At 43.3% G+C, this 288358-nt stretch overlaps 2 protein-coding genes across 3 annotated transcripts; one reads left to right on the forward strand and one right to left on the reverse strand.

The window, feature by feature from the left end:
* Window positions 1–15595: 15595 nt before the first annotated feature.
* Window positions 15596–62068, forward strand: LOC117526918 (phospholipid phosphatase 3-like). The gene is made up of 6 exons (XM_034189047.1): window positions 15596–15971; window positions 43364–43521; window positions 43606–43892; window positions 43968–44025; window positions 61517–61693; window positions 61790–62068. Exons 1-6 carry the CDS (start codon window positions 15731–15733, stop codon window positions 61886–61888), a joined length of 1020 nt encoding a protein of 339 aa, XP_034044938.1. The 5' UTR covers window positions 15596–15730; the 3' UTR covers window positions 61889–62068.
* A 10587-nt stretch (window positions 62069–72655) lies between these two features.
* LOC117526798 (adhesion G protein-coupled receptor L1-like) lies at window positions 72656–217605 on the reverse strand. 2 transcript variants are annotated; one of them, XM_034188870.1, is made up of 27 exons: window positions 217584–217605; window positions 208888–208891; window positions 203694–203815; window positions 158467–158680; window positions 152575–152684; window positions 151722–151736; window positions 145877–146084; window positions 145338–145602; window positions 144911–145250; window positions 144530–144823; window positions 133529–133632; window positions 133185–133370; window positions 133030–133068; window positions 129156–129336; window positions 128955–129077; window positions 124724–124941; window positions 124413–124586; window positions 104413–104625; window positions 98871–99091; window positions 98701–98767; window positions 98511–98599; window positions 96354–96522; window positions 92862–93011; window positions 92694–92790; window positions 92503–92613; window positions 75207–75227; window positions 72656–74885 (listed from the first exon to the last, which is right to left on the reverse strand). In XM_034188870.1, exons 3-27 carry the CDS (start codon window positions 203785–203787, stop codon window positions 72925–72927), a joined length of 5664 nt encoding a protein of 1887 aa, XP_034044761.1. In that variant the 5' UTR covers window positions 203788–203815; window positions 208888–208891; window positions 217584–217605; the 3' UTR covers window positions 72656–72924. The 2 variants fall into 2 exon arrangements, with proteins under 2 accessions (XP_034044761.1, XP_034044763.1); XM_034188872.1 differs by lacking the exons at window positions 151722–151736; window positions 152575–152684; window positions 158467–158680; ... (1 more) ...; window positions 208888–208891; window positions 217584–217605 and adding exons at window positions 146506–146637; window positions 152206–152257.
* Between the last annotated feature and the right edge of the window lie 70753 nt (window positions 217606–288358).

Genomic DNA, 288358 nt, shown 5'->3' on the forward strand with positions numbered 1-288358 from the left:
ATCATCAATTAGGCCTACGTATTTCCTTGATTAAATGTCTGACCAAGAATAAGGACCTGCCTCATTTAATGACTGGGTCAAAACTTCATTTGAAAAAAATAACCGTCTTCCTTAAATAAACGCTGGAAATTATGTGCAATAAAAAGATAACATTTGGTGAAGTCACTGTTTTTTTCAAGTCCGCTGCGGAGTGGGACTTTAAAATCCTAAAACCTGATTCAGCTCTGTGGCCATGCAATTTTTATTTTTCTGGATCAGTTTGTCCCTCAATGAGCTACACTTCTTTATCATGGTCAGCAAACAAGAACAGCAAAAGCAACGGCATAAAGATTTAACATCGGACGAACTGGACAAGATTGAAGACGGAAAAGAAGAAGAGAACCGTTGCCAAGGATGAAAATATCTTGAGACTGGCATAAAATAGTCCCAAATACTTACGCATTTTGATCAAGTTCTGTTAACTTAAATAAATATTTGTGTGTTGGCTCACTGTGTGGGACCATGATATAAGCGGATAAAACAACTCGAAGCCGTGCATTATACGGTTTGAATGCACTTTGTGGAGTAACACCACTCAGCTTCGCGTCGTGGTGTTTTAGACTCCACGTCGTGCATTCAAATCGTATAATGCACGGCTTCTCCTTGTATAATCCTTACACACACACACACACATATATATATACTCAACAAAAATATAAACGCAACACTTTTGCTTTTGCTCCCATTTTGTATGAGATGAACTCAAAGATCTAAAACTTTTTCCACATACACAATATCACCATTTCCCTCAAATATTGTTCACAACCCAGTCTAAACCCGTGATAGTGAGCACTTCTCCTTTGCTGAGATAATCCATCCCACCTCACAGGTGTGCCATATCAAGATGCTGATTAGACACCATGATGAGTGCACAGGTGTGCCTTAGACTGCCCACAATAAAAGGCCACTCTGAAAGGTGCAGTTTTATCACACAGCACAATGCCACAGATGTCGCAAGATTTGAGGGAGCGTGCAATTGGCATGCTGACAGCAGGAATGTCAACCAGAGCTGTTGCTCGTGTACTGAATGTTCATTTCTCTACCATAAGCCGTCTCCAAAGGCGTTTCAGAGAATTTGGCAGTACATCCAACCAGCCTCACAACCGCAGACCACGTGTAACCACACCAGCCCAGGACCTCCACATCCAGCATGTTCACCTCCAAGATCGTCTGAGACCAGCCACTCAGACAGCTGCTGAAACAATCGGTTTGCATAACCAAAGAATTTTTGCACAAACTGTCAGAAACCGTCTCAGGGAAGCTCATCTGCATGCTCATCGTCCTCATCGGGGTCTCGACCTGACTCCAGTTCGTCGTCGTAACCGACTTGAGTGGGCAAATGCTCACATTCACTGGTGTTTGGCACGTTGGAGAAGTGTTCTCGTCACGGATGATGCAAAGGAGATGTGTTGCACTGCATAAGGCAAATGGTGGTCACACCAGATACTGACTGGTATTCCCCCCCCCCCCCCCCCCCATGAAACAAAACTGCACCTTTCAGAGTGGCCTTTTATTGTGGACAGTCTAAGGCACACCTGTGCACTAATCATGGTGTCTAATCAGCATCTTGATATGGCACACCTGTGAGGTGGGATGGATTATCTCAGCAAAGGAGAAGTGCTCACTATCACAGATTTAGACTGGTTTGTGAACAATATTTGAGGGAAATGGTGATATTGTGTATGTGAAAAAAGTTTTAGATCTTTGAGTTCATCTCATACAAAATGGGAGCAAAACCAAAAGTGTTGCGTTTATATTTTTGTTGAGTGTATATATATATATATATATATATATATATATATATCATCCAGGTCGGCGTGTCAAGTCAAAGCTTTGAAGCATGCTTTAAGATTCCAAAGACGACTTCTTGTTCTTTGCTTCAGATTGCAAAAGCACAGATGAAATAATAGTTGCGGGAGCAGCATCTTAGCACCCCCTAGTGACCAACCACCCCAATCAGAAGAAGTGTATATATATATATATATATATATATATATATATATATATATATATATATATATATATATATATATATATATATATATATATATATATATATATATCATCCAGGTCGGCGTTTCAAGTCAAAGCTTTGAAGCATGCTTTAAGATTCCAAAGACTGCTTCTTGTTCTTTGCTTCAGATTGCAAAAGCACAGATGAAATAATAGTTGGAGCCAGCCTCAAGTGGCCATCCAAGGAAGTGCAGGTTTTGGCACCGGTTTAATTTTTCTGCTCCAGAGGTTACTTTTTTTTTTTTATAGCTAATCGTTTCTGGAGAGCAGTGTTGATACCTTTGCAGGAGCTCAAAGATCTAAGTCTTTCGGGACCTGGTATTTCTGTCTTAAAGCCTATTCGGACAGGATTAGATTTCTTTAAAGGCAGCGATGTTATTTTACCACAGGGCGGCTGTAATATGTATGCCAGGTTTGCATGGGATAAGAAAGCTCAGTGTAAATGACCTGAAATGGGAGTGGTCACACAGTAAACAGTTATACTGTTATCACACCTGACAAAATAAAAGAGAATGGCACCAGTCTTCTGTGCATTTTACATTTCATTTTAGCATTTTTCACTTTCTCAAAAACTGAATGACTGTGCAAGAAGGAGGTGTGAGGAAAGCCACCAAGACACCCAGACACTCCAGACAAAGTTATAGGCTTCTCTGGCTGTGATTGGAGAAATTGTGCATACATAGTTCATGTTTTGCATTTTGTATCCCCAGTTATTCAGCTTCATGATGAAGTGGTATAGAGGAAGATTTTCTATCACCAAAACATCAAATCTAGACTTGCATCTCATTTGTGCTTTCTGGCAAATTGTAGCTGAACTTTTAGGTTTTCTTTATAAGAAAATCCTCCTCTATACCACTTCACCTCTGGTCATGAGGGTTGGGTCATGACCGAAAGAACTATACTGCAGGTACAAGTGGGCAAAATGGTTTTCCTCTGTCGGGTGGCTGGCGTCTCGCTTAGAGATAGAGGGAGAGGCTCAGTTATTCAAGAGAAGCTCAGAGTAGATTCACTCCTCCTTCACGTTGAGAGGAGCCAACTGAGGTGCTTCGGGCATCTGGTAAGGATGCCTCCTCCGGGAGGTGTTCCAGGTACGTCCATCTGGGAGGAGACCCTGGGGAAGACCCAGGACTAGGTGGAGAGATTATATCTCCACACTGGCCTGGGAACGCCAGTCAGAGGTGATCAATGTGGCCCAGGAAAGGGAAGCTGTTGCCCCCACGACCTGATCCCAGATAAGCGGTTGAAGATGATGATGGGTGATGATGAGTGAGGGTTCGGTTGTGAGAAGTTGCAGGGTGAGTTTTTCTTTGTTGTTTGTTTTGTTTTTTGTTTGTTTGTTTGTTTGTTTTTTTAAGTTGGTTGTGTTGTGGGAATTTCAAATCTGTGCTCCTTGACTTCTGCAACACTTCTTCTGATTGGGGTGGTTGGTCACTAGGGGGTGCTAAGATGCTGCTCCCACAACAATATTATTTCATCTGTGCTTTTGCAATCTGAAGCAAAGAACAACAAGAAGCAGTCTTTGGAATCTTAAAGCATGCTTCAAAGCTTTGACTTGAAACGCCGACCTGGCTGAGTACAAAAAAAAAGGAGACTGTGGACTAATAAAGCTGCAGCACCTAGTTATGGATCAATAACATAAACTAACAAAGCTACAACATCTAGTTATTTCTACTCGCACTCATCTTGTGTGTTTATCAAGAGCTGGCGTAATGTGAATTTCTCCACAGTGAGATCAATAAAGTCTTATCAATCGATAACATTAGATATCATGGTGGGATATCACATAGTTGGAAGAAAACATTGCAGCTAAAGCACTCTGGAGTTTCGAAACTTTGACTCAAAGCTCGTCTTGTGTCACAGCTGTTCACAGGGTTGCCAACTCTCAAGCATCTGGCTTGACAGTCAGTCTTTCAGCATCAATTTCATGCTCTCAAACACAAGCAAGAAATGTCATGCCAAAATAAAAATATCTCCTGTTCATTTTTTGTTGATGACTATCAATTACTAAGACAATAATAATGATAAATATATTTGACAGAGCATTAACAACATTAACTTTATAGTAATTAGCATGGCTAAAACCCTTCAGCTTCTGAGGAGCTTTGCCCCCCAGTACCCCCAACCAGAGCCATCTTCAAACCCAGCAATTACAAGCATTTTTTATTATTTGTCTCTCACATGCCTGTAGATGAGCTTACTGAAATATTTTGGAAAAAAGAAGGATCATGGACGCGGAGAGGAGAGGAATCAAACAATTTTATTAGTAAAAGAGGACTGTTTTTTTTTTTTAAATTATGGTTAGGGTTACAGAAAATTTTCGGTGCGTGCTATGAGCGTGCAGAGTTTTACTCCAGCCAAGGTCCCAAAGTTGGCAACCCTGTGATCAATTTCATCAAATTTCCTTCACGGCATGTCTTTTTCCTGGTTTTTTCCCTCAGCCCCAACCAGTCTCAGCAGAAGACTGCCCCTCCCTGAGCCTGGTTCTGCTGGAGGTTTCTTCCTGTTAAAAGGGAGTTTTTCCTTCCCACTGTGGCCAAGTGCTTGCTCATAGGGGGTCGTTTTGACCGTTGGGGTTTTTCATAATTATTGTATGGCCTTGCCTTACAATATGGAGCGCCTTGGGGCAACTGTTTGTTGTGATTTGGCGCTATATAAAAAAAAAGTTGAAGTTGATTGAAACCTCAGCAGATTCATCACATGGTGAGTTTTAAAGGATTTGCATGGTTTGATGTTAGACATGATCCTACAGAGACTAACAGAGAAATAACATAATCTGAATGGCCGCCTGGACAGTTTATAGCAGTTTTACCGTGATCATTATATACATTGACTGTGATTAATTATCAGCTGATATTAGGTAATACTTTGTGTGTGTGTGTGTGTGTGTGCATGTGTGTCTGTGTGAGACACGTGAGACAGAGAGAGAGAGAGAGAGGGGGAGGGAGACAGAATGCACTGGACCTTTTCCACACCTGAGGAAGGCAGGTTACTGTATTCATGTAATTTATTAGGTACAACCAATAAAACAAAATGCGGTCCTGCAGCAAATCCCCCTTCATGAAGAAGTGAAGGGGCGCCCTCTTAAAAAAATCAATACCACCAGCCGCCACTGCTTCTGATGAATGTAGCAAAAAAGATTTGTACTCGTGGTGTCCAAAGGGGCGTGGAATAATGCGTGACAGCTTCACATCAACCATCCTCAGTAACTCCTTGTACTCCGACACTGAGCCTGCTTTTATGTCCGTTCTGGTTTCTGAGTCTGACTGGTTGCTGTGTCCTGCATCTGTCAGTCCACAGAAGTCCACACATTCATCTATCCATACATTTAATAACACCTTTCTTATGATTATAACCTGACAGGTGAAGTGAATTATATACAAATAGTGACTGGGTGACATTCCATTATGCTGCCCTCCAAACCAGTCACCATTTGTTTTATTATACATCTGTGTAGTTAAATTTATCTTTACAATTGTGTGAAATACTTTTCGCGGTACTCTCACTGGGCCTCATGTATCAATGTGGCACACTTGTGGTGTAAATTTACGGTGTAAATTTGAAGTACACCAAAGTTGCCGTGACATGTATCAAGCAGTGCGCACCTGCCCATTTCTGGCGTATGCCTGACGTGACCTTGATAAATGCGGCGGGTGAAAACAATCGTAATTATAATAAACACGCCCATAAATATTCAGACTCCGCTTCAGACACACCCTCATTTTATGACATGGAAGCCAGGAAGATGGCAAAGAAAAAGAACTCCACCAATCACGAGGCGTGCCAATAGAGCGTCAAAAGCGGCCGTCGTATCAATTGTTTTGTAGTATAATCAAAAAAGTGTTACAGTGGTCCCTCGTTTATCGTGGGAGTTAAGTACTCAGCGTTATTTTTACAATTATTATAGACGTTTTAAAGCTGTAAACACTCTCAACGTTCAAACCTTAGTAGAAAAATAAGACCAACCTGTTTTCAGGCCCAAACATTTGTTTGAGAAATAAAATAGAACGTTTTCCTATAAATAATTATGATGGCTTTTAGAACTAACGAATTTAATTCTAACGATCAGCATATGAGGTTGGACACATAAGAAATTATTAATAGTGACTGACCAGTATTTCACAGTTCCTCTGATCACGCATCTTCGTCCTGACGCCGCGCCTTTTTCCACTGAGTCGCACCTCGCTGCAGGTGTCTTTTTCCGAGTGAAGGACACAGTTATGAGTAGTTGTTGGCGCTCTTTTTTCTTCTGGGTGAGAAGATTCTTATAAACAGACATGCAGAACACAATGCACTGTAAAAAAAAAAGCATGCAAAATTGGACTAAAAAAATCCACAAAACTGCGAGGCCGCGAAAGGTGAACTGCGTTATAGCAAGGGACCACTGTATTCTCTTTTCACGTCAATAATTCTTGACATGTGGATATTTGCTAGCTCAATTAATAAGACACACCTAATTTTTCAGATTTCTTTATTTTAAAAATGTATTTCTTTATTTATTTTATTGTAACAAACGAATGGAGAAGACAAAACCTGATTGCAGCACAGGAGAAGGGTATGACAACACTACAGTTGTAATAATCAATTTCATTGTCTAAAACGATCACACCACATAAAGTTAAGCTCAGCACTGCTCTGGCTCCAGGCTGTGGAGAAAAAGGCGAGCAGCGCTTTCTTTGCGGTCAGCGCTGTGGCCACGGATCGTGCTCGATAGACCAACAATTTGTATTAATTATTATGTAGTATAATCAGGAAAGTGTTATTTACGTAACATATGCATTGATTTGTATAATGGCACTGTTTATCATGTTGATCATTTACATTTTTATGTGGATTCCAGTGCTGGTTCATTTTGGTGTATAATTTACACCACCTCTCAACCTGGTGTATATTTTCAGCGCAGCGTACGCCAACGACCACATTGATAAATGCCAAGTAGCGCAGCCATTTTGGCGTACACCCCATATACCCCAGCTTATTAATTAATCAAAAACCTAGACAGAGCTTTAATTCATTTGAAAGCTTGTATCTTAGTCTTGTCCATCCAAATTGGAAGTCCCAAAAACCAGTTTTATTTGTTATTATCTATCGTCCACCTGGTCGTTACTGTGAGTTTCTCTGTGAATTTTCAGACCTTTTGTCTGACTTAGTGCTTAGCTCAGATAAGATAATTATAGTGGGCGATTTTAACATCCACACAGATGCTGAGAATGACAGCCTCAACACTGCATTTAATCTATTATTAGACTCTATCGGCTTTGCTCAAAAAGTAAATGAGTCCACCCACCACTTTAATCATATTTTAGATCTTGTTCTGACTTATGGTATGGAAATAGAAGACTTAACAGTATTCCCTGAAAACTCCCTTTTGTCTGATCATTTTTTAATAACATTTACATTTACCCTGATGGACTACCCTGCAGTGGGGAATAAGTTTCATTACACTAGAAGTCTTTCAGAAAGCGCTGTAACTAGGTTTAAGGATATGATTCCTTCTTTATGTTCTCTAATGTCATATACCAACACAGAGCAGAGTAGCTACCTAAACTCTGTAAGGGAGTTAGAGTATCTTGTCAATAGTTTTACATCCTCATTGAAGACAACTTTGGATGCTGTAGCTCCTCTGAAAAAGAGAGCTTTAAATCAGAAGTGTCTGACTCCGTGGTATAACTCACAAACTCGTAGCTTAAAGCAGATAACCCGTAAGTTGGAGAGGAAATGGCGTCTCACTAATTTAGAAGATCTTCACTTAGCCTGGAAAAAGAGTTTGTTGCTCTATAAGAAAGCCCTTCGTGACGCTAGGACATCTTTCTACTCATCACTAATTGAAGAAAATAAGAACAACCCCAGGTTTCTTTTCAGCACTGTAGCCAGGCTGACAAAGAGTCAGAGCTCTATTGAGCTGAGTATTTCCATTAACTTTAACTAGTAATGACTTCATGACTTTCTTTGCTAACAAAATTTTGACTATTAGAGAAAAAATTACTCATAACCATCCCAAAGATGTATCGTTATCTTTGGCTGCTTTCAGTGATGCCGGTATTTGGTTAGACTCTTTCTCTCCGATTGTTCTGTCTGAGTTATTTTCATTAGTTACTTCATCCAAACCATCAACATGCTTATTAGACCCCATTCCTGCCAGACTGCTCAAGGAAGTCCTACCATTATTTAATGCTTCAATCTTAAATATGATCAATCTATCTTTGTTAGTTGGTTATGTACCACAGGCCTTTAAGGTGGCAGTAATTAAACCATTACTTAAAAAGCCATCACTTGACCCAGCTATCTTAGCTAATTATAGGCCAATCTCCAACCTTCCTTTTCTCTCAAAGATTCTTGAGAGGGTAGTTGTAAAACAGCTAACTGATCACCTGCAGAGGAATGGTCTATTTGAAGAGTTTCAGTCAGGTTTTAGAATTCATCATAGTACAGAAACAGCATTAGTGAAGGTTACAAATGATCTTCTTATGGCTTCGGACAGTGGACTTATCTCTGTGCTTGTTCTGTTGGACCTCAGTGCTGCTTTTGATACTGTTGACCATAAAATTTTATTACAGAGATTAGAGCATGTCATAGGTATTAAAGGCATTGCGCTGCGGTGGTTTGAATCATATTTGTCTAATAGATTACAGTTTGTTCATGTAAATGGGGAATCTTCTTCACAGACTAAAGTTAATTATGGAGTTCCACAAGGTTCTGTGCTAGGACCAATTTTATTCACTTTATACATGCTTCCCTTGGGCAGTATTATTAGACGGTATTGCTTAAATTTTCATTGTTACGCAGATGATACCCAGCTTTATCTATCCATGAAGCCAGAGGATACGCACCAATTAGCTAAACTGCAGGATTGTCTTACAGACATAAAGACATGGATGACCTCTAATTTCCTGCTTTTAAACTCAGATAAAACTGAAGTTATTGTACTTGGCCCCACAAATCTTAGAAGCATGGTGTCTAACCAGATCGTTACTCTGGATGGCATTTCCCTGATCTCTAGTAATACTGTGAGAAATCTTGGAGTTATTTTTGATCAGGATATGTCATTCAAAGCGCATATTAAACAAATATGTAGGACTGCCTTTTTGCATTTACGCAATATCTCTAAAATCAGAAAGGTCTTGTCTCAGAGTGATGCTGAAAAACTAATTCATGCATTTGTTTCCTCTAGGCTGGACTATTGTAATTCATTATTATCAGGTTGTCCTAAAAGTTCCCTAAAAAGCCTTCAGTTGGTTCAGAATGCTGCAGCTAGAGTACTGACGGGGACTAGCAGGAGAGAGCATATCTCACCCGTGTTGGCCTCCCTTCATTGGCTTCCTGTTAATGCTAGAATAGAATTTAAAATTCTTCTTCTTACTTATAAGGTTTTGAATAATCAGGTCCCATCTTATCTTAGGGACCTCATAGTACCATATTACCCCATTAGAGCGCTTCGCTCTCAGACTGCGGGCTTACTTGTAGTTCCTAGGGTTTGTAAGAGTAGAATGGGAGGCAGAGCCTTCAGCTTTCAGGCTCCTCTCCTGTGGAACCAGCTCCCAATTCAGATCAGGGAGACAGATACCCTCTCTACTTTTAAGATTAGGCTTAAAACTTTCCTTTTCGCTAAGGCTTATAGTTAGGGCTGGATCGGGTGACCCTGGACCATCCCTTGGTTATGTTGCTTTAGACGTAGACTGTGTTTCATAATTATTGTATGGCCTTGCCTTGCAATGTGGAGCGCCTTGGGGCAACTGTTTGTTGTGATTTGGCGCTATACAAGAAAAAAGTTGATTGATTGATTGATATACGCTCAAATATCGCCGTATGCAACGTTGATACATGAGGCCCACTGTCTTTCTTGGATAGAAGAGCATTTATCCGATCAGTGTCCATGGACCCAAACCTTCTGTTCTCCGCCATGATGTTGTCACCCTGTGCATGCATGAAACGTTGCCCCGTTATGACAAAATCGGTCCGCAATCAATCAATCAATCAATCAATTTTTTTTATATAGCGCCAAATCACAACAAACAGTTGCTCCAAGGCGCTTTATATTGTAAGGCAAGGCCATACAATAATTATGTAAAACCCCAACGGTCAAAACGACCCCCTGTGAGCAAGCACTTGGCTACAGTGGGAAGGAAAAACTCCCTTTTAACAGGAAGAAACCTCCAGCAGAACCAGGCTCAGGGAGGGGCAGTCTTCTGCTGGGACTGGTTGGGGCTGAGGGAGAGAACCAGGAAAAAGACATGCTGTGGAGGGGAGCAGAGATCGATCACTAATGATTAAATGCAGAGTGGTGCATACAGAGCAAAAAGAGAAAGAAACAGTGCATCATGGGAACCCCCCAGCAGCCTACGTCTATAGCAGCATAACTAAGGGATGGTTCAGGGTCACCTGATCCAGCCCTAACTATAAGCTTTAGCAAAAAGGAAAGTTTTAAGCCTAATCTTAAAAGTAGAGAGGGTGTCTGTCTCCCTGATCTGAATTGGGAGCTGGTTCCACAGGAGAGGAGCCTGAAAGCTGAAGGCTCTGCCTCCCATTCTACTCTTACAAACCCTAGGAACTACAAGTAAGCCTGCAGTCTGAGAGCGAAGCGCTCTATTGGGGTGATATGGTACTACGAGGTCCCTAAGATAAGATGGGACCTGATTATTCAAAACCTTATAAGTAAGAAGAAGTATTTTAAATTCTATTCTAGAATTAACAGGAAGCCAATGAAGAGAGGCCAATATGGGTGAGATATGCTCTCTCCTTCTAGTCCCCGTCAGTACTCTAGCTGCAGCATTTTGAATTAACTGAAGGCTTTTTAGGGAACTTTTAGGACAACCTGATAATAATGAATTACAATAGTCCAGCCTAGAGGAAATAAATGCATGAATTAGTTTTTCAGCATCACTCTGAGACAAGACCTTTCTGATTTTAGAGATATTGCGTAAATGCAAAAAAAGCAGTCCTACATATTTGTTTAATATGCGCTTTGAATGACATATCCTGATCAAAAATGACTCCAAGATTTCTCACAGTATTACTAGAGGTCAGGGTAATGCCATCCAGAGTAAGGATCTGGTTAGACACCATGTTTCTAAGATTTGTGGGGCCAAGTACAATAACTTCAGTTTTATCTGAGTTTAAAAGCAGGAAATTAGAGGTCATCCATGTCTTTATGTCTGTAAGACAATCCTGCAGTTTAGCTAATTGGTGTGTGTCCTCTGGCTTCATGGATAGATAAAGCTGGGTATCATCTGCGTAACAATGAAAATTTAAGCGATACCGTCTAATAATACTGCCTAAGGGAAGCATGTATAAAGTGAATAAAATTGGTCCTACCACAGAACCTTGTGGAACTCCATAATTAACTTTAGTCTGTGAAAAAGATTCCCCATTTACATGAACAAATTGTAATCTATTAGACAAATATGATTCAAACCACCGCAGCGCAGTGCCTTTAATACCTATGGCATGCTCTAATCTCTGTAATAAAATTTTATGGTCAACAGTATCAAAAGCAGCACTGAGGTCTAACAGAACAAGCACAGAGATGAGTCCACTGTCCGAGGCCATAAGAAGATCATTTGTAACCTTCACTAATGCTGTTTCTGTACTATGATGAATTCTAAAACCTGACTGAAACTCTTCAAATAGACCATTCCTCTGCAGATGATCAGTTAGCTGTTTTACAACTACCCTTTCAAGAATTTTGAGAGAAAAGGAAGGTTGGAGATTGGCCTATAATTAGATAAGATAGCTGGGTCAAGTGATGGCTTTTTAAGTAATGGTTTAATTACTGCCACCTTAAAAGCCTGTGGTACATAGCCAACTAACAAAGATAGATTGATCATATTTAAGATCGAAGCATTAAATAATGGTAGGGCTTCCTTGAGCAGCCTGGTAGGAATGGGGTCTAATAAACATGTTGATGGTTTGGATGAAGTAACTAATGAAAATAACTCAGACAGAACAATCGGAGAGAAAGAGTCTAACCAAATACCGGCATCACTGAAAGCAGCCAAAGATAACGATACGTCTTTGGGATGGTTATGAGTAATTTTTTCTCTAATAGTTAAAATTTTGTTAGCAAAGAAAGTCATGAAGTCATTACTAGTTAAAGTTAATGGAATACTCAGCTCAATAGAGCTCTGACTCTTTGTCAGCCTGGCTACAGTGCTGAAAAGAAACCTGGGGTTGTTCTTATTTTCTTCAATTAGTGATGAGTAGAAAGATGTCCTAGCTTTACGGAGGGCTTTTTTATAGAGCAACAGACTCTTTTTCCAGGCTAAGTGAAGATCTTCTAAATTAGTGAGACGCCATTTCCTCTCCAACTTACGGGTTATCTGCTTTAAGCTACGAGTTTGTGAGTTATACCACAGAGTCAGACACTTCTGATTTAAAGCTCTCTTTTTCAGAGGAGCTACAGCATCCAAAGTTGTCTTCAATGAGGATGTAAAACTATTGACGAGATACTCTATCTCCCTTACAGAGTTTAGGTAGCTACTCTGCACTGTGTTGGTATATGGCATTAGAGAACATAAAGAAGGAATCATATCCTTAAACCTAGTTACAGCGCTTTCTGAAAGACTTCTAGTGTAATGAAACTTATTCCCCACTGCTGGGTAGTCCATTAAAGTAAATGTAAATGTTATTAAGAAATGATCAGACAGAAGGGAGTTTTCAGGGAATACTGTTAAGTCTTCTATTTCCATACCACAAGTCAGAACAAGATCTAAGATATGATTAAAGTGGTGGGTGGACTCATTTACTTTTTGAGCAAAGCCAATAGAGTCTAATAATAGATTAAATGCAGTGTTGAGGCTGTCATTCTCAGCATCTGTGCGGATGTTAAAATCGCCCACTATAATTATCTTATCTGAGCTAAGCACTAAGTCAGACAAAAGGTCTGAAAATTCACAGAGAAACTCACAGTAACGACCAGGTGGACGATAGATAATAACAAATAAAACTGTTTTTTTGCGACTTCCAATTGGATGGACAAGACTAAGAGACAAGCTTTCAAATGAATTAAAGCTCTGTCTGGATTTTTGATTAATTAATAAGCTGGAATGGAAGATTGCTGCTAATCCTCCGCCCCGGCCCGTGCTACGAGCATTCTGACAGTTAGTGTGACTCGGGGGTGTTGACTCATTTAAACTAACATATTCATCCTGCTGTAACCAGGTTTCTGTTAGGCAGAATAAATCAATATGTTGATCAATTATTATATCATTTACCAACAGGGACTTAGAAGAGAGAGACCTAATGTTTAATAGACCACATTTAACTGTTTTAGTCTGTGGTGCAATTGAAGGTGCTATATTATTTTTTCTTTTTGAATTTTTATGCTTAAATAGATTTTTGCTGGTTATTGGTAGTCTGGGAGCAGGCACCATCTCTACGGGGATGGGGTAATGAGGGGATGGCAGGGGGAGAGAAGCTGCAGAGAGGTGTGTAAGACTACAACTCTGCTTCCTGGTCCCAACCCTGGATAGTCACGGTTTGGAGGATTTAAGAAAATTGGCCAATCACTCATAATGGTGCAGAATCAGTCAATAATGTGGCTATTGTTAACTCTGGATGATTTATTTTGAAAAGTATTGCAATTATTACACGCGAATCAGCCAATCAGAACAAAGGATTTCAGTCAGATGTATAATAACATCAATTATCTCACTACAGTGACACCTAATATATTATTCGGCAAGTTAACATTTTGTCCTTAAAGTTGACGTTTTGGAAACATGAAAAATAGGAATGCATAAAGATTTGAAACAACTTTGACAAGAGCCAAATAGTGATGGCTAGATGACTGGGCTAGAGCATCTCCAAAACTGTAGATCTTGTGGGACGTCTCCAGTCTGTTTGTAGTGGTCAGTAGCTGCCAAAAGTAGTCCAAGGAAGGAAAACTGATGAACCAGAGACAGGGTCATGAGCGGTGAAGGTTCATGGACGTGAGTGAGGTGAAGGCTGCTTCGTATGGGCTGATCCAACAGAAGAATCTGCTGCTAATGCCTTTGAGCCAGATAACACAGCACATGGAGTCCAGGCCTCAACAGATCAGGGTTGTGTTGGTGGGAAAACACAAATTGCGTGTAAATGTGTCGTGCCCCCCCTCCCCCAGGCAACAAAATGGCATGCGAGTCACCCCGGCCCACACGCTACCGTGATGCACATATCCTGACATGGTCAAAAATTAAAACAGCTCACTGGCCCACTGCGCCTCATGTGACACGTGATTGCAAAGTCCACACAGTCTGTCCATCTTGTGACAGCCTGAGTAACAGGTCAGCATGGGCAGCTCATTTTATTTTGCCCCACATCCTGGAGCCATGAGCTCATTCATGTGAGCACTTTGCTGCTCTGGACAGATCGGTGTGCTGTTAGCAAGCCGCTGCAGCTGACCGCTGCATCACCACTACTCACAGCTGGAGAACACATATCATGCCATGAAGAACATCGCCTCTCAACACGCCATTGTGATGCACATGTGTTGGCATGCTCTCCTGACATGGTAAAAAATAAAAACACATATCACTGACGGTGTCTGCAGCGCGCACTACAGACACCATCAGCTATGCTGCCCCATGTGAAAATATCCGTCTGATCATGTGAACGCCAATCCAAATGTCACGTCCACCACATGAGTTATAGTCCACATGACGTGGTGTCCTTCGGTGCGCTACACACTAGACAGCTGGACGCATGGAGCCAGCTGATGTGTTCATGATATGAGCACATCAAATCGTTCATGACAGGTCATTCCTTGTTTACAGGTAATTCCTTGTTTACATCCCAGGCCATGGTTCATGAACATGGAGGAACAGAAGGACAATAATTCTTGTATTGTCTGCTCTTTATAACAGGAACTAAATTTTTTAACAAACAAAACCAAATCCATTTGTTTCATCATTTCCAAGTCATCAGGCATCACTTACAAATCATTACCACAGTACATCCATTGTTCTTATAATGTTCTGTGCTCTCTCATTATTTTGCCCTTACACATTTTTATCAATTTATGTACATTTGTACAACATTTAATTGCTTCTGCTGCTGTGTGAGCGTGATGTGGTATCACACCTTTCACATGGTTACACTGTGTTTGTGCACGTACACACTCATGTGCATGAAACCATTGCTGCGGGATCGTAAAGCATCTGTAGATGGCATTCGTGCACGGCTGTCCGACCGTCTGTCCCTCCAATCAGCAGCTGGAAATTTTTGAGGTTTGCCAGTTTGGCCTTTTTGGCCTCATTCACCCAACTTCATGTTCTGTGTGAAGCGACCAATAGAAAAAGGACAGGAATCACTGGTTGCTCCAATATAAGCAAAGCCCTGAAATCTTCCTCCATTACAAATCACAGCTGACACAAAACCCCAAGGGAGGCAAAAATATTCAAGAGTGAATGCTTAAACCCTGGAATATATGAGAGACTGTGTGTGTGTGTGTGTGTGTGTGTGTGTGTGTGTGTGTGTGTGTGTGTGTGTGTGTGTGTGTGTGTGTGTGTGTGTGTGAGAGAGAGAGAGAGAGAGAGAGAGATTTCTGCTCATTCTGTGTGTGTGTGAGTTAGCTCAGGTCCTGTCAGTGTGATGACATTATAAAGGAGTGAACGCCTCTGGGAGAGCATAATTTAAACAGTGGAGGTCCGTGTCTTCATACTTTTGTTGTTTTGTGCAGACGAGGCGCAACAAGTTGTGTGACATCATGTTGGATAACCCAGGACAACAGAACGTCAGTGTGTCGGTGCCCAGCAGCACCGACCTCCAGCCTGCAGTTGCAGACAGCACCATCCTGTCCACAGCACGATCCCTGTCCCCACCGGGAACTCTGTCCACAGCAGGACTGATGGACAACGGAACTGGAAAGAAACTAATGGAAGTTTCGGGAGCAGCTTTATCCAAAAGAATGCTTCTAGTCGGCGTAGACATTCTGTGCTTCTTTCTGGGTAAATATCAACAACAACATTCACAGTAATAGTAATAAAGTGTTGAAGCTCTTATTGGAAGGGTCACGTGAGAGTTTGTTTTGGAGGTGGGGTGCTGTCAGTGATCTGGTGATCTGTTAGTTTGTGCACTGTAAGCCTGTTTATTCTCTATTTCAAAGACAAAAAAAGAAAACATGCAATTTTATATGAGAAAATTTAACAAAAGACATAAAAATAATAAATAAATAAATAATAAATAATAATAAGTCAATAGTTAACCAAAATATTACAAATTATGTATTCGCAGAGGAGCAGAAAGAACGTCACTTATTTGTCCCAACCCCTTTTTCATCTCATAATAATTTCTGTACAATTCAATACACAACCAATACAAATACTATCCCTGTACACAATTACACGAATAACATATCCCAGTTCCTACATATCCTGGTTATACATATCTATTCCCAAACTATATACAACCCATACAATACCTATATCAGCATCAATAACACCCATTCGCTTCCATATACCTCTTTAGTAAAAAAAAAAAAAAGTACTTCTTTTTAAAACAGATTATTTACTCTGTTTTACCTCCAGCTCCAAAATGTTCCACAACCCACAGATTGATATCCACATACTTTTCATGGTTGTGTGCACAGTTTTTTTGTTTTTTTTTGTCCAAGTGTAGCTCTTGACTCAAATTATTAATACTTTCTTGAACCATTTCTTGTATATTTTTTGGAAGTAGATTATTACATGCTTTGAACATTATTTGTGTTGTGTTGAATGTTACCAAACCATAAAGTTCAAGGTGAATGACTTTAAAAACAAGTTGGTGTGTTCTCTGTATCCTACATTGTTTAATATGCTTATGGCTCTTTTTGGGAGTGTACAAAGCACAAGGTGGTCAGCGCACTTGGCTTGAGTGCAGAAGGTTCAAGGTTCAAACTGTGGAGATGCATCAGGCAGGGTATCTGGCGTAAAACTTCTGCCACTACCTCAGATTTGCTGCGGCGACCCCGAGTGCAAACGAGAGCAGCCGAAGGGTCTTACTCATAAAGTGGAGATACCTACAACAGCCCGAGCTGTTGTAGGTATCTCCCCAGTTTATTGATTCTTTGAATTATTGAATCCTACATATGAGCAGATATGTTTATTTATTTCAGTTTATCGACATTTAATCATATTATGTGTGGATGTGCGTTTGTCTATCAGCAGGATATCTCAAATGTTTGTCTTGTTAAAAGGAAATACTTTATTATTGACTTTTGACAGAATGCTGCAAACTGCAGGAGGGCAAAGAAAAAAGGAAGAAAGTATTTTTTTGTTGTCTCACTCTTGACATGCTCCCATGCCTTCTGTACCAGCCGGCTCGTGCGTTTCCGAGGGAATTCTGCAGTTTCCATGACAACGTGGATAGCTCAGCCGGGGGGCATATATTGTATTTGGTATGAAGAAATAAACAAATACATGACCCACAGAGGGCATGTGTGTTTGTCCGAGCTTTATGGTCCCAGGACCCTGACTGTGTGTTACGTAATGGTAGCTGAGTGAAATTTAGGGGGGATGGGTGGGGGAGAACTGGTGAAAGTGCAATAAGGATAGAGGGGGCAAAAAGAAAGCTTTAGTATGTTTCTGTGTTTAGTATGTTGTATTCTTGCATTGCTCTCTTCTTGCACACACAGATTAATGAGAGAGAGAACACAGACACTGGTTGCGGCTGCACCTTGAGCTCAGTGTCAGTGGGTTCTGACAGCGTTCACACAGGAAACATCTTCGTTTGGTTCCAGTGGAGTACATTCCTCATGTTTGTTTAGGTTCCCTAGAGGCAAACCGGAGGGTTCCCATCATCATTTTCTGACACAACTGATGCTCCTTAACCTTTTCTCCTTTTCCCTGATGTGCTCTTCCCTGTCAGTCTTGTGGCTACTCTGGGATTTTGGCTCCAAACAATCTGTTTTTGCAGTACACACTTGAGGACACTAGTGGTTTCCAAATATTTACAGCAGCATGTTAAAGCTACAGTGTGTATGATTTAGGGGCGACTATTAGCAGAAATGGACGAGAACATTCATAACCATCTGGTCATTAGTGCAACAAACAATCTGGGTTTTTATAAACTTAGAATGAGGCCTTCATATTGACAAGGAAGTGAGTCCTCCCAGACAGCATGCGTACGTCTCCCTAACATCAGCACGACATATCAAGGTCCATCACGGACATGTCTCTGTAAGGTCTTTAACAAATTGGCAATATGCTGATGTCTGTATTTAGTTGAGGACGGCCATCAGATGATGTTTTAATGACTTAACAAAAGCGCCAGTTTTAGGCCAGGTGCTGTAATCACAACTTTTATATGTAGGTCAAACTAGCTTGTATTAGTAATAATTAATATTTGAAATATTTTAGGCAACCACAATGTGTGGAATGTCTTCCTTAAAATATCTTCCTTCTTTGTGCTTGTGTTAGTGGATAATGTTGAGACAACATTCAAGTTCTTACAACATTATTAAATATTTTTTAATTATTTATTTTAAATCAGCCTGAAAAGGCTCAACCATATCGCCTTGTCTGCTCGACATTAGCGGCGCTGTCGGACTTTCATGCCCCTCACCTGCCAGACGCAGCAGTGGAAGTTAATTTTCAACCGCATTTACAAAGATTTTTTATTTTTTTTTGTCTTTATCATTATTTATGATCTACGCATAACATAAAATGACAGGAAATATAACACAAAATAACAAATACATTTGGATCATATTTAATTTAAACTGCCTTAAGTTGTGACTCTTACAGTAGATTACAAAACATTACAAATCTTGAATTACTTTAATTTATTCTGCTTCACCCCCCACCCCCCCCACCCCCCCCCATAAAGACAGTTGACTTAACTTTGGAAATAAATAAATAAAACTGAAAGGGGTAGCTTTTAATAAATTTTATTTTATATGGCAGAGTTGTTAACAGGTGAAACATGCACAATGGATTGCTTTAAATGAGATTGCAAAATTTTTCTGTGCAACTTTAATTTCTAGGAAAATACAAGTATACACATCTTGCCTACTTCCTGAACATATCAACTGTGTAACATATGTTCTGGGATATGTGATCATTTTGTGGTTGTTGTTCAGGAGATAGCCAGGATGCATGTTTCGGGAATCATGCTACTGTCAGTATCGTTTGCTTTACTGTGAAGCAAATTTCAAATTTCCACCATGAACATTAATGGGTTGAAATGATCTTATCCAAGTTCACCCGGCTCGGTAGCTCCTGTAAGACAGAGAAATGGCAGTGAGCACACAAGAAACATGTCCAAAGTCACTTCATGACCGCAGCTTTTTTTTTTTTTTTTTGCCTGTGTTGGTTGTACTGTGAAGACTTCAGTATTTGTGTGATTCTGTAGATGTCCAAAGCCAAGCTCGCCTTACTTGAGGTTATTGTGCACTAACCCCGGCCCACACCCTGATGGTCTTACATGTTCCCTCCATGTGAGATCATATGAACTACTGACTTAAACTACTGACTTAGGTTGTAGTGAAGACTTGGCTTGACATTAACTGTCTTTTAACTTCTGAAAAAGCCCTGTCACATGACTCTGACCACTCCCAATTGACATCTTTTTGTAGCAACCCTGTCATTGGTGCTATCACTGTTGCTAAATTCCATATGAATTTCCCATAGTGACTCAACAAGGACAGGAAAGACCGCAACTCTGTCACAGTACACAGCTCAAGAAATCCCTTCACATTTGTCTTTTCAAGGATGGATGCCCTCATCTTCTTCTTTGTCTTTCGGCTGTTCCCGTTAGGGGTCGCCACAGCAGATCAATCGTTTCCATCTCACCCTGTCCTCTGTATCTTCCTCTGTCACACGAACCACCTGCATGTCCTCTCTCAGCACATCCATGAACCTCCTCTTTGGTCTCCCTCTTCTCCTCCTGCCTGGTGGCTCCATCCTCAGCATCCTTTTCCCTATATACCCTGGGTCCCTCCTCTGCACATGTCCAAACCATCTCAATCACGCCTCTCTGACTTTGTCTCCAAACTGTCCCACCTGAGCTGTCCCTCTGATATGTTCATTCCTAATCTTGTCCATTGTTGTTACTCCCAAAGAGAATCTCAACATCTTCAGTTCTGCCACCTCCAGCTCTGCCTCCTGTCTTTTTGTTAGTGCCACCGTCTCTAAGCCGTACAACATAGCTGGTCTCACTACTGTCTTGTAAACTTTCCCCTTCACTCTTGCTGATATTCTTCGGTGGCAAATCACTCCTGCCACCTTTCTCCACCCACTCCACCCTGCCTGTACTCTCTTCTTCTTCTTCTTTACCACACTCTCCATTACTTTGAACAGTTGACCCCAAATATTTAAACTCATCTACTTTCACCACTTCTACTCCTTGTAACTGCACTATTCCACTGGGCTCCCTCCCATTCACACACATGTACTCAGTCTTGCTTCTACTGACTTTCATTCCCCTTCTCTCCAAAGCATACCTCCACCTCTCCAGACTAGAATCAACTTGCTCTCTATTCTCACTACAGATCACAATGTCATGTGCAAACATCATAATCCATGGGGACTCCTGTCTGATCTCATCCGTCAACCTGTCCATAACCACTGCAAACAAGAAAGGACTCAGAGCTGATCCTTGGTGTAATCCCATCTCCACCATGAATGAGTTGGTCATTCCGACTGCACATCTCACCGCTATCACACTATTCTTGTACATGTCCTGCACTACCCTAACCTACTTCTCTGCCACTCCAGACTTCCTCATACAATACCACAGCTCTTCTCTTGGCACCCTGTCATAAACTTTTTCTAAGTCCACAAACACACAGTGTAACTCTTTCTGGCCTTCTCTGTACTTCTCCAACAGTATTCTCAGAGCAAACATTGCATCTGTAGTGCTCTTTCTCGGCATGATACCATATTGCTGCTCACAGATCTTCACCTGATTTCTAAGCCTAGCTTCTACTACTCTTTCCCATAACTTCATGCTGTGGCTGATCAACTTTATGCCTCTGTAGTTACCGCAGCTCTGCACATCACCCTTGTTCTTGAAAATAGGAACCAGCACACTTCGTCTCCACTCCTCAGGCATCCTCTCACTTTCCAAGATTTTATTAAACAATCTGGTTAGAAACTCTACTGCCATCTCTCCTAGACATTTCCATACCTCCACTGGAATGTCATCTGGACCAACTGCCTTTCCACTCTTCATCCTCTTCATAGCAGCCCTCACGTCTTCCTTACTAATCTCTTGTACTTCCTGATTTACTCTCACAACATCATCCAGCCTTTTCTCTCGCTCATTTTCTTTATTCATCAGCTCTTCAAAATATTCCCTCCACCTTCTCAGCACACACTCCTCACTTGTCAGCACATTACCATGTGCATCTTTTCCACCCTAACCTGCTGCACATCCTTTCCAGCTCTGTCCCTTTGTCTGGCCAATCGGTACAAGTCCTTTTCTCCTTCCTTACTATTCAGCTTCTTGTACAGCTGGCAATATGCCTTTTCCTTCGCTTTTGCCACTTCTCTGTTCGCCTTACACCGCATCTCCTTGTACTCCCGTCTACGTTCTTCATCTCTACGACTATCCCAAAACCTTTTCGCCAGCCTCTTTCTCCTTATGCTTTCCTGGACCTCTTCATTCCACCACCAAGTCTTATCTTAGGGACCTCGTAGTACCATATCACCCCAATAGAGTGCTTCGCTCTCAGACTGCAGGCTTACTTGTAGTTCCTAGGGTTTGTAAGAGTAGAATGGGAGGCAGAGCCTTCAGCTTTCAGGCTCCTCTCCTGTGGAACCAGCTCCCAATTCAGATCAGGGAGACAGACACCCTCTCTACTTTTAAGATTAGGCTTAAAACTTTCCTTTTTGCTAAAGCTTATAGTTAGGGCTGGATCAGGTGACCCTGAACCATCCCTTAGTTATGCTGCTATAGACGTAGACTGCTGGGGGGTTCCCATGATGCACTGTTTCTTTCTCTTTTTGCTCTGTATGCACCACTCTGCATTTAATCATTAGTGATCGATCTCTGCTCCCCTCCACAGCATGTCTTTTTCCTGGTTCTCTCCCTCAGCCCCAACCAGTCCCAGCAGAAGACTGCCCCTCCCTGAGCCTGGTTCTGCTGGAGGTTTCTTCCTGTTAAAAGGGAGTTTTTCCGCCCCACTGTAGCCAAGTGCTTGCTCACAGGGGGTCGTTTTGACCGTTGGGGTTTTACATAATTATTGTATGGCCTTGCCTTACAATATAAAGCGCCTTGGGGCAACTGTTTGTTGTGATTTGGCGCTATATAAAAAAAATTGATTGATTGATTGAAATATGACACACTGTGCTGGAAAAAGTGACATTTGTCACTGCTTGCAATAAGACTGTCCGTTTTCAATCTTTTCAAACTCACTCATCACTCATCTTCAACCGGTTATCCAGGATCGGGTCGCGGGGGCAACAGCTCTAGCAGGGGACCCCACACTTCCCTTTTCTGTGCCACATTGCCCACCTCTGACTGGGGGATCCCAAGGAGTTCCCAGGCCAGAGTGGAGATATAATCTCTCATGTAGTCCTGGGTCTTCCCCGGGGTCTCCTCCCAAAAGGACGTGCCCAGAACACCTCCCTAGGGAGGCGTCCAAGAGGCAGATGCCTGAACCACCTCAGCTCGCTCCTTTCAATGCGAAGGATCAGCGGCTCTACTCCGAGCTCCCCACAGATGACCGAACGTCTCACTGTATCTCAAATCAAATCAAATCATATTTCTTAATTTATATAGAGCCAAATCCCGACGATTTGCCTCAAGGCGCTTCACAAACATAATTTAAAAGGCAGAATAAAATGAAATAAAATTAAAAACATAACAAAATAAAATTAAAAACATAAATAAGTAAAAGGAATAAAATAAGTAAAAGGAATAAAAGAAGACACACAATCATATAAAATGCTAATGATAAAACAGGGAAAGAAAGTGTGTCTTCAATCTAGCCTTAAAAGTCTCCAGAGTCTGATTGTCGAATCTGGGCAGGCAGATCATTCCACAGAGCTGGGGCGCGGTGGGAGAAGGCTCTATAACCCGCTGACTTTTCATTCACCCTAGGGACACACAGTAGACCTGCACACTGTGAATGCAGGGCCTGAGCTGGTACATAGGGTTCAACCAGGCTGGCCAGGTAGGGGGGGTGCCAATCTATGAACAATTTTGTAGGCCAATAATGACACTTTAAAATCTGATCTCAAACAGAAGGGATGCCAGAACTGGCGTAATGTGGTCAAACTTTCTGCTTTGTCTCAGAAGTCTGGCAGCACTATTTTGAACCAGTTGAAGACCCCTGATGCTAGACTGCAGTAAACAGAAAACAGAGCATTACAATAGTCCAATTTGGAAGAAATAAAAGCATGAATTAGAGACTCAGCATCAGCCATAGATAGGATGGGATGAATATTAGCTATATTTCTTAGATGAAAGAAAGCAGTCCTCATAATGTCCCTAATGTGGAGGTCAAAGGACAACTTTATCAGTATGATGTATAACACACAAACCTAGGCTAAGCGCTAGCTGATCAAATTGATGCTGATGTCTTGCTGGACCAAGAACCATCATTTCAGTCTTATCAGAGTTCAAAAGTAGAAAGTTATTAGACATCCAACTTCTCACTGCTGCAAGGCAATCTTCTAAAGATTTTATGCAGACATGATTTCCAGCAGTTAACAGCATGTATAATTGAGTGTCATCAGCATAGCAATGAAAAGCAACCCCAATACGCCACAATATGTTCCCAAGGGGTGCTATATACAGGGAAAAAAACAGGGGGCCCTGAACGGATCCCTGCGGAACCCCAAACTTCATACCCCTAAAATCAGAGGTAGTGTCATTGCACAAAACACAGTGGGAACGACCAGACAGATAAGACATTAACCATGCAAGGGCAGTTCCAGTAATCCCGAAACAATTTTCAAACGCAGAATCAATTGATCTCACATTTACTTAACATGTGCAATGAATCTTTTACTCTAGGTACCCTCCCTCAATCATTAAGATCCATATCCCTTATAGCGAAAAAGGATAAGGATCCAGAAAATTGTGCATCCTACCGCCGCATATCTTTGCTTAATGTTGATGTAAAAATTTTAGCTAAGGTCTTGGCATTAAGAATAGAAAAGGTTTTACCTCAATTAATCTCTGCTGACCACACAGGGTTTATAAAAAATAGATATTCTTTCTTTAATATCTGCAGGTTATTTAACTTAATTTATAGTGCACCTAACGCCTCAACTTCTGAAATAATAATGTTAATGTATGCTGAAAAACCTTTTGATATGCTTGAATGGGATTACCTGTTTTATGCTCTTAGAAAGTTCAATTTTGGTGAAAATTGTTGTAGATGTATTTACACAACAATTTTGGTGAACAATTTATAAATTGAATGAGACTACTCTATACCAACCCCTTAGCGTCACTTTGCATGAATGGGCTATACTCAACAGCATTTCCTATCTCTCACGGAACTAGGCAAGCTTGCCCCCTGTCACCCCTGCTATTTGCATTAGCTTTGGAGCCTCTGGCCTTAACATTTAGACACGATTCAGCGATAACCTGTATAATCAGAAAAGGTCTCGAGCAGAAAATAAGATTGCTGCTGATCAGTTTTGTCTATCTTGGTGTTCGTGTAACTAAAGACTTAGATAAGTTGTTTAAGGAAAATTTCACCCCTCTTGTAAAGGACCTAGAGCAGAACATTAAATGCTGGTCATCTTTAAACCTATCAATTGCAGAAAAAATAAACACCATCAAGATGAACGTGCTCCCTAAATTTAGGTATCTTTTTCAACGTATTCCAATATTTATTACCAACGCATTTTTTAAAAAGATTAGATGGTATTATTTCTGGTTTTATTTGAGATCATAAACCACCTTGCTTACGTAAAAACATAAGGGGATCAGGAGGTTTCAGGATTTATTTGTGAATGGACAGTTTGCATCATTTCAACAACTGTGCGCTGATTTTGTCATTGCACATGCAAACTTTTTTCGGTATCTACAGGTCCGTGACTTTGTTAGGAAGCAATTTACTCAGTTTCATAGACGGTAAGAGCTCCCGGAAGCGTCCCAGAAGAGTTTTTGGCCGTCTTAAGGATCAAACGCCGTTGTTAACGCAGGCACAAGTGGGCGTGCCTTAATTCCGGCTTTACCGGGAACCGTCGAAAATTCTATTATTAATAATAATTAATTATTAATTATAATAATTAATTATTATTATTAATAATAATTAATAATAATATAATTATTCAACATGTCGAATAATTCCGGGAGCACTCTCGGAGAATTCGCGTGATGACGGAGACAACGCGAACAACGGCGTTTGATACTTTTTAATCGCCATTTCATCCTGCCCCTTCCAGTAGTGCCGCAGTTTACACCGCCATAATTGGCGGCCGGCATTGTATCCCTAATCAACGGTGTGTAAAATGGCGATAGAGCCCACATCGGCATCCTCAAGGGCGTTTTAATCGGCGACAGAGGCAGACAAAACGGCGGCGCTAGCGGACAGTACGCCTTTCTAAATGCCACCTCCCGGTTAACGGCGTTCCAAATGGCCGATAGGTGGCGGTCAATATAAAAACGCCAGCGCGCTGCATGCAGGCCTCTCACTCGCGGCCAGCTCCAGATATTTTGCAGAGAAGCTCCAGTATGCCTCCTAAAAGAAAATTGGCAGAGGCAAGGACTTACCAAGAGGTCTGGTTCAGAAGCAGAGGGTAGCCCTGTGTTGGAGACGGAGCAACACGTTGAGGAGGGGAAAAGGAAGGAGAAGAAAAGGCTGAGTATGATCTCCCTCCCCCTGCAGTGACAGAGGCATGTATTCCTGCTGCTTCAGCCTATTATACTCTGGGGGCGGTGCCTATATGCAAAAGTTCCTGGAGTAACGCAGGATTTGCCTGGATAAATCCAGCGGTACACAGGGCATTAATGGCGGCAGCAGAACACCGCCATTCTCACGCACATCTTAACCTGCGATTGTAAAGGATAGAACTGGGTATTAACCCCCGTTGCCTGACGTGTGCCGGATGCTACGGTGTCAAAACGCCGCTTTATTCAGTGGATTTAGCGGCGTTTTATCCGCGTATTTGTGGCTAGTATGGCGGTGAAAACGCCGGCGAAATGCTCCGCCCCTTTCCACCGCGAAAACAGCTGGAACTACCACGAACTTCGGTCTACGTACTACCCGCCGACAAAACCGTCTATGTGTAAACGGGGCTTTACTCTGCCTCCGCAACCAGACTCCAACACTTTATTAACATTGTTTAAATCTTTTAAGGGAATGATTTCAGTCCTTTATAATGCGTTGTTATCATTCAGTGATCCATCTCTTAACATAATAAAAACAAAATGGGAACAGGACCTAGGAAGAGATCTATCAGGGGAGATATGGGCAAAAATTCTTATTAGGGTCCATACTTCATCAGTATGTGCCAGACATGGCCTTTTGCAATGTAAAATAGTGCATCGGGTTCATTGGTCCAAGGATAGACTAACGAAAAGATTTCCTTACATAGACGCTAACTGTCATTGTTGTAAAATAACATGCGGTACCTATTTTCATTTATTCTGGAGCTGTTCAAAATTAATGTCTTTTTGGACAGGTGTGTTTAAGACACTTTCAAACACTTTTAGGCTACGTTTGGACCCATGTCCAGGAGTGGCTCTTTTTGGCGTAATCCCAGGCTCATATAATTTAAATAAATACCAACAGGACTTTCTGGCGTACTGTACACTTCTTGGTTGCAGGCAGATTTTGCTAAACTGGAAAACTGGAAAAATGCAACACTTCCAACACACTGGCAGTGGATTTTTTATTTCATGAGAACTGAAAAGATCAGACATACCCTCAAGGGCAAAAACAACATTTCTGGATATCGGGCAACCCTTTCTGAAATATGCAGAAGAAAAGCTTGATTTGACTTTATAAAGTGTGTATGAGTCACTCTCTATTTGTATTTTTCTTTTGTTCTCTTTTTATGTACCACTCTGTATTTAATCATTAGTGATCGATCTCTGCTCCCCTCCACAGCATGTCTTTTTCCTGGTTCTCTCCCTCAGCCCCAACCAGTCCCAGCAGAAGACTGCCCCTCCCTGAGCCTGGTTCTGCTGGAGGTTTCTTCCTGTTAAAAGGGAGTTTTTCCTTCCCACTGTAGCCAAGTGCTTGCTCACAGGGGGTCGTTTTGACCGTTGGGGTTTTACATAATTATTGTATGGCCTTGCCTTACAATATAAAGTGCCTTGGGGCAACTGTTTGTTGTGATTTGGCGCTATATAAAAAAATTGATTGATTGATTGATTGATGTATTGTGTTGTCTTAGTTTTGGGGTGGGTTTGATTTGTTTTGTACTGTTTACTTTTTGTGTAATCATAAAACCTTTAGAAAGTTTTAAAAAAAAAGTAACAGTTGAACCAAGGCATCTGTGCTTTGGGAATGCATGGCATTAGTAGAGGAGACGCAATCTTATCAAGTGTGGTTTTTAGCACTAAATTCAGGCTATCCGCAAGACTGTCCACCAACTGAAAATTCCCCGAACTTGAAGTTAAAATTTCCGACAGTCTAGCTTCGAGTTCAGTCAAAGTTGAAGGTTTAACATGTCGCTACAATAATAGGCAAGGTTCTAAGGGAGACATCAGCCACCCTCCTAAGGAAGCCCATTTCAGCCATTTGTATCTGCAATTGAGTTCTTTAGGTCATGACCCAACCCTCATGACCATAAGTGAGAGTAGGAACGAAGATTGACCAGTACATCGAGAGCTTTGCCTGTTGGCTCAGCTCCCTTTACAGCACAACAGTACGGTAGAGTGAATGCAACACCGCCCCTGTTGCGCCGATTCTCTGGCCAATCTCACGCTTCATTGTCTCCTCATTTGTGAAAAAGATCCTGAGGTACTTGAATCCTTCACTTGGGGCAAGACTGTATTACCTACATGTAGTAGGCAATCCATTGGTTTCCTGCTGAGAACCATGGCCTCAGATTTAGAGGTGCTGATCCTCATCCCAGCCGCTTCTCACTCGGCTGCGAACCAATCCAGTGAGTGTTGGAGGTCACAGGCCAATGAAGCAAACAGGACCACATCATGTGCAAAAAGCAGTGATGAGACCCTGAGCCCACCAAACTAGAAACCCTCTTCCCCCAACTACGCCTCGATATCCTGTCCATGAATATCACAAACAGGATTGTTTGTGATATTCACGCCTCTCCACGTCTCTGTCATTGCTCACGTGTGCATTGAAGTCCCCCATCAGAACAATGGAATCCCCAATGTTACCCCATACAGGACTCCATTCAGGGACTCCAAGAAGGCCGAATACTCCAAACTACTGTTTGGTGCATACACACAAACAACATTCAGAGTTTTTCCCCCTGCCACCCACCTACCAAACAAACTTCTCAGACAGCTCCCTGCACATGCTTTCAAGGTACATCAAGGTTTACCCCAGTAGATGAGAGGGTGCAGGGAGGTGCCCCTCTCATCTACCGGGGTAAACTCCAACATAGCAGCACTCAGCCAGGGACTTGTGAGTATCCCCATGCACACCCGGCGCCTCACACCCTGGGCAACTTCAGGAAAGAATAATGTCCAACCCCTATCAAGGAGAATGGTTCTGGAGCTAAGGCTGTGAATGGAGGCGAGGCCCATGAGATCTAACTGGCATGGCTCCACCTCCACACAAGCTCTGGCTCCTTCCCCCACAGTGAGGTGACATTCCACACCCCAGAGCTAGCCCCTGCTGCCCAGGTCTGGTCTGCCAAGGCCATTGACAGTGCACCAGACACAAGCCATTCCCCCTGTGGGTGGTGAGCCCACAAGGTGGAGATGGAAGGTCCACGTTGCCTTTTGGGCTGAGCCTGACTGGGCTCCATGCCAAACCCAGCCACCAGGCCCTCACTGACGGGCCCTACATCCAGGACTGGCTCCAGATGGGGGCCCTGGGTTTCTTCTGGGCCTGGTCACATTTCCTCTGCCTCGTTTTGTCATGGTGTCTTGTGAACCATTCTTAGTTTGGCCTCTCACCTGAGAGCAATTGGGAGACTCTACCAGAAGCACAAAGGCTTCAGACAACACAGCTCACAGGTTCATAGCGGCACACAAATCTCTCCACCACGATAAGGTGATGGTGCTGGGAGAGGATCTTTTGAGCACTTCCTTCAAATTGTGCATGTGTTGCTCATAATCTTTTCCTGTAACCAGTATGTCATCCAGATAACACCTTCCAACCCTTGCAACACTTGATCCATCAAATTTGAAATTTGATATAGCCGGCACGCTGGCAACTCCATAATGGAGTCTGTTTACTTGGTACAACACGTAACGTGTTGTACCAAGTAAATGGTCAGGTACTTTTCGAATCCTTATCTAGCTCAACCTATTGGTAAACTTGTGACAGATCCAGTTTTGTAAATCTGCCAGTATTGTGAATAAATCCTGTGGTTTTAGTATTGGATATTGATCAATGTTCAAGCATGGATTTATGCATACTTTGTAATCTCCACATATTCTTACAGAATTACCCACTTTTGGAATGTTCATGGTGAGTGAGGCCCATTCACTGCACGTTACTGGTGTTAGAATCCCTTCTGATTCCATTTTGTTTAATTGGGTTTCCATAGCATCCTTCAGAGCATTAGGCACTGGTCGAGGTTTGCAAAGCTTTGAAACGGTCCCAGGTGCAACCTGTAGTTTCTCACTTTGGATGACTTCAATTGTCACTCTGGCACCCTCCTTTGGTGAAGCTGTGCCTTTGTGCAGCTGCTGATGTCATCGCGTTGCGTTGTCTGTAGCCATGCCTTCTGCTGGTGTTGGGTGTCGACTATTCTCTCTGCAAGTATTGCGCTTCTTCTCAGAAGACCCCTCCTTTCATGGGCCGTCCTCTTGCTCTGCCGGGCTTTTGGTCTCCATTTTCTTCAGATGATTGGTTTTTAGCTTGGTCACGCCCTTCTTGTCCACTGGATTTCATGCCATTTCTGGCTGTCTGTTATAACAAGCCCTCTTAATGTGGCCATGTTTAAAACATGAGCGGCATTGTGCATTTTTAAAATGGAATTCTTCAGATGTATGTGCACTTGTTCCACAACCAAAACACAGCTGGCCCTGTTTTTCTGTCTTAAAAACAGTCTTTGCCCAGCCAGGTCATTCTTCAAAAGTCACTTCATTTTCTGCACCATTTCATTAGTCAAACTTGTTTCATGCACTTCAGACAGAGAGAGTTCTTCTTGAGCAGCATTTAAAACCTCTTACCACCCAGTATATCCCATCGATGGGATATTTTACTTTTTCTCTATGAGATACTGACAAGCCAAAATGAGACAGGTAGTAAGGGGGACGGATGCTGAATTGTTTACACCAAAAACAAACTGGTCTCTGATAGCTTCACTCAGAAAGGTTTCAAATTTACACGTTGCTGCAGGTTTTCTCAGGCTTGTCAAAAAGTCACTTACTGATTAATTTTCTCTCTGCTTTTGGGTGTGAAATTTCTAACATTTAGCGATGTAGTTCGTCTTAGGAACAAAATGTTCCTCAATAACTGAAACACTTATGTTAACTCAGGCTTCCTTGGTGCCGTCAAGTCCTTTAGTATTTTCAAACCGATCACTCTTAAAAACACTGTCTTTGACTGAATACTGTCCATTTTAAAGCCATTCGCCAAAAAGAATTGCGTGAAGCGGTCTTCATAATCTGCAAAACCTTCTGCATCTGGCTGGAACTCTAGCTCCTCTGCACTGAATCAGGAGTGCACCATTCTGCCGTGCTCCACAATTGTGTCGTTGTCCATTATGTCTTAACTGTGGACTATCAAATCCTCATTGCCAATAAAAATGTGTTTAATAGTATGACGTGTTATGGGTCTCCAGGAAAAAAGACTTGTAGTTGGAACAACACAACAACTTTATTACAGGATTTTATAACACAGATCCACCTGCTCTGTTCTCTCATGCTCAACTCTCCCTCTCTCGCTGAACTGAGGGCGGATCCAGCCTTTTATACAGGCTCAAGCCTGGACCCTGCTGGTTCTCTGTGAGACACCTTTCATTATAGGGGAGAAAATAAATTGCAAATTTCATATTGAAAAGCTGATAGTGAAGAAGGAATGGATTTCTCAAACAACGAGTGTCCAGTCACTTTACATAACTAATTGTAGTAGAGATGCAGTGGCAGAGTCGCTTCACTTTCCGACCAGTCACAGCTGGTGTACGTTTGTCTGCTTTGGTTTCATTTCTGGTAATGATGCTCATCGTATTGCGAAATCTCAACACGGAAGTCTTTGATTTTCGCCTGTTTTGTGTAAAAAAAAAAAGAAAAGAAGCAATAATTAATAATAATAATAATTTTTTGACTTAGTCTAGGGCCATATGGTCGCTGTCGTGATGCTGCTGTGGACCCCTGTGGGCCATCCCACCACCTTCCTGGCCTTCCATGGACTATATTGTAGGCTCATAGGGTGACAGAAATAACTGAAGTTTTTATGTGTTTTAAAAACTACTGATCACAGTGATCTGACGTAGTTATGAACACAATGTTTCTGTCATCATATTGCTGTGATCGATTAGTCTTAAATAAAAACAATGTAATGTTCAGTTGTGAAAGGAGTCTCTGCTGATATGTAAACTTCATGGCAGAACTAGCACGGGAAGCTAACGTAAATTAGCTAATCCAGGTGATCAGTGGTAATGTTTTTAAAGACAAACATACATACTTAAGTTATTTCTGGCACAGTGATCACTGACACGCAACCCGAATGAAAGGAGGAGAGGCAAAGGAACTTGGACTTGAACTTACTTATTTTGGCACACAAACTCGAAAATAACAAAAACTGATACACAAGACAAAAGGGGGGTGAGCAGAAGCAAAGCTTATAAACGTCCACCCCATATATACATACATACATACATATATACACATTACCAACCCCCAGAGCAAGCACACAGGCGACAGTGGTAAGGAAAAACTCCCTCTGATGTATTGAGGAAGAAACCTCAAGCAAACCAGACTCTAACGGGTGACTCTCTGCTTGGGCCATGCTACAAACACATTTAACAACACAAACTCAAATCCCATTATCATAAACATATCTAGTGAACGCCGTGTCTTCATCTACATACATATTTACATACATATATACATATATACACACACCAACATACACATACACATACATACATACATAATTACACACACACACACACACACACATACATATATATATATATATATATACACATACATACACAAATGAATGTTACTGAACAAGTTCACAATTACAACTGACAACACAAAACTCAAATACTTCATTAGATACATATCTTGAAAACATAATTTTTTTACATTGATTTTTAAACTGATTGATATTGGACATCGTTTGAGTTCATCCGGAGACACAGAATCCTTTCCTGGTCGTCCAAGCGCCAGCAATTTTAAAATGATACAAGCCCCGTAAATTATATTTTCCCTCTCTCTCAGTAAAATATTCTTGAATTGTAAATGGCACTTGTTTATTTTTCACTTTGCACATTAACTGAACAGTCTTGAATGAAATCATATCATTAAGTTTTAATATTTGAGATTTAATGAACAATGGGTTGGTGTGGTCTCGATAACCTGCATTATGAATTGTCCTTAATGCTCTTTTTTGAAGAATGAATAATGGTTGCAATGTAGTTTTATAATTGTTGCCCCAAACTTCAGCACAATAAGTCAAGTAGGGTGCAACCAATGAACAATACAGAGTATGTAGTGCTCTGCAATCAAGAACATGCTTTACTTTATTTAATACTGCAATACTCTTTGATACCTTTGTTTGAATATGCTGAATATGAGCTTTCCAATTAATTTTTTTCATCAATAATGACACCTAAAAATGGCTTTGACAAAGAAGATAAACACCTTGAAAATGTGACTATTTTGAGCTACTTTAAGAAATCTTTGTTATTCCACTGTGAATGTCAAGAGATACCACTGTTGTTTGCATCCTTGCCTTTCCAGAATGTATCGCACACACCAAAGATGGTGGTATCTGCTACCGTGTATATGGGTTTTAGAGTGACATGCACCACATCTGTGCCCTTAACACTGAAGGAGAGGCCGTGTGAAATGTAAATAAATGGATTAATTCATGTTGTGATTCCCCAAAGAAATGTCTATCCCAAGCCTACACCCTCCCTGACAACAGGCAGGGAGCTCATCAATCAGAAGACCCAGCTAACGCTGACTAGAAAAGAGAAAGTCCACTGGCTGCATTTGAAAGTTGTGCACATGTGGGAAGTTGGCGCACTGCCAGCACAGTTCAACAGCAGTCACGGAGTCCAACCAGACAAATAAAATCTAGCAATGCAAGTATATACTGATCAAACACTTATAGGGATTTTTCACCGGTCTAACAGCAGGCGATCACTGACAGTTGTCAACCTGTTTGTGTGCTCTCTGGATGGATAGCTCCAGTGCACGAGCACCCCACGTGCACATGTGGAGTGGCTGGTACAACGTTTATGAGCACATATACACTGGTGGTTGGCTCTCACTGCGGTATTGTATCACTTCCTGTTCCGGAGCACAGCGGTGTTGTTCTGTATCTGTTAGCTGTTTAATCTGCGCAGTTAGATTGATCTAGTTATCTAGATTACGATTTGTTTCCCAGTGTAATCTTTACGTGCCTTAACTAAAGCACTCCTTCTGCTGAATCACCTCTAAATTATTTACACATTATTCACTTTGCGTGTTTTTAGGAATCCGCTAGCTTAGCGTAGCTACTAGCTCTTAGCCGATTTAGCATGGCGGCTTCTCCTGTCCTCTCCCGCACTTTCTTCTGCTCTGGGTGTGAAATGTTTAGTTATTCCTCGGCCTCCTTTAGCAGTAATGGTACTTGTAATAAGTGTAGCTTATTCGTAGCTTTGGAGGCCAGGCTGGGCGAATTGGAGACTCGGCTCCGCACCGTGGAAAATTCTACAGCTAGCCAGGCCCTGTAGTCGGTGCGGACCAAGGTAGCTTAGCCGCCGTTAGTTTCCCCCCTGGCAGATCCCGAGCAGGCCGGGAAAGCAGGCTGACTGGGTGACTGTGAGGAGGAAGCGTAGCCCTAAACAGAAGCCCCGTGTACACACCGCCAACCCGTTCACATCTCTAACCGTTTTCCCCACTCGACGACACACCCGCCGAGGATCAAACTCTGGTTATTGGCGACTCTGTTTTGAGAAATGTGAAGTTAGCGACACCAGCAACCATAGTCAATTGTCTTCCGGGGGCCAGAGCAGGCGACATTGAAGGAAATTTGAAACTGCTGGTTAAGGCTAAGCGTAAATTTGGTAAGATTGTAATTCACGTCGGCAGTAATGACACCCGGTTACGCCAATCGGAGGTCACTAAAATTAACATTAAATCGGTGTGTAACTTGCAAAAACAATGTCGGACTCTGTAGTTTTCTCTGGGCCCCTCCCAATCGGACCGGGAGTGACATGTTTAGCCGCATGTTCTCCTTGAATTGCTGGCTGTCTGAGTGGTGTCCAAAAAATGAGGTGGGCTTCATAGATAATTGGCAAAGCTTCTGGGGAAAACCTGGTCTTGTTAGGAGAGACGGCATCCATCCCACTTTGGATGGAGCAGCTCTCATTTCTAGAAATCTGGCTAATTTTCTTAAATCCTCCAAACCGTGACTATCCAGGGTTGGGACCAGGAAGCAGAGTTGTAGTCTTACACACCTCTCTGCAGCTTCTCTCCCCCTGCCATCCCCTCATTACCCCATCCCCGTAGAGACGGTGCCTGCTCCCAGACTACCAATAACCAGCAAAAATCTATTTAAGCATAAAAATTCAAAAAGAAAAAATAATATAGCACCTTCAACTGCACCACAGACTAAAACAGTTAAATGTGGTCTATTAACATTAGGTCTCTCTCTTCTAAGTCCCTGTGGTAAATGATATAATAATTGATCAACATATTGATTTATTCTGCCTAACAGAAACCTGGTTACAGCAGGATGAATATGTTAGTTTAAATGAGTCAACACCCCCGAGTCACACTAACTGTCAGAATGCTCGTAGCACGGGCCGGGGCGGTGGATTAGCAGCAATCTTCCATTCCAGCTTATTAATTAATCAAAAACCCCAGACAGAGCTTTAATTCATTTGAAAGCTTGTCTCTTAGTCTTGTCCATCCAAATTGGAAGTCCCAAAACCAGTTTTATTTGTTATTATCTATCGTCCACCTGGTCGTTACTGTGAGTTTCTCTGTGAATTTTCAGACCTTTTGTCTGACTTAGTGCTTAGCTCAGATAAGATAATTATAGTGGGCGATTTTAACATCCACACAGATGCTGAGAATGACAGCCTCAACACTGCATTTAATCTATTATTAGACTCTATTGGCTTTGCTCAAAAAGTAAATGAGTCCACCCACCACTTTAATCATATCTTAGATCTTGTTCTGACTTATGGTATGGAAATAGAAGACTTAACAGTATTCCCTGAAAACTCCCTTCTGTCTGATCATTTTTTAATAACATTTACATTTACTCTGATGGACTACCCAGCAGTAGGGAATAAGTTTCATTACACTAGAAGTCTTTCAGAAAGCGCTGTAACTAGGTTTAAGGATATGATTCCTTCTTTATGTTCTCTAATGCCATATAACAACACAGTGCAGAGTAGCTACCTAAACTCTGTAAGGGAGATAGAGTATCTCGTCAATAGTTTACATCCTCATTGAAGACAGCTTTGGATGCTGTAGCTCCTCTGAAAAAGAGAGCTTTAAATCAGAAGTGTCTGACTCCATGGTATAACTCTCAAACTCGTAGCTTAAAGCAGATAACCCGTAAGTTGGAGAGGAAATGGCGTCTCACTAATTTAGAAGATCTTCACTTAGCCTGGAAAAAAGAGTCTGTTGCTCTATAAAAAAGCCCTCCGTAAAGCTAGGACATCTTCTAACTCATCACTAATTGAAGAAAATAAGAACAACCCCATGGTTTCTTTTCAGCACTGTAGCCAGGCTGACAAAGAGACAGAGCTCTATTGAGCTGAGTATTCCATTAACTTTAACTAGTAATGAGTTCATGACTTTCTTTGCTAACAAATTTTAACTATTAGAGAAAAAATTACTCATAACCATCCCAAAGACGTATCGTATCTTTGGCTGCTTTCAGTGATGCCGGTATTTGGTTAGACTCTTTCTCTCCGATTGTTCTGTCTGAGTTATTTTCATTAGTTACTTCATCCAAACCTCAACATGTTTATTAGACCCCATTCCTACCAGGCTGCTCAAGGAAGCCGTACCATTATGTAATGCTTCGATCTTAAATATGATCAATCTATCTTTGTTAGTTGGCTATGTACCACAGGCTTTTAAGGTGGCAGTAATTAAACCATTACTTAAAAAGCCATCACTTGACCCAGTTATCTTAGCTAATTATAGGCCAATCTCCAACCTTCCTTTTCTCTCAAAAATTCTTGAAAGGGTAGTTGTAAAACAGCTAACTGATCATCTGCAGAGGAATGGTCTATTTGAAGAGTTTCAGTCAGGTTTTAGAATTCATCATAGTACAGAAACAGCATTAGTGAAGGTTACAAATGATCTTCTTATGGCCTCGGACAGTGGACTCATCTCTGTGCTTGTTCTGTTAGACCTCAGTGCTGCTTTTGATACTGTTGACCATAAAATTTTATTACAGAGATTAGAGCATGCCATAGGGTATTAAAGGCACTGCGCTGCGGTGGTTTGAATCATATTGTCTAATAGATTACAATTTGTTCATGTAAATGGGGAATCTTCTTCACAGACTAAAGTTAATTATGGAGTTCCACAAGGTTCTGTGCTAGGACCAATTTTATTCACTTTATATATGCTTCCCTTAGGCAGTATTATTAGACGGTATCGCTTAATTTTCATTGTTACGCAGATGATACCCAGCTTTATCTATCCATGAAGCCAGACAACACACACCAATTAGCTAAACTGCAGGATTGTCTTACAGACATAAAGACATGGATGACCTCTAATTTCCTGCTTTAAACTCAGATAAAACTGAAGTTATTGTACTTGGCCCCACAAATCTTAGAAACATGGTGTCTAACCAGATCCTTACTGTGGATGGCATTACCCTGACCTCTAGTAATACTGTGAGAAATCTTGGAGTCATTTTTGATCAGGATATGTCATTCAAAGCGCATATTAAACAAATATGTAGGACTGCTTTTTTGCATTTACGCAATATCTCTAAAATCAGAAAGGTCTTGTCTCAGAGTGATGCTGAAAAACTAATTCATGCATTTATTTCCTCTAGGCTGGACTATTGTAATTCATTATTATCAGGTTGTCCTAAAAGTTCCCTAAAAGCCTTCAGTTAATTCAAAATGCTGCAGCTAGAGTACTGACGGGGACTAGAAGGAGAGAGCATATCTCACCCATATTGGCCTCTCTTCATTGGCTTCCTGTTAATTCTAGAATAGAATTTAAAATTCTTCTTCTTACTTAGAAGGTTTTGAATAATCAGGTCCCATCTTATCTTAGGGACCTCGTAGTACCATATCACCCCAATAGAGCGCTTCGCTCTCAGACCTGCAGGCTTACTTGTAGTTCCGTAGGGTTGTAAGAGTAGAATGGGAGGCAGAGCCTTCAGCTTTCAGGCTCCTCTCCTGTGGAACCAGCTCCCAATTCAGATCAGGGAGACAGACACCCTCTCTACTTTTAAGATTAGCTTAAAACTTTCCTTTTTGCTAAAGCTTATAGTTAGGGCTGGATCAGGTGACCCTGAACCATCCCTTAGTTATGCTGCTATAGACTTAGACTGCTGGGGGGTTCCCATGATGCACTGTTTCTTTCTCTTTTTGCTCTGTATGCACCACTCTGCATTTAATCATTAGTGATCGATCTCTGCTCCCCTCCACAGCATGTCTTTTTCCTGGTTCTCTCCCTCAGCCCCAACCAGTCCCAGCAGAAGACTGCCCCTCCCTGAGCCTGGTTCTGCTGGAGGTTTCTTCCTGTTAAAAGGGAGTTTTTTCCTTCCCACTGTAGCCAAGTGCTTGCTCACAGGGGGTCGTTTTGACCGTTGGGTTTTACATAATTATTGTATGGCCTTGCCTTACAATATAAAGCGCCTTGGGGCAACTGTTTGTTGTGATTTGGCGCTATATAAAAAAAAATTGAATTGATTGATTGATATACACGCAGCTGAATGAACATTTCGGCTACATACTCGCACATTGCTTTGATCATCTGTTCTACACACGCAGGCACACGCAGCTCATTCAGCCATTGCAAACACACCCACGCAGCTGAGTGGACACGCACTCATCACTCGGATTGCCGCTTCTATACACATACACGAGCGCACTCCGTCATGTGAGACAGACATTGATGAGAGGTCAGTTTAGCACTGGGAATGTGAGGATGAGCAGAGATTTGATTGTGTGGGTGGAGTGACACCTTCAGTGTCGGTAGCATCTGACAGCAGTCTGTGTCATCTGACTGCTGTGTGAAATATGTTTGGCGGGATTGAGATCCGATGGTTTCTCAACCTATCTAGCAGGCAGCTCTAGTGGTGCTGGGAGGAAGGTTTGAATTTAGTATCACTACTCATAGGTTCATAGTGGAGTAAAGCAGAGAAGAATTTTCTTCCAACAAGACAGATCTAATCTATGTTGCATCTCTGGTGTGCCTTCTGGCAAACTGTAGCTGAACTTTCAAGACTTTTTTTTTAATAAAATCTTTCTGTTGCACTTCATCATGAAGCTGTATAACTGTGATGCAAAATTCAAAACTTGCACAATGCGTAATTTCACCAGTAGCAGCCACAGAAGCCTATACTTGCTCAGGTGGTCTAGCTGTGTTGGTGGTTTTCCTCACTCGTCTCCTTCTGCTCCACACAGATTTACCATAATTACCATACTGTTTGTATTTCTACATAACTGATAGAAATAAAGACCAAGATACATTAATTGTCTTGGAAAGGTTGATGTATCCATCCCCTGACTTGTCTGCAGAAAACTTGATGTAAAAGTGGTAGTTTGTGTGTGTTATACTAAAGGGGACACTAAGTCATTCACACCATCATTTTGGCTTTTAAGATTTTTATTTCATTTAATTCATGATGTAGAGATTACTTTTCACTGTGAGTTTAAAGGGCAGAAATTTAAAAATTTTAATGTAACAAACATGAATTTTTGTTTTGTTTTTGATGTAAAAAAAAATTAAAACATGTAAAAGCGGGTTTAGAAAACAAATGAATGTGTCATGATCTGGACTTTTGTGTCATGTGTTGTTCTATTTTAGTTCTGCTTAGTTTAGTTTTGTTTTTCAGTGTGTGATTTCTCTTGCTGGGTTTTTCCTGCTTGGGCTTTTTCTTTCCCTATCTCCCTTTTCTAGTCCTGCTTCCACGCTGTGTTTTGACCACCTGCCTGTTTTTCCGACCACGCCTAACGCCTGATGTTTTGATTTGTTTGCTGATTTTGGACTGAATGTCCCGACTGAATGTTTCAGTAAATGATCCTAAAAACCAGAGCTATGTTGTCGAGTCCAGCATTTGTGTCCAGACGTCTCTGTCCACCAAACCTGATAGTACGACTGACTGAATGATTGTATTGTCATTAATTTATCAATCTGCATATTGGGATTGGGATTGGCTCCAGTTTTCCCATGACCCTTAATTGAAATAAGTGGGTACACACAAACACAAATAGAGCTTTTGATAAAGTACAACACTGTCATAATTGACTCCACTCTGTAATATTACTTATAAAAATATCTTTGTCATTTAAGGGTTAAAGAACTATTAACATATTATGTTTCCATTGGTCACACAACACTTTTGACCGTGAATGACCGTGAAAGCACAAACCCAAGGTCATAACTTTGGAAGTTGTATAGGTTGGAGACAATATGTTTTAAACATGGTGGAAGGGTTGTGTGTTAGTCAAAAATTAAATGTTTCCATTTTGGACCAAACTGATCCATCATTAAGGTCACACTGAACCATATATTCTGGAATGACAGAATCATAATGAAAATTGCCTGATTTGCTGTTAGACATGTCAGGCACAGATTGTGTTGTAGGGAATCAGTCTGGGCTCTGTGTTGTCTCCCGTGTTAGTTTTTTCTGCCAGTGGAGCTGATTGTCTGCACCTGTGGCTGTGGCACACCTGCGTCCTACTTAAGCCAGAGCCCAACAGGAGGATGTTGCCAGATCTTTCCATGTATGGAAGTGGTAACGTGAACTCACATGTGTTCCACATTGCCTCAGTCTTGTCTCTCCTCATGTTTTTGGTTTATACTCTGTTTTTTTCTCATCATTGTGTTTTTTCCCTTCTCTTGCAGTCCACAGAAACCGTCACCTGTTATGTGTCGGACGCGGGCGGAGGACCGACCAGCATTTGAAGTAAGACCCAGTATAAAATAAGCAGAGCACGGTACAAAGGATAACAGAATTTATAACATAACAGTGATGTGCAGAATAACAACGAATGAGTGCGCGGTCTGCGAGGTGGAATACGGTGTGCTCCCAGCAGCCACAAACGGTCCGGAGCCAGAACAGTTCAGACCCAAGGACCCCCGCCGACACCCCCCAGGTGGGCCGCGACCAACCGAGTCTGTGAAAGAAGAAACCATCATGTGAGTCCACCACTCCACACACAGAGAGACCACTCAAAGGTGTACATAAACAGCAAACACTTCCTGGCTTAATCACCAAATCAGCTTCCCACCCTGCAGGCATGGAACACCCAGTTCAATTCTCCACTGCAGTGGAAGCTGATTAAACGACTAACATAACAGCTCAATATAATAAGGGTGTGAGGGACACCACATTTACTGACTGTACTCATGTTAGTCACAAAACCTAAAGTACCTCAGGAAGTGTGCTGACGAGCGTGAGACCTCACCCCCTCCTCTTTCACAGACCATGGCATCAAACCTGGTACGGTCTCTGCATCCATGATGATGAGATGGCTCTCTAGACGACGATCTCACCCGTCTGGTCACAAGGTCGAGTCTCTGGCAAATACACACTGTGTACTCCAGACTTAAATGCAACCATGCCCCAATCCATAAAGATGCACCACAGCTGTGAGTCCTGACGAGCTGCACATGACAAGCTTCAAGTGATCAGGGTGAGGTCCTGATAACTCAGCCACACAGCCACTCAGTCCTGAACGCATGCCACCTGGAAGGAAAAACAAAAGACAGAGAACAGAACACAGAAACAAAAGGCAGCCAGGCACCCCAGCCATACAACAGTCACCCGCTCCACTGGCTCACCGGGCTTCCTGCACCTGTGACCGGTCCTCCAGTGTCCTCTCCTCTGGGCTTCCACCTCATCTACACCATCAATACAATTTCAATAAATATGTTACCTTTTTTCATCATTCAACCTGCCTCACTGCATTTGTGTCTCTTTGCAGTTCCCACCGTTGTTTTCACTTTCCTAAGACAATTCAGTATTTTTTTTTTTTACCTTCCACAATTCTTACTTTTCATAATCTTCCTATATTTCAGATTAATTTCTGAAATCATCATGTTCATCTGCTATTTTCTGATTTCACCACATGTGAAACCACACACATCTGTTTACACTACATCCAAACATCTCCAAAGTCCACTTCTCCAAAACCTGAAGACAATCCACCAGCAGAAAACAGGTCAAACCAACGACACAATAAACCCCAACTTCTCACCAACCTTCTGTTTGACAAACTCTCAAACAGATGAGTTTAACAAGTGTTCAAACATTCTGAAGTGTTTGTTTCCTGCAGAGACAAATTCCTTTTAGGGGCCACAGCCATCACAGTCTTTCTATGCTTTTTATGTCGAGATGCAGATGTTTGCAGATGTTGTCGTACGTGCTCATAATGATCAATTCACAGAGTGAAGCCTGAACCTTACATGGTTATTATTGTAAATTTAATTTGAGGAGGTGTTATTCATGTGTTCACTTGGTTCTTCACTCAGCTGTTAATTTAGAGTCAGAATGAAAAATAAAAAGTGATCTTTCTTGGAGCGGCAGAGAGAGAGCAATGTGCCGTGTTCTCACTGATACTGGGTTGAATTTCAGTTTGGTCCTATGGACAGTACATGAACCTAAAGGGGCAGGACATTTTGCTGACTGCCACCATGAGAAGATCGGACTATGTAGAAAAAATGGCAACATGCATTTGGGAGGCTGTCCTGGCAGGGGCGCTGAAAGCCATTCAGAGCTGGGGGTGCTGAGAGAGAGTCTCAGCTACATAAAGACACCATATTTAATGCTGCACAGCACTGCAACATTTGTGAATATTATAGATTTAGTGCTGTTTACTTGAGCTTGGTGAACCAGACTCATTCTCTTTGCAAATAAATTAGCTAATTCTCAAACTAATTCTGAGTTTGAGAATTAGTCTGGCTGTTAGGATAATGCTACTCTGCAGTTGAGAGCAAACTTGAAAACCAATTTGGTGTAGTATGTCAAGACAGCATATTTAGTTATGTACAGTAATAATAATAATAATAATAATAATAATAATAATAATTCCAAAAACCGATGTCAGTCCATCTGGGAATTTGCTCCTGCCCACTTCCAAAAGAACAGCGCACCAGACCCTCTACAGGCTCTGTCCAGGTGGTGAGCCCACATGGAGAAGACACCGAGTCCCACGGTGGTAGACCAGCCACCAGGCACTTGCCTGTGAGCTCCTTCCCCAGGCCTGGCACCAGGAGGAATCCCTGGTATCCCTGTTTTGGGTGAGGTCAGAAGGGTCATATGGACATATTATAGTTCCCAGCTGGATTGGGAACACCTTGGGATCCCCCAGGAACAGTTACAGCAGCTGTGCCCAACCCTGTTTCTGGAGGGCCCCTACCCTGCATGTTTCCTAAGTCTCCCTGTTCCACTCCCAGGAAATTAACTTCATCAGGTGTGCTCAGCCAATCAAGAGCTGGAAGACACCACTTTTAACAAATCAGGTGTGACTTGAGTAGGTAGATGTGGAAAACATGCAGGGCAGGGGCTCTCCAGGAACAAGGTTGGTTTAATCTTCTAGCACAGGGGTCACCAACCTTGTCACCTGAGTGGGGTCACCTGAATAATCCGCCATGTAAACATTACAAACAAACAAACAATGCTGCACTCAACTTTAGACCAGAATTACTTTCTGCTACCACATGATAGCAATGCTCATTTATGTATAGACCAACACACCAGTGTACAAAATAAGCACAATCCTACTTACTATTTAACACAATGTGGGGCTGAGCATGAAAGTACAACTGGGTGGGTTGGAAATCACTAATTTCACTTGGGTTGCAGTGTGCACTGTTTGTAAGCAGAAACATGGTGCCTGCTTGCAGACAAGATTGCTGTGATATTGGACCATATGCAGAATATGTTGATCATGTCTACTCTCATTCTCCTCCTGCCATGCAGCTTCCATCCCTTTTTTTTTAGGCGAACTGAAAGTAGTGAGTCCTTACAGACGGGGCTTCACGTGTGGAGACCGTAGCATCATCTACCCTTACCGACAGGGAGAAGCCATACCAGATGACATACTTATTGCTGCTGGAATTGTCACCACTGGCCTCATGGTCTGTGATCTGCACTCATCATTGCTGCCACATTCCTTTGTCACTGATTCAGTCTTATATGTGCTTATATCTGTCCTCCTACAGATTGCCTTTGGGGAATGTTACCGAGTGCATTTCCAAGGCATCAGCTCAAAGGCCTTTGTCAAAAATGTCTACGTGTCCTGTCTGTACAAAGAGCTTGGCTGCTTTCTGTTCGGATGTTGTGTTGGGCAGTCACTGACCAACATGGCCAAACTGAGCGTGGGCCGACTGCGGCCACACTTTTTGTCAGTCTGCGGTATCACCTATACCTCTCTCAACTGCACTCCTGGAACCTATGTCACAGCAGTGAGCTGTCTGAAGCTTAACCAGCGGTCAGAAGATGAGGCCAGGTTTGTGGACTTATAGCATTTGGAATATCAATTGTGTTTTGTGCTGTTAACCAAAATACTTCTTCAATTTTCTAGGAAGTCCTTCTTTTCTGGACATGCTTCCTTTGCAATGTACACAATGCTCTACTTAGCAGTAAGTATTATCTATCTATCTATCTATCTATCTATCTATCTATCTATCTATCTATCTATCTATCTATCTATCTATCTATCTATCTATCTATCTATCTATCTATCTATCTATCTATCTATCTATCTATCTATCTATCTATCTATCTATCTATCTATCTATCTATCTATCTATCTATCTATCTATCTATCTATCTATCTATCTATCTATCTATCTATCTAGGGTTGCATGTAACAATTAAACATTACAAATCAAAAATTGATTTGAAAGTAATAGACAGGTAGAAGTATATGAGTAATATACTGATACACAGACCCCTGAGTCAGTCTAAATGTGCTGTGAACCAGCTGATGGATCATTTTTAATACTGGAAACCACCTGAAGGAAGCTTGTTTTGCTACTTCTGTGTCTCAAAAAAGTTCAGCATGAGGCTCTCATGAGACTAGGAAATGGCACAATACCACTTTTTCATGTCAGATATGATTACAACAGTGGAATTTTCATCATCTACTGATGATACTAATCTAATAACTTTTTCTCTGTCTGAAAGCAACTAATCTGTTACATTTTCTCTTTGAAAAAAAGAAAAAAAAAACATAGAGCGCACCATGGCTTAGAGGTGCAATATGACACTCTGATCAATATTATCAATACAATACTGATCCAAAATATCAAATCGGCACACCCCTACTAACAACAGCTTGCTTCTTCATCTGGGCTTCTGCTACACTGTGCTTTCTGCTACTGTATGTGGTGCTGCCCCCAGTGGTGAACAATTTTCAAGCAGAGGCAGTTAAAGTGTTTATGCAGCGCAATAACCAAAACTGGGAAAAGGTTTTGGAAGGTAAGCAATGCCGCTTTTGTCTTATTCAAATTTATCACTGAAATATAAAAAAATAGGGTGAGAAGCTCAGTCATCCATGGGGAGCTCCAAGTGGAGCCGCTGCTCCTTAGCGTTAAAAGGAGCCAGCTGAAGTGGTTCGGGCATCTGGTAAGGATGCCACCTAGGTGCCTCCCTAGGAAGGTGTTCCAGGCACGTCCATCTTGGAGGAGACCCCGGGGAAGACCCAGGACTAGGTGGAGAAATTATATTTCCATACTGGCCTGGGAACGCCCCAGGGTCCACAGTCAGAGGTGGTCAATGTGGCCTGGAAAACAGAAGTCTGGGGTCCCCTGCTGGAGCTGTTGCCCCCGTGACCCAATTTCAGATAAGTGGTTGAATAAGATGATGATCATTGAACTAATGTATCGTCAAGCACTATGGATATACAGCATTTGAAATGCACACCCTTACCACCTACCTGCCTCCCTGTCTTTGTCATACACTGGTAAATATTGACCAAACTCAGTTTGCTGTGTCTGATGCTTCCATAGTTTACTACATCAAAGGCAATAATATAAGAGAAAAATTAATCAGTTCAGTAACGCTGAAAACCAAGAGAATAAAAGACGAGAGCGAGAAGGAGAGGGCTGAAAGCAAACACACAGAGGAAGCTTTGTGTTGCTGTTGGACGAGTGTGATTTGTTTCACTGCTCTGTTCAGTGTGTGTGTGTGTGTGTGTGTGTGTGTCTGTGTGTGCGTGTGTGTCCTTCATATTTCTGACTGCACTTCTTCATGGCTTAGCATCTTTGCTCTCTATTTCTTTTAAGTCCCAGCCTTCTTGTTGGTGTTCACCATTTGGTCGTTTTCAGCTGTTGCAAAGGGTTTTGGGTGCGAATAGTTGAGAAAAACGTAACTGCAACAACATGTGAATTATTGTGATTGATAATTAAAAAGGGGGGAGGGGTACCTAAAATAATTGAATTCTATCTTGCTTTTCTGTCAGTGTTGTTTTTAATGTTTTACAACTGTCAGTTTGGACAAAGTAAAACAAGCATCTTTCATTTTTTTGAAGATGAAAAGAAACATACAGCATATGTGCTTAATAATGTTTTTTCATCATGTTGTTTTTCAGGCAATCACATTTGTTTTCATTATAATATTTTGATAGTATTAATGGCCTATTAACATTCAGCATAAACCAAGGAATAATAAATGACTGTTGTCAGACATGTCAGATGCTGTCACTGTCACTGGTGGTTCGCTTTCACTGCGGTATTGCATCACTTCCTGTTTTGGAGCACAGCGGTGTTTTGCTGTATCTGTTAGCTGTTTAATCTGCGCAGTTAGATTGATCTAGATAACTAGATAACGATTTGTTTCACAGTGTAATCTTCACGTGTCTTAACTAAAGCACTCCCTATGCTGAATCACCCCTAAATTATTTACACATTATTCACTTTGTGTGTTTTTAGGAATCCGCTAGCTTAGCGCAGCTACTACCTCTTAGCTGGTTTAGCATGGCGGCTTCTCCTGTCTCTCCCGCACTTTTCTGCTCTGGGTGTGAAATGTTTAGTTATTCCTCAGCCTCCTTTAGCAGTAATGGTACTTGTAATAAGTGTAGCTTATTCGTAGCTTTGGAGGCCAGGCTGGGCGAATTGGAGACTCGGCTCCGCACAGTGGAAAATTCTACAGCTAGCGAGGCCCCTGCAGTCTTTGCGGACCAAAGTAGCTTTCACATTTCTAACCGTTTTTCCCCACTCAGTGACGCACCCACCGAGGATCAAACTCTGGTTATTGGCGACTCTGTTTTGAGAAATGTGAAGTTAGCGACACCAGCAACCATAGTCAATTGTCTTCCGGGGGCCAGAGCAGGCGACATTGAAGGAAATTTAAAACTGCTGGCTAAGGCTAAGCGTAAATTTGGTAAGATTGTAATTCACGTCGGCAGTAATAACACACGGTTACGCCAATCGGAGGTCACTAAAATTAACATTGAATCGGTGTGTAACTTTGCAAAAACAATGTCGGACTCTGTAGTTTTCTCTCGGCCCCTCCCCAATCGGACCGGGAGTGACATGTTTAGCCGCATGTTCTCCCTGAATTGCTGGCTGTCTGAGTGGTGTCCAAAAAATGAGGTGGGCTTCATAGATAATTGGCAAAGCTTCTGGGGAAAACCTGGTCTTGTTAGGAGAGATGGCATCCATCCCACTTTGGATGGAGCAGCTCTCATTTCTAGAAATCTCGCCAATTTTCTTAAATCCTCCAAACTGTGACTATCCAGGGTTGGGACCAGGAAGCAGAGTTGTAGTCTTACACACCTCTCTGCAGCTTCTCTCCCCATGCCATCCCCTCATTACCCCATCCCCGTAGAGACGGTGCCTGCTCCCAGACCACCAATAACCAGCAAAAATCTATTTAAGCATAAAAATTCAAAAAGAAAAAATAATATAGCACCTTCAACTGCACCACAGACTAAAACAGTTAAATGTGGTCTATTAAACATTAAGTCTCTCTCTTCTAAGTCCCTGTTAGTAAATGATATAATAATTGATCAACATATTGATTTATTCTGCCTTACAGAAACCTGGTTACAGTAGGATAAATATGTTAGTTTAAGTGAGTCAACACCCCCGAGTCACACTAACTGCCAGAACACTCGTAGCACGGGCCGAGGCGGAGGATTAGCAGCAATCTTCCATTCCAGCTTATTAATTAATCCAAAACCCAGACAGAGCTTTAATTCATTTGAAAGCTTGTCTCTTAGTCTTGTCCATCCAAATTGGAAGTCCCAAAAACCAGTTTTATTTGTTATTATCTATTGTCCACCTGGTCGTTACTGTGAGTTTCTCTGTGAATTTTCAGACCTTTTGTCTGACTTAGTGCTTAGCTCAGATAAGATAATTATAGTGGGCGATTTTAACATCCACACAGATGCTGAGAATGACAGTCTCAACACTGTATTTAATCTATTATTAGACTCAATTGGCTTTGCTCAAAATGTAAATGAGTCCACCCACCACTGAAGAGTTTCAGTCAGGTTTTAGAATTCATCATAGTACAGAAACAGCATTAGTGAAGGTTACAAATGATCTTCTTATGGCCTCAGACAGTGGACTCATCTCTGTGCTTGTTCTGTTAGACCTCAGTGCTGCTTTTGATACTGTTGACCATAAAATTTTATTACAGAGATTAGAGCATGCCATAGGCACTGCGCTGCGGTGGTTTGAATCATATTTATCTAATAGATTACAATTTGTTCATGTAAATGGGGAATCTTCTTCACAGACTAAGGTTAATTATGGAGTTCCACAAGGTCCTGTGCTAGGACCAATTTTATTCACTTTATACATGCTTCCCTTAGGCAGTATTATTAGACGGCATTGCTTAAATTTTCATTGTTACGCAGATGATACCCAGCTTTATCTATCCATGAAGCCAGAGGACACACACCAATTAGCTAAACTGCAAGATTGTCTTACAGACATAAAGACATGGATGACCTCTAATTTCCTGCTTTTAAACTCAGATAAAACTGAAGTTATTGTACTTGGCCCCACAAATCTTAGAAACATGGTGTCTAACCAGATCAGCTTTCAGGCTCCTCTCCTGTTGAACCAGCTCCCAATTCAGATCAGGAGGACAGACACCCACTCTACTTTTAAGATTAGGCTTAAAACTTTCCTTTTTGCTAAAGCTTATAGTTAGGGCTGGATCAGGTGACCCTGAACCATCCCTTAGTTATGCTGCTATAGACTTAGACTGCTGGGGGGTTCCCATGATGCACTGAGTGTTTCTTTCTCTTTTTGCTCTGTATGCACCACTCTGCATTTAATCATTAGTGATTGATCTCTGCTCCCCTCCATAGCATGTCTTTTTCCTGGTTCTCTCCCTCAGCCCCAACCAGTCCCAGCAGAAGACTGCCCCTCCCTGAGCCTGGTTCTGCTGGAGGTTTCTTCCTGTTAAAAGGGAGTTTTTCCTTCCCACTGTCGCCAAGTGCTTGCTCACAGGGGGTCGTTTTGACTATTGGGGTTTTTACGTAATTATTGTATGGCCTTGCCTTACAATATAAAGCGCCTTGGGGCAACTGTTTGTTGTGATTTGGCGCTATATAAATAAAATTGATTGATTGATTGATCATTTCTTAATAACATTTACATTTACTCTGATGGACTACCCAGCAGTGGGAAATAAGTTTCATTACACTAGAAGTCTTTCAGAAAGCGCTGTAATTAGGTTTAAGGATATGATTCCTTCTTTATGTTCTCTAATGCCTTATACCAACACAGTACAGAGTAGCTACCTAAACTCTGTGAGTGAGATAGAGTATCTCGTCAATAGTTTTACATCCTCATTGAAGACAACTTTGGATGCTGTAGCTCCTCTGAAAAAGAGAGTCTTAAATCAGAAGTGCCTGACTCCGTGGTATAACTCACAAACTCGCAGCTTAAAGCAGATAACCCGTAAGATGGAGAGGAAATGGCATCTCACTAATTTAGAAGATCTTCACTTAGCCTGGAAAAAGAGTCTGTTGCTCTATAAAAAAGCCCTCCGTAAAGCTAGGACATCTTACTACTCATCACTAATTGAAGAAAATAAGAACAACCCCAGGTTTCTTTTCAGCACTGTAGCCAGGCTGACAAAGAGTCAGAGCTCTATTGAGCCGAGTATTCCTTTAACTAGTAATGACTTCATGACTTTCTTTGCTAATAAAATTCTAACTATTAGAGAAAAAATTACTCATAACCATCCCAAAGACATATCGTTATCTTTGGCTGCTTTCAGTGATGCCGGTATTTGGTTAGACTCTTTCTCTCCGATTGTTCTGTCTGAGTTATTTTCATTAGTTACTTCCTCCAAACCATCAACATGTCTATTAGACCCCATTCCTACCAGGCTGCTCAAGGAAGCCCTACCATTATTTAATGCTTCGATCTTAAATATGATCAATCTATCTTTATTAGTTGGCTATGTACCACAGGCTTTTAAGGTGGCAGTAATTAAACCATTACTTAAAAAGCCATCACTTGACCCAGCTATCTTAGCTAATTATAGGCCAATCTCCAACCTTCCTTTTCTCTCAAAAATGTTGTGTGAGCCGCTGAAGAGGAGGTACTGCTGGCCCACCATCAGAGGGCACCCTGCCTGGAGTGCGGGCTTCAGGCATGAGAGGGCGCTGCCGCCTCACAGGACAGCCGCGAGTGACAGCTGTTTCTCATTAACTTCTGACAGCTGTCACCTATCATCAACTCATCAACCACTCCATAAAAGCTGGAAGACATCTCCATCCCGCTGCCGAGATATCGTTTGCCTTTGAGTACCAGATCCGACAGCCGAAGACGGTGGCCACCTGGGGACTTGGAACTTGGCGGCTCCAGTATTCTCTGGGTTTGGTGGCAGTGGAAATCGTGTGGGATCCGGCTCTTCTCTGGACGGACGTCTTCTATCCTCGAGCCTGCCCACATGTCACCTTAGTACATTTGACTCTGTCCAAATTCTGTATTTGTCTGTATTTCGTTGTGCATGCTTCACAACAGTAAAGTGTTGTATTTTTGGCTCATCTATTGTCCGTTCATTTACGCCCCCTGTTGTGGGTCCGTGTCATTATACTTTCACAGCAGGATATCTCGGCCAACGTCATGGATCTCGAGGGGCGTCAACCATCTGTTGGACAGCCAATGGAAGAGCAGGATGCACAGGCGTCTGCAGGGGGCGTGATCGGTGAGTTGCAGCAAATCCTCTCCACCTTTACTGCTCGGTTGGATTTAATGACCGAGCAAAATGTCATCCTCAACCGTAGGATGGAGGCTCTCACCGCGCAGGTGGAAGCGTGCGCTCAGGGCGTGGCTGCAGCTTCTCCTCCTGTTGACCCGGTGCCGAATATAGACGTTCCACTGGTCATCCAACGAACCCCCCCACCATTCCCTGAAGCTTACATAAATCCCCCGGAGCCGTACGGAGGTTGTGTGGAGACGTGCGCTGACTTCTTAATGCAGTGTTCGCTCGTCTTTGCACAACGTCCCGGAATGTACGCTTCAGACGCCAGTAGGGTGACTTATGTCATTAATTTGCTTTGAGGTGAGGCACGCGCTTGGGCTACAGCGCTTTGGGAGCAGAATTCACGGCTCCTTACCACTTACACTGGGTTTGTGAGGGAGTTCAGAATGGTTTTTGATCACCCTAAAAGAGGCGAAACCGCTTCGACAGTGCTGCTGTCTATGAGACAGGGACGTCGGAGCACAGCTGAGTATGCAGTCGACTTCCGCATTGCGGCTGCGAGGTCCGGCTGGAATACGGCTGCGCTCCGCGCCGCCTTCATGAACGGACTGTCGTCGGTCCTGAAGGAGCACCTGGTGGCTAAGGATGAGCCGCGGGATTTGGATAGTCTAATCGATCTAGATATACGTTTGGACAATCGATTAGCAGAACGCCGTCGGGAGCGAGACGAAGGACATGGCACGCGCCGTCCCTCTTCCTTCCGGTTCCGACAAGGTTCCGCCCTCCCCACGCTCCACAGCCTCTGCGCTCCGTGTGGCAACAGCTCCCCCTGCTGACAATGCTATGGACACGAGCAGGGCCAGATTAAGATCATCTTACAGACAGAGGAGAATGGCCCGCGGGAAGTGCTTTTTCTGCGGCTCAAATGAGCATCAGCAGAGAGACTGCCCCAAACGGTTAAACACAAACGCCCGCCCTTAGAGACTGGGTTAAGGGTGGGTCCAGACATTCACGTGGGACGTACACGTATTTCCACACGTCTCCCAGTCACAATCCTGAGCGGGGATTTAACCCTTCAAGCCCCAGCACTGGTGGACACGGGGTCAGAAGGGAATCTGCTGGACAGCAGATGGGCAAGGGAGGTAGGGCTCCCTCTGGTGGTGCTTCCTTCACCTTTGAAGGTACGGGCACTAGATGGCACCCTTCTCCCTTTAATCACACACAAGACACAACCAGTAGTTCTGGTGGTGTCTGGGAATCATCGGGAAGAGATAGAGTTTTATGTGACTCCTTCTACTTCCCGCGTGATTTTGGGCTTCCCGTGGATGGTAAAACACAATCCCCGGATTGATTGGCCGTCTGGGGTTGTGGCTCAGTGGAACGAAACCTGCCACCGGGAGTGTTTAGGATCCTCGGTTCCTCCTGGTTTAAGTGCTAGTGAGGAGGTTATAGTTCCCCCCAATCTGACGGCGGTGCCAGTTGAGTACCACGATCTTGCTGACGTTTTCAGCAAAGATCTGGCTCTCACCCTTCCCCCCCACCGTCCATACGATTGTGCCATTGATTTGATTCCGGGCGTTGAGTACCGGTCCAGCAGGCTGTACAACCTCTCACGTCCGGAGCGCGAATCAATGGAGACCTACATCCGGGACTCATTAGCTGCCGGGCTGATCCGGAACTTCACCTCCCCGATGGGTGCTGGTTTCTTTTTTGTGGGCAAGAAAGACGGCGGACTCCGTCCATGCATTGATTACAGAGGGCTGAACGAGATCACGGTTCGCAACCGATACCCGTTATCTCTGTTGGATTCAGTGTTCACGCCCTTGCATGGAGCCCAAATTTTCACAAAACTTGATCTTAGGAATGCGTACCACCTGGTTCGGATCCGGAAGGGAGACGAATGGAAGACGGCATTTAACACCCCGTTAGGTCACTTTGAGTACCTGGTCATGCCGTTCGGCCTCACTAACGCCTCCGCAACGTTCCAAGCATTGGTAAATGACATCTTGCGGGACTTCCTGCATCGATTTGTCTTCGTATATCTGGATGATATACTCATCTTCTCCCCGGACCCTGAGACTCATGTCCAGCATGTACGTCAGGTCCTGCAGCGGTTGTTGGAGAACCGGCTGTTTGTGAAGGGCGAGAAGTGCGAGTTCCACCGCACTTCTTTGTCCTTGGGGTTCATCATCTCCTCCAACTCCGTCGCCCCTGATCCGGCCAAGGTTGCGGCGGTGAGAGACTGGCCCCAACCGACAAGCCGTAGGAAACTACAACAGTTCCTCGGTTTTGCAAATTTTTATCGGAGGTTCATTAAGGGCTACAGTCAGGTAGTTAGCCCCCTGACAGCCCTGACCTCCCCAAAAGTCCCCTTCACCTGGTCGGATCGGTGCAAAGCCGCGTTTAGGGAGTTGAAACGTCGGTTCTCGACTGCACCAGTTCTGGTGCAGCCCGATCCTTGCCGCCAGTTTGTGGTTGAAGTGGACGCCTCTGACTCAGGGATAGGAGCCGTGCTGTCCCAGAGCGGGGAGGCCGACAAGGTCCTCCACTCTTGTGCCTATTTTTCTCGCAGGTTGACCCCGGCAGAACGGAACTATGACGTGGGCAATCGGGAACTTCTTGCGGTGAAGGAGGCTCTTGAGGAGTGGAGACACCTGTTAGAGGGAGCTTCGGAGCCGTTCACGGTTTTCACAGACCATCGGAACCTGGAGTATATCAGGACCGCCAAGCGGCTGAACCCCAGGCAAGCCCGCTGGTCACTGTTCTTCGGGTGTTTTGACGTCCGGATCACCTATCGCCCCAGGAACAAGAATCAGAGGTCGGACGCCTTGTCCCGGTACACGAGGATGAAGTCAAAACAGAGCTGTCGGATTCACCGGAATCCATCATACCTGAGTCCACTATCGTGGCCACCCTCACCTGGGATGTGGAGAAGACCGTCCGGGAGGCCCTGGCACGAAGCCCAGACCCAGGCACAGGTCTGAAGAACCGCTTATACATCCCACCAGAGGCAAGAGCTACAGTTCTGGACTTCTGTCACGGTTCCAAGCTCTCCTGTCACCCAGGGGTGCGAAGAACCGTGGCAGTGGTCCGGCAGCGCTTCTGGTGGGCGTCCATGGAAGCTGACATCCGGGAGTATATCCAGGCCTGCACCATCTGCGCCAGGAGGAAGGCTGACCATTCGAAGGCTCAAGGTCTGCTGCAACTGCTCCCGGTGCCTCATCGCCCCTGGTCTCACATTGGCCTGGATTTTGTCATGGGCCTCCCGCCGTCCCAGGGCATGACGACCATCTTCACGGTAGTGGACCGTTTCTCCAAGGCGGCCCACTTCGTGGCCCTCCCGAAGCTCCCGACGGCCCAGGAGACTGCAAACCTCCTGGTTCACCATGTCGTGCATCTGCATGGGATACCAACAGACATTGTCTCGGATCGTGGTCCTCAGTCCTCCTCCCAGGTCTGGAGGAGCTTCTGCAGAGAACTGGGGGCCATCGTGAGCCTCTCGTCCGGGTATCACCCACAGACGAACTAACAGGCAGAGCAGGCCAACCAGGAACCGGAACAGGTCCTCCGCTGTGTTACATCTGCGCACCCGACGGCCTGGAGCAACCACCTGGCCTGGATCGAGTACGCACATAACAGCCAGGTGTCCTCTGCCACCGGCCTCTCCCCATTTGAGGTGTGTTTGGGGTACCAGCCCCCATTGTTTCCCGTGGTGGAGGGAGAGGTCGGTGTGCCCTCGGTCCAGGCCCACCTACGCAGATGCCGTTGGGTGTGGCGTTCCGCCCGTTCTGCCTTGTTGAAGGCCCGGATGAGGGCTAAGGCCCATGCAGACCGCCGGCATTCCCCGGCCCCTGCATACCAGCCCGGGCAGGAGGTGTGGTTATCCACAAAGGACATTCCTCTCCAAGCGGACTCCCCGAAACTGAAGGACAGGTACATAGGCAACTTCACAATCCTCAAAGACCTCAGTCCGGCCGCAGTGAAGCTCCGGCTCCCAGCTTCACTGCGGATCCACCCCGTGTTTCATGTTTCCAGGATCAAACCGCACCACACCTCACCCCTCTGTGCTCCCGGCCCGGCGCCGCCTCCTGCCCGGATCATCGACGGGGAGCCCGCGTGGACAGTCCACCGGCTCCTGGACGTCCGTCGTATGGGCTGGGGGTTCCAGTATTTGGTGGACTGGGAGGGGTACGGACCCGAAGAACACTCCTGGGTGAAAAGGAGCTTCATCCTGGACCCGGCCCTCCTGACTGACTTCTACAACCGACACCCCGACAAGCCTGGTCGGGCGCCAGGAGGCGCGTTGAGGGGGGGGTCCTGTTGTGTGGGCCGATGAAGAGGAGGTACTGCTGGCCCACCATCAGAGGGCGCCCTGCCTGGAGTGCAGGCTTCAGGCACGAGAGGGCGCTGCCGCCTTCATCTCCACCCCGCTGCCGAGATATCGTTTGCCTTTGAGTACCAGATCCGACAGCCGGAGATGGTGGCCACCTGGGGACACGGAACTTGGCGGCTCCAGTATTCTCTGGGTTCGGTGGCAGTGGAAATCGTGTGAGATCCGGCTCTTCTCTGGATGGACGTCTTCTATCCTCGAGCCTCCCCACACGTCACCTTAGTACATTTGACTCTGTCTAAATTCTGTATTTGTCTGTATTTTGTTGTGCACGCTTCACAACAGTAAAGTGTTGTATTTTTGGCTCATCTATTGTCCGTTCATTTACGTCCCCTGTTGTGGGTCCGTGTCATTACACTTTCACAACAAAAAATTCTTGAAAGGGTAGTTGTAAAACAGCTAACTGATCATCTGCAGAGGAATGGTCTATTTGAAGAGTTTCAGTCAGGTTTTAGAATCCATCATAGTACAGAAACAGCATTAGTGAAGGTTACAAATGATCTTCTTATGGCCTCAGACAGTGGACTCATCTCTGTGCTTGTTCTGTTAGACCTCAGTGTTGCTTTTGATACTGTTGACCATAAAATTTTTATTACAGAGATTAGAGCATGCCATAGGTATTAAAGGCACTGCGCTGCAGTGGTTTGAATCATATTTATCTAATAGATTACAATTTGTTCATGTAAATGGGGAATCTTCTTCACAGACTAAGGTTAATTATGGAGTTCCACAAGGTTCTGTGCTAGGACCAATTTTATTCACTTTATACATGTTTCCCTTAGGCAGTATTATTAGACAGCATTGCTTAAATTTTCATTGTTACGCATGTGATACCCAGCTTTATCTATCCATGAAGCCAGAGGACACACACCAATTAGCTAAACTGCAGGATTGTCTTACAGACATAAAGACATGGATGAGTTCTAATTTCCTGCTTTTAAACTCAGATAAAACTTAAGTTATTGTACTTGGCCCCACAAATCTTAGAAACATGGTGTCTAACCAGATCCTTACTCTGGATGGCATTACCCTGACCTCTAGTAATACTGTGAGAAATCTTGGAGTCATTTTTGATCAGGATATGTAATTCAATGTGCATATTAAACAAATATGTAGGACTGCTTTTTTGCATTTGCGCAATATCTCTAAAATTAGAAAGGTCTTGTCTCAGAGTGATGGTGAAAAACTAATTCATGCATTTATTTCCTCTAGGCTGGACTATTGTAATTCATTATTATCAGGTTGTCCTAAAAGTTCCCTGAAAAGCCTTCAGTTAATTCAAATTGCTGCAGCTAGACTACTGACAGGGACTAGAAGGAGAGAGCATATCTCACCCATATTGGCCTCTCTTCATTGGCTTCCTGTTAATTCTAGAATAGAATTTAAAATTCTTCTTCTTACTTATAAGGTTTTGAATAATCAGGTCCCATCTTATCTTAGGGACCTCATAGTACCATATCACCCCAATAGAGCGCTTCGCTCTCAGACTGCAGGCTTACTTGTAGTTCCTAGGGTTTGTAAGAGTAGAATGGGAGGCAGAGCCTTAAGCTTTCAGGCTCCTCTCCTGTGGAACCAGCTCCCAATTCAGATCAGGGAGACAGACACCCTCTCTACTTTTAAGATTAGGCTTAAAACTTTCCTTTTTGCTAAAGCTTATAGTTAGGGCTGGATCAGGTGACCCTGAACCATCCCTTAGTTATGCTGCTATAGACTTAGACTGCTGGGGAGTTCCCATGATGCACTGAGTGTTTCTTTCTCTTTTTGCTCTGTATGCACCACTCTGCATTTAATCATTAGTGATTGATCTCTGCTCTCTTCCACAGCATGTCTTTTTCCTGGTTCTCTCCCTCAGCCCCAACCAGTCCCAGCAGAAGACTGCTCCTCCCTCAGCCTGGTTCTGCTGGAGGTTTCTTCCTGTTAAAAGGGAGTTTTTCCTTCCCACTGTTGCCAAGTGCTTGCTCACAGGGGGTCGTTTTGACCGTTGGGGTTTTTCCGTAATTATTGTATGGCCTTGCCTTACAATATAAAGCGCCTTGGGGCAGCTGTTTGTTGTGATTTGGCGCTATATAAATAAAATTGATTTGATTTGATTTGTCACATGTACGTAACTCTGAGATACAGTAGTGTTCAAAATAATAGTAGTGCTATGTGACTAAAAAGATTAATCCAGGTTTTGAGTATATTTCTTATTGTTACATGGGAAACAAGGTACCAGTAGATTCAGTTGATTCTCAAAAATCCAACAAGACCAAGCATTCATGATATGCACACTCTTAAGGCTATGAAATTGGGCTATTAGTAAAAAAAAAGTAGAAAAGGGGGTGTTCACAATAACAGTAGCATCTGCTGTTGATGCTACAAACTCAAACTGCTTTTTTAGCAATCCTGTGAATCACTAAACTAGTATTTAGTTGTATAACCACAATTTTTCATGATTTCTTCACATCTGTGAGGCATTAATTTTGTTGGTTTGGAACCAAGATTTTGCTGGTTTACTAGTGTGCTTGGGGTCATTGTCTTGTTGAAACACCCATTTCAAGGGCATGTCCTCTTCAGCATAAGGCAACATGACCTCTTCATGTATTTTGACATATCCAAACTGATCCATGATACCTGGTATGCGATATATAGGACCAACAGCATAGTAAGAGAAACATGCCCATATCATGATGCTTGCACCACCATGCTTTACTGTCTTCACTGTGAACTGTGGCTTGAATTCAGAGTTTGGGGGTCATCTCACAAACTGTCTGCGGCCCTTGGACCCAAAAAGAACAATTTTACTCTCATCAGTCCACAAAATATTCCTCCATTTCTCTTTATACCTCTTTGCCATAGGTATTAAAGGCACTGCGCTGCAGTGGTTTGAATCATATTTATCTAATAGATTACAATTTGTTCATGTAAATGGGGAATCTTCTTCACAGACTAAGGTTAATTATGGAGTTCCACAAGGTTGTACTTGGCCCCACAAATCTTAGAAACATGGTGTCTAACCAGATCCTTACTCTGGATGGCATTACCCTGACATCTAGTAATACTGTGAGAAATCTTGGAGTCATTTTTGATCAGGATATGTCATTCAATGCGCATATTAAACAAATATGTAGGACTGCTTTTTTGCATTTGCGCAATATCTCTAAAATTAGAAATGCTGCTATAGACGTAGACTGCTGGGGGGTTCCCATGATGCATTGTTTCTTTCTCTTTTTGCTCTGTATGCACCACTCTGCATTTAATCATTAGTGATTGATCTCTGCTCCCCTCCACAGCATGTCTTTTTCCTGGTTCTCTCCCTCAGCCCCAACCAGTCCCAGCAGAAGACTGCCCCTCCCTGAGCCTGGTTCTGCTGGAGGTTTCTTCCTGTTAAAAGGGAGTTTTTCCTTCCCACTGTTGCCAAGTGCTTGCTCACAGGGGGTCGTTTTGACCGTTGGGGTTTTTCCGTAATTATTGTATGGCCTTGCCTTACAATATAAAGTGCCTTGGGGCAACTGTTTGTTGTGATTTGGCGCTATATAAATAAATTGATTGATTTGATTTAGGCCAGTTGATGTGTTCTTTGGCAAATTGTAACCTCTTCTGCACGTCTTTTATTTAACAGAGGGACTTTCATCCTTACCTGATTCACACCTGTTTGTTACACAAAATTAACGAACTTACTGACTAAATGCCACACTGCTATTATTGTGAACACCCCGTTTTCTACTTTTTTTTTTTACTAATAGCCAATTTCATAGCCTTAAGAGTCTGCATATCATGAATGCTTGGTCTTGTTGGATTTGTGAGAATCTACTGAATCTACTGGTACCTTGTTTCCCATGTAACAATAAGAAATACACTCAAAACCTGGATTAATCTTTTTAGTCACATAGCACTACTATTATTCTGAACACTACTGTAGGTGGCAGACATGTCAAGGGGCGATGCCCTTGGCAGGCCACTACAAATGTCAAGGACCAAATCAAAGGGGTTTTACTTTGTTACCCAATATGTTGCTATACTGACATGAAAGAACATTAGAATCAGTAATTGGCTTATAAAATAACAACAGTCAATTAAAAAGTTACAAATTGATGCTCAGTGAAATGTATAAAATGTCCAGAGGCATGGGAAAAAGTGGCAGAAATGATAAATGCATGTATGGTACAGTACATGACTTTTATTAGCATATAGCATGATTTGTAAAGGCACACATCTGTCTACGTATAAGGTCTTACAGTTGACAGTGTATGTCAGAGCACAAACCAAGCATGAAGTCAAAGGAATTGTCTGTAGACCTTTGAGACAGGATTGTCTTGAGGCACAAATGTTGGTAAGGGTACAGAAACATGTCTGCTGCTTTGAAGTCCCAAATGAGCACAGTGGCCTCCATCATCTGTAAATGGAAAAAGTTTGGATGCACCAGGACTTTTCCTAGAGTTGGCCTCCCGTCTAAACTGAGCAATTGGGGGCAGGGCCTCAGTAAGGGAGGTGACCAAGAACCTAATGGTCACTCTTTCAGAGCTCCAGCATTCCTCTGTGGAGAGAGAAGAACCTTCCAGAAGGAGAACCATCTCTGCAGCAATCCACCAATCAGGCCTGTATGGTAGAGTGGCCAGATGGAAGCCACTCCTTAGTAAAAGACACATGGAAGCCCACCTGGAGCTTGCCAAAAGGCACCTGAAGGACTCTCAGACCATAAGAAACAAAATGCCCTGGTCTGAAGATACAAAGATTGAAGTCTTTGTTGTAAATACCTGTCATCATGCTTGGAGAAAACCAGGCACCATCCCTACAGTGAAGCATGGTGGTGGCAGCATCATGCTGTGGGGATATTTTTCAGCAGCAGGAACTGGGAGACTAGTCAGGATTGAGGGAAAGATGAATGCAGCAATGTACAGAGACATTCTGGATGAAAACGTGCTCCAGAGCGCACTTGACCTCAGACTGTGGTGACAGTTCATCTTTCAAAAGGACAATGACCTTCAGCACACAGCCAGAACATCAAAGGGGTGGCTTCAGGCCTGAATCTGACAGATCAACTCTGGAGAGACCTGAAAATGCCTGTGCAGTGATGCTACCCATCCAGTGGAGCTTGAGAGCTGCTACCAAGAGGAATGAGCAAAACTGCCCAAAGATAGGTGTGCCAAGCTTGTGGCACCATCTTCAAGAAGACATGTGGCTTTTATGCTTCTGCTTTAGCAACAACTAAAGGAGAAACTAAAGCAGAACTGGTGTGCAATGCTCCGAAGAGGTGATGTGTTTCACCAGGACAATGCTCCGGTCCGCACATTGCTCATCGCAATGAATGCCATTCATGAATGCTTCAAACTTGTTCAACACTCACCTTAATCCCCTGATTTGCCTCCTTCAGAGTTACATCTGTTTCAAAACATGAAAACGCATCTTGCTGAAACTCATTATAATCCTGAGATTGATGTTATATCTGCATTATCTGACTTCCTAGAGCACCAGGATAAGACCTTCTATAAGAATGGGATTAAGGCACTGCAGTGATGCTGGAAAAGTGTGTGGACGTACATGGGGATTATGTTGAAAAATAAAGCATTACATTAATTCCTTTGTGGTTTCTTCTTGGTCAGGCTTAAAACTTTTCATCACGCCTTATGTCTGTTCTATACTGTCACATATCTTGCTTCATTTTGTTTTGCTGCTCACATCATCAAGCAATCATTGCTATTTTTCTCATTTAGATTTTTACTTCTGTAATTTCCAGATTATAAGACACTACGTTTTTCACACGCTTTGAACACTGCATCTTAAACAATGATGCAGCTAATTTATGGATTTGACAGGCTTTCTCATAAGTCAAAATACATCAGTTGATGCTGTCCAATGATTGAAAGCTGCAGTCGTCATGCATCGTAGATTCACACACAGACTAAATGCAGTATAAGGCCTTACCTGTTCATTTCAGTGGATTCATCATATCTTAATTCCTTGTTGTGGCTGAAGAAAAGTCCCTCTCATTCACTTTGCATCGCAGTTGCCCCATCAGATCAGTCAGCGGAGCCTTCTTCTTCCCCACCGTGTCTCTGTCTTTGCGCCACAAGTTGAAAAATTCACAGCACCCCCTTAACGTCTCATTTACCACAGACACCAGGTGTTCCTGGCTGCACGCGATGACATTATCTCATGATTCACAAAGAAAAAAAAAAAAAAAAAAAAAAAAAAAATATATATATATATATATATATATATATATATATATATATATATATATATATATATATATATATATATATATATATATATATATAAACATGATTGGAATTGAAAAAAAAAGTTAAAAGTTAAAAATCTTTCTGTCTAACATCTTTTTCTGAAAATATCTCATGTTACAACATGAAGACCTGTGGCTTATAGACAAGTGCGGCCTATTTATGTATTGTACATTTTTTTTTTTCTTTTTAACATTTGTGGTATTTTACAAGTAGTTGAGTTTACTGTCATAAATCTTGAAAATGGGCTGTGCTTGAATAAAACTGCATCATCAGAAATCTTTGATCTTTATTTTTCTGACAGTTTACGGACTAAATAACTCAATGTTTAGTTTTGTCTTGTAGTTTTATTTGCAGGCACGTTTTACTTGGTGCGGTGCTCGTTTACTGAGACCTTTGCTGCAGATCTCCCTGGTTCTGTTGGCCCTCTATACGGGTTTGACCCGCATTTCAGAATACAGGCACCACCCATCGGACGTCATCATTGGTTATATGCAGGGAGCTGTCACCGCTTACTGGGTGGTCAGTATGTTTGTACTCTTTCTGTGAGTTGGTGTTCTCAGATCATAGTGTTAAAAGTCTGTTTGAAGTGTTTGTCTTTGTGTTTGTGCTCGGCAGGCCTTCCACATTTCATCAATGTTTAAAAGCTCCAGGTCGGCTTTGTCACCTGATCAGGTGGTGGACAGTCCACTGACACCTCACCACACCGTGTGCTAGTCTTCACCTCGTGCAGCTCCCACACGTACAACCACATGACCCCTTTACCTAAAGGGAGTCCATTTTGGATCAACAAACTATGTGAGGAATGTCAGGCCATTTCCTGTGAAGACAGACCACAAACCTCAATACTGTAATCGAGAGAAATCCTCAGGTAGTATCCATAAAGATCTTGTAAGCGAAAATGTATTTAAGAAGTACCTGCTGTTGGTAAGCACTCACCACTTTACCTTTGAAACCGACAGCATCATTTATGAGGATTTTGTTTTCCACAACTGAATTTCACTACCGGTACACTAAAGCACTTTGTAAAACTATGCACTGTGTTCAACAAAACTTTGCTATTTCTTATTCTAACTAATCATTTCATAAGTCATATACAGTATACAATACAAATTATGTAATCATGTAATATATCGTTTCCTGTTATTTTACAGAAACTCAGTGAATGTATTTCAATGAAAGTAAATAACTTGTTTTACTAAAATGATCCCATGCAGAAATCTAGGTTTGTGTTTGTTTGTTTGTAAATATGTTTGATCCGTGTTGAAAAAGTGTTCTTTACTGTTTCTGGGATTTTTTTTTATTTTTTATTTTTTGCCACCACTACCTGACAGATGAGGGGTCACCGGTTTGTTTTTGTACATTTCTCTAAAAGTAATGGATGGATTTTATCATTTTGAGGCAGGGTGGTGTTGGTTGAATTAATGGGGTTTTAGAAATACTCTGCACCAATGTGTTGTGCTTATGAAGTTACATGGTGACATCTCATCTCTGTGCTTGTTCTGTTAGACCTCAGTGCTGCTTTTGATACTGTTGACCATAAAATTTTATTACAGAGATTAGAGCATGCCATAGGTATTAAAGGCACTGCGCTGCGGTGGTTTGAATCATATTTATCTAATAGATTACAATTTGTTCATGTAAATGGGGAATCTTCTTCACAGGCTAAGGTTAATTATGGAGTTCCACAAGGTTCTGTGCTAGGACCAATTTTATTCCCTTACGCAGATGATACCCAGCTTTATCTATCCATGAAGCCAGAGGACACACACCAATTAGCTAAACTGCAGGATTGTCTTACAGACATAAAGACATGGATGACCTCTAATTTCCTGCTTTTAAACTCAGATAAAACTGAAGTTATTGTACTTGGTGTTGGGAAAGTGTAGTGACACGGACCCACAACAGGGGGCGCAAATGAACGGTCAATAGATGAGCCAAAAGGTAACAATTTAATGTTGTGAATGTGCACAACGAATATACAGACAATCTCAGAATATCATTACAGTCAATCCACAAAGGTGACGTGTGGGCAGGCTCGAGGATAGAAGACGTCTGTCCTGAGAAGTGCCGGAACCACACGATTTCCGCCGCCCCAGAACCTGGTGAATACTGGAGCCGCCAAGTCCCGAATTCCCAGGTGATCACCGTCCCCGACTGTCGGATCTGGTACTGCTGGCGAAGAACAAAGACAGTCAAGTGTGGGTGTGTGTACACCCAGTAACAACAACGGTGGGAATGCCACCTCCACCTCTCACTCAATATGGTGCAGAGTACCGCAGTGATTCCTCAGGGGAAAAGAGTGTCGTCCTGCACTCACTCAGCCTCCACAGAAAAAGGAACCGGTACTCCTGCAAACACTCACAATATACAGATATATTGCAAAAAACACAAACGGCTGAGGATATTACCTCCAATGAAGTATGATATCTTGGCAACGAGGTGGAGATGACGTCTGGTCTTTATGGAGTGAGATGATGTTGAGTAGATGGGTGACAGCTGTCAAGAGGTAATGAGTGACAGCTGTCACCCCCGGCTGTGTCCATGGCGGCAGCGCCCTCTCATGCCTGAAGCCCGCACTTCAGGCAGGGCGCCCACTGGTGGTGGGCCAGCAGTACCTCCTCTTCTGGCGGCCCACACACAACACTTGGCCCCACAAATCTTAGAAACATGGTGTCTAACCAGATCCTTACTCTGGATGGCATTACCCTGACCTCTAGTAATACTGTGAAAAATCTTGGAGTCATTTTTGATCAGGATATGTCATTCAAAGCGCATATTAAACAAATATGTAGGACTGCTTTTTTGCATTTACGCAATATCTCAAATTAGAAAGGTCTTGTCTCAGAGTGATGCTGAAAAACTAATTCATGCATTTATTTCCTCTAGGCTGGATTATTGTAATTCATTATTATCAGGTTGTCCTAAAAGTTCCCTGAAAAGCCTTCAGTTAATTCAAAATGCTGCAGCTAAAGTACTAACAGGGACTAGAAGGAGAGAGCATATCTCACCCATATTGGCCTTCTTTCAGGCTCCTCTCCTGTGGAACCAGCTCCCAATTCAGATCAGGGAGACAGACACCCTCTCTACTTTTAAGATTAGGCTTAAAACTTTCCTTTTTGCTAAAGCTTATAGTTAGGGCTGGATCAGGTGACCCTGAACCATCCCTTAGTTATGCTGCTATAGACTTAGACTGCTGGGGGGTTCCCATGATGCACTGAGTGTTTCTTTCTCTTTTTGCTCTGTATGCACCACTCTGCATTTAATCATTAGTGATTGATCTCTGCTCCCCTCCATAGCATGTCTTTTTCCTGGTTCTCTCCCTCAGCCCCAACCAGTCCCAGCAGAAGACTGCCCCTCCCTGAGCCTGGTTCTGCTGGAGGTTTCCTCCTGTTAAAAGGGAGTTTTTCCTTCCCACTGTCGCCAAGTGCTTGCTCACAGGGGGTCGTTTTGACTGTTGGAATTTTTACGTAATTATTGTATGGCCTTGCCTTACAATGGGGCAACTGTTTGTTGTGATTTGGCGCTATATAAATAAAACTGATTGATTGAATTGATTGATTGATCTGTCATATGTCAGAGAATCCAATGGACATCAACATTCGTTGACCTTTACATTGGACAGTAAACATTCAATATGGTCAAAACTATTCTATTTATTAATCCTTTTAGCTCAACCAATAATCTCCACCACATTTTACCAAAATTGGATCAACTTTCGATCCCTGTACAAACTGAAATTGGCCTTTATCACCATTATTTCTGTTTTTACCCCATACACTTGAAAAAGCAGGGTGTTCCTGCTTTTCGAAAAGAGTAACGTCTAAGGAGTATTGTGGCAAATTTGGTGCTTGTATCACCATTTGAAAGATTGTTTTAGTTATCTGCTGAACTGTTTTATCTCTGTTTCACAATGTAAGACTGGTTATGTCTGCCAAGAACATAATAAAATTATCATCATTTATTTATTTATTTGTCTGTTAGCAGGATTATGTTAAAACTGCTGCACAGATTTTGACTAAATTTTCAACATAGAGTCTCCCATAATCAGGTTATGGGAGACTGTATTAAATTTTAGAGGTAATCTGGATCCAGATTCTGGATCAAGATTTGTTGATCAAGATTACAATTTATATAGGCTTTGAAGGATTACATCAAAACCCAGCTCTCCACAATTTCTCTTATACTCACTCGAATGGTAAGCACTGAAAGCCGAGATAGGCATGTCCCAACTTGTCCTCTAACACTCCGAAACGGAGATGTTCCTTTGTCTCGCTTCATCAGCGAATCGGTCGTGACGCGCGAAGCCTCCGCGCGGCTTTCCATGACAAAATCTCTTGTTAAAAGTAAAATCTGCAGGAAAATGGCTGATGTCCAGCTCCTGTGATAACCAGAGAAATTGCACACGGCGGTCCCGGCTCCACACAGTGATCTGTTTAGAAATGAAGTGGTGGTTTCTGCCTCTCGATGGTGGCTCGGAGCGCGGCGCGCCGTGCGCCATTGTGGGTCGTCCTTAAAGCTGTAGTAACACTCCTTATTCTCTGTGAAGTCCGTAAAATTTTCACTGAAAGCCAGATAAATTTTTTGAATGGTTTCCAGCTGCCTGTCTCTAACAGTTTCTGAAAAAATTCTGATGGAAAAAAAGCCCAAATCATTCCGCCATTCCCTCGCAATGAAACAACGATGAGAGGGGTGGAGCAGTGCTCACTCAAAGCCTGCCCACAGGCGAATGACGCAACTGACAGGCTTGGAAAAACTCACGCATGCGCACGAAGGTTCAAGCTTGGCTGACGTAAAAACATATGAATCAAATCTATATAGTTTTTGAAAAAATAAAAAGGTACGATACTTTTCTAACAGACCTTGTATATCCATGTCTTATAGGTATATAATACTTTTCACTATGATATATAGGTATATATCTATTTTGTATACATTATTGCATGAGTTTTATGGATATGGATGTGTACATTGTGAAAGGGTTTTTATGTTTTTTCTATGACAACATCCTGTGACGTAACCAGCCAAACCCTATTTAAGATGGCTTTTCATTCATAGCAATTATTTGCCTGATGATGGCCACAGGCCAAAACGTTGCTTGATTAAATCCACCTTTGTGTTGCAAGTGAGGCAGTGTGCGAGGGTTTTTTGTTTTACCATCTCAAAAAATGAAACAGACAGACTAAGAGCCAGTAATGACTGAATCAAAACCTTCAAAATTTTTCTTTTAGAATTTGTTCTTGAAAGTGCTTAAGTGATGGTGCTACTGCTGTTTCACCAAAGTTCAAACTAAATCAATAGGGAGACATTAGAGAAACATAAAAAAAATCAATCAATCAATCAATAAATCCTGGAATTACAAGATCCTTTAAAGTATATTCAGGTCTTGCTTGATCCAAGATATCTTACCTTGATGTCAGATGAAAAACCAGGTCAAAAACATTATCTCCATGGAAGAGGTAATAAAAAATCCATTTTGATGTATTTGGCTCACCATGAAAGATTACTGAGGTACCTATCTGTCTTGCAAATGTTGAAGGTTGCTACTTGTACTTTCTGAGATATCAGCCAGAGTTAAATAACCCCAGCACTGAGTTTCTGATTACATTAAGGAGTGTTTACTTCACTATTTGCTTCAGTATTTATATTTTATCATCCCTAACATGCTTTGGAATCAGTTGACAGAGGTTTTTATGAACTCAGTTTATCTCATTTTTCTTTCGCATTGTATTTTGTGCCTTTCTTCATAAAAATACATCAGCATCTCCACCTTTTTACCTTACTGGAGACATATAATTGTGTTCAAAATAATAGCAGTGTGTATAAAAACATGAGTAAACTCAAAATCCTACCTTTTACTTCCATATATGCAAACGCATTGGGAACACTGCACATTCTAATCCAAATTAAAACATGAAGAAAAAAATTATCTAATTTGTTGTTATTTTACAGAAAGGGAAGAAAAGGGAATATTAGGTGTTCATAAAAATAAGTGCTGCATTTTTCTTTACAAAATCAATGTTTTCTGTATAAACTGAAAATGCTTGAAGATGTATCTTTCCTGTGAATCACTTAACTAATATTTAGTTTCTGATGTTGCGTGGAGTTGACCAGCTTCCTGACCCCTGTGAACAAATAATCCAGTCGGGGACCATTGGACTACATTCCACAGTTCCTTCCTTTCGTATTTCTTGGTTTTGCCTCAGAAACAGCATTTTTGGTGTCGCCCCATAGGTTCTATTGAATTCAGGTCCGGGGGAATGGGCTGGCCACTCCATAATGTTACTCTTGTTGGTCTGGAACCAAGATGCTGCTCACTTGCTGGTTTATTTGGGGTCACAGTCTTGTTGAAAGACCCACTTCAAGTTCTTCAAGTATTTTGATGTATTCAAACTGATCCAAGTATGATGATGATCCCTGGTATGTGATAAGTAGGCCCCATATGAGAAATATCCCCAAGTCATGATACTTGATCCAACATGCTTCACTGTCTTCACAGTGTACTGTGGCTTGAATTCAGTTTTTTGGGGGTCGTCTGACAAATTGTCTGTGGTCCCTAGAACCAAAAAGAACAATCTTGCTTTCATCACCCACAAAATGTTGAGCCATTTCTCTTTAGACCAGTCAATGTGTTCTTTGGCAAATTGTGACTTCTTCAGTCATTTTTTTCAACGATGGGACTTTGTGGGGGCTTCTTGCCCGTAGCTTGGCTTCACATAGGTGTCTTCTAATTATTACAGTCCTCATAGGTAACTTTAGACCTTCTTGAACACCCTGGAACTGATCATTGGCTGAGTCTTCGTCATTCTGGCTATTCTTTGAACCATTCAAATGATGGTTTTCTGTTATGTGTCGGACGCAGCCCGGAGAACCGACCAGCGTTTGAAGGACCCAGTATAAAATAAGCAGAGCACGGTACAAAGGATAACAGAGTTTAATAAACATAACAGTGATATGATAAATATAACAAAAGAGTGCGCGGTCTGGCGTGGTGGATTACGGTGCGCTCCCAGCAGCACTAACGGTCCGGAGCCAGAACCAGTTCGGACCCAAGGACCCGCCGACACCCCCCAGGTGGCCGCGACAAACCGAGTCTGTGAATGAAGAAATCATCATGTGAGTCCACACTCCACACACAGAGAGACCGCTCAAAGGTGTACAAACAGCAAACACTTCCTGGCTTAATTACTAATCAGCTTCCCACCCTGCAGGCATGGAACACCCTGTTCACAAACTCACTGCAGTGGAAGCTGATTAAAATGACTAACATAACAGCTCAATATAATACGGTGTGAGGGACACCACATTTACTGACTGTACAAATGTTAGTCACAAAACCTGATGTACCTCAGGAAGTGTGCTGACGAGCGTGAGACCTCACCCTCTCCTCTTTCACAGACCATGCATCAAACCTGGACGTTCTCTGCATCCACTGATGATGAGATGGCTCTCGAGACGACGATCTCACCTGTCTGGTCACAAGGTCGAGTCTCTGGCAAATACACACTGTGTACTCCAGACTTAAATGCCACTATGTTCCAATCCATGTAGATGCACCACAGCTGTGAGTCCTGACGAGCCGCAGGTGATCAGGGTGAGGTCCTAATAACTCAGCCACACAGCCACTCAGTCCCAAATGCGCACCACCTGGAAGGAAAACCAAAAGACAGAAACAGAAGACCAACTAAAGCCAGCCAGGCACGCCAGCCACAACAGCACCCCACCCTCACGGGAAGCCTCCCGGCAACCACACAAACCTGGCCCAGGAGAAACACCCCCCTCCAGGGACCATGGCTGGAAACCGTATCTGCATACATCTTCCAACAGAATCTTCATTTAACAGAACGGTTGATGTCTTCTCCTCTGGCTGCATCTTTGCCTTTGTTTCTGTCTGTCAATTAGCACAGGTGTGGCCAGGAGTTCTTAAACCTGTGCGGTCAGCCTTTGTCCAACCATGTTCACAGTCTGATTAGTCATAAAACAAAAAAGACAAACACAAACAACCAAACCACCCCCCCCCCCCTCCCCAGAGGACCGTTCCATCAAACCCTGGAAAGGGGAGAAAAGAAAAACAACCCAAACTTAAGCTTGCAAATAAAAATGCTAACCCCCCCCCCCCCCCGACGACATGTAGGGACCAACACCCCCCAGAGGACATCCCACCAGCTCCAGGAGTAATAACCACAGCTGAGGTCCCTCTGGGATCCAAGGTCACCCACGGGGACTCCCAGCGCCTCCCAGAGGACCGTTCCATCAACCCCAGGAGACGCCTCCCCTCATGACCAATGGACCCAGCCCCGGCCGTCTATGGCTAGATGGACCCACAGTCCTTTCCCCCCCAGAGGACACCACAGTCACACCCTGAGGGCGGAAACTGGGGGGAAAAACAAAAGGAAAGAAAAAAAAACATACAAACAAAACAACCCCAACCCCACCCCCTTGGCGCAGTGGAAACTGGAAGCACGTCCAGCGTCACCAACAGTGACTATACCCCAGAAGCCAACCGGGAGGAGTGGAACAGCAGTTATGGCAGACGGCACAAAACGGCACCACTCCTCCGACTTCCAAACCAGCCACCAGCTGCGGGTATATCCCACTGCCCCAAACCTCAGCCACGCCGATGGCAGACGGCTCAAAGCAATAAACAAAAAAAAACAACAACACCCCGACCCCCCCCCCCCCTCCCAGGTGCAGAGGTTACCTGGGAAATGCCCAGCATAACCACACTGCACCACTCCAGCAACGCCGACATGTACAGCTCACACGGCTGGAGTCAGAGGAGAAGAGAGGGCATAACAAAAAACAAAAAAAAAAGAAAAAACAACCCAATTACCCCCCCATCACCCCCCAGGGGACCGTCCCATCAAACCCTGGGAGGTGAAACTAAAAGAAATAAAAAGAAAGACTAACAGACTAACATGAAGTTGCTTGGGTCCTTTTTAAGCTCCAAACAGACTGCAGGGTCATGACCCCAGAACACTAAATAGTGTTAAAAAAATCCCACACTAAAACCAACTCAAAAAACACCCACAAAAAATGAACCAACACTAAACTAATAAGTGACGTATACTGTTAAGCTCAAACAAATGGAACACACCTGTTCCAACTTAAGAGCTTAACGGTAATGTGACTCAGTTACCAACAGAGGGAGCCAAAGTGCTAAAAATGAAAAAACCCCTTTGGTAACAGAGAACCCAACTCATGCTGCTTTTCTGTGCGTAGCAACGTGTAAACACACAACCAAAATGTGTTTCAACTAAATAACACCGGAGCTGACACAACAGACGCAGTAGTTATCTTCATCCGGGGAAACGGGGCTACAACTGTAACACAGGAAGCTCAGCGACCCGTGCCACAGAGCTCCGCCGTGCGCGTTCACCCATTACAGACACACTCTTGCAGCTCCCGTTTAAACCTCTTATCCGGTCGGAGCGTGACGCGAAGCCGTCGCCAGTCACACTCCACCACGACCCACGGATAAGGCACAACACAGGATCACAGCTGCAAGAGAGCACAAATCAGTATTCAGTAATGGCTTCTCAAACACGCACCATCCGGGCGGAGAGCACCCGCAACTGATCCGGATAACTTCTGAACATCTGCTGCCGCCTTCCCGGCGCGTTACCGTCTCTGCTACCGCTGGGTCCATGATGTTTGGCCAGAGACTACTGTTATGTGTCGGACGCAGCCCGGAGAACCGACCAGCGTTTGAAGGACCCAGTATAAAATAAGCAGAGCACGGTACAAAGGATAACAGAGTTTAATAAACATAACAGTGATGTGATAAATATAACAAAAGAGTGCGCGGTCTGGCATGGTGGATTACGGTGCGCTCCCAGCAGCACTAACGGTCCGGAGCCAGAACCAGTTCGGACTCAAGGACCCCGCCGACACCCCCCAGGTGGCCGCGACAAACCGAGTCTGTGAATGAAGAAATCATCATGTGAGACCGCTCAAAGGTGTACAAACAGCAAACACTTCCTGGCTTAATTACTAATCAGCTTCCCACCCTGCAGGCATGGAACACCCTGTTCACAAACTCACTGCAGTGGAAGCTGATTAAAACAACTAACATAACAGCTCAATATAATAAGGTGTGAGGGACACCACATTTACTGACTGTACAAATGTTAGTCACAAAACCTGACGTACCTCAGGAAGTGTGCTGACGAGCATGAGACCTCACCCTCTCCTCTTTCACAGACCATGCATCAAACCTGGACATTCTCTGCATCCACTGATGATGAGATGGCTCTCGAGACGACGATCTCACCCGTCTGGTCACAAGGTCGAGTCTCTGGCAAATACACACTGTGTACTCTAGACTTAAATGCCACCATGTTCCAATCCATGTAGATGCACCACAGCTGTGAGTCCTGACGAGCCGCAGGTGATCAGGGTGAGGTCCTAATAACTCAGCCACACAGCCACTCAGTCCCAAATGCACACCACCTGGAAGGAAAACCAAAAGACAGAAACAGAAGACCAACAAAAGCCAGCCAGGCACGCCAGCCACAACAGTTTTCCATGTCTTTCTTGTTTTGTTTGCAATCTAAAACCATCTGAAATCATTTTAGCTGAGCAGCCTCTTCGTGTTTTGATTTGGAATAGAATATGCAGTGTTCCCAATGCATTTGCATGTATGGAAATAAAAGCTATTTTTCTGATTTTGCGCTTTAGTCACTTTTTTAAAACACAGTGCTATTATTTTGAGCAAAATACTTCTTTTCACACAGAGAGGACGACACAAGCATTTGTTTCACATCTTTACTTGAAATTCAATAGCAATACAAGACGATCAGAACACATCAGGTTGATATATATACAAGGATCTTGGGGTGGAGGGGGTGCTGTAAAGTTCTGAGGTTCTTTGTCATCAGCTCTGAAGTCAAGAGTTCCGCTATAAAGTTAATGGCAATAAGTTCCATCACCAGCAGTTTGTGGCGGGGGGTGGGGATTTTGGTCTTGATGTGAAATATGGTTGGCCAAAAGTTCAAAACCAGCGAGGAGGGGCTTGTGTGTAAGAGGCCCCCAGTGATGTTGATAAAATGCTTCACTGTGATACATTTATTATACAAGAATGAGTTATATACATGTATGCCTACACACACACACACACACGCACACACACACACCACACACACACACACACACACCACACACACACACACACACACACACACACACACACACACACACACACACACACACACACACACACACACACACACACACTCTCTCAACAAGCTACACACGCATGTACACTCACACTTCAGCACTTTCTTCCTACAGTATGTAGCCTGTAAAGCCACTATAAAGTCATGCACATGTTCTTTGAAAGGGTTTTTGGCAACATACAAGTGCTTCTTTGACACACTGCCTGCTTGCTACGGGGAAAGAGCAACACCCAGCCAACGAACCAATAAATCTTAGATAAAGGACCAATAAGAATAAGCACCGATGAGACGGGAAGACACAGGAGGATTTGGGAAAGAGGAGGAGGAGGAAAGAAAGAGAGATTACAGTCAGAGCAGAAACAAAACATGAAAAGGGAGTAAGTCTTGTGGTGATCGGGAGATAGAAGCAGGGAGGAGCCGTCACTGTCATCATCTTCACCTTCCATTGCTGTTGTTCTCATCACAGCAAATGCAATGATGATCCTTCATAATATCTTTATCAGAATTTAGTGACTCTTAGCAACATCGTCTTCCTCCTCCCCCCTGGTTTCTATGCCCCGATCACCACCGCCCTAGTCACAGGCTTGTCACCCGTTGCATCTGTCCATCGTCTCCCTCAGACATGGGCTCTGGTGAGTACCCCGCCTCTCCATTGGATGCCAGTGGCGGGGGCTGGTAGAAGGTCTGCAAGTGATTGGGTCGTGGACCTAGAGGGGGTCGCCCCAGACTGTAGGGCAGTTCCAGGGCAGGCCGCTGTGGTTGGCCACTGGGACTTAACTCTTCTTGCCCTTCAGGGCTGCTGTCAGGGTAAGAGAGGGATGGTGGAGAGGTCCGGGTGTAGAAGCGAGGAGGAGAGCTGCTTCGGCTGTACACCTGTGGGGAGGGACGGGAGTAGAGGTTGTTTGGAGGTGATGTGGTTTCACGTGGAACAAAGATATTTGTCTGGGGAGAGCTTCGAGGGAAAATACTGAGCGGTGGTGAAAGGCGGTCTCTGGGGTAGAGTGGGGAGGGATTGGAATCTCTTGGATAGAGAGGTGAGGAGTCGGCATCAAGGTCAAGATCAGGAGTCAAAGGCAGAGCAAAGCTATCAGAGTCCTCTTGGTTACTGTGATAACGAAGAGAGCCTCTATCTTTCCCTCTATTCTTCCCATCAGCGCTGCCATCTTTGCTGTCAAACAGGAAGGGTTCCTCCTGGTCTATGTCAATGCCCCCTCTCCACACATCCAGCGCTCTATCCTTGTGTTTTTCATTGTCTTGTTCAGTCCCTCCTCTCCACCCATCTTGATCTCTCTCCATCCCACTTCTCCATCCATCAAGCTCAAAGTCTTTCTTTTGAGTTATAAAAGTCTCTTTGTGGTCTGTGTCCGCCCCTACTCGCCATACCTCCATTCTTCCATCCCTCTTGTCCTGCAGAGGAGGGTCATCTTTCACTCTATCAATCCCACTCCTCCATTCTTCCTTTTCATCATCTCTCTTCTGAGAGCCAAAAGACTCATCCCTCCCTCTCAGCTCTCTTTCTGCTCTCCAGTCTTCTGTCATTCCATCTCGTTTTAAGAGAAACATCTCATCCTTCTCTCGGTCCTGACCTCCTTTCCATGTTTCTACGCTCCCCTCCCTCTGTTTCATCAGGAGTGGCTCTTCCAGAGCCTTGTACAGGGGCTCAGACTCCTGGGGTGGAGGAGGAGGAGGAGGTGGGAGGGGCCTGTCCCTGTAACGATCCCTCTCTCGCTCTCTTTCTCTCTCTCTGTCCACTCCTGTGCTTGAGTCAGCTCCGGTGTGGTGGCGGGACAAAGTGCCTGGAGCGCGGCTGAGGGTGGAGTAGGGTCGCACTTGAACATCAGGGGGTCGCGTTTGTTGTCTGTCCTGGAAGCCGCTGCGACCCAGGGTGCCTTGTAACTGCAACCTGTCCCTGTCCTTAAGCAGCTCATGAGACTCCGAATCTTCACTAGCACGCGTGTGTGACCAGCCATCTTGTAAGCGTGGTGTTTGATCTTGCCCTCGTGTAGCGGAATGTGTTTCAGGGTCTTTTGAGTGATGCCTGGAGTGTGTCCAGCCCTCTTGCATGTTGTGTCGTGTGTTTGGCTGCATGGTTGTAGCCCAGCCCTCCTGGGGTTGCTGTACATGTCGAGTTAATGTGGCAGCATGAGTGAGAGGAGGCCTGTCGTGATGGTGAATCCTTGCTAGGCTCCCATAGCGCTCAGGGGGAACAGGCATCGGAACTGAAGGCCTCAGATTGCTCTGCACCAGCTCTGAGATGATCATCTTCTCCAGTGCTGCTGCATCAGACAGGTTCCGGCGTATTCCGGCACCGCTGCCCATCTCTGTGGCACCGTGTGGAGTGAGGAGGGTGGGAGACATTTCATCCCCTTCTATTGTCACTCCTCCCTCTCTCAGAAGATCAGTGCTACCTATGACTCCAGCTCGTGACCCGGGTGTGGCCCCCAAACCATGCAAGGTGAAGGTATTTGGGGTGTACCCTCCATTCAAACACACACTGTCTAACCCACAGGCATCCTGACTTTGGGACACACCAGCCTCTGTTAAGAGATACACACAGCCGTCAGTCACAGAAAGACCAATAGCAGAGAAGATTCAAATGATGAGCTTTACAGTATATGAATGAACACATGAATGGATGAGCAAACATTTGAGGTCAGCTATATTCGGAAGGTCCCTGGTTTTAGTGAGACTTAATAACAAGAACCTGATGACAGGTAGCCACATGGAAAAGATGTAGTTATGTTTTATGTAAAGATGCTGCGTACAAATATTGCACAGATAGTGTATGATTTGAACTGCAGAGCAGAAGGAAGTGGCACTCAATAATTAGAGTGAGCACAGTAAAAGAGGGCTCATACTCGGCTTGTTTCTGAAGGTTCCTACCGGTCCACATTATGACAGAGAGACAGAGAGGGACAGTGTCATAAAACATACAGAAGACAAACATTTAAAGCTTTAAAAATGAGGCTCGACACAATGACAATGATTTGCACTTATTGAACATTTGCATTTACTGAACATTTCTACTCTATCCTAATCAGTACACATGGGATCCAAGTGGACTCCAGGGGTACATACCCGCTTAAGGCCCGCTCAAATGGCACTTAATGAAGGGCAACGAAGCCCAAACGATACAAGAAATCTGAACTTTTGTTGACTTTCATTGGCATCATTTAACCTTCACGCAGCTTCATTCCTGCAGCTGGTGCTTTGTCAGGATTTTTAAACTGTTGAAAAATTTGAACAAATGTGCCGAAAACATCATTTCGTCCGTATTTCTTTTTGCTATCATTCTTGACGATTTCTTATTATTTGCTTAGTTTTTGTAATGTTAGCCTTTAGTTTGAATCGTTCGACCAGCTGAATGTTTTCACACAGTACAGAAGCCGGTTTGTTAGCGCTTTTGTGGAGGAGAGCTGCAGCTCCTCCGTGGCGGAGCTGGTGTGTGCGGTGTGGGGCTTCTGCCACATGTGGCGAGGGCTGCCGTGGTCATGCAGTGGTGCTGGCTGGCCAGGAAGAATTTCTCAGCCTCCTCCGCCAGCGCACGGCAGTCCATGATCGTGGTGTTGTTCCAGTGCTGTGCACACCAGAGAGAGTTGCTGCACAAAAAGTCCAGCTGGAGTTGCAGCATTCTGTCCATGAACTCTGACGGGCTTGCTGTCCTCCACCCTCTGCAGAGAGAAGAGCCTGCTGGCCCTTTCAGTCTGACAGTTCAAAAGTTTTGTGGAAGTGATTCTTGATCACTGGGTATTTGTTCTCAGTGGGGGGAGCTTTGCAGGAGCGCGATCAGCCTCGTTTCCCTGGAACTAAGGGCTGAAATGATCATTGATGGCTATGTATTTGTTTGCAGCAGGGGGGCTTCGCAGGAGCATGATCAGCATTGTTTGTTTCTGTGGAGCTGAGGGCCGTCGCAACGTAATAATATTTCGTGCCGTTTGCAGCGATCTCGCAGAGCGAACTGCGCCTCGGTTTGTGCAAACCAGGTGGCAGTTTACAGAAGCGAGACTTTGAGCATCAAGTGTGGAAAACGTTCCAGCGGCAGTGGACATTCACGTGTGAACAGCTTTCACCACAGAGGTGTGATATATGAAAACAGTTAACCCAGTTTGATCACAGATGGCTTAATTCTTTTTTGAATGTTTGAGTCGATAAATCATGTAAGACAGTTCTTTTGTGTGCACGTGTATGTGCGCATGCACTACAACACATCCAAACACTGAATGTATTCATCCAGAGTGAATCAGCTGGAGAGAAGGTAAAGCTTGTGTGTGTGTGTGTGTCTGATCCACGTATGCAGTGCCTGTGCGTCCATGATCAGAATTGGTAATTGAACCCACGCACATGCCGGTGACTGACTGCTTGATCACACAGTCGCAGCGCCGGTGATCAGAAACAGCAGGGTTTTGAAAAAAGGCAGAGAGACAGACAGCATCTATTTCTCCCTCCCCCTCTGTCTCACTTTCAATGCTGAAACAAGAGATGGACAGTTTTAAGTTTGCTTGCGAGTTTCAGTGGTAATATTTTCTACTTTTTTGGGGGGAGGGTGACACAGAAGAACTCTGAACTTTGTGATCTGATATTCCCAGCTCGACAAGGAAGGATGGAGCGGATTTCTACAATGAAAAAAACAAAACAAAAAACAAAGGCATGAGTACGGCAAGGGCCACACTCTAAAACATCCTGCTGCATTTAGTTATGTCCACTTGCTACCTCTCTTTAACACGAAGAGCTCTTACAAGTTCTGGATGTTGAACTCAATTTGTAAAGTTGAGGTGAGTTGTAAAGTTGAGTTCAACACACAAGTTGAGTGCACACACGACAGAATGCATACATTAAAAGCAAACATACGCAGCTGCAAGCAAATCTACGAATGCAACGACATATGAAAAACGCTGAGTACGCGTGCATTTCGGGTGTACAGACATGATTAGAGTTTGGTATTAGAGAGATTTGAGAAATATTTGACATGTTTGCACTGTGTATAATTGTGGTGGAGCAATTAGCGTGTGTGGTTAGTGTGGTGGTGCTTTTTTTTTTTGTAAAAATGAGGCATCTTATGAATGTTGAGCAAGCGCTTCAGTTTTGTTTTTTTTAACTGGAGCAAGACAGAGCACGCAGCATGACATCAGAGCCTGAACCAGACAGTGAGGATTCTGATGATGAAGGAGATGATCCCTCATTTGTTCTGGATGAGGAACCAGAGCAGGTGGATCCACCGATGTGCGCACAGATCTCCACAGTGTGTCCGATCATGCGTTTGTGTTTGCTGCTTCTCCAGGACTCAGGCGCTACAGAGCTCCATCCCAGCGCCGAGTCCTGGAATGCAGAGGTGCAGACACACACTGCTCCAGCAACGGCTCCAGGCACATTTCATTTAAAGCGTGGAGATCAGCGTTAGCTTCGGTTTTGTTTTGTTCCTCTTTCATTCCTTTTGCACTTTTGATTCACAGGCTATTCGGTGATAAAGCTCATTCGTCCACCTTTTCTCAATGATTTGTGACTTTTTTACTTTTTTCCCTTCATTCAGGAATCGTTGTATGCCGTGTGACCGGGCCATTACTCCAATTAAGGCCCATGGGAGCTGGAACATATTCCAACAGTCATAAGGCGTGAGGCGGGGTAAACCCGGACAGGATGTCAGGGTTATATTTTTGATATATTTTCTGAACTGTTGTTGAGATGAAATTTTATGTAATTGTCACCCAAATACCTGTCTGCAATTAATTTCACTTACAGTTGTGCTCATACGTTCACACACTCTGGCAGAATTTTCATTTATTTTTTGGCCATTTTTCAGAGAATATGAATGATAACACAAAAACTTTTTTCACTCCTGGTTAGTGGCTGTGTGAAGTCATTTATTGTCAAACAACTGTCCTTATTCTTTTTAAATCATAATGACAACAGAAACAAACCAAATGACCCTGATCAAAAGTTTACATACTCTGGTGATTTTGGGCTTATAACACGCACACGAGTTTAAACAAACAGGCAGTGGTAGGTACAGCTAACCAAAAAGTTAGCTTTGATAACAGCTAACCAGCTAACTGAAAAATTATCTTTTATAAAGCTAAACCAATAAACCACCCAAAAATTTATCGGAAGCTACAGCTAACCGATGACTTTCAAAATTGAGTTTTAAAACCACAATCACAAACCCAAACAATGAATCACCACTTCTGTCTTTGTGCCCCCTGCTTGAAGCTCCTGTTTGCTATGTACTTTACAGCAGCAAAAGGAGCTTAACCACCAGGTTGTCAAAAAAAAAAATCATTATTCCTTAACCACATGCAGCTGTTCCGCCATGAGGCAGAGGTCTTGGAAAATAAAGCAGTTTTGACTTAAGGTTTTGATTTATAAATCAAATTATTCTGTATAGAATAACTACATTAATGACAATTCTGTCATTTGTACAAAGTTAAAATATAACACATATCTTTTAATTTTAAATAATACACTAATTCTGAAGTTTTGTAACAAACACACACAGATGCCAAAGGGATTATGGGTAAAACAGCCTCCGCTAACACTGATTGATTGACTCAGCCAAAAAGGGTAGTGCGGGTGAGTCAAAACTCTATTATTCCCTCTTCTCAGAATGTAATACATGCTGAGTTGAAATCTGATTCTTCCACCAAGGTCAGCCCTGTGTTTATTGTTTCTGGTGCAGATTCTAATTTAATGTTGTCTTCTCTTGCCAGGTCCCTCCATCTTAAGTTGTTCGCCCCCTGGTGGTCCATGCAGTGGATGGTCGCAAATTAGGCCAAATTGTGTACCGCACTCAATCAGTTCGTATGACCATTCCAGACAATCATTCAGAACTCATTAGTTTCCATATTTTTGACATGTTGACTCACCCGGTAATCCTGGGGCACCCCTGGTTGCAACATCATAAACCCCGTCTGGACTGGTCTCATGGGAGAATAGAGTCTTGGGGACCAGCGTGTAATGATGTCTGTCCGAGTAAGTCTGCCAGCACTTCTGGTGTAAATAAGTCAGATCTAGAAGGGGTCCCTACCTGCTACCATGATCTCGCAGACGTTTTTAACAAGGTTAAAGCCAAAACACTTCCACCACATCGCGAATATGACTGTGCCATTGATTTACTCCCGGGAGCTACTCCTCCCCGAGGAAAACTGTTTTCTCTTTCAGCGCCGGAACGTGAAGCCATGAACACATATATTCAGGAATCACTCACGGCTGGCTTGATTCGTCCCTCATCCTCGCCCACCGGGGTGGGGTTTTTCTTCGTTGAAAAAAGGACAAATCACTCCACCCCTGTATTGATTATCGTGGTCTTAATGACGTCACGATCAAAAAACGGTATCCTTTGTCGTTAATTTAGTTTATCTGGACGATATTCTTATATACTCCCCTGATCTAGAGACCCACATTCAACAGGTTCGGTGAGTTCTCCAAACTCTGCTTCAAAATAATCTTTACGTCAAAGCAGAAAAGTGTGAATTTCACTGTTCCACCGTGTCGTTCTTGGGTTTTGTGCTTTCTGAAGGTCAAATTCAGATGGATCCAGCTAATGTAGCCGCAGTCCATGAGTGGGTGGTTCCAAAGTGTCGCAAGGACGTTCAGACGTTCTTGGGCTTTGCCAATTTTTATCGCAAATTCATTCGTAATTTCAGTATGATAGCAGCTCCGTTACATAATGTAACCTCCTCTCTTCGTTCGTTTGTGTGGACCCCTGAATGTGATGAAGCATTCCAGAACCTAAAAAATCATTTCACAACGGCCCCTGTGCTGCTCCTCCCTGACCCCGCTCGACAGTTCGTGGTTGAAGTAGATGCTTCAGATATTGGTGTGGGGGCAGTGCTCTCCCAGATAAGATCCAGTGATAACAAGTTGCATCCCTGTGCTTTTCTGTCTAAAAAACTCACTGCTGTCGAACAAAACTACGTGGCCTTGGAGGAGTGGCGCCACTGGTTGGAGGGGGGCACAGTTGCCTTTTATGGTCTGGACCGACCATAAAAACCTGGAGTATCTCCACACTGCAAAACGTCTCAATGCACACCAGGCTCGGTGGGCCATCTTTTTCAGCCGGTTCAATTTTGTGTTGTCTTATTGTCCGGGATCCAAGAATTGCAAACCTGATGCACCTTCCTGTCTAGGCGAGACCTCCTCCTCCACTTCCACTACCGAACCGATTCTTCCCGACACGTTTCGTGCCCACCCTCACCTGGAACATTGAATCTAAGATTAGATTGGTATTGGGTAATACTCCCACTCCCCAGGATTGCCCTGATGGAGTTGTTTGTTCCTACCTCCCTTAGGGGGGAGGTCATTCAATGGGCTCATGGCAGTCATTTTTCATGCCACCCGAGTGCCCAAAGAACTATGTATGTCATATCCCAAAGATTTTGGTGGCCTAAAAAGTTGTCTGATGTCAAAGAATATGTAAGTGCTTGTTCCGTCTGTGCCATGCAGAAGTCGTCTACGCGTCCACCCGCGGGTGCTCTGTTACCTCTTCCCATTCCGGTTCAGCCTTGGACTCACATATCTGTAGATTTTGTGACAGGCTTGCTGCCCTCTGGGGGCAACTCGGTAATTATGACAGTAGTTGATCGATTCTCCAAGATGGTCCATTTTGTTCCTCTGCCTAAGCTCCCATCTGCTAAAGAAACCGCTGTGGCCCTGATGGTACATATTTTTAAGATACACGGGTTGCCTCAGGACATAGTCTCGGACCGGGGTCCACAGTTTGTTTCCCAGTTCTGGAGGGAGTTCTGCCGACTTCTTGGGGTCACGTCTAGTCTTACCTCGGGTTACCACCCTCAAACCAATGGTCAGACTGAACTAAACCTGTCTAAATCAGGAATTGGAGAAAGGCCTGCGTATTCTGTGCTCTCAGTTTCCCGCCTCCTGGTCCACCCAATTGCCCTGGATTGAACTAGCACATAACAGCCTGCCTACTGCTTCATCTGGTTTTTCCCCATTCCACGTCGTTTTTGGCCATCCACCTTCTCTGTTCTCTTCTTCAGGTCTGCGCTCGTCTGTGCCTTCTGCTCTGGGACTCATTATGCGGTGCAGACGAACCTGGGAGCGGGCCCGGAGGGCCCTGTTGCGGTCCTCCTTACGTTACAAGTCGGCGGCCATCGTAAACGATCGGTGGCACCCTCGTATTCTCCAGGGCAACGGGTCTGGTTGTCCACTCGACACCTGCCACTTCGTGGAGTGTCACGGAAACTGGCCCCCAAGTTTGTTGGCCCATTCCCGGTTGCTAAGGTCAATAACCCTGTCTCTGTCCGTCTTCATCTTACTAGGTCCATGAGAGTTCATCCCACTTTCCACGTCAGTCATCTCAAACCAGTCCGTTCAAGCCCCCTGTGTCCGCCTCCCGCCTGGTTTGTGGGTGGGGGTCCCGTCTTCGCTGTGCGGCGTCTCCTGGCTTCCCGGCAGCGGGGTCGTGGTTTCCAGTACTTGGTGGACTGGGAGGGGTATGGCCCCGAGGAGCGGTCTTGGATTCCCTCCCGGTTCATTTTGGACCCCGGTCTTATGCGTGAGTTTCATGTTTCTCACCCTTCTGCTCCTGGGCCGTCAGGGGGTCGGCCCTTGGGGGGGTAAATCAAATCAAAATCAAATCAATTTTATTTATATAGCGCCAAATCACAACAAACAGTTGCCCCAAGGCGCTTTATATTGTAAGGCAAAGCCATACAATACTTACGGAAAAACCCCAACGGTCAAAACGAACCCCTGTGAGCAAGCACTTGGCGACAGTGGGAAGGAAAAACTCCCTTTTAACAGGAAGAAACCTCCAGCAGTCCCAGGCCCAGGGAGGGGCAGTCTTCTGCTGGGACTGGTTGGGGCTGAGGGAGAGAACCAGGAAAAAGACATGCTGTGGAGGGGAGCAGAGATCAGTCACTAATGATTAAATGCAGAGTGGTGCATACAGAGCAAAAAGAGAAAGAAACACTCAGTGCATCATGGGAACCCCCCAGCAGTCTAAGTCTATAGCAGCATAACTAAGGGATGGTTCAGGGTCACCCGATCCAGCCCTAACTATAAGGTTTAGCAAAAAGGAAAGTTTTAAGCCTAATCTTAAAAGTAGAGAGGGTGTCTGTCTCCCTGATCCGAATTGGGTGCTGGTTCCAGAGGAGAGGAGCCTGAAAGCTGAAGGCTCTGCCTCCCATTCTACTCTTACAAACCCTAGGAACTACAAGTAAGCCTGCAGTCTGAGAGCGAAGTGCTCTATTGGGGTGATATGGTACTATGAGGTCCATAAGATAAGATGGGACCTGATTATTCAAAACCTTATAAGTAAGAAGAAGAATTTTAAATTCTATTCTAGAATTAACAGGAAGCCAATGAAGAGAGGCCAATATGGGTGATATGCTCTTTCCTTCTAGTCCCTGTCAGCACTCTAGCTGCAGCATTTTGAATTAACTGAAGGCTTTTCAGGGAACTTTTAGGACAACCTGATAATAATGAATTACAATAGTCCAGCCTAGAGGAAATAAATGCATGAATTAGTTTTTCAGCATCACTCTGAGACAAGACCTTTCTAATTTTAGAGATATTGCGCAAATGCAAAAAAGCAGTCCTACATATTTGTTTAATATGCGCACTGAATGACATATCCTGATCAAAAATGACTCCAAGATTTCTCACAGTATTACTAGAGGTCAGGGTAATGCCATCCAGAGTAAGGATCTGGTTAGACACCATGTTTCTAAGATTTGTGGGGCCAAGTACAATAACTTCAGTTTTATCTGAGTTTAAAAGCAGGAAATTAGAGGTCATCCATGTCTTTATGTCTGTAAGACAATCCTGCAGTTTAGCTAATTGGTGTGTGTCCTCTGGCTTCATGGATAGATAAAGCTGGGTATCATCTGCGTAACAATGACTATTTAAGCAATGCTGTCTAATAATACTGCCTAAGGGAAGCATGTACAACCCCTGACAAAAATTATGGAATCACCGGCCTTGGAGGATGTTCATTCAGTTGTTTAATTTTGTAGAAAAAAAGCAGATCACAGACATGACACAAAACTAAAGTAATTTCAAATGGCAACTTTCTGGCTTTAAGAAACACTATAAGTCAGTCAGTAATGGTTACTTTTTTAGACCAAGCAGAGGAACAAAATATGGACTCACTCAATTCTGAGGAATAAATTATGGAATCACCCTGTAAATTTTCATCCCCAAAACTAACACCTGCATCAAATCACATCTGCTTGTTAGTCTGCATCTAAAAAGGAGTGATCACACCTTGGAGAGCTGTTGCACCAAGTGGACTGACATGAATCATGGCTCCAACACGAGAGATGTCAATTGAAACAAAGGAGAGGATTATCAAACTCTTAAAAGAGGGTAAATCATCACGCAATGTTGCAAAAGATGTTGGTTGTTCACAGTCAGCTGTGTCTAAACTCTGGACCAAATACAAACAACATGGGAAGGTTGTTAAAGGCAAACATACTGGTAGACCAAGGAAGACGTCAAAGCGTCAAGACAGAAAACGTAAAGCAATATGTCTCAAAAATCGAAAATGCACAACAAAACAAATGAGGAACGAATGGGAGGAAACTGGAGTCAACATCTGTGATCGAACTGTAAGAAACCGCCTAAAGGAAACGGGATTTACATACAGAAAAGCTAAACGAAAGCCATCATTAACACCTAAACAGAAAAAAACAAGGTTACAATGGGCTAAAGAAAAGCAATCGTGGACTGTGGATGACTGGATGAAAGTCATATTCAGTGATGAATCTCGAATCTGCATTGGGCAAGGTGATGATGCTGGAACGTTTGTTTGGTGCCGTTCCAATAAGATTTATAAAGATGACTGCCTGAAGAGAAAATGTAAATTTCCACAGTCATTGATGATATGGGGCTGCATGTCAGGTAAAGGCACTGGGGAGATGGCTGTCATTACATCATCAATAAATGTGTTGTGAAAGTGTAGTGACACAGACCCACAACAGGGTGCGCAAATGAACGGACAATCGGAGAAGTTAAATTTGAACACTTTACTGTTGTGAATGCCACAACTACACACAGCAGATTACAGAATGAATACAAAGTCAATTAATAAAGGTGTCATGTGGGCAGGCTCGACGATAGGAGACGTCTGTCTGGAGAAGAACCGGAACCACACGATTTCCTCCGCCACTGAACCAGGAGGATACTGGAGCCGCCAGGTCCCGAGTCCCCCAGGTGGCCACCGTCTCCGCGTGTCGGATCTGGTACTGCTGGCGAAGAGCAAAAACAGTCAGGTGTGGGTGTGTGTACACCCGTAACAAGGATGGTGGTTATTTCACCTTCACCTCTAATCACACGCTCGTGCAGCTCCTGTCTAATTACTTATCTGGCGGAATGCAGAGCGAAGCAGTCGCAGCATACGCCGGTCCTTCGGGAAGACAGCTGCAACAATGTATCGACTGAAAACAACGTTAGGAATTCTCAGGCTGAGAGAGTTACCTCCTTGGAAGAACGATATCTCGGCGACGTGGTGGAGGTGTCGTCCTGCTTTTATTTGGGGTGAGGCGCAGATGATTGGTGACAGCTGTCATAGCCGATGAGTGACAGCTGTCAACCCGGCCGCTCTTGGGAGGTGTCAGCACCCTCTCGTGCCTGAAGCCCGCACTTCAGACAGGGGCACCCTGGTGGTGGGCCAGCAGTACCTCCTCTTCTGGCGGCCCACACAACATAATGCACAAGTTTACGTTGATATTTTGGACACTTTTCTGATGTTGAGGATGATGAAATCATTTTTCAAGAAGATATGCAATCTTGCCATAGAGCAAAACTGTGAAAACATCCTTGCAAAAAAGATACATAGGGTCAAGTTCATGACTAGGGTCAATGTCAACGAGCAGATGTGATTGGTATGCAGGTGTTAGTTTGGGATGGATAATTTACAGGGTGATTCCATAATTTATTCCTCAGAATTGAGTGAGTCCATATTTTTTCCTCTGCTTGGTATAAAAAAGTAACCGTTACTGACTGCCACAATCTTTTTCTTGATTTCTTATAGTGTTTCTTAAAGCCAGAAAGTGCCATTTGAAATTGACTTAGTTTTGTGTCCTGTCTGTGATCTGCTTTTGTTCTAACAAAAATTAAACAACAGAATATCCTCCGAGGCCGGTGAGTCCATAATTTTTGCCAGGGGTTGTATAAAGTGAATAAAATTGGTCCTAGCACAGAACCTTGTGGAACTCCATAATTAACTACTGTCAGATTCTGGGGTGGTTAGGTTGTTTTCATGTTCTGTCTCCTGTTTTGTCTTTCTGCTTGGGTTTTCTTTGTCCTGTTTCTTCTTGTCTTTCTCTCTTGGCTCTTGGTGGTGGGTGTCTCTCTCTCTCTGTCTGGCCACGCCCCGTTCTGGGAGCTTCTCTGCACACCTGTCCTTGGTTTGTAGTAATCACCTGGATGCTTTTTAGCTTCACTGTTTGCCGTTGTTCTTCACCAGATCGATGTGCCTGGTGCCTTCCTTCCAGCTCAGTTCTTGCTCTCTTGCCTTGCTTGTTTGTCTCATCGGTTTTTTGACTACCTGCCTGTGTACCCCGACCATGCCTTGTTGCCTGATGCCTTTGATACTGTTGCTCTTTTTGGACTGCCTTTTTGTGTACCGGCCCCAGCCTGTGTATCTAGTAAACATCCTATCTCGACTGAGCTGTGTCCTTGCGTCTTGCATTTGCGTCCAGCCTGTCCTGCCTATCGAGCCTGATACACCCTGTCCTCTGTATCTTCCTCTGTCACACCAACCACCTGCATGTCCTCCCTCAGCACATCAATAAACCTCCTCTATAGCCTCCCACTTCTGGTCCTGCCTGGTGGCTCCATCCTCAGCATCTGTCTCCCTATATACCCTGGGTCCCTCCTCTGCACATGTCCAAACCATCTCAATCTCACCTCTCTGACTTTGTCTCCAAACCGTCCCACCTGAGCTGTCCCTCTGATTTGTTTATTCCTAATTTTGTCCATTCTCGTCACTCCCAAAGAGAATGTCAACATCTTCAGCTTTCAACTTTCCCCTTCACTCTTGCTGATATTCTTCAGTCACAAATCACTCCTGCCACCTTTCTCCACCCACTCCACCCTGCCTGTACTCTCTTCTTCACCTCTCTACCACACTCTCCATGACTTTGAACAGTTGACCCCAAATATTTAAACTCATCTACTTTCACCAATTCTACTCCTTGTAACTGCACTATTCCACTGGGCTCCCTCCCATTCACACACATGTAACTCAGTTTTGCTTCTACTGACTTTCATTCCCCTTCTCTCCAAAGCATATCTCCACCTCTACAGACTAGACTCAACTTGCTCTCTACTCTCACTACAGATCACAATGTCATCTGCAAACATTATAGTCCATGGGGACTCTTGTCTGATCTCATCTGTCAACCTGTCCATCACCACTGCAAACAAGAAAGGACTCAGAGCTGATCCTTGGTGTAATCCCACCTCCACCTTGAATGTGTCTGTCATTCCGACTGCGCATCTCACCGCTGTCACACTATTCTTGTACATGTCCTGCACTACCCTAACATACTTCTCTGCCACTCCAGATCTCCTCATACAATACCACAGCTCTTCTCTTGGCACCCTATCATAAGTTTATTCTAAGTCCACAATCACACAATGTAACTCTTTCTGGCCTTCTCTGTACTTCTCCAACAGTATTCTCAGAGCAAACATTGCATCTGTAGTGCTCTTTCTTGGCATGAAACCATATTGCTGCTCACAGATCTTCACCTGTTTTCTAAGCCTAGCTTCTACTACTCTTTCCCATAACTTCATGATGTGGCTGATCAGCTCTATGCCTCTGTAGTTACTGCAGCTCTGCACATCACTCTTGTTCTTGAAAATAGGAACCAGCACACTTCGTCTCCATTCCTCAGGCATCCTCTCACTTTCCAAGATTTTATTAACCCCTTAACGCCTGAATTTATATAGCTGTATATAAAAAAATGTTTTGTGTGTGTTTTTGCCTTTAAGTAGATGGTAAATAATGTTGAGATTATTAATTTCACTTTTGCACAAAAAATAAACAGTCATTTTGGTATTTTGGTAATGACTTTATGTTATAATGTTATAATAATAATAATGGTATGTTGCAAATTTGCGACAGCAGGCATACTGGTCAATTTGGTATTTTATTAAACAATCTGGTTAGAAACTCTACTGCCATCTCTCCTAGACATTTCCATGCCCCCACTGGAATGTCATCTGGACCACCTGCCTTTCCACTCTTCATCCTCTTCATAGCAGCCCTCACTTCTTCCTTACTAATCTCTTGTACTTCCTGATTTACTCTCACCACATCATCCAGCCTTTTCTCTCGCTCATTTTCTTCATTCATCAACTCTTCAAAATATTCCCTGCATCTTCTCAGCACACACTCCTTACTTGTCAGCACATTACCGTGTGCATCTTTTACCACCCTAAACTGTTGCACATCCTTTCAAGCTCTGTCCCTTTGTCTGGCCAATCGGTACAAGTCCCTTTCTCCTTCCTTACTATTCAACTTCTTGTATAGCTCGCAATATGCCTTTTCCTCCGCTTTTGCCACTTCTCTTTTTGCCTTACGCCGCATCTCCTTCTACTCCTGTCTACTTTCTTTATCTCTCTGAATATCCCAAAACTTTTTCGCCAGCCTCTTTCTCCTTATGCTTTCCTGGACCTCTTCATTCCACCACCAAGTCTCCTTGTCTTCCTTCCACTGTCCAGATGTCATACCCAGTACTGTCCTAGCTGTCTCCCTCACCACATCTGCAGTACTTTTCCAGTTGTCCAAAATTGCTTCCCCTCCAACCACTGCTTCTCTCACCTGCTCGCTAAATTTCACATAACAGTCTTCCTCCTTCAGCTTCCATCATCTGATCCTTTGTTGAGCTCTCACTCTCTTATTCTTCTTTACCTCTAAAGTCATCCTACAAACAACCATCCTATGGTGTCTAACGACACTCTCTCCTGCCACCACCTTACAGTCTCCGATTTCAATTTAGCTTGCACCTCCTATAAAGAATATAGTCCACCTGTGTGCACCTTCCTCCACTCTTATATGTTACCCTGTGCTCCTCCTTTTTCTTAAAGTAGGTATTCACCACAGCCCTTTCCATCCTTTTTGCAAAATCAACTACCATCTGTCCTTCCCCATTCCTATCCTTGATACCATATCTACCCATTACTTCCTCATCACCTCTGTTCCCTTCACCAACATGCCCACTGAAGTCCGCTCCTATCACCACTCTTTCATGCTTGGACACACTCTCCACCACCTTATCTAACACACTCCAGAAAACTTCTTTCTCCTTCATCTCACAACCTACCTGTGGGGCATGTGCACTGATGATATTCATCATCACCCCTTCAATTTCCAACTTCACACTCATTACTCTGTCAGACACTCGCTTAACCTTCAACACACTTTTAACATACTCTTCCTTTAAAATGACCCCAACACCATTTCTCTTCCTGTCCTCACCATGGTACAACAACTTGTACCCACCACCGATGTTCCTACTCTTACTTCCCTTCCACTTGGTCTCTTGCACACACAATATGTCTACCTTTCTCCTCTCCACCATATCAGCCAGCTCTCTCCCTTTAACAGTCATACTACCAACATTCAAAGTCCCCACTCTCATTTCCACCCTTCTAGTTTTCTTCTTCTCCCGCTGTTTGTGGAAACATTCTCCTCCTCTTCTTCATCGTCTTCACCCAGCAGTAGCCCAATTTCCACTGGCACGCTGTTGATCAACAGCACCGGTGGCGGACGTTGTTAACCCTGGCCTCGACTGATCCAGTATGGAAATTCGATTTTTATTCTACATAGTTGGGTTGGCTTGTTTTATGCCAGATGCCCTTCCTGACGCAACCCTCCTCATTTATCCAGGCTTGGGACCGGCACTCAGAATGTACTGGCTGCACACCCCATGTGTTTGTTAGTGGTCTAAAATTATTGGACCAAAATTTATTTTAAGATAATTGATTTGGCTCATGACCGAAAGAACGAGATCGCGAGTAAAAGCGGCCGAGATGAGTTTCCTCCGCAGGGTGGCTGGGCACTCCCTTAGAGATAGGGTGAGGAGCTCGGTCACTCAGGAGGAAGTCGGAGTCGAGCCGCTGTTCCTCCACATCGAAAGGAGTCAGGTGAGGTGGCTCGGGCATCTTTTCCGGATGCCCTCTGGACGCCTCGCTTGAGAGGTGTTCTGAGCACGTCCCATTGGAAGGAGGCCCCGGGGAAGACCCAGGACATGCTGGAGGGACTACATCTCTCAGCTGGCTTGGGAACTTGCTTGAGCTGCTGCCCCCGCGACCCGACTCTGGAAGAAAATGGATGGATGGATGATCTGATGGTGGTTTTCAAAGTTATCTGAAAAGCTAATCTGATAATGAAAATGTTAGCTTTGATAATTAGTGGTTAGCTGATTAGTGGAACTGTGCCCACCACTGCAAACAGGTATGAATGGCTACTAAAGATAACCTGTGATCTGTTTGCTTGCAATCAGTGTGTGTGTGTATAATAGGTCAGTGAATTTCTGGGCTCCTTGCATTTTTCATCCAGTGCTGCAGTGATGTTTCTATTTTCTGAGTCATAGGAAAAGTAAAAAAATGTCAAAGGATCTGCAGGAAAAGGTAACTATTGCATAAAACACGAAAAGGATGTAAAAAGATATTCAAGAACCTAAGAATGCCAATCAGCAGTGTTCAAACTCTAATCAAGAAGTGAAAATGAGGGAAACCAAACCAAGGTCAGGTAGACCAACAGAAATTTCAGCAACAACTGCTAGGAAAATTGTTTTGGATGCAAAGAAAAACCCACAAATAACTTCAGCTGGAATACAGGACTCTGAAACAAAGTGTTGTGGCTGTTTCTAGATGCACAATAAGGAGGTACTTGAAGAAAAATGGGCTGCATGATCGAGTCGCCAGAAGAAAGCCATTACTATGCAAATGTCACAAAATATCCTGCTTACAATACGCCAAACACCACAGAGAACAAGATCATTGTTTAGGTAATAGAATGTTTTATGGCTACAATGCAGACACATGGCTTAATAAATTTTTAAAAATCATTTCTTGTAATGCATGGATTTGGTTTGTTGCTGTTGCCACAGATTGCCATAAGGTGGTTTTAAAACTATTGTTCACATGTTTGATTCCAGAACAGGGATGACCATTTTAGTGTTGCACCTTTACTTTAATCTAGTTTTCCTTCACACAACATTTTTACTGTTAGCCTCAACTGATTTAGTCCTGATTTATTATTATCGTTTTTAATTTTTGCCAAATAATACATATGTCACCGCAAAGTGCTACACAAAAGTAAGGTCTAGACCTTACCCACACTATGAGCAAGCACATTGGCAACAGTGGTAAGAAAAACACAGTATTTTTGCTTATTTTATAGGATGAAACCTCACACAGATCAGACTCACAGGGCAGCCATTTGCAATGGCCATCCTAACAAGGCAACACAGAATACACAACACAAGACAGACACAACAACCAGGAACACTTTAAACAGCTCAATTAATTTTCATGGGTTTTCATAAACATTTTGGTTAATTTTCTGAGGCACAACTCCACATCAACACAAAACTCTTCTGCATTGTTTATTGATAAAGACAAATTATACAATGTGTGAAATTCACATGCCTGGTGATAAACTGGCGTCCTGTCCAGGGTGTACCCTGCCGCATGTTCTTTGACTGCTGGAATAGCCTCCAGCTGCCCTGTGACCTTTAAATAGAGTAAGTGGTATAGAAAATGGATGGATGTTGAAATTCACATGTGGGTAATATATTTAGTCTTTTTTTTTGTTTCATGTTGCTTTCTTACAAAAAGTGAGCCATACCACGACCCACTTGGAACCTGCCTGAGTCAAACCTTTTCATGTGGACCATGGTCCACTTGTTTTGTCCACACTAGACTTCAAATTGGTGTTGTCACTTCCCTGAACTATCAGAATAAAGAGACCAAATAAATGGACAGGCTATACGTGGAGGGACATTAAATTGTGGAACAACCAGGGAGATGTGATGGACATACTGAGAGACGGTGTACAGTAGCAATGCAGTTCTTGTGGAACTTCATTTTTTTCCTTTTTTCCTGTGCTCTTTTCAGACAATGAACTTAATGTTTGTATGACCGACAAAAGTAAAAGCTAAAGGAGGAATGGCACTCTCCACTATGAGAGGTTACATGGTGGACAACCTCAAGCGGAGATCTTGATCAGTATGAGGCACTGTAAGCTGAGCGTGCGACGTGTTGGGTGGCTGACCTTGCAATTTCTTTTTCCTTCCAAGGAAAATATTTCACATTTCCCAAAGAACAACAGGTGAGGTCAGGTCTAGGAGCAGAGGTGAGTCATCCTAGCTTCTGTGAGTAAAATTCCTACTATGTATTGCTTTTTTACCTGTGCAATAAAAACAAATGATTTCACTGATTAGCTCATCTACCTGCCTGAAGAGTTGAAGTAATTAGAATCAGTTGGTTTAGTGGGTGGATTGAACAAATATGTGCAAGGACCTTTACTCACAGAAGCTGGGATTACCCACCTCAGTCTGAGAGCGTGTGCTGATGCCATGTGTTGCTCGATCCACCACACATGGAACCAAATTGGGTCCTGGGTTATAAACACCCAGGCCGATAATCGGTCCATTCCCAACCTCTCAAAAGTAACCATCCATCTGCCACAGCGAGGTGAAATATGGCCATCCCCTTGGCTTTCTCCAGCTGCTGAAGTTCTCAATACTGAGGCAGCTGCATGCTGGATCATGTCCAGAGAAATGTGCCACATGGCTATATTGTTATAGCTGACATGCCCTCACAATGCAAGTGATTCTCCTCTTCTGAGTCTCTGTAATTATCCATTTGGCAAAGTTATTCCAGCAGGAACCAAGGATCCTCTGAAGAGAATGCAGTATCAAAAACATCTAGCCATCACTTTAGCGTTCAAGTCTCAACCAAATCTTAAGGCAGGAATCGCAGAAAACAACACTGCAAAGAATACAGTTGTCATAATTTCCACACCTGCTTAGTGTCTGTTATTGTAACATACTGTTCAGTGTTACATGAGATGCACATAGATATCAGTTTTGTCCTATTGTCAAAAATCTGAGAGGAGTTACACAAAGAAGAAGAGACACTTAAGTTTAGAGGAGGTTGTAAAGCTGTAAAGAGACGTACCTGTGGAGGTGAAGGGTTGATTGTATCCCTGCGCTAACATGGTGTCATAAGGTGAGGCTCCAGCATGAGTCTGTAACACTGGATTATTGAGAAAATGGTTCCCTAATGTTGCTGTGGATGAAAAGATTAGAATAATATTGTATTACTGAACTACAGATACAAACCTGAGGGGAAAAAAGAGTGAACTTCACCTTGATTGAGAGTCGGAGTGTTGTTAACATCTGCGGCAATGAAAGACGATTCAGTCTGTCTTCGTACTGTGTCATTCCACATCCTCCGAATACGACTCTGAAATGGGAATGTTTAACAAATGTTCAAAACAAACTCAAGGAAAAGAGCAAAAGAGAAAGAGAGAGTACCTGTCTGTTAGCGGTGGCTCTCCGGCTTTGGCTGCTGGTGTAGCGGCTGCTGGAACGCAGGGCAGCGCCCTTCACAGAGTCCGAAGAGCTAGATGAAGACGTTCCACAGCACTGCGACAGACGACTACACCGACTGTAGTCCTTCTGACCCTGCACGCAATATTTAAAACTTATAAATAACTGTATAGCCTCAAGTGAGGATGTGCCTTACAATAAAGAAGCTTATTCAAGTTTACTTGAAGTATACCTCTCTTAAACTAAAAACGAACGAGTATACTTTCAGTTCACTCAAGAATAGCATATCTGATAAGTACTACATAACACATTATACTTAAAGCATCCTTAGTTTATACTGACAAATATACCAAAACAATCTAAGTGTACCTGGCATATCCTGACAAGTATGTAGAAGATGATCAGTCTCCCTGGCATATACGAGGTCTGTTAGAAAACTATCCGACCTTTTTATTTTTTGCAAAAACTATATGGATTTGAATCATGTGCGCTTGCATCAGCCAAGCTTGAACCTTTGTGCGCATGCGTGAGTTTTTTTCACGCCTGTCGGTTGCGTCATTCGCCTGTGAGCACGCTTTGAGTGAGCAGTGGTCCACCCCCCTCGTCGGATTTTTATTGTGAGGAAAATGTCTGAACAATTTGGAGCTTTGCTGCATCAAATTTTTCCAGAAACTGTGAGAGACAGCCAGGTGGAAACCATTCGGAAGATTAAGATGGCTTTCAGGGACGATTCTATGGGGATCACACAGATTAAGGAGTGTTACAACTGGTTTAAAGACGGCACACAATGGCGGAGGGCACGCCGCGCTCCGAGCGGCGATCGACAGGCTGAAACGACCAGATCATTTCCAAACTGAATGCTGTGTTGATCCGGGATGTCATCTGACTACTACAGAAATGGCAGAAGAGGTGGACATACCACTTTTTCGGCACATTCCACTGTTACAGGAGTTTTTGTCATGAAAAGACGTGCGGAGGAATTCGCACATCTGGACGGAGCCGCTAATGGCGTGGGACAAAAGCAACACCGTGATGAAGCCTCACAGGACATGTTGTGGCATGTCCAGCTCGTCCACAATTTCTCGGATAGTCACACGAAAAAGTGCCGAAAAAGTGGTATGTCCACCACAGCATGATCAACACAGCATTCAGTTTGGAAATAACCTGGTCGTTTCAGCCTGTTGACTGCCTCTCGGAGCGCGGCGCACCCTCTGCCATTGTGCGCCGTCTTTAAACCGGTTGTAACACTCCTTAATCTGTGTGATCAAATCAAATCAAATCAATTTTATTTATATAGCGCCAAATCACAACAAACAGTTGCCCCAAGGCGCTTTATATTGTAAGGCAAAGCCATACAATAATTACGGAAAACCCCAACGGTCAAAACGACCCCCTGTGAGCAAGCACTTGGTGACAGTGGGAAGGAAAAACTCCCTTTTAACAGGAAGAAACCTCCAGCAGAACCAGGCTCAGGGAGGGGCAGTCTTCTGCTGGGACTGGTTGGGGCTGAGGGAGAGAACCAGGAAAAAGACATGCTGTGGAGGGGAGCAGAGATCAATCACTAATGATTAAATGCAGAGTGGTGCATACAGAGCAAAAAGAGAAAGAAACACTCAGTGCATCATGGGAACCCCCCAGCAGTCTAAGTCTATAGCAGCATAACTAAGGGATGGTTCAGGGTCACCTGATCCAGCCCTAACTATAAGCTTTAGCAAAAAGGAAAGTTTTAAGCCTAATCTTAAAAGTAGAGAGGGTGTCTGTCTCCCTGATCCGAATTGGGAGCTGGTTCCACAGGAGAGGAGCCTGAAAGCTGAAGGCTCTGCCTCCCATTCTACTCTTAAAAACCCTAGGAACTACAAGTAAGCCTGCAGTCTGAGAGCGAAGCGCTCTATTGGGGTGATATGGTACTATGAGGTCCCTAAGATAAGATGGGACCTGATTATTCAAAACCTTATAAGTAAGAAGAAGAATTTTAAATTCTATTCTAGAATTAACAGGAAGCCAATGAAGAGAGGCCAATATGGGTGAAATATGCTCTCTCCTTCTAGTCCCCGTCAGTACTCTAACTGCAGCATTTTGAATTAACTGTAGGCTTTTCAGGGAACTTTTAGGACAACCTGATAATAATGAATTACAATAGTCCAGCCTAGAGGAAATAAATGCATGAATTAGTTTTTCAGCATCACTCTGAGACAAGACCTTTCTAATTTTAGAGATATTGCGCAAATGCAAAAAAGCAGTCCTACATATTTGCTTAATATGCGCATTGAAGGACATATCCTGATCAAAAATGACTCCAAGATTTCTCACAGTATTACTAGAGGTCAGGGTAATGCCATCTAGAGTAAGGATCTGGTTAGACACCATGTTTCTAAGATTTGTGGGGCCAAGTACAATAACTTCAGTTTTATCTGAGTTTAAAAGCAGGAAATTAGAGGTCATCCATGTCTTTATGTCTGTAAGACAATCCTGCAGTTTAGCTAAATGGTGTGTGTCCTCTGGCTTCATGGATAGATAAAGCTGGGTATCATCTGCGTAACAATGAAAATTTAAGCAATGCTGTCTAATAATACTGCCTAAGGGAAGCATGTATAAAGTGAATAAAATTGGTCCTAGCACAGAACCTTGTGGATACCTTGTGATCCCCATAGAATCGTCCCTGAAAGCCACCTGAATCTTCCGAATGGTTTCCACCTGGCTGTCTCTCACAGTTTCTGGAAACATTTGATGCAGCAAAGCTCCAAATCATTCAGACATTTTCCTCACAATAAAAATCTGACAAGGGGGATGGACCACTGCTCACTCAAAGCGTGCTCACAGGCGAATTACGCAACTGACAGGTGTGAAAAAACTCACGCATGCGCACGAAGGTTCAAGCTTGGCTGATGCAAACACACGTGATTCAAATCCATATATTTTTTGCAAAAAATAAAAAGGTCGGATAGTTTTCTAACAGACCTCATATACTGACAAATATCCAGTAAAGTCTAAGCATATTTGGTGTATAGTGACAAATTCAGGAAATTTGTATGTTTACTGACAACTGTATGTGTAGTGGCTCATACATGCAGCATCATTCACTACAAAACTGGAATTCATAGTGTATCAGGGTTTGAGAGGTGGGCTTATGATCAGAAGATCCTTGGTTCAAATCTCCATCATACAAAAAAACCCCACAAAAGTCCCTTAGGTAAGTGTACTTTCATAAACTAAAAAGAGGCCTCAAGTGGTTGTAACTACTATCTATAAGTTTGCTTGCACTCTAATATTAAACTCCCTCTGTACTTACAAATGTACTTTTACAAACAGAAATTTCAGCCAATTTAGTTCCAAAATGTATTGAAATTGTACAGTATACTATAAAGTATGCTTAGGTGGTAAAGTTGGGGTTTACTTCAGTTTATTTAAGTACATGTTTTTGGTAAGAGGGTTGTGTGAAATGACATAATCCAGCAGACAAACAGGCCACAGACGGACCTTCCTGGTGAGGGTGCAGTGAAGAATGGTGATGAGGAGGCCTTGTGCTGTGTTGAGGGAGGAGAAGAGATAAGCCAGAAGGAGAGATGGGGAAGAGAGGAACATGAGACCTGAAGACCATGTGGCACTTTGTAGGAAGAGCAGCGTCAGAGAGCCGACGGTCCACGCCCTGAAGACACCAGCAGACAACAAAGACTGTTCACAGTGAATGTTGTACAGTTTAATTGCTAAGATGAAATTCAGGAGTCATATCTGCTACACTTCTACACTTTCTAATTAAAAGAAACCAGTCTATTTTTGTCTGGTGATAAATGTCTGACAAACTCAGAGTTTTGGTGACTACTGATCACAGATACTGTGCCATTATTAAAATCTGTTAAATTCAGTGCACTGAACTGATTGGGCTCATTCTTCACAGGATAAGGTTGGCTCAGGCTGCAGCAACAAATCACTTCTACACTGTAAGGAGACACATTCATGCCCCAAATCACAATGTACACTCATTAATTTGTTGCAAAGGGCCCTCAATCATGATGAAAATCAGCAGCATAAACACAAAATTTATGATCACACTAAAAAAGAAGACTAAGCAGTATGTAAGGTGGATTGGATAGACCTGGCCATTACCCAAATCACACAATGAAGGGCAATAACAATGTCAGGGCCAGTCCACTGGTTTGGCTCCGTGGATACCTTTACTGAATATACAGGAAGACCAGGGGCTGCATGTGCTTCTCCAAGTAAAATGGAGCTGTGTCACAAGAACCTTGTGCCAAACCCCAATATGGATTTGTACTGGATGTTGTGGTGACCCTGTTTGTTTGGTTGTTCGGGACAAGTAAAAATGGGATCAAACAACTCAGATACCCTATAACGTTGCCCAAATCAGACAAGTCCAGTTTTTCCACGGTGTCAGCTGCAAATTAATTGCAAAGTTTACATAAGTGTGATTTTGCATCATGGTGACTTGATTTTAAAGTGACAACTGCAGTAATTTTGATGCAGTCTGTTTGGGAGAAACACTGCAGCTCCATGATCACAGCCTGATTAAAAAAAAAAAATAGCCTCGCAGAGAGATGAGCTCCCACTGTAGCGTGCACATGCAGCCTGTTACTACCTCATCCTCCACACAGACAATCAGCACTTTAGAGCCAATCACACACACACACACACACATAAAACTCAGTTAATGTTAAGGACAAAGTGGTCATCGTCTCTTCCTTGTGCAGCTGTGAGCCCAGGGAATCCACGGTCACAATCAAAGCACATGCACAGCTGCAAGCTGGCCAGAAAGTCCACAGCTCTGAAAAACGAGTTATTCCAACTGTTTCCAATTGTGTGCTGATCAGGACCGCTGACTTGAATGAATTCTGATCAGTGGGTGGGATTAATGTATTTATCCAGATTAATATTTCCAAGGTTGTGAAATAAAATTATTCTTGTCACCTCCTCACCAGACGATGAGAAGGTGTGTGTGTTTTCCACTGACAGTTTTCATGTTGCAATTTAATTCAATGTAATTTGATTTACCAAATCACAAAAATGCTGCCTCAAGCTGCTTCACACAGGTAAGGTCTAACCTTACCAACTCCCCTGAGCAAGCACACAGGTGACAGTGGTAAGGAAAAACTCCCTCTGATGTTTTTGAGGAAGAAACCTCAAGCAGACCAGACTCAGAGGGGTGACCCACTGCTTGGGCCATTCTAACTGATACAAGGTTTTTACTAAAGATGAAAAAAGAAAGAAGAGAAAACAACCAGTTCTTAAGGTACAAATGGTCCATCTTAGTGTAAAGTCTCTAGTTTCAGCTCTTGAATACTTCTGTCAGTCAAATGCCAGGGAGGGACAAGTTAGTCTGGTCCTCTGAAAGCAATCCCAGTTTCTGGGTGTCCTGGCAACAGCAACTCAGATAGAGAGAAAAAATGCAGAATCAGTCGGTATAAGGCTTTAGTTCAATCTGTTTGTGTGTTTGTTTGAAGTAACGTGCTTTTGTGTATTAGTGTGTTCTTACTGTCTTTGTCTTATGGTCAAATGTGTCACAGAGTGTCTGAGCACAGACAGTGGTTAGTTAATCTCAGTCAGAGGTCAGAGTTGAGTTCTTGGAGATTTTCTTGACAAAATTCACCAAAATGGAACTGCAAGAGACAGAGTACTGACCTTAGGTTGTCATGGCGATTGGAGTCTGGCTTTAGGCCGGCATTGCTGTGCATCTTGTGTAAGGTCATCACCAAAACAGCCAGGTTCAACTGAGGTAACAAAGTACATTTATTATGGGACAATGAAAATTGTGACTCAGAATAGATTGAAATATGTGAAAAGATCAAAGTGTATGAGTGTGAGAACCGACCACCAGGATGACCCCTACAGGTCCCAGGAAACTCCAGATGAAGTAATTATCTGTTTGTAACCAGCATCTACACACAAATAAACAAACAACAAGACAACTGAGATATCTGAAATAACAATGAGTGCAGCAGCTGTATCAGTAAAGACGCGCAAACACATCAGTCCACCTACGCAGATTTGGATCCGTAGCCTCTGAAGTCGATGGCAGCAGAAACGGCCACCACCAGGCCGGGGACAGAGTACCCGCACAGGTAGAAGTACTTCCTCCTGGAGTTTCTGCCCTCAAATACTTCACGCTGCAGCAGGTAGAGCTCCACGGCTTCCAGACACAACCAGCAGAAGACGGAGAGCAAGGAGAAATGCAGCATGCCAGCAATGATCGAACACACAACCTGAAACATGAGCAACGTCAAAGGAGTGAAAACAGGAAAAAAAATGACAGAAGAACACTGTTTCTCTCTTTCAGTGTTTCTTTTTAAATTTTTTATTTATTTTCTCCTGGTTTGCGCAGATGAGTCATTAAATCACACAGCTAAAAGAAAATTAATCATCAGCTTGCGGTGTAATGATACACTGGCTCCAAGATTTGATACATACGTATCACAAACACATAATTACATCCCTGTTCCCACTAAGTATGTATAACGTAAACTGTGGTGAATGTTTTAACTTTAAAGAAACAAATTATTCTGAAGTATAAATGGAAATCCTTAATGTTACTGGTTTCCCATTTGTACAATTTATAAAACATTTATAATTCTTCTGCCAGAGGTCATTATTTCTTCATTGCATTGGTTGACTTTTCATGGTATCACGATACTAATATTAAGAAATATATGTGTCTTTACAATATGAATATCACGAGTCATGATGCATCCTTACACCCCTGCCATAATTAATTAAATATGGAATTCTTTCATCAAGTCAGCTTCTTGAATCATATCACAATGTTTGAGGTCTGGTCTAACCAAACAAGAAAATGGTGTAATAGATCATAGGTGATCTATAAACTGTATCCAATCTGAACTGTAGCATCTGTGATCTGTGACACCTTGAGGAGTCACAGTACCAGGTTGTGTCCTTGAGCGCTGTTCTAGTCCACCCAGCTAATGACTACTGGCTTTGCCTGGGGAAATAACCTGTGGTGAACAGGTGTCCTGTCCAGGATGAACTGTACGTACTCTTCTGCTTCGCATGACACAATCTGGGGATAAGTACCAGCACCATAGAACTAACTTTGATCTCTAAACTATCAAAGCTGACTCTCTCATTTTCACTGGATCCACACAGTTATGCAGATCTGCATGAAACTGCATTTAAAACACAAAAACACACAACATGATTAATCCTTACTGGATCCAAACTGTGAAGTTACGTAGATAGTTATGTAGTTGAGTTTGATCTGTCAAGATCACTCAAAGCCAAAGATCATGTGCCCATTAGTAGTGTTGATATAAGTCTTCGTATTTATGTTTCATATTAACTACATGTATCTTTAACTATTTCTCAGGATATTCATTGTAAAAAAAAAAAATATATATATATATATATATATATATATATATATATATATATATATATATATATATATATACTCAACAAAAATATAAACGCAACACTTATATATATATATAAGTAACAGTAAGTTCTAAGATTAAGATTAACAGTAAGTTCTGAGATTCCACGACTCCTCCTGGGTGCTGGGTGGAACGTCAGTCCATCACAGGTTACTCCCCCAGCCAAGGTTAATATCCACTTACAACTGGGTGAACTGAGACAAGGCAGAGGAAGTAGAGTGGGTAAAAGAAGTATTGAACATATCATCACTTTTCTCAGTAAATATATTTCTAAAGGTGCTATTGACATGAAATTTTCACAAGATGTTTGTAACAACCCAAGTAATCCACATATACAAAGAAACCAAAACAAGTAAATACAGAAATTAAGTTATGTATAATACAATGGAATGACACAGGGAAGAAGTATTGAACACGCTTACTGAAATATATTTAATACTTTGTACAAAAGCCTTTGTTGGTAATGACGGCTTCAAGATGCCTCCTGTATGGAGAAACTAGTCTCATGCATTGCTCAAGTGAGGTTTTAGCTCATTCTTCCACACAAACAATCTTCAAATCCTGAAAGTTCTGTGAACCTCTTCTATGAACTGTGATCGTTAGTTCTTTCGGTAACACCTTACTTGACAGTATCGTCATAAAGGTGACATAACAGTGTCATAAGTGTTACATGACATAGTCATGAATGTGTCATAAACATTATGTCAATGTCATAAATGCTTATGACTGCTGGCATTAAGTGTCATTTGAATTTGTAATGACAAGTTGATTTTTTGGGTTGTCTTGATTATAAGAAATTGATATTAATCAAAGTGACATAACCAGAAGTTGTCTTTGGCCTTTTTGGTCTTCAGTTGTATACCAGTTTGTCAACTTGTCATTACAAATCTTCATCATTTTTTCTTCAACAATGGATTCTTGTGTGGTGAGCGTGCATATAGGCCATGGCGTTTGAGTGCATTACTTATGGTTTTCTTTAAAAAAAAATGTACCTGCTAATTCCAGGTCTTTCTGAAGATTTCCACAAGTGGTCCTTGACTCGTGGACAACATCTCTGGTAATTCTTTTCAGTCCTCTGTCAGAAATGTTGCGAGGAGCACCTGGTTGTCCACCGGTTTATGATGAAATGATTCTTTCCACTTTCAGATTATGACCCCAACAGTGTTAACCGGAACATTTAGAAGTTTAGAAATCCTTCTGTAACCAATACCATCAGTACGTTCTGCAACAATGAGGTTGCAAAGATGATTCTTGAAAGAGGTCTTTGTTTTACTCCTCATGTTTCTTGTGTGACACCTTGGTAATGAGAGACCTTTTTATAGGTCATCAGTTGGGGTTGAATCAGGTGATAGTAATTTGCACTGACAAGGGGCAGGACTGCTTTCTAATTATAATTATAATTACAGAGTTTAGCCGGTGTCTTGGTTTTCCATGTCCTTTTGCATCTCTCTTTTTTCAGGTGTTCAAACATTTTCCCCTGTGTCATTTCACATTATTACACATAAGTTAATTTATGGGCATCTATGGTTTTATTTCTTTGTCTGTATGGATTACTTGTGTTGTTAAAGACAATTGGTTAAAATTCCATGTCAATAGTATCCTTAGAAATGTATTTACTGAGAAAAATGGTGATGTGATTAATACTCATTTTTCCCACTTGTATCTTGACCAAAGACACAGACAAGTAGCTGACAGCACAAACGTGGAATCAAAACCAGGGCCCATATCCACGAAGCAGCCTACGGCTAAAAATAGCTCCTAGTGACGTTATTCGAAGAAAAATCTTAGAATTCCTCGAATACTTAGATATTATTTAGAATTTTCCCTTTATAAGATGAAAGTTATCAGCAAAGCACCTTCGGTCTTAAGAGAGCTTCTATGGTGGCAAACTGGTAAGAGGAGGAAGAAGGACTTTTTAGAAGTCTAAGAGTGTCTTAAGCTGAGAAGATGGTAGAAAAGACAGATTAAGCAGAGATATTCTCCATATGTAGGATGACAGTGAGTCAATAACATGATACCCGCTTGATCTATGTAATTATTTTATGTTAATTTACTGTCTTAATGTATTTATAAATTGTTTAGGTTCTTGTTATCATATACACACTGTTATACATATACACATACTATTATTATTATTATTATTATTAATAATAATATTGTTATTTGTTTTTATTATTACTTCTATTTTGTCATTTGATTTTAAATGGACCACAATGGAAATAAGTGTTTTCACTTTCTTGTGTCATGCATGTATTTTTAACGTATTTACAATTATATTATGTACTCTCAATGAATGTGCTAAATAAACTCATGCATGCACGCACACTTTTAACATGTAGATATTTGGCATGTGAATGAGTTACATTCAAACATTTTCGAGCTGTGTAACAATTTAATTTAATTTTGCTGATTTCATCAGCATAAAGTTATCCTCAAGATTACACATCTTAATGCAGTTCAGGTGATATGACAGTTGATTTCACTGTCCATTCATGACTAGGAGGGTGGAGCGCATTTGTGTTTGTTATTTCTCCTCCCCTTTCTGTGACAACCAATCACAGCTCTTAGAAGACTGCATCATATCTAGCAATGGGGCCAAACCTGCCTCCTCAGTTGACCCTCAGTTACTGCACCACATTTGGTACCTGTAATTTTATTTAATTGCCTTTAAATAGAGGATTCATAATGTGACTTTGCCAAAATTTGCGGTGTCTAGAAAAAACATAAAAATTCCCCTAAAGGGGAAAATTTCAAAAGAACAGATGGTCTTCAACAAATTCAGCAGTGACACATACAGTCTGTGATCATGACATCAAAGATCTTGTAGGGGTTTCCCTGACTTGTGTGAGGACTGCTGGGAAGAACATGGTGACAGCCAGTCAGAGAGGCACAGTGATGTTTGCTGGTTGGTCTCTCTCTGGCTTCTAATCCAACATGGTGGAAGATGCTGGGAAACGGCTGCATTTCTGTATAAATCTCTCTCTCATATACATATTATGTAAAAGTTAGCGAGAAGTAAACACTTCTAAAACTATAAATATTTTTGTAACCAGGTAACACTTCTGAAGTGATTTACAAGATATCTGACAGACGCCAGCGTGCACACTACATGTGCGCACATCACCCACAGTCAAAGGCAACTTCCGGTCATTTCAAAAACTCATGGATGCATATGCGCTCTAACTCCTGCACACAGCATTAAAAAGAAAAAATGATTCCTTTTGGAATTCCCCTCAGATAAATATGTTCTCTTCATTAAATTGAGGTGTCACTTTGAAACACGTTTCAAACATAAATCTACATTATAATGTTTGGATTTCAGTAGAAACTAAACTTTGACAGTTTTGTGAAATTTGACAGGCCATATAACTTTAACCAGCAGATAACAGATTCAAAAATCTTGGTGATATCTTTATTTCTTAATGGACGTTTTCAGCAGCATTTGTGTTTCTGTTTAGCTCATTTAATAATTTATTTTGTTTGTTTTTAGCACAAATGGTTTTCATGTAATCTGCAGCAATCTTGGTAGAATGATCAGTATTATGGAGGAAAAGCCCAGAAATGATCATGATGATTAGTAAAGAAGTGGTGGATTATTGAACATGTCTGTCCTTTCTTTAAACCAGAGGTGGACTTTCAAAGAGTTTGATTATTTGTCCTTCAAAAACTGACAGAGTGGTTTTAAAGAAACCTGTCAGTCATACATAACCCATTGCACCTAGTTAAATGAAAATACTTGCAGACGTGGCCAAGGATCCAGATCACGGTATTTAAATGTGTCAGTGAAGTTGCTGGCTGCAAAGAAATAGGACTATTAATATGCAACAATCTGCTGAATTCCAACACAAAATTCTGAGACGTGCTGTGCTGAGTTTACTGTGCTTTAAATTTTGATTTCGCTTTTTTTTTTTTTTTTTTTACCAGTTTCAATGAAAAAGGTTTTCATAACTCTGCAGATGAAATAATGTACCCTGCCTCATACCCTATGACTGCTGGGATAGGCTCCAGCACCCCTCCAACTGCCCATGACCCTTAACTAGAGTAAGCAGATATAGAAAATGGACAGAATGATATTACAGTTTGTAAAAGTTCCTCCATGCTGTTTTCCCCCTTAAGTCCAGAGGCAAAGCACTCACTGTGAACTTTGGCTTGTTGGCACCAACAAGAAAGAGCAGCTCCGTGACCACCAGGTTGGCCCACAGGTTGCAGTGGATGCTGCTGTGGTCTGTGTGCCAGGGCGCCCCCTGGCAGCAGAGAGTGGTAACACAAGTGGCCAAACACACCAGTGCCACAGAGATGCCAACCCAGGAAACCACGTAAACCAGAAGCTCTTCCACACCAACCCCAGACTGATGAGGACAAGCAGAAAAATTGAGATTTCTGACACCAAATTTGGATGTATGGAAGCAGCAACATGTCCATGTGGTTTATGTAACAATCAGTTAAAACAATAAAATCATGGAAACAAAGTGAACATTTTGCAGAGGGCACTTGTATCCCCTCTCATAGCAAACCCCCTCCAGCCTTTATCAGGATTGCACTTAAAACCAACAATTTGCAACCCACTCCATGTTTGATTGCTCAGCCATGTAGAACAGGTGAAGAGGTGAGGAACAATAGCACTTAGCAGCAGCATAGCAGTGTGGAAGTGAGGGTGGAGGTAGCAAGGACTTATGGTTGATGAAGAATCTGCATATAAGTGGGTTAAACTGAAACATTTACAGAATAAAAAGAAACAGCTGCAGTACAGCCCTGTGCTCACTAACACAGATACAACGTGAGTAAAGACTTTGAGCTTCTGTTTACAGCTGCCCATGAATGTGATTTAGTGTTAATGTATCCAACTTGGTCCACATGATGTATGTAAAAACAAACCGCAGCACAAACATAGGACAACACTGGCAAAACCGTGGTGCTCACGAAAAACTCCCTAGTCATGTCATGGCATGTGTGAACACAAATGTAAAACAAAAGCACGTACAACAAAGCCTGCAACAGAAAAAAAAAATGAACTTTCAAACATTTTGAAAATCCTGACAGTTAAAACAAGACCATTAGTCCAAGATTTTTACTATAAAAGAAGGAAAGTTTATGGAACATACTGAAATTTTCAAAATAGGTCTAGAAAAGTGTCAAATCACAGGCTTTTGCGGTGTCTGATTTAACAGGTGCATGGCTGTGGGTCCGAGTCTGAGCACGGTTTGAAAAAAATAAACGGTCAGGTTTTTAATCAGAGAAATGACTCCGGTCTCACTTTCCTCGAATCGGCGAGTGTCTGCACTGAACTTCATTGAATTTGAACACTTGAATGAACACTTGAATTTCATACCTCTGTTACTGTGCACATCCAGACTGCTCTGTCACATGCAAGGGCTTTTTAATGGAAATACATTGTGATTGGACAGGACATTTTATGCAATGGAAGTGAAAATCTGTTATACAAAATCCATTATACAGTAGTGTTCAGAATAATAGTAGTGCTATGTGACTAAAAAGATTAATCCAGGTTTTGAGTATATTTCTTATTGGTACATGGGAAACAAGGTACCAGTAGATTCAGTAGATTCTCACAAATCCAACAAGACCAAACATTCATGATATGCACACTCTTAAGGCTATGAAATTGGGCTATTAGTAAAGAAAAGTAGAAAAGGTGGTGTTCACAGTAGCATCTGCTGTTGACGATACAAACTCAAAACTATTATGTTTAAACTGCTTTTTTAGCAATCCTTTGAATCAAGTATTTTGACATATCCAAACTGATCCATGATACCTGGTATGCGATATATAGGCCCAACACCACAGTAGGAGAAACATGCCCATATCATGATGCTTGCACCACCATGCTTCACTGTCTTCACTGTGAACTGTGGCTTGAATTCAGAGTTTGGGGGTCGTCTCACAAACTGTCTGCGGCCCTTGGACCCAAAAAGAACAATTTTTGTTGTGAAAGTGTAGGAACACGGACCCACAACAGGGGGCGTAAAAGAACGGGCAATGGATAAGCCAAACAGTAACAATTTAATGTTGTAAATTGTGCATAATGGAATACAGACAACAATCAGTTTGGGACTATAGTCAATTACACGTTGGGTGACGTGTGGGCAGGCTTGAGGATAGGAGACGCCCGTCCAGAACTGAGCTGGATCCCACACGGCCCTCACCGCCAACGGACCTGAAGAACACCGGAGCCGCCAAGTCCTGGGTCCCCAGGTGGTCACCGTCTCCAGCTGTCAGACCTGGTACTGCTGGCAGAGAACAGAAACAGCACAGGTGAGTGTGAGTATGTAAGGAGGGAGCACCTCCACCTCCAATCACACACTCGTGCAGGTCCTGTCTAACCACTTATCTGGTTGGGGTGTGAAGCGAAGCCGTCGCTGATCACACCAAATGCCAATCCCACAGATAAGGCAATCACCACAGGAAAATGGCTGCAAAAGAAGTTCAGACTATTACACAAGGTTTTGTTCAGCAGAGAAAATTACCTTCAAGGTAGCTGATTTCTCGGCGGGGAGGTGGAGTTGCAGTCCGGCCTTTATGGTGATGGTGTTGAGTAGTGGATGAGTGACAGCTGGTACGGATGATGAGTGACAGCTGTCACTCCCGGTCGTGCCAACGCCCTCTCGTGCTTGAAGCCCGCACTTCAAGCCGGGCGCCGTCTTGTGGTGGTGGGCCAGCAGTACCTCCTCTTCAGCGGCCCACACAACAGGACCCCCCCCTCAACGGGCGCCTCCTGGCGCCCGACCAGGCTTGTCCGGGTGACGGGTGTAGATGTCGGCCAGGAGGGCCGGGTCCAGGATGAAGCTCCTCTTCACCCAGGAGCGCTCTTCAGGTCCATAACCCTCCCAGTCCACCAGATACTGGAACCCCCGGCCCTTTCGATGGACGTCCAGGAGCCGGCGTACTGTCCACGCGGGCTCCCCGTCGATGATCCGGGCAGGAGGCGGCGCCGGTCCAGGGGCACACAGTGGTGAGGTATGGCAGGGCTTGAGTCTTGACACATGAGAAATGGGGTGTATCTGCAGTGAAGCTGGCAGCTTCAGCTTCACTGCGGCCGGACTGAGGACTTTGAGTATGGTAAAAGGTCCTATGTACCTGTCCTTTAGCTTCTGGGATTCCACCTGCAGGGGGATGTCCTTTGTGGATAGCCAAACCTCCTGCCCGGGCTGGTATGCAGGGGCCGGGGAACGTTGGCGGTCTGCATGGGCCTTAGCCCTCGTCCAGGCTCTGAGCAGGGCAGAGCGGGCGGTACGCCACACCCGACGGCACTTCCTCAGATGGGCCTGGACCGAGGGCACCCCGACCTCTCCCTCCACTAGCGGAAACAATGGGGGCTGGTACCCCAAACACACCTCAAACGGGGAGAGGCCGGTGGCAGATGAAACTTGGCTATTATGAGCGTACTCGATCCAGGCCAGATGGTCACTCCAGGCCGTCGGGTGCGCGGAGGTCACGCAGCAGAGGGCCTGCTCCAACTCCTGGTTCGTCCGCTCTGTCTGCCCGTTCGTCTGGGGGTGGTACCCAGATGAGAGACTGACGGTGGCCCCCAGTTCCCTGCAGAAACTCCTCTAGACCTGGAAGGAGAACTGAGGACCACGATTCGAGACAATGTCCGATGGAATCCCATGCAGACGCACGACATGGTGGACCAGGAGGTCTGCAGTGTCCTGGGCCGTCGGGAGCTTCGGGAGGGCCACGAAGTGGGCCGCCTTGGAGAACCGGTCCACTATCGTGAGGATGGTAGTCATGCCCTGGGATGGCGGGAGGCCCGTGACAAAGTCCAGGCCGTTGTGAGACCAGGGGCGATGAGGCACGGGCAGAGGCTGGAGGAGGCCTTGGGCCTTGTGGTGGTCGGCTTTGCCCCTGGCACAGGTGGTGCAGGCCTGGACATACTCCCGGACGTCGGCTTCCATAGATGCCCACCAGAAGCGCTGCCAGACCACTGCCACGGTCCTTCGCACCCCTGGATGACAGGAGAGCTTGGAACCATGACAGAAGTCTAGGACCGCAGCCCTGGCCTCTGGTGGGACGTACAATTTGTCCTTCGGACCTGTCCCCGGGTCCGGACTCCGTGTCAGGGCCTCCCGGATGGTCTTCTGCACGTCCTAGGTGAGGGTGGCCACGACAGTGGACTCGGGGATGATGGTTTACGTCGGTTCTGACAGCTCGGTCTTGACCTCCTCTTCATGCACCTGGGACAGGGCGTCAGATCGTTGGTTTTTCGTCCCGGGGCGGTAGGTGATCCGAAAGTCAAAACGCCCGAAGAACAGCGACCAGCGAGCTTGCCTGGGGTTCAGACGCCTGGCGGTCCGAATGTACTCCAGGTTCCAATGGTCCGTGAAAACCGTAAATGGTACCGATGCTCCCTCCAACAGGTGTCTCCACTCCTCAAGAGCCTCCTTCACCGCAAGAAGTTCCCTATTGCCGACGTCATAGTTCCTTTCAACCAGGGTCAACCTGCGGGAAAAGTAGGCACATGGATGGAGAACCTTGTCGGACTCCCCGCTCTGGGATAGCACGGCTCCTATCCCTGAGTCAGAGGCATCCACTTCGACTACAAACTGGCGATTGGGATCGGGCTGCACCAGAACCGGTGCAGTCGAGAACCGGCGTTTCAAATCCCTAAACGCGGCTTCGCACCGATCCGACCAGGTGAAGGGGACTTTCGTGGAGGTCAGGGCTGTCAGGCGGCTAACTAGCTGACTGTAGCCCTTGATGAACTTCCAGTAGAAATTTGCAAAACCGAGGAACTGTTGCAGTTTCCTACGGTTTGTTGGTTGGGGCCAATCTCTCACCGCTCCAACCTTGGCCGGATCAGGGGCAACGGAGTTGGAGGAGATTATGAACCCCAGGAAGGACAAAGAAGTGCGGTGGAACTCGCACTTCTCGCCCTTCACAAACAGCCGGTTCTCCAACAACCGCTGTAGGACCTGACGTACATGCTTGACATGGGTCTCAGGATCCGGAGAAAAGATGAGTATATCGTCTAGATATACGAAGACAAACCGATGCAGGAAGTCCCGCAAGACGTCATTAACCAATGCTTGGAACGTCGCGGGCGCATTGGTGAGGCCGAACGGCATGACCAGGTACTCAAAGTGACCTAACGGGGTGTTAAATGCCGTCTTCCACTCATCACCCTCCCGGATCCGAAGCAGTTGATAAGCATTCCTAAGATCCAATTTTGTGAAAATTTGGGCTCCATGCAAGGGCGTGAACACTGAATCCAACAGAGGTAACGGGTATCGGTTGCGAACCGTGATCTCGTTCAGCCCTCTGTAATCAATGCATGGACGGAGTCCGCCGTCCTTCTTGCCCACAAAAAAGAAACCAGCACCCATCGGGGAGGTGGAGTTCCAGATCAACCCGGCAGCTAACGAGTCCCGGATGTAGGTCTCCATTGATTCACGTTCCGGACGTGAGAGGTTGTACAGCCTGCTGGACGGGTACTCAGCACCCGGTATCAATGGCACAATCGTACAGACGGTGTGGGGGCAGCGTGAGTGCCAGATCCTTGCTGAAGACGTCAGCAAGGTCGTGGTACTCGGCTGGCACCGCCGCCAGATTGGGGGGGACTAAAACCTCCTCCTTAGCTGTCACACCGGGTGGAACCGAGGATCCTAAACACTCCCGGTGGCAGGTTTCGCTCCACTGAACCACAACCCCAGACGGCCAATCAATCCGGGGATTGTGTTTTAACACCCATGGAAAACCCAAAATCACTCGGGAGGTAGAAGGTGTTACATAAAACACAATCTCCTCCCTGTGATTCCCAGATACAACCAAAGTCACGGGCTGTGTCTGGTGTGTGATTAGTGGAAGAAGGGTGCCATCTAGTGCCCGCACCGACAATGGTGACGGTAAGGCCACTAGAGGGAGCCCAACCTCCTTTGCCCATCTGCTATCCAGCAGATTCCCCTCCGACCCCGTGTCCACCAGTGCTGGGGCGTGAAGGGTTAGATCCCCACTCAGGATCGTGACTGGGATACGTGCAGATTTTCAGGGTCTCCCCGCGTGGGTATTGTGACCCACCCTTAGCCCAGTCATGTGATTATCTGAGAAATTGAGATTGAGCATGAGCTGGACATGCCCCAACATGTCCCGTGAGGCTTCATCACGGCGTTGCTTTGCGCCATGCGGCTCCACCGCGACGCGCGGAATTCCGCTCCTCTTTCCATGACAAAAACTCCTGTAACAGTGGAATGTGCCGTTCATTTCTAAACTGGATGCTGTCTTGATCCGGTATGTCCTCTGACGAGCACAGGAATTGTGAAAAGACGTGGACATCAGCACTTTTTCGGCACATTGAGACAGACGTGCAGAGGAGTTCCGCACGTCGCGGTGGAGCCACATGGCGCAAAGCAACGCCGTGATGAAGCCTCATAGGACATGTTGGGGCATGTCCAGCTCATGCTCAATTTCTCGGATAATCACACGACTGAAAAGCAACCGACAGCCATCTGAAATCCACCTGAAAGCCATCCTGTGAGACCAACACAGACGTGGTTTTGTGCCGCGTAATGAACGGCTCCGTGGAGCGTCCCTCTGCTTTTCTTTCCATGAAAAAAACTCCTGTAACAGTGGAATGTGCCGAAAAAGTGCTGATGTCCACGCCTTCTGCCTTTTTGTGAAAGTCAGACGACGTCCCGGATCAACAAAGCCTTCACGTTGGAAATGATCTGGTTGTTTCAGCGGGGTTTGAGCCTGTCGATCGGAGCGCGGCACGCTCTCAGCAGTTGTGGGTGGTCTTTAAACCGTCTGGATCACTCCTTAATCTGTGTAATCCCCATAAAATCGTCCCTGAAAGCTATATTAATTTTCCAAACGGTGTCCACCTGGAGGTCTCTCACAGTTTCTGGAAAAAAATTGATGCAGCAAAGCTCCAAATCGTTCAGACATTTATTCGCAATAAAAAAACAACGAGAGGGGTGGACCAGTGCTCACACAAAGCATGCTCACAGGAGAATGACACTACCGACAGGCATGAAAAAACTCACGCATGCGCACGAAGGTTCAAGCTTGGTTGATGCAGTCACATGTGATTCAAATCCATATGGTTTTTGAAATAAATAAAAAGGTCGGATACTTTTCTAACAGACCTCATACATGGAACTGAACATTAAATTTACTTTGCAAAGCTCTGGCAATGAAGTCGGCTTCTATCTCACACTGACTTTATTTACCAAAATTTTTCTTCTGTTCAGATCTGAAGGGAATCTGTACATCGTGAAGCCCTTGTTGTGTCTATTTGTGCATCCAAATGCACAACAACCCAGCATTTTCAGTGAATAAATAAATTTAAAAAACTAGATTTACATGCAGATAGATTAACAGCGAACACTATTTTGGCCCCAAGGTGGCACCACAAGTCACGTGACTGTATTTTTTGGGCTCATCATGTCACTACTCTCTGAATAAAAGGACTCTATAATTCTAAAAGATAATAATAATCTCTGCCAACGAAGTTGCAGGTTATGTTTTTGCTCCTGTTTTTTTGTTTGTGAACAGCCCAGATTTTTTTTATATCATTATGAATTTTTTACTGAAGATTCATATCCTGATAGGATATGAAAATTTTGGAAAATTGGAAAAATCCCTATCTTTAACATTGAATGAATTTTCAAAAATTCATACCTCTGTCAAAAAAGATCAAAATTCTGTCATAATTGAGAACCTTATGTAGGATGGTATCCTTTATCACCTGACAAAACCTGGTTCAGATCTGATCCAGAATAAGATTTTGTGGCCATTTAAAATTAACAATTGAAAACCACATTTAATGTATATTTTACGTTATATCTTAATCAAACATGACACAATAATATTTTAAACTGGGACCTTCTGGAATGCAAATTCAAAAAGTAAGTATGGAGCTTTGTAATGTGTAGCCTGAATGCATTACTGAGACCAAGGACCACTTAACCAATAAAAAAAAAATTATAAATATCTATAAACAACAGGTTTGGCTACCACTCCAATAGTAGAGTACCACCTAATTTTGATAGCCTTACAAATACAGTTGTATTAAAATAATATGAGCGAAGCGGCACGAAGCTCACGCATGGTACAGGGTGTCCTATACAGGAAGTGCCAAAATTCAAATCCACAGTAAAAATGTTCAAATGTCAAACACTTCCTGGATTGACAGACGAGATCCCATGGAATCTCGTGGAAACTCAGTGGAAAGCTCACACTCAAACAGTGATGAAGTGCTGAATTCTCAGTCTCAGTGAAACAGGAAATGTCCAGTGTTGAACACTTCCTGGCATGGGTGGAGCTAGAGCGGAGGCTGGGGTTTCACTGGACTCCCCTGAAATCTGATTGGACACAGATAATTGACATGTCACGGCACCACACATCTGGTTAAAAGACCTGCATTTTCAAATTAGTGAGTCACATTGACTGCTAGGTTCCTCCTGTCCAGTAGGTTGTGCTGTGGACCACAAAAAGTTCTAATCCACCTTAGTAGAAGAAGAAAAATGTTTGCTTCAGATTTGAACTGAACACGTCGTTTGAACTATGGACTTCTAATCACACCAAACTTATATTGGTGAGTAAACTACAGTATTTTATGCCAGAAATGAGGTCCAGGTTGTTAAAAGCAGCATTTCTCCTTTAATTCAGGTTGCCTTATAAACACATGTTTAAGCTAACAGACAGCAGTTGGTTCATGCTCTGTTGGCTTATTAGTGCAGCAGATATCTGAAAGCACAAATACAGCTGGAGCAAAATTAATGGAGCAACTTTAACATTTGACCCCTGTACAAACTGAAACTGACCTTTGTCACCATTCTTGATGTTTTTACCTAATAACTCCATAACATTTAGTCACAGATTGTCCAAACGATACCTTTTTTGGAATCTTTATGATCAGACAAATAATGTGGTGTAGTTTTCTATATGATTGGAGCATCTTTTAATTTTTGGCCCCTGTGTAATTCTTCAGTTGACCCCTACCTGGCTGCCTATTGAAAATTCAAGTGGCCAATCAATTTTTTTAAAAGAGTTAATGTCTATGGATTATCTGTGCCAAATCTGATGCTTGTATCACCATTTGCAGGATTCCACTCTAAATGTTCTCTTATCTGCTGCACTGTATATGAGATGTAAGATTCTGCTCCTCCGTGTTTCTCAATTGCCCTCAAAAGAATTGGAACACTTGGTATTTCACACATTTTAATTTGTTTATTCCATTTCAAATATTTCTCTGTAGGCTCTCAGTTGTCCAGGTGGTTTCCATAGTAGAGAAGCTTGAATCTTTGACTGGACTGGGTTGCTTGACGTGAGGACATTTTGCTTCAAATCTCAGAAGCTTCCTCAGCTAAAATTCTTGCTCTGGTAAATTGACTTCCGTCTTGACTCTTGTAGAGAGTCAAGAGAGATTAACATAACAGTTTGTCAGAGTCAGAAGCAGGGGACCTCCGACTAAGAATCACAGCAGTGCTTAACAGTGCTAAGCCTCCTCCGGCCAACATCACAGGAGAAGAACAGAAAGCTTTGTCAGCACTGCAGAAGGACCAAAGCATCCTTATCCTGCCAGCAGATAAAGGCAGATGCACGGTGGTCCTGAACACATCGGACTACGAGGCCAAGATCAACAACTTGCTCAGTGACTCCAGTACATACGAACGTCTGAAGAGAGACCCCATGAGCGGCTATAAGAAGAAAATCATTAGCTTCCTCCAAAACCTGGAGAAAGAGGGACTCATCGACAGGCAGACATACTACAGACTGTATCCTGGGGACGCCACTCCGTGCATCTATGGACTGCCCAAAATCCACAAACAGGACGTGCCACTCAGGCCTATTGTATGTAGCACAGATTCCATCACATACAATTTGGCCAAGCACCTCAAGCGGATTTTGGCTCCTCCAGTGGGTAACTCAGACCACCATGTGGAGAACACACAAGATTTTGTGAACAAGATCAAGGACCTGCAGCTGGAGGCAGATGAAACTATGGTGTCATTTGATGTGACATCGTTGTTCACCTGCATCCCCACCACTGAGGCCATCTCAGCTGTGAGGCAGAGACTGCTGGAGGATGAGTCTCTACTTGAAAGGACCAAACTCACACCAGACCACATCTGCCAACTCTTGGAGATCTGTCTTAACACCACGTATTTCCTGTTTAGGGGGAATTACTACAGGCAGATCCATGGTTGTGCGATGGGGTCTCCGGTATCCCCCATTGTGGCCAATCTGTACATGAAGCGAGTGGAGAAGACAGTCTTGAAAGTCCTTCACGGGCATCTCTCCCAGTCACTGGTTCAGATATGTCGATGACACATGGGTTAAAATCAAGCAACAGGAGGTCGAGGACTTTACAGAACACATCAACTTGGTGGATTCCAATATCAAGTTCACACGTGAGGATGCCAGAAACAACCATTTAGCATTCTTGGACTGTGATGTTACGATTGGAGAGAACAGGCAGCTCCAGACAGGAGTTTACAGAAAACCCACTCACACTGATCAATATCTGCTCTTTGGCTCAAACCACCCCCTTGAACACAAACTCGGGGTGATCAGGACTCTTCAACACAGAGCCCTACAGGTGCCCACAACTGCAGAGGGAATGGCTAAAGAACAACAACTTGTACGGAAAGCCCTCGCAGTATGTGGGTACCCACGATAGTCCCTGGACAAAGTGCAGAAGTCCCAGAAAACAAAGAGACCAGATAGACAGGGGACGGAGACATGAAGGAGTGTCTCTCCCTTATTTAGCAGGAGTAGGGGAAAAACTACAGAGGATCTTCAGACAGCACAAAATCCCAGTTTACTTTAAACCTGTTAACACCTTGAGACAGAAATTAGTTCATCCTAAGGACAGGATCCCTAGTTACAAACAGAGCAATGTAGTGTATTCTATCAGATGTCAGGAAAACTGTAATGAACACTACATAGGTGAGACTAAGCAACCTTTACACAAAAGGCTATACCAGCACCGCAGAGAGGTCGCCAGTGGACCTCAGTCTGCAGTTCATCTCCACCTGAAAGACACTAACCACACGTTTGAGGACAAGGAAGTTAAAATCTTAGCCAGAGAGAAGAAATGGTTTGAGAGGTGTCAAGGAAGCATTCTTTGTAAAACAGTTGAAACCCAGCCTTAACCGGGGAGGGGGTCTCAGACACGCTTTGTCCCCTGTTTCAGTCTTTTGTTCATGGTAATGAGTCATTCACGTCTTCAGGAGAGTCATCAAGGGAGCCTTCAGGAGAGACTTCCGTCCCATCATTAGGAGGGACAGCTGCCCTGTCATTAGGAGGGTGCTAACTAGAGCACAATAGGTGCTAATTAGAGCTATTGTTTAGTCACTAGCCTGTAGCAGTCGGCCTCTCGGTAGGAGGGGTCTGGTTAGGTTAAAAACTCCAGCTTTTGTTGGCTTCTGTTTTATTCTTCTCTACAAGAGTCAAGACGGACGTCAGACTACCAGAGCAAGAATTTTAGCTGAGGAAGCTTCTGCAATTTGAAGCGAAACGTCCTCACGTCAAGCAACCCAGTCCAATCGAAGATTCAAGCTTCTCTTCCATTTCAAATACATTTTTTTTTCTAAAATTATCTTCCTTAACTCAAACTGAAAGCAAATCTCTACGACTTGATATAAATTAATTAAAAATATAAAATCCAGCTTCCTGATGAAGTGATGTAGAAGAAGATGTTCTTAAAAAGAAGACCTGAAAGTTCAGCTACAATTTGACAGAAAGTACATTTCAGATGAAAGCCTAGATTTGATGTTTTGGTGAAAGAAACTTTAGTATTTCTTCATAATTGATGTAAATAAACTCCAAGACATATTGTTCATGTTTCCATCCCTTGACTTGTCTAAAGAAAACTGGCAATAAAACTGATTATTATTTACAGGTTTTATCAAGTTTTAGAGATTTACTTTCAGTTTGAATTTGAGGAAGATAATTTTAGAATTTTTTTATTCTTTATTTTTTGTATTTCTTTTACTTAAAATGGCATAAACAAATTAAAATGTGGGAAATTCCAAGTGTTCCAATGCTTTTAGTGGGCACAGTATCCTAACCTTATGATGAGTGTAAAATGAGTGTGGTATTAGTACTGTTTTGTTTAAGAATGTTTAATTTTCGCTGCACTTTGTGTCAAATCATAGTCATATCGTATATCATATTGATATGAAAATTCAGTAAGGTATATCTTCTATTATACATTCCAAACCTAAGGTGGAATTCTACTAGTGTTTACTAAGGTACAGCTAAATAGCTTAAAAAAAAAGAAAAAAAAAAAGAGTAGAGCAACTTAGGTGCCTGTTCTTGAGAACCAGGGATGGCAGGTTGAAAAGCTTTTTGATAGCCAGAATGGCAAAGACTCAGCCAATGATCAGCTCCAGGGTGAACAATGGATTAAAGTTACCCAGTGGTGGGCACAGCTAACGAAAAAGTTTGCTTTGATAACTCAACTCAACTTTATTTATAAAGCACTTTCGACCAGCAAAAACTGAAACAAAGTGCTGTACATAAAGGTCATAAAAACAACAAAACATCCTAACAACAATAAAAACAGCAATAAACAAGCAAAAACAACTAAAGCAGAGCAAAGTCACATATCGTGTTAAAAGCCAATGAATAAAAGTGGGTTTTAAGATCGGTTTTAAAAACAGACAGTGAAGTGGCCTGCCTAATGTGCCAAAGGTAAATCATTCAAAATCTTTGGAGCTACAACAGAAAATGTTCTATTCCCTCTGAGCGTTCGCTTAGACCTCAATACCTCAAGGAGGAGATGATCAGCTGACTGGAGGCACCGTGTAGGGGCGTAAAGGTGAAGTAGCTCAGAGAGGTAGGGCGGGGTGAGGCCATTTAAAGATTTAAAAACAAATAAAAGAATCTTAAAATGAACTCTAAAATGCACAGGCAGCCAGTGGAGGGAGGCCAAGACAGGTGTAATGTGCTCCCTCTTTCGTACTCTAGTTAGCAGATGAGCTGCAGCATTCTGAACTATCTGGAGAGGAATGGCTAACTTCCAGATAAAGTGCATTACAGTAATCCAGCCAAGAAGTAAGGAAGGCATGGATTACTATTTCTAAATGCTGATGTGCAAGGAAAGGCTTCACCTTAGCAAGCTGCTTAAGGTGAAATAAAATAGACCTAACTACTGCACTAATTTGGTGATCCATTTTAATCACTGTCCATCTTAAAACCCAAATTAATAGCAGTACTCTTTGCATAAGCTACCAATGGACCTAAATCAATAGGGGAGGGTACACAGGAGCCACTAGGGCCAAACACAATGACGTCTGTTTTCTTATCATTAAAATTTAGGAAATTTAGGCCCATCCAGGCCTTAGTAGGTACTAGACAGCTGTCAATGGTACCAGGTAACAAGTACCAGACAGCTGTCAATGGGATCAAGAAAGCGCAGGTGCACTGTGAGGGGACACCATGATCCTTGTACAGTACAGGAGTCATACGAGGAGCATGCCAGATGGATCCTTAACTTTACCATCCAGCAACTGCATTTACCATGGTGACGACGCTTCCACCAGAAAGGTAGTGCTGAGGCCCTGAAAGCATGAGTCGGAATCTCCAACAACAGTGGAGGTAAAGTTTTTTGTCCATTTCTGACATAATGTCGTAAGTCAAAAAGGGAATGGCGGCTATACACCAGCAGAGACTTGATCTGAGAGGTGTTATAACTTAAAAACATTAAAACACAGACAAAAGTAGGAGCAACAGACAGCGTGCCACACACTGATGCCATCTCCTGAATGAAGGGCACTCTGCTGACCATGACTGCCCCTGATAACCACTAATCAGCTAATTGAAAAGTTATCTTTTATAACGCTTAAGCGCTAAACCACCAAAAAAATTTATCAGACGCTACAGCTAACCGCTAGCCAATAACTTTCAGTATTGTCTCTGCCCACTGCTGTAGTGAAGCATCATTTACCTTGACAGCATACAGTGGTCCAGCCGTGAGGCAGATGTCTTGAAAAGTAAAGCAGGTTTTGCTTATGTTTTGATTTATAAACTAAATTAATACGGATAGTTTAACTACATTAATGTCAAGTCTGTCATTTGTACAAAGTGAGAATATGACACATATCTTTTAATTTTAAAATAATGCACTAATTCTGAAGTTTTGTACATATTAACACACATGGATTTTGAACTTTACTCACCTTTTCAACACACTGCTAATTTGTATATGTCGCAGACATGAACGAGCAAAGCTTGAGTAAATGCTCCAGTGGAGCATTAGTATGGCTAACCCCCTCAGACCCCCCCACCTTTTTAAGCATTTTTCTTTATTTGCCTTTCACATGCCTGGAAGGTCCTCACCATCTAACCATGTCGTTTAGGTCCTTCAGATGTTTTTTTATTAAAATGGTTGTAGCATGGCTAAAAATTTTCAGCTTCTGGGAGGGCTCTGCCTTTTCCAGCATTTTTCTTTTTTGACAGTAGCGCTGTACAATATGGCCAAATTATCGTATCTCAATATTGTCATATCAAGATGATATACGATATGACTATGATTTGACACAAAGTGCAGCAACAGTGAAAATTAAACATTCTTAAACAAAACAGTAATAATACCACACTCATTTTGCACTCATCATAAGGTTAGGATACAGTGCCCGCCAAAAATATTAGAACACTTTTTCACACATTTTAATTTGTTTATGCCATTTCAAATTCAGGAAATACACAAAATACAAAGAATAAAAATTTCTAAACTCAAACTGACAGGAAATCTGTAAAACTTGATAATACCTGCAAATAATAATCAGTTTTACTGCCAATTTTCTTCAGACAAGTCAGGGGATGGACACATGAACATTTCCAAGTCACTGAATATGCGTTGGACGTTATTTACATCAATTATGAAGAATTACAAAAGTTTCTTTCACCAAAACATCAAATCTAGGCTTGCATCTCAGATGTACTTTCTGGTAAATTGTAGTTGAACATCCAGGTCTTCTTTTAAGAAAATCCTCATCTACACCACTTGATCAGGAAGCTGTACTTTATGTTTTTAATTCATTTATATCAAGTTGTAGACATTGGCTTTCAGCTTGAGTTTAAGGAAGGTAACTTTAGATTTATTTATTTATTTGAATTTGAAATGGCATAAACAAATTAAAATGTGTGAAATGCCAAGTGTTCCAATACTATTGAATACAGTTGGGAAACACTCCATGGCATGTGTATTTTTAAGTGAAATGCATCATCCTGGTGTCACTCAGAGAGCAATTAGCAGAAACTTGTAAACTTATAGAGCTCCCTGAGATATCCATGGGCCCGTCAGAAACTGCATTTTCAATATTACAAATTAACGAGGATTGTGTTAAAAAAAATAGTAAGTAATCTCAAACCATCAAAAGCAAAAGACATAATTGGATTAGATTCTGATTTTGTCAGAAAGCATAAAGAATCTCTAGTTGGCCCTCTAACACATTTGATTAACCTATCCATTTCTAGGGCGAATGTTCCACAAAAATTAAAACAAGGTCTCATTAGTCCAATTTTTAAAGCTGGAGACCCAAACAAAATATGTAACTGTAGACCAATTTCAGTCCTTCCAATTCTGTCAAAGGTGCTTGAAAAAACAGTGGCGAACCAACTTATTGATTATCTGGAAAGTAGTAATATTTTACATCCAAAACAATTTGGATTTAGGCCTAGATACTCAACAGAAATTGCTACATGCTACCTAACAGACATGATTAAAAAAAATCTGGATCAGGGAAATGTGGTTGGAGCAGTGTTTTTAGACCTCCGTAAGGCCTTCGACACTGTAAACCACCATGTTCTCCTGCACAAATTAAAGCAGTTAAATTTTTCTCAACAGCTGCTCAGCTGGTTTACATCTTATTTGGAGTCAAGAACACAGCGAGTAAAAATCAATGGCTCTATATCGCCATCTCAGGAGTATAAAATGGGGATACCACAAGGTTCCATCTTGGGCCCTATTTTATTTTGTCTCTATATTAATGACCTTCCGACCATTTGCACTGAGGCTGAATGCCAGCTGTATGCTGATGACACAGTAATCTATGTCTCAGCAAAAACTCCAGAGAAGGCTGCAGAGCTTCTTAATAGACAAATGACCCGGGTCTCTCAGTGGCTGGAGGATAATTTGTTGTTTCTAAATTGTTCTAAAATGGTGTCTATGTGTTTTTCAATAAGGCAAAAGCCCAAAGAAAACTTTAGGATACAAATAAATCAAAAGGAAATTCAAAGAGTAGATGAATTTAAATATTTGGGGGTCGTCTAGGACTCCCATCTTAAATTTGAGAGTCACATAAAGAAAATGACTAAGACAATTAGGACTAACTTGAATTGTTTTCGTCTCATAAGATCTTGCTTGTCAATTAGTGCAGACACATTATTTTTAATGCAATGATCTTGTCTCATTTTTTATATTGCATCACTGTTTGGGGCCAGGCGAACCAATCCTCTCTAAAAGGTTTGAATTCTCTTTACAAACAAGCCTTAAAAGTGCTTGACCAAAAGCCAATTAGGTGGCACTATTGTAAAATCACAGAAAAGTATAAACTCTTAAGCTTTGAAAATCTTTTGAAGTGTTCATTTTTGAATTTAGTTTTTAAATGTATTAATGGTCTTGTTCCTGATACTGAAAAAGGACTGATTCAAAAATGTCAAACTCGCGGTATCATTACAGGAGGAGCTGTGAGTGGAGACTGTAGACCAGTCCGATGTAAAACAACTTTTGGACAGAATACGTTTGCAGTTAAAGGTCCACAGATCTGGAACACCATACCTGCCGAACTGAAATTTCTTATAGACCTGAATGATTTTAAGCATAAAATAAGACAATGGCTTAACTTAAATCAAATCTGTAGACATTAGCCATATTTTACAGTGTTTTATTGTATTGTGATATTGCTACTATCATGTGTTGTTTATGATTGTTTAAGTGTCCTTTTTATGTTCTAGGGACCAGGTCTGCGAATTAGCTATTAGCTATATGACCTATGAACATGGCATCGGTTATTGTAGCAATGCTTTTTGTTCTGTCCCTATCAAATAAACAGAGAAAGAAAGCAAAATTAAGAGGTTATTTAATCAACAGCTGCCTGCTCTTTTAAAAATCACTGGAGACACACACATATGTAAGACAACCCAAATTAAATGTGATATGCCGCTTTTAACAACCTGGACCTCATTTCTGGCATAAAATATGGTCATTTACTCACCAATATAACTTTGGTGTCATTATTAGTCTATGGTGCAAATGACGTGTTCAAGTTCAAATCTGAGGCAAACATTTTTCTTTTTCTACTAAGGTGGATTACAACTTTTTGTTGTACACAGCACCGACTACTGGACAGCAGGAACCAAGCAGTCAGTGTGACTCACTGATTTCAAAATGCAGCTTTTTTCAACCAGAGGTGAGGTGCCGTGACATGTCAATCATCTATGTCTAATCAGATTTCAGGAGAGTCCAGCACAACTCTGGCCTCCACTCTAGCTCCACCCATGCCAGGAAGTGTTCAACATTTGCCATTTCATGTTGTGGACTCACAATTTGGTGCTTCCTGTTTCGGTGTGAACTTGCCACTGAGTTCCCGCGACAGTCCAATTGCGAACTTTGGCTGTGGCTTTGTAGACTACTGCACTCTACTGGTGGTTGGCTCTCACTGTGGTATTGTATCACTTCCTGTTCCGGAGCACAGCGGTGTTTGCTGTATCTGTTAGCTGTTTAATCTGCGTAGTTAGATTGATCTAGATAACTAGATAAAGATTTATTTCACAGTGTAATCTTCACGTGCCTTAACTAAAGCACTATCTCTTCTGAATCACCTCTAAATTATTTTCACATTCTTCACTTTGTGTGTTTTTAGGAATCCGCTAGCTTACTGCAGCTATTAGCCCTTAGCCAGTTTAGCATGGCGGCTTCTCCTGTCTCTCCCGCATTTTTCTACGCTGGGTGTGAAATGTTTAGTTATTCCTCAGACTCCTTTAGCAGTAACGGTACTTGTAATAAGTGTAGCTTGCTCATAGCTTTGGAGGCCAGGCTGGGCGAATTGGAGACTCGGCTCCGCACCTTGGAAAATCCTACAGCTAGCCAGGCCTCTGTAGTTGGTGCGGACCAAGGTAGCTTAGCCACCGTTAGCTATCCCCCAGCAGACCCCGAGCAGCCGGGAAAGCAGGCCGGCTGGGTGACTGTGAGGAAGAAGTATACTTCTAAACAGAAGCCCCCTGTACACCACCAACCCGTTCACGGACCAAGGTAGCTTAGCCGCCATTAGCTGTCCCCCAGCAGATCCCGAGCAGCCGGGAAAGCAGGCCGGCTGGGTGACTGTGAGGAAGAAGCATAGTTCTAAACAGAAGCCCCCTGTACACCACCAACCCGTTCACATCTCTAACTGCTATTCCCCACTCGGCAACACACCTGCCGAGGATCAAACTCTGGTTATTGGCAACTCTGTTTTGAGAAATGTGAAGTTAGCAACACCAGCAACCATAGTCAAATGTCTTCCGGGGGCCAGAGCAGGCGACACTGAAAGAAATTTGAAACTGCTGGCTAAGGCTAAGCATAAATTTGGTAAGATTGTAATTCACGTCGGCAGTAATGACACCTGGTTACGCCAATCGGAGGTCACTAAAATTAATATTGAATCGGTGTGTAACTTTGCAATAACAATGTCGGACTCTGTAGTTTTCTCTGGGCCCCTCCCCAATAGGACCGGGAGTGACATATTTAGCTGCATGTTCTCCCTGAATTGCTGGCTGTCTGAGTGGTGTCCAAAAAATGAGGTGGGCTTCATAGATATCTTATCTTAGGGACCTCATAGTACCATATCACCCCAATAGAGCGCTTCGCTCTCAGACTGCAGGCTTACTTGTAGTTCCTAGGGTTTGTAAGAGTAGAATGGGAGGCAGAGCCTTCAGCATTCAGGCTCCTCTCCTGTGGAACCAGCTCCCAATTCGGATTAGGGAGACAGACACTCTCTCTACTTTTAAGATTAAGCTTAAAACTTCCCTTTTTGAAAAAGCTTATAGTTAGGGCTGGATCAGGTGATCCTGAACCATCCCTTAGTTATGCTGCTATAGACTTAGACTGCTGGGGGGGTTTCCCATGATGTACCCAGTGTTTGTTTTTATTCACCTCTTTTTGCTCTGTATGCACCACTCTGCTTTTAATCATTGGTGATTGATCTCTGCTCCCCTCCACAGCATGTCTTTTTCCTGATTCTCTCCCCTCAGCCCCAACCAGTCCCAGCAGAAGACTGCCCCTCCCTGAGCCTGGTTCTGCTGGAGGTTTCTTCCTGTTAAAAGGGAGTTTTCCTTCCCACTATCGCCAAGTGCTTGCTCACAGGGGGTCGTTTTGACCGTTGGGGTTTTTCTATAATTATTGTATGGCTTTTGCCTTACAATATAAAGCGTCTTGAGGCGACTGTTTGTTGTGATTTCACGCAATATAAATAAAATTTATTTGATTTGATTTGATGAAAATGTAAATAAAAACAGAATACAATGATTTGCAAATCCTTTTCAACCTGTATTCAATTGAATACACCACAAAGACAAGATATTTAATGTTCAAACTGAAAAACTTTATTGTTTTTGTGCAAGTATTTGCTCTTTTTGAAATGGGTGCCTGCAACATGTTTGAAAAAAGTTGGGACGGAGCGAGCTTTGCGCCACTGTGCAGCACTTTGCTTGTATTATTTTGAACACAACTGCAGCTTTGCTGACTTAATCATATATATGCTACAATTTGTCAGACTTTGGAGTAGTTTTTAAACAGTTTAGAAACACTTTTAAGTTGGAATATGATCATTTAACATGTGATATTTTACCAATATACTCATGGGCCATTAGGGGTTACTATGTGAGAAAGGCTGCTCCAAACCTACTCAGAAATTGTCCAAAGAAAAAAATATGAACAAAAACCCCACATGACACAAAAAAAAACACCTCTTCAAAGACTAAACAAATTAAAAATAATATTAAAAAATAATAATCATAATTGTAGGTACAGTGTTGTTTCAGCAGCCAGTGTGAGTTTCATAACACTTGCAAGATTTTGACTGCTATAAATATTTGATATTCAAGTCAAATATCTTTTTAATTGTTTTGATAGACACCACGCCCATGAATAGATTTAAGCACACTCTAAGAAGTGCTGCTTTGTGTTACTTACAGCAGGTTGTTGGTAAGTCATGAGGATGGCATAACTGGACAGGTGGTTACATGCACATGTCGTGTGTGTATTGTTGGTATGCTGAAGGCGGCAGCCCTGTGCTGACCACCTGCCACTCCCAGAAGGCCCTGATGCATTCCAAAAAGAACAGTTGGGACCAAAGTGGTTCTCCACCTGTGGAGAAGAAACCCCCCCCCCAAAAAACAAATTAATGTTTTACAAGAAAGGCTGTTCTGAGAAATATTCTGCTTCTCACAATTAATCTTTGAGTAAAAAGTAAAAATGTGGAAAACAGCACTTTCCAAACAGACCTGCAGGTGCCTCAGTGTGAAGATGACTGGTTCAGAGAGGTACACTCTGTTGTATCCTCTGTGCACAGATGCAGAGATGACATGGGAGTTAACTACCAAACTCCTATGTCTGACCTCTGACCCCTGACCCAGCCCCATCCCCAGCCGCAGAGTTGAGTTCTGGGTGGTCAGAAAGGAGCCCAGGTTCTTATAGAGAGCGAGGACCAGCTTCACCTGGCCTGCACATGAAACAAAAGTGGACGGTCACATAATGAAACAGACGGAACAAACATGAACAATATATGAACATCAGCTGAAGCGTTCTACCTCCAACACAATTATTTCAATAACACGCAAGATATTGAAGTACAACCCCAATTCCAATGAAGTTGGAATGTTGTGTAAAATGTAAATAATAACAGAATACAGTGATTTGCAAATCCTCTTCAACCTATATTCAATTGAATACATCACAAAGACAAGATATTTAATGTTCAAACTGAAAAACTTTATTGTTTTTGTGCAAATATTTGCTCATTTTGAAATGGGTGCCTGCAACATGTTTCAAAAAAGTTGGGACGGGGCAACAAAAGACTGTGAAATGCTCAAAGAACACCTAATTGGAAAAAGGTGAGTGTCATGATTGGGTATAAAAGGAGAATCCTCAAAAGGCTCAGCCATTCACAAGCAAAGATGGGGCAAAGATCACCACTTTGTGAAAAACTGTGTGAAAAAATAGTCCAACAGTTTAAGAACAATGTTTCACAATGTTCAGTTGCTAGGAATTTAGGGATTCCATAATCTACAGTCCATAATATAATCAGAAGATTCAGAGAATCTGGAGAACTTTCTACACGTAAGCAGCAATACCCAAAAACCAACACTGAATGCCCGTGACCTTTGATTCCTCAGACGGCACTGCATTAAAAACCATCATCATTGTGTAAAGGATCTTACCGCGTGGGGTCAGGAACACTTCAGAAAACCACTGTCAGTTAACACAGTTTGTCGCTAAATCTACAAGTGCAAGTTAAAACTCTACCATGCAAAGTGAAAGCCATACATCAACAACATCCAGAAACGCCACTGCCTTCTCTGGGCCCGAGCTAATTTGAAATGGACAGACGCAAAGTGGAAAAGTGTGCTGTGGTCTGATGAGTCCACATTTCAAATTGTTTTGAAATCATGGACGTCGTGTCCTCCAGACAAAAGAGGAAAAAGACCATCCAGACTGTTACCAGCGCAAAGTTCAAAAGCCAGCATCTGTGATGGTATGGGGGCGTGTTAGTGCCCATGGCATGGACAACTTACACATCTGTGATGGCACCATCAGTGCTGAAAGGTACATCCAGGTTTTGGAGCAACACATGCTGCCATCCAAGCAATGTCTTGTTCAGGGACGTCCCTGGTTATTTCAGCAAGACAATGCCAAGCAACATTCTGCACATGTTACAACAGCGTGGGTTCGTAGTAAAAGACTGCAGGTACTAGACTGGCCTGCCTGCAGTCCAGACCTGTTGCCCATTGAAAATGTGTGGCGCATTATGAAGTGCAAAATACGACAATGGAGACCCTGGACTGTTGTACAACTGAAGTCGTACATCAAGCAAGAATGGGAAAGAATTCCACCTACAAAGCTTCAACAACTAGTGTCCTCAGTTCCCAAATGCTTATTGAGTGTTGTTAGAAGGAAAGCTGATGTAACACAGTCGTAAACATACCACTGTCCCAGCTTTTTTGAAATGTGTTGCAGGCATCCATTTCAAAATGAGCAAATATTCGCACACAAACAATAAAGTTTATCAGTTTGAACATTAAATATCTTGTCTTTGTGGTGTATTCAGTTGAATATAGGTTGAAGAGGATTTGCAAATCATTGTATTCTGTTTTTATTTATATTTTACACAACGTCCCAACTTCTCTGGAATTGGGGTTGTACAACTTTTTGCTGCATCCACCCAATTTTCTGTGGACAAAGTGGTACTGTGGCTAAGTGGAATGAGGGATTTAGGTGAAGCAGTGAACAAAGAGACCAGACAGACAGGAGATGGAGACAAGAGGAAGAGGAATGTCTCTCCCTTATTTTAGCAGGAGTAGGGGAAAAACTACACAGGATCTTCAGACAGCACAAAATCCCAGTTTACTTTAAACCTGTTAACACCTTGAGACAGAAATTAGTTCACCCTAGCGTCGCGGTGAAGAGAGAGCTGAGTAGGGGGGCAAAGCTCTCGATTTACCGATCGATCTACGTTCCGATCCTCACCTATGGTCATGAGATTTGGCTCATGACCGAAAGAACGAGATCGCGAGTACAAGCGGCCGAGATGAGTTTCCTCCGTAGGGTGGCTAGGCGCTCCCTTAGAGATAGGGTGAGGAGCTCGGTCACTCGGGAGGAACGCGGAGTCGAGCCGCTGCTCCTCCACGTCAAAAAGAGTCAGTTGAGGTGGCTCGGGCATCTGGATGCCTCGCTGGAGAGGTATTCCGGGCACGTCCCATTGGGAGGAGGTCCCGGGGAAGACCCAGGACACGCTGGAGGGACTACATCTCTCGGCTGGCTTGGGAATGCCTTGGGCTTCCCCCGGAGGAGCTGGGGGAGGTGTGTGTGGATCGGGAGGTCTGAGCGACTTTGCTTGAGCTGGTGCCCCCGCGACTCGACTCCGGATAAAGCGGAAGAAAATGGATGGATGGATGGAAGAACAGGATTCCTAGTTACAAACAGAGCAATGTAGTGTATTCTATCAGATGTCAGGAAAACTGTAAAGAACACTACATAGGTGAGACTAAGCAGCCGTTACACAAAAGGCTATACCAGCACCGCAGAGAGGGCGCCAGTGGACCTCAGTCTGCAGTTCATCTCCACCTTAAAGACACTAACCACACGTTTGAGGACAAGGAAGTTAAAATCTTAGCCAGAGAGAAGAAATGGTTTGAGAGAGGGGTGAAGGAGGCATTGTATGTGAAACAGTTGAAACCCAGCCTTAACCGGGGAGGGGGTCTGAGACATGCTTTATCCCCTGTTTACAATGGGGTACTCAGGTCAATGCAGTTTCAGTCTTTTGTTCATTGTAATGAGTCATTCACGTCATCAGAAGACTCATCAGGAGAGCCATGAGGAGAGGCGTCAGTCCCATCGTTTGGAGGGACAGCTACCCTGTCATTAAGAAATTAAGCAGTTAAGCAAGCATTAAGCAATTGTTTAATCACTAGCCAATAGCAGTCTGCCTCTCGGTAGGAGGGGTCTGGTTAGGTTTAAAACTCCAGCTTTTGTGGCTTCTGTTTGTTCTTCTCGACAAGGGTCAAGACAGAAGTCAGACTACCAGAGCAAGAATTTTAGCTTGGGGAAACCTCTGCGATTTGAAGCAAAATGTCCTCCTGTCAAGCAACCCAGTCCAGTCGAAGATTCAAGCTTCTCTACTATGGAAACCACCTGGACAACTGAGAGCCTTCACAGAAACATCAACTTAGTCTCACAACCATACATTAAGACAGGAAGCACCAAGGCCCTAAAGGCTTGGACCTTCATTCTCCTGCCAAGATAGTGGCATCACCAAACACCTCTGTTCAGAGACCTCATGACTCCATAAACTCAGAGAAACTCAGAGACCTCATGACTCCATAAACAGTAGCATAGGTAGCATCAACATGTGTGCAGTCTATATGGGAACTTTTGAACTCCAGGACTTGCTTTGGGAAATGTGAGGGTTGTTGTGAGAATGTTTGAGACACATCAGGGTTGAGGCAAAATGCTGTTAATGTCCTACTTCAGTAACTGATCTGGCAGTTGATCTTCCTGTGGCTCTCATCTTTACCATCTTTACCATCTTTACTTGTACTATGTTTTATCTTGTTAGTACACCCACAGCATATGGTCACCTCACTGAGTCTGGTCTGCTTGAGGTCTCTTCTTATAATCAAAAGATGGCAAGGGAATTTTTCTTTACTGCTTTGCTTACACATTATAATTTGGTACTGTATAAATATGTTGAATTGAATTGGGCATGAAAACTGCAGTGTCTGGTACAAACTACAACTGACACTTGCTTTGCAGTGGGTGAAAATGAAAGGTAACTCATGTTCATTTGCATTTGATGTTATCCGTGCACATGAGAAACTCATATCTGAACAAAGTACATAGAAATCACCACCAAGTCAGAATATATGGCAAAAATTAAAGAGTTGGAAAAATAAGATTACCACAGATGTGAGTGGAGAGAATCTTTAAAAACCTAGGACGTGTTGCTAGTTTACAGACCATTGTTGCTGTACTGCTGCAAAGCGAGCGCTGAGATCTGCAGGATGCTGTCACTGTCGTAGGAATCAGGGAACGTCAGGTCCTGTATGTCCACCTCCGTGTTTAATACGTATACCTCGAGGTCTGATGTGGAAAAATATGGATGAGTTGTTCAGTTTCACAGATTCTGTGCCAGAACTAGGAGACATGAAAGAAGCATACCAATGTTTGCTGCTCTGTCACTGAAACGGCCCTCATAGAGATTATTAGCCAGTAAAAAAGCTCCTTTCTCGACTGCATCCAACAGCAATGAGGCTGAACGTGACTGGTCAGTGCTGCTCATATCAGCCCAGGACACCAGAGCCTCTGGACCCAAGAGGTTATCAACTGTCTGAACGACCGCCTGGTGGGAAGAGAACAGCAAGACTCCTCAGCTTAGAACACAAATTTAGACTTTTAGCTATCTACAAAAGTAGTACAGTGAAGTTGAAGTTCAACTTGGGACTCCGGCGAGGGTGGTCGCATCTCCTCCTCTCCTCTCCTTCTGTGTTTTTTTTTCTCTATCTCTGGCCCAACTTTCAAAGTCCCAACTTCACCAGACTGTGAATTCTTTGAACTATATTGGAATAACCAGTCCCAGCAGAAGACTGCCCCTCCCTGAGCCTGGTTCTGCTGGAGGTTTCTTCCTGTTAAAAGGGAGTTTTTCCTTCCCACTGTAGCCAAGTGCTTGCTCACAGGGGGTCGTTTTGACCGTTGGGGTTTTACATAATTATTGTATGGCCTTGCCTTACAATATAAAGCGCCTTGGGGCAACTGTTTGTTGTGATTTGGCGCTATATAAAAAAATTGATTGATTGATTGAATAACCATGGAATTGATCAGCTGGTCTCTCAATGCTATTGACATCATTTTTTCAAAAAGGAAATCAGGGCTGGGGGACCCTGCGTGCCCAGATGGAACCTATCCTGTGGGCTATGTTCTCAACGCCTGGGAGAAATGAAGCTTCACATGCTTGGCACCACTTTCCATGGAAGACGTCAAGGATTTATTTATTCTCATTTGCCTTTATAGTAGGCACTGCCCTGACCTTCATGATTAACGAGGTGGGCAAGGCGGTACAATCTCAGAATGCATTAACTTTTGCAAGTTGGAAACCATCTTGGAGCAATTGTCTGCCCTGCAAAGGAATTGTTGTTGAAGACCAGCTCAATATTCAAAATTGGATCTGGACGGCTAAAGAGAGACCATACTGAAATTTTGTGCCTCTCTGTTTAAACCAAAACATGGCAGCCTTATCAGCTACCGAAGGTTAAAATGCCCCACTGTTTTCCCCTGAAGGATTCAACAGCCTTGGTGAAGATATTCGACTCCCTCTTCATCTGCCCCTCCCTTACAGCCTTCACCGACTGTCGTCAAGGGCACTCATACATGTACAGAGACTGATTTAAACTCAGCTGCACAGATGGCGCATGCTTCCACCCCTACCCCTCCTTTGTGTTTCTGTCTCCCCCACCTCCCCCATCCCGGCTTCCGTTCACGCCACCCTCTTCCCCCTCTGGGAGGCAGCACGGCTTTAGCTGCAGCAGCCGCCATTCCCCCCAAGTATGGCTGCATGGCCATGTGCTGCTGCGGCCCCCCCACACTCACATTGCCTCAATTCGGATGACGGACTGTTTCAAAGTTTAGCGTACATAAACAATCAAATGTATATGTGCGGTTGTTTTAATTCTGATGTGTGCCATTATTACGTTCAACTGGTAATAATTGTGGATTAATTGCTGTATTTTTGTCTGAGGTGTGTGAAATGAATTGCCCTTTTAGGGATCAATAAAGTTGTCTGAATCTGAAAGCCAATAATCAATATATAGCTGCAGACATAAGTTTACATAAACATTAGCAAAAAACATTCAAAGTAATTTTTCCACTATTGCATATTTTCCATTTTTATCCAACAATGGGTTGGTTAAGTCACTTAGAAGTTTATGTTGAAAGAATGGAGTATCATATCTTGGAGGTGTGGAGATCAAAACTACATTTAGAGGGTTTTTTTTTAAGGTGATGGCAAAAGCTGCAGCTGTACGGATTTGACCACTCTACATTCCGATGCCAAAAATTACTGAACATTTCACTCCATCTCCCCATATAAAGGCTATGTTGCTGTAATGAATTATGCAATAAGGAATTTATGAATCAATCATACTGAAACATCACAAGCCCACTTATCATACATACAAAAGCAGGTGGCCCCTGTTGTGAACTCATGTCATACCGGCGGTGCATTTTTGTAAACATCAGGGTACGCTGCCCTGACACACTCGCAAATGTGTCTGGTGTGTGTTACATAGTGTCACTGTACGTGAGTTCACCCATTCATGGAAACAAATGGTGAATGAATACTTCTTTCAATGATGAAGAAAGTCAGATGGAGTAGACCTTCAGGAGACGGGAGTATCTCTTTTCAAGTCATAAAATACACAGGCTTGAAAAAGAGGAAGGTCAGATCAGAGTTTGACAAAAAAAGAAAGACGCGGAAGCTGTTGTGGAGTTGGTGTGTGGTTCATCACACGGTCTGTGACAGACAGGTTGTGACGCATCAGTGGCGTGGGGTGACCACACGTATCCTTAATTAGCGGAATTAATGTCTGTGAATTTGTTCACAATTAGGTGACTCAGCCTGAGGCACGCCAGGAGAGACACGTGGCACAAGTGAGCAAGGACGGAAGGAGCGCAGGGACAGAAGTGAAGCAGTCTATGACAAAAGCTGTCATACAAAACACTGCCAGAGACAGTGGGACAGAAACGGGGAACCTTCAGCTGAACGTTTCTGTTTGAGTTTGAATAAACACGGACCAGCCTGAAATAAGATCATCCTGCATGATCTAGTATAATTATGGAACAACAGCTGAGGACACAAAGAACAAATTGTATGAGAACAATTCCAAAAGAGGAGTGTGGTGAGTGGAAGGACCTGCTGACCCATGTGTGAGACAAGGTGGAGCTCATGTATGGGTGCCAACAAAACCGGTTCCCTTGTACTAGTGCAGCAGATAACTGAAACAATCCTGCAAATGGTGATACCAGTATCAAATTCAGCACAAATACTTCTTAGACCAGGGGTGGGCAATCATGTGCCATGAAGGGCCGAAGCACTGCAGGTTTTCCTTGCTACCAATCACCTCAGCAGGTGATTTCATTAATGTTCAGGTGTTTCAACAGGTGATTTCATTGACAACCAGGTGTTTATGTTCAAGGGAGACGCTCATCAGCAACCCACCTGCTGAGGTGATTGGTTGCAAGGAAAACCTGCAGTGTCTCGGCCCTCATTGCCCACCCCTGTCTTAGACATTACTCTTTTGAAGTAACCGATTAGCCACCTGAATTTTCAATAAGCAGCCAGGTAGGAGTCAACTGAAGAATTACACAGGGGTCAAAATTTAACAATGCTCCAACAATGGTCCATCAGATTATTTGCTTGATCATAACAATTCCAAAAAGGTACTCCTATTGGCTGCAAATACATCAATATAGTGATGTTCTTCATTATCTTTTAGTGATGCCATTAATGAGAAATGAGTAGCTTATTGATGTGAAGTTTGGAATACCTTGCCAGTCCTCTTGGAGATGTCCGGGAAAATGCAGATGATATATTTCAAATCCTTGACCACTGATTATCTGGTCAATAGTTACTCATCTGGAGACATTCAAACATGTAATATTCCGACCAGACTTGGTTATAATCTGTTGACCTGTTTATGAGTTATATTGCACTCACATATGCACGCACACACACACACACACGCACGTACACACACACACGAGTGATCATAATACCTTGTGATATTACGGGCACAGAGAGTAAAAATAGATATTTAATTTCAGATTATGTTTAAGAGATTTCAGTGTAAATTCTCTCAAAGAAAATTTGAAAGTCTTGACTTTGTGCTCATGGTAATAACTTGCTTTCAGATCCAGTATGCTGCAATAGACAACCAAAACAACAACTTTGCCAATGTCAAAATACAGGAATCTGTGGACGTGAGTGTGTGCAGACCTTTCTTGAAGTCTATTGATCTGTGTGTCTCCAGTCATGGTGTACCTGAACATAAGCTCTGCATGTGCTCTCCCTCTTCTGTAGCTGAAATGAAGAAAAATGTCAAACATCTATTATTTGAGTCATCATTGTGACATTTTCCGTTTCATTTCCAGGAAAGGTCAAGTACAGATGTCTGCTGACAACAGGAAACAATTTACCTTGTTGTAATTGCGTGCTGCAGGCTCCTTATTGGCCGGTTTCAAAGCCTGAAGTTGAGAGTCGAGGTTTTCTAGTAGCTGTTCTACCAGCTTGACAGACATGCTGACGTCACCGGCGTAGATGCGTCCCCGGGTCAGGCTGACCAGCTCTCTGGCGATGTTGGCAGCATTCTCTCCACTCTTGATCTGTAGCGAGGTGGGAATGTTTTTAATGTCAAACATTGTGACATTTGTAGAGATCAATGCTTGCTGTGTGTGTGTGTGTGTGTGTGTGTGTGTGTGTGTGTGTGTGTGTGTGTGTGTGTGTGTGTGTGTGTGTGTGTGTGCATTCACAGGTGACAAACCTTTTGTGCGATTTGGCTGACCCAGGGTGAGGTGCAGTTGGAGAGATCAGGTCCTCTGGAGCTCCAGCCCACTGGAGACAGCATGCAGTGATAGGATGCTATGCCTAGAGAAAGACATGGAGGGGGGAGCTAAGATTCAGCTAACATAGTAGATGGAAAATGCAATAGACAACAAACAAATTTGAACAAATAATGTGTTCACCCTAAAGCCTCCAGCTCCTCCGTGACCCTTAGCTGGAGTAAGCAGATTTAGAAAATGACTGAATAAATCTTTGTTACAACATGCAGCAGTGACCTTGGTGATCAGGTGCAGCTTTGGCAATGAAAGTAAAGCTACATGTCATTTCAACCACTCCTACTCCAAATTTCTCTCCCATATGTGATAGAAAGATTACTCGCTGTAATAAGCCCGTACATCCTGCAGGTGACAGTGCTCAGCAGGTGGCATGCAGGTCTACATAAGAAAAAAACATGTCTGCTTGGATTTTCAAAAATTAATTAATTAGATGTGATCAAATGTCAGGAGTATGTATTTAGTTCATGCACTTGAATCAAACTTTTTTTTTTGTGGTGCTGCCAGGTTTTTTTTTTTTTTTTTTTTTACTTTTTTAGTTTCTGAATTTGTTTTCAGATCATTTTCACAGAACACTGGTTATCTTTGCTATGCACAATTTGTCATTGCTTTTTGAATTTTTCTAGTTTTTACCTTTGATCTTCAAAACAATAATATCTTGCCTATCAGGATATCAATTTTCAGTAAAAATTTCATAATGATGTATGAGAAACTGTGGGCTCCAGGCTGTTCACAATCAAACAGACAAACAAACAAACCTCGTTGGTGGAGGTAATAACAAGCACGGTTGCCTCACATCAAGATGGTCCTGGGATCGCTTCCCATCTGGTCCTTTCTATGTGGAGTTTGCATGTTCTCCCTGTCTGTATGTGGGCTAGCGATCCAGAGGTCGCCTCTACTGGTGGTTGGCTCTCACTGCGGTATTGTATCACTTCCTGTTCCGGAGCACAGCGGTGTTTTGCTCTATCTGTTAGCTGTTTAATCTGCGCAGTTAGATTGATCTAGTTAACTAGATAACAATTTGTTTCACAGTGTAATCTTCACGTGCCTTAACTAAAGCACTCCCTCTGCTCTTAGCCGGTTTAGCATGGCGGCTTCTCCTGTCTCTCCCACACTTTTCTGCTCTGGGTGTGAAATGTTTAAATATTCCTCGGCCTCCTTAAGCAGTAATGGTACTTGTAATAAGTGTAGCTTATTCGTAGCTTTGGAGGCCAGGCTGGGCGAATTGGAGACTCGGCTCCGCACCTTGGAAAATCCTACAGCTAGCCAGGCCCCTGTAGTCGGTGCGGATCAAGGTAGCTTAGCCTACGTTAGATCCCCTCTGGCAGATCCCGAGCAGCCGGAAAGCAGGCCGACTGGGTGACTGTGAGGAGGAAGCATAGTCCTAAACAGAAGCCCCGTGTACACCGCCAACCCGTTCACATCTCTAACTGTTTTTCCCCACTCGGCGACACACCCGCCGAGGAACAAACTCTGGTTATTGGCGACTCTGTTTTGAGAAGTGTGAAGTTAGCGACACCAGCAACCATAGTCAATTGTCTTCCGGGGACAGAGCAGGCGACATTGAAGGAAATTTGAAACTGCTGGCTAAGGCTAAGCGTAAATTTGGTAAGATTGTAATTCACTTCGGCAGTAAAGACACCCGGTTACGCCAATCGGAGGTCACTAAAATTAACATTGAATCGGTGTGTAACTTTGCAAAAACAATGTCGGACTCTGTAGTTTTCTCTGGGCCCCTCCCCAATCGGACCGGAAGTGACATGTTTAGCCTCATGTTCTCCCTGAATTGCTGGCTGTCTGAATGGTGTCCAAAAAATGAGGTGGGCTTCATAGATAATTGGTAAAGCTTCTGGGGAAAACCTGGTCTTGTTAGGAGAGACGGCATCCATCCCACTTTGGATGGAGCAGCTCTCATTTCTAGAAATCTGGCCAATTTTATTAAACCCTCCAAATCGTGACTATCCAGGGTTGGGACCAGGAAGCAGAGTTGTAGTCTTACACACCTCTCTGCAGCTTCTCTCCCCCTGCCATCCCCTCATTACCCCATCCCCGTAGAGACGGTGCCTGCTCCCAGACCACCAATAACCAGCAAAAATCTATGTAAGCATAAAAATTCTAAAAGAAGAAATAATATAGCACCTTCAACTGCACCACAGACTAAAACAGTTAAATGTGGTCTATTAAACATTAGATCTCTCTCTTCTAAGTCCCTGTTAGTAAATTATATAATAATTGATCAACATATTGATTTATTCTGCCTACAGAAACCTGGTTACAGCAGGATGAATATGTTAGTTTAAATGAGTCAACACCCCCGAGTCACACTAACTGCCAGAGTGCTCGTAGCACGGGCCGAGGCGGAGGATTAGCAGCAATATTCCACTCCAGCTTATTAATTAATCAAAAACCCAGACAGAGCTTTAATTCATTTGAAAGCTTGACTCTTAGTCTTGTCCATCCAAATTGGAAGTCCCAAAAACCAGTTTTATTTGTTGTTATCTATCGTCCACCTGGTCGTTACTGTGAGTTTCTCTGTGAATTTTCAGACCTTTTGTCTGACTTAGTGCTTAGCTCAGATAAGATAATTATAGTGGGCGATTTTAACATCCACACAGATGCTGAGAATGACAGCCTCAACACTGCATTTAATCTATTGTTAGACTCAATTGGCTTTGCTCAAAGTGTAAATGAGTGCACCCACCACTTTAATCATACCTTAGATCTTGTTCTGACTTATGGTATGGAAATTGAAGACTTAACAGTATTCCCTGAAAACCCCCTTCTGTCTGATCATTTCTTAATAACATTTACATTTACTCTGATGGACTACCCAGCAGTGGGAAATAAGTTTCATTACAGTAGAAGTCTGTCAGAAAGCGCTGTAACTAGGTTTAGGGATATGATTCCTTCTTTATGTTCTCCAATGCCATATACCAACACAGGGCAGAGTAGCTACCTAAACTCTGTGAGTGAGATAGATTATCTCGTCAATAGTTTTATATCCTCATTGAGGACAACTTTGGATGCTGTAGCTCCTCTGAAAAAGAGAGCCTTAAATCAGAAGTGCCTGACTCTGTGGTATAACTCACAAAATCGCAGCTTAAAGCAGATAACCCGTAAGTTGGAGAGGAAATGGCGTCTCACTAATTTAGAAGATCTTCAGTTAGCCTGGAAAAAGAGTCTGTTGCTCTATAAAAAAGCCCTCCGTAAAGCTAGGACATCTTACTGCTAATCAATAATTCAATCAATCAATTTTTTTTTTTTTTATATAGCGCCAAATCACAACAAACAGTTGCCCCAATGTGCTTTATATTGTAAGGCAAGGCCATACAATAATTATGTAAAACCCCAACGGTCAAAACGACCCCCTGTGAGCAAGCACTTGGCTACAGTGGGAAGGAAAAACTCCCTTTTAACAGGAAGAAACCTCCAGCAGAACCAGGCTCAGGGAGGGGCAGTCTTCTGCTGGGACTGGTTGGGGCTGAGGGAGAGAACCAGGAAAAAGACATGCTGTGGAGGGGAGCAGAGATCGATCACTAATGATTAAATGCAGAGTGGTGCATACAGAGCAAAAAGAGAAAGAAACAGTGCATCATGGGAACCCCCCAGCAGTCTATGTCTATAGCAGCATAACTAAGGGATGGTTCAGGGTCACCTGATCCAGCCCTAACTATAAGCTTTAGCAAAAAGGAAAGTTTTAAGCCTAATCTTAAAAGTAGAGAGGGTGTCTGTCTCCCTGATCTTACAATAGTCCAGCCTAGAGGAAATAAATGCATGAATTAGTTTTTCAGCATCACTCTGAGACAAGACCTTTCTGATTTTAGAGATATTGCGTAAATGCAAAAAAGCAGTCCTACATATTTGTTTAATATGCGCTTTGAATGACATATCCTGATCAAAAATGACTCCAAGATTTCTCACAGTATTACTAGAGGTCAGGGTAATGCCATCCAGAGTAAGGATCTGGTTAGACACCATGTTTCTAAGATTTGTGGGGCCAAGTACAATAACTTCAGTTTTATCTGAGTTTAAAAGCAGGAAATTAGAGGTCATCCATGTCTTTATGTCTGTAAGACAATCCTGCAGTTTAGCTAATTGGTGTGTGTCCTCTGGCTTCATGGATAGATAAAGCTGGGTATCATCTGCGTAACAATGAAAATTTAAGCAATACCGTCTAATAATACTGCCTAAGGGAAGCATGTATAAAGTGAATAAAATTGGTCCTAGCACAGAACCTTGCGGAACTCCATAATTAACTTTAGTCTGTGAAGAAGATTCCCCATTTACATGAACAAATTGTAATCTATTAGACAAATATGATTCAAACCACTGCAGCGCGGTGCCTTTAATACCTATGGCATGCTCTAATCTCTGTAATAAAATTTTATGGTCAACAGTATCAAAAGCAGCACTGATGTCTAACAGAACAAGCACAGAGATGAGTCCACTGTCCGAGGCCATAAGAAGATCATTTGTAACCTTCACTAATGCTGTTTCTGTACTATGATGAATTCTAAAACCTGACTGAAACTCTTCAAATAGACCATTCCTCTGCAGATGATCAGTTAGCTGTTTTACAGCTACCCTTTCAAGAATTTTTGAGAGAAAAGGAAGGTTAGAGATTGGCCTATAATTAGCTAAGATAGCTGGGTCAAGTGATGGCTTTTTAAGTAATGGTTTAATTACTGCCACCTTAAAAGCCTGTGGTACATAGCCAACTAACAAAGATAGATTGATCATATTTAAGATCAAAGCATTAAATAATGGTAGGGCTTCCTTGAGCAGCCTGGTAGGAATGGGGTCTAATAAACATGTTGATGGTTTGGATGAAGTAACTAATGAAAATAACTCAGACAGAACAATTGGAGAGAAAGAGTCTAACCAAATACCGGCATCACTGAAAGCAGCCAAAGATAACGATACGTCTTTGGGATGGTTATGAGTAATTTTTTCTCTAATAGTTAAAATTTTGTTAGCAAAGAAAGTCATGAAGTCATTACTAGTTAAAGTTAATGGAATACTCAGCTCAATAGAGCTCTGACTCTTTGTCAGCCTGGCTACAGTGCTGAAAAGAAACCTGGGGTTGTTCTTATTTTCTTCAATTAGTGATGAGTAGAAAGATGTCCTAGCTTTACGGAGGGCTTTTTTTATAGAGCAACAGACTCTTTTTCCAGGCTAAGTGAAGATCTTCTAAATTAGTGAGACGCCATTTCCTCTCCAACTTACGGGTTATCTGCTTTAAGCTACGAGTTTGTGAGTTATACCACGGAGTCAGGCACTTCTGATTTAAAGCTCTCATTTTTAGAGGAGCTACAGCATCCAAAGTTGTCTTCAATGAGGATGTAAAACTATTGACGAGATACTCTATCTCACTCACAGAGTTTAGGTAGCTACTCTGCACTGTGTTGGTATATGGCATTAGAGAACATAAAGAAGGAATCATATCCTTAAACCTAGTTACAGCGCTTTCTGAAAGACTTCTAGTGTAATGAAACTTATTCCCCACTGCTGGGTAGTCCATCAGAGTAAATGTAAATGTTATTAAGAAATGATCAGACAGAAGGGAGTTTTCAGGGAATACTGTTAAATCTTCTATTTCCATACCATAAGTCAGAACAAGATCTAAGATATGATTAAAGTGGTGGGTGGACTCATTTACTTTTTGAGCAAAGCCAATAGAGTCTAATAATAGATTAAATGGAGTGTTGAGGCTGTCATTCTCAGCATCTGTGTGGATGTTAAAATCACCCACTATAATTATCTTATCTGAGCTAAGCACTAAGTCAGACAAAAGGTCTGAAAATTCACAGAGAAACTCACAGTAACGACCAGGTGGACGATAGATAATAACAAATAAAACTGGTTTTTGGGACTTCCAATTTGGATGGACAAGACTAAGAGTCAAGCTTTCAAATGAATTAAAGCTCTGTCTGGGTTTTTGATTAATTAATAAGCTGGAATGGAAGATTGCTGCTAATCCTCCGCCCCGGCCTGTGCTACGAGCATTCTGACAGTTAGTGTCACTCGGGGGTGTTGACTCATTTAAACTAACATATTCATCCTGCTGTAACCAGGTTTCTGTAAGGCAGAATAAATCAATATGGTGATCAATTATTATATCATTTACCAACAGGGACTTAGAAGAGAGAGACCTAATGTTTAATAGACCACATTTAACTGTTTTAGTCTGTGGTGCAGTTGAAGGTGCTATATTATTTTTTCTTTTTGAATTTTTATGCTTAAATAGATGTTTGCTGGTTATTGGTAGTCTGGGAGCAGGCACCGTCTCTACGGGGATGGGGTAATGAGGGGATGGCAGGGGGAGAGAAGCTGCAGAGAAGTGTGTAAGACTACAACTCTGCTTCCTGGTCCCAACCCTGGATAGTCACGGTTTGGAGGATTTAAGAAAATTGGCCAGATTTCTAGAAATGAGAGCTGCTCCATCCAAAGTGGGATGATGCCGTCTCTCCTAACAAGACCAGGTTTTCCCCAGAAGCTTTGCCAATTATCTATGAAGCCCACCTCATTTTTTGGACACCATTCAGACAGTCAGCAATTCAAGGAGAACATGCGGCTAAACATGTCACTCCCGGTCTGATTGGGGAGGGGCCCAGAGAAAACTAGAGTCCGACATTGTTTTTGCAAAGTTACACACCGATTTAATGTTAATTTTAGTGACCTCCGATTGGCGTAACCGGGTGTCATTACTGCCAACGTGAATTACAATCTTACCACATTTACGCTTAGCCTTAGCCAGCAGTTTCAAATTTCCTTCAATGTCGCCTGCTCTGGCCCCCGGAAGACAATTGACTATGGTTGCTGGTGTCGCTAACTTCACATTTCGCACAACAGAGTCGCCAATAACCAGAGTTTGATCCTCGGCGGGTGTGTCGTCGAGTGGGGAAAACGGTTAGAGATGTGAACGGGTTGGCGGTGTACACGGGGCTTCTGTTTAGGGCTACGCTTCCTCCTCACAGTCACCCAGTCAGCCTGCTTTCCCGGCTGCTCGGGATCTGCCAGGGGGTAACTAACGGCGGCTAAGCTACCTTGGTCCGCACCGACTACAGGGACCTGGCTAGCTGTAGAATTTTCCACGGTGCGGAGCCGAGTCTCCAATTCACCCAGCCTGGCCTCCAAAGCTACGAATAATCTACACTTATTACAAGTACCATTACTGCTAAAGGAGGCCGAGGAATAACTAAACATTTCACACCCAGAGCAGAAAGGTGCGGGAGAGACAGGAGAAGCCGCCATGCTAAATCGGCTCAGAGCTAGTAGCTACGCTAAGCTAGCGGATTCCTAAAAACACGCAAAGTGAATAATGTGTAAATAATTTAGAGGTGATTCAGCAGAAGGAGTGCTTTAGTTAAGGCACGTAAAGATTACACTGGGAAACAAATCGTAATCTAGATAACTAGATCAATCTAACTGCGCAGATTAAACAGCTAACAGATATAGAAAAACACCGCTGTGCTCCGGAACAGGAAGTGATACAATACCGCAGTGAGAGCCAACAACAACTAATTGAAGAAAATAAGAACAACCCCAGGTTTCTTTTCAGCACTGTAGCCAGGCTGACAAAGAGTCAAAGCTCTATTGAGCCGAGTATTCCTTTAACTTTAACTAGTAATGACTTCATGACTTTCTTTGCTAATAAAATTTTAACTATTAGAGAAAACATTACTCATAACCATCCCAAAGACATATCGTTCTCTTTGGCTGCTTTCAGTGATGCCGGTATTTGGTTAGACTCTTTCTCTCCGATTGTTCTGTCTGAGTTATTTTCATTAGTTACTTCCTCCAAACCATCAACATGTCTATTAGACCCCATTCCTACCAGGCTGCTCAAGGAAGCCCTACCATTAATTAATGCTTCGATCTTAAATATGACCAATCTATCTTTATTAGTTGGCTATGTACCACAGGCTTTTAAGGTGGCAGTAATTAAACCATTACTTAAAAAGCCATCACTTAGCCAGCTTTTCTCTCCTTTTCTCTCAAAAATTCTTGAAAGGGTAGTTGTAAAACAGCTAACTGATCATCTGCAGAGGAATGGTCTATTTGAAGAGTTTCAGTCAGGGTTTAGAATTCATCATAGTACAGAAACAGCATTAATGAAGGTTACAAATGATCTTCTTATGGCCTCAGTCAGTGGACTCATCTCTGTGCTTGTTCTGTTAGACCTCAGTGCTGCTTTTGATAGTGTTGATCATAAAATTTTATTACAGAGATTAGAGCATGCCATAGGTATTAAAGGCACTGCGCTGCGGTGGTTTGAATCATATTTATCTAATAGATTACAATTTGTTCATGTAAATGGGGAATCTTCTTCACAGACTAAGGTTAATTATGGAGTTCCACAAGGTTCTGTGCTAGGACCAATTTTGTTCACTTTATACATGCTTCCCTTAGGCAGTATTATTAGACAGCATTGCTTAAATTTTCATTGTTACGCAGATGATACCCAGCTTTATCTATCCATGAAGCCAGAGGACACACACCAATTACCTAAACTGCAGGATTGTCTTACAGACATAAAGACATGGATGACCTCTAATTTCCTGCTTTTAAGCTCAGATAAAACTGAAGTTATTGTACTTGGCTCCACAAATCTTCGAAACATGGTGTCTAACCAGATCCTTACTCTGGATGGCATTACCCTGACCTCTAGTAATATTGTGAGAAATCTTGGAGTCATTTTTGATCAGGATATGTCATTCAATGCGCATATTAAACAAATATGTAGGACTGCTTTTTTGCATTTGTGCAATATCTCTAAAATTAGAAAGGTCTTGTCTCAGAGTGATGCTGAAAAACTAATTCATGCATTTATTTCCTCTACGCTGGACTATTGTAATTCATTATTATCAGGTTGTCCTAAAAGTTCCCTGAAAAGCCTTCAGTTAATTCAAAATGCTGCAGCTAGAGTACTGACGGGGTCTAGAAGGAGAGAGCATATTTCACCCATATTGGCCTCTCTTCATTGGCTTCCTGTTAAGTCTAGAATAGAATTTAAAATTCTTCTTCTTACTTATAAGGTTTTGAATAATCAGGTCCCATCTTATCTTAGGGACCTCATAGTACCATATCACCCCAATAGAGCGCTTCGCTCTCAGACTGCAGGCTTACTTGTAGTTCCTAGGGTTTTAAGAGTAGAATGGGAGGCAGAGCCTTCAGCTTTCAGGCTCCTCTCCTGTGGAACCAGCTCCCAATTCGGATCAGGGAGACAGACACCCTCTCTACTTTTAAGATTAGGCTTAAAACTTTCCTTTTTGCTGAAGCTTATAGTTAGGGCTGGATCAGGTGACCCTGAACCATCCCTTAGTTATGCTGCTATAGACTTAGACTGCTGGGGGATTCCCATGATGCACTGAGTATTTCTTTCTCTTTTTGCTCTGTATGCACCACTCTACATTTAATCATTAGTGATTGATCTCTGCTCCCCTCCACAGCATGTCTTTTTCCTGGTTCTCCCCTCAGCCCCAACCAGTCCCAGCAGAAGACTGCCCCTCCCTGAGCCTGGTTCTGCTGGAGGTTTCTTCCTGTTAGAGTTTTTCCTTCCCACTGTCGCCGAGCGCTTGCTCACAGGGGGTCGTTTTGACCGTTGTGGTTTTTCCGTAATTACTGTATGGCTTTGCCTTACAATATAAAGCGCCTTTGGGCAACTGTTTGTTGTGATTTGGCGCTATATAAATGAAATTGATTTTGATTTGATTCCAAAGACATGCAGGTCACATTAAGTGGAAACTTTAATTTGACTGCAGATGTGTGCGCATGTGTGAATGAGTTTGTTTGTGTATATGGACCTTACGATAGACTGGTATCCTAAACAGGGTGTGCGCTGCTCCTCGCCCTATGACTGCTGCGATAGTCATGCCACCCCCCCACCCTTGATTGGAGCAAGGAGTGTTATAAACTGAATGAATTTTTATTGAGCAAAAAAAAAAAAAAAAAAAAAAAAACAAAACACTTTTTGTTACAATAGTTAGTATCCATATTTGTAAGCATGCAAGAAGAAATAGCAATCTGATTTTGATTTGAAACATTTGCTGGTTCTGCATATTAGGCCTAAATGTAAGACAATGGTCATGTGTGCTTTCACTTCTAAATGTGATTAAAGATAACATTGTTCTACAGTGTAATCATCCTCTAAAGCGAACCCTGGGATGGAAAATCATAATGTGATTAAGAAAGACAAATTGCACCACAATGTTATCTGCACAATCTGAAAAAGCCTTTGCTGACAGTGTGAGCTGCTGAGGAAGACACCTGCATGATAAGGTGGTGACAGGTCTGAAGGGCGGAATAGGCTGGACGCAAATGCAGGACTCTGACAACAAGCTCTGTAAGACACAGCAGTTTACTGAAACAGTAAACGAGGTTCGGTACACGGAAAGGCTGTCCAACAAGAGTGATACAAACAGAAACATCAGGCAATAGGCGTGGTCGAGGATACAGGCAGGTAGTCGTAACACACGTGAAGCAGGCAGGACAAGAATACAATACAGAGCTGGAGAGTAGGCACAAGGCGCAACAATCTGGCGAAGAAATGAGGCAAACAAAGGAGCTTATGTACACCCAGGTGATGACGTACAGGTTGAGAGCAGGTGTGTGTGGAACGCCCCAGAAAGAAGGAGTGGCCAGGGAGAAGGACACACCCACAACCAGAAAACACAGACAGACAACAGAGAAAGCGACAGACAGATCCAGACATGAAAAACCCCCCAGCAAGAGACAAAACAATATAAGCAAACCAAAACCAGCAAACAGGATCCAAATCCTGACAGGTGGTCAATCTCTCTCTCTCTCTCTCTCTCTCTCTCTCTCTCTCTCTCTCTCTCAGTTCAAAGAGAGGACATCTGACTGCATTTCAAAGGGAAACAAGATACAGAGACACACACATGTGCAAATTTTGCACACACACTTACCCAGTGACCCTTTGGGGCAGGGTCTCTCCACAGACTCTCCTTTCAGAGTGGGTGGCCACTGCACCCCTCGTGCCACACGGCTCTCACAACCCCCCACCTGACCCGGGGCCCCCGGTGCCAAGGGGACACGCAAAGGTGGACGCGGGGTCAGAGGGACCATGGCTGTGATAGGACGCTGGTCAAAGGACCCTCGGTTAATGACACCAATTGGGTGAGATGCTGACGGGCGCACTGGGTTTAGGCCTACAGTGGCCGTGTAGGACCGGACTGTAGTCATGAGGGAAGAAAGGGGACCTGAAAGGGACGAGCGCAATGTTAATTCTTTGGAGTCATTACATCAACATGAGTGTCCGAAAAGACATGCTCACAGTTTCAACAAACCTTTAGTGGGAGGCGGGGGAGTGAACTGTAGGGGATATCTCAGCACATGGTAGTTATTCCACACATACAGCTGGTTGTCTCTGGGGTTGTAGTCTATTGAGGAAATGTACTGGTAGGCATTGGGGAATGGGATCTGAACAGGTAGCTCCTGTCCGCGGCTGGTGTCGTAAGCATAAACCACCATATCGCTGCCGACTCTTCCGTCTGCCTGCCCCTCATCATCCTGGAAGATAGAGCGTACCGCATAGAGCACGCCACAGGCCATGAAGGCATTGCTTGCCCCACGTTTGTCAAAGCCTGTGGCCCACGTGCCCTCAAAGCGGAGGGTGTACGGATTCACCTGCAAACAAGAAAAGACATCCAGTCATGGAAGAAATCCGTCCCCACCTTTCCTCCTCACAAACTTCAGTTATCCCTCTGCTCCTACCTGGCTGACCACAATGCGACCATTATTGGCTTCAGTGGAGTAGATGACCCAAAGACCATTTTCATCCACCGCCAAATCAATGTCTGACTTCCCTCCCCAGCGATAAGGTGAGGTGTCATGGTAATTGGCACTGACGACCACTGCCTCACCACTTTTGATGCGTGTCCGCAGGTCATACTTGACTAGGTTACGTGTTCGTTCCTTGTTGTAAAACACGGCACCATCATACACCACAAAACCTGTTCCATCCACACGGCTGGGCAACCTAGGAGAGAGCAAGAGAGAGTGGCGGAACCACAAAACATCTCAATATATAGACATCTGACAGAAAATTAATACTTCACTGAGAAAATAATAATAATTTTTTAGGGCTCCAACTTAATATTCAGTCATATTAGTCAGAGAACAGCAACAAGTCCTTGTTAGGCTTACTACATCCACCAGAATTGACGTTTTTTTTCTGAATGAAGGACGTGAATGAATGTTAATTAATTTAAGTCCATTGACTCGTTAAAGTTTCCTGCATTAACACAACTCACTTATAGGTAGTAGTGACTTTGTTCTGGCGATAATCATCCCAGGAGGCGTACTCATACAGCACCTCTGTCCTATACGGTGTCCACGGCATGACGTACAGCCTGTCGCCAGCCTGCAGCGGGTCCTTACACCACGCCCCTGACTGATGCTCTGCCTCCAGGAAAGAGGAGGCCGGCTGGATGCTGAGCAGTGAGCCAGGACACACAAAAACTGGAAGAGGGGAGTCAGGAGGGGAGAAAGCAGGATGTCAAGAAGAACAGAGTAGGAGCAGAAGTGAGGGAGAGCGTGAACAGATAGCAGAAGCAGGTGCACCAAGGAAATGAATAAATGCATGAAAAATTAACTCAATGTGGATGATGCAGTGAGATTAAGGAAAAGAAAGGAGAGAAAAAGAGAGAAGGATTTAAAACACATGATCTTGAAACACAAGCAACTGAAAAGACACAAAATGTTGAAATACACACACCATTAGTGTGTGTGGTGAGTACACAACAGGGACACTGCAATGAAAGGTCTGTGCTTTGTTTGTGTATACATGGTGTGTGTTCATGTGTGTGGGTGGGTTAGTGCAACAAAAGGGTAAAGAGAGCGAGGTAGAATCAGGGACGCAGAGCGCGGGGCTAAATTTCACCTTGAAGTGAATGAGAGGGCAGGTTAGTTACGTCGAGCACAACGACTGGTCCACCCACATGTCAATAACTGCATGGACACGTAAACTGTACAGTCTCACACTGGCATGCAAATAAGCATGCACACACACACACTCATACAGAGAAGCAGTGCTCGGTAAGCACAGATCTACACAGACAAAACTTTTGGTCTTATTTTCCTATGAAGATGAATAAAGGGCTCTTCCTAGAAAACAGGGAAAATAAGCTTGAAGAGGATGACAGGATGAGAAGGAAGCAAGAGAGGGAGAAAGAAGTAAGAAAAAAGGAAGGAAGAAAAAGAGGACCAAAGGAAGAGATGAAGGATACAAGAAAAGAATGACAGAATGATTGAAGGAACAAAAAAGAAAGGATGAAAGGAACAAGGAGAGGAAGGAAGGAAGGAAAGAAGGAAGGAAGGAAGGTTTTAAGAAGTATATTGGTAAAAATGATATAACAACGAATAAATCTGTGTGTGTAAAAGACACTTGAATGAAGAGAAGATGCAAATCAACATCAGGAGTAAGTCAAGAAAGAGAGATATCAAATAAGAAAGAAAGAAAGAAAGAATTTCAAACAATTTCAGGGAAAATACAGGAACAGGTATAGTGAGGCAAATAAGTATTTGATCCACTGTCGAGTTTTCCCACCTACACAGAATGGAGGGGTCTATAATTTTTATCGTAGGTCAACTTCAACTGAGAGAGACAGAATCTAAAAAAAAAAAAAAAAAATCAGAAAATCACATTGTATGATTTTTAAATAATTAATTTACATTTTACTGCATGAAATAAGTATTTGATACAATAGAAAAAGACCTTAATATTTGGTACAGAAACCTTTGTTTGCAATTACAGAGGTCAGGCGTTGGCTATAATTCTTGACCAAGTGTGCACACTGCAGCAGGGATTTTGGTCCACTCCTCCATACAGATCTTCTCCAGATCTTTCAGGTTTCCAGTTTCAGTTCCCTCCAAAGTTTTTCTATTGAATTCAGGTCTGGAGACTGGCTAGGCCATTCCAGGACCTTGAAATGCTTCTTACGGAGCCACATCTTAGTTGCCCTGGCTGTGTGTTTCGGGTCATTGTCATGCTGGAAGACCCAGCCATGACCCATCTTCAATGCTCTTACTGACGGAAGGAGGCTGTTTGCCAAAATTTTGCGATGCATGACCCCATCCATCCTCCCTTCAATAAGCTTCAGTTACCCTGTCCCCTTTGAAAAAAGCACCCCAAAAATGATGCCCCCCCCCCCATGCTTCATCGTTGGGGCGGTGTTCTTGGGGTTGTGCTCATCCTCCAAACATGGCGAGTGGAGTTGATACCAAAAATTTTGGTTTCATCAGACCCACATGACCTTCTCCCATGCCTCCTCTGGATCATCCTGATGGTCACTGATGAACTTCAAACAGGCCTGGACATGTGCTGGTTTGAGCAGGAGGACCTTGCTGCCCTGCAGGATTTTAAACCATGACAGCATCATGTGTTACTAATGTAATCTTTGCGACTGTGGTCCCAACTCTCTTCAGGTCATTGACCAGGTCCTCCTGTGTAGTTCTGGGGTTTCTCACACTCTTCCTTATTCCAACAGGCAAGATCTTACATGGAGCCCCAGACCAAGGAAGATTGACAGTCATCTTGTGTTTCTTCCATTTTCTAATAATTACGCCAACAGTTGTTGTCTTCTACCAAGTTGCTTGCCTGTTGTCCTGTAGTCCATCACAGCCTTGTGCAGGTCTACAGTTTTGTCCCTGGTATCCTCAGACAGCTCTTTGGTCTTGGCAGGTGCAATTAATTCAGGCAAAAAGTGCAGAATAGGAGGGCATCTTCAAGAAATACTAACAGGTCTGTGAGAGCCAAAATTTGTGCTGGTTGGTAGGTGATCAAATACTTATTTCAAGTAATAAAATGCAAATTAATTATTTAAAAATCATACAATGTTATTCTCTGAATTTGTTTAGATTTTGTCTCTCACATTTGAAGTGTACCTATAATAAAAATTACAGACCTCTCCATTCTTTGTAGGTGGGAAAACACAAAATTGACAATGGGTCAAATACTTATCTGTCTCACTGTATATAATGAAGAATAAATTTGTGTGTAAATGTAAGAAAGAAAGAAAGAATATTTCAACAGATTTCAGGGAAAATACTGGTACAGGAGGGGCAGCATGGTGGATTAGTGGTTAGCACTGTTGCCTCACAGGCAGGGCTTAATTTAAGGGGGAGCAAGCCGGAGCGCGCTCCGGAACCTCTGACGTTGGCTCCGCCAGCTATTTATACTGGATCCGTGATCCGCCACCTCTCTTGACTAACAATATATATATATATATATATATATATATATATATATATATATATATATATATATATATATATATATATATATAAAATCACCGCTGGAATTGCGCCAAATCTGGCAACAGGTCCAGAGGCTACGCTCGCTGTTTTGATCTGGATGTTGACCACAGCCGCAGAGCTCCGTGGCCACCGAGAGAGGACTTGGATTCTTTGCGGGTCCCGCATCCGTACCCCCGGAGGCAGTGAGTGAAGAGAGAGCCGTGCATTGTGTTCTGCGTGTGTCTGTTTATAATCTTCTCGCACAGAAGAAAAAAGAGAGTGTTTACACAAGAGCGAAAAGTGAGAAAATGTTAATGCCTGTTTGAGAAAAATGTGTAGTGAGGGGTTTTACAGCCTTAAAACATCTATAATAAGTGTAAAAATAGCGCTGACTACACGGATTTCGTTTATCGCGGGTTATTTTTAGAACGGAACTCCCGCGATAAATGAGGGACCACTGTACATCATTAAACAGGAATTTGTACTCTATCTGGATTTGGTGTGACTAGTGTTATTGGGCCTACAATACATGCCCAGTTTATTTTCGGTGTGGCGCACAACGTTGTTCGCAAGCACACACACACACACACACACACACACACCCCACCCTTCTTTTTTTTTCTGCACTGGAGCCACCCATCCTCTGCGCTCCGGGACCTCCCACTTTACAAATTAAGCACTGCTCACAGGAGAAGGTCATGGGTTCAATTCCCACCTTTGGCCTATTTGTGTGGAGTTTGCATGTTCTCCCCATGTTTGCGTGGGTTTCTCCGGGTGCTCAGGTTTCCTCCCACATCCAAAGACATGCGGGTTAGGTGCATTGAATCTTTAAATTGTCCATAGGTGTGTTAGTGGGTGTGAATGTGTTTGTTTGTCTGTTTGTGGCCCTGTGACAGACTGGCGTCCTGTCCTGGGTGTACCCCACCTCGCGTTCTGTGACTGCTGGGATTGGCTCCAGACCCCCGGGACCCTTAATTGGATGAAGTGGTTGAAGATTAGTGTGTGAGTGTACTGGTACAGGTATATAATGAAGAACAAGAGCAATCAGAGATTGCCAATCCGGATCCGGATCACCTCCAAAATTCAGTTGAGTCTTCCATGCCCTAATATCTATCTCTAGTGCAAATTTGGTGAGAATCCATGAAGTAGTTTGGCATAATCCTGAAAAGCCTATAAAGAGAATGATCCACAATCCAGACAAAAATCATCTCCAAAATTCATTGGTGTCTTCCATGGCCTAATATGTATCTATACTACAAATTTTGTGAGAATCTGTGAAGTAGTTTTGACGTAATCCTTCAGTGCCTAAATAAAGTGAAACTTGATCCAGAATCCAGATCTGGATCACCTCCAAAATTTAATGGAGTCTTCCTTGCTCTTAAATGTATCTATCTGTGGTGAAAATTTCATCAAAATCTGTGCAGTAGTTTTGACATAGACCTGCTAACAGACAGACAAATAATAAATGATTTTAATACATCCTTGGTGGACGGAATAAAATTTTGTGTAAATGTAAAAGAAAGAAAGAAAGAAAGGAAGGAAGAAAGAAAATTTAAAAAGATATAATGAAGAATATATTTGCATGGAAATGTGAAAGAAAGAAAGAAAGAAAGAAAGAAAGAAAATGTCAAAAGATTTCATGGAAAATACTGGTACAAGTATATAATGAAGAATAAATCTATGTGTAAATGTGAAAGAAAGAAAGAAAGAAAGAAAGAAAATGTCAAAAGATTTCATGGAAAATACTGGTACAAGTATATAATGAAGAATAAATCTATGTGTAAATGTAAAAGAAAGAAAGAAAGAAAGAAAGAAAGAAAGAAAGAAAGAAAGAAAGAAAGAAAGAAAGAAAGAAAGAAAGAAAGAAAGAAAGAAAGAAAGAAAGAAAGAAAGAAAGAAAATGTCAAAAGATTTCATGGAAAATACTGGTACAAGTATATAATGAAGAATAAATCTATGTGTAAATGTGAAAGAAAGAAAGAAAGAAAGAAAGAAGAAGAAAGAAAGAAAGAAGAAAGAAAGAAAGAAAGAAAGAAAGAAAGGTGTCAAAAGATTTCATGGAAAATACTGGTACAAGTATATAATGAAGAATAAATCTATGTGTAAATGTAAAAGAAAGAAAGAAGAAAGAAAGAAAGAAAGAAAGAAAGAAAGAAAGAAAGAAAGAAAGAAGAATACATTTGCATGGAAATGTGAAAGAAAGAAAGAAAGAAAGAAAGAAAGAAAGAAAGAAAATGTCAAAAGATTTCATGGAAAATACTGGTACAAGTATATAATGAAGAATAAATCTATGTGTAAATGTGAAAGAAAGAAAGAAAGAAAGAAAGAAAGAAAGAAAGAAAGAAAGAAAGAAAGAAAGAAAGAAAATGTCAAAAGATTTCATGGAAAATACTGGTACAAGTATATAATGAAGAATAAATCTATGTGTAAATGTAAAAGAAAGAAAGAAAGAAAGAAAGAAAGAAAGAAAGAAAGAAAGAAAGAAAGAAAATGTCAAAAGATTTCATGGAAAATACGGGTACAAGTATATAATGAAGAATAAATCTATGTGTAAATGTAAAAGAAAGAAAGAAAGAAAGAAAGAAAGAAAAGAAAGAAGAAAGAAAGAAAGAAAGAAAGAAAAGAAAGAAAGGGACAGATGCATATCCTGGATAAAAGTGACAAAAGCACAGGATTCCATACAACAAGAGATTGATAAAATGAGGAAGAAAGAGTAATTTGGAAATGTAAACAGAGGGCACATCCAGCATGACTACGAAACAATGTCCTAGGGTAGGAGAAAGAGGATGGAAGGATAGAGAGTAGAAAGAAGAAGGGGGGCCGGTAAGGAGAGATCAAGATGCTACAATGTATTGTCTTTACCTTTTTGGTCCACTTCTACTCAAGCATAGGAAAAAAAGAGGGAGAGAAAGAAAGAGAAGTCGAGAGCGAAAGAAGGAGTGAAAGAAGGAATGAAAGAAAGAAAAAGTAAGAAATAAAGAAAGAAAAGAAAGAAGGAAGGAGGAAAAAATGAAAGATTGCACAGATAAAGACTTTGGAACTCATTCTCACCACCAACATTTTCATTCAAAAAAAGAAAGAAAGAAAAAAAGAACAGCCTCTGCAACACACCCCCCACCCACCCCAACCCCACCCCGTCCAAACTCCCATCAGGCTCCTGTGGAGAGAAGAGAACAACTCCTGTGGTTCAATCTGGAAAAGAAATGCACACTCATGTGCACATGTGCACAGAGGCACGTGCGGTGCAGGTGGCACCCCCCCCCCCACCCACACACCAAACCACCACCCCCACCCATACCACACGCACGCACACACCACACGACACACAACACACACACACACACACAACACACACACACACACACACACACACACACACACACACACACACACACACACCCAAGCTCAGACAACACAAGCATTCTACAAATGATCTGTCTGCACTTTCTCCAGCCGAGTTTTTGTAGTTCTCACATGCACACAATCGCACACAGTCCCTGAGGGGGAAAAATGTTTTCTACATGTCAGTCTCTCAGCAACATAACAGATATCAGAGGTTATTTTTTTATTTCTTTTTGCAAGATGTTAAACATAACATGTGGTTGACAGATTTAGGTTAAATCTGTGTTTTGTGTGCACAGACATGTTTTCATGTGATTATGTTTGCGTTTGTTTATGTTATTATGAGCATGTGTGCACAAGCGTGTGTACTCACTGTAAGGGACACATTCGTACTGGATCTCCAGGTATTTGTACGTTCCAGGACACGGGTCTGGGAAGACGTCGACGCCTGCCACCACCACACACTGAGTCCTGTTGTTACACCTGGTAAGCAGCAGAACACAGTGAAACGCACGCTCACCGAGGAAATGACAGGGAGCGCGATGAACTGACAGGAAAGGGGAAGAGAAGGAGACTCCATTTGTCTGCTTCTCCTGCTTCATGTCTGAATATTGATCAGCTCAATAAAAATGCTGCTATGTACACGACTAATGGCGGAGGCACTCAGACCTTGGTGCACTGCATTGACGTGAAGCTACTTTACATGTACTCGTATGTTACAGTCCTGTACATACACAAACAACAGCTGCTCTCATTGGCTGGCAGGCTGTCTGGGTTCTATGGACACTCCAGTGCATCCGGATCAACGTTTCATCATACTAATCCAGAAGGATTAGTCCTGGCAGGAGTAGCACGATGGCGGTGCACACAGAGGCAATGGCTGACACCTCTCGAGTGAGATATTGTTTATTTGATTGTACTTTGTGAATTTCGTCAGGACAGATCAATGTTACACGGTACAGCTGTGAATCTCTCGCAAGATTTTTTTGTGCCATTTCCGGACTGTGTCTTCATCTACCATGGGCAGATTTTTTTTTTTTTTTTTTTTTTTTTTTTTGTGCTATTACGGTTTGTGGCTTCGTCTACCATTGAGCAAGCTTGCAAAATTTTTTGTGCCATTTCCGCTCGAACGTGATTTCATCCAGTGGGCATATTGTTTGTGCCATTTCCAGTTTGAGCCTTCTTCTACCACTGGGCGCTGTCGCTTCGCTCATATAAATTGGGATCATGCAACAACAACTACCCGTTATGGATATGTCCCAACATAGGCACCGGATTCAGGGAGAGATAGCCCGATCGCCGGGGCCTGTGTCGATGATTATACCGAGCTGCAGGTGGTGGAGGGAGCTCAATAAGAAGTGGGGCTATCAGGATGGCACTCTTTCTCGGCTAAGGAGAAATCCTGAAAGACCACCGCTCCCCCATCTCTTTGTTGCCAACTTCTCTTAACAACAACAGGGATGAAATGCGACTTTGTTTATCATCACGACCACTCATCCAGGACAGTTGTGTAACGATAATCACTGAGACCCGACTGCACTCACGAGTCCCGGATGCAGCTATCAAGCTAGCCAGCCATGGTGACAGGAACAGGGATTCCGGTAAGACCTGCGGGGGTGAACTGTGTTTACACTGGAAACAGCTGGTGCACAAACACAACCGTCATTGAAACACACTACTGTCCTTACGTGGAGCTCCTGGTAGTTAAATGTAGACCCCACAATCTGCTCTGGGACTTTTCCACTATTGTTGTTGTAGCAGTCTACATACCACCAAATGCTAACACTAGCTCATCACTCTGCGACATGCTAACAGCTACAAAAAGAACAGAGGGTGTATCCAAACAGGGTTTAAGGTGGCGTGTGACTTTAATCATGTCAGTCTGCAGGCTGTGCTTCAGAGGTTTGAACAGCATGTGAAATATGCCACTAGAGGGCAGAAAATACTTAAACTGGACTGTATGTGTATTCACATCCCCAAAGCATACATCTTTCTCCTCCTGCTTCTCAGACAGTCAGATAACCTGTCACTGTTCCTCACCCCAGCCTACCGCCCCATAATCAGATGAATTTAACCTACCCTAAAAACAATAAAAATCTGGCCAGAAGGGGCATCCGCACAGCTTTAGGACTGCTCTGAATGCACAGACTGGAGTATGTTTCACACTCAGGATACTGACCAATATACATCAACTGTCCTCTGTCACATACGGAGCTGTGTTGATACTGTAACCATCAACAGGCAGATCTGTTGATGTGTTTTCCCAAACAGGAAGCCACAGATAACAAAAGAAGTCCAGCTCCTCCTGACAGAATGGGATGCAACCTACAGGCGTGTACAGAGAGAGGTACAGCCACAACCTCAAAAGGGATATAAAGACAGCCAAGGTGGCCTACAGAGGGAGGTTGAGGGTCATTTCACCACCAGGGGCGCGGCACGTGTATGGCGGGGAATACCATACATAACTAACTTCAAGAGCAGCAGAGACCCGCCTGTAGGGAATGATGCATTTTTGTCTGAAGAACTGAACAACTTCTTTACCCAGTTTGAGAAGGGATCAGACTACACCGATACATAGCTGATTACTTGGCCCCAATAGGATCCCAGGCAGGGTTCTCAAGCACTGCTCTCACCAGGTTGCAGAGGTTTTAACAGACATCTTCAATCTCTCACTGGTGCATGCTGCTGTCCTGACCTGTCTAAAATCTGTTACCATCATTCCGGTGCCCAAGCAATCCAACATCAACTCCTTTAATGATGACAGACCAGTGGACTTAACACCAATAGTCTGGAAGTGCTTTGAGAAATGTGTCCTGGGGCACATGAAGACGACTCTCTCTTCTACCATGAGCCAACACCAGTATGCCTACAGGGTGACTAGATCTACAGAGGACACCTTAAATACTATGCTCCACATTGCAATGTCTGACCTGAAGCAGAAAGGGGCGTATGTGAGACCGCTGTTCATGGATTTGAGCTTTGCTTTTAATCGTCCCCACGTTACTGGTAAGGAAGCTACAGGACCTGAGTCTCCACAAACATTTGATTCTGTGGATTAACGACTTTGTGACCAACTGTTCACAAACAGTGAGACTTTGTCCCCACACCTCCCCTGTCCTGATACTTATCACAGGAGCATCTCAAGGGTGTGTGCTGCTCTTTACTCACACCCACTCACTCCACAAATGCCATCATCAAGTTCGCAGATGACATAACTGTCGTGGGCTACATCTGAACTGGTGATGAGATCGTTACAGTGATGATGTCTGAAGATTAACAGGATGGTGTGCAGAAAACAGCCTGTCCTTAAACATCAGAAAGACAAAAGAGCTTATCCTGGACTTCACGCGGAAAACAGGATGTGCATCTGCCACTCAGAATAGGGGACAAGTAAATCGAACAGGTGACCAGCTTCAAGTTTTTGGGGACCCACATCAGCAATGATCTAGAATGGAGCATTAACACCACTGTGGCAGTGAAGTAGGACCAGCAAAGACCACACTTCCAAAGACCACACTGAGTAAGAACCACATCTCTGCCAGCTTGTTGAAGACTTTTTATCACTGCTCAATAGAGCATGTACTGACCATCCAGGGTTTGGAAACTGTTCAGAGGCAGACACTGCAGCTCTCCAGAGGGTAGCCAACACAGCACAAAAAAAATAACTGGACTCCCCTGGAAAGACATGCACAGGTCACACTGTCACAGCAAGGCCTGCAGAATTATCAGAGACATTCAGAGACCCCTTCCATCATGTCTTCACATTGCTGCCCTCTGGAAGGCGCTATAGGGCCCTGAAGAGCCACATCACAAGACTGAAGAACAGCTTTAACCCCTGGGCTGTCCAAGAACTCAGTTCTCAGGCCCCATCCTACTGCCCCCACCTCCACCAAAGCAAACTGTATGTACTTACTGAAATGCATTTTTAATGTTTTCATGTATTTATAGTTTTTACTAGGGCTGGGCAACGTTAACGCGCTAATGTTGCATTAATTATTGAAGTCATTATCGCAGACAATTTTGTTCCTCCCCTTAACGCTGCGTTTTTTTTTTTTTTTTTGGCTGTTGCTCGTTGCTTTTTTATGACTGTTGCTCGTTGCCTTTTATTTTGAAAGCGTCAGTCGGGGGTGAGCTTATGCTGCTGCTTCCTGCTGATAGCTGAGTTCACACAGAAAACGACACGAGGATCGAGAAAAGTACAGGCTATGCAATGCACAATAAAACAAAATGCAGAAAGACGCCGAACTTTTGAATGGACATTTTCGGTACAAAGTTCTACAGGATCAGGCCCGGATCTTTTACGCATCGTTCGTCATCGGTAAAAAAAAAAAATCTTGAATAATCTCGAATAGCCGAACGTGTCCCCGCGGTGAACACAGCTTTTTGGTGGTTTTCATGTCAACCTATAGTCCGTAAATGATACGGATTTTTCCGAGTTTCAGAGTCATACGGACGTACAAATAAAGTCGGATATTCAGGGTTTGGTCTGTAATAAACCATGAACCATTGAAGCAATGCTTCGATCCAGTAGCTTGTTGGTTCTTTGATTCACTGCTCTTCAGAAACGGCAAGCCGCTTCTTAACCCCTCGCAAAGCCATTAAAATATCGTCAGTCACTTTGTGTGGATTAAAGTCACTAACTGGGACTCTTGTCTTGTTGCTGTCAAGAAACGAGAATTGTCCTCCATTCCGTTCACACAGCTCGAAAAGCTGCGCGGCTGAGACAGAGTCCGGTTGGAATTAATAACTTCAAAATGAATCGCCGCTTTAAATAAAATGACACCTCTTTCCAAATGTAATACAGACAAGAAACTACAATCGACTAAAACTTTTTTTTTCTCCCAAAATGAAACGTGCTGTATTTTCTTTTCAAATTACATCCTGAAGTGAAGCACAGCAGCTCTAAGCTCAGCTCAGATATATGGAAACACATTCATGCCAATAATGTCTGAAAGGAAATGCTTTTGACAAAAACTACAGATTTTGTTTATTCCTATTTATGTCCAGAGATCAAGGATTCACCATGTAGTTTAAGGATCCAGTGACCAAATTCATATTTATTTACTTTAAGACTCAATAAAATGTTCAATTTCAGTTCAGTTTAATTGGCTTATAAAGTGCCAAATCACAACAAAATCTAAATATACTAAAACAAATACATCACAATTGTACACATATCAAATTGTGGTATGTGTACAATTGTGATGTATTTGTTTTAGTACATTTAGTCATGGACATGAATATTGTTATTTTGACATGAAACAGGATAACAAATGACCTGCCAGTGGTTTTATATTTGATTTCATTAGTGTGTTTCAGTTGAAATTTACATTTTCAAATTTATGCAATGTTCATTTACATTTTCAAATAAAACTGTGCTTTTAAGCGGCTTTTGAATTCATTTTTGGGTTTCACATATACCATCCGATTAATCATGATTAATCACAGAAAGTCATTGAGTTAATGCGATTAAGATTTTTTATGTTTGCCCACCCCTAGTTTTTACATTATTTATTTATTAATACCAGTCAACTTTTATTTGTGTATATGTGAGAGGTCTGTGAATGATGAGAGCTGTTTTAAATTGCATTGTATTTTTTTTTCAGTACAATGACAATAAGAATATTATGTTCTAACATTCATAATAAATTGATAACAGAATGTCACAGAAACTTTGGTTGACCACATCTTGAAACTACAATGTCTCAGATCAGTTTCCAACTTCCCTTGAGACAACCTGTCACTCACAGCCAATTCTACAAGCCAGAGAATATCACATGGTCTAGCAACATGCCTGGAATTGTCAGTACCAACCTGAAGACTGTTTCATTACCTCCGCCAATGAAGCTGGAAGAAGCTATGTAATCGCCCCTGTTTGTTTGTTTGTTTGTTTGTTTGTTTATGCACAGCCTGGAGCACAGAATTTTTCATATGTTTAAAAGATACAGTCTTATATATTATCAAAGCAGTTCACATCTAAAACCTCTAGATCTGCCTTTCTCAAAGAGTGGTCTATAGACCACCGGTGGTCCATGAGTGAGCCCTGGTGGTCTGTGAGTATCCTGGTAAATTGTCACATTTTAGATTAGTATCATATTCTAACTGAAAAAAAAAAAGTTTCTGAAACAATTTAAAAGTGATTACAAGTTCTAAAAGATAATAATTACCTCTGGGATCCACAGACTCAGACAACACCTTTGACATGAACAAACTTCCCAAACACATAAAAATCAACTTTCAATCAATGAAACAGATGGCCACGCACCTCTGGGCCATGATCTTTAGTGCATCAGGGAGGTAACACTGCGTGTTCTCCATCTGGAAAGGGTCTGCGTCACAGATCTTGTCATCAGTTCGTCCATAGTTGGCAGTCTCCACCATGACCACGTCACTTCCTGGGCAGCGCAACTCAATGGGGTAACCCTCACATGCCAGCTCCCTGCGGAGCAGCCCAAACGGCATGGCAGCACGGGACATGGCTACATGTGATGAGAAGGAGACCACAGAGAATGCTGAGTGAACGACAATAGGAAAAAGGAAGAATAAAGTAACAACATATTAAGATCATGATTCCAGTTGACAAATAGACAGAGAGCCTTTTTGACCTCTGCATCTGTTTGTTAGCTTATTGAAGTCTGGCTCTGTTGTAGTATTAACTTTTATATTTTAGCTACACAGGCATGAATTTTAAAAGAATTTTTAATGAAAGGCATCATACAGCTGATGCAAACTTTGCAGGCTCTGCACTTTGGGATATATCCATGTCTGATAGTTCATATTACCAATCAATCACAATCACAAATATTTTTGTGATCAATATAAACTTTAGATCATCTCTATAGGCCTCTTGGTTGTGGAGCTATAGCAGAAAATATGTTTTACGCACAATGTTTTTGTTTTTGTCCAGTCCTCTCCAAAAGTTAATCATCTTGAGATATCTACCCAAGAAATATTCCCACAAAGTGTAGTGAAAATCTATATTGCTGTTTTCTTTTACTTATTTTGTTCACAGACAGACACACAATACCCTGCTTGTATGGGTATGAATGTCATAGTAATTTTGGGCTGTTATTGATGTCGTTGAAATGTTGTTTTGCCAGGGTAAAATGAATGCCCAGCATACAGCATGAATGATTCTAAAATCATGAACTGTTGCACAATTGTTTGAATTTATTTTGGATCTTCTGCAATCCAACCAGGATCAAAATTATATACAGGCTCAAATATACATACTCTCTCACTAATATTTGGTTAAATGTCCCTCGGGAAGCTCTACCACACACTTTTGGTAGCCATCAACAAGCTTCTGGCATAATTGTGGACGTTTGACCACCCTTCTTGACAAAATTATTAGCGTTCATTTAAAGTGATCAGTTTCTTGGTGTGGACCCAGCTTTTAAGTGGAGTCAACAAATTTTCAGTTGCGTTGAGGTGGAGGCTTTGGGAAGGCCATTTCAGAAGCTTAATATCAGCCTGCTTTATCCAACCCACAACCAGTTTTGATGTGTGTTTGGGACCATTGTGTTATGTGCCGACGCGGGTTGAGGAGCGGACCTGCGTCTGACTGAACCCAGCGCTAAATAACCAGAAAGCGGTTCCAAAAATAAAACAATTTTATTTTTCCCCTCTTGTGCAATAATTGTGTACAACATAAAATATGGTTTGTCTGGCGGAGTGAAGGACGGCGCGCTCTCCAGCGCCCAAAGGGATCGAAGCCCGGTGCCTCTGGACTCACATTCACCGCCAAACACCCCCCAGGTGGACATGACAAACTGACCCCGTGAAGGATAGAAGAGGCGAGGCAAGTCAACAGCTACAACTAATATCCCTCAAAGGCACACACTATCAGCAACACACCCAGGTCTGAACTCAAGCCTTATGTAAATGAGCAGCTTCTCACAACAGGTGGAGGATCATCAGTCCGCATGCCACGGCCGTGAGAAGCGAGCTGCACAATTCTCATCAATGCTCAAATACACTGCGCAACAAAATACCAAACCACCATCAACACTCACTCAGACAATCAAATCTGATGTGTGCTGACAGCATGTGTCCCCCACCCATCCTCCCCCACAGGCACGACGTGTCAAACCCAGGCGCGGTCCCCAGCGTCTCACAAACGAACGTCACAAAGTCGAGTTTCCGGCAATTCTGCTTGAACCACTCATGGCTTAAATGCAGAACGCCATCTAATTATCTGCTTCAGCTGAAAGTCCTTAAGTCTGCACGTGAGCATCATCCACAGGTGCTGAGAGTCATTAGGCCTGCACGTGGACATCCTCCACAAGTGCAGCCAATAATATTGATGAGGGTGAAGGATTCTTCTGCCAGCACCGTCTCCACAGACAAAAACCAGTTTGCATACCACCTGGAGAGCAAAGAAAAGAAAACAACACAAAAACATCCAGCCAAACCCCCAACACACAACAGTACCCCCCCCATCAACGGGAAGCCTCCCGGCGACCGAACAGACCAGGCCCGAGAACAGCACCTCCCTCCGGGGTCCATGACAGCAAGCAGACGGCGTAATGCAGGACAGGAGGACAGGGCACCGCGGCTGGAAGGCCGGCTGGCATCAACAAAACCCCAAAAAAGTCCCATATACAACCCAACATACAAGAAAAACACAAAACCCACCCAAAACCTCCCCAGGGGACCGTCCCATCCAACCCCAGGAAGAAAAGAAAAACTCCCAAATGCAAAAACCCAACATAGCCCCGACAACACAATACAAACACAAATTCACAAAGAAAAATAACAAACAACCCCCCCCCCCCCCCCCCCCAGAACGATATGCAGAGCCCAACCCCCTCCCCAGAAGACCTTTACCCGCCAGTTCCAGGAGAGACCACCAAAACCGGAATCCTACAGAGGTCCCCAGGTTTACATGGAGGAGCAGCGCCCCCCAGAGTACCGTACCATCAACCCCAGGAGGTCCCCTCCCCACAACCCAGGAGCCCCAGACCCGGCCACACTTGGTCAGTCGGCCCCACAATCAATTCCCCCCCAGAGGACCGTCCCATCGACCCTGGAGGTGGAACCTGGAAGGAAGCATAAAAACACAACAATCCAACCCCCGGCGGACTTCATGAAAACACCCCGGGGGCAAATAAAACAACTGGAAAACCCTGTTACCTCCCCCAGCACCCCGAAAGAGCCCAGATCACTCCCAGAGCCAGTTGTTAGCTCTATTTTGGCGAACGGCACAAAATCACTAAGCCGGGGAAGGAAACAGGAAAAACTAACCCGGTCCCAACCCCGAAGCGCAGTGGAAAACCGGAAATACGTCCGGTGCCCCTACCCGACCATACCACCAGCCTATCGGGAGGGGCGGAACTACCGAAATGGCGAACGGCAACAGATCGGCCCACCCCTCCGAATGAGGTATGTTCCCGCTGCACTACACCCCGGTAACACCAATGACGAACGGTCAAAGGCCCACCGAGGCTGGAGTGGAACCGGGCCCTAACCAAAACCCAAAAAAAACGCCCCTGACAACTCCCCCCTAGGTGCAAAGGTCTTCTGAGAAACACTCAGTGTGACCAACCTGCACCACCCCACAACCCACAAGACAAACAGTCTTAGGGCAAGTGAGGTTGGGGTTAGGGAAGCAGGGAAATAAAAAACAACAAAACAAAACAACCCAATCCCAAACAGAAAATACCTAAGTTCAACTAATAAACTGCCATCCCCTCATTACCCCATCCCCGTAGAGACGGTGCCTGCTCCCAGACTACCAATAACCAGCAAAAATCTATTTAAGCATAAAAATTCAAAAAGAAAAAATAATATAGCACCTTCAACTGCACCACAGACTAAAACAGTTAAATGTGGTCTATTAAACATTAGGTCTCTCTCTTCTAAGTCCCTGTTGGTAAATGATATAATAATTGATCAACATATTGATTTATTCTGCCTTACAGAAACCTGGTTACAGCAGGATGAATATGTTAGTTTAAATGAGTCAACACCCCCGAGTCACACTAACTGTCAGAATGCTCGTAGCACGGGCCGGGGCGGAGGATTAGCAGCAATCTTCCATTCCAGCTTATTAATTAATCAAAAACCCAGACAGAGCTTTAATTAATTCATTTGAAAGCTTGACTCTTAGTCTTGTCCATCCAAATTGGAAGTCCCAAAAACCAGTTTTATTTGTTATTATCTATCGTCCACCTGGTCGTTACTGTGAGTTTCTCTGTGAATTTTCAGACCTTTTGTCTGACTTAGTGCTTAGCTCAGATAAGATAATTATAGTGGGCGATTTTAACATCCACACAGATGCTGAGAATGACAGCCTCAACACTGCATTTAATCTATTATTAGACTCTATTGGCTTTGCTCAAAAAGTAAATGAGTCCACCCACCACTTTAATCATATCTTAGATCTTGTTCTGACTTATGGTATGGAAATAGAAGCCTTAACAGTATTCCCTGAAAACTCCCTTCTGTCTGATCATTTCTTAATAACATTACATTTACTCTGATGGACTACCCAGCAGTGGGGAATAAGTTTCATTACACTAGAAGTCTTTCAGAAAGCGCTGTAACTAGGTTTAAGGATATGATTCCTTCTTTATGTTCTCTAATGCCATATACCAACACAGTGCAGAGTAGCTACCTAAACTCTGTAAGTGAGATAGAGTATCTCGTCAATAGTTTTACATCCTCATTGAAGACAACTTTGGATGCTGTAGCTCCTCTAAAAAAGAGAGCTTTAAATCAGAAGTGCCTGATTCCGTGGTATAACTCACAAACTCGTAGCTTAAAGCAGATAACCCGTAAGTTGGAGAGGAAATGGCGTCTCACTAATTTAGAAGATCTTCACTTAGCCTGGAAAAAGAGTCTGTTGCTCTATAAAAAAAGCCCTCCGTAAAGCTAGGACATCTTTCTACTCATCACTAATTGAAGAAAATAAGAACAACCCCAGGTTTCTTTTCAGCACTGTAGCCAGGCTGACAAAGAGTCAGAGCTCTATTGAGCTGAGTATTCCATTAACTTTAACTAGTAATGACTTCATGACTTTCTTTGCCAACAAAATTTTAACTATTAGAGAAAAAATTACTCATAACCATCCCAAAGACGTATCGTTATCTTTGGCTGCTTTCAGTGATGCCGGTATTTGGTTAGACTCTTTCTCTCCGATTGTTCTGTCTGAGTTATTTTCATTAGTTACTTCATCCAAACCATCAACATGTTTATTAGACCCCATTCCTACCAGGCTGCTCAAGGAAGCCCTACCATTATTTAATGCTTCGATCTTAAATATGATCAATCTATCTTTGTTAGTTGGCTATGTACCACAGGCTTTTAAGGTGGCAGTAATTAAACCACTACTTAAAAAGCCATCACTTGACCCAGCTATCTTAGCTAATTATAGGCCAATCTCCAACCTTCCTTTTCTCTCAAAAATTCTTGAAAGGGTAGTTGTAAAACAGCTAACTGATCATCTGCAGAGGAATGGTCTATTTGAAGAGTTTCAGTCAGGTTTTAGAATTCATCATAGTACAAAAACAGCATTAGTGAAGGTTACAAATGATCTTCTTATGGCCTCGGACAGTGGACTCATCTCTGTGCTTGTTCTGTTAGACCTCAGTGCTGCTTTTGATACTGTTGACCATAAAATTTCATTACAGAGATTAGAGCATGCCATAGGTATTAAAGGCACTGCGCTGCGGTGGTTTGAATCATATTTGTCTAATAGATTACAATTTGTTCATGTAAATGGGGAATCTTCTTCACAGACTAAAGTTAATTATGGAGTTCCACAAGGTTCTGTGCTAGGACCAATTTTATTCACTTTATACATGCTTCCCTTAGGCAGTATTATTAGACGGTATTGCTAAAATTTTCATTGTTACGCAGATGATACCCAGCTTTATCTATCCATGAAGCCAGAGGACACACACCAATTAGCTAAACTGCAGGATTGTCTTACAGACATAAAGACATGGATGACCTCTAATTTCCTGCTTTTAAACTCAGATAAAACTGAAGTTATTGTACTTGGCCCCACAAATCTTAGAAACATGGTGTCTAACCAGATCCTTACTCTGGATGGCATTATCCTGACCTCTAGTAATACTGTGAGAAATCTTGGAGTCATTTTTGATCAGGATATGTCATTCAAAGCGCATATTAAACAAATATGTAGGACTGCTTTTTTGCATTTACGCAATATCTCTAAAATCAGAAAGGTCTTGTCTCAGAGTGATGCTGAAAAACTAATTCATGCATTTATTTCCTCTAGGCTGGACTATTGTAATTCATTATTATCAGGTTGTCCTAAAAGTTCCCTAAAAAGCCTTCAGTTAATTCAAAATGCTGCAGCTAGAGTACTGACGGGGACTAGAAGGAGAGAGCATATCTCACCCATATTGGCCTCTCTTCATTGGCTTCCTGTTAATTCTAGAATAGAATTTAAAATTCTTCTTCTTACTTATAAGGTTTTGAATAATCAGGTCCCATCTTATCTTAGGGACCTCGTAGTACCATATCACCCCAATAGAGTGCTTCGCTCTCAGACTGCAGGCTTACTTGTAGTTCCTAGGGTTTGTAAGAGTAGAATGGGAGGCAGAGCCTTCAGCTTTCAGGCTCCTCTCCTGTGGAACCAGCTCCCAATTCAGATCAGGGAGACAGACACCCTCTCTACTTTTAAGATTAGGCTTAAAACTTTCCTTTTTGCTAAAGCTTATAGTTAGGGCTGGATCAGGTGACCCTGAACCATCCCTTAGTTATGCTGCTATAGATGTAGACTGCTGGGGGGTTCCCATGATGCACTGTTTCTTTCTCTTTTTGCTCTGTATGCACCACTCTGCATTTAATCATTAGTAATCGATCTCTGCTCCCCTCCACAGCATGTCTTTTTCCTGGTTCTCTCCCTCAGCCCCAACCAGTCCCAGCAGAAGACTGCCCCTCCCTGAGCCTGGTTCTGCTGGAGGTTTCTTCCTGTTAAAGGGAGTTTTTCCTTCCCACTGTAGCCAAGTGCTTGCTAACAGGGGGTCGTTTTGACCGTTGGGGTTTTACATAATTATTGTATGGCCTTGCCTTACAATATAAAGCGCCTTGGGGCAACTGTTTGTTGTGATTTGGCGCTATATAAAAAAATTGATTGATTGATTGATTGAATAAAAACCAACTATTGGCTGAGTCCAGCCGAGCTCCGAACCGCCAGTCGTTCACTCCACCAGAACCGCCTCTAAACACCCAAACAATTTATAACTCCTTACAAAAAAACAAAAACAGCCCAAATAACTAATTATGTTTCTTTTTTCTTTTTTTTTTTTTTTGTGTGTCCATTATTGTGCCTGTCCAAGAACACCTGGAGATATCCTTAAGGATCCTAACAATGGAGAGTCATTACTCCACAACGTAGTGACCCAAGCTAAGGCGTCACCTCGGAGCAAATTTGTCACATATGAGACACGGCTACCATCAGAAGAATAGGAAGCCGAATCTCTGGGTGACGGAGTTATCTGCACCGGTATCGATAGTGCGGCAGCCGGAGGAGCAGAAAGCAGAACGGTGTGCGCTGCAAGCTCCGTAATGCAGGCATCTATTTGTTTAATTAGGTTTGCGAGATACTGTAATTGCTCCCATATTTTCTCCAAGTATTCTTGAACTCTTTCGGCAAATGGAACCGCTTCTGCCGCTGGGTCCATTTTAGAATGGCCGGGAACTACTGTTATGTGCTGACGCGGGTTGAGGAGCGGACCTGCGTCTGACTGAACCCAGCGCTAAATAACCAGAAAGCGGTTCCAAAAACCAAACAATTTTATTTTTCTCCTCTTGTGCAATAATTGTGTACAACATAAAATATGGTTTGTCTGGTGGAGTGAAGGACGGCACGCTCTCCAGTGCCCAAAGGGACCAAAGCCCGGCGCTTCTGGACTCAAGTTCACCGCCAAACACCCCCCAGGTGGACACGACAAACTGACTCTGTGAAGGATAGAAGAGGTGAGGTAAGTCAACAGCTACAACTAATATCCCTCAAAGGCACACACTATCAGCAACACATTCAGGTCTGAATTTAAGCTTTATGTAAATGAGCAGCTTCTCACAACAGGTGGAGGATCATCAGTCCGCACGCCACAGCCGTGAGAAGCGAGCTGCACAATTCTCATCAATGTTCAAATATACTGCGTAACAAAATACCAAATTACTATTAACACTTATTCAGACAATCAATCACCTCTGATGTGTGCTGACAGCATGTGTCCCCCACCCGTCCTCCCCCACAGGCACGACGTGTCAAACCCAGGCGCGGTCCCCAGCGTCTCACAAACAAACGTCACAAGGTCGAGTTCCCGGCAATTCTGCTTAAACCACTCATGGCTTAAATGCAGAACGCCATCTAATTATCTGCTTCAGCTGAAAGTCCTTAAGTCTGCACGTGAGCATCATCCACAGGTGCTGCGAGTCATTAGGCCTGCACGTGGACATCCTCCACAAGTGCAGCCAATAATGTTGATGAGGGTGAAGGATTCTTCTGCCAGCACCGTCTCCACAGACAAAAACCAGTTTGCATACCACCTGGAGAGCAAAGAAAAGAAAACAACACAAAAACATCCAGCCAAACCCCCCAACACACAACACATTGTCCTTTTGGAGCACCCAGTTGCCGCAAGGTTTCAATCATCTAGCTGTTTTTTAAGGTAATGTTGAAGAATTTGGAGGTAGTTCTCCTTTTTCTTTATTTCATCCACTTTATGTAATGCATCAGTACCACTGGCAGCAAAACATGTCCAGAGAATGATGCTACCACCATCATGCTCGACAGTTGGAGGGTGTTCTCAGGTTTAAAAGCCTCACCTTTACACCTCCAAATATACCTCCTGTCACTGTGGCCAAAAAACTCAGTCTTTGTCTCGTGTGACCATCAAAACAGAAGGCAGTTTTCTTGCCCAAGTGGGCAGCTACAAATTCCAGTCTACCTTGTAGGTATAAATTTTGGAACAGGGGCTTCTTTCTAAATTGGCAGTCTCTTGGGCCATGGTGAACTCACTTCACTGTCGACAGTGTTCCGGGAGTTTCCAGTACATGGCAGGCCTAAGCCTTGGTGGCTCCTGAACATCCTAAGATCCTAGTGAAATTCATGGTGAAGCTGCTAATGGTGGAGCAGACGCAACTGTGTCTGGAGGGCTCACAGGACCTGCTGGAATGTGCAAACAGTGACCCCGACTTCTTGAACATTGCCATCACTGGTGATGAGACATGGGTTTGTGGGTATGACCTAGAAACCAAATTTCAGTCATCACAATGAAAAGATCCAACCTGACCGAGGCCAAAGAAAGCACAGCAAGTGCACAGATGGGTCAAAGTCATGTTGACCATTTTCTTTGACTCCCATGGGGTGGTACATCATGAGTACACAACAAAGGCCAAAATATTAATAAAGAATACGAGGTCTCTTAGATAAGAAACTGACACTTTTATTTTTTTTTAACTATATGGATTTGAATGACGTGCGATTACACCAATCATGCTTGAACCCTCGTGCGCATGCGTGAGTTTTTTCACGCGTGTCGGTGACGTCATTTCCCTGTGGGCAGGCCTTGAGTGAGATGTGGTCCCGCCCTCTCGGCTGAATTCCTTTGTTTCACACGCTGCGCGAGACGGCGCACGTTGCTTTATCAAAATTTTTTCTGGACCTGTGAGGAATATCCGAGTGGACACTATTCGAGAAATTAAGCTGGTTTCGGTGAAAAGTTTAACGGCTGATGAGAGATTATGGGGTGTTTCTGTCGCTGTAAGGACTTCCCATGGAGCGGGATGTCGCGCAGCGCTTCCAGGCGCCGTCGTCGGCCTGTTTTGACCTGAAAACATCCTAATTTAAGACTTAATTCACCCAGGACGTCTTGAGAGAACAGAGAAGATTCAGAAGAGGCCGGCATGAGGACTTTATGCGGACATTCCACTGTTTAAGGACATTTTTAAATGAAAGACGTGCGCGCAAATTCGCCGAGTTGTTTCCATGACGACTCGATGAATCTGTGTGCGCCGCGACAGGAAAAACACCTCCGTGTTGAAAACCATTTGTAAAATTCAGGCAGCTTTTGATGGCTTTCAACAAGTGAGTAACTGAGAAATTGTTTAACAGCTTGGGCATGTTCCAACTTGCCCGTTAAGGTTTCCAACACGGAGGTGTTTTTCCTGTCACGACCCCCGCGGTCGGGTCCGGCCCGACATGCGACTCTGCCCGCACGTTCTTTCATTACAAAATGTCCGTTAACAATGGAATGTCCGAATAAACTCCTCATGCCGACTTCTTTTGAAAGTTCTCTGTTCTCTGATGACTTACTGGGTCAACAGAGCCTGAAATGTGGAAGTTTTCAACTTGAAACGGCGAGACGCTGCCGCCTCGAAGTGCAGATACTACCAGACCAAAATCTCTCATCAGCTGTTAAAATTTTTACCGAAAACCAGCTGAATTTATCGAATGGTGTCCATTTAGTTGTACCTTACAGTTTTGAAAAAATTTTGATCAAACAAAGCAGCAGTCTCTGAGCCATTCCTAAACAATGAAAAAATCGACGAGAGGGTGGGCCACTCCTCACTCAAAGACTGCCCACAGGCAAATGACGTAACCAACAGGCGTGAAAAAACTCTTGCATGCCCACGAGCGTTCAAGCATGTCTGATGTAATCACACGTGATTCAAATCCATATGGTTTTTGAAAAAAATAATAAGGTCTGATACTTTTCTAATAGACCTCGTATTATCGGGAGGTCGCATTTCATGATGCTGTGCACCACAAATGGCCAGATCTGTGGGCAGGGAAAAGTTGACAATGTATCCGCCCATTGTGCTCAGCTGATTCAGGCTTTCCTGGCCAAACACAACACTCCTGTTATTCCTCAGGCTCCCTGCTCTCCTGACATGACTCCCTCTGATTTTTGGCTGTCCTCCAAGATCAAAATGATATTAAAAGGGACTCAATTTGAGTCACGAGAAGACATCATGCAAAATGCAACAGCCCAGCTGGAGACAATTCCAAAAGAGGCCATCCAGAAATGCTTTCAAAAATGGAAGAACTGCTGGGAGAAGTGTGTGCACTCCCAAAGAGACTACTTTGAAGGGGATTATGATTTCAGTCCCCCAGGTAAGTAATTGTATTTTCTAGCCTAAAGGATGGATACTTTTTTCAGACTGGGTGTATAATTTTGACCTTGTGTAGATTACAAAAGATCCAAAATAAATTCAAATTTGTGCAATTCTTGATTTTTAAAGTCATTAATAATACGAGGGCTGTCAATAAAATATAGGTCCTTTTTTTCAAAAACTATATGGATTTCATTCATATGTTTTTATGTCAGAGATGCTTGAACCCTCGTGCACATGCGTGAGTTTTTCCACGCCTGTCGGTGACGTCATTCGCCTGTGAGCACTCCTTGTGGGAGGAGTCGTCCAGCCCCTCGTCGGAATTCCTTTGTCTGAGAAGTTGCTGAGAGACTGGCGCTTTGTTTGATCAAAATTTTTTCTAAACCTGTGAGACACATCGAAGTGGACACGGTTCGAAAAATTAAGCTGGTTTTCAGTGAAAATTTTAACGGCTGATGAGAGATTTTGAGGTGATACTGTCGCTTTAAGGACTTCCCACGGTGCGAGACATCGCGCAACACTCTCAGGCGCTGTCGTCAGCCTGTTTCAAGCTGAAAACCTCCACATTTCAGGCTCTATTGATCCAGGACGTCGTGAGAGAACAGAGAAGTTTCAGAAGAAGTCGGTTTCAGCATTTTATCTGGATATTCCAATGTTAAAGGAGATTTTTTTAATGAAAGACGTGCGGACGGGTCCGCGCCTCGGGACGCAGCCGGCGCGGTGCAGCGGCACAGGAAAAACACCTCCGTGTTGATAACCATTTGTAAAATCCAGGCGGCTTTTGATGGCTTTCAGTGGAGTGAGTATATGAGAAATTGTTTAACAGCTGGAGATGTTCCAACTTGTCCTTAAGGCTTCCAACGGAGGTGTTTTTCCCGTGGTGGAGTGTCACGGCGGCTGCAAGCCGACGCTGCAATCCGCCCGCACGTCTTTCATTTAAAAAAATCTCCTTTAACAGACGTCTCGCACCGTGGGAAGTCCTTAAAGCGACAGTATCACCTCAAAATCTCTCATCAGCCGTTAAAATTTTCATTGAAAACCAGCTTAATTTTTCGAACTGTGTCCACTTCGATGTGTCTCACAGGTTTAGAAAAAAATTTGATCAAACAAAGCGCCAGTCTCTCAGCAACTTCTCAGACAAAGGAATTCCGACGAGGGGCTGGACGACTCCTACCACAAGGAGTGCTCACAGGCGAATGACGTCACCGACAGGCGTGGAAAAACTCACGCATGCTCACGAGGGTTCAAGCATGTCTGACGTAAAAACATATGAATGAAATCCATATAGTTTTTGAAAAAAATAAAAACGACCTATACTTTATTGACAGACCTCGTATATGCTATACGTACAATCATTCCACCTTAGCAAAATATCACTTAAAATACATTATTAAAAGCCCAAAATTACCATGACATTCATCTCCATGATGTGTGAATATAAACGTCCAGCCTCAACTGTAGCTATATATTGCTGGACAAAGTCAATAATTACAGTAGCATTTTCCCCTAAAGGGAATGAGAAAAAGAAAACAATAATCATTTGTAGAGTTTTAAAACTAGTTCAGATGTAAAGACATCAATAAAATCTAACATAAGTCTTGGGTTTGAAATGAAGAGTCTGAAACTGCCAATATTACATCATTCTGCGAGTGAACTCACCTGTCCAAATGAATCCCTGTAAATCCGAGTTACTGGAGTAAGTCACATTACTAATACCATAAGCCTGTGGTTCACATCTGTTGCAGCTCATGAAGAGCTGTTTTCTGTGTCAGGATTAAACTTCCACACAGACCAGGCATACGTGATCAATACTGTGTTCGTGTAACATTCAATTTTGAGGCTGTAGAACTGTGTTAAAATATTGTCGCAATTCTAGACCCAAGAATGTACAGCAAACACAAATTGAGGTTTTAGCAACAGCTCTCTCACCCAATACACAGCATAACCCTGGAAAGCTCCACAGTTACCATTTTAATTGGTGTCTCTGACCACACAACAGAAACGGCCTAGTACAGAAGTATTTGGACCGTGACTTTTTTTGTAACGTTGCCTCTGTGCACTGGATTATCCATCTGCACTGTGAAGTGCTGATAGATAATGACCCCAACCATACTGCCAAAGTAATCACAGGTCTTCACAAGGTAAAGAAATGGAATATTCGTCAGTATCCTAGCTAGCCACCTGAAGCCAAGCTATCAAAGCAGGCTACCAAAGACGATCGTTAAAGCAGAAAGACCCACAAACAAGCAGCAACTGAAGGAGACGACAATAAATGCCTGGCAAAGCATCTCAAAGGAGGAAATGCAGTACACCTATGAATTCCAGACTTCAGGCAGTCATTGACCACAACATATTTTCATCCAAGTTTTAATAATCCTTATATTTGTATTATGGTAATTTGCCCAATTATTTATGGCATTGCAGATTTGTAAGTTTATGTATTATAATGGCTGCAATTCCTTAAAGCTGCTATGAATGATGTTTCTGTTGCGGTTTGCCTCCTGTCTGTGTCCCGTCATTAAATGTCATTGTGTTCTGTCTGTATCCTTGCTGTTAATGTTCTCTGTGTTCTGTCCATATTCCTTCTGTGGGTTGTCTCTGTGTTCTGATTCCAGTCAGTGTCAGTTGTCCTTGTGGTTTGTCCTCTGGGTTTTGTCTCTTCTGTCCGTGTCTCTGTAGTTTGTCATTTTTATATTTGTTGTCTCATGTGGCATTCCCCAGTTCACACTTTATCCACTTCTAAGTTCCACAATAGTTTTCTGCTTTTTGTTTATGGATTTAGTTTTGGTCATTGTTTAGTTCTTGTTATAGTTTGCTGCCGCTGCCCTCCGGTCCCCCTCTACCACCACCCTTGCCGAGCGCCACCTCTGGCATGGGTGGTGCCCGAAAGAAGAGGAGCAAGAGACATCCTAGCTGGGACCACCATCGGGGCAGTGCCAGAGAGAGCAACCAGATCATCCCATCCTTCCCACTCCGAGGTGGTCGTGGACGTGCCTCATCATGCATTTTTTCTTCTGACTTCAAGGCGGTCATGGACAGACGCACCTCACCACCTGTTAGTTGTCCTATCTCTGAGGTGGTCACAGAAATGCCTCATCATCTGTTTTTTTCTCCAAGCTCTGAGGCGGCCACAGACAGATGTGCCTCATCACCTGTTTTTTTCCCGGCATTGAGGTGGTCGCGGACAAACACACCTCGTCACCTGTTTTTCTCGTGGCTCTGAAGCAATCATGGACAGACATACTTCATCAACTGTTTTTTTCTCAAGGCTTTGAGGCGGTCACAGATGGACGTGCCTCACCACTTATTTTTTTCTCCAAGCTCTGTGGACAGATGCACCTCACCATCTGTTTCACCATCTGGGGGGCCACCTGGGTACTCTTCCACTGACATCAGTGGTCCGGTGAAATGGTGTGGTTGTGCTCCCGACGAAAGTGCTGTTCCTATGGAGTCGTCAGACTGTTTTTCAGAGGGCATCTGTGCTCTAGTGGAGCCTTCCACCTCTGTCTCTGAGGACATCACAGAGGGACCATCTGTCCCAACTGCTAATGACATCTGTGATTCAGAGAAGCCAACAGGCTCCGGTTCAAAGGGTGTCTGTGCTCCAGTGGAGTTGTCCACCTCTGTCCCTAAAGACGATGCCAGCTCTATCCCAGATGATGTTAATGCTCCTGACTGGCCGTCAGGATGTTGGACTGATGATGCTGAAGCTCCTGTGGACTGCCCAGCTGCCCACCAGACTCTGCAGTGGACACCTGTGGGCCATATGGTCACTCTCCAGATGTGGCTGTGGACTCTTGTGGGGTGGTCTGGACATCCTCCCAACTCTGCTGTGACCTCTGGTGGGCCATCCAGCCACTCGCCTGACACTGCTGTGAATTCCAGTGGGCCATCCTGCGGCCCTCCTGCCTCTGTCGTGACTCTGCAGTAACCACCTGTGGAAAGTCTGGTCATCCTCCTGACACCACTGTGGACTCCTGTCAGCTGCGTGGCTGTCCTCCCGACTCTGCTGTGGACTCCTATTGGCTGCGTGGCTACCCGCTCAACCCTGCTTTAGACTCCTGTCATCCTCTTGACTCTGCTATGGACTGGTGTTGGAAACCCAGTCATCCTCCAGACTGTATCTTCAGCTCCTGCTGGCCATTCAGCCAGCCACTTGGTGTTTTCACTGGTGACTGTTGTAACTGGTGTGTGCCTGATTTTGTTTTGTTGTAGATTGTGTATTGTTTGCTTCCTTATTTTGTTCTAAGTCTTCATATTTGTTTTCTACTGTTTATCTTTGGACACTTTTGAGTTCCACATTTGTTTGTGCATTGTGTTATTTGGAGTTGTATTTTTGTGCTGTGACTGCCTCTGTTGTGTTTTGTTATTATTATGTGTCATTGTATTTTTCTACTCACCGGCAGATGTCTAATTAGTTTTTAGTTACTTTGTGTTCTGTTTATTTCCTTGTGTGTCTTCGGTTGCTGTTCTCTTTGTGCCCTGTTCATTCTCCCAAGTTGGTGTCTTGTGAATGTGTGAGTATTTTGAGCTTCCTAGTAATCTCCTCGTGCTTTGCCTATTGTTTGATTATTTCCATGTCTCCTCCGTTATTTTGCCTTTATAGTCTCCCATTGTTTTTTCCTGTTAATTTGTTGCCCCCTTATGGAGTTTGGTTGGTATTTTGGTTGTGGCATAGATAGGTAAAATAATTTAACATTTTTGTGATAAAAGCATGAAATTTGACACACAAAGGCATTCTAAATAAAACTGGAGATTGAGCCATCATGAATTTTCAATGTGTCACCCATGGCGGCCATTTTTCAAAATGTAAATTGAGAAATGCTCCAGCATGACTGGGGCATTTTTCAAAATTCATTTTGTAAAAAAATAAATAGATAAATAAAATAATAAAAGGAATTATGAAGAAAGAAGAATATGTGAAGATTTTAAAAGGAACCTCAAGCAGTCAGCAGACAACCTGGGTCTGGGTTGTCACTTTGTCTTACAACAGGACAACCCAAAACATATGTTGCTCCTGGTGAAGAACTACTCCAGAAAACTAAAGTGAACATTATTGACTGGCCTGCACAAATGACTTATTAAGTCTACAAAGAAATGTTGAAGGTACAGTGCTATTATTCATCCATTTTCCATACCTGTTTACTCCAATCAAAGGTCAGAGCAATCATAGGGAGAGAGGCGCAGTACACCCTGCACAGGACGCCAGTCTATCAGAGGGCCACATATAGACAAACAAACACATTCACATGCACAGCTGCACTCAATTTAAAGTTTTTAGTTCACCTAATCTACATGTCTTTGGAAGTGGAAGGAAGCTGCAACACCAGAAGGGAACCCACGACAACAAGTGGAGAACATGCAAACTCCACACAGAAAGGACCAGGTGGGAAGTGATCCCAGGACCTTCTGGCTGTGAGTAAACGGTGCTAACCACTGTACTGCCCTGTTGTTATTACCTGTTGTCTGTTTATTTGTTTGTGAATAGCCTGCAGCCCACAATTTTACATATGTTGTGATGAAATTTTTACTGAAGATTCATATCCTGATAGGCAAGAAGTGATTCAATTTTCAAGGTCAAAGGGCAAAGTCAGGAACACCCTTGGAATATTGAAAAAAATTCATCAGTCTGTCAAAAAAAAAAGAGATCAGATTTCTTTCATATTTGAGACCACCCTTGTGTAGGATGGTATCATTTATCAACTAACAAAGGTTGATCTGGATCTGATCCAGATTACAGATTTTGTGGCCATTTACATTTTACATTAAAAACCCCATTTAATGTATATTTTACAATATATCTCAAGCAGACTTGCCCCAATCACTCTCATATTTGAAAGTGAGGTGCAGATTGGCACTCACTATCACCTGACAAAGTCAGATCTGGATCTGACCTGATTGTGGATTTTGTTGATATTTGAGATTTAACATTGAAAATCCCATTTGTTGTACATTTTGCATTACGAGTATATCTCATCGTATATCGTATATCTCAATCAAAAGTGCCTCAGTCACTCTCATTTTTCTGTTTTAGGATTAACCTACACCACCAAACTTGGATGGAGGTTCCAATTTTATGCCTGTTTGTCTATTTCCCAGTTATCAGTCGGAAACCAAGTGTCAAAAAGCAGTGAGAAATTGTGCATAGCAAAGACAACCAATGTTCTGTGAAAATTATCCAAAAACGAATTCAGAAACCAAAAAAGTTGAAAAAAAAAAAACCTGACAAACTGACAAACCACAAACTCAAACAGCAGAGGTGGGACAAAGTCACCGTCAAGTCATTTTCAAGTCATCAATCTGCAAGTCCCAAATCAAGTCTCAAGTCAGCTTGCAAACAACTGATGGTCATTATGACTTGAGACTTGACTTGGGACTTCCTGATTGATGACTTGAAAATGACTTGATGGTGACTTCGTCCCACCTCTGCTGTAGTGTAACCAGCAGGACCCTACTGATGTGTGCAGCAAATTTTGTGTCACTACAACATATAACATTGACATTGTTGAAAATTTAAACAATAAAAAATTCTCCAAAGTTTTTCACAATGACATTTTTCCAAACTGAGTGCTGTTGTACATCCAGCAGGGGACCACTGTGTTCAGTGAATTCAGTAACACCACACCTGAATTTACTGAATATTTTTCTGGTGTCTTGTTTTTGCACTTTGTAGACGGGGTCCCTATGCTTCTGTCTCTCTGCCATCTGCTCATAAATGATAAAATAAAATGTACTGCATTTATATAGCACTTTTCCATCTGCATCAGACGCTCAAAGCGCTTTACAATTATGCCTCACATTCACCCCGATGTCAGGGTGCTGCTATACAAGGCGCTCACTACACACCAGGAGCAATAGGGGATTAAAGGCCTTGCCCAAGGGCCCTTAGTGATTTTCCAGTCAGGTGGGGATTTGAACCCAGGATCTTCTGGTCTCAAGCCCAACACCTTAACCACTAGACCATCACCTCCCCTGTGGTGAAAATAATATTGACCTCATTCAGGTCAATATTATTTTTCCAGCTCAGAGGACAGTTCATATGTATAAAATAAGGTTGTAACTCATTGTCTACCTCCTGGGGTTAAAATCTAGCGTTTATTTTTCTACAACATTTCTCTGAAGATTATTGAGCCGTTTACCAGAGGGGGAGGTTTCTGTCCTCAGTGAGTTTGACAGGTGGACCATCCCAGTCAAACTCCATATCTGACACTGTCCCAGATGCGGGACCGGACGCTTGACACCAGAAACGAAAGCTGCTGGGATCACCTCCTCAGGCAGTGATAGGGTTTGTGATTTCCTGCAGTAACTGACCCATAAACTGACATCCACAAACTTCTTGAACTGAAAAAAAAAACATATACATTATGAATGATATTCACATTTTGTGAGACCTGCGTTCACGTTTTATGCGACCCACGTTCACGTTTTGGGAGATATTTTTTTCAGTATTCACCTTTTGCAATTAACAGTTTGCAGATAATTCACGATTTGCAGCTGATTCATGTTTTGTGTGTTAACACACATTCACAGCTGCATGCACACCTATGGACAATTTAAAGCTTTGTGTTAGTGGAAGTTAGTGTGCACGCTTACGTCCATGAAATGTCTTGGAAATTTTTCCAGAGGTGTCATCAGGTTACAAAATCAGCTTTTCAGTTTTAGAAGTGTTTATTCACTTGCTAGCTTTTACATAATATATGACGAAGGTGTTATATTTACCGAAAAACAAAGTGAAGTTAGCAGCTAGCGACACCAGGAAGTGATGTCACCACGCTAACATCCATGAGATCATACCATAAAAATAGGAACAGAATGTGACTTTTTAACCTCTTCAAATACATCAAGGTTAGTCATCTTTGAATTTGTCCAAGGTCTGTGTCCCAAGAATGACTCTTTATGCTGAGCACAGACAGACGAACGGATGGATAATAATAATAATAATCCATTTTATTTAAAAGTGCCTTTCAGAACACCCAAGGACACTGTACAGGACAAATTAAAAACAAAGGTTAAAAAAAAAACAGAGAAGCATATATAAAACTGGAATCTGTAGAGTTGCGGTATGTGTGATCATGTGGTGTGTGTGTTCATGTGGTGTATGTGGTCATGTGGCATGAGCGATCGTGAGGAGCGTGTGGTCGTGAGGTGTGTGTGGTCATGCTGTATAGGATTGTCTGAACAGGTGAGTTTTGAGTCTGGATTTGAAGAGGGGAAGGGAGTCAGTGTTGCGGAGGTCAGGTGGGAGTGAATTCCAGAGCTGGGGAGCAGAGCGGCTGAAGGCTCTGCCCCCCATGGTGACGAGACAGGAAGGGGGAGAGTGAGTTGGAGAGAGGAGGACAAGCGTAGAGAGCGAGAGGGAGTAACTATGTGGAGGAGATCGGAGATGTATTGTGGAGCAAGATTATGGATAGCTTTGTAAGTGGTGATGAGAATTTTGAAATGAATCCGTTTTATTGGGAACCAATGGAGTTGTTGGAGAATGGGGGTGATGTGGTGAATGGTGGGTGTCCTGGTGATGATCCATGCTGCAGAGTTTTGAAGGAGCTGCAGTTTCTGGAGGGATTTTTTGGGGAGGCCAAACAGAAGAGAGTTGCAGTAGTTGATCCGGGAGGTGACAAGACTGTGGACGAGGATGGCAGTGGTGTAAGGAGTGAGGGAAGGACGGAGGCGAGATATTGCGGAGGTGGAAGTAGGCAGAGCGGTTGATGTTATTGATGTGGGAATGAAAGGAAAGGGTGCTGTCGAGGATGACGCCCAGACTCTTGACCTGAGGGGAAGGGAGGACAGTGGAATCATTGATAGAGATAGGAAACCTGTTGGATTTGGAGATAGTGGAGGACGTGCCTACAAGGAGGACTTAAGTTTTGGAGCTATTGAGTTTGAGAAAGTTGCAGGAGAACCAAGTGTTGAGTTCCTGTAAACAGAGGGTGAGGGAGGGAGGAGAAAGTGATGAAGAAGGTGTAGTGGAGAGGTAGAGCTGGGCGTCATCCGTGTAACAGTGGAAGTGAATATTGTATTTATGGAAGATGGAACTAAGAATGGATGGACAAAAAGCCTTTGCAATACTTGATGGCCATATTTGATGGCCTCAGTTAATGAACATAGTGAGCACGATTTATTGATGCACTACAAAATGTATTTGGAAATTTTTGATCACTTATTTAAGGTGTTTTATTTGATGTAGCAATTTTCACTTCACGTCAGTGTTTTTTGTGATTTGTGATACAGCTGTAATCCTGGGCTATGGGGAAAGTGTGTGCGGTGGGGCTTTTTTCATAATCTGAGGTAAAACTAGTGGATCTGAGAAGGTGGGGTTGTTTCTGTTACATATGTCACAGAGGTGTTAAAACCACAAAAATTCAGGTTAAATAAAAAGAACATCAGTAAAAACAGTCCGCGTGTCCTGCCCAACAAGCATGTCTTGTGGATGGTGCAGGGCTGACACCGCGTCATGTGGAACAGAGCTCACGTGGGTGACCTGACAGTCATATTGCCCGCTACGTGTTATGATTTGACTGTCAGTTTCAACCTTCGGGCAGCCTGTTAATGGGCGGCAGTGAGCGTGTGCATGCATGCTGCAGCCCGTCGCCACAGCAATATATGTTTTTATTTATGTCCATGTGATGACAGCAAGCAGACACACACGAGTCACATTGGGCAGTTGTTAGTTCAGGTCCATCCAAACACAATACATGTTGTCCAGTTGTCGGCGGCCACACCTCCTGTCAGTTCAGCGCACAGACCAAAGCCACACTCTTGGGGCACTTAGACAAATTTCACTGCCAGCATGACAGTGATTGTCTGCTGACTGTTGTGTTAATAGTGTGAATGGCCACACATTTTCTAAGTGCCATGTGAGCAGTGTTAGATCCAGCTTCTAGTGCGTGTCATCTGGAATTTGGCTGACACCTGCCGCAAGAAGGTTCGATGGGCTCGCACAGTGCACACTCTTAGCCACTGGTGTGTGCAAATAGTTGCAGCAACAGGTGTACAAGGTAGCTGCGATTTTGCACGTTTTGCACATGATTCCTTCTTCATGTGCACTTTATGCGCAAATGGATCAAATTCCCACTATGTGTGAAGGGGCCCTTAATTTGAAACTTCTTTTATTGTCAAGTAATATGTATATGTCACAGACATGAACGAACGAAGCTCGTCAGCATCTCACCATGTCATTTAGGTCCATCACACTTTTTTGACCAAATGTTTCAGGGGAGCATCAGCATGGCTAAAACCTTTCATCTTCTGGGGGCGCTCCCCTCCTTTTTAAGCATTTTTCTTTTTTTGCCTTTAAGCTTCTGGGGAGGCTCCATCCTCCAGACCCCCCCTAAAACAGATAACCCGTAAACTGGAGAGGAAATGGCGTCTCACTAATTTAGAAGATATTCATTTAGCCTGGAAAAAGAGTCTGTTGCTCTATAAAAAATCCCTCCTTAAAGCTAGGACATCTTACTATTCATCACAAATTGAAGAAAATAAGAACAACCCCAGGTTTCTTTTCAGCACTGTAGCCAGGCTGACAAAGAGTCAGAGCTCTATTGAGCCGAGTATTCCTTTAACTTTAACTAGTAATGACTTCATGACTTTGCTTGCAAATAAAATTTTAACTATTAGAGAAAAAAATATTCATAACCATCCCAAAGACATATCTTTATGTTCGACTGCTTTCAGTAATGCTGGTATTTGGTTAGACTCTTTCTCTCCAATTGTTCTGTCTGAGTTACTTTCATTAGTCACTTCCTCCAAAGCATCAACATGTCTATTAAACCCCATTCCTACCAGGCGGCTCAAGGAAGCCCTACCATTAATTAATGCTTCGATCTTAAATATGATCAGTCTAATGAAGATCCAGATCCATGATCAGATCCATGAAGCCAGAGGACACACACCAATTAGTTAAACTGCAGGAATGTCTTACAGACATAAAGACATGGATGACCTCTAATTTCCTGCTTTTAAATTCAGATAAAACTGAAGTTATTGTACTTGGCCCCACAAATCTTAGAAACATGGTGTCTAACCAGATCCTTACTCTGGATGGCATTACCCTGACCTCTAGTAATACTGTGAGAAATCTTGGAGTCATTTTTGATCAGGATATGTCCTTCAATGCGCATATTAAACAAATATGTAGGACTGCTTTTTTGCATTTGCGCAATATCTCTAAAATTAGAAAGGTCTTGTCTCAGAGTGGTGCTGAAAAGCTAATTCATGCATTTATTTCTTCTAGGCTGGACTATTGTAATTCATTATTATCAGGTTGTCCTAAAAGTTCCCTGAAAAGCCTTCAATTAATTCAAAATGCTGCAGCTAGAGTACTGACAGGGACTAGAAGGAGAGAGCATATTTCACCCATATTGGCCTCTCTTCATTGGCTCCCTGTTAATTCCAGAATAGAATTTAAAATTCTTCTTCTTACTTATAAGGTTTTGAATAATCAGGTCCTATCTTATCTTAGGGACCTCATAGTACCATATCACCCCAATAGAGCGCTTCGCTCTCAGACTGCAGGCTTACTTGTAGTTCCTAGGGTATGTAAGAGTAGAATGGGAGGCAGAGCCTTCAGCTTTCAGGCTCCTCTCCTGTGGAACCAGCTCCCAACTTGGATCAGGGAGACAGACACCCTCTCTACTTTTAAGATTAAGCTTAAAACTTTCCTTTTTGAAAAAGCTTATAGTTAGGGCTGGATCACGTGACCCTGAACCATCCCTTAGTTATACTGCTATAGACTTAGACTGCTGGGGGGTTTCCCATGATGCACCCAGTGTTTCTTTTTATTCACCTCTTTTTGCTGTGTATGCACCACTCTGCATTTAATCATTAGTGATTGATCTCTGCTCTCTTCCACAGCATGTCTTTTTCCTGATTCTCTCCCCTCAGCCTCAACCAGTCCCAGCAGAAGACTGCCCCTCCCTGAGCCTGGTTCTGCTGGAGGTTTCTTCCTGTAAAAGGGAGTTTTCCTTCCCACTGTCGCCAAGTGCTTGCTCATAGGGGGTCGTTTTGACCATTGGGGTTTTTCTGTAATTATTGTATGGCTTTTGCCTTACAATATAAAGCACCTTGGGGCAACTGTTTGTTGTGATTTGGCGCTATATAAATAAAATTGATTTGATTTGATTTAATTACAGCCCTCTTAACCCCCTTCCACTTTAAGCATTTTTGTAATGTAGATGTGAATTAATATTCAATCTTTTCAGCTAGTTGACAGTAGGGCTGTACAAAATGGTCACATTGTCATATCTCAATATTGTCATATCAATATGATGCACGATATGACTATGATTTCACACAAAGTGCAGCAACAGTGAAAATTAAACATTTTTAAACAAAAGAGTAATAATACCACACTCATTTAGCACTCATCATAAGCTTAGGATACAGTACCCCCCACAAGTATTAAGTATTAAGTATGTAAGAAATACAAAAAATATTACGAATAATATCAGTTATCAAGTTGTTCACCAATGAATATGGCTTTATACACCCTGAAGTTTTTCTGAAGGGTGTATAAAGCCATATTTATTGGTAAAACAACTTGGTAATGATTTTATCATATACCTATAAATGATAAATGCAGGCAGAACACAATGCTCTCCCTTCGCTCACTGCCTCCGGGGGTACGGATGCGGGACCTGCAAAGAATCCAAGTCATGGCCATGGAGCTCTGCGGCTGTGGTTACCGAGACCATGCAGCGGGCGCTGTGCATCAAAACTGCGAGCGTAGTCTCTGGACCTGTTGCTGCATGCAGCTCAGCAAAGCAGACAGGGGGGCGGTGTGAGTGGCCTACTGCGGCGCTTACCGAGCCCGCAGACTCAGTAAGCGAATCGGAGGCAGTGAGAGCAATCGCCTGCCTGATAAGGACGCAGAACATAATGCGCTGTTAAAAAAAAAAAAGAAAAAAAAAGAAGAAGAAGCAAGCAAAATTGCACAAAAAAAAATCTGCGAAACTGTGAGGCCGTGAAAGGGCGTTGCGTTCTAAAAATAACCCGCGATAGGCGAAATCTGCGAAGTAGTCAGTGTTATTTTTTTCAATTATTATTTTTCTCTCCTGTGTAAACACTCAAAGTTCAAACCTTAGTAGAAAAAAAAATAGAACGTTTTCCTACAAATAATTATGATGGCTTTTAGAACTAACAAATTTAATTTTAACGATCAACCTACGAGGTTGGACATGTAAGAAATTATTAATAGTGACTCACCAGTATTTCACAGTTCCTCTGACCGCGCCTCTTCATCGTGGTGCCACTCCACTGTCCGGATTGGCTGATTACTCGGGTGGTATGAAAAATATTACCCGTCCGCGTGAAGGGTGTATTGCTATTTATTCTTTAGTGTTTTATCCAATCATCTTGCCGTATCATTTATAGGTATATGATAATCAGTTTTATTGCCAGTTTTCTTCAGACAAGTCAGAGGATGGAAACAGAAACATTTCTAGTCACTGAATATGTCTTATACATTATTTACATCAATTATGAAGAAATACAAAAGTTTCTTTCACCAAAACATCAAATCTAGGCTTTCATCTCAAATGTACTTTATGACAAGTTGTAGCTGAACTATGGGGTCTTCTTTTTAAGAAAATCTTCCTTTACACCACTTTATCAGGAAGCTGGATTTTATATTTTTATTGAATTTATATCAAGTTGTAGAGATCTGCTTTCAGTTTGAGTTTAAGGAAGATAACTTTAGATTTATTTATCTAAAGTTGTGTCACTGGTGTGTCACTCAGACAGAAAAACTAAGAGGTTTTTTTTTAAAAAATAAGTCCTTCAGAGAGCAAAATGAAGAGGTTACACAGGTTTTATACAGAACAGAGGAGGAGTAAATTACCTGTTTTTCTTTGAACATGAGCATCTTCAAGTTATATCTCATGAATCAACAGCTGCCTGCTCATTTAAAATCTCTGGAGAAACACACATATATATAAGACAACCTGAATTAAAGGAGAAATGCCGCTTTTAACAACCTGGACCTCATTTCTCGCATAAAATAGGGTTGTTTACTCACCAATATAACTTTGGTGTCATTTGGAGTCTGTGGTTCAGACTACTTGTTCAGTTTCAAATGAGTCAAACAGTTTTCTTCTTCTACTAAGGTGGATTAGAACTGTTTGTGGTACACAGCACTACTACTACTGTACAGGGTGGGCCTAGAAGTCAATATGTGTCATCGATTTCAAAATGCAGCTTTTTTGTATGTGCTGTGACATGTCAATCAACTGTAATAATAATCATCATCATCATAATAATAATACATTTTATTTGGAGGCGCCTTTCAAGTCACCCGAGGTCACCTTACAAAAAGTAAAAGCATTAAAAAACCCATAAACGTTAGTAAAACAAAACATCTACATAAAAACAAGTGACAGACTCCAGTTAGAGGTCATATGCCAGTTTGAACAGATGGGTTCTGAGTTGGGACTTGAATGATGTGATGGAGTTTGATTGTTTTATATGTGTGTGGGGGGGGGTTCCAGAGTCTGGGTGCTGAGCAGCTAAAGGCTCGGGCACCCATGGTACTGAGGCATGAGGTGGGGATGGTAAGCAGTCCAGCAGAGGATGAGCAGAGGGTGTGGAAGGGTGTGTACTCATGCAGGAGATCAGAGAAGTAGGTGGGGGCTAGTTTATGGAGAGATTTGTAGACAAGGAGGAGGTTTTTATACTGAATGCGGTAATGTACAGGGAGCCAGTGAAGCTGGATGAGAACAGGGGTGATGTGATCAGACAATTTGGTGCAGGTGATGATCTGGGCAGCCAAGTTCTGGATGAGATGCAGTCTGTTAATGAGTTTGTTAGGGAGTCCAGTGAGGAGGGCGTTACAGTAATCAATGCGAGATGTGACAAAGGAGTGAACCAGAATTTCGGTGCTGGATTGGGACAGGGATGGGCGGAGTGTGGAAATATTGCAGAGTTGACAGGACTAGGCTTTTGAATTGAAGGGAATCCGTCGATGGTGATGGGTGGAGCTGGGGTGTGTTGCGATTTAGTGCGATCTGTGTTCAGTGCAACCCTGGCCTCCGTTCGAGCTCCACCCATGCCAGGAAGTGTTCAACATTTGACATTTCCTGTTTCACTGTGGACTCAAAATTTGGCACTTCCTGTTTCAGTGTGAACTTGCCACTGACTCTTGCAAGATTCCATGTGATCTTGACTATCAATCCAGGAAGTGTTCAACATTTGACATTTCCTGTTTCACTGTGGACTCAAAACTTGGCAATTCCTGTTTGGGACTCCCTGTACCACAAGTGAGCTTCATGCTGCTGCACCTTGTTTCGCTCGTATTAATACTTTTTCATTTGAATTATTTGTCTTCATTTTTGAAAGCTGCAGAAGCATTATTTTGACAGAAAACCCTGAGAGAAGTCTTCCTCCCACGTCATTTTCCGTGGACTTGACATTCACACTGTGATCGGACCAGACTCAAAAACAAACAATGTTTGTTCAGCCCTGTTGTCAGAGGAGAAGTAGGGACCAGCTAACTGACACAGGACAGCAAGACAGCAGCCCACCACCTCTGGATCAGGATTCTGGTGGAAGAAGTCTCACCTTGGACCAGACAGTGTCGAATCACTTGATGCCACCCGATGCCAGAGACGTGACCTTCATTAAATACTCTGCTGGGTTTTATGACAAAAATGAACTAATGCACTGGCTTTTTCTTCAGTCGTAGTGATAAAGCCCAATTCCATTCAAAACTTACATTTATCATAAAACCCTGCCGTCAACTTTAACTACTTTTATTTTATTCAAATTTTTATTTTATTTTATTCATTCCATTATTTCAGTTTCCCTTTTTATGTTATCATTCTCAAATCTTATACCAAATAGTAATTAATCAGGAAGCATTATTCATGTTACTAACTCCCATTGTATTGTTTCTCAGTATTTTAATAAATGGTAAAATTACACCAGTTGTTTGTCTTGTGTCCAGTAGAAAACAGAACTGTGACCTCTCAATTCAGTAATTCAATATGATTTGCCGCACTTAATGTGGATGGTGTGCCAATGAATTTAATTAAACTAATAATTAAATACGAGGTCTGTTAGAAAAGTATCCGACCTTTTTATTTTTTTCAAAAAACATGGATTTGAATCACGTGTGATTGCATCAGCCAAGCTTGAACCTTCGTGCGCATGCGTGAGTTTTTTCACGCCTGTCGGTTGCGTGTGAGCACTGGTCCACCCCTCTCGTCGGATTTTTATTGCGAATAAATGTCTGAATGATTTGGAGCTTTGCTGCATCAATTTTTTTTCCATAAACTGTGAGAGACCTCTAGGTGGACACCGTTGAGAAAATTAATATGGCTTTCAGGGACGATTTTATGGGGATTACACAGATTAAGGAGTGATCCAGATGGTTTAAAGACCGCCCACAACTGCTGAGAGCGCGGCGCCATGCAGCTCCACCGTGACGCGTGGAATTCCTCCGCACGTCTGTCTCAATGTGCCGATAAAATGCTGATGTCCGCTCTTTTCACAATTCCTGTGCTAGTCAGATGACATACCGGATCAAGACAGCGTCCAGTTTAGAAATGAACGGCACATTCCACTGTTACAGGAGTTTTTGTCATGGAAAGAGGAGCGGCTGCATGGCGCAAAGCAACGCCGTGATGAAGCCTACCAGGACATGTTGAGGCAGATCCAGCTCATGCACAATCACAATCGGATAATCACATGACTGAAAAGCAACCGACAGCCGTCTGAAATCCACCTTTAAGCCGTCCTGTGAGACCAACACTGAGGTGGTTTTGTCCCGCGTAATGAACGGCTCCGTGGCACGTCCCTCTGCTTTTCTTTCCATGAAAAAAACTCCTGTAACGGTGGAATGTACCGAAAAAGTGCTGATGTCCACATCTTCAGCCTTTTTGTGAACGTCAGACGAGGTCCCGGATCAACAAAGCCTTCACGTTGGAAATGATCTGGTTGTTCCAGCGGGTGTCAGCCTGTCGATGGGGGCTGGGAGCTGGGTCTTTAAACCGTCTGGATCACTCCTTAATCTGTGTAATCCCCATAAAATCGTCCCTGAAAGCCATATTAATTTTCCAAACGGTGTCCACCTGGAGGTCTCTCACAGTTTCTGAAAAAAGTCTGATGGAAAAAAAGCCCAAATCATTCCGCCATTTCCTGACAATGAAAATCCGCCGAGGGGGTGGACCACTACTCACTCAAAGCCTGCTCATAGGCGAATGACGCAACCGACAGGCGTGGAAAAATGCACGCATGCACACGAGGGTTCAAGCTTGTCTGACGCAATCACACGTGATTCAAATCCATATGGTTTTAGAAAAAAATAAAAAGGACGGATACTTTTCTAACAGACCTCGTATTAAAAGTTCCTTTTAATACACTACAACACTGAAGACGTTTGAGGATGAGATTAAAAGATGACATATACAAAAAAACCTGCATTAATTCTACAGTGGGGGAGGTGTTGGTCTACTGGTTAAAGCGTTGGGCTTGTGACCAGAGAATCCGCAGTTCAAATTCCAGCCTGACCGGAAAATCACTAAGGACGCTTGGGCGAGGTCCTTAATCCCCTAGTTGCTCCCAGTGTGAAGTGAGTACCTTGTATGGCAGCACCCTCACATTGGGGTGAATGTGAGGCATTATTTGTAAAACGCTTTAAGCGTCTGATGCAGATGGAAAAGCTGTATATAAATGCAGTACATTTACCATCTACAACACATAGTTGCTTCAAAATCATATTGCAAATTGAGAAAACACTTGAAAATATAGAGAACACAAACATAACCTACAGAGAACCCAAATGTAACCTGGAGAGAACACAGACGTGACCTACCGAGAACACAAACGTAACCTACAGAGAACACAAACATGACGTACAGAGAACACAAACATGACCTACAGAGAACACAAACAAGACGTACAGAGAACACAGACGTGACCTACAGAGAACACAAACATGACCTACAGAGAACACAGACATGACCTACAGAGAACACAGAAGTGACCTCCAGAGAACACAAACATGACCTACAGAGAACACAAACATGACCTACAGAGAAAACAGACGTGACCTACAGAGAACACAGATGTGACCTACAGAGAAGACAAACATGACATACAGAGAACACAGACGTGACCTACAGAGAACACAAACATGACCTACAGAGAACACAAACATGACCTACAGAGAAAACAGACGTGGCCTACAGAGAACACAGATGTGACCTACAGAGAACACAAACATGACCTACAGAGAACACAGACGTGACCTCCAGAGAACACAAATATGACCTACAGAGAACACAGATGTGACCTACAGAGAACACAAACATGACCTACAGAGAACACTTACGTGACCTCCAGAGAACACAAACATGACCTACAGAGAACACAAACACAAACATGACGTACAGAGAACACAGATGTGACGTACAAAGAACACAAACGTAACCTACAGAGAACACAGACGCGATCTACAGAGAATACAGACATGACCTACAGAAAACACAAATATGACCTAGAGTGAACACAGACGTGACCTACAGAGAACACAAACGCGACCTACAGAGAACACAAACGTGATCTACAGAGAACACAGACGTGACCTACAGAGAACACAAATGCGACCTACAGAGAACAAAAATGTGACCTACAGAGAACACAGATGCGACCTACAGAGAACAAAAACATGACCTACAGAGAACACAGATGTGACCTACAGAGAACACAAATGTAACCTACAGAGAACACAAACATGATGTACAGAGAACACAGATGTGACCTACATGACGTACAGAGAACACAGACGTGACCTACAGAGAACACAAATATGACCTAGAGAGAACACAGACGTGACCTACAGAGAACACAGACGTGACCTACAGAGAACACAGACATGACCTATAGAGAACACAAATTTAACCTATAGAGAACACAGATGCGACCTACAGAGAACACAGACGTGACCTACAGGGAACACAAACGTGACCTATTGAGAATACAAATGTAACCTATAGAGAACACAGATTGCGACCTACAGAGAACACAAATGCGATCTACAGAGAACACAAATGCGACCTACAGAGAACACAGACGCGACCTACAGAGAACACAAACGTGAACTACAGAGAACACAGACATGATCTACAGAGAACACAAACGTGACCTATTGAGAATACAAACGTAACCTATAGAGAACACAGATGCGACCTACAGAGAACACAGACGCGACCTACAGAGAACACAGACGTGACCTATAAAGAACACAAATGTAACCTGTAGAGAACACAGATGTGACCTACAGAGAACACAAACGCAACCTACAGAGAACACAGACGCGACCTACAGAGAACACAAACGTGACCTATAGAGAACACAAATGTAATCTATAGAGAACATAGACGCAACCTACAGAGAACACAAATGCAACCTACAGAGAATACAAATGTGACCTACAGAGAACATAGACGCGACCTACAGAGAACACAGATGCGACCTACAGAGAACACAAACATGACCTTTAGAGAACACAAATGTAACCTATAGAGAACACAGTTGCAACCTACAGAGAACACAAACATGACCTATAGAGAACACAAATGTAACCTATAGAGAACACAGACGTGACCTACAGAGAACACAGACGCAACCTACAGAGAACACAGACGCGACCTACAGAGAACACAGACGTGACCTACAGAGAACACAAACGTGACCTATTGAGAACACAAATGTAACCTATAGAGAACACAGATGTGACCTACAGAGAACACAAATGCGACCTACAGAGAATACAGACGCGACCTACAGAGAACACAAACATGACCTACAGAGAACACAGACACGACCTACAGAGAACACAAACGTGACCTACAGAGAACACAAACATGCCCTACAGAGAACACAGACGTGACCTACAGAGAACACAGACGTGACCTACAGAGAACACAAATGCAACCTACAGAGAACACAGACGCGACCTACAGAGAACACAGACACGACCTACAGAGAACACAGACATGACCTACAGAGAACACAAACGTGACCTATTGAGAACACAAATGTAACCTATAGAGAACACAGATGCAACCTACAGAGAACACAAATGCGACCTACAGAGAACACAAACATGACCTATAGAGAACACAAATGTAACCTATAGAGAACACAGATGCGACCTACAGAGAACACAAATGCGACCTACAGAGAACACAGACGCGACCTACAGAGAACACAAACACGACCTACAGAGAACACAGACGTGACCTACAGAGAACACAAACGTGACCTATTGAGAACACAAATGTAACCTATAGAGAACACAGATGCGACCTACAGAGAACACAAATGCGACCTACAGAGAACACAAATGCGACCTATAGAGAATACAGACGTGACCTACAGAGAACACAAATGTCACCTACAGAGAACACAGACATGACCTACAGAGAACACAGACGTGACCTACAGAGAACACAAACGTGACCTACAGAGAACACAAACATGCCCTACAGAGAACACAGACGTGACCTACAGAGAACACAGATGTGACCTACAGAGAACACAAACGTTACCTACAGAGAACACAGACGTGTCCTACAGAGAATACTGACGCGACCTACAGAGAACACAAACGTGACCTATAGAGAACACAAATGTAACCTGTAGAGAACACAGATGCGAGCTACAGAGAACACAAATGCAACCTACAGAGAACACAGACACGACCTACAGAGAACACAAACGTGACCTATAGAGAACACAAATGTAACCTATAGAGAACATAGACGCAACCTACAGAGAACACAAATGCAACCTACAGAGAATACAAATGTGACCTACAGAGAACATAGACGCGACCTACAGAGAACACAGACGCGACCTACAGAGAACACATGCATGACCTTTAGAGAACACAAATGTAACCTATAGAGAACACAAACATGCCCTACAGAGAACACAGACGTGACCTACAGAGAACACAAATGCGACCTACAGAGAATACAGACGTGACCTACAGAGAACACAAACGTGACCTACAGAGAACACAGACGTGACCTACAGAGAACACAGACGTGACCTACAGAGAACACAAACGTGACCTACAGAGAACACAAACATGCCCTACAGAGAACACAGACGTGACCTACAGAGAACACAGACGTGACCTACAGAGAACACAAATGCAACCTACAGAGAACACAGACGCGACCTACAGAGAACACAAACATGACCTATAGAGAACACAAATGTAACCTATAGAGAACACAGATGCGACCTACAGAGAACACAAATGCGACCTACAGAGAACACAAATGCGACCTATAGAGAATACAGACGCGACCTACAGAGAACACAAACGTCACCTACAGAGAACAGACATGACCTACAGAGAACACAGACGTGACCTACAGAGAACACAAACGTGACCTACAGAGAACACAAACATGCCCTACAGAGAACACAGACGTGACCTACAGAGAATACTGACGCGACCTACAGAGAACACAAACGTGACCTATAGAGAACACAAATGTAACCTGTAGAGAACACAGATGCGAGCTACAGAGAACACAAATGCAACCTACAGAGAACACAGACACGACCTACAGAGAACACAAACGTGACCTATAGAGAACACAAATGTAACCTATAGAGAACACAAATGCAACCTACAGAGAATACAAATGTGACCTACAGAGAACATAGACGCGACCTACAGAGAACACAGACGCGACCTACAGAGAACACATGCATGACCTTTAGAGAACACAAATGTAACCTATAGAGAACACAGACGCGACCTACAGCGAACACAGACGCGACCTACAGAGAACACAAATGTGACCAACAAAGAACACAGACGCGACCTACAGAGAACACAGACGTGACCTACAGAGAACACAAACGTGACCTATAGAGAACACAAACATAAATGTTAGAAAAGTTAATGTTAATGCTCTGTCAAATATATTTACCATTATAATTGTCTTATTAATTGATTGAACAATGCCATAGAAGAGTCAAAGTACAAAGAGCACAGATAAGATTGATGAGGCAAGACATTCTTTCGTCTGTGCATGATGAAGGAAGAACAGGAACAAACTATGGACTGACTGTCTTAGGGCCCGGTCCCACTGGGGAGAGGATTAATTGCGAATGAATTGAGTACACAAATTTCGGGCATTCGTTGTCGTGGCCAAAATGGCCAAAAATGACAAATGTCCCAGTATGAATTATAGATATATTAATAATATATAGTGAATATATGATAAACAATCGTGGTTGTATAACGCATGTCATGAGGAAACGGATCCGATGCATTGCAATTATCACGGCAGCATTACGGGTGTATTAGAACTGCAATGCGCACGTGTTGTGCGTGCACAGCATCTGCATTGTGGTCATAAAAGAAGTGCACTCGGACGTCGGCATCACTATTCACACCAACAACACAGCCTCTGGAGCAACTGCTGGATTTGGACAAGTTGATTGGAGTAAACAAGCAGTGAACAGGTCGAGTGGTGATGTCTGTGGCTCACAGCAGAGCACAGCTCGTCTGAACGATTATAACAAGAAGTTATAAACATAGGAATAAATACTGTAAGAGCTGCAGACAAGAAGGAAAAAACACGCAACTGTTTTATCAAGCTTTGACAATGTAAACAAGTCAAATAATTACCTTTTTAGAAGGCTCAAAATGCTTTCTGCAGCCTGTTAGCCGCGAACGGCCCAGCTGCAGCTTCCTCTGTGATTCAGGAGGTGATTAGAGCTGTTTTAAACAGCCAATTTGCATAATAAAATGATTAATCCACCACAAAATAACTATTTTATATATGCAGCGTCCAGCGCAGAGCACATGGCAGCCGATAGAACAAAGAACGGCATCCAGCTGTGAACACAGTGCATCTGATTTGCATCCGCTGCAAATCATATGCAAAGCAGACGTAATAAAAATGCTTTATTCGTGGACAATCTGTATGCAGTCACTACAACGTATTTTAGTTTGTGATGTGGACATGATGGGCACACAAAATATCCGTTTTACACACTGTCCCAGTCCACTGCCAAGCCGCAAATCCCTGTCAGTTGCTTAAATCAGCAGATGACGGCGAATATACAGTGCATAGATTGAGTTTGTTTGTGTATGTATTGAGTATGTACGGAGTATGTAAGTTGGATGTCATCCGCAGCCAAAATTTTGTGCAGCTCAAAAATCCTGGCAATGGAAAAATGTGCCTCTGCGGATAATTGCGGACGTGTGCAGGTGTCGGCCGATTCATACAAGCATGTTTCACGCATATTGCAGATGTTAAGCGAATATGAGCCAATTTTGTGCGCAATCCATACACAAATCCTCCTGAACGCCAGTGGACCCGGGTCCTTATGCTTTGTGATGAGGCAAGACATTGTTTCATCAGTGCATGATGAATGATCAGGAATGGACTTTGAGACTGACTGTCTTATGCTAATCAAATGATTTCATTCAGTGAACTTTGGCACACCTTGGGAATGTATACAAGAGGCATGAAAACTGAATGTATTTGTATTTGTCTTCAGACCTGTACTCTGTATGACATGTACCTTTAAAGCTTTAAATAACAAAAGATCTGGTGTCTCATTTGTTGTCTGTGTCACAGAGTTTTTAGGTAATTTTTCTTAACCCTAAACTAAAGAGAACACAAACATAACCTAGAGAGAACACAAACATAACCTACAGTGAACAAATGTATCATGTCTGCTGGAGAGTCAGACAAAACACACAAAACTACAGACACACTGCAAATGCTTAGAACACAGCCATGTTCTCCCCGTGTTTGTGTGGGTTTCCTCCAGGTGTTCGGGTTTCCTCCTACATCTAAAGACATCACTGGTGGCTGGTGAAAAAAAAAAGAAATCTTGGTGGGGCTGGTAGTCCAGTACAGGCATTCAAATGAACAGTCAGAAAATTACTACTATTCCACAATAACCATTGTCCTTCTCAAAATCAGCAGTTTCACAGATAAAGTTAATCATTTACAGCTATATTATGCCCCATTTATACTTTGGAAAGGAACAGTATCAAATACAATATACACTCAAGTTCTTGAGCAAGGAACATTTCACCATTTGACACCAATTACACACATAGTACACCAAACTGTACTGCACTGCCATTATCTTCAGCCAAACAGATCATCCGTTTCGCAATGACACCCCCTTAACAGAATAGAAAATATCACCAAATTTAGACTCTTTCAAAACATGGAACAAATCCTCACTTGACACAAGAAGATTATGTACATACAACAACATTCACACCATCTTCCATAAAAAGAAAGCGAGAGAGAGGTGGTGTGTGTGTGTGTGTGTGTGTGTGTGTGTGTGTGTGTGTGTGTGTGTGTGTGTGTGTGTGTGTGTGTGTGTGTGTGTGTGGTGTGTGTGTGTGTGTGTGTGTGTGAGAGAGAGAGAGAGAGAGAGAGAGAGAGAGAGAGAGAGAGAAAATTAGGGTAAAATTAATAATTAACAATTTGACTAACTAATAACACCAAAACCTTTAAGTTAAATGGGTTAAAATTAATTAACAGTGTAGAGGACAAAGCAAATTAAGTATATAAAACCACTGAATTAAATGCTTTGCTAAACTTGAGTTAGTCTGACTATAAGCATCTTGTGTGTACTCAGTAGTGGCTGAGTTAGAATTTCTTTAAAAAACATGCAAATTGCTATTTTAGGTATTTTTTGTTGTTTTGTTTATTTATTTATTTATTTTTCAAATCATTTGTTTTGGACTGTGGAATACTCCAAAGAATATTTCACTTCTGTGGACTGATCCTTATGACGTGTAAACTGAAATTGTGTAAACTACTCCTATATATTATGACCAAAATGCCACCATGGCTGCAGCTTTGAAGACTGTTACAAACAGTCCCGATCACCCCTAACTGTTATAACTGGTCTGCTGTACCAATAAAGATCACAGCTTTGACCCCCTAAAACAAACAAACATCACTCATTCGTTTTATCTTAAATTTTCATCCTCGTTTCCACATCAGGAGCAACATTCGGCAGTAAATCCTAACAGCTCGTCAGCTTACCTGAGCTGAAGTTGCATCTGAAGGTGACTAACCTGGTTAAATAAAGGTATAAAATAAATAAATAAATAAACATGAACAGCGGAGCTGAGTAAGATTTACATTATTGGTGATTTTACTCAGAAACTAGATCAATTTTCTGATTTTATTGTCCTTCAGGCAGAAGCCTCTTTCTTGTTGTCACTACTCCCGTCCTGTTGTATGGAGCTTTGCAACATGTGTTGCAACATGTTGTGCAACATGCACTGCCTCAATCTGCAGCAGACACATTCCAAGTTAAATTCTTTCACATGCTGTAGGTTATATCTGTTTGTCTTGTCTGTTTTTGTGAGCATTTTCTCAAGTCTTTTTTAATGCAACCTGTTTCAGAACAGATGCTGGTGTTGGTGTTTTGGCAACTATTTCTGCATTTGCTGGTGTTGTCTTAATTAGGAAGTATTGTGGCCTGTCTTAGACAGCATTAAAATCCTACAAGATCAACAGCTTATAACATACTCACACATGCCACACCATATTCAAATCAAGCCCCAACCTCAAAGTATGAAAAATGAACCCTACGTTGAAAAATAAAAAGCTGCATTTCCTTGAACGGCTGCTTGAGGCTGAATGCAAACGTCAGCAGATTCTCATAGAAGCACATGAAATATGCATGTTTACAGTCTGGTTAAAAAAAAAGGTTTTAGTTTCTAAAGCTAATTTCCTTGTTCATGAAAACTATACAATCAATTCAATCAATTTTTTTTATATAGCGCCAAATCACAACAAACAGTTGCCCCAAGGTGCTTTATATTGTAAGGCAAGGCCATACAATAATTATGTAAAACCCCAACGGTCAAAACGACCCCCTGTGAGCAAGCACTTGGCTACAGTGGGAAGGAAAAACTCCCTTTTAACAGGAAGAAACCTCCAGCAGAACCAGGCTCAGGGAGGGGCAGTCTTCTGCTGGGACTGGTTGGGGCTGAGGGAGAGAACCAGGAAAAAGACATGCTGTGGAGGGGAGCAGAGATCGATCACTAATGATTAAATGCAGAGTGGTGCATACAGAGCAAAAAGAGAAAGAAACAGTGCATCATGGGAACCCCCCAGCAGTCTACGTCTATAGCAGCATAACTAAGGGATGGTTCAGGGTCACCTGATCCAGCCCTAACTATAAGCTTTAGCAAAAAGGAAAGTTTTAAGCCTAATCTTAAAAGTAGAGAGGGTGTCTGTCTCCCTGATCTGAATTGGGAGCTGGTTCCACAGGAGAGGAGCCTGAAAGCTGAAGGCTCTGCCTCCCATTCTACTCTTACAAACCCTAGGAACTACAAGTAAGCCTGCAGTCTGAGAGCGAAGCGCTCTATTGGGGTGATATGGTACTACGAGGTCCCTAAGATAAGATGGGACCTGATTATTCAAAACCTTATAAGTAAGAAGAAGAATTTTAAATTCTATTCTAGAATTAACAGGAAGCCAATGAAGAGAGGCCAATATGGGTGAGATATGCTCTCTCCTTCTAGTCCCCGTCAGTACTCTAGCTGCAGCATTTTGAATTAACTGAAGGCTTTTTAGGGAACTTTTAGGACAACCTGATAATAATGAATTACAATAGTCCAGCCTAGAGGAAATAAATGCATGAATTAGTTTTTCAGCATCACTCTGAGACAAGACCTTTCTGATTTTAGAGATATTGCGTAAATGCAAAAAAGCAGTCCTACATATTTGTTTAATATGCGCTTTGAATGACATATCCTGATCAAAAATGACTCCAAGATTTCTCACAGTATTACTAGAGGTCAGGGTAATGCCATCCAGAGTAAGGATCTGGTTAGACACCATGTTTCTAAGATTTGTGGGGCCAAGTACAATAACTTCAGTTTTATCTGAGTTTAAAAGCAGGAAATTAGAGGTCATCCATGTCTTTATGTCTGTAAGACAATCCTGCAGTTTAGCTAATTGGTGTGTGTCCTCTGGCTTCATGGATAGATAAAGCTGAGTATCATCTGCGTAACAATGAAAATTTAAGCAATACCGTCTAATAATACTGCCTAAGGGAAGCATGTATAAAGTGAATAAAATTGGTCCTAGCACAGAACCTTGTGGAACTCCATAATTAACTTTAGTCTGTGAAGAAGATTCCCCATTTACATGAACAAATTGTAATCTATTAGACAAATATGATTCAAACCACCGCAGCGCAGTGCCTTTAATACCTATGGCATGCTCTAATCTCTGTAATAAAATTTTATGGTCAACAGTATCAAAAGCAGCACTGAGGTCTAACAGAACAAGCACAGAGATGAGTCCACTGTCCGAGGCCATAAGAAGATCATTTGTAACCTTCACTAATGCTGTTTCTGTACTATGATGAATTCTAAAACCTGACTGAAACTCTTCAAATAGACCATTCCTCTGCAGATGATCAGTTAGCTGTTTTACAACTACCCTTTCAAGAATTTTTGAGAGAAAAGGAAGGTTGGAGATTGGCCTATAATTAGCTAAGATAGCTGGGTCAGGTGATGGCTTTTTAAGTAATGGTTTAATTACTGCCACCTTAAAAGCCTGTGGTACATAGCCAACTAACAAAGATAGATTGATCATATTTAAGATCGAAGCATTAAATAATGGTAGGGCTTCCTTGAGCAGCCTGGTAGGAATGGGGTCTAATAAACATGTTGATGGTTTGGATGAAGTAACTAATGAAAATAACTCAGACAGAACAATCGGAGAGAAAGAGTCTAACCAAATACCGGCATCACTGAAAGCAGCCAAAGATAACGATACGTCTTTGGGATGGTTATGAGTAATTTTTTCTCTAATAGTTAAAATTTTGTTAGCAAAGAAAGTCATGAAGTCATTACTAGTTAAAGTTAATGGAATACTCAGCTCAATAGAGCTCTGACTCTTTGTCAGCCTGGCTACAGTGCTGAAAAGAAACCTGGGGTTGTTCTTATTTTCTTCAATTAGTGATGAGTAGAAAGATGTCCTAGCTTATGGAGGGCTTTTTTTATAGAGCAACAGACTCTTTTTCCAGGCTAAGTGAAGATCTTCTAAATTAGTGAGACGCCATTTCCTCTCCAACTTACGGGTTATCTGCTTTAAGCTACGAGTTTGTGAGTTATACCACGGAGTCAGACACTTCTGATTTAAAGCTCTCTTTTTCAGAGGAGCTACAGCATCCAAAGTTGTCTTCAATGAGGATGTAAAACTATTGACGAGATACTCTATCTCCCTTACAGAGTTTAGGTAGCTACTCTGCACTGTGTTGGTATATGGCATTAGAGAACATAAAGAAGGAATCATATCCTTAAACCTAGTTACAGCGCTTTCTGAAAGACTTCTAGTGTAATGAAACTTATTCCCCACTGCTGGGTAGTCCATCAGAGTAAATGTAAATGTTATTAAGAAATGATCAGACAGAAGGGAGTTTTCAGGGAATACTGTTAAGTCTTCTATTTCCATACCATAAGTCAGAACAAGATCTAAGATATGATTAAAGTGGTGGGTGGACTCATTTACTTTTTTGAGCAAAGCCAATAGAGTCTAATAATAGATTAAATGCAGTGTTGAGGCTGTCATTCTCAGCATCTGTGTGGATGTTAAAATCGCCCTCTATAATTATCTTATCTGAGCTAAGCACTAAGTCAGACAAAAGGTCTGAAAATTCACAGAGAAACTCACAGTAACGACCAGGTGGACGATAGATAATAACAAATAAAACTGGTTTTTGGGACTTCCAATTTGGATGGACAAGACTAAGAGACAAGCTTTCAAATGAATTAAAGCTCTGTCTGGGTTTTTGATTAATTAATAAGCTGGGATGGAAGATTGCTGCTAATCCTCCGCCCCAGCCCGTGCTACGAGCATTCTGACAGTTAGTGTGACTCGGGGGTGTTGACTCATTTAAACTAACATATTCATCCTGCTGTAACCAGGTTTCTGTTAGGCAGAATAAATCAATATGTTGATCAATTATTATATCATTTACCAACAGGGACTTAGAAGAGAGAGACCTAATGTTTAATAGACCACATTTAACTGTTTTAGTCTGTGGTGCAGTTGAAGGTGCTATATTATTTTTTCTTTTTGAATTTTTATGCTTAAATAGATTTTTGCTGGTTATTGGTAGTCTGGGAGCAGACACCGTCTTTATGGGGATGGGGTAATGAGGGGATGGCAGGGGGAGAGAAGCTGCAGAGAGGTGTGTAAGACTACAACTCTGCTTCCTGGTCCCAACCCTGGATAGTCACGGTTTGGAGGATTTAAGAAAATTGGCCAGATTTCTAGAAATGAGAGCTGCTCCATCCAAAGTGGGATGGATGCCGTCTCTCCTAACAAGACCAGGTTTTCCCCAGAAGCTTTGCCAATTATCTATGAAGCCCACCTCATTTTTTGGACACCACTCAGACAGCCAGCAATTCAAGGAGAACATGCGGCTAAACATGTCACTCCCGGTCCGATTGGGGAGGGGCCCAGAGAAAACTACAGAGTCCGACATTGTTTTTGCAAAGTTACACACCGATTTAATGTTAATTTTAGTGACCTCCGATTGGCGTAACCGGGTGTCATTACTGCCGACGTGAATTACAATCTTACCAAATTTACGCTTAGCCTTAGCCAGCAGTTTCAAATTTCCTTCAATGTCGCCTGCTCTGGCCCCCGGAAGACAGAGGGGTGAATTTTCTTTAAAAATATAACTCAGAAATTTAACATATTTTAATTAGGGGTGTGGCCACTTTGAGTGACAGGTAGTTTGTGCCGCTAAGTTCTGTTGGAGTCTATAGAGGGTTTTCAATCACTTGACCGATTTGCTGCAGGACAGGTGCCGTCTCCATTCTGGATTACAAGGAGGCTGGCGCGTGATAGAAAAATGGAGAATGTATGGTTATTACGATGCTTTAAATCCTCGAGATAAAGCTATTTATCCTGATAGAAGTGTAGCAGTTGGTTCAGTGGATCCGTATCTTATACCAGATAGTGAATTTAGTGTTGATGTAACGAACTGACCGACAGTGTCACACGGCCTCCTGCAGAGCATCACAGCGGAGCTCTGAAAGTGGAGGTCGTCTTGAAATCCTGAGCGATTTCTCTCACCAGGCGCTGGAAGGGCAGCTTGCGGATCAGCAGCTCAGTGCTCGAGGACCACAAGCTAAATAAGCATCCGTATTGGAAGCGTTCTTGTGTTATTCTCAGCGGTATTTTTATGTACGTGGTCTATTAGCACTGGAACTCCCAAGGACCTGCCAAATGGCAGTTATACCTTTAAATCCCAAGGCGCTGCCAAATGGCACTCCCTGGATTTACATCTCAACGACCCCCTTTCATGAGCTAATACACAGTAGCACCTTATTCAGCTTGCGCATTTGTCCTCTTTGTGTCAGCAAAATAAAAAATAGTTTCAGTTGCATTTGTAAGAAGTAACTCTAAAGACAGAACCCAAGTACATAAGAAAAAACAGATGTTTAGTTATAAAGAATAAAATAAACTTTTCAACTTTATCAGATTCTTTGACCATAAAGACATACCCATAGCTTTAGGAATGATATTTGTACCACTATTACTTCAATAGTTATTATGCTAATGTTTTGTTAATTCTATATTCTTATTATTTCTATTGTTACCAGGTGACATTTGACCTAGTTTGTTTGAACGCACCTGGCACTGCCACATCTCCTTTCTGTGAACTTGTTACAAAAAACACAACACTTAGTAGAAGAAATTTAGATTCAAGATTCAAAGCTTTATTGTCATATGCACAGTACTTTGCTGCCAACACTGGATGTCCAAAATATCTTATATGCTCTGTACTATAAACCTTAGCCATCTCTGCGTCTCTCAGTCAACAGAGTGAGTATGTGTTGTGAGCTGGCTTTCCAGCACTTGCACATTCTGATCTAATGGCCCCATGTACATAACAAAATGTGGCCTAATGAGATGTAAAGTACCCCAGTGCTGCCATTTGGCAGCGCTTGGTAGATAGAGGAGTAGTGTAAAAATGCTGGTAATCCCAGTGTTAGATAATAAACCGACCCTTTTATTTTTTTTTTTAACTATATGGATTTGAATGACGTGCGATTACACCAATCATGCTTGAACCCTCGTGCGCATGCGTGAGTTTTTTCACGTGTGTCGGTGGCGTCATTTCCCTGTGGGCAGGCCTTGAGTGAGATGTGGTCCCGCCCTCTCGGCTGAATTCCTTTGTTTCACACGCTGCTCGAGACGGCGCGCGTTGCTTTATCAAACTTTTTTCTGGACCTGTGAGGAATATCCGAGTGGACACTATTCGAGAAATGAAGCTGGTTTTCAGTGAAAAGTTTAACGGCTGATGAGAGATTATGGGGTGTTTCTGTCGGTGTAAGGACTTCCCACGGAGCGGGACGTCGTGCAGCGCTTCCAGGCGCCGTCGTCGGCCTGTTTCGACCTGAAAACATCCTAATTTAAGGCTTAATTCACCAGGACGTTGTGAGAGAACAGAGAAGATTCAGAAGAGGCCGGCATGAGGACTTTATGCGGACATTCCACTGTTTAAGGACATTTTTTAATGAAAGACGTGCGCGCAAATTCTGTGTGCGCCGCGACAGGAAAAACACCTCCGTGTTAAAAACCATTTGTAAAATTCAGGCGGCTTTTGATGGCTTTCAACAAGTGAGTAACTGAGAAATTGTTTAACAGCTTGGGCATGTTCCAACTTGCTCATTAAGGTTTCCAACTGAGGTGTTTTTCCTGTCGCGACCCCCCGCGGTCGGGTCCGGCCCGACATGCGACTCTGCCCGCACGTTCTTTCATTACAAAATGTCCGTTAACAATGGAATGTCCGAATAAACTCCTCATGCCGACTTCTTCTGAAAGTTCTCTGTTCTCTGACGACTTACTGGGTCAACAGAGCCTGAAATGTGGAAGTTTTCAACTTGAAACGGCGAGATGCTGCCGCCTCGAAGCGCAGATCGCCGTCAGGCGCCGTGGGCCGTCCTTATGGCGACACTACAGACCAAAATCTCTCATCAGCCATTAAGATTTTTACCGAAAACCAGCTGAATTTATCGAGTGGTGTCCACTCTGTTGTGCCTTACAGTTTTGAAAATTTTTTTATCAAACAAAGCAGCAGTCTCTGAGCCATTCATAAACAATGAAAAAATCGAGGAGAGGGTGGGCCACTTCTCACTCAAAGACTGCCCACAGGTGAATGACAAAACCGACAGGCATGAAAAAACTCTCGCATGCCCACGAGGGTTCAAGCATGTCTGATGTAATCACACGTGATTCAAATCCATATGGTTTTTGAAAAAAAATTAATAAGGTTGGATACTTTTCTAATAGACCTCGTATTCTTATATAATTTTATTGCTGAATAAAATTGTAATATATAATAATATTATAGTAAAACAGTAAATTTCTGGTAGTGGCAGATCTCTGTCAGTGCCATGGTGCAGTGAGGCTTCTTCACATTGACATTGAAGCTTCTGCAATTATTCGCCAAATGCATGTAGCGTATCACAGCGGCCACCGCGTTGTAATCCAGAATGGCCGCAGGACAAAAAATGACGTGACCGATACGTCACATGAAAACCCCAGCAAAGTGGCCAATTCGAAGGTGAGAATTCACGCTTATGTGACTGGCTGCTCGGTGAAAACATGTACGCTGTTCTATTGAAATCAGTCGTTTTTTTATTGTTTCTAACTTGCTTCCAACGGCCAGCTGGTGGCTCTCATTACCTGGAACAATGAGATTTATACACCAAACTGACCTGAAATGAACCATTCGACATTAAATTGACCTTATTGATGAGTCTGACCCCTTTGAAAAGTGAACAAATTACATGTATTTGTATTGAGTTCAGCGATGTTTTCACCGACAAAACCTGCCTCTTGAGGTTAAAATGCCCTGATGACCTTGAGAATGGTCTGCTACCAGAGGCTGCTAGCTGTTGTGCTCCTTTCAGACTATTTTGTTACAAATATCTGTAATAAAATTTATTTTTGTGTGGTTAATTATTTTAGCAGAAAAATTTTGTGTTGTTTTATTTTATATACTAGCTGCATTAGCACATTTGGTAGCTTGATGACATTAAGTCTATTTAATTCACTATTGTTAAGGAAATAAATCAGTCCTAATTTTTAATACCTACGCCTAGACAAGCCGTCATGAAAACCACCACCCAGTCGCAAAAACTATGCTTTAATAAAACAGTCAAATGAAGGTTAGCCTATTAAACTATAGCTGGTTAATAGGCTAACTGTGAGATGGGGGCATGTTTAGGCTTCATTCATCTCACCCAGGGCTGCTGCCAGATTCAGGACTGCCAACATGGTGACACCCACAGCAGCACTTTTGAGCTTCAAACCACCTCTTCTGGGTCTCTTCTGCAAATCTATCCACCCTTTTCAGGTTTCAAATCCTGCAAAACCTCGGAGAGGTCGCTGCGCTGCGAGATCTCAGTAACATTGAGAACTGCATTGAGACGCTCTGATCACGCTGCACTTTAACCGCTGCACACGGACAACACCATTAACATCGCAACATAAAACTATTTTTATATTGTGCCTAAAACTCTCGTGAATATGTTCTCTGGGTTTATAGATGTTATTGCGTTTGTTTTATGTAAACATGCGAGAATCACAGGCTGTCTCTCCGTTATTTTCATTGGGAGTTGCTGTGAGCTACAATTGCTTCCTGATCATGTTCTGGGGGAAAGTGAAGTTTGAAGTTTTACAACACTGTTTGTCCTCTTTGTTCCAGACTAATATATATAATATGTCTGAAATTCGGTTTGCGTTTATTAAATTCCACGTAGTTAAACGTAGCAGACACGGATTATTCGTTCTAATTGTTTTAGCAAATTTTCAGGGTATCATGCATGCAGTCTGTTATTAATGTGACGAAAAGCATAAAAAATTACATTTTGTAGTATAATATTCATTTACAATGGTCATCATGTGGATTCTCTATGCTGTTGTGACTGCAGCGACTCTCTGGCACGCAAGGGATTATGGGATACATGAAAACCCTTAATAGGTGACTTTATGGAAGGTTTGTCCAGAACCTATCCAGTCTATGATTCAGAATGACCGCTGCCACATTTTGTCCCTGTTCTGATGCTTACTTTGAACTTCAGCAGAGCTGAGACACCTTGTCTGCATACCTAAAGGCACTGGGTTCCTGCCATATGATTGGCTGAATCAATATTTCCTTGAACAGGTGTCCGCAATTAAGTGGCCAGTGAATGCATACAACAGGATTGCTTGTGTATCACAAACAGCATAAATACCAACACTTGATCAAAAACTATGTTGCTTTGTTTTCTGACTACTGACTCATCCTGTGTGCTGCTGCATCAGGATCAAAGCCACGATGCTCCTTCAGTGCTGTGCCGCTTACCTTGGCTGGAGGGGGCAACATGAGCCACAGTGAGCACACAAACCCCCAGGAACCACAGTGACGCACCCATGTTGGTCAGGAAGGGTTGGAACATCACACCGCCAGCCGCGTCAGGAGAGCCTGGGGAGGAGGAGGAGGAGTGATGTGAGGAGCTGCAGCCTCTGTGTGCGTGTGTGTGTGTGTGTGTGTTTTATGAGGAGACAATAACAGATAGTGACAGCAAATGAGTGTGAGAAGCTGCAGAAAGGACAGAAGAGAGAAAGAGAGCGAGGAACAGCGATAACAATTGAGCAATCGCTTCAGCAGAAAGTCCTTCAGTCTGCTGTTGCCATGGTGATAGCACCATGCAGTCTGAGACAGTGTGAGGCTGCAGAGACATACGTGCTGTTAGTGTCGGCTTGCATGTGAATATGCACACTTTGTGCGTGTGCTTCCACCCCATAATTAGCCGAGAGTAACAGTGGACACTGACCCATAAAGGAGTCTAATCGTTTTAATCTCACAGACAGAGAGAGAGAGAGACAGAGAGAGCGAGCTCCTATCAGGCCACTTTTCAGGAATCTTAAATAAATGATGCTGTGGAGACGATCCCTTCCCCAGCAGGGCTAAAAGGCTGTGTGTGTGCGTGAGCGTGCAGGTGAGGCTGCGCTGGATGTGTGTGTGGGAACAGCCGGCCTGCAGGCACACAAGCCCACAGAGGACCAACAGTAATACGACTCCTGAATACGGCAGAATGAACTCCTGGCCTGTGACAGAAGACCAGATCAGGGCTGAACTGCAACATGCACAGCATGAATATCACTGCAGCGTGCAAATCAGCATCTCAGGATGTGTACGTGCTAGTATCCATGCATGCACATGCACATATGCATGTGCTGTCATGTGACGTGCTTCCCTTTGTGTTTTGTCAGGTAATGACAGCAAACAGATTTAGGTCACTGCTCACGAAACATCCAGCATGGATTCAAAGATGTGCACACACACACACACACACACACACAGAGAGGAGAAAGGAAGGCCGCTGCCTTCTTTAAGTCCACTGACCCAACAATACCTAAAAAAAGCCCTGCAACCGCAGGGACACTGTACGTGCACAACACACCACGGAACACACACTGAAAAAGCTGATGGCAGGATGTTTTTCTCACAATATCACTCACACACACACACACACACACACACACACACACACACACACACACACACACACACACACACACACACACACACACACACACACACACACACACACACACACACACACACACCAAGACAACTCTGAAGGACTTACAGGCTTCTGACTGTGATGGGAGAAACTACAGATACTGTGTGTACAAATCATGTTTACAAATGACCATTTTCATACACAAAAACAGAAGAGCCAGTTCAACTCTCCCATGTGTCTTATGGCAAACTGAAGCTAGAATTTGTCTTATTATTTTTTTTATTTCTTGCTTGATTACTTAATACCACTCCAATATGAAGCTCTGTAAGTGGTGATGCAACAGCCAAAAGTTGTACTATGTACAATTTCTACAGTCACAGCCACATGATACTAGAATACCTTCAGAGTTGATCATAGGTGTCTTGGTGGCTTTCCTCACTGAAAGACCTGAAAGCACTTGAAAGACATACTTTTAGTTTATCTAGTCATATATGGGCTCTGGAATGGGAGGTAGTATGTGTACAAATGACCATAATTCTAAAAGGTTTAATACAGTATTGATATTATAATAACCAAGTGGCCTCTGTGTGTGTGTGTGTGTGTGTGTGTGTGTGTGTGTGTGTGTGTGTGTGTGTGTGTGTGTGTGTGTGTGTGTGTGTGTGCATGCGTAAAAATTAAAAGCACCTGCTTGCAGCACAATGCAGAAAAAACAAAAAGTTATGTGTGTGTGAGACTGACGACAACTAACATTTTCTGTTTGATATGCTTATGTATTTTGGGTCAAGAATGAACGGCGCCTAAACGGAAAGTTGATAGGACTAATATCTTTGGAGAATTTAGCAATTTTATCTAACCAGAAAACAACAGACACTGTCCTGCAGTGCACCATGGGAGTTCAGGGTTTTGGTGTTTTAAATGTTATTCTGGTTCATGTTAGTTTATCCATAGACATTATAAAGAGGAGATGCTACATTGGTTGCTAAGGCACAAGAAATGCGGCTGCCATCTTGGACCAGTCATCATAGTGATTCCATCATAAGGCACAGTGAAGGTTTGATTTTATATTCTTGTTTATTTTTATTTTTTAATCTTTCTATAATAAAGTTGCTTTATTCTTTGTTATTTTCTCTGTTCTGTAAAGCGTCTTTTAGCACTGTTTAAAGCGCTGTATAAATAAAATGCATTGTATATATATATATATATATATATATATATATATATATATATATATATATATATATATATATATATATAAATAAATATATATATATGTAAGTATTAAGTGTTATGTGTCGGACGCAGCTCGGAGAACCGACCAGCGTTTGAAGGACCCAGTATGAAATAAGCAGAGCACGGTACAAAGGCTAACTGAATTTAATACATAACAGTGAAAATGTAATAACAGAAAAGTGCGGCCTGGCGTGGTGCGCTCCCAGCAGCGCTAACGGTCCGGAGCCAGAAGCTGTTTCGGACCCAAGGACCCCGCCGACACCCCCCAGGTGGCCGCAACAACCGAGTCTCAGGAAGTGTGCTGACGAGCGTGAGACCTCACCCCCTCCTCTTTCACAGACCGTGCATCAAACCTGGACATTCTCAGCGTCCGCTGCTGATGAGATGGCTCCCAAGACGACGATCTCACCCGTCTGGTCACAAGGTCGAGTCTCTGGCAAATACACACTGTGCACTCCAGTCTTAAATGCCAACATGCTCCAATCCATCCAGATGCACCTCAGCTGTGAGTCCTGACGAGTCGCAGGTGATCAGGGTGAGGTCCTGACAGCCTCAGCAACACAGCCACTCAGTCCCAAATGCACGCCACCTGGGAGGAAAACAAAAAGACAAACAAACCGGCAGCCAGGCCCCCCCAGCCATATAACAATTAAGTATTTGAACACCCTGTGGTTTTGCAAGTTCTCCCACTTAGAAATCATGGAGGGGTCTGAAATTTTCATCTTAGGTGCATGTCCACTGTGAGAGACATAATCTAAAAAAAAAAATCCGGAAATCAGAATGTATGATTTTTTAATAATTTATTTGTATGTTACTGCTGCAAATAAGTATTTGAACGCCTGTGAAAATCAATGTTAATATTTGGTACAGTAGCCTTTGTTACAATTACAGAGGTCAAACGTTTCCTGTAGTTTTTCACCAGGTTTGCATACACTGAAGCAGGGATTTTGGTCCTCCATACAGATCTTCTCTAGCTCATTCAGGTTTGGAATTTCAGCTCCCTCCAAAGATTTTCTATTGAGTTCAGGTCTGGAGACTGGCCAGGCCACACCAGGACCTTGAAATGCTTCTTACGGAGCCCCTCCTTAGTTGCCCTGGCTGTGTGTTTGAGGTCACTGTCATGCTGGAAGACCCAGCCATGACCCATCTTCAATGCTCTTACTGACGGAAGGAGGTTGTTTGCCAAAATCTTGCAATACATGACCCCATCCATCCTCCCTTCAATACGGTGCAGCCGTCCTGTCCCCTTTGCAGAAGAGCACCCCCAGAGTATGATGTTTCCACCCCCATGCTTCACGGTTGGGATGGTTTTCTTGGGGTTGTTCTCATCCTCTAAACATGGTAAATGGAGTTGATTCCAAAAGCTCTATTCTGGTCTCATCTGACCACATGACCTTCTCCCATGCCTCCTCTGGATCATCCAGATGGTCACTGGTGAACTTCAAATAGGCCTGGACATGTGCTGGCTTGAGCAGGGGGACCTTGCTGCCCTGCAGGATTTTAAACCATGACAGCATCATGTGTTACTAATGTAATCTTTGTGACTGTGATCCCAACTCTCTTCAGGTCATTGACCAGGTCCTCCTGTGTAGTTCTGAGCTTTCTCAGAATCACCCTTACCCCACGAAGTGAGATCTTGCATGGAATCCCAGACCGAGGGAGATTGACAGTCATCTTGTGTTTCTTCCACTTTCTAATAAATAATCATAACAGTTGTTGTCTTCTACCAAGCTGCTTGCCTGTTGTCCTGTAGTCCATCACAGCCTTGTGCAGGTCTACAGTTTTGTCCCTGGTATCCTCAGACAGCTCTTTGGTCTTGGCTATGGTGGACAGGTTGGAGTGTGATTGATTGAGTGTGTGAACAGGTGTCTTTTATACAGGTAACAATTTCAAACAGGTGCAATTAATACAGGTAAAGAGTGCAGAATAAGAGGGCTTCTTAAAGAAAAATTAACAGGTCTGTGTGAGCCAGAATTCTTGCTGGTTGGTAGGTGTTCAAATACTTATTTGGAGAAGTAACATACAACTCAATTATTAAAAAATTGTACATTGTGATTTCCGGATGTTTTTTTAGATTATGTCTCTCACAGTGGACATGCACCTAAGATGAAAATTTCAGACCCCTCCATGATTTCTAAGTGGGAGAACTTGCAAAATCGCAGGGTGTTCAAATACTTATTTTCCTCACTGTGTATATATAAATCATGTTCTGATATATAACTTTTTTTTATATAAGCATGAATTATATTGATACTCTTTATATGATTTATGTATATTATAATTTTCTCTGATATATTGATTATATTGATATATGGATTGTGTGTGTGTGTGTGTGTGTGTGTGTGTGTGTGTGTTTGTGTGTGTGTGTGTGTGTGTGTGTGTGTGTGTGTGTGTGTGTGTGTGTGTGTGTGTTTATTTACTTTAGTTCATATAGTGCCAAATCACAACAAAGCTGCATCAAGGTGCTTCACGCAGGTAAGGTCTAACCTTACCAACCCCTATAACAAGCACATAGGCGACAGTGGCAATGAAAAACTCACTCTGATGATATTGAGGAAAAAACCTCAAGCAGACCAGAGTCAAAGGAGTGACCCACTGCTTAGGCCATTTACCAAAAAGGTTGACAATACAAATATAATATAACTGACAAGTGTGTGTAAAAATTCAATGCACCTGCTTGCAACAGAAGACAGAAAAGCCAAAAAGCACACAACTGGAGACAGCTGACATTTTCCCTTTGGTATGCTTATGTATTGTGGGTCAAGGATGACCAGCGCCAAAACAGAACATTGATAGGACCAGTGTTTTTGGAGAAAATATGGATGTATATTAGCTAACGTTGCTAATTACATTCTCAACTAAAACACCATTCCAACAAGGGGCAGTAAATAATCTTTGGTGTGAGTGTGTGTGATCTGATTTAATAAGTTCAATTTAAGTACACAATATAATTGCAAATTTGTTAAAAATACATGGATGACACAAGAAAGTGAAAACACTTATTTCTGTTGTGGTCCATGTAAAAATCAAATGACAAACTAGAATCAACCAATTCAATCAATTTTATTTATATAGCGCCAAATCACAACAAACAGTTGCCCCAAGGTGCTTTATATTGTAAGGCAAGGCCATACAATAATTACGTAAAAACCCCAACGGTCAAAACGACCCCCTGTGAGCAAGCACTTGGCGACAGTGGGAAGGAAAAACTCCCTTTTAACAGGAAGAAACCTCCCTCAGAACCAAGCTCAGGGAGGGGCAGTCTTCTGCTGGGACTGGTTGGGGCTGAGGGAGAGAACCAGGAAAAAGACATGCTGTGGAGGGGAGCAGAGATCAATCACTAATGATTAAATGCAGAGTGGTGCATACAGAGCAAAAAGAGAAAGAAACACTCAGTGCATCATGGGAACCCCCCAGCAGTCTAAGACTATAGCAGCATAACTAAGGGATGGTTCAGGGTCACCTGATCCAGCCCTAAGCTTTAGCAAAAAGGAAAGTTTTAAGCCTAATCTTAAAAGTAGAGAGGGTGTCTGTCTCCCTGATCCGAATTGGGAGCTGGTTCCACAGGAGAGGAGCCTGAAAGCTGAAGGCTCTGCCTCCCATTCTACTCTTACAAACCCTAGGAACTACAAGTAAGCCTGCAGTCTGAGAGCGAAGCGCTCTATTGGGGTGATATGGTACTACGAGGTCCCTAAGATAAGATGGGACCTGATTATTCAAAACCTTATAAGAATAAGAATTTTAAATTCTATTCTAGAATTAACAGGAAGCCAATGAAGAGAGGCCAATATGGGTGAGATATGCTCTCTCCTTCTAGTCCCCGTCAGTACTCTAGCTGCAGCATTTTGAATTAACTGAAGGCTTTTTAGGGAACTTTTAGGACAACCTGATAATAATGAATTACAATAGTCCAGCCTAGAGGAAATAAATGCATGAATTAGTTTTTCAGCATCACTCTGAGACAAGACCTTTCTGATTTTAGAGATATTGCGTAAATGCAAAAAAGCAGTCCTACATATTTGTTTAATATGCGCTTTGAATGACATATCCTGATCAAAAATGACTCCAAGATTTCTCACAGTATTACTAGAGGTCAGGGTAATGCCATCCAGAGTAAGGATCTGGTTAGACACCATGTTTCTAAGATTTGTGGGGCCAAGTACAATAACCTCAGTTTTATCTGAGTTTAAAAGCAGGAAATTAGAGGTCATCCATGTCTTTATGTCTGTAAGACAATCCTGCAGTTTAGCTAATTGGTGTGTGTCCTCTGGCTTTATGGATAGATAAAGCTGGGTATCATCTGCGTAACAATGAAAATTTAAGCAATACCGTCTAATAATACTGCCTAAGGGAAGCATGTATAAAGTGAATAAAATTGGTCCTAGCACAGAACCTTGTGGAACTCCATAATTAACTTTAGTCTGTGAAGAAGATTCCCCATTTACATGAACAAATTGTAATCTATTAGACAAATATGATTCAAACCACCGCAGCGCAGTGCCTTTAATACCTATGGCATGCTCTAATCTCTGTAATAAAATTTTATGGTCAACAGTATCAAAAGCAGCACTGAGGTCTAACAGAACAAGCACAGAGATGAGTCCACTGTCCGAGGCCATAAGAAGATCATTTGTAACCTTCACTAATGCTGTTTCTGTACTATGATGAATTCTAAAACCTGACTGAAACTCTTCAAATAGACCATTCCTCTGCAGATGATCAGTTAGCTGTTTTACAACTACCCTTTCAAGAATTTTTGAGAGAAAAGGAAGGTTGGAGATTGGCCTATAATTAGCTATGATAGCTGGGTCAAGTGATGGCTTTTTAAGTAATGGTTTAATTACTGCGACCTTAAAAGCCTGTGGTACATAGCCAACTAATAAAGATAGATTGATCATATTTAAGATCGAAGCATTAAATAATGGTAGGGCTTCCTTGAGCAGCCTGGTAGGAATGGGGTCTAATAGACATGTTGATGGTTTGGATGAAGTAACTAATGAAAATAACTCAGACAGAACAATCTGAGAGAAAGAGTCTAACCAAATACCGGCATCACTGAAAGCAGCCAAAGATAACGATACGTCTTTGGGATGGTTATGAGTAATTTTTTCTCTAATAGTTAAAATTTTATTAGCAAAGAAAGTCATGAAGTCATTACTAGTTAAAGTTAAAGGAATACTCGGCTCAATAGAGCTCTGACTCTTTGTCAGCCTGGCTACAGTGCTGAAAAGAAACCTGGGGTTGTTCTTATTTTCTTCAATTAGTGATGAGTAGTAAGATGTCCTAGCTTTACGGAGGGCTTTTTTATAGAGCAGCAGACTCTTTTTCCTAAGAGACTAAGTGAAGATCTTCTAAATTAGTGAGACGCGAGTTTGTGAGTTATACCACGGAGTCAGGCACTTCTGATTTAAAGTTCTCTTTTTCAGAGGAGCTACAGCATCCAAAGTTGTCTTCAATGAGGATGTAAAACTATTGACGAGATACTCTATCTCACTTACAGAGTTTAGGTAGCTACTCTGCACTGTGTTGGTATATGGCATTAGAGAACATAAAGAAGGAATCATATCCTTAAACCTAGTTACAGCGCTTTCTGAAAGACGTCTAGTGTAATGAAACTTATTCCCCACTGCTGGGTAGTCCATCAGAGTAAATGCAAATGTTATTAAGAAATGATCAGACAGAAGGGAGTTTTCAGGGAATACTGTTAAGTCTTCAACTTCCATACCATAAGTCAGAACAAGATCTAAGATATGATTAAAGTGGTGGGTGGACTCATTTACATTTTGAGCAAAGCCAATTGAGTCTAATAATAGATTAAATTGCAGTGTTGAGGCTGTCATTCTCAGCATCTGTGTGGATGTTAAAATCGCCCACTATAATTATCTTATCTGAGCTAAGCACTAAGTCAGACAAAAGGTCTGAAAATTCACAGAGAAACTCACAGTAACGACCAGGAGGACGATAGATAACAACAAATAAAACTGGTTTTTGGGACTTCCAATTTGGATGGACAAGACTAAGAGTCAAGCTTTCAAATGAATTAAATCTCTGTCTGGGTTTTTGATTAATTAATAAGCTGGAATGGAAAATTGCTGCTAATCCTCCGCCTTGGTGTTGGGAAAGTGTAAGTACACGGACCCACAACAGGGGGCGCAAATGAACGGACAATGGAATAGGTCAAATAACAACACTTTACTGTTGCGAACGTGCACAACAAATACAACGGATTACAATAATGGACAAAATTCAATTTACAAAGGTGTCGTGTGGGCAGGCTCGAAGATAGGAGACGCCTCTCCGAAGTAGAACCAGAACCACACGGTTTCCTCCACCACAGGACCCCGGGAATACTGGAGCCGCCAAGTCCCGAACTCCCAGGTGGCCACTGCCTCCGCGTGTCGGACCTGGTACAGCTGGCGAGAAACAAAGAACAGTTAAATGAGGGCGCGTTTGCACCCAGCAATCCGCACGGCAGGAAAACTACCTCCACCTCTCGTTGGAAAAAAGAAACGGAATATCCAACTCACACAATCAACAGATATTCACAGTCAGCTGAGAAATTACCTTCCAGGTAGAAGGATATCTTGGCAAAGAGGTGGAGACGTCGTCCTGCTGATATACTCCTGCCGATCAGATGATTGGTAACAGCTGTTGCAGGTGATGCGTGACAGCTGTCACCCTGGCTGCTCCTGTGAGGCGGCTGCGCCCTCTGGTGCCTGGAGCCCGCACTCCAGACAGGTCGCCCTCTGGTGGTGGGCCAGCAGTACCTCCTCTTCTGGCGGCCCACACAACAGGACCCCCCCCTCAACGGGCACCTCCTGGCGCCCGACCAGGCTTGTCCGGGTGGTGGCGGTAGAAATCGGCCAGGAGGGCCGGGTCCAGGATGAAGCTCTTCTTCACCCAGGAGCGTTCTTCAGGTCCGTACCCCTCCCAGTCCACCAAATACTGGAAGCCCCGGCCCATCCTACGGACATCCAAAAGCCGGCGTACAGTCCAAGCCGGCTCACCATCGATGATCCGGGCAGGAGGCGGTGCCGGGCCCGGAGTACAGAGGGGTGAGGTGTGATGTGGTTTAATCCGGGACACGTGAAATACAGGATGGATCCGCAGTGAGGCCGGCAGCTGAAGACCTTCTGGATCTTGAAGGGGCCGATGTAACGGTCCTGTAACTTGGGGGAGTCCACTTTGAGGGTGATGTCTCTGGTGGATAACCACACCTCCTGCCCTGGCCGATACGCAGGGGCCGGGGTCCGCCGACGGTCTGCATGGGCCTTTGACCTCATCCGGGCCCTCAGCAAGGCAGAACGGGCGGCACGCCACACCCGACGGCACTTCTGTAGGTGGGCCTGGACCGAGGGCACACCGACCTCTCCCTCAACCACTGGAAACAAAGGAGGTTGGTACCCCAGACATACCTCGAAAGGGGAGAGGCCAGTGGCTGATGACACCTGGCTGTTATGGGCATACTCGATCCAGGCCAGATGGGTACTCCAGGCCGCCGGGTGCGCGGCTGTCACGCAACGCAGGGCCTGCTCCATCTCCTGATTGGCCCTTTCTGCTTGCCCGTTGGTCTGGGGATGGTACCCGGATGAGAGACTCACCGTGGCCCCCAGTTCCCGCAGAAGCTCCTCCAGACGTGCGAGGAGAACTGGGGACCGTGATCGGAGACGATGTCTGTTGGGATCCCATGCAGCCGGACGACGTGGTGAACCAGGAGGTTCGCTGTCTCCTGGGCCGTCGGGAGCTTCGGGAGGGCCACGAAGTGGGCCGCCTTGGAGAATCGGTCCACTATCGTGAGGATGGTGGTGTTGCCCTGGGACGGCGGGAGGCCCGTGACAAAATCCAGGCCGATGTGGGACCAGGGGCGATAGGGCACGGGCAGCGGCTGGGGCAGACCCGAAGCCCTGCGGTTAAGGAGGACGTTCTGCTCGGTCATTAAATCCAACCGAGCCGTGAAAACGGTGAGGATCCGCTGCAACTCACCGATCATTCCTCCTGCGGGCGCCTGTGCGCCCTGTTCTTCCATTGGCCGTTCAACAGCCGGTTGACGCCCCTCGGGGTCCATGACGTTGGCCGAGATATCCTGTTGGGAAAGTGTAAGTACACGGACCCACAACAGGGGGCGCAAATGAACGGACAATGGAATAGGTCAAATAACAACACTTTACTGTTGCGAACGTGCACAACAAATACAACGGATTACAATAATGGACAAAATTCAATTTACAAAGGTGTCGTGTGGGCAGGCTCGAAGATACGAGACGCCTCTCCGAAGTAGAACCGGAACCACACGGTTTCCTCCACCACAGGACCCCGGGAATACTGGAGCCACCAAGTCCCGAACTCCCAGGTGGCCACTGCCTCCACGTGTCGGACCTGGTACTGCTGGCGAGGAACAAAGAACAGTTAAATGAGGGCGCGTTTGCACCCAGCAATCCGCACGGCAGGAAAACTACCTCCACCTCTCATTGGAAAAAAGAAACGGAATATCCAACTCACACAATCAACAGATATTCACAGTCAGCTGAGAAATTACCTTCCAGGTAGAACGATATCTCGGCAAAGAGGTGGAGACGTCGTCCTGCTGATATACTCCTGCCGATCAGATGATTGGTAACAGCTGTTGCAGGTGATGCGTGACAGCTGTCACCCTGGCTGCTCCTGTGAGGCGGCTGCGCCCTCTGGTGCCTGGAGCCCGCACTCCAGACAGGTCGCCCTCTGGTGGTGGGCCAGCAGTACCTCCTCTTCTGGCGGCCCACACAACACTTGGCCCGTGATACGAGCGTTCTGGCAGTTAGTGTGACTCGGGGGTGTTGACTCATTTAAACTAACATATTCATCCTGCTGTAACCAGGTTTCTGTAAGGCAGAATAAATCAATATGTTGATCAATTATTATATCATTTACTAACAGGGACTTAGAAGAGAGAGATCTAATGTTTAACAGACCACATTTAATTGTTTTAGTCTGTGGTGCAGTTGAAGGTGCTATATTATTTTTTCTTTTTGAATTTTTATGCTTAAATAGATTTTTGCTGGTTATTGGTGGTCTGGGAGCAGGCACCGTCTCTACGGGGATGGGGTAATGAGGGGATGGCAGGGAGAGAGAAGCTGCAGAGAGGTGTGTAAGACTACAACTCTGCTTCCTGGTCCCAACCCTGGATAGTCACGGTTTGGAGGATTTAAGAAAATTGGCCAGATTTCTAGAAATGAGAGCTGCTCCATCCAACGTGGGATGGATGCCGTCTCTCCTAACAAGACCAGGTTTTCCCCAGAAGCTTTGCCAATTATCTATGAAGCCCACCTCATTTTTTGGACACCACTCAGACAGCCAGCAATTCAAGGAGAACATGCGGCTAAACATGTCACTCCCGGTCCGATTGGGGAGGGGCCCAGAGAAAACTACAGAGTCCGACATTGTTTTTGCAAAGTTACACACCGATTCAATGTTAATTTTAGTGACCTCTGATTGGCGTAACCGGGTGTCATTACTGCCGACGTGAATTACAATCTTACCAAATTTACGCTTAGCCTTAGCCAGCAGTTTCAAATTTCCTTCAATGTCGCCTGCTCTGGCCCCCGGAAGACAATTGACTATGGTTGCTGGTGTCGCTAACTTCACATTTCTCAAAACAGAGTCGCCAATAACCAGAGTTTGATCCTCGGCAGGTGTGTCGCTGAGTGGGGAAAAACGGTTAGAAATGTGAACGGGTTGGCGGTGTACACGGGGCTTCTGTTTAGGGCTACGCTTCCTCCTCACAGTCACCCAGTCGGCCTGCTTTCCCGGCTGCTCGGGATCTGCCAGAGGGAAACTAACGGCGGCTAAGCTACCTTGGTCCGCACCGACTACAGGGACCTGGCTAGCTGTAGAATTTTCCACGGTACGGAGCCGAGTTTCCAATTCGCCCAGCCTGGCCTCCAAAGCTACGAATAAGCTACACTTATTACAAGTACCATTACTGCTAAAGGAGGCCGAGGAATAACTAAACATTTCACACCCAGAGCAGAAAAGTGCGGGAGAGACAGGAGAAGCCGCCATGCTAAACCGGCTAAGAGCTAGTAGCTGCGCTAAGCTAGCAGATTCCTAAAAACACACAAAGTGAATAATGTGTAAATAATTTAGAGGTGATTCAGCAGAGGGAGTGCTTTAGTTAAGGCACGTGAAGATTACACTGTGAAGCAAATCGTTATCTAGTTATCTAGATCAATCTAACTGCACAGATTAAACAGCTAACAGATACAGCAAAACACTGCTGTGCTCCGGAACAGGAAGTGATACAATACCACAGTGAGAGCCAACCACCAGTAGAGGCAAGCAAGAGCCCGAAGTAATAATAAAATAATAATAATAATAATAATAATAATAATAATAATAATAATGTGTATATGTATATAATAGCAATTAACCTAAACAACTTATAAATAGATTAAGACAGTAAATTAACATAAAAATTACATAATTAACAGGAAATAAAAGGGTTGAATTCCTCTTCTAAAACTGTTGAGGTCTAAAGTCTAAGGTTCTAAAAACATTCTGAACTCACATGCCACTCCAACTCATTATAGAAACTTTGCACAATTTAATACCATCTTTGAAAAATGTCAGCTACCTATTTTAGAAACACTACCCAATCTAGAGCCTGTGGATCCCCACAGGAAACACACTATTTTTTGTTAAACTCCTTCAGTTAAATCCATTAATCTCCACTCCAAGCACATCTTGAGTGTTTCATTTCAACTACATTGTGATTGTGTATGAATGCTAAATTACCAAAAGTGTGTCACTGTCCGAGTACTCATGTACTCATGTACTTGGGTTCATGAGTACATGAGTACTCGGACAGTGACTGTATATGGAAGATACACACATCATATGAGAGTTTGATGAGCCGGCTTTAGGTCAGAGCACCTGAGGGGAAATCGCTTGAGGCCAAACAGATTTTGTAGGGGTTTATTCCAAATGAAAGAATGAATGTGCATGTGAAACGGTATAAACAAACCACATGCTGAGCAGTGACTTTTAGAAACATTATTCTGGGGACTGTTGTCCTTTAAGCACCCTGAGTTCTGCCACCTACGTGCTGCAGTTGAAGCCACTCAGGAGATTTAGAGTGTGGGTGGTTTGTATTTCTTATAATAATAATAATTATTATTTTTTTGTGGTGGATGTGGCACTCTGGGAAATATAGATGTGACAATACGTCAGTCATTTTCTTGTTGCAGTCAGACAACACATGGGGCCAGACACGGCCGAGTTCAGAGCACGAGGGCCCAGGCTGCATGTCTGCACTTAAACACAGGACAGATCACAATCATGCCTCAGACAGTCTATGCTTTTAAATATCATATCTCCATCCCTTCTTAATCTTCTTCTTTTGTCGGCTGTTCCCGTTACGGGTCACCACAGCAGATCAATTGTTTCCATCTCACCCTGTCCTCTGTATCTTCCTCTGTCACACCAACCACCTGCATGTGCTCCCTCAGCACATCTATAAGCCTCCTCTTTGGCCTCCTTCTTCTCCTCCTGCCTGGTGGCTCCATCCTCAGCATCCATCTGCCTATATACACTGGGTCCCTCCTCTGCACATGTCCAGACCATCTCAATCTCACTCCTCTGACTTTGTCTCCATACTGTCCCACCTGAGCTGTCCCTCTGATATGTTCATTCCTAATCCTGTCCATTCTCACCACTCCCAAACATCTTCACTCGCCACATTCCCAACATCTGCATCTCTGTCTTTTCTGGTCTCACTACTGTCTTGTAGACTTTGACCTTGCAGATATTGTTCTATCACAAATCACTCCTGCCACCTTTCTCCACCCACTCCACCCTGCCTGCACTCTCTTCTTCACCTCTCCACCACACTCTCCATTACTTTGGACAGTTGACCCCAAGTATTTATACTCATATACTTTCACTACTTCTACTCCTTGTAACCACACTATTCCACTGGGCTCCCTCTCATTCACACACATGTACTCAGTCTTGCTTTGACTGACTTTCATTCCCCTTCTCTCCAGAGCACTCAGTCTGCTCTCTACGCTCACTGCAGATCAAAATGTCATCTGCAAACATCATAGTCCATGGAGACTCCTGTCTGATTTCATCAGTCAACCTGTCCATCACCATTGCAACCGACATGAGTAGCCTTTTTGCTTAGGCCCCCTTCACACATAGTGCAAATACGCACAACTCCAGGGCGACACACAGCAAAACAGCTCGTATGAGCGAACCACGGAACATTGCGCCGATAGGCAGGCACGCACGATGCCGGTGCAATGGTTCATGCACACGGGAACACACTGCTGCTGCACAATGTGTGTAAAAATAAATTTAAAAAAATAAATACAAAAATACATGCTGCGATGGTTTGTGCACATGGGAACACAGCAGCTTTTCACAGCAACTGCGTGATGTGTAACCACATCACGCAGTTGCTGTGAAAATAAAAGAAATAAAAACTACATGCCACCCACAGGAATCAAACCCACTCCTTCCAAAAGCTCTGACTGCCAGTCAGAAACTTTACTACTGAGCTATGATCGCAGTCCTGTGAAAGTTGCGGGAACCTGCCTGATATGAGGAAGGAGATGGATGGATGTATTTAAAATGAAATAAACCCACACACCATATAAAAACACTGCATTTATCAAGCGGGCAATACAAATATGATCCATCTGTTCATCTGTAGATGACCCATGGTCACAGACATATAGTCATGAAGGGGCCATTAACCCTAGTTATGGATGAGATTCAAACCCACACACTCTGATTAGCAGACACTAACTTTACCACTGCACTACAATCACTATCTTGTAACTGGAGCGTGAAATGGTTAAAATCAACAAGCAGATAAATGTATTTTCTAAAAAAAGAAAAAAGTGCTGTGATAACTGACCAAACACTGTTTGGTACAGCGTATTTCTGCTGATACGTGACTGAAAGTGGTGTATTTGTCATACTGTTGGCTCGTCCTGCTCGTGCAGCATGCCGCTCACAGCCCTCATGGCCCAACACACGTGTCTTGTCAGATGTGACATTCAGATCGCCTGCTGCATGTCCAAATGGACTGATGGCCCGGTTCTCCTACCATCGCAAAAGTGATATGTGTTTTTATGTATTTCCACACAAGCACACACATGCACGTATCCGTCAAAACACGGGACATGTGCTGCAGCTGTGATGTCCAGAACCAGAGATGTCCCAACAGCTGTGGGCAACCAGTCACACCCCCTGTCCTGTCAGCACACAGACCAAGATGCCACTCTATGATCAGATGAAAGATGCCTTGCCTGCGGGGGGTGCGAACCACATGCACAGATGTGTTGTGGGGAGGGAGCGGGGTGGAGCACACGAAACACATGTACACGTGTTGTGGGGGGAGCCCACTCTGGCACACCACATGTACATTCACCAGTTTCACACTCGTGGGGCACTTAGACAAATTTCAGATCCAGCTCAACAGTGATTGTCTGCAGACTGCTTTCATGATGATAGTATGAATGACCACACATTTTCCCAATGACATGCGAGCAGTGTTAGATGTTCATGCGTGTCAGTTGGAATTTGGGCGACAGCTGCCGCGAGAGGGTTCAATGGGCTCACACAGCGCACACTCTGTCTTTGAGCCACTGATGTGCGCAAATAGCTGTAGCAACAGGTGTAAGAGGTGTTGGAGGCAGCTACGAAATTATACGTTTTACACACAATTCCTGCTTCATGTGCACTTTCTGTGCAAATCGACCAAATTCACACTATGTGTGAAGGGGCTCTTAATGATTCCCTTATTGGTCTTTCAGTTTACATTATGCCAGAGCAACTGTTGTTTTTGAGGGTGTTTATCAGGAAAATGATAATTTCTCAACGTTGATTGCAGACCCATTTTTTTCTGCATCGGGTCTGCTTCTGCAGCGGGTCTGCTTGAAGCCTGAAACAACGATGCAGCACTGCAACCCACGACTTCGCTGGTTCTCTGCTTTACTGCTTTTAAGAAGTGGCAAGTCCGCAGTTTCTTCATTACCCCCCCTCAAAGGCATTTCTAGATGTCAATCGTGAGTCACCTTTGTGCGGATTACAGTCACTAAGTGGGACTCTTATCTTGTTGCGGGCAAGAAACAAGAATCATCCTCTGTTCCATTCCTGTTTTGTGGGACTAACTGCACAGTTCCAAACGCTGCACAGCTCTCTGCCGGATAGATTCCAGTTGGAATTAATAACTTCAAAGCGAATCACTGTTTTAAATCAAATGACACCTCTTTCCAAATGTTGTAATACAGACAACAAACTATAACACACCAAAACAGTTTTTTCCTCCCAAAATAAGACCTCCTCTATTCTTTATGAATTTCATTGATGTTGACTTGCAGGGCAGCCGGGTGCAAGAGCTCAGCTCAGAGGCTATGGGGTTACATTTTTCTCATGAATATTTGAAAAAGAAATGCTTTTGACAAGAACTACAGATTTTGTTTATTTCTATTTATGTCTGGGGCAGCACTGTGTCTTAGTGGTTAGCACTGTTGCCTCACAGTGAGAAGGTCATGGGTTCGATTCCCACCTGTAGCCTTTCTGTGTGGAGTTTGCGTGTTGTTCCTGTGTTTGCGTGGGTTCTCTCCAGGTGCTCCAGCTCCCTCTCACATCCAAAGACAGGCAGGTTAGGTGGCTTGGAAACTTTAAATTGTCTGTAGGTGTGCGTGCGGGTGTGAATGTGATTGTTTGTCTATATGTGGCCCTGTGACAGACTGGTGTCCTGTCTAGGGTGTACCCCACCTCGCGCTCTATGACTGCTGGGATAGGGTCCAGCTCCCCGCAACCCTTAATTGGACTAAACGGGTGGAGTGTGTGTGTGTGTGTGTGTGTGTGTGTGTGTGTGTGTGTGTGTGTGTGTGTGTGTGTGTGTGTGTGTGTGTGTGTGTGTGTGTGTGTGTGTCTCCACAGATCTAGGATTCAACATGTACAGATTTTATTTGGCGTTAAGGGGTTAAACATTCTCATTAGAAACTCCACAGCCATCTCTCCTAGACATGTCTATGCCTACACTGGAATGCCATCTGGACCAACTGCCTTTCCACTCTTCATCCTTTTCATAGCTGCCCTCATTTCATCCATACTAATCTCTTGTACTTCCTCATTTAATCTCTCCACATCATCCAGCCTTTTCTCTCTCTCATTTTCTTCATTCATCAGCTCCTCAAAATATTCCTTCCACCTTCTCAACACACTCTCCTCGCTTGTCAGCACATTACCATGTGCATCTTTTACCACGCTAACCTACTGACCTTCTTAATATACAGTGATTATTTATATGACGTGTACATTTTGAGTGTTTTCCAGTGAACACATTTATTTGGCTGTATGTGGAAATCAGAGAAACTTTCACAGTGTGGAACAACTTTTTGTCAGTCTGAACACTTTAAGAAAAACTATTACACATTAATGTGTTTTCTCACATATTTATCAAGACTGTAATCCTGCTGTAAGCATTGTTGAGCGTGCTTATCACAGTAAGCTATTACCTATTTTTGTTTTTTACTGTTCCTACAAGTCTAATACTTCTGCTACTTTTCAGTGTAAATGCTGTGAATTTTAATTAATTTATTTACATCTGTGTGAATCCTGTGTGAGCCTTAGGAGTGGTTAGCTTATTCATTATTGGTTAGCTCATGCTTGCTTGGCTATATTCTTGAATTTCCTAGTGCACAAAGTACACTTCTGTACACCCTCCGTAAATCCTGCGTGATGTTGGAAGATAGGGTGGCTCTCTTAGAGAGCTGTGTCCATAAGTTGGAACAGCTTCTTAGCTCAGTGGAATTAGATGTTACAGGCACTCCAGATGAGGTTAGTGTTGGGCCGGCTAGCATGCCCATTAGCATCAGCCTAGAAATGCCGGCTGTGGAGGATGGATTTCGGACTGTGGCTAGGCAGAGGAAGCCCAATAGAGCTTGGTGCCCGGTTGTGGTACCCCAATCACACTTGCCACTGTGAACTATGCATCGGTTCTCCCCTTTGGATTTGCCTGATGTGAATTCTCTGAGCCCACGAGTGACTTCCACTCCTGTCTCCAGGCCGAAACGCCCGCCGGACTTTAGTGATAGCGGATTCTATCACCTGCAAAGTCACATTAAATGTATTCCTGGGGCCAGAGCTCCCGACACTGCATCCCATCTTAGGGTGTTGACGCTGCAGAAGGGAAGACAGACTAAGGAAGATGACATGAGATATAGTCACATAGTTATTCACGTGGGCACCAATGATGTCAGGATGAAGTACTCAGAGGTCACAAAAATGGACATAAAGAGGACTTGTGACCTTGCCAGAAAGATGTGTCGGCATCGATTAACCCTCCGGGGCCAACGCCGTCGTATACGATGGCTAAGACTAAGCTTTACTAAATTATAAATAACCTTTTAATGATGGAAAGAATAGAAAGAAAAGATAGAACCTAACTTTTTTCTGAAAAGTTAACTCCGCTGACTTTCAAGCCAGCCATCGGCCATCTTTGTACTCCTCATAGAAGCTGTGTGATGACATGCACAATGTGAGTGTCCAATCGGAATTGGTTCACCATCACACGGTTTTCAAAAATACAATCGTAGGGCAGATTTACCTCACGTGAAAAGCCAAAGATCATTTTCAGGAGTGATATGTTACGAGTTGGCCCATTTGAATAGCCCCCTGGGTGCTCCAATGAGTACATACTACTGGTCTCCATGCTCCCTGTGCCATTACGCACAGCGATCAGTGAAGCAGATGGAGCAGACGGAGAGCCTCTGATGACAATCTCACATGCTCAAACAAAGAGTGTGTAACTATCATGATTGCTCCACTAGTTTGCATGTGAATGTTACTGGATACCTCTGTTGCTCTCTCGGTGTAAAGCACTGTTTACCATATCAGTGGAGCAAGGGGGAGTGCTCCTCAAACTGTAAGGAGCCAAAGTGGGCCAAAGTGTGAATGAAAGCTGCTTTGAGCAGCACAGAACACTCCGAAACACAGGAGAAGTAGAAGTTTGTGATATAGCCTTTGTGTAATAGCAGACAGAAATTGCTTTGAGATGAAGACAACAAAACTCATAGACCATTTTGTATATATTGTTCAAAATGTGCATTTGTGTTTATTGTTTGAATCTTTTTGTCGTACAGTCTTTCACACAAGACCTCAAATTACCTTTATAAAGTGTCAAAACAGTTGTTTATTTTAGTTTGCTGTGTGTTTTGAATAAACGTGTGTGGAAAATTATTTTTCGCTTTACTTTTTCCTTTCTTATTTTTGATTGTAAACCTTTATTACACTTATAAAACACAACAAAAGCATATATATTATGAAAGCACAGGTTGTCCTGAAAAAAGAGACATAAAACGTGATTGTGGGATGCAGGGAGAGCTATTAACAGCAATAATAAAACATTTATGCCAGGCGAGTGAACTGTCCAAAAAATGCCCTCGGACCCCAGAGGGTTAATAGTCTTTGGTCCCCTCCCCTCCCAGGGCACTGATGATGCATTTAGCAAGCTGACATTGTTAAATAGGTGGCTGGCGCAATTTTGTAGACAACAAGGCTTTAGCTTTATTGATAACTGGCCTTTATTCTCGGGCCACCATGGCTTGCTGATGCCAGACAGCCTTCACCCTACTGGGGAAGGCACCGCCATCTTGTCTGCGAACGTAGATAGAGCTCTACAGGGAGGGTAATATTAAGAATTTACAGCAGGCCACAGAGCAGGTGATTAGAGAGCCTGCCAGGCTCATGACAAATGTGGGTGTGGAATGCATTAGCTTGCCATTAGCGGGGAAATTAGTGCAGAAAATCCACTATGGTGATAGTGCAGTTTATCTGCCAGGGAGGGAAATTCAACAAGTTGAGACTGTGGCCTGCTTCTGTAGACGTGTCCATAAAAAACATATCGGAATATGCTTTGCAAACTTAATACCCATTACTACATTGGATGATGCTGAAATTGAGGATGGCCCAATGGTTGTTCCAGCAATATCAAAGATTTCATGTCTGCTACCTACAACTCACGTGGAATGTCTCAAACCTAAACCTACTTCTAGGCATCTTATATATGCTACTCTGGAACCACTCCTAAACCAAAACAGATCAACTGTCAACCCCACTGAGGTCCTGAGTCTGGGTCTCATTAACATAAGATCACTATCCTAAAAATCATTGTTGATTAATGATCTAATTACTGATCCTCACTTAGATATGATTGGGTTATGTGAAACCTGGCTTAAACCTACAGCTGTTCTCCCCTTAAATGATGCCTGCCCACCAGCATATACATTTATTCACATGCCTCATGATGTGAAGTTGCTCTTATATATAAATCTAGGTTTTGCTTATTAGCTGTTGGAGTCACAAATATAACTCATTTGAGCATCTGATTCTCTGCTCTTCTCAGGATATTATGCATTGCCAAGGTCAGAAGAATAAAAAATCAGCCATATTACTTTGTCACTGTATAGAGACCTCCTGGCCCATATTCTGAATTCTTAGATGAAATTGGTGCGTTCATCTCTAACTTGTCATCTAGTGCAGATAACATTCTGATCATTGGTGCCATTCACCTAATTAAGTTTTCTGATCCCCTCTGCAAATCATTTATGGAAATTGTGGATGCATTAGGATTTTGACAATACATTCAGGACTCGACGCACATTCGTGGAAATACCCTGGATTTGGTTCTCACATGTGGTATTGCTGTCATGAATATTGACATCATGCCTCTTACATCAGTGGTCTCTGATTACTCACTTATTAAGTTTACAGTTTCGCTGCTGTGTTTAGTGGAACAACAACCTTATGTATCACTACGGTGATGCATCAACTCCTCAACAATGACTGAACTCGAAGCTAGACTGCCTGATCTCTTAGCTTCACATTTGGCAAATACCCAATCAGTAGATAGTCTTGTGGATAGTTTAAACTCAGTGCTCAAAACTACACTCGACATGATCAATGATTACCTGCGTGACCTCAAGCATAAGGCTAGAGGTCTAGAATGGAAATGGCATAGTTCAAAATTAGAAGTATTCCACCTCGTGTGGTGTGATGCTATCTTAGACTATAAGCATGCATTGCTGGCTAAAAAGGGGACCTATTGCTCTGATTTGATCAACAAAAACAAGCATAACTCAAAGTTCTTGTTTGACATGGTGGCAACACTTATTCATGGGCAACCACCTGTAGTTCACTTTCCTTTTACAGCACAAGATTTCCTGGATTACTTTGAGAAGGAAATAGAAGGCATTCAGTTAAACATATCCCAGCATGCCTTAACCAAGCCACTACACCCTACTATTGAGGTGGGCGCCATTACTGAGGTATTACCGAGATTTACAGAATTTGAGAGTATCTCTCTAGGCATGCTGACAAAACTCATAATGTCAACAAAAAGCACAACCTGCTTATTTGATCCTATACCAACAAAACTGTTTAAGGACCTGTGGCCCACTCTTCGGCCGACTGTGCTGGAAATTATTCATCTTTCTTCAACTTCTGGATCTGTTCCAAAATGTTTCAAATCTGCAGTGATTAAATTGTTACTCAAGTAACCTAATCTTGATCCTACTGTATTGAAAAACTATTGGCCGATATCAAATCTATCATTTTGCTCTAAAATTCTGGAAAAAGTGGTGTCACGGCAGCTCAGGGACTATCTTACTGAGAATAATCTCTTTGAGCCACTGCAGTCTGCTTTTAGAAAATATCATTCCACAGAGACGGCTCTCACTAAAGTGGTGAATGATCTGCTTGCAATGGATTCGGACACTACAATGGTTCTTGTGCTGTTAGATCTCAGTGCTACATTTGATATTGTGGATCATCATATTCTACTTGATAGGCTGGAAAATCATTTTGGGATTACTGGGAATGCTCTTGCATGGTTGACATCATATTTGACCAGTCGTTCTCACTGTGTTTTGTACAGTAACACTAACTTTAGTGACATGAAATTTGGAGTTCCACAGGGATCCGTCTTAGGCCCCCTGCTTTTCTCCCTTTATATAGCACCCCTTGGGCACATATTTCGGTGCTTTGGGGTTACCTTCACTGCTATGCTGATGATACTCAGTTATACATGCCTGATAACTGCTGGGAATCTCATTCCCTATAAAATCCTTAAAAGATTGCCTTGCATCAGTGAGAAGTTGGATGTCTAGAAACTTCCTACTTTTAAACTCTGATAAGACTGAAATAATGGTTCATGGTCAAGTGAAACATCGGCATCAATTTGACCAGTTAACGCTTAGCCTAGGCTCATGTGTCATACACCACACTGACAAAGTGAAGGGGTAATTTTTGATACTACATTGTCCTTTGACCTCCACATTAGAAATATTACGAGGACTGCTTTCTTCCACCTGCAAAATACAGCGAAGATTTGTCCCATCCTGTCTATGGCTGATGCTGAGACCTTGATCCATGCATTTATCTCTTCTCGACTGGACTACTGCAATGTTCTATTTTCTGGTTGGCCGCAGTCCAGAATTAGGGCTCTCCAATTTGTTTAAAATGCTGCAGCCAGACTTTTGATGCGAAGCAGAAAGTTTGACCACATTACACCCATTTTGCCATTCCTTCACTGGCTTCCTGTATCAGTGAGATCAGATTTTAAGGTTCTGCAACTAGTCTATAAAATTGTTCACAGACTGGCACCTCCCTACCTAGCTGACCTAATTAAACCTTACGTACCGGCCAAGGCTTTTCTCAGGGTGCAGGACTACTTTGTATCACTAGGGTGAAGAAGAAGTCTGCAGGTCATAGAGCTTTCTCTTGCCATGCCCTTGTTCTGTGGAATGATCTCCCTGCATCAATAAAACAGTCAGATTCTATGGAGACTTTCAAGTCCAGACTTAAGACACACTTAATTTCCCTTTTGTATGGATAGCATACTGGCATAGTATAGTTCTATGCTTTTTACTCTTTTAATTCATTTTATTAGGAAATGGAGTGTGCCGCAGCCTCAACTTTACCCAAATTCTGGGTCTTTTAGTGAAGCTTAGAGCTAGTGGCCAGCAATCACCTTAGTATTTCTTATTTTTCTTGTTGTTTAATTGCTTAATTCTGACAAATTATATTGTATTTCTTGTCTTTCTGATTCCAGATTCTGTTTTTTCTCTCTGTTTAAGGTGCAGCTCCATCCCGAGATGGGTGTGGTATTTGTGCTGGAGACCCTCCTGTCCTGTGCACCAACAGCATTTACCGTGTATTCATTTTGTGAATTGTTCTGTAATTTATGTCTAACATGGCCCAAGCAGAGGGTCACCCCTTTGACTCTGGTCTGCTTGAGGTTTCTTCCTCAGAGGGAATTTTTCCTTACCACTGCTACTCTAGGGGTTAGTAAGGTTAGACCTTACGTGTGTGAAGCGCCTTGGGTTCAACAACATGGTCGTACAGTACACAGGTGCTCTTCAGATCTCAGTGATTCTGCCACCAAATCTCGTTCTTCTCCTCCTTTCACCATCTGTTACAGACACAGCATGTTCCTTAAGAGGGGTATGACATTACGTATGTACAGTATGTGCACAGGTGAAGACAAGCATTCACAGCTGACAGAAAGAGGAATGGAAGAATGAGCATGTGTCAGGGCATGAGTTGATCTGCTTCTGGGTTTTGATTAGTTTTTATCTGATTGGTTGTTTTTTTGTTTTTCTTTCTCGTTTGACTATGTTCTTGGTTGACTTTTTTCCTGTGTTGGGTTTTCTGTCTCTCTGGGATGTGGGCGTGTCTCTTTCTCTCTCTTTCTCTCTCTGACCACGCCCTCTTTCTGGTGCCTTCTGTGCACACCTGTCTCTTTGTTGCTCATTATCTAGAGATATATACGGGTTTTATTTTTTCAAAAAATAAATGGATTTGATTCATATGTTTTTACGTCAGACAAGCTTGAACCCTCGTGGGCATGCGTGACTTGTTTTTTTCACGCGTCGGTGACGTCATTCGCCTGTGGGCAGGCCTTGAGTGAGGAGTGCTCCACCCCACCCGTCGGAATCTCTTTGTCTGAATAGCCGCTGCGGACGGCGCGCGTTGCTTTATCAACATTTTTTCTGGACCTGTGAGGAATATCCGAGTGGACACTATTCGAGAAATTAAGCTGGTTTTCGGTGAAAAGTTTAACGGCTGATGAGAGATTATGGGGTGTTTCTGTCTCTGTAAGGACTTCCCATGGAGCGGGACGTCGCACAGCGCTTCCAGGCGCCGTCGTCGGCCTGTTTCGACCTGAAAACATTCTAATTTAAGGCTTAATTCACCCAGGACGTCGTGAGAGAACAGAGAAGATTCAGAAGAGGCCGGCATGAGGACTTTATGCGAATCTGTGTGCGCCGCGACAGGAAAAACACCTCCGTGTTGAAAACCATTTGTAAAATTCAGGCGGCTTTTAATGTCTTTCAACAAGTGAGTAACTGAGAAATTGTTTAACAGCTTGGGCATGTTCCAACTTGCCCGTTAAGGTTTCCAACTGAGGTGTTTTTCCTGTCGCGACCCCCCGCGGTCGGGTCCGGTCCGACATGCGACTCTGCCCGCATGTTCTTTCATTACAAAATGTCCGTTAACAATGGAATGTCCGAATAAACTCCTCATGCTGACTTCTTCTGAAAGTTCTCTGTTCTCTGACGACTTACTGGGTCAACAGAGCCTGAAATGTGGAAGTTTTCAACTTGAAACGGCGAGACGCTGCCCCCTCGAAGCGCAGATCGCCGTCAGGCGCCGTGGGCCATCCTTACGGCGACACTACCAGACCAAAATCTCTCATCAGCCATTAAGATTTTTACCGAAAACCAGCTGAATTTATCGAGTGGTGTCCACTCTGTTGTGCCTTACAGTTTTGAAAAAATTTTTATCAAACAAAGTGTTATGTGTCGGACGCAGCTCGGAGAACCGACCAGCGTTTGAAAGACCCAGTATGAAATAAGCAGAGCACGGTACAAAGGCTAACTGAATTTAATACATAACAGTGATACATAAAAAACAAAGTGCGGTCTGGCGTGGTGCGCTCCCAGCAGCGCTAACGGTCCGGAGCCAGAAGCTGTTCGGACTCAAGGACCCCGCCGACACCCCCCAGGTGGCCGCAACAAACCGAGTCTGTGAAAGAAGGAACCATTATGTGAGTCCACACTCTACACACAGAGAGAACACTTAAAGGTGTACAAACAGCAAACACTTCCTGGCTTGATTACTAATCAACTTCCCAACCTGCAGGCATGGAACATCCAGTTCACAAAACTCCACTGCAGTGGAAGTCGATACATGACTAACATACAGCTCAATATCATAAAGGTGTGAGGGACACCACATTTACTGACTGTATAAATGTTAGTCACAAAATCTAACGTACCTCAGGAAGTGTGCTGACGAGCGTGAGACCTCACTCCCTCCTCTTTCACAGACCGTGCATCAAACCTGGACGTTCTCTGCATCCATTGATGATGAGATGGCTCCCGAGACGACGATCTCACCCGTCTGGTCACAAGGTCGAGTCTCTGGCAAATACACACTGTGCACTCCAGTCTTAAATGCCACCATGTTCCAATCCATGCAGATGCACCACAGCTGTGAGTCCTGATGAGCCGCAGGTGATCAGCCTCAGGTGATCAGGGTGAGGTCCTGATAAACTCAGCAACACAGCCACTCAGTTCCAAATGCAAACCACCTGGAAGGAGAAGCAAAGGACAGAAACAAAAAGGCAGCCAGGCCCCCCCAGCCATATAACAGTACCCCACCCTCACGGGAAGCCTCCCGGCGACCACACAAACCTGGCCCAGGAGAAACACCCCCCTCCAGGGACCATGGCTGGAGACCACATCTGCATTCGTCGACCAACAGAATGATGGATGTCCTCTCCTCTGGCTGCATCTTTGCCTTTGTTTCCGTCAGTCACTTAGCACAGGTGTGGCCAGGAGTTCTTAAAGCTGTGCGGTCAGTCTTTGTCCAACTGTGTTCACAGTCTGGTTAGTCATAAAACCAAAAAGACAAACACAAACAACCAAAACACCCCCCCCCCCCCTCCCCAGAGGCCCATTCCATCAAACCCCGGGAAGGGGAGAAAAGAAAAACAACCCAAACTTAAACTAACAAATAAAAATGCTAACACCCCCCCCTCCCCAGAGGACCGTTCCATCAAACCCCGGGAAGGGGAAAAAAGAAAAACCCAAACTGAAGCTTGCAAATAAAAATGCTAACACCCCCAAACGACATGTAGGGACCAACACCCCCCAGAGGACTTCCCGCCAGCTCCAGGGGTAATAACCACAGCCGAGGTCCCTCTGGGATCCAATGTCACCCACGGGGACTCCCAGCGCCTCCCAGAGGACCACTCGTCAACACCAGGAGATGCCTCCCCTCAGGACCAACGGACCCAGCCCTGGCCGTCTATGGCTAGATGGACCCACAGCCCTTTCCCCCCCAGAGGACACCACAGTCAAACCCTGAGGGCGGAAACTGGGGGGAAAAACAAAAGGAGAAAAAACACCCACCCACCCCCCCACCCCCCCCCCAGGTGCAGAGGTTACCTGGGAAACGCCCAGCATAACCAAACTGCACCACTCCAGCAACGCCGACACTACGGCTCACACGGCTGGAGTCAGAGGAGAAGAGAGGGCACAACAAAAAACAAAACAAAAAACAACCCAATTACCCCCCCATGACCCCCCAGGGGACCGTCCCATCAAACCCTGGGAGGCGAAACTGAAAGGAATAAAAAGAAAGACTACCAGAGTAACATACAGTTGCTTGGGTCCCCGTTCTGTTTTTTTTTTATTTTTTATCTTTGAACAGAACTGCAGGGTCACAACCCCAGACACTAATAGTGTAAAAAAAAAAAAATCCCACACAAAAACCAACTCAAAAAACACCCACACAAAATGAACTAACACAAAACAAATAAGTGTTTTATACCGTCAAGATCAAACAAATGGAACACACCTGTTCCAACTTAAGAGCTTGACGGTAATGTGACTCAGTCACCACAAGAGGGAGCCAGAGTGCTAAAAATAAAAAACCCTCTTTGGTGACAGAGAAAACAAACGAGCCGCTCACTTGTGCGCAGCTGTGAGCAACACACAACCAAAAATGTGATTCAACTAAATAACACCGGAGCTGACAACAGACGCAGTAGTTATCTTCATCCGGGGAAACGGGGCAACAACTGTAACACAGGAAGCTCAGCGACCCGTGCCACAGAGCTCCGCCGGGCGCGTGCACCCATTACAGACACACTCTTGCAGCTCCCGTTTAAACCTCTTATCCGGTCGGAGCGTGACGCGAAGCTGTCGCCAGTCACGCTCCACCACGACCCACGGATAAGGCACAACACAGGAACACGGCTGCAAGAGAGCACAAATCAGTATTCAGTAATGGGTCTCAAACACGCACCATCCGGGCGGAGAGCACCCGCAACTGATCCGGATAACTACTGAACGTCTGCTGCCGCCTTCCCGGCGCGTTACCGTCTCTGCTACCGCTGGGTCCGTGATGTTTGGCCAGAGACTACTGTTATGTGTCGGACGCAGCTCAGAGAACCGACCAGCATTTGAAGGACCCAGTATGAAATAAGCAGAGCACGGTACAAAGGCTAACTGAATTTAATACATAACAGTGATACATAAAAATACAAAAGAAAGTGCGGTGTGGCGTGGTGCGCTCCCAGCAGCGCTAACGGTCCGGAGCCAGAAGCTGTTCGGACTCAAGGACCCCGCCGACACCCCCCAGGTGGCCGCAACAAACCGAGTCTGTGAAAGAAGGAACCATTATGTGAGTCCACACTCTACACACAGAGAGAACACTTAAAGGTGTACAAACAGCAAACACTTCCTGGCTTGATTACTAATCAACTTCCCAACCTGCAGGCATGGAACATCCAGTTCACAAAACTCCACTGCAGTGGAAGTCGATACATGACTAACATACAGCTCAATATCATAAAGGTGTGAGGGACACCACATTTACTGACTGTATAAATGTTAGTCACAAAATCTAACGTACCTCAGGAAGTGTGCTGACGAGCGTGAGACCTCACTCCCTCCTCTTTCACAGACCGTGCATCAAACCTGGACGTTCTCTGCATCCACTGATGATGAGATGGCTCCCGAGACGACGATCTCACCCGTCTGGTCACAAGGTCGAGTCTCTGGCAAATACACACTGTGCACTCCAGTCTTAAATGCCACCATGTTCCAATCCATGCAGATGCACCACAGCTGTGAGTCCTGATGAGCCGCAGGTGATCAGCCTCAGGTGATCAGGGTGAGGTCCTGATAAACTCAGCAACACAGCCACTCAGTTCCAAATGCAAACCACCTGGAAGGAGAAGCAAAGGACAGAAACAAAAAGGCAGCCAGGCCCCCCCAGCCATATAACACAAAGCACCAGTCTCTGAGCCATTCCTAAACAATGAAAAAATCGACGAGAGGGTGGGCCACTCCTCACTCAAAGACTGCCCACAGGCAAATGACGTAACCGACAGGCGTGAAAAAACTCTCGCATGCCCACGAGGGTTCAAGCATGTCTGATGTAATCACACGTGATTCAAATCCATATGGATTTTTAAAAAAATAATAAGGTCGGATACTTTTATCACAGACCTTGTATATTGCTCATGTTGCTGTGTTTCTTCACCAGATTGATGCGCCCTGTACCTTCATTCCCACCTTTGATTCTTGTGTCCATTGTCCTGCCTGCTTCAGCATGTTTTCGACCTCCAGCCTGTTCACTCCAACCTTGTTTAAGCCTGATGCCTATTGTACTTTTGCTGTGTTTTTTGGACTGCCTCTCCGTGTACCGACCTGTGCTCCCACCTTCAATAAAGTCTTATTTCAACCCGAACTACCTAACCCTTGCATTTGTCTCCAGACAGAGTCACCTGACAGCATGAGAGACCAGTGTGTTGTGGCGCATGTGTGAGCTTCGTTTAGCTAGCTCAAAAGTGTATTTAGGTAGCTCAAGATGATAGCTAGAAAATCCAGAGGGGAGACTGAACTCTGAACCTGCTCATAAAAATAAAGAGCCTGTTTGTCAAATAATAAATGGGCAACACAGTGGCTTCGTGGCTCGCACTGATGCCTCACAGCAAGAAGTTGTGCAATCGCTGTGTGTGTGTGTGTGTGTGTGTGTGTGTGTGTGTGTGTGTGTGTGTGTGTGTGTGTGTGTGTGTGTGTGTGTGTGTGTGTGTGTGTGTGTGTGTGTGTGTGTGTGTGTGTGTGAATGCGAGGCATTACTGTAAAGGGCTTCAAACATTTGATATGGATGGACAAGCGCTATATAAATGCAGTCCATCCATTGTCTGTGAAAAAACAGCCAAGAAAAAAGACCACAAAAAAGAAAAGAAAAGCTACACGTAAAATCTAAATGCCATGCAAGAGCATTTAAGTTACACCCCCAATTCCAATGAAGTTGGGACATTGTGTAAAATATAAATAAAAACAGAATACAATGATTTGCAAAACCTCTTCAACCTATATTCAACTGAATACACCACAAAGACAAGATATTTAATGTTCAAACTGATAAACTTTATTGTTTTTGTGCAAATATTTGCTCATTTTGAAATGGATGCCTGCAACACGTTTAAAAAAAGCTGGGACAGTGGTATGTTTACCACTGTGTTACATCACCTTTCATTCTAACAACACAATAAAAAATCAATAAAATTCTGATTATAAATTTTCTAATTTTGACAATATCTTGGCCAGTATAGAAGTCCTTGATAAGATAAGATAAGATAAACTTTATTGATCTCACAGAGGAGAAATTCACATGTTACATCAGCTCTTAAAAAATGCACAAGATGGGTGCAAGTACAGGAAAATGTTCATCAAACAGCCCTGATGGCCTTGATGGTCCACCTCTGTGGAGCCCTAATCAAAGGTGCTGTAAACAGCTCTGTGTGTGTGTCTGTCTGTCTGTGTGTCTGTCTGGATAAATCGAGTGTTTACGCTTATTGAAAAGAGGTTTGCACAGTGTCAGCTGTTTGTGTGATTCTGTGAAGTCTACGTCAAACTCAAGACCCAGAGATCAGATGGATATTGACAGCTTTTGATCCATTCCACAGACTCAGTCTGATAATGGATCTAATGAGGTCCTGAGCAGACGTTTGTATGAGTTCATGTGTTTGCGTGGTTCAGCTCAGTCAGGTTTGATGTACAGGTCTGCTGCAGTGTTGCTGAGCGTGACATTGCTCAACCCAGTCTCACATTTTTTTTTTTTTTTCTTTTCATGCTTCCATGACAAAATGAGTCAAATTTTCGTGACAGGGTTTTTTTTTTAACTCATTATTACTAACCCTACTCCTACCATGACCCTAACTTTATCTTCCCCCCACCCTAACCATAACTGCCCGCCCCCCCGCTGCACTTTTAATTTTGTGCAGCCATCATGGAATGAATTAGAATGAATTTGTGCTGCCGTGAAGAAAATGAGGCGCTTTTCGTTACATATACATAGATTAATGTATATTTCGTGCTGCTGAATCACGACTTGCGACCATGTTGCGCTACTCGACCTTGAGACACAGATAGAGAGAGGATTGTTGTCTGCAGTGATCACACACATACCCTCTGAAATGTGTCATGGTCCCTCACACTGGACGGGCGCAAAACAAAAAAGCAACATTCTGGAAGCTGTTGTGCCCGAAAAGAAAAAAACCCTTTAAAATAATATAATGACTTCTGCAGTTAGAGGAGTGCCACATAATTTATGTATTATGTATTAATGTTCTTTTAGTGATATTTTATGGATTATCAAAATACAGGGAAAATAAAGCAGTATTTTTTTTTTTTTTTTTTTTTGGATGGTTGTTTTGGGGTTTTTTTAGAACAACATTTTTAAATGACCTGATTTCTTTCAGGCTGCATCTAAGTTTATTAAAATCCTATGTAGATTATATGAAAGAATTAATTAACTACTGGCCCTTTAATGTGTAATTATCTACATTGTTGTTACAAAAACACCTTTTAAAGTATTTTAAAGTATTCTATTCTGTCAACACATCAGACCTCAAAGTGTGAACGGCATTGGCGTTGTTGTTTGGCTGTCATTTTGAATGTTGTTTTTAAATTAAAACCTGTAAGTTTAATTATTTAGGTACAAATGTATTCACTGTGGCCTAAAACTTTCAGCTCATTGAATATTTTTGAAAATGAAGACGATATGTTGTTTCATTGTAGTAAAATGTAATATATACATACAACCCCAATTCCAATCAAGTTGGTACGTTGTGTGAAATGTAAATAAAAACAGAACACAATGATTTGAAAATCCTGTTCAACCTATATTCAATTGAATATACCACAAAGACAAGATATTTGATGTTCAAACTGATAGACTTTATTGTTTTGTGTGCAAATATTTACTCTTTTTGAAATGGATGCCTGCAACACGTTTCAAAAAGCTGGGACAGTGGCAACAAGACTGGGAATGTTGATGAATGCTCAAAGAACACCTAATTGGAAACAGGTGAGTGTCATGATTGGATTACATTAAAAATCAATATCATTGTGTAAAGGATCTTACCGCGTGGGCTCAGGAACACGTCAGAAAGCCACTGTCAGTTAACACAGTTCGTCACTACATCTACAAGTGCAAGTTAAAACTCTACCATGCAAAGCGAAAGCCATCGCCTTCTCTGGGCCCGAGCTCATTTGAAATGGACAGACACAAAGTAGAAAAGTGTGCTGTGGTCTGATGAGTCCACGTTTAAAATTGTTTTTGGAAATCATGGACGTCATGTCCTCTGGACAAAACAGGAAAAAGACCATCCAGATTGTTACCAGCGCAAAGTTCAAAAGACAGCATCTGTGATGGTATGGGGGTGTGTTAGTGTCCATGGCATGGGCAACTTACACATCTGTGATGACACCATCAATGCTGAAAGGTACATCCAGGTTTTGGAGCAACACGTGCTGCCATCCAAGCAACATCTTTTTCAGGGACATCCCTGCTTATTTCAGCAAGTCAATGCCAAGCCACATCCTGCACATGTTACAACAGTGTGGCTTTGTAGTAAAAGAGTGCGGGTACTAGACTGGCCTGCCTGCAGTCCAGACCTGTCACCCATTGAAAATGTGTGGCGCATTATGAAGCACAAAATACGACAACGGAGACCCCGGACTGTTGAACAACTGAAATCGTACATCAAGCAAGAATGGGAAAGAATTCCACCTACAAAGCTTCAACAATTAGCGTCCTCAGTTCCCAAATGCGTATTGAGTGTTTTTAGAAGGAAAGGTGATGTAACACAGTGGTAAACATACCACTGTCCCAGCTTTTTTGAAATGTGTTGCAGGCATCCATTTCAAAATGAGCAAATATTTGCACAGAAACAATAAAGTTTATCAGTCTGAACAATAAATATCTTGGCTTTGTGGTGTATTCAACTGAATATAGGATGAAAGGATTTTGCAAATCATTGTATTCTGCTTTCATTGGAATTGGGGTTGTATATATATATATATATATATATATATATATATATATATATATATATATATGAAGTTGGGACGTTGTGTAAAATGTAAATATATATATATGAAGTTGGGACGTTGTGTAAAATGTAAATATATATATATATATATATATATATATACACAGTGAGGAAAATAAGTATTTGAAAGTATTTGAACACTCTGCGATTTTGAAAGTTCTTCCACTTAGAAATCATGGAGGGGTCTGAAATTTTCATCTTAGGTGCATGTCCACTGTGAGAGACATAATCTAAAAAAAAAAAAAAAAAATCCGGAAATCACAATGTATGATTTTTTAATAATTTATTTGTATGTTACTGCTGCAAATAAATATTTCAACACCTGTTAAAATCAATTTTAATATTTGGTACAGTAGCCTTTGTTTGCAATTACAGAGGTCCTGTAGTTTTTCACCAGGTTTACACACACTGCAGCAGGGATTTTGTTCCATTCCTCCACACAGATCTTCTCTAGATCAGCCAGGTTACTGGGCTGTTGCTGAGAAACATGGAGTTTGAGCTCCCTCCAAAGATTTTCTATTGGGTTTAGGTCTGGAGACTGGCTAGGCCACTCCAGAACCTTGATATACTTCTTACGGAGCCACTCTTTGGTTATCCTGGCTGTGTGCTTCGGGTCATTGTCATGTTGAAAGACTCATCCACGACCCATCTTCAATGTTCTAACTGAGGGAAGGAGATTCTTCCCCAAAATCTCGCAATACATGCCCCCGGTCATCCTCTCCTTAATACAGTGCAGTTGTCCTGTCCCATGTGCAGAAAAACACCCCCAAAGCATGATGCTTCCACCCCCATGCTTCACAGTAGGGACGGTGTTTTGGGGATGGTACTCAGCATTCTTCTTCCTCCAAACACGGTGAGTGGAATTAAGACCAAAAAGTTCTATTTTGGTCTCATCTGACCACATAACTTTCTCCCATGACTCCTCTGGATCATCCAAATGGTTATGGGCAAACTTAAGACGGGCCTGGACGTGTGCCGATTTAAGCAGGGGAACCTTCCGTGCCATGCATGATTTTAACCCATGACGTCTTAGTGTATTACCCACAGTAACCTTGGAAACAGTGGTGCCAGCTCTCTTCAGGTCATTGACCAGCTCCTCCCGTACAGTTCTGGGCTGATTCCTCACCTTTCTTAGGATCACTGATATGCCACGAGGTGGGATCTTGCATGGAGCCCCAGTCTAAGGGAGATTGACAGTCATGTTTAGATTCTTCCATTTTCTGATAATTGCTCCAACAGTTGATCTTTTTTCACCAAGCTGCTTGGTAATTGCCCTGTAGCCCTTTCCAGCCTTGTGGAGGTCTACAATTTTGTCTCTGGTGTCTTTGGACAGCTCTTTGGTCTTAGCCATGTTAGTAGTTGGAGTCTTACTGATTGTGTGGGGTGGACAGATGTCTTTATGCAGCTAACATATATATATATATATATATATATATATATATATATATATATATATATATATATATATATATATATATATATATATATATATATATTTAGAACATGCTAATTTCTTGTGATTATTTTTTGACACTGCTTTTCCTTTTCAGATTACAGTGAAGAACTTTAAAGAGAAAAAAATCTCTCCTTTCTACAAATGAGTATTTTATTATGTGAAGTGAGCAGAGACCAAATGACAAGGGTTACTTGTCTTCATGCATGATGGATTTGTAATACTAAACATGATCACTGATGTGCACAGTGTCATCCTGCCTAAATGCATGTTGTGATGGAGTTTGTAAAAGAAAACTGAAAGTAAAACCAGGTCTTGGGTGCAGGGCATTAATTTAATCTTGTGTACTTCTTTGTCACATTATAATGTTAGTTCTTTTTGTTGCTCCTCTATCAACAGATGAATAGCAGTAAGATTTATTTGATAATGTGGAATAATTGTGCATATACAAAATGTCAGAAGCTACAAAACCTGCTTTGGATTCAGCTTCTTCTGACATCATTTCTCCTTTTATTGATTCTGATGTGACACAACAAGCCGACTACCTTCAAGGAGGAAGAAGAACAGCAAAATCAAATACTACACAGCCACTGATAATGCCGGGTAGCTGTTGTTCAGCAAAAACCCAGACAAAGACAAAACCATATGGAAGACACAGACGTGGTCATATTAGAACAAACGCAGTTACAGATGGCGCCTCATCTGCTGTTGTGATATTGATGGTTTACGTCGGTGTGTCGGCCTCCAGAAGCGCTGAAGTGGGCTCAAACACAAACACATTAAGAAGGTGTGTTTTACAAGTCAAATGACAGAAAATCCATCCAAATAGTGTACACGTGGACATGTGTGTCACTGATGTAAATGAACCCTACATGGAAACCAGCCTGGTTACCTGAGCTCTTCCTGGGTCTATTTCTACATTCTTTTCTTAGCACTACTCATTCCCTCTCTCTCTCTCTCTCTCTCTCTCTCTCTCTCTCTCTCTCTCTCTCTCTCTCTCTCTCTCTCTCTCTCTCTCTCTCTGTCTCTCGCATTCACCATCAGTCTTGCTTCCTGTCTGATCCTTTCCACTGACCCCGTCCTCTTTTTCCTCTCTGAAATATTGATCATGGACTCTCACTTGGTCTTTGTTTCTCTCCATTTCTCTTGATGCTGAGGTTCAATCTTCTGTGAATAAACAAACCAAACGGTAACATTCATTACAAACCTCCAGATGTATTCACAGTGTTGTGGGGCTTTATTCTTTATTCTTCGGTCATATTGTGGGGACTCGTCTTTAGCTTGGAGACCTAAATGTGATCCTAATAAGAACACTGTTTGCTTTTAGGATTAAGACTTTCTGGTTGGGGTTACAGCTTGGAGTGCAGATAATTATACAACAACATGATTTTGGAGGGTACTGCGGGTGATTATCAGCCCTCATCTATGGTGGGCTGTTAACCATATATGGAGGACTGAAAATGGGGAGGGCCCACTCGTCCTAGGGTCCACTGGTACTAGGGTCCACTTGTCCTAACCTTTTTATATTATTTGATGGTGTATGTTACAATCCCAAAATGATTTTATGGCCCATTCACACATAACACGAAGTTGGGAAATGAGCCATGACACGACTCAAGCCAGGAATTGTGTCACTCATGAAAAATCAGAGCTGTCTCAGATGTGTCCTACAGCTGACGCCACAACCATTCGTGCACATAAGCAGCTGAAAGACAGCGAGCGTCCTGCGAATGCGCATTCGACCCCTTAATTGGCAGGTGTCTGCCTAATTCCAGGTGCCACACACAAACATCCAACGCCTGTCTAAGAATGTCTAAAAATTTGAGGAATTCTACGATATTTCTTAGAATAACCTCACAAGGAGCTACGTTTAGCCTAAAGATGCTTCGTGGATGCGGGCCCCGGTTTTTACCCCAAAAATATGCATGGGAAGGGGAAGCCGGGGGACAGTGGATCAGAAATTGTTTTGTGGCAGCATAAACACATTATGCATAGGTTTAGGTCATTCTATTGTGGATTTAAGCAAGTTATTGTTTCTAGGCTGTGTTATTCATGTCTCGCCAAATGTAATTTTTAAATTTTGTTTAAAATCGATTTAAAAAATTTTACAATATAATGAAAAACACATGATTATAAAGATTTCTTCAAAATTATTAAACATATGCTGATGCATATACAAACTATAATCCAGCAAACCAGCTATGTAATGTGTGAGTGTCTTATATAGTGATATAAGTCCTTTAGAAACTATTATAAATACAACCCATAATTTCTGTTCAAACGTGAAAACAGTTGTTTATATACACAAATTATAGCAAGTAATTCATAGAAAAATAAAGTTATAAGCTTCAACAAGTAATATTTGCCAGCCACTTGATACTGGGGCTTAGTAAATCACTTTCTAGACTGAGTCACCTTGCCCCGATTCACTGTGCCCTGGGTGCATGTGACACACATGAGCCATGTTATCAAATAGCTGATACATAATGCATGCTTATCAGTTGAACGGGGTAGTCTTCTAACTAATAACAATTTTTTGGGCCACCTTTCCTCTGTTGTGAAAAATAAATACAAAGACAATTTACTTTTGATAGGAAAAAACTGACTTCACTTGCCACTTCGTTTTACCCTTAATGTATCCAAAAACAAAACACTAATTTATAAGGGGGATGTCTTTATGCATACAAATATGGCATAACTGCTGCAAATTATATATGTAGTTTTGCAGATATAGCTACTGATTCACTCTGCCCTGTTCTTCACCATGCCCCAGTTTCCCTTACAGGATAATAACATCATCTAGTCATCATCCAGACAAATGATGCTGCTGCGAATGAAACCTCTATGTCCACACTTAGTGAAACTATAGTGTCTGGAAAAATCTTTGACGTAAGTTCCACATGCATAACAACGGCAATGACAGACAGATCATTCATTACATGGACTCACATTTCATTGTATGTGAATCAACAAAAAACTCTGTTCCAGAGCACACCAAAGTAGTGGGCAGATAATGACATTATTCGCCCACCTTTGAAGAGCCAATGTCAGCGCCCATGCAAAGCAATGCCAACCTCCAGGAAAAGACCTATAGTAATTGATAGTAATGATCATCTTCATCATTTTATAAAAGGCCATTTGATCACGACTGCTCACTGTGGAAACCACACCTTCACAGTTATGTATGTTCATGTATGAAGGACAAATAATTCTTCCTGAAATTACTGCAGACACCTGGTCACTAGTTATGTGCGGGTCAAGGTTTTTTTAATACCAGCACCCACCCGAACCAAATGTGCGGTGATTTAAAACCCAAACCCGACTCTCCCATGTTCTCTCTCTCTTTCACACACACACACACAAACACACACACTTTCTCTCTCTTCCTCCCACACGTGTAAAACTGTGATGTTTACCACCTTAAAAAATTGCCAAAACCAGTTGCTGCAAATACTGCTTACTACTGTAAATGTATTATAATTAATATTTCCCAATTTGTGGGATGCAGGTTATGATACTTGCAGAGAATTTATCAAGCAGCACAGAGCAGCACACCTCTGTTCTACTCTGCAAAACGCTTTATTTTTCAGTGAAGTAAATTATTGTCTGTGTCTTTAAAGAAGGACCAGGCCGGACTTCCACATCCGAAACTTGTGTTTTGTCCTACACTCGTTTGTTTTTTGATGCTAAACCGAGAAACTGCCTAAAAACTTATCGGAAGCTACAGATAACCTTTAATTTTGCCTCCCATATGCTCTCAGCTACTAAGAAACTGATTTAGAGTTTAAACACTGCCATAGCTTTAAATAGAACCAACAGCAATCACAAACCTAAACAGCCAATGAGCCAGCACTTCTGTCTTGGTACACTCTACCCCCCGATGTAAGAAAGCCTTATTTACCCTGACAGGATACAGTGGACCTGCGATGAGGCAGAGGTCTTGAAATGGAAAGCAGGTTTGAGTTATGGTTTTGCTTTAAAAATAAAATTATTCCGGATAGAATAACTACATTAATGTAACCTCTTAAAATGTACAAAGTGATATATAACACATATCTGTTATTAATTATCTGTTATAAAATAATGCACTAATTCTGAAGATTTGAACATTAACACACAGGTGCCCAAAGGGATTATGGGTAACTAAGCCTCCGCTCATACTGATTGGTTGATTCATTCATTCTATGTAAAAACCAACACAAGTGAGTAAATGTAACATGTTTACAAATAAATGCGCTTTTGTAAAATGTCATTTTTTTTCATTTGTATAAAAAAAGAAAGACATTTTTCAAGATCCGGCTAGACAGCGCCTAAGCGTACGCGTGATGATATCACAACTCTATCCGGTTAGGGAGACAAGCTTTCTTTCAATAACAAGAACTGTCAAAAAACTTTCTTGTGTGTGGTTGGAGTTGTGTGGCGATAGGAATCACCTTTTGAATGCTTGAATAATGATGTCAGTCGCACAAAGAAATCAAATAATAGTGAAAACATGTTCATTGAGCCCAGAATGTTGGTATTTTGGTCGTTGAACTTTGTGGTGCGGTGTCAATAACACATCAATCAGTCGCTCCATGTGGTGTCATAACATACAATCAGTTAGCAGCTCTGTGTGGTGTCAAAAAGAATCAATCAGTCGCTCTGTGTGGCGTCATAACAGCCGATCGGTTAGCGGCTCCATGCAAAACAACGACTCAATCAATCAGTCGCTCCGTGAGGCATCATCAAGACTGGTTCGCATGGCAAGATAATTAAGCCAATATCAGACCTGATCTTCCCTTTCCGACAATCTTAAGAACACCCCGACAATCGTGATGACGCTAAATATAATCTTATCAGATATTCCTGCCGTGTGTGGTTTGTAAAAGCACTGGTCTGCTCAGAAGGATGTGAAGAGCTAAATGTGACATGCAGCCAATCAGAAAGCGAGGTGTTTGACCTGGGAATGTTCGTGTGTGAAATCTGTTCATGTGTGTTGTCTTTACTGTGTGGCTGACACCACACACTGTACAACTAAACCTGTCAGATCTATGTTTTTTTTTTTTTTATCTCTGTGTGTGTGGTCTCTCAGGTTTTGGAAACTGACAGATAATTTTAAAATCCTGTGGTCGACAACACTGTGATATAACTGGTCACCAGTAGATGGCAGTGTTCCATGCATTTTGACAACGGTTATATTACACAGCCTGAATCACAATTTCGGCTTTTGGAAAAGCAACCTGGGCTTCTGGCATTTTTACATAAAACAAACACAATAACAATGTCTATGACCCAGAAAATATATTCACGAGAGTTTTAGGCACAATATACAAAGAGTTTAATGCTGTTTTCCATGTGGAGCCCGATCAGAGCGTATCAAATGCATTTCTCCTGTCATGAACTTTTACCCATAATGCACTGTGCACACACCATGTCCACATTAAAACCTTCAAAATTAGTGCATTACTTTAAAACTAAAACATATAATTGATAATTTCACTTTATGACGTTAATTTAGATAACTTGTCTGAAATTAGTTGGGTTAAATTTTAACCATAACTTAAAACTGTATGCCTCTGGATGACTTGGGTGATATTGCCAGTATATCTTCTTCTTCTTGAACCAGCTCTTCTCTGTGTGTACAGAATAGAACTGCCCATCTACTACAAAAGCTACATCTGTAAAAATGTTAGCAGTCTAAAAATTATCAGACCAAAACTTATCAAATCAATTTTATTTATATAGCGCCAAATCACAACAAACAGTTGCCCCAAGGCGCTTTACATTGTAAGGCAAAGCCATACAATAAAATCACTGGACCAATTATCAGAAGATAATTGGTCCAGTGATGGTTTTCAAAGTTATCTGAAAAGCTAATCTGATAATGAAAACATTATCTTCGATAATTAGTGGTTAGCGGAACTGTGCCCACTGCTGACTGACACTGAATGCATCACAGGGAGTGTGTGTGTGTGTGTGTGTGTGTGTGTGTGTGTGTGTGTGTGTGTGTGTGTGTGTGTGTGTGTGTGTGTGTGTGTGTGTGTGTGTGTGTGTGTGTGTGTGTGTGTGTGTGTGTGTGTGTGTGTGTGTTTTAGAGAGACCGCATTTTTTTGCAAGAACCACAGTGCAGTAAGATGATCCTGGATAAATAAAACTCCTCCAGCGAGGTGGTGCACGGGGCACCCAGACTGGCATGTGCCCGGCTATGAGTGAGCCCCTCTTTGTCCCTCAGTGGTTGGTGGAGCTGTGTGAGTGAAAGCTGGAAGTCTGAAGGGAGGCGAGACATATCTCATTTTGGTGAGATGCCCCGTGCCCCTTCCTGGACATTCATCCAGGAGCACCTTTGAGGAAAATCCACACTTTGTGTCTGATCACAGTGTGCTATCATCAGCTAACCTTAACCTTAAAAAAACAAAAAAAAAAAATTAGACACCTGATCTCATAATTACGAGATGAAGATCTCGTAATTATGGGATCTTTTCTCATAATTACAAGATCTAATTATGAGAGACATTTTCTTGTAATTACAAGATCAGGGGTTTATTTATTTTTTTCCTATCCACTGAATGCAGTACGCTTCTGTAGTGCGACTGAGATTATAAACAGAAAATGTGTCAGTTGGTTGTCGATCAGATAAAGAAGCAACTACTCAGCCTACACATTCAGCTTACATTGCGTTGTATATCAGCTCTTTTTTGTTTGCTTTTTTAATTGACATTACAGTGGGTAGGTGGCGCTGTGTTGTTAATATTCATGACGAGAGGGTATGATGATGTGATTACTGATGATCTGATTGTTCCTTCAGTTGCGTTTCAGCTCCGACACCCGTCCAACTAGAACTGTTGTGTACGAGGTCTATTAGAAAAGTATCCTACCTTATTATTTAAAAAAAAAAACTATATGGATTTGATTCATATAGTTTTACATCAACCAAGCTTGAACCTTCGTGCTCATGCGTGAGTTTTTCCACGCCTGTCGGTGACGTCATTCGCCTGTGAGCACGCCTTGTGGGAGGAGTGGTCCAGCACCCTCGTCGGATTTTCATTGTCTGAGAAGTTGCTGAGAGACTGGCGCTGTGCTTCATCAAAATTTTTTCCAAAACTGTGAGGCACATCCGAGTGGACACCATTCAACAAATTAAGCTGGTTTTCGGTGAAAATTTTAACGGCTGATGAGAGATTTTGGATTGTTGCTATCGCTGTAAGGACTTGATAACCATTTGTAAAATCCAGGCGGCTTTTGGTGGCTTTCAGTTGAGTGAGTATCTGAGAAATTGTTTAACAGCAGGGCATGTTCCAACTTGTCCTTAAGGCTTCCAACAGAGGTGTTTTTCCTGTGGCGGGCGCGCTGCGCTGGCTGCGAGCCGACGCACCAATCCGTCCACACGTCTTTCATTAAAAAAATCTCCTTTAACAGTGGAATGTCTGGATAAACTGCTGATCCCGACCTCTTCTGAAAGTTCTCTGTTCTCTCACGACGTCCTGGGTCAACAGAGACTTAAATTTGGAGGTTTTCAGCTTGAAACAGGATGACGACGTCACCTCGGAGCGCTGCGCGACGTCCCTCTCCATGAGAAGTCCTTACAGCGATAGAAACAATCCAAAATCTGTCATCAGCCGTTAAAATTTTCACCAAAAACCAGCTTGATTTGTCGAATGGTGTCCACTCGGATGTGCCTCACAGTTTTGGAAAAGATTTTGATGAAGCACAGCGCCAGTCTCTCAGCAACTTCTCAGACAAAGGAATTCCGACAAGGGGGCTGGACCACTCCTCCCACAAGGCGTGCTCACAGGCGAATGACGTCACCGACAGGCGTGAAAAAACTCTTGCATGCCCACGAGGGTTCAAGCTTGGCTGATGTAATCACACGTGATTCAAATCCATATGGTTTTTAAAAAAAACAAGGTCGGATACTTTTCTAATAGACCTCGTATTCATAGTGGTGCGTTTTGCTGTGTAGGACTGCATTTTGCTGCATAGCGGTGTATTTTGCTGCGTAGCGGTACTTTTTGCTGAGTAGCGGTGCGTTTTGCTGCATAGCGGGGCGTTTTGCTGTGTCGCGGTGCATTTTGCTGCGTAGTGGGTGCATTTTGCTGAGTAGCAGTGCGTTTTGCTGAGTAGCGGCGTGTTTTGCTGAGTAGGGGTGCGTTTTGCTGCTGCAGAGCTTGTGGAAAAGTAAGCACTGGAGTGGAGTCTATTAGCTCCACACAGTATCACACACACAATGCGAAGATAGCGTGCTCCGTCACCTACAGCCCGCCGACATGAGTGAACGTCAAGTAGAGAACACACGCTGGAGTGTACATGTGAGAGGGAGAAGAGAAAAGAGAGAAGATGAAAGTAATCACATCCAGCCTGTTCAGAGAGCGTGTAAAATATCTGTAAATTATTAATTACTTAGCAGGAACTGTGCTTTGTCACTTTTCGACCCACCCCACGTGCACCTGCAATAGTTTCTCACCCGCAATCGACTATAACCTGTGAGCACCAGTGGGTCACATTATGTTGTCCGTTAAACACAGACAGAAGCTGACAGCTGTGATGATGACGTTAGGCACAGAGGCGTGGTCCGGTCAAAATGGACCAATTACAGCTCAAGGTGACCTTTCCTTTTTGCAAAAGGAAAGCCATTCACAACCGCTACATTATTAACCACGATTCTATTTGATTCACGCCAGTTCAGGAATAAACCAAACCAGAAAAAATTATTCTACTGAGAACAAACTTGAAAAAATTATTTTATTTTTTGAATTTCTATACGAGGTCTGTCCATAAAGTTTCGTACCTTTTTATTTTTTTTTTTTAACTATATGGATTTGATTCATATGTTTTCACGTCAGACAAGCTTGAACCCTTGTGCGCATGCGTGAGTTTTTCCACGCCTGTCGGTGACGTCATTCGCCTGTGAGCACGCCTTGTGGAAGGAGTGGTCCCGCCCATCATCGGATTTTCATTGTCTGGAAATGGCGGAATGATTTGGGATTTTTTTCCCATCAAAATTTTTTCAGAAGCTGTTAGAGACTGGCACCTGGAAACTATTCGAAAAATTTATCTGGCTTTCTGTGAAAATTTTACGGGCTTCACAGAGAATAAGGTCTGTTAGTACAGCTTTATGGACCCCTTTAAGGACGCTCAGCGCGCCGCGCTCCGAGCTGCGATGACACGGCACAAGCCACCGGACCATTTCTGAGCTGATGGCTCTGTGGATACGAGACCGTCGTGTGCTCTTTCTCTGGTTATCACAAGAGCTGGATATCAGCCATTTTCCGGCAGATTTCACTTTTAACAAGAGATTTTGTCATGGAAAGCCGCGCGGAGGCTTCGCGCGTCACGACCGATTCGCTTTGGAAGTGAGACAAAGGAGCACCTCCGTTTCGGCATGTCAGAGGACAAGTTTGGACATGTCCAGCTCTCCACAATTTCACTGATACTTACTGGACTGGTAAGCATTGAAAGCCGAGATAGACATGTCCAAACTTGTCCTCTGACACGCTGAAACAAAACATCCAAGAACTGCAAATTTGAATAAACAGGCCCTTTACATACTAAATGTCTGTCATCAAACAACTGATTAATCTTTCTTTCAGGGAGGAACAATTAGCTCTTTTATTAAGGTGCATATTTGTCTCAACATTTAGGTAGATATTTAGCTTGATGTTAGTAAATATTAGACTAAATGTGTAAATAACTCAGCCACATGGGGTGTGCAGCCAGTACATTCTGAGTGCCGGTCCCAAGCCCGGATAAATGAGGAGGGTTGCGTCAGGAAGGGCATCCGGCGTAAAACAAGCCAACCCAACTATGCAGACTCAGAATCGAATTCCCATACCGGATCGGTCGCGGCCCGGGTTAACAACGTCCGCCACCGGTGCTGTTGCCCAACAGGGTGCCAGTGGAAATTGGGCTACTGCTGGGCGAAGACAACGAAGAAGAGGAGGAAAACGTTGCCACGAACAGCGGGAGAAGAGGAAAACTAGAAGGGTGGAAATGAGAGTGGGGACTTTGAATGTTGGTAGTATGACTGGTAAAGGGAGAGAGCTGGCTGATATGATGGAGAGGAGAAAGGTAGACATATTGTGTGTGCAAGAGACCAAGTGGAAGGGAAGTAAGAGCAGGAGCATCGGCGGTGGGTACAAGTTGTTGCACCATGGTGAGGACAGGAAGAGAAATGGTGTTGGGGTCATTTTAAAGGAAGAGTATGTTAAAAGTGTGTTGGAGGTTAAGCGAGTGTCTGACAGGGTGATGAGTGTGAAGTTGGAAATTGAAGGGGTGATGATGAATATCATCAGTGCATATGCCCCACAGGTAGGTTGTGAGATGAAGGAGAAAGAAGATTTCTGGAGTATATTAGATGAGGTGGTGGAGAGTGTGCCCAAGCATGAAAGAGTGGTGATAGGAGCAGACTTCAATGGGCATGTTGGTGAAGGGAACAGAGGTGATGAGGAAGTAATGGGTAGATATGGTATCAAGGATAGGAATGGGGAAGGACAGATGGTAGTTGATTTTGCAAAAAAGATGGAAATGGCTGTGGTGAATACCTACTTTAAGAAAAGGGAGGAGCACAGGGTAACATATAAGAGTGGAGGAAGGTGCACACTGGTGGACTACATTCTTTATAGGAGATGCAAGCTAAAATAAATCACAGACTGTAAGGTGGTAGCAGGAGAGAGTGTCACTAGACAGCATAGGATGGTTGTTTGTAGGATGACTTTAGAGGTAAAGAAGAAGAAGAGAGTGAGAGCTCAACAAAGGATCAGATGGTGGAAGCTGAAGGAGGAAGACTGTTGTGTGAAATTTAGCGAGCAGGTGAGAGAAGCACTAGTTGGAGGGGAAGCAATTTTGGACAACTGGAAAAGTACTGCAGATGTGGTGAGGGAGACAGCTAGGGCAGTACTGAGTATGACATCTGGACAGTGGAAGGAAGACAAGGAGACTTGGTGGTGGGATGAAGAAGTCCAGGAAAGCATAAGGAGAAAGAGGTTGGCGAAAAAGTTTTGGGATAGTCGGAGAGATGAAGAAAGTAGACAGGAGTACAAGGAGATGCGGCGTAAGGCGAGAAGAGAAGTGGCAAAAGCAAAGGAAAAGGCATATTGCGAGCTGTACAAGAAGTTGAATAGTAAGGAAGGAGAAAAGGACTTGTACCGATTGGCCAGACAAAGGGACAGAGATGGAAAGGATGTGCAGCAGGTTAGGGTGGTAAAAGATGCACATGGTAATGTGCTGACAAGTGAGGAGTGTGTGCTGAGAAGGTGGAGGGAATATTTTGAAGAGTTGATGAATAAAGAAAATGAGCGAGAGAAAAGGCTGGATGATGTGGTGAGAGTAAATCAGGAAGTAAAAGAGATTAGCAAGGAAGAAGTGAGGGCTGCTATGAAGAGGATGAAGAGTGGAAAGGCAGTTGGTCCAGATGACATTCCAAAGGAGGCATGGAAATGTCTAGGAGAGATGGCAGTAGAGTTTCTAACCAGATTGTTTAATAAAATCTTGGAAAGTGAGAGGATGCCTGAGGAGTGGAGACGAAGTGTGCTGGTTCCTATTTTCAAGAACAAGGGTGATGTGCAGAGCTGCAGTAACTACAGAGGCATAAAGATGATCAGCCACAGCATGAAGTTATGGGAAAGAATAGTAGAAGCTAGGCTTAGAAAACAGGTGAAGATCTGTGAGCAGCAATATGGTTTCATGCCGAGAAAGAGCACTACAGATGCAATGTTTGCTCTGAGAATACTGTTGGAAAAGTACAGAGGACAGAAAGAGTTACATTGTGTTTTTGTGGACTTAGAAAAAGCTTATGATAGGGTGCCAAGGGAAGAGTTGTGGCATCGTATGAGGAAGTCTGGAGTGGCAGAGAAGTATGTTAGGGTAGTGCAGGACATGTACACGAATAGTGTGACAGCGGTGAGATGCGCAGTCGGAATGACAGACTCATTCAAGGTGGAGGTGGGATTACACCAATGATCAGCTCTGAGTCCTTTCTTGTTTGCAATGGTGATGGACAGGTTGACAGATGAGATCAGACAGGAGTCCCCATGGACTATGATGTTTGCAGATGACATTGTGATCTGTAGTGAGAGTAGACAGCAAGTTGAGTCTAGTCTGGAGAAGTGGAGATATGCTTTGGAGAGAAGGGGAATGAAAGTCAGTAGAAGCAAGACTGAGCACATGTGTGTGAACGAGAGGGAGCCCAGTGGAATAGTGCAGTTACAAGGAGTAGAAGTGGTGAAAGTAGATGAGTTTAAATATTTGGGGTCAACTGTTCAATGTAATGGAGAGTGTGGTAGAGAGGTGAAGAAGAGAGTGCAGGCAGGGTGGAGTGGGTGGAGAAAGGTGGCAGGAGTGATTTGTGACCGAAGAATATCAGCAAGAGTGAAGGGGAAAGTTTACAAAACAGTAGTGAGACCAGCTATGTTGTAAGGTTTAGAGACAGTGGCACTAACAAAAAGACAGGAGGCAGAGCTGGAGGTGGCAGAACTGAAGACAAGATTAGGAATGAACATATCAGAGGGACAGCTCAGGTGGGACGGTTTGGAGACAAAGTCAGAGAGGCGAGATTGAGATGGTTTGGACGTGCAGAGGAGGGACCCAGGGTATATAGGGAGAAGGATGCTGAGGATGGAACCACCAGGCAGGAGAAGAGGGAGACCAAAGAGGAGGTTCATGGATGTGCTGAGAGAGGACATGCAGGTGGTTGGTGTGACAGAGGAAGATACAGAAGACAGGGTGAGATGGAAACGATTGATCTGCTGTGGCGACCCCTAACGGGAACAGCCGAAAGACAAAGAAGAAGAAGACTAAATGTGTAAATACTTTGCATTAACTAATCTGCAAAAGTTTTAGGTTTGACAGAAATTTGATAATTGTAGTCTTTGTCTTTTATTCTACCTAATTTTTTGGTCTTCATCTGTGGGTCAAAACAAAATCTAAACTGAAATGTTATCAGCATTCCCATTGCAGTTAAATCAAATGTGATTCTTTCTCTCCATTAAATAAACCACATAATTATGAAAATTAGCCTTATCTTAAATTTCCTTATTATTCTCACTTTGTCAGTGTACATGACAACAATAATAGAGTCTCCAGCTGCTGGAAAATTATTGTAAAAACTGAATAACACACACTCTTGCAAGAACACATGAAAAAGGTCAGATTCAAGTCACTTCAGCTACAAATGTGAACGGAGCTCCTGTCCTCTCCAGTGAGATTCAGACTCATTATTCCACCCTGTCCGTCCGCTTTCAAATGGCTTTTGTTTCGCAGGATGATCTGCAGAGAAATGTTGCTCAGAGTTCTGGTTCTGCTACATCCTGAGTGGACCTTTTTCTGCCACAGAGGAGACGCTGTGGAGGAGGAGCAGGATGCTCCGTCTGGAGCCACAGAACAGAGCGCATGGCCTGGGGAGGAGCATGCCTGTCCGCGGTTACGCAGGAGACAACTGCCAAACCTTTGTCACTGCTTCTGTTCTGTGCACATCAGCATGCCAGGGGCACCTGCCTCTAGCTGCTGGGCGTCAATTTGCCAATTCCTCACACGGTGACATGATAACCACTTTGTGATGCAGAATCTTTTTTTTTAAGTGCTTGTTGTGCCGCCCCATACGTGTCATGAAAAAATGCACCCCGGCGACTGCCTGGTTCTCCCGTACCAAAAATCGCATCTGGGCACTGTCAGAGACTGCTGATGTTTGGTGCATGAGAGAGTTTATATGCTTGGTTAGAGAAAACAAACTACCTCAATGGCTGTGAAATTATTGTTCCCAAAGTCAAAACCAGGTACAAACATGGGAGCAGATCCTGACCATGAAAATCACAAAAAAAGAAAAAAAAAAAAACCCTTACATTAAGACCAGGTCAAAATTCAACATCATCGCTAAATGGAGGATGAACACCCAAACACATCTGGACCCAAAAATACTGTGTAATTGTGTATCAGGTGGGAGGAATGTGTAGACAAAATTTTAGCAGAAATACAGAATACCAATGTAACATTTTATTTTTTGTTATATCTTGAAATATGTATTTAATGTGTACATTGTGGAACCCATAGTGTTACAATTAAGCAGTTATAGAGGCATACACACAATAATATGTTTCATATTTTCTGTCTGCACTAACCAAGTATGAGATTGTTTCAGTTATTTTGGTGAGAATTGTATGATTCACATTCTGCACACGTCTATGAAACTCGATGCACCAATAAAAACCCACCAATGTGCAACACCACTGCAGAATGTGAGACATAAACTGTGCAGACAAATCATTCACAGCCGTATAAACATCTGATAATTGGCTGTCATTTCCACAAAATACACAGACAGTAAAACTCCATACCTGCTGCACTAGTTGCTTAGCAACACATTGGACAAGTCTATTATCACCCTGTTCATTCTCTGTCGTTGCCCTTTATGCCATCCTCCCACCAATGACGGTCGTGAGTCTTGATTGATGTTTAGGACACTCAGCCTGACCCTGATGTTTCTCACTTTGACCAGATTTAGTAAATATGTGAACTCAGATATCTGTGTGCACTCACAATCCTCTTCTGCTGTTCGATCATATTCACAAGTAGTGTTTTTAACGACTTATTTTAATCGACAATTATTCAGTCTGACTGTTCATGTCTCCCAAAATAGAAAATTTGTAGCAGATTTAAGCGTGAATACAGAGATAAAGACACAGATGCATACTAATGACTATCAGACAGATCATCAGTGATCGGGTTCCAGATGTTGGAGACTAACATCAGCGTACTATGTAACTGTGGTCAAGACATGAGCAATGTTCCATGATAAGACTCCATAAAATTTCAGTCTTCCAAGTGGATTATAGATTACATGATACAGAAAACACCCAATAAAATAGACAATAGATATAAAATAAAATAAACACGTTATGTAAATAGCAGCAGTGCCCATCCAGTCTACATGTGGATTGTAGACTTGGAGAAGGCATATCATCGGGTACCCTGGGAGATACTGTGGGAAGTGCCACGGGAGTATGGAGTGAGGGGGTCCCTTCTCAGGGCTGTCCAATCTCTGTACTCACAAAGCGAGAGCTGTGTTCGGGTTCTCAACAATAAGTTGGACTCGTTTCCGGTGGAGGTTGGCCTCCGCCAGGTCTGTGCCTTCTCGCCAATCCTGTTTGTGATATTCATGGACAGGATATCAAGGTTGGGTGGAGGAGGGTCTTCAGTTTGGTGGGCTCAGGGTCTCATCACTGTTTTTTGCAGATGATGTAGTCCTGTTGGCTTCATCGGCCTATGACCTCCAACACTCACTGGATCGGTTCACAGCTGAGTGTAAAGCAGCTGGGATGAGGATCAGCACCTCTAAATCTGAGGTCATGGTTCTCAGCAGGAAACCGATGGATTGCCTACTCCAGGTAGGGAATGCGGTCTTGCCACAAGTGAAGGACTTCAAGTACCTCGGGGTCTTGTTCACAAGTGAGGGGACAATGGAGCATGAGATTGGCCGGAGAATCAGCGCAGCAGGGATAGTATTGTATTCAATCTACTGTACTGTTATGACGAAAAGGGAGTTGAGCCAAAAGGTGAAGGCAAAGAACATCATCATCATTTTCTTCACTCTCAGGAACAGTTTGAGTTTTACATGTGCTATCTGTAGCAGGCCAAGAGTTCACAAAGTCAATAAATGAGTTGTGTGTCTGTGACACAGTGCTTCAACCATCAATAAACATTGACACGCCCACTTTACCAGCTTGGTTCAGCATATCAAGTATCTTATCTATTGCATGGGCATCTGGAAACAAGCTGATGTGTCTGTGCCCAGTGTTCCATGTATACGTGATGGACATGGACGGACACAAACAAATGACAGTTTCAACTGTTATGGTATGAAGGAACAGTGTTTGCTTCCCAGTTATCAAACTACAGCCAGACTCTTTCTGAAAGTGAAGAAAATGAGGGTAATGACACATTACTGAAAGTAGTGCAGAGAAAGATTATAAAAAAAAAACGTTCAGTTTAAGGGTCCCCGAGGACCAGGATTGGGAACCACTGTGATGATGATAACATGGTCATGGACAGAGACAAGGATTAACAAGTTTTATTCCCCTGATCTTTTCTGTCCCATCCAAAAGTGAGTCTAGATTCAGTCTTACAGACTTTGCTCGCTCAGGAGCGCCATCGCATAAAAACAAAAAACAAGTGGTTTTTATTAAAGGTAATCATTAGTCTCACAAACCTAATCTTACTGGCTCCCCGTAGACAGAGGGAAGCCCTCCCTATATCTGAAGCCCACAGATGCATGATGGATGGGAAATGTAACTCCCTTTGTCTCTTAAACTTTGAACCAGTTAGAACCAGTTTTCAGGCACTTCTAAACAATAACAAAAACTCATAAAAAGTATCACTATACTAAATAAAGTAAATATTTCATACTAACATATATAGTAAAATATAAAATCAACATATAAGTTAAGTAAAGCAAATACTTGATAACTAAAGCAAAATAATAAAATAAGAAATTAACACACAGATATTATCCAACACAAGCTACAAAACTTTGCATTTCTCATGTTTGCACCATTATATTGTGCATACTTTCTTCAGCTGTTGTTCTCAATAAAAGTCTGATGTTTGACATAGAACATTCATAAAATCAGAGTGCTGTGAATTTCAGCAACAGTTCAGGGTGTGTAACCAAATGAATATTGATGAAATGATCAACTGATCTTGAGATCATCTTGGATTGCTAAAGTTAGAATTAATATTAAGTGATTTCACAGCAAGTGTGTTTGTTTATCTATATGTGGCCCTGCAACAGACTGGTGTCCTGTCCAGGGTGTACTCGGCTTCACGCCCTATGTCTGCTGGAATAGGCTCCAGCTGACCCATGACCCTTAACTTGATTAAGCGAATACAGAAAATGAGTATTTTTCCTCTCTCAATAATTTGAGGGCAGCATGGTGGCGTTAGTGGTTAGCACTGCTGCCTCACACTTAAAAGGTTGTGGGATCACTTCCTGTCTGGGCTCATATGTCTCATTCACCAGTTTCTGTATCAAATCTCACAAGAAGTGAGCTGTTGGCCTGCCTTGTCTTAAAGTAGACCTGCATTGAAATAAATGCAGTCAGATCTTTGGACCAAAAAATGACTTACATTTACACATAAGATCCTTCTGAATGTAGTAAAGTAAATCTGGAAGCCCAGATCTGTCATTCAATGGAGAAATCGTCATTTAATAATGACAAATTTACAGCTAACATTTAGCCCTCCGCAGCCATCATAATCAAAGATGCCAAAAACTCAGAGAAAATGCGATGTTTTTTTTCCCCCAAAGTCGAGAAATTATGTCACATGCGTCATATTTTACCCCTTTAGCGCCCGACCTCAAACGAGACTGTGGTGCCCAATTACATATTTTTGTAAAATTAATTTATGGTCTTAATGTATTTATAAATTGTTTAGGTTCTTTTTGTCATCAAGGTTGGGTAGGATTACTTTGAAAGAATACATGTGGATTACATGTATGTATGTACATACATTTGGATTACTTGTAATCTGATTACTTTTGGATTACATTTCAAAGTAATCCTACCCAACCTTGCTTATCATATGCACACTATTACTATTATTATTATTATTATTATTATTATTGTTGTTGTTGTTATTGTTGTTATTGTTATTGTTGTTATTGTTATCATCATCATCATCATCAGTATTATTATTATATTTTATTTTATTATTACTTCTATTTTTCATTTGAATTTTAAATGAACCACAATGGAAATAAGTCATTTCACTTTCTTGTGTCATCCATAGATGATTTACCGCCGCCTGCTGGAATGCCATGCAAGTCAACAATGTAATTATCACATTGCTCACTGCTGTTAGCTAATAGTTTCTCCAAAAATATTAGTCATACCAAGTTTCCTTTTGGCGACATTCATCCTTGACCCAAAATACATAAACATACCAAACAGCAAATGTCAGCTCTCACCAGTTTGTCCGTGATCGAAGTTATACCCACGCAGGCACGCACACAGAGCTTTTACTCTTTTCTGCATTACGCTACAAGGAGATGCTTTTAATTTTTACACATACAAACGGTGGCAGAAGAACGGCAACATGACAGTTAGCTAAACTGACTAAACCAATTGAACTACAAAAACACAGTAAATCAATAACATTAACAACACTGCTAAATTAACATGAACCACAATAACAACATTTAAAATCCAAAACTCCCATGGTGCATTGCAGCACAATGTCCATTGTTCACTGTTGTCAGTTAATATTAATTAATTGCTAATTTCTCCAAAAACATTATTCTTATCAATTTTCTGTTCATCCTTGATTCAAAATACATAAACATACCAAACGGCAAATATCAGCTCTCCCCAATTTCTCTGTGATCGAAGCCATCAAAGCATACAGACGTATGCATACATGCACACAGAGGCCACTTGTCTATTATAATATCTATCTATCTATCTATCTATCTATCTATCTATCTATCTATCTATCTATCTATCTATCTATCTATCTATCTATCTATCTATCTATCTATAGAGAGAGAGAGAGAGAGAGAGAATTTAAGACAGTTTAATAGATTTCACTGTGGATAGAAATTAAAAACACTGAAGCACTGACTTAAAATTATTTTGTAAATCAAGTCCATAAAATTGCATGGGTGGTTTTAAAATTATTTTCACTTAACAAAGATGTATAAGATGTATTTTAAGTCGAGATAAAACAAAGAGCTAATATAAAATGCACCGCACCTCATTCACTTTATGAGTGAGTGTATGAGTTTTATGAAAAATGATTTGTTTAAAACATGTCAAAAGCAATAGAATAGCAGTTTTAATCACTCAGTCCTTCACTGAGGAAAGGAAACATGATTTAAATATGTACACTGGTTGCACCTGATTAGAATGTGTTTAAGTAGTGCAGGCTGATTATGTACAACCAGTGTACATATTTAAATCATGTGAAGCCAACAGACTTTTTGCAGTGTTGGTGTTAACACGTGAAATGGAGTAAAACCTCACATTTGAAAATGTGGACATTTTTAAATCTGACATTTTTAAATGTTGATGACTTTATAATCAAAATAACTGGCAATATTTCACCAGCTAATAAAGGTTTTAGAGCAAGAGAAAGACATGCACGCATTTAGGCATACAGTGATTAAAGCACAGCTATGTGCATGCACACACGCGCACGCGCACAGACCAGCGCCATTAATCACCATCCCAGTCGTGACACGCGCCCGTGGTGGGCCCGCACGGGACGCCCTGAGTCATGGAAGCCAATCACGTGCACATGAATATTTCACAGGGCACACGCGCATACTCGACTGCAGCAGAAATAATAAGAAATATAAAAGGACGATGCGCGTGGTGGGTGCGCGCGGCCCTGCAGCAGCAGCAAACGGGTCCAGACAACATCAGCAGTGCACGCGCCCTCTGAGGTTTTCTGAGGCATTGACCACGTATGTGCACGCGTGCGTGTTCAGAGACTGAGAGAGGAGGGGCGGGGTGCACCTCCCAGACTCATCTTACCGTCAGTCCTCCGCGTTTCTCTCCTCCTCCTTCTCCCGCTCCTCCCGGTTCACTGCATCTCCTGCATCCCGTGTTTCCGTGCCCGCGCCTTCCCGCCGCCGCTCAGCCGCTGCATGAAAAATCAAATATTCAGCAGCCGTATGTTCGAGTCCCAGCAGGCTCCAGCAGAGAGATGAGCCGGGCGGTGCTCCTGTCGGGGCTCGGTGTCCTCCCGCGGTGCGGCTGTGCGTCACGTTGGGATCATTATTCCCACGAGTGTCATGACGCGGGATCCGGGCCTTGTAGCTCCAAAGGATGAGACGGAAAATTCACCAGAAAAACAACCACTGAGGCGCACACGCGCCGACAGACCCGTGCGCCTCTGTTGCGCGTCTGCAGGTGATCAGAGCCGGTTTGCGCTCATCCAGAATCATTCAATCAAATCCGCTGTCGCCGTGATCCCAACATCTTATCCACGTACAACCATCAGGATGGAGACACGTAGTTCGTTCTGCGATCGTGAGCGGACGCTGTCAGGAAAAATATCAGCCAAAGAAAAAAGACATCAGCCGGACGATCGGGAGAGATGATGCGGTTTCCCGCTGACGGCCTCGCCTCGCACCCGTCCCTCTGTCTGCATCCACCGGTCGGCTTGTTGCGTGTTCTGCACGCGAGAGCGCGCCTGTGCGTTTTTGGCGAATTGTGCGTACGTGTGAGCGCACAGAATAGAGAGAGAGAGAGAGAGAGAGAGAGAGGTGGTGATGAAGTTCTGTCTACGAGCAGACAGGTGTGATTTTGCAGCCTCTGAGGAAAGCCACACGCTGAAACACACCTGTGTCCACGTTGCTGCTGTATATACATTTATATTTATTCATTAAAGTAGCAAACACTATCTGAGAGTGCAGACTTGTTTTCATGTCATTTGCCATCAGTCATAAAATGTTTAAATAAAAAACACTCAACTGCTTTTTACATTCCTTGATTAATGGCAGCACGAGGCCCAGATCCTGCAGAGAGGATAGAGGGGGACAAATTAATCCTTAATTAGGAAGTGATTGTGGATCTGATGCCGTAAATGCTTGATCTATAGTCCTAGGATGAGACGAACTGGAAGAGGATGGATCACAATCAAAGAAAATCACACATTATTTCTCCATCACTTCTGCAGAATGACTTTGAAAAGCTTTGATTGCATCTTGTGTTGCCTAAAGAAGAGCCAGACATGATAAACACTCAAAACACAAGAGCCTGACAAAATCATTTTAACAGTGATGAATCACTCCTTGATTTGATATTATGTATGCTGTGTGTTGCTTGGATAAATTATTATGTACATTGCTGTGGTCTGTCACTGAAAATAGGAAAATGGATGGAATAATCTCCTGGGACTAATAAACCAAGCCGTAATGGCGAGGCTTAGCTCAGAACAATATCCTTGGCTTGACTTTATACTTGGCAGCATTAAGCGACTTTAAAGAGAGTCAATTGTAAGCTGAGGTCAGTGTTGGTGTTTTACATGACTTTTTAATGGATATTGGCATTTCCACACCAAGTTATACTGGAGCTGCTGTCTGTTAACATCAAGGCCACAGTCACTGCTTACTGACACTCACTGTATTGTGTCTACAATAGTCCTCACCCTTAGGAGGCCTATGTGTGGCATATTTATTTCATTAACTGTATTAGTTTTTCTTGGGTTCAACCAAGTTGAGTATCTCATGGTGCGCTCAGTCAGAGTGCAGCAGACGGTGACCTCCAAGCAGGAAAATAGCATGTCTGGAAATTTAAAAAAAAAGTCGTTTAATGGTATTACAAGGAGGATTCGGACAGTTAGAAGAAAAGAGTTCAGGCACAGGTCGTTACCAGGAGGCTGTCAGCTTGGAAAAGATCTCAGAATTTTTATTCAGTAATCAAGTCAAAAGTAAGTCCCTTCGGCTGCTCCCTTGTTTGCACTCAGGGTCGCCACAGCAAATCCAAGGTGGATCTGCATGTTGAATTGACACAGGTTTTACGCCAGATGCCCTTCCTGACGCAACTCCACATTACATGGAGAAATGTGGCAGGGGTGAGATTTGAACCCGGAACCTTCTGCACTGAAACCAAGCGCATTAACCACTTGGCCACCAAGTCAAAAGGGGATGTCAAAAATCCCAACTCAAAAAAATACCTAAAACACGGGTGGAAGTACAAGAAACGGCAGGCTCAATTCAAAATCAGAGAAAAATAGGCTAAGGATAAAAGAATAACAAAAAATTAAATATACACACAAACACTAAACCCAAGGACTTCACAGAGAGCACCTGAAGGGAGGAAATGACGAGCATCAGGAGAAAAGTGATGAGAAACAGCCTGCTTCTAAAGGTAAAACTCTTCATTCGTGCAAAGTGGAAAACAGGGCGCTAACACGGGTGTGGCGAGTGCTCAAAACTGAAAGAACCCCAGGACCGTGAATGCAGCGAGCGAGCAGGAAGAGAAGCAGAGGGAGAGAGGGAGTGTGACGGAGAAAATGTAAAAAAATAAAATAAACTGAAGCACAGAAGGAAAGCAAACAAAAAGGCGAAAACACGCACATGAAGCAATCGCAGGTGAAATGTGAGAGCTGAAAGGACTCTCATCCATTGTTGATCACAATTAGTGGAGGACAAACCCTTCCACTGTTCGCGAGAGGGCCATAGAGAGATGTGAGGAAGCAAACCACCAAGGTGTACCAGGAGTGCCAGAAAACAACCTTTTACCAGGAGTGTGTCAGTGCGGCGTGAGAGTGGGAATGCATGTGGTGTCTTGTACCTGACTGCATTTAAGGAATGCCTCTAGATGTTCCCGCCCCAGCTCCACTGGAAGGATAGAAGTCCCAGATCAGTGATTTATCAACAACATTGGCTACAGGTTCTCAGGAGCAGTTGTTATGACTGTGTCCGTCCCAGTCCACTAAGTACTCCAGTCAAGGGGGCAGCACGATGGATTAGTGGTCAGCACTGTTGCCTCACAGCAAGAAGGTCATGGGTTTGATTCCCACCTGTAGCCTTTCTGTGTGGAGTTTGCGTGTTCTCCCCGTGTTTGCGTGGGTCCTCTCCAGGTGCTTCGGCTTCCTCCCACATCCAAAGACAAGCAGGTTAAGTGGATTGGAAACTTTAAATTGTCCGTGCGTGTGGGTGTGAATGTGTTTGTATGCGGCCCTGTGACAGCCTGGTGTCCTGTCCAGGGTGTACCCCACCTCATGACCTATAACTGCTGTGATAGGCTCCAGCCCCCCATGACCCTCAATTGGTGTAAGTGGTTGAAAATGAGTGAGTGTAATAATAATAAGGGATTCATCCCCCCCCCCCACCAAAAAATGTACTTAAACTAAATTCTGAGAACATAAAAAGGTAAAAAACAAAACTCAACCCATAATAATACAAACTGAACATGACTGTCCTCCACACACGCACGCACGTACGCACGCGCGCGCGCACACACACACACACACACACACACACACACACACACACACACACACACACACACACACACACACACACACACACACACACACACACACACAGCTGTCCTTCTCTCTCAAAGAATGCCAAAGGGAACACTCATATATTGATGGATCAGACTACAACCCCAATTCCAATGAAGTTGGGACGTTGTGTAAAATGTAAATTAAAACAGAATACAATGATTTGCAAATCATCTTCAACCTATATTCAATTGAATACACCACAAAGACAAGATATTTAATGTTCAAACTGATAAACTTTATTGTTTTTGTGAAAATATTTGCTCATTTTGAAATGGATGCCTGCAACATGTTTCAAAAAAGCTGGGACAGTGGTATGTTTAATGCTGTGTTACATCACCTTTCCTTCTAACAACACTCAATAAGCATTTGGGAACTGAGGACACTAACTGTTGAAACTTTGTAGGTGGATTTCTTTCCCATTCTTGCTTGATGTTCGACTGTACCCGCACTCTTTTACTACGAAGTCACACTGTTGTAACACGTGCAGAATGTGTCTTGGCATTGCCTTGCTGAAATAAGCAGGGATGCCCATGAAAAAGACGTTGCTTGGATGGCAGCATGTGTTGCTCCAAAATCTGGATGTACCTTTCAGCATTGATGATGCCATCACAGATGTGTAAGTTACCCATGCCACGGGCACTAACACACCCCTATAGGTGTCTTGTCTCAAATTGTCTCACAGCAACATTAAAATAGTGTAGATTAGTGTAGAGTATTTTTTTTGTTAATAATTTATTCTATTAAGTGTTCATTTAATTCATTCAACAGATTTAATATTCAGCTTTATTATCATAAATTGAACATACAGTTGAATTTATAGTTCCATTAAAGGCATAGGTGGAGGGATTCCAAATTCATTTGCATATTTAAACTATTTTATCAAAAGTAATGCAATAGTTACTTTCCCTAGTAACTCATTACATTTATAATGCTGTAACTCAGTTACTAACTCAGTTACATTTTGGAAGAAGCAACTAGTAACTCTAATTACTTCTTATAAAGTAACTTGCCCAACACTGGGTATTAGAGTCCAAAAGGCATTACCTGATATTCATCATGTCCCAACGCGTGTGTTCAGGACTTTCTGCCACTCGTCTATTCCACTCATGTCTTCCACATCTCTCTTTGTTTAATCCTTAAAAGGTGGCATGAATTTTGGAGCTCTAATTTATGAAAGACTGTGGAACCCTATAACCAATCAAAAGCAGAGGTCATCTATCAAAGACGATATCTATTTTTAACAGTTATATCATTTAGTCCATAATAATCTGTATGTCTCAATGTTTTGTCCATTTTCTCCACAAAGAAGACATTTACTGGCCAATGACAAGAGAGATGACCCAAAGTGGTGTGTCCAAGCCCTCTTCATACTGACCAGCTTGAGCAGACAAGCCATGATGAAATGGTCTGACTGGCCAAAGGAGAGGCACCTGTCCACTGTAGTCTTGTGTTTTTTTTTTGGGGGGGGGGGGTGGGGGGGTTAGTCTCGATTGGCAGAGCTATATGGGTTCCTCTTTGGGAGATGAAGAGGACACCCACACAGGGTCCTTGGAGAAGGCAGTGGGGACAGAGGACATGTGCCAAGTGGATGACGAGGGCCATTGCCAACTCCCAGGGGTTAGCTAAAGATGTTCCATCTATTGTAAGTGGAGGTGGAGATCCAGTCTGATGGTGAGGTCTATAAGTTCATCCAGACCTGTGGCCGGTCCAGAGGAGCCAGGAGGTCCTTCACAGCCTCAGAATTCCCTCAACAAAGGTGCCACAGAGGGCATGCTCATTCCATCCACTGTCTACCACCAGGGTTCGGAACATAGTGGTGTAGAAGATGGCACATGTGGTGGCATAGGGACAGGAGATTGTGTGTGGTTGTCCTTGCTGGGAGTCCGATTTCAAAAACCCAGTGTAGGGCTGTGAGGAAGGCTTCTGCTGAGTGACAGGTAGGAGACTGCCAGTCCCACATTGAAATGCAACACTCTCATGCTTTTCCTGTAAGGTGGGTGATTATGTCGGCTACCCAAGGAACACTTAGATTGAAAGGTGGAGGGTTGGAAGGTGAAAGTCATTCGATAGAGTGTCATGAAGAAGCGAAGGGTCTTTCGGTCTCCATTATACTGCTGGACGGTGAGCAACCTGGGTTCTGGAGGGGACAGTTGTGGTGCATCATCATTGAGAAGAGGAATCAATGCAGCCTCATGAATGTCAGGTAAGCTGAGAGCTGTGCCAGTTATGGGAGCCAAATGCACTCCTGGAGGTGACGGTGGCTGGCCACTCAGCCATGATAGTTGGAAAAGAAAGGCTTCCTCCCTAGCCTGCACAGTGCTCAGTATTTTCGTTATTTTCATTATTTCTCTGACCTGCAATGTAGTGTACAACAGTCTGCGTTGCTGTATTCAGTTCAGTCAAGTTTTGTTGCTGGTAGCCCCAAAAAAACAGTGTGATTGTTCAGAGCCTGGGTGTATTGAGTGAGCATCTGTCTTAGCGTGGTATCATCCAATGGGTCAGTCATGTGGCCAGATGGTGCTGACAGAGTGCAGCTGACAGTGACCCGATGCAGGAAAATGACACAAGATTAAAAATCAACTAGAGACATTCATCACAAAATGCCCCGTGTGCAATATTATTTTCCATGCAAAGTGCAGTAATATGTACTTGTATTGGGTGGGTATTGGGTTGGAGCCTTATGTGTTTGATGTAAACTGGGATATACAATGAAAAAATTGGAGATTGGCATAATATTTATTTAGAGGATGTGACAAACACTGACTACAAAAAGTCAGTCACGGTTGCCAGATGCAACCACTGATGACCTTGAAAAGTAGGTCAAGGCCACTGGCCTTCGAACCCATGTGAAGTGCTCCTCCAAGGCATGTACCCACCAAATATGAAGTTTCTGCGAGCAATAGGTGCTGGGCTACTTTGCAGCAAAGGATTTGACAGTTGTGACCACTGGTGACCTTGACAAGTAGGTCAAGGCCACTGGCCTTCGAACCCATGCGAAGTACTCCTCCAAGACATGTACCCACCAAATATGAAGTTTTTGTGAGCAATAGGTGCCGAGCTACGTTGCGGTGAACAAATTGCGGCCGGACAGATGAGCGGACGGACGAACTGACAGAAGGACAGACGGACAACCCGGATGCTATATGCCCCGCCTCAGAGCGCAAGTGCCACGTGGGGCATAAAAAAGAAAAATTTATTACAAGGAGGTTCAGGCACAGATCAAGACCAGGAGGCTGTTCGCTAGGCAAAGGTATCCCAATTGAGGCAAAAGGGGCGTCCAAAGTCCAAGCTCAAAAAAATCCAAGAAACAGCAGGCTAAACTCAAAATCTAAGAACAAAGGCAAAGGTCAAAAAATGCACAAACACTAAATGCGAGGAATTTACAGAGAGCACCTGAATCGAGTCACTGACTACCATCTGGCAAGGAGTGATGAGCCTTCATAAGCAGGCTGCTTCTCAAGGAGCAACATTAATTTGTGCAAAGCGTAAAGCAGGGGTGCAGCGGCACTGATGCAGGTGAGGCAAACATGCAAATCTGAAAGTACCCAGGGACCATGAATGCAGCAAGTGGACAGGGGGAGAAGTGAAGGGAGAGAGGGAGTGTGACAGGAAAACCAAAAAAGAGATAAATAAACCAAAGTCGAGAGGGAAAACAAATGTTGCAGGTAAAAGGTGAGTGGAATCTCCTCCACTCCTCCATCAAGGAGGAGAGGATTGGAGTGGAAGAGAAACCCTTCATTGTTCTTGAGAGATGTGAGGAGGAGACCACTACATTGTACCTGGAGGGGTAAACATGCATGCTGGAAAATAACCTCTCACCTGGAGTGTGTGCGTGATTGATTGATCTCAAGCAAAGATGAGGCGAGGATCACCACTTTCTGAACAACTGCATGAAAAAATAGTCCAACAGTTTAAGAGCAATGTTTCTCAATGTTCAATTGCAAGGAATTTAGGGATTCCATCATTTACAGTCCATAATATATTCAGAAGATTCAGAGAATCTGGAGAACTTTCTACATATAAACGGCAAAAACCAACATTGAATGCCCGCGACCTATGATCCCTCAGGCGGTACTGCATTAAAAACCAACATCATTGTGTAAAGGATCCAACCTAGTCTCACGGCAAGTCGTAATTCAGTAGCATAACTTGCCGTTACTTACATGAATCTATTGGTTCGTGATATTGTGACGAAAAGTGCCTCACTTTCATCATGGCAGCACAAATTCATTCTAATTCATTCCGTGATGGCTGCATGAAATTAAAAGTGAACCGGGGGTGGGGGTCGGGGTGGTTATAATTACGGTTGGGGGAAGGAGTAGGGTTAGTAACAGTGAGTTAAAAAACAAAACCGTCACAAAAATTTGACTCATTTCATCACAGGAGAACAAAAAAAAAAAAAAACGTGAGCTGAAAGGATAACGCGTGGGCTCAGGAACACTTCAGAAAATCATTGTCAGTTAGCACAGTTTGTCGCTACATCTTCAAGTGCAAGTTAAAACTCTACCATGCAAAGTGAAAGCCATACATCAACATCATCCAGAATTGCTGCCGCCTTCTCTGGGCCCTTGCTCATTTGAAATGGACAGACGCAAAGTGGAAAAGTGTGCTGTGGTCTGATGAGTCCACATTTCAAATTGTTTTTGGAAATCATGGACGTCATGTCCTCTGGATGAAAGAGGAAAAAGACCATCCAGATTGTTACCAGCGCAAAGTTCAAAAGCCAGCATCTGTGATGGTATGGGGTGTGTTAGTGCCCATGGCATAGGCTACTTACACATCTGTAATGGCACCATCAGTGCTGAAATGTACATCCAGGTTTTGGAGGTTTTGGAAATATTTGCACAAAGACAATAAAGTTAATCACTTTGAACATTAAATATCTTGTCTTTGTGGTGTATTCAATTTAATATAGGTTGAAGAGGATTTGAAAATCATTGTATTCTGTTTTTATTTACATTTTACACAACGTCCCAACTTCATTGGAATTGGGGTTGTTGTGTGTGTTGGTGCGTGTTATTTGTGATATTCATGGAGCTTCGTTTTTGGCTGTCAAAAAATCTTCCACAAGTGTCACGCACCGCCCTCATTTCAACTCATGTCGTGGAGGCTGAGCGTGTTGATCCGTCTTGATAAGTGGTGATCCTTAATAGAGCATGACAGCGTTCTTCTCTGACGTGCACACAATTAAATCCTGCTGCACCACATTCCGTTTCATTGCTACAGTATGCTGAAGAAGGATAGTGACGCCAGGTCGGCTAAAAGTTTCGTTCCAATGCTCCTCGGCACGCTCCTGTAGGTGTTCCACCTGCTTCTGTGCCTGATGTTTGGGAAAACAAGTGAGACGAGAGCCACATGGAGCCAGACATCTGGATCTCTCCGTCTCCTCCTCCTTTGTGCGTCACTCCATGGCAGAGAGCCCAACTAAGCATACAATTTCAAAGTTCTTCTGCTGTGGATTTTGAGGAGCAAACTGAAGCGATCTGAACTGTTCAGCAACTGACGGGAGGATGAATATGGGTGGGTGTGTGTGTGTGTGTGTGCAGACAATTCACCTCATTCACAAGGTGACAGAACGTAACGATGCGCTGTTACACATAGTAGCATGCAACAGCGCGCAACAACATTATTCTTGACCTTGCATAATGGTTCCTGATAGTTCTCCAGCAGCACATGCCATTAATTGTAATGCATGGTCACAAGATGCAGCAGTGCCTGAGGACACCTGATGCCTCTGCCCCGAATCATCACATTCATGATCAGTGGCCAAGAATGTATACTTCATGGCATTTGTGACTTGCCATCATTATGTGTAAACGCAGCATAAAACTCTTTGTATATTGTGCCTAAAACTCTCATGAATATATTATCTAGGCTTTTTACACGCTGTTATTGTTTATTTTATTTAAACACGCAAGAATCTCAAGAGATTTCATAGTTATTTACAATGGGAATTGCCATGAGCCACGATCGCTTCCTGTTCATGTCACTGTGGGGGAAAGTGAAGTTTGCTTTCAAAACCCCCTGCTTATTGTCCTTTACAACACTGTTTGTGCTGTTTGTTCCAGAGTAATGTATATAAGATGTCTGAAATTCAGTTGCACACAGTTCCACACAGGTTGTAGGTGGCAGAGACAGAATATTTGAAACATTTGTTTTAGCAAGTTTTCAGGGTCTCATGCAGCTGTCTCTTATACTAAATATGATGAAAGGAATAAAAATTTACATTTTGGTAGTATAATGTTCATTTGCAGTGCATCATGTGGTTTCTCCATGTTGGTTTGATTGCAGCGCCTCTCTGCTGTGCAAGGGATTATGGGATATCTCAGTAGGGCGAATGGCAGATCAAAAACAGGACTCTGTTACCATCATTCATACTCACAGATTCATGCTTAAATCATGAGTATGAACAGTTTGACAAAAAGTGTGGTATTTACCAGCTTGCACTTACACTTAGACGTGTGTAAATATACACACAGCTCTTACCAGGCATATGCACAGTATCTAGTGGTAGAACAGGGAAACAAGCTTTACTGCTATCACAACATGCAACCTCTGTTGTGTGTCGTCCTGGTTCCTGCTCTCTCTCTCTCTCTTTTCCCAGGTGGCATCCCTTGTGGAGCTGATGAGCACACCTGCTTACAATCTACATGCTGTTGGGGGAAAGTGAAATGCACAGACCCACACCAGGGGGCGTAAATGAACGGTCAATAGAGAATCCAATAAATACAATTTATTGCTGCAAATGTGCACAGCAGGTCAAAATATGCTTTTAGTCTGTCAATATCAATATAACCAAAGATGACGCGTGGGCAGGTCCGATGATAGGAGACGCCTAACCAGAGAAGAGCCAGGACCCACGATGTTCCACCACCAATGGAGACCTGCAACACACCGGAGCCGCCAAGTCCTGAGTCCCCAGGTGGCCACCGCTTCCAGCTGTCAGATCCGGTACTGCTGGCAGGAAAAGAGATAGGTTACGGGGTGGGTATGTGAACACCCAGCAAACAAGTCAGCTGAAAATACAGTTCCTTTCTGGGGGAAAACCTCCACCTCCAAACACAGGAACACAGAGTACGTGCAGTGCCTTATGTATCACTTAATCAAGTCAGAAGTGAGGAGTGGAGACGCCAACTCCTCCAACTTCCACAAACTCAGCTACAAGCTGCAAGTGTACAAAAAGGTTAACGACTGCAAAAAGCTCAAATGCAAAAAACGTGTGCATACGGCACAGAACGGCTGAGTAAGTCTATCTGTGTGGTAAGCTGATAACTCGGCAGAGTTATGGTGTCTCTTCCAGGCTTTTATGGATGATGTGATGACTGATGGGTGACAGCTGTCAGCTCTGAGCTCCTGGTGGACTCCTGTGGCAACTGCGCCCTCTGGTGCCTGAAACCCGACAACAGGGAGGGCGCCCTCTGGTGGTGAGCCAGCAGTACCTCCTCTTCGGGCAGACCACACAACAGGACCCCGCCTTCAACGGGTGCCTCCTGGCGCCCGACCCGGCTTGTCGGGGTGTCGCTGGTAGAAGTCCGCCAGGAGGGCGAGATCCAAGATGAAGCTCCTCTTCACCCAGAAGTGCTCTTCTTGTCCGTAACCCTCCCAGTCCACCAGATACTGGAAACCCCGACCCCTCCAACGAACATCGAGGAGCTTTCGATGATGCGGGCAGGAGGCGGCACCGGTCCGGGGGTGCAGAGGTCCGAAGTGTGGTATGGTTTTATCTTCGACACGTGAAACACTGGATGGAGCCGCAATGAAGCGGGGAGTTTGAGCTTCACTGCAGCAGGGCTGATTACCTTCAGGATGGGGAATGGTCCAATGAAACGGTCGGTGAGTTTGGGTGAGTCCGTGTGCAGAGGAATGTTTTTTGTTGAAAGCCAAACCTCCTGCCTGGTCTGGTAAGCTGGGGCCGGGGCTCGCCTTCGATCTGCATGGTCCTTTGCCCGCGTCCGGGCTCTCAAGAGAGCAGAGTGGGCTGTCTTCCACACCCGACGGCATCTCCTGAGGTGGGCCTGGACCAAGGGGACCTCGACCTCTCCCTCCACGGCCGGAAACAATGGGGGCTGGTACCCCAAACACACTTCAAACAGGGAGAGGCCGGTCGCAGACGAGATTTGGCTGTTGTGGGCGTACTCGATCCAGGCCAGATGTTGACTCCAGGCCGTCGGGTGCGCGGAGGCAACACACCTCAAGGCCTGTTCCAGATCTTGATTAGCCCGCTCTGCTTGGCCATTGGTCTGGGGGTGGTACCCGGATGACAGGCTCGCTGTGGCCCCCAGTTCCCTACAGAAACTCCTCCAGACTTGCAAGGAGAACTGAGGACCACGATCAGAGACAATATTCGTCGGGATACCATGCAGATGCACAACGTGGTGGACCAGGAGGTCTGCAGTCTGCTGGGCCGTTGGGAGCTTCGGGAGGGCCACAAAGTGGGCCGCCTTGGAAAACCGGTCCACTATCGTCAGGATGGTGGTCATTCCCTCGGACGCAGGGAGGCCCGTGACAAAGTCCAGGACAATGTGGGACCAGGGGCGACGAGGCACTAGTAACGGCTGGAGGAGTCCTTTCTCTGGTTGATGGACAGCCTTGCCCCTGGAACAGGTGGTACAGGCCCGGACATAATCCCGGGTGTCGGCTTCGACTGATGCCCACCAGAACCGCTGCCGGACCACTGCCACGGCTCTTCACACCCCCGGATGGCAGGAGAGCTTGGAACCGTGACAGAAGTCCAATACCGCAGTCCTAGCGTCTGGTGGGACATACAGCCTATTCAGTGGTCCACCGACGGGATCCGGATGTCGTGGCAGGGCCTCCCTGACTACTTCCTCCATGTCCCATGTGAGGGTGGCGACGACAGTGGACTCCGGCAGGATGGTATCGGGTGGATCCGACAGCTTTGTTTTAACTTCGTCTTCGTGCACCCGGGACAGTGCATCAGACCTCTGGTTTTTGGTCCTGGGGCGGTAGGTGATCCTGAAGTTAAAACGTCCGAAAAACAGTGACCAACGGGCTTGCCTGGGGTTCAGACGCCTGGCGGTCTGGATGTATTCCGAGTTCCGATGGTCAGTGAGAACGATAAATGGGACCACAGTTCCCTCCAGCAAGTGTCTCCACTCCTCCAGGGCCTCTTTCACCGCCAGGAGTTCCCGATTGCCAGCGTCGTAGTTCCGTTCAGCTGGGGTTAACCTGCGGGAGAAATAGGCACATGGGTGGAGAACCTTGTCGGACTCCCTACTCCGCGACAGCACGGCTTCTATCCCTGAGTCAGAGGCTTCCACTTCAACTATGAACTGGCGGTTTGGATCAGGCTGCACCAGAACTGGTGTAGTCGAAAACCGGCGTTTCAACTCCCTAAATGCGGCTTCACACCGATCCGACCAGGTGAAGGGGACTTTTGTGGAGGTCAGGGCAGTAAGGGGACCAACAACCTGACTATAGCCCTTAATGAACCTCCTGTAGAAATTTGCGAAGCTGAGGAACTGTTGCAGCTTCCTACGGCTTGCCAGTTGGGGCCAGTCTCTCACCGCTGCGACCTTAGCCGGATCGGGTGCGACGGAGTTGGAGGAGATGATGAACCCCAGGAAGGACAAAGAAGTACGGTGGAACTCGCACTTCTTGCCCTTCACAAACAGCCGGTTCTCCAATAACCGCTGCAGGACCTGACGGACATGCTTAACATGGGTCTCAGGGTCCGGAGAGAAGATGAGGATATCGTCTAGATATACGAAGACGAATCGATGCAGGAAGTCCCGCAAGACGTCGTTAACAAGTGCTTGGAACATCACGGGGGCGTTAGTGAGGCCGAATGGCATGACCAGGTACTCAAAGTGACCTAAGGGGGTGTTAAATGCCGTCTTCCATTCGTCTCCCTTCCGGATCCGAACCAGGTGATAAGCATTACGCAGATCGAGTTTGGTGAAGATTTTAGCTCCATGCAAGGGCATAAACACTGAATCCAATAAGGGCAACCGGTATCGGTTGCGAACCGTGATCGCATTCAGCCCTCTAAAATCAATGCATGGACGGAGTCCGCCGTCCTTCTTGCCCACAAAAAAGAAACCTGCACCCAACGGGGAGGAAGAGTTCCGGATTAACCTGTCAGCTAAAGAGTCGCAGATGTAGGTCTCCATTGATTCGCGCTCAGGACATGAGAGATTGTACAGCCTGCTGAACGGATACTCAGCGCCCAGAACCAAATCAATGGCACAATCATACGGTCGGTGCGGGGGAAGCGTGAGTGCCAGATCTTTGCTGAAAACGTCAGCAAGATCATGGTACTCAGCCGGCACCGTTGTAAGATTGGGGGGGACTCGGACCTCCTCTTTAGCAGTCTCACCGGGTGGCACCGAGGATCTTAGACACTCCCGGTGGCAGGTTTCACTCCATTGAGCCACAACCCCAGACAGCCAATCGATCCGGGGATTGTGCTTCACCATCCAGGGAAAACCCAAAATAATCCTGGAGGTAGAAGGTGTTACTAAGAACACAATCGCCTCTCTGGGATTTCCAGAGACAACCAGTGTTAAGGGCTGTGTCTGGTGTGTGATTACTGGAAGGAGGGAGCCATCTAGTGCCCGTACCTTCAATGGTGAAGGAACAGCCACCAGAGGGAGCCCTACCTCCTTAGCCCATCTACTGTCCAGTAGATTTCCCTCTGACCCCGTGTCGATCAGTGCTGGGGCATTAAGGGTTAAATCCCCACAGAGGATTGTGACTGGGAGTCGTGCAGATTTAAGTGGTGTTCCCGCGTGTGAATTATGGCTCACCCTTAGCCCAGTCTCTAAGGGCGAGCGTTTGGCGTTTAACAGCTTGGGGCAGTTTTTCTGCATGTGTTCACTCGAGCCGCAGTAAAAACACTCTCCACGGGCCAGCCTCCTTTGTCTGTTATCAGATCTCATTTTAGCCCTGCTCGTGTCCATAGCTTCGTCAGCAGGGGGAGCTGTCATCATGCGGAGTGCCCTGGCTTTGGACGGCGCTGCTTCGGACCTGGAAGGGAGAGGGACGGCGCGTGCCCGGCCACGTCCTTCGTCTCACTCCCGTCGATGTTCCTCTAATCGATTGTCTAACCGTATAACCAGGTCGATAAGCCCATCTAAATCCCGCAGCTGATCCTTGGTCACCAGGTGCTCCTTAAGGGCCGGAGATAGCCCGTTTATAAAGGGGCGCAGAACGCTAATGTATTCCAGCCGGCTCTCGCTGCCGCAACGCGGAAGTCGACTGCATACGCAGCGGTGCTACCTCACCCCTGTCGGATTGACAGTAGCACATTTGAAGCAGTTTCGCCTCAGTTGGGATGATCAAACATCTGTCTGAACTCCAGAATAAACCCAGTGTATGTAGCTAGGAGCCGTGAATTCTGTTCCCAGAGCGCCGTAGCCCAGGCACGTGCCTCGCCTCGAAGCACATTTATGACATAAGCCACCCGGCTCTGGCCTGACGCGTACATCACTGGGTGTTGTGCAAAGACGAGTGAGCACTGCATTAAGAAGTCCGCGCACGTCTCGACACAACCCCCGTACGGTTCCGGGTGGCTAAGTATGCTTCAGGGGATGGGGGGGGTCCGTTGAACGACCACTGGAAGGTCTCTGTTCTGCGACAGGTCCGCAGGAGGAGGAGCTGCAGCCGCGCCCTGTCCGCGCGCTTCCACCTGAACGGTAAGAGCCACCATCCTACAATTAAGCAGTATATATAGATTCCCCATTTACATTACAGTTTGTTCATGTAAATGGGGAATCTTCTTCACAGACTAAAGTTAATTATGGAGTTCCACAAGGTTCTGTGCTAGGACCAATTTTATTCACTTTATACATGCTTCCCTTAGGCAGTATTATTAGACGGTATTGCTTAAATTTTCATTGTTACGCAGATGATACCCAGCTTTATCTATCCATGAAGCCAGAGGACACACACCAATTAGCTAAACTGCAGGATTGTCTTACAGACATAAAGACATGGATGACCTCTAATTTCCTGCTTTTAAACTCAGATAAAACTGAAGTTATTGTACTTGGCCCCACAAATCTTAGAAACATGGTGTCTAACCAGATCCTTACTCTGGATGGCATTACCCTGACCTCTAGTAATACTGTGAGAAATCTTGGAGTCATTTTTGATCAGGATATGTCATTCAAAGCGCATATTAAACAAATATGTAGGACTGCTTTTTTGCATTTACGCAATATCTCTAAAATCAGAAAGGTCTTGTCTCAGAGTGATGCTGAAAAACTAATTCATGCATTTATTTCCTCTAGGCTGGACTATTGTAATTCATTATTATCAGGTTGTCCTAAAAGTTCCCTAAAAAGCCTTCAGTTAATTCAAAATGCTGCAGCTAGAGTACTGACGGGGACTAGCAGGAGAGAGCATATCTCACCCATATTGGCCTCTCTTCATTGGCTTCCTGTTAATTCTAGAATAGAATTTAAAATTCTTCTTCTTACTTATAAGGTTTTGAATAATCAAGTCCCTTCTTATCTTAGGGACCTCGTAGTACCATATCACCCCATTAGAGCGCTAATGGGGACAGACACCCTCTCTACTGTTTGTTGTGATTTGGCGCTATATAAAAAAAAAATTGATTGATTGATTGATATTCTGCTCGGTCACTAAATCCAGCCGAGCAGTGCGGGTGGTTAGAATCTGCTGCAACTCACCCAACATGCCTCCTGCTGGAGCCTGCGCACCTTGCATCTCCATTGGTTGTTCAACCGGTGGTATGTGCCCCTCAGAATCCATGACGTGGCCGAGTTATCCTGTTGGGGGAAAGTGAAATACACCGACCCACACCAGGGGGCATAAATGAATGGCCAATAGAGAATCCCATAAATACAATTTATTGCTGCTATTGTGCACAACAGGTCAAAATATGCTTTTAGTCTGTCAATATCAATATAACCAAAGATGACGCGTGGGCAGGCCCGAGGATAGGAGACGCCTAACCAGAGAAGAGCCGGGGCCCACGATGTTCCACCGCCAACGGAGACCTGCAACACACCGGAGCCACCAAGTCCTGAGTCCCCAGGTGGCCACCGCTTCCAGCTGCTGGCAGGAAAAGAGACAGGTTACGGGGTGGGTGTGTGAACACCCAGCAAACAAGTCAGCTGAAAATACAGTTCCTTTCTGGGGGAAAACCTCCACCTCCAAACACAGGAACACAGAGTACGTGCAGTGCCTTATGTATCACTTAAGTCAGAAGTGAGGAGTGGAGACGCCAACTCCTCCAACTTCCACAAACTCAGCTACAAGCTGCAAGTGTACAAAAAGGTTAACGACTGCAAAAAGCTCAGATGCAAAAAACGTGTGCGTACGGCACAGAACGGCTGAGTAAGTCTACCTGTGTGGTAAGCTGATAACTCGGCAGAGTTATGGTGTCTCTTCCAGGCTTTTATGGATGATGTGATATGGATGACGTGGATCATGATCATCATCATATGTGATATGATGATATGGATGATGACTGATGGGTGACAGCTGTCAGCTCCGAGCTCCTGGTGGACTCCTGCAGCAACTGCGCCCTCTGGTGCCTGAAACCCGACAACAGGCAGGGCACCTTCTGGTGGTGACCCAGCAGTACCTCCTCTTCGAGCGGCCCACACAACACATGCCTCCATATAAGCCCTGGTTCTTCAGCTCATCGGTGCCAGAGACTCAGTGTTCACAACCTGGTACCTGGCCTCTCAATTTCCGTATTGAGCCTATCTGTCTGCGTTCCGCCGCAGTGTACTTTGACTAGCTGTTTTCTGTATTCTACACTTCTCTAGCCATCAGTAGTTTTGGTTTAAGTGATTGTAGCAGCCCTCTCATTGCCTTCTCTTCCTTCACAGTGACCTCATCCTCCAACAGCTCCCCAGGGGGCCACCTAGACCACGGACCACTCTGCTCCCCATCTTGGACTACCACCTGTGCTACATGGGCTGTGACCACCTGAGTCCACCACAATGCGGGCCAGGTTTCCACTCTGCCTGCCTCCAAAACTGTATTCACTATTTATGCAGCAGTAGTTTCTATGACTCCTTCCTGGTTCATTAAATATTATTGTTTTTTCATTCAGTCTCCCTGCTTTGGGGTCCAAGCCTGGTTTTGGGGTCAGATTCATAACAGAAGTCTCTGGCCAACATCATGGACTTTGCAGGGTCAGACCAACTCCAACAAGCCCAGGGAGCCTTCCTGGGTCAGCAACAACAACAACTTTCCGCACTATCTGATCTGGTCCAGGACCTCACCGGACAGGTTTCACACACACACATCGCATTGTCCTCTCTTACAACTAAAGTAGACAAACTCACCTTAGTTTCACCCCCAGCCCAGGATTCCACTCAGGTTCAGCTTTTGCAGGCCTCCACGTCTCCCAATCCAGTCCCAGAACCATTTATCTGTCACCCAGAACCATATGCTGGTGATGTAAACACATGTTCTTCTTTTCTCATGCAGTTTTCCTTTGTTTTCTCCCAGCGTCCGTCACAATATTCCACAGATCACAGTAAGGTCTACTACATCATAAACTTGCTCCGGGGGGGAGGCTCTCTAGTGGGCTACCGCCCTCTGGAGCACAAGTTCACCTTTGCGTCACTCATTTTCTTGCTTTTCCAAAGAGTTTCGGTTGGTTTTCGATCACCCTCAATGCAGCCATTCCTTGTCCCAGCAGTTGTTGTTGTCCCTGAGGCAGGAACAGTGGAGCGCTGTGGAGTATGCAGTCGACTTCCGTGTTCTCGCTGCGGAGGTCGGCTGGGACTCGGCGGACCTGCAAACTGTTTTTGTTAATGGGTTGTCGGAGGCTTTAAAGGACGAACTGGCGGTTCGTGATGAACAGGAATCGCGGGACGACCTAATTACTTTAGCAATCCGTATCAACAACTGGTTGAGGGAGCATCGGCAAGAGAGAGGTCGGAAGGCTGACCGTAGTACTGCCGCTCGGATCCCTCCGCGGTCTGGGCCGGGCCCATCTTTCCCGAGCTCCACTGCTGTGTCCATCCCCAGACCTCCAGCTACCCCTGCTGACGAGCCCATGCAATTAGGCAGAGCCAAATTATCACCACAGGAGCGCCAGCAGAGACTGGATGCTGGGGAATGTTTATATTGTGCTGCAACAGGTCACATCAGTAGTTCTTGTCCCGTGCAGCCAAAAACCAACGCTCATCCTCCGGGTTAAGGATGAGCCAGATCACATTCACGGGAGTTCAATCCAGATGCACCCGAATCCCGGGCACTCTTTTGTTTAATGACTGTTAATTATCTATTCCTGCACTAATTGACACACGGGCTGAAGGGAATTTTTGGTTGTAGGTTGTAGTTAATTCTTGCATCCCGGTGGAGGCACTTGACACGCCCCTCTCAGTTTATGCTTTAGACAGCACTCCCCTTCCTGCCATAGCACACAAAATGATACCAATCACTCTCGTGGTATCTGGGAACCACCGGGAACCAATCCAATTTTTGGTGTTTTCTTCCACGTCCCCTTTAGTGCTGGGTCATCCTTGGGTGGTAAAACACAATCCCCGGATTGATTGGCCGACCAGAACTATTACAAAGTGGAGCGAGGCCTGCCACCGTGAGTGGCTTTGATCCTGTATTCCGCCCAGTGCTGTAGGCAAGGAGGAGGTCACTTCACCTCCTGACCTGTCTTTGGTCCCCAGAGTATGACGATCTGGCCGAGGTGTCCAGCAAGGATCGTGCTCTGTCACTTCCCCCGCACCGTCCTTATGATTGTGCCATAGACTTGGTTCCTGGCGCAAAGTATCCAGTTAGTAGACTCTTCAATCTGTCGCGCCCGGAACGTGAGGCTATGGAGACCTACATCCAGGACTCCTTGTCTGCTGGGCTGATACGTCACTCGTCGTCTCCACTGGGGGCAGGCTTCTTCTTTGTCGGGAAGAAGGATGGAACCCTGCGCCCCTGCATTGATTTCCGGGGGCTGAATGCTATTACAGTCCGCAACCAGTACCCACTCCCCCTACTAGATTCCGCATTCAGCCCCCTGCAGGGGACCTCGATTTTTTCCAAATTAGACCTCAGAAATGCCTATCACCTGGTTCGGATTAGGGAGGGTGATGAGTGGAAGACTGTCTTCAACACTCCTGTCGGCCATTTTGAATATCTGGTCATGCCTTTCGGTCTCACGAACGCTCCTGCCACCTTCCAAGCACTGATAAATGATGTACTTTGGGATTTCCTCAACCAGTTTGTTTTCGTCTATCTAGACAATATCCTTATCTTCTCCTCATCTCTCCATGAACATATCAGACACGTGCGTCTAGTACTTCAGCAGTTGTTGGAGAACCGGTTGTTTGTGAAGGCTCAAAAATGTGAGTTCCATCAGTCCACCATTTCCTTCCTTGGTTTCATCATCTCTCCTAACTCAGTCAAGCCGGATCCCAGCAAAGTCTCCGCTGTAACTTAGTGGCCAGTCCCGACCTCCAGAAAACAGTTTCTTGGGTTTGCCAATTTCTATCGTAGGTTCATTCGCAACTTCAGTCTTGTCGCCTCACCTCTCACAGCTCTCACTTCCCCTAAGGTTCCGTTTCAGTGGTCTGCCTCAGCGGACAAAGCCTTCTGTAACCTCAAACACCGTGGCTCCCCATATTGGACTGCCACCTGTGCTATGTGGGCTGTGACCACCTGAGTCCACCACAACGCGGGCCAAGTTTCCACTCTGCCTGCCTCCATAACTGTATTCACTATTTATGCAGCAGTAGTTCTGTGACTCCTTCCTGGTTCATTAAATATTATTGTTTTTTCATTCAGTCTCCCTGCTTTGGGGTCCAAGGCTGGTTTTCGGGTCAGAATCATAACAACCTCATCCACGTATGTTGTTCTTTTCCTGGAATTAATCTTCTTTTGGCTGCGCCTGTTAGTAGAGACTTGAAACACCTACAGACACCCAATCAATGGATTACACCTGTAGTACACCTTGCCGGTATTGCAGATGTAAAACCTCTATAATCACTCTAAAGTCAGTTTTAAGCAGAAACGAGGCAGTTTTAAGTAGAAACAAACTGATAATCGGCGAGTCTGACGCTCTGAAATAACGTAGGTGCAGCAGCAACACGTCAGACTCAGATGCGCTGCTGTGGCGTTCTGATCACTCCCCCATCTTTTATTATGAAATAATGCTGATTTTATGTGGAAATGATTTTTGTACAAAAGCTTCAGATATCTGTCACTGAGAAAGATGATGACTGGAGTGCAGTTTTAAGCAGAAACGATAATCTGCTGATGCTCAGAAATGACACATGCAAAGTGAAGGCAGGGTGGACCGTTTTTTGGGGGGGGGTGTTTGGTCGGTGACATCGGGACCTCTTAGATCGTGTGGCCACTGGACATTACATTTTTGGGGAGGTGATGGTCTAGTGGTTAAGCTGTTGGGCTTGAGACCAGAAGATCCTTGGTTCAAATCGCAGCCTAACCGGAAAATCACTAAGGGCCCATGGGCAAAGTCCTTAATCCCCTAGTTGCTCCTGGTGTGTAGTTAGCGCCTTGTGTGACAGCACCCTGAGATCAGGGTGAATGTGAAGCATTACTGTAAAGCGCTTTGAGCGTCTGATGCAGATGGAAAAGCACTATATACAGTGAGGAAAATAAGTATTTGAACACCCTACGATTTTGCAAGTTCTCCCACTTAGAAATCATGGAGGGGTCTGAAATTTTCATCTTAGGTGCATGTCCACTGTGAGAGACATAATCTAAAAAAAAAAAAAAAAACAACCGGAAATCACAATGTATGATTTTTTTAATAATTTATTTGTATGTTACTGCTGCAAATAAGTATTTGAACACCAGTGAAAATCAATGTTAATATTTGGTACAGTAGCCTTTGTTTGCAATTACAGAGGTCAAACATTTCCTGTAGTTTTTCACTAAGTTTGCACACACTGCAGCAGGGATTTTGGTCCACTCCTCTATACAGATCTTCTCCATATCTGGCCAGGCCACTCCAGGACCTTGAAATGCTTCTTACGGAGCCTCTCCTTAGTTGCCTTGGCTGTGTGCGGTCATTGTCATGCTGGAAGACCCAGCCATGACCTATCTTCAATGCTGTTACTGAGGGAAGGAGGTTGTTTGTCAAAATCTCGCAATACATGACCCTATCCATCCTCCCTTCAATACGGTGCAGTCATCTTGTCCCCTTTGCAGAAGAGCACCCCCAGAGTATGATGTTTCCACCCCCAATGCTTCACGGTTGGGATGGTTTTCTTGGGGTTGTTCTCATCCTCTAAACATGGTAAGTGGAGTTGATTGCAAAAAGCTATATTCTGGTCTCATCTGACCACATGACCTTCTTCCCTGCCTCCTCTGGATCATCCAGATGGTCACCAGATGGGAACTTCAAATGGGCCTGGACATGTGCTGGTTTGATCAGGGGGACCTTGCTGCCCTGCAGGATTATAAACCATGACAGCATCTGTATAATAAAATGTTATTGTGTTGTTTTGCCCCTGTCTTAAAGTAACCCTAATAATGTACTTGTTATTATTACACTGATTGCACAACTTTGTTTTTGTAGCCACTAACGACTGGGAGTGAAGCATGCTGGGGTCATTCTGAACTGGGAGTGAAGAGCTGGGGTTATTATGTTTTTGCAAAAGGAAATACCTTTTTGATGCCTGTTGATTAAAGGAATTATGTGCGCCAGGGAGTTTGAAATGGCCACTCACCCTCCCTTTGCGCACACACTAGAAAAGAGGGGGCAGAGCCATGCTCCGACAGAGTCTGCTGCGGGTTTACGTACGAACGCCCAGCCGGTTGACAGGCGCACTCTGCCGAAGGTTTTGGCTCTCCACCTTAAAGGCGTCACGGTAAGAGAGAAAAATGCGCTGCAACCACTTGTGTTTGATGTAACTGCTTTTGTGGGGAATAAATATACACCTTTTTGTTCTAGCAAAATGCAGTCTGTGTGATCATTTCTATGTGCCGATCTGACCGAACCTTGTTTCAAAACATTTTTGGCGTTGTCAGCAGGATACGGTTGCGCTCAGACTACACACAGAAATGTCTTGTTTTAGTAGAAAGGGAAAGAAGGATGCCGAGGAGGCATCTCAACAGGAAGAAGTGGTCCCGGGGTGGGATGGGATCACTTTTAAGGAAATAGGCCAGCTTCTACGGCGACGCGGGGGACGCCCTGGGCCGTGGACTGGAGCGATTCCCACCGCAACGCCACCGGTTTTATGTGAGATGTTAAAACGGGTGGAGGTTAAAGAGAAAGCTCCGTTGGGAGGTATTCATGAAATGATGTGGATTTGTGCGGAAGCTTGGAAAGAGCGAGTTTTAATGTTAGATACGGTTCGCTCATCAGAATGCGCTAAGTCACAAAAAGTGACAAAATTAGAACAACAGCTAAAACAGTTGGAGGGACAGTTAAAGGAGTTTGTATGGGGGGAGGAACAACAATGCTCATTTGACATGGCAAAAGAAGCCATACAACAAGCTGTGTCTTTAGGGAAAATGCAATCAGGACCAGTAGAACTTCAAGTGTCTGCTTTAAATGACTATGCTAATTGGAGTCTATGGCAGAAACAAAATAAGATACGCAAACCTTTAGGATTCTGGTCGAGGAAACTCCCAGATGCGGGTACGCGTTATACTCCCTTTGAGAAACAACTTTTAGCATGTTATTGGGCTCTAATTGAAACTGAATCACAAACAGTAGGACATGAGGTAATGATGAGAACTCAGATACCTATTCTCTCATGGGTAATGAGTAATCCTACCACACACCGAATAGGAACAGCTCAGGAAGCTAGTGTAATAAGATGGAAATGGTATGTGTCAGAACGAGTGAAACCAGGTGAGAAGGGGGTTTCGTTGCTACATGAACAAGTAGCTGATGCTCCTGAGAAAGATGAGGTGCCTTTTGAAGTTCAACCATTAGAGGAATCTCCTGTGAAAGCGGGAAAAAGATGGGATGATTTGTCAGATGATGAGAGAAGTCGAGCATGGTTTACGGATGGTTCTTGTCAATATCAAGCAGGAAAAAGGCGATGGAAAGCAGGAGCTTTCAACCCACAATTAGGTCAATCTTTAGAAGAATTAGGAGAAGGAAAAAGAAGTCAGTGCGCGGAGTTGAAGGCTGTGCATATGGTGATCATGCAAGTAGGAGAAAAAGGAGTTAAGCCGAGTGCCCCTCCCATTGAGGAGGAAGAGGAGGAGGATTCCGATGACGACATGGTGCACATAGCTGCTACGCGTAAGGTCAAGAAAGATAGAAAGAAAGGAAAGAATAAGGGAAGGCGTTCCCGGAGTCTTGATTGTTATGATGAGGATTAGGAAAATGGTCAAGCTCTTGTGGCCCGCCGAGATTTAACACAATGGTCCACAAGTGATATTAGGCCCTATGTTCGATTGGAAATTTATTGGATTAAATCAGTTCAAGTTACTTCGGCTTTAGTGGACACAGGAGCGGAGGCCTCATTAATTCATGGCAATCCAGAAAAAACTCAGGGACCAGCTCAGACCAGTACAGGTTCAAACTGATAATGGTACTCATTTTACGGGGAATAAAGTAAAAGAGTGGGCCAAAGAACATCATGTTGAATGGATTTATCATATTCCCTATTACCCGCAAGCGGCGGGACTAGTAGAACGAATGAATGGGCTCCTTAAAGAGACCCTATTGAAGCTGTCAAAAGATCGCACTATGCGACAATGGAAACAGGACTTGACTACTGCAGTGGATCAGTTAAACAATCGACCTATAGGGTCCGGATCCACACCATTGATAAGGATGATTTCAGGAGAAATGATAGAGCATACTACTGACAGCATCAAAATGTGGAAAATTGATCCACAAGCGGAATTACCTGTCAGAGCAACTCCAGGCTCAGCAGGATTAGATTTAAGGACATTGACAACCGTTACATTGGTACCTGACCAAATTCAAGTGGTAAAAACAGGGCTAGGCCTACAGTGCTCAAAGGGCACATATGGACATGTCCTGCCACGAAGTGGCCTGTCACTCAAAGGGCTGACTATTCAAGCCGGAGTGATAGATGCAGATTACCAAGGCGAGATTGGAGTGGTTTGTAGTTTGTTTGGAGAACAACCTATGATATTGAACAAAGGAGATAAAATTGCTCAATTGGTAATCAAGCCTTGTGAAATGGGAATGGTACAGGAAATACCAAAACCTGTAGTGATAACTACAAGAGGAACACAAGGTTTTGGTTCCTCAGATCAAGCAGGTGCCAAAGTTTGGGTTAAACAACCTAACGGACCGCCTAAAGCGGCAGAAATTATAGCTCAAGGGAATGATGCAACTGTTAGTATACTCTATCAAGGTGAAGAAAAATGGGTAAATGTGCCTGTATCAAAGTGTTATGTAAGAGAAGACTAATCGTTGTCATTCTACCCGTAGTTACACTTGTGTTGTCTAGGCTTGATGCCCTGGTGGGAGTTGCTGATCGGGCGATCAAGAACCACAGGAGGTGGGCATCGTCATGGCAACCAGTGGAAGCCCCGGGATTGGAGGTGTCGGCTGCTGGGTCATACTCCTCCTTGTAGGTGGTGCCATGGTCCCCTGTTGCTGGGGAATGACAGAAGGACATCAACTGGTGGTTGCTGATCAAGTGGTGACTCTTTCATGGAAAAACAGCACCCAAAGCAGGACCCAAGACAATTTTACTTGTGCAGCTAATGAACAATGTTCATTTGGAAATTTGACTAGTGATTGTACTATCTACAAATGTAGACAATGTTATAAGAATTACAATATACCAGTGATAGGTAAAGGGTGTCAACTGATTATATCATATGCATACTGAATGAAACGACTGTCACTTGTGGAAATTCACCAAACAGTACACAATGGAATATAACAGCAGAGTCAGTACTATGGATAGCTAATGGCACGGCCATAGCAAATAGAACACTTTGGGGATACCCAATTTGGGTACTACCAAAAGAGGCTAAGGCAACACAAACCCAGGCTGCACCTTTAATTGATACCTGCACCTATTTGGCACAAGCAACAGTGAAGACAAAGGTATATTGGCAAGTTACCTTTCCAAAAATTCCAATTTGCAGAAGACGTCGAAGGGCGTGGTATGACACTCTATTAGGAGGAACAGGAACTGTCTTAGGAGTATCAAACACAGTTGATAATGAAGTGACCAGAACAATGTTATCAAACACAGGGAAATATGGTTCTCAAGTAATCCATCAGCCTTAGTAGGGCAAGTACAAAATACTAATTTGTGGCAAATGAATTTCAAATGGCAATTGGCATTATGGAATGAAACATTTAATGTCTTCCAAAATTTATCTCATATGGGAAATTGGACAGCATGTGCTATACAAACTCTTCATGCTGAAGCTCAAAGAGAAAGATTTCAGCGTATAGTTACCACAGGGAACTATCATGATTGGAAACGGATTTGGAATATAACTGATACCTTATGGTTAAAGTTACATCCAGAATTTACACAGTGTAATAAACAGTATGTACTGGACACTGGACCCAGTACAATGTGACACAACCAAAGGTTGTTTGTAAATATCAAGTGTTACCGGTAATTACGACTAATGGCTATTGGTTCTTGCATATGGATGGAGAGTGGTTAGAACCAAAAACTAATACGACTTTTGATACCAAAATGTGTGATACCACAGATAAAGGTATGGCCTGTGTGCTGCAAATGGGATATGCCAATCCATGTCTAACCGACTCAGAGGTTGTACTTTGTGATTGGACCAGGGAAACACCAAGAGAAATGTTGTGGCAAATTGGCCCACATGCTCTGTGTGTTGCAACAATGAGAAACAATTCACAAGTACCTTCGGTTCCGTATACTGGCTGCCTGAACAATGTGCACTTATGGCATTGGGGAAACCGGACGTATCGTTTGACTAATTATTCTGTATCGAGTCGGCTGACTTCGGTACAATGGGATGTATTGCATTCCCCATGGAGTCTTTCCCTGGAGCGTTTCAAATGCGCATTGGAACAATCTACGGAAATTCAGCAATTAATAGAGTCACATACGTCCAACATCTCCAGTCTCATGGTGTCTACATTGATAGCTAGCGAACGGGTAAAACGTGGCAAAATTAGTACAGCAAGCATCAGCACATCATTGGTGGGATATCTTTTCAGGGATGTCTGTCACTGCCAGGAGTACCTTAGTGCCACCTTTGACAATATTAATTATAGCAATATGTGTGATGACTTTTTGTAACATTTTTACATGTATCTATGTTATACGTTTAAGGCAAGAGGTGGAAGGGGTAATATTTCAACGAATGAGATGAAATTAACTTTGTTAATTCATGATCCTTTTGGAGTGCAACGAATGCAATGAAATTGACACTGTTAATTCATGTTCCTTTTGGAGTAAACCAATATAATGTCACATTAGACCCCACAACATCGGGTTTTGTATATGAATGTATTGTCTGGAATGATTTAAATCAACATTATGATATTCAACAATTTAATTGTGAAAACATGGAAGAAATGTGGGAAATGTTATGGCAAGATATAATCAATGCTCATGGATGGAATTCACATTTACCTACTTCCATACAAAGTTACATAAATTGATTGGTGCAAAACACCAAGAGTGGAAATGTATAATAAAATGTTATTGTGTTGTTTTGCCCCTGTCTTAAAGTAACCCTAATGATGTACTTGTTATTATTACACTGATTGCACAACTTTGTTTTTGTAGCCACTAACGACGGGGAGTGAAGCATGCTGGGGTCATTCTGAACTGGGAGTGAAGAGCTGGGGTTATTATGTTTTTGCAAAAGGAAATACCTTTTTGATGCCTGTTGATTAAAGGAATTATGTGCGCCAGGGAGTTTGAAATGGCCACTCACCCTCCCTTTGCGCACACACTAGAAAAGAGGGGGCAGAGCCATGTTCCGACAGAGTCTGCTGCGGGTTTACGTACGAACGCCCAGCCGGTTGACAGGCGCACTCTGCCGAAGGTGTTGGCTCTCCACCTTAAAGGCGTCACGGTAAGAGAGAAAAATGAGCTGCAGCCACTTGTGTTTGATGTAACTGCTTTTGTGGGGAATAAATATACGCCTTTTTGTTCTAGCAAAATGCAGTCTGTGTGATCATTCTGTGTGCCGATCTGACCGAACCTTGTTTCAAAACAGCATCATGTGTTACTAATGTAATCTTTGTGACTGTGGTCCCAGCCCTCTTCAGGTCATTGACCACGTCCTCCTGTGTAGTTCTGAGCTTTCTCAGACTCATCCTTACCCTACAAAGTGAGATCTTGCATGGAATCCCAGACCGAGGGAGATTGACAGTCATCTTGTGTTTCTTCCACTTTCTAATAAATATTTATAACAGTTGTTGTCTTCTACCAACCTGCTTGCCTGTTGTCTTGTACTCCATCTCAGCCTTGTGCAGGTCTACAGTTTTGTCCCTGGTGTTCTTAGACAGTTCTTTGGTCTTAGCTATGATGGACAGGTTGTCTTTAGTTTTTCATTTATGTTTGATGTCTTTTTAGTAGAATGCAATGGGCCCCAAACCTGGGGTCTAAAGTTGCACCCTAGGCTCTATAGTTATCCTAACCAGATCTGGCATTGTATCCGAGGGCTCTCTTCAAGATGGTGATCGTTCCCTTAATTGCAGACAACTGCACCTCATGTGCACTTGGGTGACCGGGGATTGCCTCAAGGTATTTCTTCAGGTTCTTCTTCATCAGGGCTGTTGCTCCCACCACAACTGGGATGATATTGATGTCTTTCAATGACCATGTTGTTCGTAGGTCATTTTTCAGGTCTTGGTATTTCGAGATCTTTCCCCTTTCCGCTCGATTCAGGCCGTAGTCATTGGAGACTGTCACATCGATGATTTTGGCTGTTTTCTCTTGCTTGTTCCAGATGACAATATCAGGTTTGATTGCACCTCCTTCAATGTGTCTTCCTGCTGGGATCTCTTTGTCGTAGAAGACGGTTACTTTTCCGTTGGATGAGACTGGTGCTTGCTCGTGCTCCCAGACATGTTCTTTGACTTCCATCTCCAGTTCCTTGCAGACCTTCCAGTGGAGATATTGACAGATCTTGTTGTGTCTGGATGTATAATGCCCATCTGCCATGAGGATCTGGCATGCTGAAGTTAGATGGTTTACACTCTCAACAGCTGTATGACAGAATCGGCATTTATCATTCTGTGAGATCCCTGTCATTTTTTTGAAGCCATTTGTTAGAGGTCCCTGATCTTGTGCTCCAATCAGAATTCTTTCTCCATCAAAACCAAGTTTTCCATTTTCCATTTTTAGCCACTGCATTGATCCAACTTTGTCAATGTATTCCTTTTCGAGTTCTTCTTGGAAACGTCTGGCTCTTTTGTGCTGTTTCCATCTTTCCACTCGATGTTTTCCTTCTCTTTTGCTGTATTGGTCTCTGGTCTGTCTTGCAAGTTTTGTTGCAGGCATGAGAATGTTGCTTTTTCTCTCTTGTAGAAGTTCTCCGCCAAAGTTTTTTTGCCAGTTTAGTGATTGAGGTCTGTTCGGTTAAGGCCTCGTGGTGTTGTGCGACACTTTTTATGATTTCTTCTTCAGAGCTCTTTAAGTACTGTCCAATACTTATTATCGATGCTCTGTAGGCCTGGTTGATTTCAGTGAGACCCATACCGCCTTCTCTGCGAGGGAGATATATTCTGTCCATGCACTGATTTCTGTATGTGACTTTGTGGAAGGTGAGCATCTTCTTGGTTTTTGTGTCCAACTTATTAAGCTCACATTGTGGCCAGTCCACTATGCCAAACCCATAGGTCACCACTGGTATTGCAAACTGGTTTATGGCTGTGATCTTGTTTTTTGGTGTCAACTGTGTTTTGCAGATCTTTTTTAAGCGGTTTAGGTATTTTTGTGTTGCTTTTGTTCTCATTTTCTTGTGCTCAATTGTATTATGTTGTTCGATTCCCAAGTATTTGTATGTGGAGTCTACGGCCAGATCTTCAAAGTAGCTCCCTTCATCCACTTGTATGTTTTCGGTTTTTGTCTTTTTACCTTTTGTCATTGTGCATTTTGAGCATTTATCCAGTCCAAATTCCATGCCAATGTCTCTTGAGAACTTATGGACAGTTTTCACGAGGTGACTGAGTCCCTTTTTTGTGTTGGCATAGAGTTTCAAATCATCCATGAACAGCAGATGGTTCACAAGCTTTTTTTTGTTGTTGTTTTTTTCCTGCTTCTGTTTAAGTTATATCTGATGTCATGCTCCTTCAGGGTTTTGCTGAGCGGGTCCATGATTCAGCAGAATAAGAGAGGCGAAAGGCTGTCTCCCTGAAATATCCCTCTCTGAACTCGTATGTCTGGGATTGTTATTTGTCCCTCTGTGTGGTTGAGGGTGATGGTGGTGTTCCACTTGTTCATTTGTGCTCTCAGGAAAGATCTTATTTCCTCATTGATGTTGTAGAGTTCTAAGCACCTCATGATCCAGGAGTGTGGTACACTGTCAAATGCCTTTTTGTAGTCAATCCAAGCCATGCTGAGGTTCCTTTTCCTTTTTTTGCAATCCTCCAGGATAACTTTGTCTGTCAGTAACTGGTCTTTAGCTTCTAATCTTCTTCTGGAACATCCTTTCTGTTCATTTTCCAGGTAGCCACCAGTGTCAAGATGTTCATAAATGGCATCAGCTATGATTCTTGTCAGCCATTTGTACGTTGTTGTTAGGCAGCAGATGGGTCTGTACTTGTTGGGAAGCTGTGTTTCCTTGGTCTTTGGAATTAGGCTTGTGTTCCCTGCCGTTAGCCAGTCTGGTGTGTCCTCTTCTCCGTTTAATATTTTTGTGAAAGTCACAGCATAATGTTGGTGTAATGCTGTCAGTCTTTTCAGCCAAAAATTTGGGATTTTGTCGATGCCAGGTGCCTTGAAGTTACTGTATTCACTCATTTTCTTTCTGATGTCCTCTTCAGTGATTACAATTGCTGGCATTTGTTGTTTGTCTTTGTTTTTCTGTTTTATTTTTTCAATCCACTCAGCCTCTTGGTGTTGTTTTGGGTCTTCAAAGAGTGGTCTCCAGAATTTTTCAATTTCCTCTCTCTCAGGTGGCTGTTGTACTTCTATTGTGTTGTTTGCCAGCTTTCTGTACACTAGTCTGGAGTTTTTTGCAAATAGTTTGTTTATCTGTTTGCTTGTATTTTCTTGTCTTGTTCCTAATTTGTGCTGTGAAAGCTTTTACTAAGGCTTGATGTTTAGACAGCCTTCCACCTAGCTCTTTGTCTTCAACATTTTATTTTAATGCGATTTACTTTTTTAAGAAGATTCTTTTTGTGGTTTTTGTTTCCCAAAAATGTGGCCATTTGGGAGATCTCTGCTCTTAGGCGGCTGATTTTTTGTTGTAATTTCTTTTTCCATCGTGGCATGGTATTCTTTTTCTTATTTGTGGTTCCGTTTCTCTCC

Source organism: Thalassophryne amazonica, chromosome 15 (assembly GCF_902500255.1).
Source record: "Thalassophryne amazonica chromosome 15, fThaAma1.1, whole genome shotgun sequence".
Taxonomy (NCBI): domain Eukaryota; kingdom Metazoa; phylum Chordata; class Actinopteri; order Batrachoidiformes; family Batrachoididae; genus Thalassophryne; species Thalassophryne amazonica.

Coding starts and splice junctions, on each gene's coding strand:
- LOC117526918 (XM_034189047.1), top strand. CDS start 15,731: ATGTTGGATAACCCAGGACAACAGAACGTCAGTGTGTCGGTGCCCAGC. Junction 43,893..43,967: donor CGGTCAGAAGATGAGGCCAG/GTTTGTGGACTT, acceptor TCAATTTTCTAG/GAAGTCCTTCTTTTCTGGAC. Junction 44,026..61,516: donor ACACAATGCTCTACTTAGCA/GTAAGTATTATC, acceptor TTTGTCTTGTAG/TTTTATTTGCAGGCACGTTT.
- LOC117526798 (XM_034188870.1), bottom strand. CDS start 203,787: ATGTTCCAACCCTTCCTGACCAACATGGGTGCGTCACTGTGGTTCCTG. Junction 129,078..129,155: donor TGACAGAGCAGCAAACATTG/GTATGCTTCTTT, acceptor TTTCCACATCAG/ACCTCGAGGTATACGTATTA. Junction 93,012..96,353: donor ACTGCACCCTCACCAGGAAG/GTCCGTCTGTGG, acceptor TATTGCGTGCAG/GGTCAGAAGGACTACAGTCG.